Source organism: Myodes glareolus, chromosome 14, assembly GCF_982192425.1.
Source record: "Myodes glareolus chromosome 14, mMyoGla1.1, whole genome shotgun sequence".
Taxonomy (NCBI): Eukaryota; Metazoa; Chordata; class Mammalia; order Rodentia; family Cricetidae; genus Myodes; species Myodes glareolus.
This window is the reverse complement of record NC_142039.1, coordinates 54,184,520-54,472,877: the sequence shown is the minus strand read 5'-3', so window position 1 is coordinate 54,472,877 and position 288,358 is coordinate 54,184,520. Positions and strand designations below refer to the sequence as shown.

At 44.1% G+C, this 288,358-nt stretch overlaps 4 protein-coding genes and 1 long non-coding RNA gene across 18 annotated transcripts in view; 2 read left to right on the top strand and 3 right to left on the bottom strand.

Annotated features, from left to right (window-relative positions):
• Riok1 (RIO kinase 1) overlaps positions 1–12,428 on the bottom strand; it is a 23,153-nt gene extending 10,725 nt beyond the window's left edge. The window contains exons 1-9 of the mRNA XM_048424937.3: positions 12,200–12,428; positions 8,971–9,169; positions 6,966–7,056; positions 5,934–6,003; positions 4,349–4,391; positions 2,547–2,639; positions 1,140–1,252; positions 971–1,051; positions 1–78 (exon numbers count right to left, since the gene is read on the bottom strand). The exon at positions 1–78 is cut by the window's left edge and continues 9 nt beyond it. Coding sequence (XP_048280894.2) covers positions 1–78; positions 971–1,051; positions 1,140–1,252; positions 2,547–2,639; positions 4,349–4,391; positions 5,934–6,003; positions 6,966–7,056; positions 8,971–9,169; positions 12,200–12,270 — 839 coding nt within the window. The 5' untranslated portion in view covers positions 12,271–12,428. The remainder of the gene's footprint in view (positions 79–970; positions 1,052–1,139; positions 1,253–2,546; positions 2,640–4,348; positions 4,392–5,933; positions 6,004–6,965; positions 7,057–8,970; positions 9,170–12,199) is intronic.
• Positions 12,429–12,544: 116 nt separating this feature from the next.
• Cage1 (cancer antigen 1) lies at positions 12,545–50,839 on the top strand. Of its 5 annotated transcripts, XM_048424597.3 has the most exons (13): positions 12,545–12,925; positions 17,373–17,631; positions 21,558–21,645; positions 27,451–27,968; positions 29,907–30,932; positions 34,767–34,913; positions 36,849–36,959; positions 38,268–38,348; positions 38,901–39,008; positions 42,125–42,229; positions 43,422–43,492; positions 47,981–48,049; positions 50,718–50,839. In XM_048424597.3, the coding sequence occupies exons 2-13, from the start codon at positions 17,524–17,526 to the stop codon at positions 50,800–50,802; spliced, it is 2,517 nt and encodes an 838-aa protein (XP_048280554.3). In that variant the 5' UTR covers positions 12,545–12,925; positions 17,373–17,523; the 3' UTR covers positions 50,803–50,839. The 5 variants fall into 5 exon arrangements, with proteins under 5 accessions (XP_048280554.3, XP_048280685.2, XP_085555524.1 ...); XM_048424728.3 differs by lacking the exon at positions 17,373–17,631 and having other exon boundaries at positions 12,545–12,894; XM_085699398.2 differs by lacking the exon at positions 17,373–17,631.
• An 11,861-nt stretch (positions 50,840–62,700) lies between these two features.
• Positions 62,701–65,854, bottom strand: LOC148119879 (uncharacterized). The gene is made up of 3 exons (XR_015734881.1): positions 65,750–65,854; positions 63,690–63,974; positions 62,701–63,224 (listed from the first exon to the last, which is right to left on the bottom strand). It is a non-coding gene; the product is annotated as an uncharacterized LOC148119879 (long non-coding RNA).
• A 103-nt stretch (positions 65,855–65,957) lies between these two features.
• On the top strand, positions 65,958–95,803 carry Ssr1 (signal sequence receptor subunit 1). Of its 2 annotated transcripts, XM_085699399.2 has the most exons (9): positions 65,958–66,116; positions 68,131–68,243; positions 73,654–73,741; positions 75,438–75,700; positions 77,054–77,130; positions 77,850–77,928; positions 79,532–79,625; positions 83,963–84,026; positions 95,037–95,803. In XM_085699399.2, the coding sequence occupies exons 1-9, from the start codon at positions 66,038–66,040 to the stop codon at positions 95,059–95,061; spliced, it is 882 nt and encodes a 293-aa protein (XP_085555525.1). In that variant the 5' UTR covers positions 65,958–66,037; the 3' UTR covers positions 95,062–95,803. The 2 variants fall into 2 exon arrangements, with proteins under 2 accessions (XP_085555525.1, XP_085555526.1); XM_085699400.2 differs by lacking the exon at positions 95,037–95,803 and having other exon boundaries at positions 83,963–90,996.
• Positions 95,804–113,343: 17,540 nt separating this feature from the next.
• Rreb1 (ras responsive element binding protein 1) lies at positions 113,344–244,538 on the bottom strand. 9 transcript variants are annotated; one of them, XM_048425577.3, is made up of 13 exons: positions 244,427–244,538; positions 177,328–177,429; positions 172,892–172,992; positions 171,626–171,838; positions 167,112–167,201; positions 165,696–165,859; positions 147,517–147,661; positions 146,628–146,764; positions 134,761–134,950; positions 130,279–133,195; positions 124,155–124,316; positions 118,144–118,950; positions 113,344–116,682 (listed from the first exon to the last, which is right to left on the bottom strand). In XM_048425577.3, exons 4-13 carry the CDS (start codon positions 171,794–171,796, stop codon positions 116,204–116,206), a joined length of 5,262 nt encoding a protein of 1,753 aa, XP_048281534.3. In that variant the 5' UTR covers positions 171,797–171,838; positions 172,892–172,992; positions 177,328–177,429; positions 244,427–244,538; the 3' UTR covers positions 113,344–116,203. The 9 variants fall into 9 exon arrangements, with proteins under 9 accessions (XP_048281534.3, XP_085555521.2, XP_087752666.1 ...); XM_085699395.2 differs by lacking the exon at positions 244,427–244,538 and adding an exon at positions 239,575–239,595; XM_087896540.1 differs by lacking the exon at positions 244,427–244,538 and adding an exon at positions 238,989–239,148.
• Between the last annotated feature and the right edge of the window lie 43,820 nt (positions 244,539–288,358).

Genomic DNA, 288,358 nt, shown 5'->3' with positions numbered 1-288,358 from the left:
TTGCCAATGAAGCCCATGAGAAGAACATGACTTCTTAGCTTGATTGGTTTAGGACATGGTATGTTTGCTGTTGTTAGCCTGTGACGTAGATAAAAGGAAAACTGGAAAGTCAAAAGACATATAAGCAAATTACAGCAGCTACAGACCATGGCATGAATACTCTGTTAGGAAGCAGTACCCAGTCCTCTCAACTAGATCGCTTTCATAAACCAATGGTTTTCAGTGGCAGTATGGTGTGCTACCAAGAACATCAAAACACTGATAAACAATTAAATCCCATAGCCTGTGACACCCAATCCATTTCTAAAAATGTTAAACTATGAAAAAAAAATGTACATCTTAGAATTGATAAGGCATAGCAACTATGTCAACAATTATCTTTTGAGTTTACTAATCTCAAAAATAAAATCACTGGACAAACGCCTAGTGGCTAACTAGGATGTAGGAAGATTTCAAAGGACTTCCAAAACAAATTGCACCAGCTTAACAGCAGATTATACTTATATATAACAATTAAAAAATGCTAGAAAGGATAAACCTTTCTAGCATTCTCACAACTTTTGAGAAAACTAGGCAAGTGTCCTTTTTTACTGTAGTTATGGCAAAATGACTACATGATTGTGTCCCAAATTGGACTAAGTAAGAAAAGCAAGTGATTAGCCAAAGAGCTTAGGGCCTGATAAAATCTAGTTAAAATTCCTATAATTTTTATATGACGGAATTGTCATCACCGTGTCACTAACTACTGTCTGAATTCCTGTAAACGCCTCATCTTCAGAACAAACTCTACATGCTTTCGCATGGCCTCAGACTCTTCAGAAAGCAGAATTCTTCTGCTTAGTTAAGCATATGGAATAGAGAGCTCCATGGTCTAATGACTCCCCCTCTGCTTGGAAAGGGCAGGACACAGATACACAGACAGACACTGTTAAGCACGTGCACCCCCTCCAAACCATGCACCACCACTCACCTGGATAAATTCCTCATTTCCTTTTCTGCCCATGTCTTCACCATTTTTCTAGGGTTTCCTTTACAATAGCCACGACGAAATCTGGAGCAAGCAAACATGTGTTACTTTAATCACTGCATTATACTATTTTAGCACTTGAGGAAAAAGCAATTCAAGAACCTGGACTCACCTAAATTCTCCGGTTACATACTTATCACGATCTTTGAACACCAAAATAGAAGTTTTGTATATTTTGATTGCTCTGCTCTCTCCACTGTCTGTGGTAGCATAGTATACATTAGCCTATTTTAAGCAAAAACAAAGGAAATTAAGCATGTGTTAAATAACTAATATCAGTTTTCCAGTTGATTTTAACCTCAAAAACAAACTGAAACAACATCTGCATCACTTGCATCTCTGGAAGGTGTGGATTAAAATATAAACACTCTATCATAATAACTATACCTCTGGCATACATTCTTATGCCAACATATTATGTTCTGGTCAATGATGGGCCCCATATACCAGAGGGGTTCCATAAGACTTCATTACCTATAGTGATGTCATAGACACCTTAGGTTTTCTACTACAGGAAACTGCTTAATGACTCATTTCTCTGAATGTAAACTATTGTTACATGAGGCATACTGCAGATAGAAAAGTCCAATTTCAGTGTAATTGGTTTCACACATTTATCTCTAATAAAAATTTTTTAGATCTAATTAATTCCCACAGAATGAACTGCTAATTGTGATGGTTTGAACAAGAAATGACCTCTGTACACTCATGGATTTGAACACTGGTCCCATTGATGGTGCTGTTTGTGGAGCTTCTAGAACTTTTAGGAAGCTGATATAGAATGTTGCTGGAGGCAGGCTTGGAGGATTAGCAGCCTGGGCCCACTTCTAGTTCACTCTCTACTTCCCATTCGCTGCCTGCCATGCCTCCTCCCTGCCATTAAGGACTCTAATCATCTGGAACCCTAAACCAAAATAAACTTTCTTCCTTAAGATATTCTTGGTTATGGATTTTATTATAGCAATAGAAAAGTAACTAATATATTGTTTTTTAAAAGTCACACTTGTCTTCTTCTGAACTTGCAAATAAAGGAACATGAAAGACTGGCTCACAGCAATGAATCAACAACTTTCATTCATTAATAGCAATATTAAAGGGAACTCAGGACCACTGTGATCTTTGAAAATTGAAGCTCACTGCTGAGCACAGTCTCAGCGATACAATATAGTGATCAGGGTAAAGTACACAAACAATTTCATATCAACTAACTATCAAGCAACATAATTTCTAGAAATATTGTTAATAAACTATCTGGTGTGTGTAGCTTTCTTTCTTTTTTGAGACAAGATTTCTCTATGTAGCTCCAACTGGCCTGGAATTTACTATGTATACCATGCTACCCTGGAACTCACAGAGATCTACCTGCCTCTGCCTCTTGAGTAATGGGATCAAAGGTGTGTGTCACATTGCTCAGCTTTCCTTTCTTTTTAAAGGCACAAATTAAAAGTGCCTTAGTTTTCCCTGGTATTTGAAATACAAAAACTAACATGAAAACACTGCCATCCCAACACAAGCTCACTTCTTTTCCGGTGCTAATACAGCCATGTATCTCTGATATGTCTTTTTTATCCAACATCTTGAATAAAATCATTCTTGTCCTAGGATCCAAAACCTAAAAAGAAAAGGTTTTTTTAGTTTGTTTGTTTTTAAGTACAGTCCTGAAAACAAATCAGACAAAATAAATTATAGGACAATAATCACCAGGGTGATCAAGGTGGCTTCAGTGATAATAATAAATTATAATAAACTATAGGACAATTAAAGTACATACCCAGGGTGATCAAGATGGCCCAGTGAAAGGTACCTGCCACCCAGAACCCACCCACATAAAGGTGGAGGGATAGAACCAACCCCAGTTGCCCTATGACCTCCATACAGGCACCATTGCACAGGGACAGCCTCTCCCATCATGCACATACACACATTTCAGTTTGGTTTCTATTGCTGTGATAAACACTATGACCAAAACAACTTGGGGAGAAAAAGGGTTATCTCATCTTACACTTCCAGAAAACAGTTCACCGCTGAGGAAAATCAGGACAGGAACACGATGTAGGAACTAAGGCAGAAACCATGGAGGAAAGCTGCTGACTGGCTTGCTTTCCAAAGATTGCTTAGCTTGCATGGTTTTACAACCCAGGATTACTTATTCAGGGGTGGCACCATACACAGCGGGCTTGCAAACAGACTTGTCTACAAAGCCAACCTGATGGAGGCAATTCCTCACTGAAGGTTCCCTTTTCCCAGGTGACTCTAGTTTGTAGCAAGTGAAGAAAAAAAAACTAACCAGCACAACATACAATTAGCTAACATTATAAATAGCTCTTTCATATCCAATAATTCTTCAGTTCCACGAACTGGTTCTAGACTGCAGATTAGCCTTTACTTCCTTGGGGGTACAGGACAGAGGGGTGCTTAAATCTTAAGTCAAGAAGCAACAGGTCAATAAGCTGCTATGTCAATAAGTTGCTATGTCAGAATGTGGAAAAGTACATAAACATGGGTAAAAGAGAGCCCAAGTAAGGTAGCAATAATAATAATCTCAACTTTTTTAAAAAAAAATCATTTTCTTCACATCAAAAGTCTAAATCAAGAGATATATACTGTTAATCCCAGCACTCAGGAGGCAAGAAGCTGGCATATCTCTGTGAGTTTGAGGGTATCATAGTCTAAATAGCAAGTTTCAGGCCAGCAAGGACTACAGAGAGTATCTGTCTGTGTCTGTCTCTCTGTCTCTGTCTCTGCCTCTGTCTCTCTCTCTCTCTCTCTCTCTCTCACACACACACACACATACACACACATGAAAGTAAGTTTCAATTACATCATCACATCCTGCTGGCCATAAGAAATTCGGGACTAGCACCTCACCCTTTCCAAAGAATAAAGCACATGTAAGAAAGAGGTCTCTAATTAGACATTTGAAGGTACTGCTCTTCCGCCCACCTCCATCTATATATGCCCCAGATGCATGGTAGGTAGGTACTCAACCTATTTCACAGCAGATATCCAACCTATTTAATGGAAAAGAGAATACAATTCCTATAGATGCTGCTTTAAAAGATTCTGGTCTGACAGTCTCTGCTTTCCAAACCTCTGAGAAGGGGGAAGCACTGTAGCTTCAAGGGTTATGGAAGGACCATGGCTCTCTTTATCCACTAGGGGTCCTATTATACAGCAAAATGTCGATCACTAAACTTGAAACTGTTTACTCAGAGGTCATTTTAGGTGAGACTAACACCAAGTAAGGAAGTTAAAAACAAGACACACTTCAGAGAACAAAGAAATGCTAACTTCAAACCATACAGCACATGTCAAGCATACCTGTTCCACGGTTGCTCTATCGGACTTATCTTTAATGCGACACCTAAGCAAAAACAAAGACAGTCAAAACTCAGTGAGAAGTCAGAATCAGACTTCTCAATGGACACGATTCTGTGACAATTCTTAAGGAATTTTTCGTAAGAATTTTTCATCCTAACTTGATATAAACACTTCTACTCAATAAAACTTCAGTTCTGAGCACGTGAGTCAATTCTCCTTAGCAGGCATGCACAATCTTTTGTTATTTCTATTCATTTTAAAGTTTTTATTTTTCCATTTATTATTCTTATATGTGAATAAAGTGTAGATAAGAGATTGCCACCCTGTATATGGTGGTCAGAAGCGAAGTTTGGGAGTTAGATTCCTCCTTCCACCATCAGGGACCAAACTCTGGTTTTAAGTTTGCATGACAAGCACTTTTATGGCCCCCTCTCCCCACCATCTCCCAGGACTTCTGATATTTCCACAGGAAACGTCATCTACAAAGCTCACTCAAGAACCATGCAATCAAGAAATAACAAATCTCATGCTTTAAATCCAATTTATAATTTTCTGTTGGACCATTTTCATTTTTATCCTTAGTCACATACACTCACATATGAGCCCACACGTAAGATATGTGCACGCACACATATGCACACACAAATATATGTGTGCATATATAATGCTATATATGTAATATATAATATATTTCACATATGCTTGCAGAGGAAAGGGAGAGGAGGGGAGGGGAGGGAAAGAGGGGAGAAGAGATAAAGAATGAGGAAGAGGTAAGGGAATAAGAATTTGTGAGTAGCCGGGCGGTGGTAGCACATGCCTTTAATCCCAGCACTCGGGAGGCAGAGGAAGGTGGATCTCTGTGAGTTCGAGGCCAGCCTGGTCTACAGAGAGAGTTCTAGGACAGGCTCCAAAGGGATTAAAGGTGTGCGCCACCACCGCCTGGCCAAAGACGGACTCTTGATTTGATTCAGCTCATATACGAGATAACCCAATCCAACACACTAACCTACACTAACAAGGGTTCAAACACAAGGAGTCAGACAGACAGGCCAATGAAATACCAAGTACAAGTGTCACTCAGAAAGTAACTATCTCCGTGGACACAGAAATAAACCAGAGGGAAGCTGATTTTCATGTTCAGTTTTAACATTGTTACTGGATTAATATTATATTCTATCCTGCAATGGTCACCCCAGTTATTAGCACATGAGAGAATCATCCAGGTCTTACTCTAAACTGGAATCTACAAACACTTATCCTTATGAAAACATATTTACGGACTTCATACGATTGTACTTTTACTACTTAAGATTCATTTAAGTTTACATGCCAGGTGGTGGTGGCACACCAGGAGGCAGAGGCAGGCGGATCTCTGTGAGTTCAAGGCCAACCTGGTATACAAGAGCTAGTTCCGGGACAGGCTCCAAAGCAACAGAGAAGCCCTGTCTTGGAAAAAAAAAAATTAGATTTACAAAAGCATATGCTAATAAATGAGAGCACATAATCATCCTTTACAGAACAACTGTGCTGCTCAGTCAGGAAATCAGGCTTCACCAACCATGCTTCTCATGAAAACATTACTTACGATTCTGCTTCTTTTTGTCTAGATTTTACGGTGACTTTATTTATGACAGAATCAGTAATATTCAGTTTATCTAAAAATACAAAAAAAATCACAATGTAAATAATACAAAAGGCAAAAAGACAATAATAGTCTCTGAGCAGGATACTTCTCCCTCTACCTTCCCCTTTCCATATAGTTTCTTAATAGAATTAAAATAGATTTTACTTATGAGACAAGCAACAAATTAAGATATTGTCTTCACAGTGATTACTTGCGGCACTATAGATGTGATTTTTGAGTCAGAATTCTAAAATTCTAGATACAGACAATACTCAAAAGCACTGGATCTACATATTAAATCTCAGATACTTATATTTTGTACAGTATAAATAACACAAATATCTGAGTTCAAAGTTTAACTATGAAAACTTCAGTTTCTTTTCAAGTTAGAGGCATATCACAATTGTGAAATACTTACATACATTAATCTGATATTTTTGGACCGTGTACATGAGAGACACTGGGTTGGTTTAGAGTCAAGATGGCACAAGGAGAAAATGAAGGCCTTGCATTTTTAAAGCAATATAGTTCAAACTGGGCTGGCTTGTTCATCATAAAGTCTCTAACCAAACAAAACAGCATTTTTAGGCTGTCTTAATAAATGCAGAACAGGTAAGAATTGTAATGAGTATCTGAAATTTCATATTCCTACCACAGCAGATAAAAAAAGAGAAGCAAGAAAATATGAATTAAGACATCTTTAAGTCACTAAAAGTTACTTTTCTTCATTCGGCTCTATCACTAAGTTGATACATCTACTTCTTGAGCCAACAGTATTTGGAAAAATCTTTTCATAGCCCAATTATGTAACGTTTGTTTGTTCACGTTTTTGAGACAAGGTTTCTCTGTATAGTTCTGGTTGTCCTGGAACTCGCTCTGTAGTCCAGGCTGGCCTCAAATTCAGAGATGTGCCTGCCTCTGCCTTCAGAGTGCTGGAATTGAAGACATGCATCACCATTCCCCAGATAGGCAATGTATCTCTTAAGAACTTACTTAGATTGATTTTATTTTCAAATTTTTGCAAGGACTTGTCAATTGGCGTAGACATTTTGGCAGAATTGTAGTTAGAAGTCTGACGATTTGCCTATAAGAAATTAATTTAAAATAGGATTAGTTATAAATTCAAGCCTAAGGATCACAATTACATTGTTTATTCCCTTAGCCATTTTTAAAAATATTTTTGGGGGAGGGGCACCACACATATGGAGGTCAGAGGACAACTTTTAACAGCTGATCTTCTTCCACCCTGATGACCCCAGGAATTGAACTCAAGTTGTCAGGCGTGGCATCAAGTGAATTTACCTGCTGAACCATCATCTCCCCTTCCCCAGTTCAATTAGTTATTAAAGCATCATTACACACAAGAGCACACTAAGAAACATATTCTAAGACTTTTTTTTTAAGGTTTTTATAGCTGGAGAAGATAGCTCAGCAGTTAAGAGCACTGGCTGCTCTTCCAGAATGGATTCAATGCCCAGTACCCATGTGACAGCTTACAACCGTCTATAACTTTAGTCCAGGGGATTCAAAACCCTTTTCTGGATTCCTGGGGCATTTTGTGAACTGCATGCACATGGTGTATCGATATATATGCAGACAAAACACACATACACATAAAAAAGTAAGGCATTTCTAAGAGAAGGCTAAGGTTACTAACTAGAACAGAGGTCACATGTTATTTATTTCCCTTCAATGTATTTTTTGTTATTATGAATAATTAGGTTAGATTTATTTTTTATTCAATTGGTTTATAGATTTGATACTTGAGAATATTCATTTACATTCAAAGTGTTTAATAAAGAGCTAAGGATAACATTAAGTTCATTCTAGTAACTATATAAACCTGACACCTCAAGAAAGGAAAAGGGGAAAGAGCCTCAGCCAGCACTTATATTGGTGTACTGCATGACCTTAAATGATGCCAAAGAGAAGCAGAAACAACACCAAACACTCAGAAAATGCAGCACAGATATAAAGGGCTCTGAATAACTGCTGACTCAGCTTTACTGCATCTAAGCATGAAACTCGAGACTGGGTTGTCTTATTTGTAAAGAGCTTAAAAGATTAAAAGCTTAGGGTAAAAAGCTTAAAAAGACAGGCAGAACTCTATAAATACAATAAATAAATAAATCTTTAAAAATTTTTCTGTGAAATTTAATACAATTTTTTAAGATTTAGTTATCTTATTTTTTATGTATGAACGTTTCACCTACATGCATGTATATGCACTGCATGTGTCTGGTGCCCACAGAGGTCAGAAGAGGGCAGTGGATCCGTCAGAAGTGGAGTTATATAGAGGATTGTGAGCTGCCATGTAGGTTAAAGGAATTGAACCCAGGTCCTCTGCAAAAGTAATGCATGCTCTAAACCACTAAGTCATTTCTTCAGCCCCTTTTACTTTTAAAATAACTTTTGGCCTTGGGATATAGATTAGTAGTATGATACTTGCCCTTGGTTTGATCCCTACAACCACAATAAATAAAATTCAATCCATGTTTCCTATCCTATACATGTCTGACTAACGGATCTATTTTTGTCATGCTGGGATGCGACATGCAAGTGTTCCAACAATGCACTGTTAGTATTCAGGCATCTGTAGCCACTAAGAGCACCGCTACCTCCCGTCTGTCTCTCTTCCGCCACTCTTGTCCCCAGGAACCGGTCTCTGCTCCCCACTCTGCCCCCTTATCTCTCCTCTTCCAATAAACTCCTATGTGAGCTCTGTTGTATGGAGTTTCTCCTTCCCATCATTTTAAAATAAATTATAACATGCACTGCACCCCCAACACAGCAATTTAACTGTTATAATCATCAGCAACCAAAAGTAACAGCTAACATTCAGCATGCATACATATCATAATCGAAGCCGAAAATACCTGAAATTTCACCAAAGATAGAGAACTAAAGAGAAAGCTATCTGTCGCCCCACGCCCCCCAACACACACATGCATGCTAACACACACACAATATAAGCAGATTCACAGAATGACTTCCATACCTGAGGGTTACTGCCTCCATTCCCGGTACAACCCTTGGTGAGTTTTCCAGTTCCATCATCCCAGTACCAATCACTGTCATAATCATAGTTGTCTTCCTCATCGATCTCACCTTCATCCTTCACTTCTGTCACCTCATTCTGAAGGTTCTGAAGTAGCATGTCGTCTTTTGCTTGAATTGACTTCACTTCCATGCTTTCACTAGACATAAAAATGTTCTGGCATATTTATACATTCTCTAAGGAGAAAACCATCCACATACAGTCCTAAAGGTTCCCTTACATGCTGGGCAATGGTGGCACATGGCACATGCCTTTAATCCCAGCACTCAGGAGGCAGAGGCAAGCGATCTAGTGAGTTCAAGGCCAACCTAGTCTATAGAGTGAATTCCAGGACAGGCTTCAAAGCTACACAGAAAAACCCAGTCTCAAAAGATTCCCTTAAATTTCCTAATCTGTTCATCTTCTTCATCTTTTTTTTTTATTCCTTTTCTGAGACAGGGTTTCTCTGTGTAGCCCCAGCTGTGCTGGAACTTTGTAGGCCAGGCTGGCCTCAAACTCACAAAGATCCTCCTGTCTCTGCCTCCTAAATGCTGGAATTAAAGGAGTGCACCACTACACCCAGAGCCAGGCTCAATTTTTATAAAATTTTGTGCATCCCAAACAAAACACATCTACCACCAAATTCAATACAATTGTAACCAGCTTTGACCTTTCATGCAAAGAGCAGGCCAGTAATCACATAAAACAACTGATACTATGTACTAGTTAAAGACATAATGCTCAAGTCAGCATCACACAATACAACAGGAGCAATACCAACATTAGCATGGGTTTCCGGCAAGGATGACATGAAGTAAGTTAGTGAACTGATATCCCCACTCCTTTTCTTAAAAGACATTAAAAGACAAGTGTCTCATCATGTAGCCAGAGCCTGGAACTTGCTATGTAGACCAGGCTGGGCTTGAACTCAAAGATCCACCTGCCACTGCCTTCCTAGTGCTGGGATTAAAGATGTGTATCACGTCATATGACTATAAAAATTGCCATTATCCCCCCCCTAGTTCTGAGGACTGAACCCAGAGCTGTGTCCTTTCTAGGCAAGCACTCTATATCATATTTATTTATTTATTTAGAGACAGAGTTTCATTGTGTGGCTCTGGCTGGCCTGAAACAAACAATGTAGACAGGACTGGCCTTGAATTCAGAGAGCCACTGCCTCTGCTTCCAGGGTACTGGGATTGAAGGCACTGTCATCACACCTGGCCCCTTGTATTTTTTTTAAAGAAATAAATTCAGTTATCAATTCCAATGTATTAACTGGCTACAGCTCACTGGGCCTCAAGTGCCTATGGGCATGAGTAGGAAAAAGCTAGACAATCATTAAATAACTGCAGTTTACTAAGACTTCATTTACGTATAAAACATAAACGACTCCTTCACTTAACTAATCTAATAACCTAGAATGGTAGGTTCAAGTCACTACTGTGCAAACGATCCTGGCGTCCTCAGTCCCGACTAGGCAATCCTCTACTGTGAGAATGTCTTGTACAGATAGCACTGCCAGGCTCTACCTACCTTCAGATGCCACTAGTATAACCACTGGGGCCCAGGTGTGACATACAAAAATGTGTCTGGAGATTGCCATGTCTCTTTGGCGCAGTGGCAGCAGCGTCCTGTGTGTATGCAGGCAGTGGGTAAGCGGTACACCACCGTTACCATTACACACGGGCCAGCAAAGCAGGCTGTTTCTTCTTCCCACTAAAACTCTTCAGCAAGAATTCCTGTGAGAGGATCTGGAACCAGAAGACTGGAGCTCTCTAATTTCTCTAGCTAATCCCCACACATCCTCTACTAACTTACTATATGTTACTGTTTACTCCTTTCTCCTTTGCAATATTCACCATTCAACTTTAACACAAACAATTTGCCTCATTATTAATACCAGCTTCCCCTAACCTTTTTTGTCAATCAAAACGGTAGCTAACACTAGATTTGACACACAGCATGGTCCATATTATATTTATCAATATCACTATCAATTGATGAATAACATCTACATGACATAAAATACACAAAATCCTCTGTTGCTTCAAAATGACTATATTTAATTTTCTTTTCTTTTTAATGGGAAGTTTTCCCTCACTGCTTTCATCAGACCACACGGTCAACTCAACCACAAAACCTCGACACTGCTACTGCAAAATCATCCTATGGCCACAGCTTAGGGGCACCATGTTTGAACCTGGGTTTTTTTGTTTGTTTTAATTGGTTCTCTGTTCCACTCTTTTTGTTTGTTTGTTTGTTTTTCGAGACAGGGTTTTTCTGTAGTTTTAGAGCCTGTTCTGGAACTAGCTCTTGTAGTCCAGGTTGGCCTCAAACTCACAGATCCGCCTGCCGCTGCCTCCCGAGCGCTCGGATTAAAGGTCTGAGCCACCACCGCCCGGCTTTCGGCTCCACTCTTACTCTCTAAGAACATCTTTTACAGAACTGATCAGTCCCTTTAATTCATAAACCAAATGACTCCCTGGATCTGCTAAACGCCTTCCTCTGGGCTTATAAAACCTGAACAGTCAGTATCTCGACTCCTCTCAGGCACCTGTGAGGCTCTACCTGGCTGGTCTCCCTTCCCGCCTCAGTTCTCCCCGCTGTGCTCTAGGCTCTGGCCCCTCGCTTTTGTATTTACAGCCAAGAGAAATCCACCGCAGGGCCTTCACTTGGCCACTTGGCCACAAACGTCGTTTCTCCTCTGCTTCTTCTAGTCAATTAATCTGGACTTTGTGTGTATGTGTGGTTTTAGTATTGGAGATGGAATCCGAGCCCCATCTATTAGGCGAGCGGTCTTCCGAGCTATTAAATGTGGCTCTTTCCTGCCCAAGATATCCGTCTCACTGAAACTATCTGCGTCTGCTCTCCCTTCCAAACACACAGCAGAGACTTGGTTTGTCTTGTCCATCACCTCTCCAGTGAAGACAAATGTCTGCTCAGTCTATGTGGAACCCTGTATGTGGGAGTTGGGAGAGCCCTACGATTCTCAATTATCTCCAACTCTGCTTCTCTGTCAATCATTCTGGAACTCAGACTCCCTTGACAAGAAGTTCTCACGATCCTCCCAGCTGTAAGGACAGACCCTGAGGAAACCACAGTCCAGACCCGTCAGGCGTCAGCTCCCCGAGAGGACTGCGGAGCTGGTGGAGCCTAAGGAGTCCGTGTGTGGTCTCCGGCCGCCTACCTGTCTGATGCATCCGCGTCGTCGAACTGTCCGGGCACTACCGCGACCATCCTATCCCGACGGCAGTCCATGGCGAGAGAGGCGGCCGCGAGCGGAAGAGACGGCTTTTCACCTGGCGAACCCAACGGCGTCTCCGCGAGTCCCGCCTCACACAAAACGCTCGGCAACCTCCAGGTCCAAAGCAGCAACCAGGTGCTGCGGAGTGACAGGAGATACAACTTCTGTAAACACGCCACCGGCGAGCTCAATGCCGGAAGTTCAGCGCCGGAAGTAGTCACACGCAATTCCGCTCCGTGCCGTACCGCCCTCCAGGAGCAAGTGCTTTACGGTGGCCGGGAATGGCCAATCCGCGTTGTGAAGTGGGCGTGTTTCGTTGATCGGAGGAGTGGGTGTGTGGCGGCGGTTTCTTCCCCAACCTCTCCTTATTGCTCCGCCACGACGTGTCCCACCTCAGAGAGTCAGGCCTGATATCTCCTGGCTGCTCCTGAAGACTTGCGTCCTCTGTTCTCTTTCCTCCGGACTGCAGCGAGATCCAGAGGACGTCACACTGGGACGTTCGAGCTCTCGGCGACCCAGCAGCTGGAGGCAGCCCTCGGAGGGGACGGTTGGAAGGAGGTCTCCCTCCCGCGGACCCCGTGTGCGGGGAAAACCCGGAATCCTCAGCCTGGGGCCGAGAAGCTCTATGGATCATGGAAGTGAGCACACTTTTGCGCCCTAGAAACGTTGGTGCGTTGTTTTGAGATGCAAATGGGACAAGTGGTTTTGGCTTTGTTTTTAAGTTGGTGTTACTCCACTGAAATTTCACATTTGGCAGGAACTCTCGTGAGCTTTCTCACTGCTTTTTTTATTATTATTAATTTTTTGTTGTTTAAATGGTATGTAGGACCGCTCGCGAGCACGTGTGTAGGCGAGCGCACCTGTGAATGTCAGAGAATGACTTTTGGGGAGCTTTCGCTCCTTCCACCTTGGGCTCCAGGAACCGAATCCAGGTCGTCAGCGCTATTTTGCATTCAGCCCTCTCACAGGCCCTTACTACAGATTTCAGACCGGCGCGGGGCCGGGCGTTGGGGCGTGAGCGCACGCCTTTAATCCCAGCAGAGGCAGGGGAATCCGAGTTTGAAACCATCCTTGTCTATAGAATGAGTTCCAAGACAACCAGGGCTACACAGAGAAACGCTCTCTCGAAAAATCCAATACCCCCACAAAAAAAAAAACAAAACAAAAAAAACCGACTTTAGATATAACGTCTAACCGAACATTGAATAAGTATTTTTAAAAGTGAAAGATGCAAAGAAAGTCTTTTTTTTTTTTTGAGTAAATTGGCAGATTATACAGTTATAGGAGGCATGGACAAACTTTTAAAAACGTAATGGGAGCAGATGGCCTAGTGGTTGAGAACATGGGAGTTCGGTTCCCAGCACCCAATTGGGTGGGCCACTCACAACTACTGAAACTCCAGTTCCAGGGGAGTTACCTACATTTTTTAAAGTGTAATTGCAAGTCACAGGTCCATGGAAAAGAGAAGCGTTTTACATCTGGAAAATGACTTAATGATTTTTCATATCCCTGTCATCAGTCCCCCAGGTAGAATTTATTTGCAAGACAGGAAAGGTGACAGAAGGTGGAGACTTTCATACTTTACCACGTGATGACCTCGATTTGAAAACATCTTCAGTAAATTAAATAATTTAACAAAGTCATTCAGGCCGGCCGGGTGGTGGCGCACGCCTTTAATCCCAGCATTTGGGAGGCAGAGGCAGGCAGATCTCTGTGAGTTCGAGGTCAGCCTGGTCTACAAGAGCTAGTTCCAGGACAGGCTCCAAAGCTACAGAGAAACCCTGTCTCGAAAAACCAAAAAAAAAAAAAAGTCATTCATGCAAATAGGTACTAACTGTAAGCTGAGACAATCTGATAATAAGTCACTAGAATATAGGATATTTTTCAGTTGTCGTTTAACTGTGTACGCCAGAGTTTCTTAACTGAGGATCATGGCCCCATATGGGAGGGGACATATGGAATCATGACAAATTCTTGACACCCAAAAAATGGATTCATAATAAAATGTATAATGAGCCAGGCAGTGGTGGTGCACGCCTTTAATCCCAGCACTCGAGAGGCAGAGGCAGGTGGATCTCTGAGTTCTAGGCCAGCCTGGTCAACAAGAACTAGTTCCAGGATAGGCACCAAAGCTACAGAGAATCCCTGTCTTGAAAAACCGAATAAATAAGTAAATAAAATGTGTACTGAATCTGCTGATTGTCTGGTAATATTCACCTGTGATAACAATCCCACAGCTTGTGTTATACATGCCATTATACCAAGCCACAGCAGCAAACACTGCCCAAAATACCTCCGTTCAGGTGTGAGACTGACATGTTAGGAACTGCAGTTTTCTTGTCTTACAGAAATAATCGTTTCATTACGGAAAACAGACTTAATATTTTCCTACTGACATTTCTCGGCATACAAATAGCAAAGTAGTAGATCTTTGGATGATATTACGTCAGATAAACATCCAATTAATATGTAAATTTGCTTTCCTATTTAACAAGTTGTAAAATTAATTTGTATACAAAAATTGTTTTAAAATAAATATCTGTATAATTTGTCATGGGTGTTTTATTTACATGTAATTTCACTGGAAAGAAGATTGTGAGTGGAAAAGGTTTGTAAAAAGCCCTGTCTAATCTACCCCACTTGATGTAGAAAGAGGAGACTATCAATACAAAGATTAGGGGCTAGGAAGATGGGCTCAGCCATTATTACATACTGTCATATGTAATATGTAGATAATATTACTGCTCTTACAAAGGACCCGAGTTTGGTTCTTGGCACCCAGCTTCCTGGATCTCTACCTCTAGGGAGTCTGATACCTCTGGCCTCCAAGGACATGTTGAATCCCAGGCACAGACCCACACAGAGATTCAAACACATGCACATTATTAAAAACCTTTAAGAATAAAAGGAAAGTTAGTGGGGGCAGAAAAAGAGGAGGGCAGACATAAGACTAACACTGGCCTGTTTACAGTACAAAGTATGGAAAAGCTGTAAATAGCCGGGCGGTGGTAGCGCACACCTTTAATCCCAACACTCAGGGAGGCAGAGGCAGGTGGATCTCTGAATTCGAGGCCAGCCTGGTCTACAGAGTGAGTTCCAGGACATCAGGAGATACACAGAGAAACCCTGTCTTGAAAAATCAAAAAAGAAAGAAAAGCTGTAAATAAATTCCTTGCCAAACGATTATAAGGTGTAAGTGGAAAATCCCCTTGGAGTAGTAGTGATGCATTATGGGAAGACAATGCAAAGACTAATAAAACAGCACAGGAAATTTAAAACCAGACGGATGGTGTGCTGTCTTTTGTCAGCTTGGTGAAAACTAGAGACATCTGGAAAAAGGAAACCTCAGTTGGGGACTTGCCTCCATCCGGCTGATCTGTGGGCACTTATGTGGGGACATTTTCTTCATTACTAAATGATGGAGAGTCCAGCCCACTGTGGTCTCTGCCATCCCTGAACTGGTGGGCCTGGGCTGTGAAGGAACTAAAATGTAGCTGGCCAAGCCAGTAAGCAGCATCCCTCCCTGTTCCTACCTCTCTTTTGCTGGAGTTCCCATGGTGATGGACTGTGAACAAGAAGTAGTAGCCAAATAAGCCCTTCCAGGTTGTTTTTGACTTGTGTTTAGTCACAGCAACAGAAACTAAGGAAGGTTCTAGGAGAATCCCAGGCTTGGGAAGATGGCTGGGATGGTAGAAAGCATCTCTTTGTAGAGAAAGAAGCCTGGTCTGCCAGAACATGGAATAACATTGGGTAAATTATGTGGGTATGTGGGTTTGAAATGCCCCCAAGGACAAGTAGAAGAATTGGACTCTGCGGTTGGACCTACTTACCATGCCTCCTGGCAGATACATATGCTATAAGAATACAGATCAGTGAAGACAGGATATGGAATGAAGCATGGATTATGGACAAATTCTTATAAAGGAAAAAATGGGCACAATTTGATGACAGTAGCCATGGTGATGACAGGACTACTAAGACGCCTCCAGTGTTCCAGACTCTTGCAAAACATGCAGAAAATAAACCAAAACAAAGGCAGAAACCAAGGCTGAAGGTCATGGTGGCACCACATATCTCAACTGTCAGAGGGCTGAGGCAGGAGGATTGTCACGAATTTAAGGCAGCCCAGGCCACATAATAGCAAGAACCTCTCTGGAAAACAAAATGAGCCTGGCTCACGTCTTTAATCCCAGCACTCGGGAGGCAGAGGCAGACAGATCTCTGTGAGTTTGAGGCCAGCCTGGTCTACAGAGTGAGTTCTAGGACAGGCTCTAAAAGCTACACAGAGAAACCCTGTCTCAACAGAACAAAAACAAACCACAAACAAAAGATAAAATTTCAACGCCAGTTTTTTGAACCAACAGGTGTGGTGTGGAAAAACTACACAGTGTTGGATTTGATTTAGTGTAGTGAAGGTGAAGGCATTGAGCAGAAAGGTGGTATTTTATGAAACCATAAAGGTTTCTGATAGTATTTTTGAAATGATAGACTCCTTCACTTTGTAGAACGTTATTGGATAGACACTATACACATTGGCTTCTTTTAGCCAAATCACTATTTATTGCCATACTAAATCAGAAAATGACATTTTAAGCCAGGCGGTGGTGGCGCACATCTTTAGTCCCAGCACTTGGGAGACAGAGGTAGGAGGATCTCTGTGAGTTCAACGCCAGCCTGGTCTACAAGAGCTAGTTCCAGGACAGGCTCCAAAGCCACAGAGAAACCCTGTCTTAAAAAACAAACAAACAAACAAACAAATTAAAATCTGGAGTAGTTAACTTTTCTGATTTTTTACATTCTTATTTTACGTGTATGGGAGTTTTGCCTGCATGTATGTCTGTGCACCACATGTGTGCAGTGCCCAGGGAAACCAGAAGTGTCAGGGCCCCAGCCTGGAGTTTACAAATAGTTTTAAGGGGCAGTGTGGCTGCTGGGAATCGAATCGAACCCTGCTCTTTTGAAAGAGCAGCCAGTGCTCTAAACCGCTGAGCCATCTCTCCAGCTCTCCCGCCCACACTTTGCTGCTTTCTTATTGTGAAGAGGGGTAAAGAAAGTCTTTGCACATACTGATTGACACTAAAAGTGTGTCTTTCTCTTTCGTTTGCTTGTTTTGAAGAGGCCTTCCATCATTCGGCAGTTAGAAAGAAGGACTCTCAAAAGTTTTGGTCATCATCCCTGGCAGCGTAAAAGCAAGGGGAGAGTTCTTGCTGTCATCCTCAGATCCTGTACATTTTGAAGTGGAGACTTTCCATGAACATTTAGAAAGCATGTCAGAATCGGAAACGATAGACATCAGTGAGCCTCCTCAAGACGTCTCCTACTCAGACTTGCTCTTCCGTTTAGAAGCCAGCTCAATTGCTTCAGACTGGTCTCAGGTGTGCATTCTGCAGTAATAAGTTTGAGGAGGTCACCCAGATTACTCTCATGTGAATATTTTTTCCAAAGGTATGAGGGATGGTAAAAAATCCCCAGTGGACACAGAAGAAAGGGGCATGTGGGACCTGGTTTTCTTATCTTGGGGTGCAGAAGGCGGTACGGTGTTACAGACATAGTGCTAGGACAGAGCCTTCCTGCTCATGAAGTTCCAGGCGTGCAGCTAGGGGACATGATTCCAGCTCAGTCACAAACAGGATGAGAACCCAAACAAGGACCTGCTTTAGTGCATCTTCCACTCCCTGCAAATGCCCAACTGTCAGGCATGTCATTGACAGTATCCGTCCTAGAGCTTTCTGAGAAGTACTAGTGTCCTGTCTCATGAAATAAGAGATCTTCAGTAATGTTGAGTTTTGTAGTTGCTAGCGTGAGACTAGGAAGAGAGTAGAAATGTTTTAATGGACAAATAATGAGAAACTCATGGGGTCCAGAGTATGAACTGGTAAAGGCTTCCTAAAGGGCTTGTTTAATTTTAGGGATCTAAGATAAGCTGCCATTTAAAAGTCCTCCTCTAGGAAATATTCAGAGACGCTGCTCCAGGAATTGTCCGCCATTGGGCTATTGAGAGGGCTCGGCAGGCGAAGGCACTTGCCACCGCGCCAGATGACTGCGTTCTGAGCTGACTTCAGTCTCCAGGCCTAGCCAGTGGAAGAGAACTGACTCCTGCAGGCTGTGCCCGACTGTCACATGCGTGCCGCAGACTCCTGCAGGCTGTGCTCGACTGTCACGTGCGTGCCGCAGCGCACATGTGTCCACACTCATATGCACACAAAAATAACTAAGTGTAACTTTTTAAAAAAGAATGATCCATAATCATGCATTAGAAACAAAGTTTTAAGTGGAGAATAATTAAATTATTTTATGGAATACAGTAGATAAATTATTTTATTGATGTGAGCTTATATACTGAAAATATATACTTGCTGACAGAAAAGTGGTCACATGGGCCAAGAGTGGTGGTACATACCTGTAATCCTAACACTCTGGGTGTGGGCTCAGGAGCATCCTAAATTTGAGGTCCACCTGGGCTACATAACAAAACCCTGTCTCAAAAAGATACTTTTAAAGATTTACTCTATTGTGTGTGTGTGTGTGTGTGTGTGTGTGTGTGTGTGTGTGTGTGTGTGCGCACGCGCAAATATAGGTACCCCTTGGAGGCCAGAGAAGGGCACCAGATCCGCTGGAACTGGAGTTAGACGCAGCTGTGAGCTGCCCAGTGTGGGTAGTAGGAACTGAACTTGGATCCTCTGGAAGAGCAACAAGTGCTCTTAAGCAGTTACTAAACCATCTTCCAGCCCTTCAAAGAAAAAAACTTTTATAAAGGAAAGGAAAAAGAAGAATGGTCACATTAGTTTTTCCTATGTGATGAACTTTTAGTATTCTCTGCCATGCCAAGGTTTTTTTTTTAATTGTTTAGTTTATTGTAGGGTGTCTTGCCTACGTGTATATCTATGCACCATGTGCATACAGTGCCCACAGAGTTATAAAAGAATGGCTGATCCATGGGACTGCAGATAAAGGCAGTTGTGAGGCATTCACTATGTGGGTGCTGGGGATCAAGTCAGGGTCCCCTGGAAGAGCTGAACCATCTCCAGCTCCCAGGATGATTTTATATTTTTTTCTCTTCCTTACTTCCCTCCTTCCCTCCCTTCCTCCCTTTCCTCCTTTCTTTTTTTCCTTTGAGACAAGATCTCACTATGTAACGATGTAGTACTGACCAGACAGAACTTGTTATGTGTACTATGCTGGCTTGGAACTTATAGAAACCCATGTGCCTCTGCCTCCTGAATCTCCGTTCTTGGCTTTTTTAAAATATATATATTTTTTTTTTTCAAAAATAGAGTCACAGTCTAATGTTAACCAGAGTCCAAGATGCTATAGTTCTACATTTTGAAAAATGAATGGTTTAAATTATATAAGGAACTATCCCTATTTATTATAATAAATTATTTATTTATTATAATAAATAAATAAATTTGTGGACCAAAGGAGCAAAATGAATGTTTAGGTAAGAATGGTGAGATCAGAGCTGAAGAGATGGGCTCAGACTTTGAGTCAGGTCCTGCAGAGGACCTGAGTTCTGTTCTCAGCATCCTGATCCAACTGCTCACAACTGCCTAGTGATTCCAAATACACACACACACACACACACACACACACACACACACATCCCATGTCTTTAATCCCAGTACTCTGGAGACAGAGGCAGGTGGATCTCTGTAACTTTAAAGCCAACCAGAGCTACATTGTGAGACCCTGTCTCAAAGAAAGGGAGTAGGGACTGAAGAGATGGCTCTGCTGTTAAGAGAGCTGGATATTCTTTCAGAGGACCCGAGAACAATTCCTAGCATCCATACGGTGGCTCACAAATGTTAACATGGGATCCAACCCCACCTTCTGGCCTTCATGGACTTTGGGACACTCATGTGTTACACAGATATACGTGAAGGTAAAACACCCGTACACATAGAACTTAAGAAGAAAAAAAATTAAAGAATAATACAAGAGAAAACTAGAGCTCAAATTATCCGTGAAATCAGGATCCCCAAAGGACTGTGTGGAACACAGCCTGAAGGCACGCCAGTGGTCCTGTGCGCCCGTAGTAATCTTAAGTCTGATTCGGAGGGACGGTAATAAGCTGCATTTAGCTGTAGCGGTTCCTATTGGACAGGAGCCACTCTATGCTGTTGCATAGAGCTTGGCGACACTAAGAGACAGGCTTTCACCCCATTGCTCAAGCTGGCCTACTTCTGTGTAGTAGGGCATCATTTAGATCCACATATTTGAGATATGTGATACTATTTGTGATAAAACCAAATGTTTTTACCAAAAATTTTAAATATTCCCTATGCTATCTTATTTCTAATACTAATTTAATCTGCCCTTTTGTATAGCATTAAGACTACAGAGAGAACAAGACCTGGGTGTGTTTATAAATTATTTAGTGGAGTCAGGCGTCACCTCATTACTGGAACTTTTATCTTCAATGTCAAACAAAACAAAACAAAAAGCTAGTTAACAAAAAAAAAAAAGCATTCCTACTCTAGTGCTCTTTAAACAAGATTTAATAAAAATTAAAGAATTATCTGAGCTGGAGCTGGCAAGGCAGCTCAGCAGGTAAAGGTGCTGCTACTCAGGCCTGGTCACCCCAGGTCAACCCCCAAAGCCCAGGTAAAAATCTAGGTTTGATGGTACTGTGTACCTATGACCCCAGCACCCCTACTGTGAGATGCGGAGCAGAGACTGGACAGTGCCCCGAAACTCACAGACTGGATAACATGGAGTACTCATCATGGCAGAAATAGCAAGAGAGGCCCTCACTCCAAAACAAAGTGGAAGGAAAGACAATCAACTTCCCAAAGTTGTCCTCTGCCCTCCACACTCCTCATGGTATGTGTATGCTTGCTCAAATGACAGGAATAGATAAGGCATAACTGCCCAAGCTGAGCTTGGTTGTTAACATATATAATTCCAGCACTGGATAGCATGAGGCAGGAGAGTGACCACGGGTTGAAGGCAGTGTCTACACAGTGATTTTCAGGAAAGTCTGAAATTACTATGGCATGAAACCCTGTCTCTTAAAGATCCCAACAATGATCAACAAAAGATAGAAACATTCTCATCTAGCCCAGTGATTAGAGAGAGACAATCTCACTTTTAAAAAGAATACTGAGAAGCAGGCTACTTTTTATGTAAGTCTCCTGAGTGATCAGCAAAGTTCTGAATACAAAGTGGAAAATGTGCTAAAGTTCACATTCTGCCTGTGAAACAGAAAGTTCTCATAAAAAACTATATAGTAAGCTGTGTGCTCCTTTAGGAGCCGATGTTTTCTTGAAGTGTTAATAATGCTTTTTAAATTATTATGCAGGACGAAACAAAGAATGCAAAAAGGGAAAATGAGTCTACACACACGCTCTCTGAAGATATATATAGCACTCAAGACAGTTTGCTAGGGGGTAAGTATCCCTTTGTTTCCATATACACACAGGAAAGTATGTCCTGTGGTAAGGACAATAGTAACCAGATTCTGAGATAAGCACGTGATAAATGCTATTAAAGTAAACCACAGATAATTCTATGAAATGTTGGGGTTTTTTTCTGAAATAAGAGTACTTTTATTTCCATTTTGCATTAAGAATCTGATTTGCCCAGCATCATGTATCCTTAATCAGCAAGCTGTTATTTAAGTTGTCTCAAACACTAGAATACCACACAAGCATTTTAGGAGATATGTATTGATACAACCAAAATTTGTTATTTTTGGCTTAAATTGATATTGGGTTAAATGCTAGTTAAGAGCTAGTCATAAGACGCACTGTCCATATGTATCAGTGCAAGCCCAAATAGCATATAGAAATTTGTTTTAATAACTATAAAGAATAGTAACTTGAAAAGATCTGGCAAACCTTGCTGTAGAATTCAGTATGTACAGGTGTAAGAAATGTAAGTGGTGTCGGGACTAGAAAGGCAGACAAGGGCCCATGAACAAATCAGCAGATAAGGGTGCTTGCTATGCAAGCCTGGCGGCCTGGCTTCAATTCCCAGGACCCACATCAAAAAGAAAGGAGAGAATTCCACAAAGTTGTTCACTGACCTCACACATGTGATGTGGCATGCCTTCCCACACATATATACATATACAATAATAATCATTTTTAAGTTAAAGATAGGAAGTAATCATTCGTAAACAGTTTTTCTACATAAGAAATTCATAAGCGCCTAGAAACTCCTAGACCCAGTATAAAAGTTTAGAAGAATGATCGATCATATTTTAAAAACTAATAGTATTACAATGTGCTAACAGGAATTTCCTTTCGAAAGAAATGTTTAGGTCTGGAGAGATGGCTCAGCAGTTCGGAGCACTTACTGCTCTTGCAGAGGACGGGTTCGAATCACAGCACCCACATGAGGGGTTCACAGCCCTCAGGAACTCCCATCCCAGAAGCCCCCGACACGCTCTTCAGCTCTCCACTGACACCTGCATGCACATAAACTCATGGAGGCACACACATAAGTATGCATAAGAGCATAAACTCTTTCTAAAATTTTAACTATTATCAGAAATAGCACTAATAAAATACCCGAGAACAAATGGCACAGAGGGTGTGCCAGGTTTAATGGGGAAAGTTGGTGGAGAGCGTAAGAACTGGAGAGATGCTGCATACTCAGTTTCTCGCAGCTAAGAATTAACGCAATTACACTTATCATTAGGAGATCCTGGTGTTCCCATTTAGAAATGAAAGAAGTTGAGCCTGGTATGATGGTGGGTGCACAAACCCCAGCCCTTGAGGAGATAAGGCAGGAGGAGCAAGAGTTTAAGCCAGTCTGAGCTATATAATTACCAGGCCACTGAGGGCTTCATAACAAGACCCTGTCTCAAACAGCAACAAGATTTGTTAGAAGTGTGATTATAAATCAGTGGGGTAAGAATAGACTTATCTGGTTATGCTAGAGCAGTTAGTTTTCTAAGATATTAGATATTACATCAGATTCAAAAGTTAATTCCATGGGGTCATGGCCTACAAGTGAGCTACAAGTGAGTTTCTGGAGTTAACTCCAGAAAGAAAATTTATGTGCCAAAGATGCCAAAAGATGTTGTGGGTAAAGGCACTAGTTGATCAAATCAGAGTTCAACCCTCAGAATCATTGTAAAAAGCCAGATGTGGTCAGATGTGGTGGTGCATATCTGTAATCCCAGCACTTATGCAGTAGGAGGGGAGGCACAGGTGGGAGAATCACCCAGTTCATGGATCAAAAGTTCACCTCCGATCTTCATACACATGCCATGCCTCACTTGTGCAGTCTCTCTCTCTTTCTCTCTCTCTCTCTCTCTCTCTCTCTCTCTCTCTCTCTCTCTCTCTCTCTTTCATACATACCTACCCACCACACATTCACACACACACACACACACACACACACACACACACACACACACACAGAGTCAATAAATAAAGCAAAAAATTAAATGTCTTTTACGACAATAGGAAAGAGAAATGTTTCTTGACATTTAAATACAAATCATAAATGATACATTTGATAATATCAAAATCAGAAACTAATATGTGATCAAAGTATAATCAACCAGTTAGAAACCACAGGCTGAAAGTGCAGACTGAGAGACGATATCTACAATATATATAACTGACAGTAAATTGATATCCCAAAATAAAGAATTCCAACACAAAAAACAGCACATAACTGAATAGACAATCCAGACAGTATGCTTCTGTCCTCTAGGGTTGATATGAATAAACACAGGCTGTGTGACTTACACAGGAAGCCCTGAGCCTGGTTCAGTCTCTCTCCTCAGCTTGAAGATGGCCACTCCTCTGTTGTGCCTTCCCATGACCCTTTGTCTGCAGTGCCTTTCTCTTTGTCCAAGGACCCCCACTGGATTAGGAATTATGCTTCTCATAGCATCTGAGCCTGATCACTTCATTAAACACCAAATACAGTCTCCAAATAATTACATTCTGAGATGTTTGGGCTTAGGACTTCAAAATAATAATTTTCACCAAGCACACCCCTTAAATCCCAGCTCTCGAGAAGCAGAGGCAGAGGCAGGCAGATCTCTGTGTGGGAGTTTGAGACCAGCCTGGTTCATGTGGCCAGTTCCAGACAAACCAAGACTACTTCGTAAGACTTTGTCTCAAAAAACAAGACTAAACAAAAACAATACTGACAAAAAGCCACTTAAAGAAGAAAGGGTTTATTTAGCATACAGTTCAAGGTCCAGTTGGAAATCCAAAGCAGCAGGAACTTGAGGCAGACAGCCAAATTTCATCTGAAGTCAGGAGATACCAATAAATTATTTTTAAAATTTGTTCTCTCTCTCTCTCTCTCTCTCTCTCTCTCTTCCTTTTCCTCCTCCTCCTCCCTCTCTCTATTTTTTTCTCTCTCTGTCTCTCTCTGTCTCTGTCTCTCTCTCTCTAATAGGCTTTTTGGAGCCACCAACCAGCTCCCAAATCATGACACAGAGACTTATTATTAGTTATGAATACTCGGTTTTATCTTATGTGTGTCCCACTAGCTCTTATAATTTATATTAACCTGTTCTTGTCTACATTTTGCCTCAGGGCTTTTTACCTTTCTTTCATTCTGTATGTTGTACTCTGTGTCTGACTGATTGCCCTAGGTGCCTCCCTCTCTTTCTCTCTTGTTCTCTCTCCCTTGTTCTCACCTCCTCTCTTCTCGAGCCTAGATTCCTTCTGCTACCTATTCTCTCTGCCCTCCAGCCTCACCTAACCCTCTACTGCCTAGCTATTGGACATTCAGCTTTATTATTAGACCAATCAGGTGCTTTAGGCAGGCAAGGTGAAACATCAACACATTTTTACATAATTAAACAAATATAGCTTAAACAAATGTAACACATATTTACATAGTTAAAGTAATATTCCTCAGTTTCTCTACCTCCCCCCCCCATCTCACTTTGTAGACCAGACTGGCCTTTGTCTGCTGAGTGCTGGGGCTAAAGGTGTGTGCTACTGTCCAGCTTGTTCTTTCCTCCTTAACAGCCCAAGATCCCTGTCCAGGGAAAGGTCCCACTAGAGTTAAGATTTTAACTGTAGTTAACATAAGATGAACATAACCAAGACAGCCCCAGACAGACATGCAGAGAGCCCGTCTCCCAGGTGATCTAAAAGAACTTTTTTTCATTACTGGAAGAAGTATATACATTGGTAGAACTGCTTGGGAGAGTGACCTCACAATATCTAACAAAGTTTAGGATGAGCATTTTCTAGAACCCATCTATCCCATTTCTGTATACCGGGAGATTAAACATGCCAGTGTACAAGGACATTCAGTTCAAAGACATGCGGTTTTGACAGCAACATTAGGAACAAACTAAGTAATAAGTAAAAATTAAAAATGTAATCTGTCAGTATAGTGAATTAGATCTACATGTATTTGTGTGGCTTAATCTCTAAAGGAAAATTTGAAATTAAAGACTGGAGGGTTTTATTTTATAGCACTGGAGGTCAAACCTAGTGACTCCTACATGCTAGGCAAATGTTCTATTACTTTTTCAAAATGCCTTTTAATATATGCATCTTAAGGCGTGCACAGGTATGCGTGTAGGCTAGAGGACGCAGAAAGGCTGCCCATCCTCTTTGAGACGTGGCCTCTCATTGTTCTCAACTCCCCAATTTGACTGGACTGGCTAGCCAGTGAGCCCCAGACACACTCTTGCTGCCGCCTTCCCAGTGCTGGGATTATAAGGGCATGCTGCTGCGTGCACCACCATGCCCAGCATTTTATGTGGGTCCTGGGTGTTGGACTCAGGTTCTTGTGTCTGCAAGGCAAGTGTTTACCAACTGAGCCCTCCCCTCAGTCCTGAAAGACTTCTAAGAACTGATCTAGTCGTGCTATTTCTTTAAAAAATGTTACAGTTTGTAGTTACCATAGTTTACCTAGGATACTGTAAAGCATTTTGAAATTTGAGGCTATCTCAAATGCTGTATGTCTTTCATACCTCATCTGCTAGTTCAAAGTAGTTCACTATTTCAGTGAGCCATACTTCTCCTTTACCGTCCCTGATTAGCAAAGCAAGGTTTTTGGAAGCTGCTGTAATAAAAGTAAGCACTATGTGGTGCAGGAAGCAGGAATGGTATTGCACAATCAGGTTCCAGCGTATCTATGACATCTATGGTATCTATGGCACCCTGCAGCTTCCCTAAGTAGCCAGTATGGCTGTTACAGATAGTACCAAGCCCTGCAGTTTTCTTTTAGCACATGAAGGTTTTCAGAGAGCCGATGAGGTGTTAGTTGTGTAGAACTTCGCTATTTTATACAGCTGAATTTGTCAGTTAATAGGAGAAAGGATAAGAAAATGCATTTACACTGTCTTTTATTCTACAGTTGACTTATTTGACACCTTGTGGACCTGTGTGTGTGTGCGCGCCTGTGTATGCCAAAGGTCAATTTTGGGTGTCTTCCTCTATTGCTGGGCACCTAATTTGTTTAGACAGAATTTCAATCTAACCAGTTAACCAACTAGACCAGCTGGCCAGTGAGCTCTGGGAATCTGCCTGCTTCTGCCTCTGCAGTATTGTAAACTTATAAAAATTAAACATGTTTGTGTGTTTGAAATTATGTTACCCTATCCTTTTTCAAAGTGTGAATATATATACATATATGCATATGCACACATATATTATTTTGTGTGTTTGAATGTTTTGTCTGTATGCATGTGCACACCAGGTGCATGCAGTGCTCTCAGAGGCCAGAAGAGGGCGTCTGATCCCCTGGGACTGGAACTGGACAGTTGTGTGCTGTCTTATGGGTGCTAGGGATGAAACCTAAATCAAGCATTGGTGCACACTCCTGTAATCCTTGCACTTGGAGGTAAAAGCAGGAGGAGGATGAGTCTGAGGCTGTCTTAAACTCAATAGTGAGGTGCTATATAAAAAAAGGAAAAGTAGCCAGGTGGTGGTGGCTCGCACCTTTAATCCCAGCACTTGAGAGGCAGAGGCAGGTGGAGCTCAGTGAGTTTGAGGCCAGTTCTACAAAGCAAGTTCCAGGACAGGCAAGACTGTTACACAGAGAAACCCTGTCTCGAAAAACAAAACAAAACACACACACACACACACACACACACACACACACACACAGAGAGAGAGAGAGAGACAGAGAGACAGAGAGAGAGAGACAGAGAGACAGACAGAGAGAGAGAGAGAAACCTTCAACATTTATTTTAAGTATAACACTTATTCTCTAAGTTTATGGTAACTCATTATCTTCTTTCTTTTTCTAATAAGATATCAACCTTGGGAATTACTCAGAGGGTGTACAGAATCAACCAGCTAACACTGGGGTTTCTTCCTTGAGACAATTTGAACCCATTTGCAAATTTCACTGGATAGAAGCATTTAACGATGAGATGACATTTCAAGACCTGAGCGAGGCCTTTTCTTCCTTGGAGAAGCCGGAGCCACAAAGCCATGAGTATAATGATGCAGCGGACACCGGTGAGAAGCCCTATGCACTTAAGGGAGAGAATCCAATGGAAACTAGGATTTCCGAAAACCAAGACCAACTTGCTCACGAGCACGTCAGGAAATCTAGAAGTCTGTCTCTAAACTACTACAGAGGAGAGATGCAGCCGTTGATGGAAAAGTCGCTGGCTAGAAGCGCTGTCGTGGATGTTGCCTTTAACACCAGTCAGCCTCAACCCTTTCTGTGTAGAGAAAATGTCTGTGCTAGCGGTGAAAGTTTATTTGATACTGAGGATTGCTTAGACCTGCTTGACTTGAGAACTGATCATGAAACAGAGGAGGTAAGATTGATTGGTGGGGTCATTAAAGCCTGTGGCATGTTAACAGATACAGAGGTGTTTTTATTGTTTAAAAACACACAGGCTGAGACTTTCCAAATATCATTAAATTGTCTGATCAGCTCAAGGGATTGTGCTTCTGATGGGTCTTCATGTCAGGCCATAACTAGAGAGTAGGTCTCTGAAGTGTGATCTCCCTAAGGATTATGACTGACTGTCCTGCTCCTTAATATGTACATGGCATGGTATCAACATGGTGCCTTAAGTAGGACCCATTTTTACGTGCACCACAGCAAACTAGCTGAGACTCAAGAGATGGCCTTGTGGGAAAGGTTGAGAAAGGGAGCTTGTACAGGAGTGTTTATTAGTTATATGGCAAAACAAGCCAAAGATTTGTCTGTGTTTTTGGACTTCTTTGGAAGAGCAAATAGTTACTTGTCTTGGGATTCATTGGTTGTGGTCACCGGTGATATCCTAACAGCGCTGAAGACATCAAGTCTGTGTATTCTCTGAACAACCTCAGCAGAAGAGTTTAGTCCAATGGGAGTGTAAATACCACGTTTTCAGCATGAGTTTCATAAGAAAAAGTATGACTCTTCTGTCTGTGATTATGAGCAGGCTGTTCTGTTCATTGATTTGGAAATTAGCAGCATTTGAAAGAAAACTTAGCTAACCATGTTGATTTCTAGAAACCAGCATTTCCAAGATCTGCAAGATCTGTTTAATTAAGGTTTCTTTTATTTATTTATTTATTAAAAATTTCCACCTCCTCCCCACCTCCCTTTCCCCTCCCCCTCCCCACTTCCCCCTTCCTCTCTAGTCCTAATTAAGGTTTCTCAAACCTGTTTATTCCTTTTCCCATTGCAATTAGGTGTTTTTTTTTTCAAGTAGTCAGTAGGTTTTTCCATGAATCTATTGTGTTCTAGGACAGGCTATGTGATAGTTATATAATGTTAAAAACAACCAAACCAAAAAAATAATAATAATAACACATGGCTCTTGTCTTCATGAAAATATCCTAGTAAGGGAGACAGATATTAGTCAAGGAATCACACAAACCACTGTGCACTTGACTCTTAGAACTACACAGAGCGATGCTTGCCTCTGCAGAGGGTACTTCACCAGGCAAGAGAGGCTGGGGAGGCTTCTTTGAAGTAGTCCTTGGACTGGACTCTGATGGGTGAAACAACTGTGAGTTGAGAAGCTTTGCATGAACAAGGAACAATATATCTATGGGCTTCCTGTATCTGTAAGGTCTATGATACCTACTAGGACCTCAAGGGAGCCTAGAGTCCAGGGAACATGGGCTGCAGGAAGCAGGGGTCTGAATGAGGATGAGGACAGGGTGGTAGGGTCTGCTATCTATAGCAATTAGTGGGCTCTTGGGAACCTTGGTTAGATAACTGACTTTATCCCAGAGCAATGAAAAGCCATTCAAAGTATAGGGGCTCAGCATCTCTAGGTTGATATAATACTGCCCCAACAGATGCTTCATAAATGGCTTTTAATTTGATATTCATTTCAGTGTTCTATACCACAATTGTGGAGTCTTTTGTTACAGACACCCCCACCAAACACGCATTGTGGGCATAAAGTCAATCATGAAGTATGTCTGCCATTCTAATGTTCACAGGAGTCAGCATAGAGAAAGTAATGTTCCAAGCAGGATATTATTAAAGCCCTTTACTCAAAAGATCTTATAGTCTATAGGGTAATTGATACAGTTGCTTAATTGATTTTGAAACCAAATAAAATACCTTGTACATGACCAGGGTTTACATCATAGAAGATAATGAGAGTCCAAATAGATTTTTTTCTTTTATTTCAGTAAATGCGATGCACATTTCTTGTGTACGCCTACTGCTTCTCTCTGCCACGCAGCTGGGAGTTACACTCAGCAGTCTACTCTTTCACATTGATTTTATTTACTGTAATTTACAGCCTGAAGTTCCTTCAAAAGACATGCAGCATTCTGGGGAGATTTCCGAGATGTCCATTAGTCACCAGCAGCAAGTCACAGAAGACAGTGTAGACAGCCTAGCCATAACACCTTGGTCTCCAGAGGGCATCTTCAAGAGTAGATCTCAGGACAACTGCACCTTGCCTGATAGGGAGCTAAGCCTTGAATGCTTGGAGCCCCTGGAAGAGGACATGGCTTTAAATGAAGCCTTGCAGAGATTAAAACAGATTAACAAGAGACAGGAAATGCAGATCCAAGAGCTCCATAGTAGGAACTTGTACTTAGAAAACAGGGTTAAAGAACTACAGACGAAGGTCACCAAACAGCAAGTATTGACTGACATCATAAATAAACTAAAGGAGAACATGGAGGAGTTAATTGATGACAAATACAATGTACTCCTGGAGAAGAATGATATCAGCAAGAAATTTCAGGATCTGCAGGAGGTTTTGGCTAACACCAAAAAGCAACTTCAGGAATCCAAGAAAGACAAGGAGACCTTGCAGCTCCAGGTTAAAAAGATCAAGATCCTTTATGTCCATTTACAGGAAAGGTACATTGCCGAGATACAGCAGAAAAACAGATCGGTCAGTCAGTGCCTGGAGATAGAGAAGACCCTAAGCAAGAAAGACGAAGAGCTGCAAAGACTACAGCGATACAAAGAAGAGCTGGAGAAGGCCACCAGTTCCGCTTTGAACTTGTTGAAAAATGAGAAGGAGAACCGCAAACAAGAGATCTTGTCTTTTCAGGAGGAATTCCAGAAACGGGAAAAGGAGTGCCTGAAACAAAGGCGGAAATTGAAATCAAAAGTTGAGAAGCTGACGGCCCAAGTGAAGAGTTTGCTCTTCGCCTGTGAGAAGGAGAGGGCTAAAACTGCAAAGTTCCAGCAGCAGATGGATGAGCTGGGGCAGTCTGCAAAGGGGGAGGCGCAAACTTGCACCCCTAACTTTGAGATAATTCAGTCAAGGGAGCAGCTGGAGGAAGCGATGAAGCCTGATGGCACCCAGGTACTGATGCAGATGCCGAATGTCCGAATGTCTAACACCACCCCAGAGTTTCAAGTAGTCTAGCGATGGATATTTAGTCTTGATACTCAGATATGGCATTTGTTTGTAGGAGGAATTGGGTTTTTTGTTTGTTTGTTTTATTTTGTTTGAGAGAGAGAGAGAGAGAGAGAGAGAGAGAGAGAGAGAGAGAGAGAGAGAGAAGAAGGAGGAGGAGGAGGAGGAGGAGGAGGAGGAGGAGGAAATGTACCACCAATTTAGAGAAGTTTCTACTGGTTTCTAGGCACTCACCTTAAAGAACAATAACTCTTGGCTTTTTGTGTTGGATTTGGTAGAGGTGACAATTAACCTGGGAATTTATGGGTACCTGTGACCAGTTCTAAGGATCATCTCTAGAAGAGTCCTTTGAAAAAGGACTTTTTCCTTTCTTCCTTCTCCATTGTTGTGGGGGGATTGTAGGACATGCCTGATTTATTTTAACTTGCTGAACTACCAGAGAATTCTTGAAGTGTGGTTTCAAACCTAATTTAGCAATAAACTAAATAAAATTGTTCTTTTTCTTACAAAGTAAAACTATAGCACATATTACTTGTAAAATTATAAAGCATTGAAAACACTGCATTGGAACCTTTTATCAACACCTTTAGAGAAACTGAATTTTTAATGTCATTCTAAAGCTTTGTTTTGTTTGTTTTCTTTAGCAAAATACCTAAAAGTACGCCCAGGAAGGGGTAGTTTTCCCAAGTCAGGACACACCTATTATATTTTTTTTCCTTAAAGTATATGAATCTTCTCTCTCTCTTTCTCTCTCTCTCTCTCTCTCTCTCTCTCTCTCTCTCTCTCTCTCTCTCCCTCTCTCTCTTTTCTTTTTCTTTTTTTTTACAATTTTTTTTTCAAGATAGGGTTTCTCTGTGTAGCTTTGGAACCTGTCCTGGAACTTACTTTGTAGACCAGGGTGACCTCGAACTCACAGAAATTCACCTGCCTCTGCTTCCTGGGTGCTGGGATTAAAGGCATGCACCACCACCGCCCGCCAAGTAGAGTAAAATTAAAAATCTGTTTTGATTGGCTTGTGACAGGGTTTTGGTACCCAGCTCAGACTGGCCTGAAACTATGTCATCCTTGAGGCTGGCTTGAGCTCAAACTACTAATGCCTGTGATTCTGAATGTTAGATTTGCAGGTTTGAGTGACTGCACTGCCTAGGTAAAGTAAAATCATGTCATTTGACTGGTTAGGAAGAGAGCAGGTCTGGGAACTCTGGTAGTGTATGCCAAGGTAAAGAAAGCAAGCCAGTTTGAGCCAGAAAATTGGACAAGTCTATTTTACTTTAAAAATTATTATTTAATTGTTGGTTGATTGGTTGGTTTTAGATGGTCTTGTTATGTAGACCAAGCTGGTCTCCTGTTTCCTGTGATTTCCCTGCCTCTGTCTTCCACATAGTTACAGGCATGAGCCACCATGCCCAGCTGTATTTATTTTTCATGTTGTAATAACTTGAATGGAGCTGGTATATAGCTTTGAACATATCATGGAGTCATTCTCAATAATAATTACGTTGTTTGGGAGTAAAATCTATTTTTTTTTATTTTTTGGAAAATACTGCTGTTATCTTAGTTTTAAAAACACACGAACTAAAGAGCTCTCTAGGATTTACCTAGATCAGGGTCTCCCACGTTGGACATGCGCAGCATGGCAAGGAGGGTTTGTTGACTGTGTGCAAGAGTTCTGTCTGCCTCTGCCTCCCAAGTGCTGGGATTAAAGATGTGTGCCACCACACCCAACTACTCTTTTTTTTTTTCTTTTTTCTTTTAAGGATATTTATCCTTTTTCTTTTATCTCCCAAGCCTACATATATTTTTAAACACACTCTAAACCATTTAGAGGTTTTCTTCATCTGAATCTTTCTTTACTGTATATCTCTCTTTTTCTGACCACATGAGTCTTTAATTTGCTAAGCGATATGGCTATGATTAAAGCCGTGGCTTTGGCAGCTGGATCCAGCCTATTCCTTACCTTTCTGAGATTCTAGCCTCATGGTGGAGGTACCGGCCAGAGCCATGTTTATTTCCACAACTCTATGGCATTTCAAGGTCCCTACCACCACCAAAAGCATGCAGTCAGCTTTTCATCAACACCATTTAAGTGTTTTGTGGCAGGACCTCTTAAAAGAGCTGCAAGGTTTTACAGCTAAAGCTGAGTCAGGAAGCCTCTCTTAAATGAGATGTGCTTGCCTCTAGGAAGCAGAACAAACCCGAGAAATTGCTGCTACCAAGAAGCCATGCTTAACTCTGTTCCCAAGCTCTCTCAGGTTTTCTGTGGATACATTTGTACACACGTTGGGCACCATTTGTTACCGAGGTTTCTGTTCTGCCCAGTACCACAGCCATCAGCCATTCAGCCCCAAAGAATTCACACAGAGGTCTACATTAATCATAAGCTGATTGGTCCAGTATCTCAGGCTCTTCTTATTAACTAATTCTGGTAACTTATATTAGCCCATATTTATTGTCTATGTTAGCCATGTGGCTTGGTACCTCTTTGGCAAGGCAGTCACATCTTGTTTCCTCTGCAGTTGGGTCATGACTGGAAACTCAACAAAGAATGTTCTTAAAAGGAAAAAATCAGTTTGAGACGTGGATCAGACTCTGGAACTCATATAGCATACTATATATGTTTGTAACTAAGCTAATAGCATGGGAAAAAAGACACATTGTTGCTGGGTTGGTTGATACACATGCTTATAATCTCAGACATTTGGGGTCTGAAGCAAAAGGATTCCAAGTTCAAAGCCAGCCTCGGCTACACGCTCTTAACATTTTAAAGGATGGGCAGGGGTAGATAAGTGGTGAGGAATCTGGCTCTGCATGTGGGAATACTAACTTTGATGACCGCTCTCAAAGACATCATTGATTTTTCCCATTGTTATTTCTCAGATGGATTTTAGAAGCTGTACGATGTATGATGACATAATTGTCCTCCAGGCTGATGGGATGTGTATTAGTCACTATGACCAGGGCAACTTTTATAAAAATAAATATTTAATTGGGGGCTTGCTTATCGTTTCAGAGATTCAATCCATTTTCCTCATGGCAGGGAGCATAGCGGCATGCAGGCAGGCACTGATGCAGTAGCTGAGAGCTTCGCAAGATCTATAGGCAGAGGGAGAGACTCTGGGCCTGGCATATGCTTTTGAAACCTCAAAGCCCACCCCCAGTGACACACATCCTCCAACAAGGCCACACCTACTCCAGTAAGGCCACACCTCCTAATCCTTCTAATCTTTTCAAAAAGTGCCACTCTCTGGTGATGTTCTGATTCAAACCACCACAGGGTGTGAGTCCAAGATGAGAGTCCTGCCGCCTTTCCAACTATAGAATTAAAATTGGTTGCAAATGAGCCAGGGTTGTAGCAAGGCATAGGAGTATCTGCCTAGCACAAGTGAGACCCTGAGGCTGATCCCCAGTGTCCTCAAAACTGCAAAAGCTAGAAAACTGCTCCTCCACTAACATTTTTATTTTGGGGACCATAATTTTAATAAAAGGCCTATTTATGTTAAGGCATAATGGATTGTTACCCAAATGAATTAGTAAACAAATACTCTAAAATATTCTGTTACAATCTTTAATGTAAAAAACATGGTCCTCAATAATTTTTTTTGTTTTTAAAGTTGTGCTTTGTTTTTCTCAATAAATTTTAAGAGTATCAAGGCATCCCAAGGAAGAATGTTTCAGAACTACTGCTCAGAGCTTTTAAACATAGTGTTTCACCAGCATTTTATTTAAGATAATATGGATCCTCTGACTTTATTGTGACAAATCTGAATTGTGTATGTATAGGGTACAAAGGGGCTACCTTCTAATTTGTTCCTGAATTGCTCACCTTGTAAAGAAACCTCAGAACTCCCACTTATGAAGAGAACTTCTCCAGTGGTCTCTAGAATTCACAGTCTTTTGGCCCTGACAGTAGGACTTCTCACATGTCAGGTAAAAGATAGATAGATAGATAGATAGATAGATAGATAGATAGATAGATAGATAGATGATAGATAGATGATAGATGGATGGATGGATGGATGGATGGATAGGTAGATAGATGATAGATAGATAGATAGATAGATAGATAGATAGATAGATAGATAGATGATAGATAGATAGATGATGATAGATAGATGATAGATAGATAGATGATAGATAGATAGATAGATAGATAGATAGATAGATAGATAGATAGATGGATAGATGAGAGATAGATGATATATATATAGATAGATGATGGATAGATAGATAGATAGATAGGTAGATAGATAGATAGATAGATAGATAGATAGATAGATAGATAGATGGGTAGGTAGATAGATGATAGATAGATGGATGGATAGATACATAGATGATGGATGGATAGGTAGGTAGATAGATGATAGATAGATGATAGATAGATAGATAGATAGATAGATGATAGATAGATAGATAGATAGATAGATAGATAGATAGATGGATAGATGGATAGATGGATGGATGGATAGATAGATAGATAGATAGATAGATAGATAGATAGATAGATAGATAGATAGATAGGTGATAGATGAGAGATAGATGATAAATGGATGGATGGATAGATAGATGGATGGATGGATGGGTAGGTAGATAGATGATAGATAGATTGATAGATAGATAGATAGATAGATAGATGATAGATGGATGGATGGATAGATAGATGATAGATAGACAGATGGATGGGTAGGTAGATAGATGATAGATAGATAGATAGATAGATAGATGATAGATAGATGGATGGATAGATAGATAGATAGACGATGGATGGATAGGTAGGTAGATAGATGATAGATAGATAGATAGATTGATAGATAGATAGATAGATGGATAGATGGATGGATGGATAGATAGATGGATGGATGGATGGATGGGTAGGTAGATAGATGATAGATAGATAGATGATAGATAGATAGATAGATAGATGATAGATAAATAGATAGATGATAGATAGATAGATGATAGATGGATGGATAGATAGATGATAGATAGATAGATAGACAATGGATAGATAGATAGATAGATAGATAGATAGATAGATAGATAGATAGATAGATGATAGATAGATAGATAGATAGATAGATAGATAGATAGATAGATAGATAGATGGATAGGTGGGTGGGTGGATGGATGGATGGATAGATAGGTAGATAGATAGATGATGGATAGATAGATAGATGATAGATGGATGGATGGATGGATAGATAGATAGATAGACAGACAGACAGATAGATAAATTTTTAAATGAATTATCAATGAGTTCAAATCGTGGCCTCGCATGCCTTGGCTATGTGACTTGTCCAAGTAACATGACCTTTCTCAGCCTGTCTCCTTAAATAAGGAACCATATTTGCCCTGTCCTGGGCAGCAACTGCACTTAACAAAAACAATATGAAAAGGTGTGTACTTGCTAGATTTTCAAATTAGCCTTTTCTTCTGTTGTGCATTTCTTCCATTTTAAGTACACTCGTCTGAGCTGAAATATGAATGCATCGCTTGCCATGGTTTTTTTTGGTTTGTTTATTATTATTTATTTGTTTATTGGTTTTTGAGATGGGGTTTCTCTGTGTAGCCTGCACTCCGTAGACCAGGCTGACCTCAAACTCAGAGACCTACCTGTCTCTGCCTCCTGTGCTGGGATTAGAGGTGTGCGCCACCACTTCTGGGCACTATCCACTCTTAACAGCAATGTACATGCATGTGTGAGGCGGTGCAGGCCTCCCTATTAACTCCCAGTAAGATGATGAAGAGCATTTGAAGTGTGGACTCAATGTGATTTCTCTCATTTGACCCCTTATTTCTGAAAGGGGGTTTTCTTTCGCTTCGGAGAAAAGTTTTCAATCTAGTTTCTCCAACCATTATCCTTAGGATATCACCAATCCTGATGCTGAACATTGCCAAGATAGTGAGAAAACCAATGACATAATGCTGCAAAAACTGAAGAGCCTTCAGCTTCAAAAGAGAGACTTAGATAAAGAGGTGCTGTATTCTTCATTCTAAAACCTGATTCGCTGTAGTGGGATGAAATAGTTAAAACATCACAGAATAGTTGCTTCTAAAGTTTGGATTTTTTTAAAGAAGTGCTCGAGGACCAGACTAGCTTATTATGCTTGTTAGAAGTAGATACACTAGCCAAAAGTTGACTTGCTTTCAAATTAAAAAATCTACATTGGAAAATTTTATTCACAGAGACTGATGAGATGGCTCAGTAACTAGGGAAACATGCCACCATGCCCAGTGACCTGAATTCAACCCGTGGGACCCACATGGTAGAAGAAAAGAACAAACTCTCAGAAGTTTCCCTCTGACTGCTATGCATGAACACACACACACACACACACACACACACACACACACACACACACACATGCACGCACACACGCCACATAAGTGTAATAAATTTTTTAAATTTTTTTTTCATTTTCCCATGGCATTACTGATTCCTAAAGAGGAGCTTGTTTTGACTAGTCCTTACAGTGGCTTCAAACTTTGTCACTTGGACACATTTAAAACAAACCCTTTGTTTCTTCACTGGGAAGAAGGGTCAGAGCAGAAGTACCTAGAGTCTCTCCATTGCCTTTTCCAAAAGTTTAAATTTAACTGTACTTATCAATGTGTGTATGTTGGGGCAGTGCATATGGGACACAGCACATGTGTGGCGGTCAGAAGTCAATATTCAGGAGTTAGTTCTCACCTCCACCATGAACTCCAGGCATTGGACATGACTCAGCATCCAGCTATACCCCTAGCTCTGATGTCTTATACCTAAAGGCTACCAAGTAAAAGCAGCCAGGCAAAGAAAGGCACAGTGGGGCCGCATTGGAAGGAATCAGGTCCCCAGGTGTCCTGGAGAAATCACAGAAATCTGCACATCCTTTCCCCAGCACTAACTAGTGATCACAGGGTCAAATAGACCATGGAAATTAAGGAAAACCACTTGCCCATAGAATTTTTATAGGGGAAATCATGTACCAAAGTTCCACCCACCAGAAAGCAAGTGTTCAATCTATATAACATGCTGTGAACAACAGAGTTTGGCCTACTGAGTCATCCGTAGCAAGGGCCATAGAAACCTCATGTAAATTAGGGCTCTGGGTGACTTGCTAGCTGGTCTTGCTAAGCACAGCAGTCTTGGGCTTGCTGTAGAAACTCTTCATCAGGGAAGTGGTGAAATCATTAAATCATTTCAACATTCAAGACTGGACTTTGTGTGGTTGCATGACTTTATGGTAAATGTTCTAGCAGGTAATTTTCTTTTCCTCTAAAATATACAATGCTTTTTTCTAGTTATTGAAACATAAAAACAGAATTGCAACTCTTAAAGAGTTAATTGCTAATGAAAAAGCACTTCAACATCACACTCTTGAGGTGAGTTTAACACGTTATGCTTTGCCCTCAACATACTAATACACTGCAGGTATTGATGTTCTCTTGCCAAATTTCCTGAAGTCTTTCTAACTCTTAAATAGCCTTGTCTGTACTGGAACTCACTCTGTAAACCAGGCTGGCCTTCAACTCACACAGACCCACCTGCCTCTGCCTCCTGAGTGCTGGGATTAAAGGCAAGCACCACCACCACCCAGCAAATTATGTACTTCTAAGAATCCAGTCACATATCGCTCAACCCTCAATCTTTGAGTCTTAAAAAAATTATGTGTGTTTTTTATGCATGTCTATGCACCACATGTATGCTGTGCCTGAGAAGGCCAGAATAGAGCATTAACTCCCATGGAACTGGAATTACAGATGTTTGTGAGGTCACCATGTGGTGCTGGGAAGTGAACCTGGGACCTCCGCAAGATCAGCAAACTCTCTTAACTGCCAATCATTTCTCCAGCCCCCATCTTTAATTCTCAATGACACTGTGAAATGATGGGAGTGTGTAAATGCTATAATGTGTGCAAACATATTTAATCTCAGGTCACAAATTTTGATGTGGACGAAGCCAGGAATGCCAGAGATGCACCTGTGTTATTGGCAGTCAAACTGGATAAATACCACAATCTAAATGAGGAGCTTGATTTCTTGGTAAGAAGAAATGCGTTATGTTATGGTCCCTTTTATACCCAATGCCATCCAACACATTTTAAAAAGTTATCAACCTTCAAAGTATTATTGCTCATTAAAATAGTCATACTGGCATTGTGGCAGTATTACCAGTAAAAGTATAGAAGTATTTTCATGTTTTAAAATTGGAAAAAAGGCTCAGTGGTTAAGCTGTAATTCCAGAGGACCCAGGTTCAATTCCCTCACAAGATAGCTCACAACTGTCTATAAATCCAAGAGGTCCAATGCCGCCTTCTTGCCTCTCTAGGTACCAGGCATGCAAATATCATATAGTTGTTTGCAGACAAAACACCCATACACATAAAATAAAAATAAAAATTAATTTTAAAAATAATTATAAAAATTTAAATATTGTCCAACTTGATTTGTATTTATACTAGTAAAATTTATGCTTTTCAAAATGCAGAAGCCAAAAGATCAACATGCTTTTATTTTCCCTAATTCTAAGCATCAAACCCAAGGCTTACCCACTGCAGACAAGCATGCTACCACTAGCTATATCCCTCTCTTTGTTTTATTTGAAAAAAAAGTTATTTATTTTGTATGTATACACATGTGTGCATGACATCCATACAGGTGCCCTCAGAGGCGAGAAGAGGGTGTCAGATCACCGGGAGCTGAAGTTCTAGTTGGTTACGAGCTCCCTGATGTGGGTGTTGGGAACCAAGCTTGAGTCCTCTGAAAGAGCACCAAATGTGCTCTTAACTGCTGAGCTATCTCTTCGGCCCCTCATTTATTTTTTCAAGATGGGATCTTACTGTGCAGTTCAAGCCAGCCTTCATCGCACGATAGCCCACCTCAGCTTCCGGAGTTCTAGGCTCACAGATACACACCATGCACAGCCCGCCAAAATAGAGCTACTTCTCACTGTGGATAAAGCACACTTACACTTTTGTGTATTCAGCTATAATAGCTGCATTAAATAGCTATGGTTGAAAATAACTTAGTTTGCATCAGGTGGCACAGAAAGAATGCAAAAAAAAAGGAGAAAATGAAAACATGATTTGGGTGTTTAGACAGTTACAGAACAATTAAAAAAAACTAAGTTGGTACAATATAATATTTTTCTTTTTTCTATAATATATTTTAATATACATATAAAATGTGCAATGATCAAAGCTTTCTTCTTACCATAACTTTGTGTTTGGAGTTTTGGCCTCTTCCCTTCTGGTTATTTGTAGAATATGTTGCATGTTGCTGCAGACACCGGAGGTTTTTTGTTTGTTTGCTTGTTTTGTTTTTTGAGACAGGGTTTCTCTGTGTAGCTCTGACTGTCCTGGAACTCTCTCTGTAGATCAGGCTACCCTGGAACTCAGAAATTGTTTGCCTCAGCCTCTGGAGTGCAGGGATTAAAGGCATGCGCCACCACTACCCGATTTAAAAAAAAAAAAAAGTCTATGAAGATGGAAATCTGAACTGTTCTACTTTTATCACTATAGATTATGTATGTTAGATTATTACATTGTGCCACAAATACAATTTGAATAATACTAGAAAACCCCATGGGTCTCACTACAATGACAAAGACTGATAAGGTCTCTGGTATAGCACAGGTATCTATCCTTGTATTCCTAAACCACTTAGAAGCAGAAATATGCACAATATTTGCTTCATAGCCATTAACCTTTGAAAGAGAAAAAAAAGTGAAGATGCATGCCTAAAATCCTTAACCCTGAAGACTGGGGAAAGAGGGTTTCAAGTTTGAGTCTAATTTAGGGTATATATAAATTGAATTTAAAGCCAGCCTGGTCAACTTAGGGAGACCCTGCCTCCAAATTAAAGATATATATATATATATATATATATATATATATATATATATATACATATATATATATATATATATATATATATATATATATATATATATAAAATAGCCTGGAAGCAGAGCTCATGCATCACACATTCTAGGCACTTGGTTCTTCTCATGCCTGGAATGAAGAGGGAAGGAAGAGAGAGAGGGATGGAGTGTTGCAGTTACTCCAACACGGGTCCTCTACAGACACAGAAGTATATTTCAAGTGTGAGAAGGTTGGAAATCATTCTTAGCACTGCTACTTAATGGGACGTTTTCTCCAGTTTTTCCCTCTGTAATTGCTTTGAAAATTTGCCAGGTGGTAGCACATGCCTTTAATCCCGGCACTCAGACAGGTGGATCTCTGTGAGTTCCAGACCAGCCTGGTCTACAAGAGCTAATTTCAGGACAGCTAGGACTGTTACACAGAAAAAGCCTGTCTTGAGGGAAAAAAATAAAAAAGAAAGAAACTTCCAAAGAAAATGTTAATAAGGTTTCCTGATGACCCTTAATGCCCCTTGCAGAAAAAAATTAATTTTTTACTTAAAACGTTTATTACATTTGGTGTGTGTGTGTGTATGTGTGCGCGCGCGCACTCGTGTGTAAAACCATATTGGCATGATTGGCATGCAGAGTGCCGTGGCACACTTGGAGGCAGAGGACAACTTGCAGGAGTTGTTCCCCTCTCCTTATCATCTGAGGGTTAGTACTCAAGTCACCAGCTGTGGCTGCAGGGGTCTTTACCCACTAAGCCATCTTGCCAACCTACATAGTCATTAATTTTCAATAATATTCTTGCAAAAACTGGACAATAGGCTGGACCATGAAGTATGTTAAGCTGGAACTTAGAAATGAGCATCATTTTCAAGGGCGGTTCTGTCTCAGATATCATCACCCACACCACTGCCTCAGACTCAGACATGTCCCTGCATGAGTCATCTATGCAAGGGATGGTGGGAAAGCAGGATGTGGCTAATGTCCGTAGCTACTAGCATATGCTTGGTTATTTACAAAACCATTTCATAGTAGGAAATAACAGAATCAATGAAAGTCCATCATAATTTCTGCCGGTGTGTTTTGTATGCAATCTACCCTCATATTCAGCTCATCTATGTCACTACTCACTTAAGTGGAACTCAGTTTCAGAGAATATTGGACTAAAATACAGCTGACTTCATTTTTCATAAAATGAAATGTTTCGTAATGTTTCATAAAATGTTTCGTAAAAACACCTGTTTTACGATGGTTTCCAGGTTACATTTTCACTGATGTTTCTCCATAGATCACAAAGTTGGGGGGCCTTCTAGAGAGCAAAGAAGACCACTACAGCAGACTCATCGAGGAGAATGACAAGTACCGGAGACATGTAGGCAGCTTAATAAATAAGGTACATGTTTTATGACAGGAAAACAAGCAAGCAAAACCATCAAAAGTGACACCAGGATCAATAAATGATGGGGATGTGGCTCAATTGGCAGAGCGCCTGCCTAGCGTGTGCCCTGGGTTTGATCCTCAGTATGAAAACAAAACCAAACAACAATAAAGTTCAACACAAACATCATGTCAGAGCTAACAGAACTCTTGCTGGGTAGTGGTGGCGCAGGCCTTTAATCCCAGCGCTTGAGAGGCAGAGGCAGGCAGATCTCTGTGAGTTCGAGGCCAACCTGGTCTGAAAGAGCTAGTTCCAGGGTAGGCTCCAAAGCTACAGAGAAACTAAGCCCTGCCTTGAAAAACTAAAAACAAAACCAAACACAGAGCTAATGGAACTCCTGAACTAAAAGGATCTGAGGTTTGGCAAGCCCTTTTACCTCGTAAGCACATTAAATGCCCCTAGTAGCTGGATAGCTGGAAAGTAGCCAAGAACCTTGCTCCAGGCACTTTAAATCTTAATTTCACTACTTTACCCTCAACGTAATTAAGTATCTTTCCAATTTAGTGTTTTAGTTTACTTTTTGTTTTCATTTTGATCTTTTGAGATCATGCCTCCATAAGTAGCCTAGGCTGGCCTTGGAATCTCACATTTTACTGCCTCAGTCCTCCCCCCCCACACAAATAAGGACTGCATTGATTTAGTAGACTAAATCTACTAATAGATTTAATAGACTGTAATCCTTAGTTGGCCTTGTATCATCGGCATCATTGGGTGGAAAACAGGCAGCTCACAGTGCACTCGCTGGAGCTGTCAAGTTTCTGGGACTCACTTTTCCAGACCTAACTCATTGTTGCTCATCTCCTGAGATCAAAATAGGAAAGGATGAGTAGTCCCTTGGATGATTTTCATTTGCTGTAATCAAATAATTAAACTTCAACTTGTAAAAGTTTTTTTTTTAGTTGTTGTTTTGTTTGTTTTGAGACAGGGTTTCTCTGTGTAGACTTGGCTGTTGTAGAACTCACTCTGCAGACCAGGCTGGCCTCCAACTCACAGAGATCCACCTGCCTCTGCCTCCTGAGTGCTGAGATTAAAGACGTCTGCCACCACTGCCCGGCTCAACTTGTAAAGATTTTAAAAAAGGAGAAAGTAATCAAATTAAACACAAATGTTTGTATTTATTTTAAAAATATATACTTATTTTCCCAAGGTAACATCATATGAAGAAATTATCAAGTGTGCTGATCAAAGACTTGAGATATCCCATTCTCAAATTGCACAGTAAGTTAATAAAACTAATCTTTTAAATTTTGTGAATATTAATTGATGTTTTATTTCATCCTCTGGCTTCTAAGATCTTTTACCCTGACTCATAGGAAATAGGAAATAGGAAAACTAGGGTGTATCTTTAGGATGAGCTAAAACCATGTTCAGGACCTGGTTCAGAATAAGCAGCTTTATGACTCATTTCGCATGGGAACTCCACTGGTTTGGGGGCACAGCCTGACCTCCGGCCTTGCTGCTGTTTTCAAGAGTTTACATTTTTGAGAATTTTGGTATATAAGGGAACTTCTTTAAAAGGCACTGCTAGTTTTTATTTAATCCAAAGAAAAAGAATCTTTGGCAACTTGGGACTTCTGGTCTTGGGTTTTGTGTCTTAGTTTTTAAAATCTTCATTGACTTCGGGCTTCGAATAACCTTGCTGTTAGGGCCAAGAGTCAGGCAGTCACCCTGTGTTCTCCTCATACCCCACCCTCACCCCACCCCCACCAGTCACAGGAAGAGTTTTGTCACAAGAAGTGAGTACTGTTCCAACCCTAGAGAGGGAGCTACAGTGCTGACCAGGCTGCCCACCCTGAAGGAGACCCAGGAGTTCAAAGACTTCATTGTCTCCAACTGGCTATCCTTCAAGGGACGGCGGTGCTGTTTCCACACCAACTTCAGCTCAGCTCCGTCTCCTCTTCCAGGTGGAGCTTCATAGCAGGCATACTTCCACAGGGTGCAGAGAAACTGCTGAGCACCAGTGACTGCCACCCGCCCAGCTGCTTACCCCAGGGTGCCATCCCACAACTATGCCTGCCAGGGCATCACCTGCTCTGGAGCTCCACTACCAGGAGCTCATGATACCTAGTTCTGCCTGCTAGAGCACCCCTAACCAGAGTGGGGAAAGAGAAAGAAAAGCTAGCTGGGCATCTTAGGCATGCTTGCAAACCCACACATGTGAGAAACCTTACCACTATGATGGGGGCAGCTGTGGGTAAACATGCTAGCTCCAACGAATTGACCTTGGCACTACTGCAATACACAGAGCAAGGGTCTTCCAGTGGCAGAAGTATGACCCAGCCTTCTCCAGGTGGGGCTGCCTCACCTTGCACTTCAAGAGTCATTTTGCCGCTCAGAGTGATGGGGCATTTTTAGTTCCAGCACTCGAAAGGCAGGTGGATCTTTGAGTTCAAGGCCAACCTGATCTGCAGGTGGAGTTCCAAAGCATCCAGGACAACAGGGAGAAATCTTGTCTCAAAAAAAAAAAACCAAAGACAAGCAAACAGTTATTTTGCAATCCCAAACAGAACTTCCTGGAAACAACACAGAGTGTAACCTGTACTCAGGCCTTTCACACTTTCCCAAGAAGGGAGGGGCCTAGGCCACAAGCTCGGCAATCAAGGCCTAGCATGGTTGATTGTAAATGCCTAAACTGAAGACAAAGACTAACAAATAGGGCCTAGACCTGATCCATCAAGACAAAGACTAACAGATAGGGGCCTAGACCTGATCCATCTCATTCCCATCCCAAATCCAGCTTGAACATCTGTTTGGGGTGTCAGGGTTTATATCAGATCTGAGTTAGGGAGCAGGAATAGAGAAATCTCTTAAATTGTTTCTATGATACAATGTAAGCATTCTCTGTTCTTGTTACGTTCCAAAAAAGAATTATTAGAAGAGAAAGAAATTCAGGTATAGTAAATGTTCTAGGGCCGGAGAGATGATTCAGAGGTTAAGAGCACTGGCTGTTCTTTCAAAGGACCTGGGTTCAATTCCCAGCACCCACATGGCAGCTCACAACTGTCTGTAATTCTAGTTCCAGGGGATTTGACACCCTCACAAGACATACATTCAGGTAGAACAGCAATTTACAATGTATGTAAAATAAAAACAGATCATTAAAAAGAAAATGTTCTAACAACCTAAATGAAGGCACTAAATGGCAGTCATCATTTTAAGGGTACAAAATGAAGATGGTACTAAATGATATACTTGATGACCTAACCCAGGGAAATAAATCTGCTTTATGTCCTTAACATTTTCTTTGAATTTTTGTTTTCTCAAGATCCTTTAGTTTGTATTCATGTATGCGCACTGTGCATGTGTGTATGGAAATCAGAGGACAATTTTGAGAGTCAATTATCTCCTTCCACAGTGGGTTCTGGGATCAAACTGAGGTTGAAGCTTGTGTGGCGAGAACTTTTCTCCCCTGAGCCACCTCACTGACATGCTCACATCCTTCCCACCATCTCTTCCTTGATGTTCCCTGGGCTCTGCTAGCTTAGCTTTGATTTTCGTTCACCCAGCAAATGGACTTCCATCTTTCACTTTCAGTCTGTGCCTGTTCTTGTCATTGAGATACATTTCCTAGAGACAAAAGAAATTTGGTCTTGCTTTTTAGTCCAGTCAGCTAGTCAGTGTCTTTCTGTTGTTGTTGTTATTGTTTTGTTTTTTTCAAGACAAGGTCTCTCTATGCAACCTTGGATGTCCTAGAACTCGCTCTGTAGACCCAGCTGGCCTTGAACTCACAGAGATCCACCTGTCTCTGTCTTCTGAGTGCTGGGATTAAAGGCATACACCACCACTGTCCAGCTTAGTCAGTATTTTTTAATTGGTTAATTGGATAGTTAAAAACACTTATACTTAGGGTTATTATTGGGAGCTCTGTGCTTATTCCTGTAATTTGATTGGTTGTTTTTCTGGTTAATTAGATTATTACTTGTTCTTTTCTCTCTATCTCCTATTCATATTAGGGGTTTGTGGGTTTGTTGTATCATGTACTTTGTATTCTTTCTTAGTTCTTTCTTGTTCATCCTTCCTGCACTCCTTGCTCTTCCTCATCTATACTTAAGGTTCATTTAAGTGTCCTTGGCAATGCTGGCTTGGTAGCCCTGAATTGTGTTAGTTGGTTTGTCTTGAAATATCCATATTTCTCTACCATTATAAAAGATAATTTTGTGTAATACAGCAATCTTATTTGGAAGTTATTTGCTTTTAGGACTTGAAATATACCATTCCATTCTTTACTGGAGTTTAGGGTTTCCTTTGAGAGGGCAGATGTGCTGTCTTTGCCTTTGTAGATGAGCTGACTTTTTCTTTGTAGCTTTTTGTACTGTTTTGAACTTTTTAAGTGTCTTGACTATGTGTCCTAAAGAATTTATATTATATTTGAGATTCTAAATGTCTCTTTTGCTTAGGTATCTCTCTCCCTCCCTCTCTCCCTCTCTCCCTCTCTCTCTCCCTCTCTCTCTCTCTCTCTCTCTCTCTCTCTCAATGCATAAGAACAGGAAAATCTCTAACAGGCCAACAGAATGCTGTGGCCATGCAATGACACTAGCAAACATTTTCCTGTGGCAAAGCAGCCCCAGATAAGGAACTGTGTTAATATACATAACCAGAGCTATAGTACACTGACCTTATTGCAAACAAACAATACCTAAATGACATGCTATGGATTTGCCATTATCTAGTCTTATCTTTAGCACATAACCTAAAAAGGAAAAAACTGACCACATATTCTAAATTGCCAGGAAAAGACCCAGATTCCTGTCTTGTGAGATGGACAGATTATGTATGATTAGCTTTGGATTTAATGTTAGTTATGAGAAAATCTGATCATAAAATATTTAATAGGGTAATTGTATTATAGGTAACAATCTTAGCTCATAATCCTGACAGTATTGGCTCACAGTCTCTGTGGTGGTTTAAATGAGAATGGCCCATAGCCTCATAGCTTTGAATGCTTAGTCCTCAGTTAGTGGAACTGTTTAGGAAGGATTAGGAGGTATGGCCTTGTTGAAGAAAGTGTGTCACTGGGAATGGGCTTCGAGGTTTCAAAAGCCCATGCCAGGCCCAGTGTCTGTCTCCCTCTGCCTGCTGCTGGTGGATCAGGACTAAAGCTCTCAGCTGCTCCTCCAGTGCCATGCCTGCCTGCTTCCTGCCATAATGATGAGGCACCAACCCTCTAAAACTGTAAGCAAGCCCCCAAGTAAATGCTTACCTTTATAAGAGTTACCGTGGTCATGGCGTGTTTTCACAAAAACACAGCAGTAGAACAGTAACTAAGACAGCCTTCAGAGAATCTACAAAATATTCATCTTGAGATGCAGGAGAGATGGCTCAGCAGTAAGAGCACTGCCTGTTCTTCCAAAGGTCCTGAGTTCAATTCCCAGCAACCATGGTGGCTCACAGCCATTTGCAATGAGATCTGGTGCCCTCTTCTGGCCAGTAAGAATATATGCAGGCAGAGTGCTGTATATTAATAAATAAATCTTTAAAAAATATCTATCCTGGAGGGAGGGGGCGGAGCTTGAACTTCCCACAGGGCAGGGAACCCTGTCTGCCCTTAGGGATGAAGAGGGAGGAGGAGAGGGAGTGGGGAGAGTGGGAGGGTGTTGGGAAGTGGGGTGGAAATGGAAACTTTTATAATTTAATAAAATTACTTTAAAAAAATATTTATCTTGAAAAGTCCATTTTTGTGTAAAATGCAATTGTTTCTCTCTTCAGTTTGGAAGAGAGAAATAGACACTTGGAAGATTTAATTAGAATGCCTAAAGAGAAAGTCAGAAGGCCAAGGTAAGTTTTCATTCCTTTTCTAAAAATACATCTTTAAAATACATATAGTAAATTATACATTTTAAAAATTTCCCCTTATATTTTATTTAAGATAAAAATGAAGTATTTCATATTTTTTAGTGTAAAATATTGTTCGATTCAAGTTTTCTTGTAGGTCTTACATAGTGGCACATATCTAAAACCCCAAGCTATTCTGGAGGCTTGCCTGCAAACTTTAGCAAGATACTGTGTCAAAACAGGTTTTTTTTAATATATATATTATTTTGAGATGGTCTTGTGTCTGGATTGATTGTTTTTTGAACTATTTTTTGCTATGCAGCACAGATGACAATACAAAATCCTTCACTAAGTGTTCCCATGTTTTGAGATTACACGAACTTTCCACCCACCAAGTTACAGTGGAGCTTCTGTAGAGCCTGAGCTAGAAGGCTGCAGCCGGCCCTCATAGCAGCTATGAGCAAGACACTGCAAGGGCCACAAGGGGTGCTTATCCCCGTTTCCATGTCTGTAAACTGACTCCCTTCAGTAACATGACATCTTAAAGTCTGTAATTTTAGCAAAAGTCTTAGTCATATAGCCCACTAGTCAGTCATGTAACCAGGACACGGACACAATCTTTTAGGTTGACTGTCAGTACAGAGTTGGGTCCTAGTTTCAGCAGTATATATACTAAAACTGGAAATTTAGGGAAAAAAATCAGTTATTTTATATGGTCACTTTGCAAACACTAGTTTAATTCTGTTTTGATTTCCAAAACAGCCTGGATTTTCTCTGAGTTGTAGAAATATACTAGGGAAGTTTTTTTCTAGAAGCATTTAAGAGTATTTTTATACCATTTTACACATTTACCAGGTTATTTTTACACTGAATTTGGAGCTTATGTATATGGATTGATTGACTATGAAATAAGGGAAAGAGGTGACAAGGCACTCCCCGGCTGCTATGTCCATCTGTGTGAAAAACTCCAGAGCCCTGCAGGCTTCAGCCATGACAAACTCTGAAGTCTTGAGTGACCGCTAACCTCAGTGCACTCTTCAATGCAGTGAGACTTCCTCTGCATCCTCTCAAAATTCCAGTGCTGATTTGTCCAGTTGTTGCTGGCAGTGGAAACAGTGAAACTTTGGGATTAAAAAACAGTCCCCGATGTCTAGCTTTTTAAAATATGTTTTTATTTCATGTATGTATAACCCACATGTGGGTGTGCACATGTGGTTGCAGGTGACCACAGAGGCAGAGACTTTGCACCCCCTGGATCTGGAGTTACAGGATGTTGAGAGCCACCTGACGTGAGTGCTGGGAACCAAATTCTGTCCTCTGCAAGAGCAGCGAGTGCTCTCAGTCACTGAACCATCTTCATTCCTCCCCCTCCACACCCCGTGTCTGATTTTTGCTCCTAGTTCTTCACTTTCCAGGAGGTTTTGTAGGTTTTCATTTTAAAACTGAATCTTGACCTAAGTAAATTTTAAGGACTCTCTTAAATATAATGAGACTGTGGCCCAGTATTTTATTCACATGCATCAAAGATGGTCCTCACTGAGGATGGTCCTCACTGAGGATGGTCCTCACTGAGGATGGTCCTCACTGAGGATGGTCCACACTGAGTTTTGTTCTTTAAAAAATAATGCTGGCATGCCCCGGCAGGCTCGCAGAGCAGCCGCTAGTCCGACAAGGACAGCTGTGGGTCTCTGCAAGATCTCCAGGGTGGCAGGCTGGTCCTGCCATGTGGCCCGGAGAGCAGGCGGGCAGGCGGGTGACCAGGTGGCAGATAAAAGGCTTACAGGACATAGTAAATAGACGTAAGGCTAAACATAAAGATGAACATTTATTACTTAAAGAAGAGGGAGAGAAAGAAAGGCAGAAATAGAAAGAGAGAGAGAGAGGGGAAAACACAAGTGCACACGCCAAGAGAGTGAACAGAAGGAAGGTTAAGATGGCGACCAGAGGTCAGAAGTGGGAGTAGGCGTGGCTTGCCCCTTAAAGGGACCAGACCAAAAGAATAACACTGAGGATGGCCCATACTGAGGATGGCCCATACTGAGGATGGTCCTCACTGAGAATGGTCCACACTGAGGATGGTCCACACTGAGGATGGTCCGCACTGAGGATGGTCCTCACTGAGGATGGTCCGCACTGAGGATGGTCCACACTGAGGATGGTCCACACTGAGGATGGTCCTCACTGAGGATGGTCCTCACTGAGGATGGTCCTCACTGAGGATGGTCCACACTGAGGATGGTCCTCACTGAGGATGGTCCACACTGAGGATGGTCCTCACTGAGGATGGTCCTCACTGAGGATGGTCCACACTGAGGATGGTCCACACTGAGGATGGTCCTCACTGAGGATGGTCCACACTGAGGATGGTCCACACTGAGGATGGTCCTCACTGAGGATGGTCCACACTGAGGATGGTCCACACTGAGGATGATCCTCACTGAGGATGGTCCACACTGAGGATGGTCCTCACTGAGGATGGTCCTCACTGAGGATGGTCTGCACACTTTGTGTTGAAAAGTTTCATCATTTTAGTGTCTCATATTTTGATCCTAAAGGACAACTTCTTGAAAATGAGAGGAAAATATACCAAAATAATGGTGTTTTTTTTTACTATATTCACTATTTTAATTCTCTCTCCCCATTTTTACATTATTTTCTTTCTTTCTTACAGACCAAGATTAGAAAATCACCCAAAGTCCATGACCTTGGTACGTCATCTTGATGGACAATGTAAAGAATGTCCTATTTCCACTTGAACTGACAGTAACCCATGATTAAATATTCATTCCTGAAGTCATGTTCATTTATTTGGGGGGAGGGGGTGTATGTGTTTGAGTATCTAAGGTAAAGGACATATTTGGGTGTCCCTCTGCAGGAGTCATTCATGTTGTTTCAGGACATACAGTTTCTTGTTGGTATAGAACTTGCCAAATAGGACAGGCTCGGTGGCCAGCTGGCCCCAGGAATCCATTAGTTTCCATCTCCACAGTGGTGAGACTACATGCAGCACCGTAACTGGCTTTTTAAAAATGTGGGTTCTGGGAATATGAATCATGTCCCTGTGATTGCGCACCAAACATGTGACCTACTGGCATTATATCCTGTTTGGTTTCCTGACTCCATGTTTGTCTTCATCCCATTCCATCCCTTTGTCAAGTCCTCAAACAAGGCTGAAAGTGTAGCTGTTGATCAACACACTATGTTGGTGGACATTCCATCTCACAGAGTCAGTGTTACACTTCTGTCAGTCGTTAGGTGCAAGAGTGAGTAGTGTGGAGTGTACAAAGGGTTCCGAAGGACATGCTCATAAGTCAAACCCTCACCACCTCTGTCTCTGTTGGAGGACTCTTTAAGGAAGCTCCTTTATGAACTTGGAAACAGAAAATGTGGTGTTTTTTCGAGCCGTGGAACACTTGGACAAGGTCGTCCACCAGAAGGGGTTCAGATAGCCACTATCTTTGGGGAAGGGGGCTGGGTGGATGACAGGCTTAAAACCTTGGTGGGCTCTGAACAGGTAAGGTGCAAGGGGAAGGAGAGGCCCAGACAGCACTGGGTCAGTTGGAATTGACATGCTCAGCGATTCAACTAATTCATTTTAAAGAAGAAAAAAGCAGGTCTGGAGAGATGGCTCAGAGGTTAAGAGCACTGCCTGTTCTTCAAAAGGTCCTGAGTCCAATTCCCAGCAACCACATGGTGACTCACAACCATCTGTAATGGGGTCTGGTGCCCTCTTCTGGCCTGCAGGCATACACAATGACAGAATATTGTATACATAATAAATAGATAAATATTAAAAGAAGAAGAAGAAAGCAAAAATGTAAATATCAGAATATTTTTAAAATCATATAAAAACATTGAACGTGACTATGTATGAGAGCTGCAGCCATAGCGGTGTCTCCTTTCAGCAAGGTGAACATGAAAGCTGTGAAGCCACCCAAGCGTAAGAAGTAACCTTCCTTATAACTCACATCCAAAGAATCCTCTAGAAAAACCTAGCATGCTGGGGGAAGGTGGTTACTACAAAGACAGATAAGTCTGGAATCTTCACACTGATGGGATGAACCAAGTGAAAGAAGGGCAGCCCAGGCTGTCCAAAAGCAGGGCTTTGTGCAGAAATACTGACTTATGGTATGTACTAATTTTCATGCCTCTTGTTACCTTCAGAGCATCTCAGAATAAACATACCTCCCTTGGCACGTAGCTTCAGGAAACATTAAATGGGCATTTCTCCCTTGGAGACTATACCACTCTCAGGAGTTCTTTCTCACTTCTCAAATCCGTTTTGCTCTGCTTTAAAAAGGGGGGGGGGGGATGGGGAGCTAAGCATGACGGTGCACACCTTTAATCCCAGAACAGAAGCAGAGGCAGAGTTGGAGGGCAGCCTGGTTCACATAGCAAGTTGTAGAGATGCTGAGGGTGCAAAGAGAAACAGGTAAAGATCACAAGGGTGCTTGTGTATGGGAAGTTAGATGAGGAACTATTCGAGATCCCTGTCCAGAGTGACAGTCCTGGTCCGATGCTGGGGGAGCTGGTGGGAGGAGCTTCTGGGAAGTAGCCCTCTCATGGAGAAGACTCTGGGGAGACTTTACAGAAATCCTGGCACCTGATGGGATCATCAGCCCTGACTTGGTAGTCCCAGGTTGGAAGAAGAAAATCATACATGTCCAACACATGCAGGTCTGAGATAGCTGACCATCCTGGACCCACAAGTCAGGTTTGAAACCCAAGCTCTTCCAGTGGTAAGAAAAAAGAATGATCGTGAAGAAAAATAAATGCCAATCTAAAAGCTTAAACTTGATCACAAAAGTCCTTGGAGGGACTTGGAGTGGGGAAGTGATGTGGACCATGCTCTTTTGAAAGACCCCCCATAGCACTTAGTAATGATACATAGGGAGGCTGGTGGAGGTGACGTTAGGGTCTGGGAGATGGCAAAGCTACTTTTTCAGGCAAGAGAAACTGTGCCAGAGAACTAAACAGTGACTGTGGACATAAAGGATGTGGTGGTTTGAATGTAATTGACCCCCATAATCTCCTAGGAAGTGACACTATTAGAAGATGTGGCTTTGCTGGACTGAGCACGGCCTTGTTAGAGGACTTGTACCACCGTGTGGGTGGACTTTGATGTTTCCTCTGCTCAGGATACCGCCCAGTGTCTCAGTAAACTTCTGTTGCCGGCGAGATGTAGGACTCTGGGCTACTCCTCCAGCACCACATCTACCTGCATGCCACCATGCTCCTTGTCACGATGATAACAGACCGAACCTCTGAAACTGTAAGCTATCAACTTAATTAAGAGTTGCCGTGGTCACAGTGTCCCTTGGCAACAATAGAAACCCTAAGTAAGACAAAGGAGGATAAGAAACTGCCAGTGATCCCGTGATAAAGTGAAAGGATGTGGTAACTAGTTAGCGGCAGACATGGAGAGAAGGGTTACAGGTGCTGAGAGCTCTGTGTGGATGGTGGTCACCGTAAGGAGTTATCAGGAGAGGGTTAAGGGCAGGTGTGGTGGCGCATGCCTGTAAGTCCCATACTCTGATGGCTGAGACAGGAGGACTGTGGGAGTAGTACTGTCTTCTCAGAACCTCCAACCCACAAAGAACGGCATGGGACTTCTTATTAATTATAAAAAGCTTGGCCTTAATTTAGCCTTGCTCCTAACATGTTTTTATAACTTACATTAAACCGGCAATTTTTAATCCACATTCTCCCACAAGGCTCATCACCTCATTTCTTCACTGTCTGTCCTACTTCCTCCATATCTGGCTGGTGATTCTACCTTTCTTCCTCCCTGAGCTCTCTCTCTGCCCAGAAGTCCCTACTCTACCTCCTGCCTAGCTATTGGCCATGCAGCTTCTTATTCCACCAGTCACAGCAACACATCTTCACACAGTGTTCAAATAGTCCAAAACAGACTGCCATGAGTTTGAGGCTAGCCTGGGCTACATAGTGAGTCTGAAGCTAGTCTGGCATGCACAGTGAAATCCTGCCTCAAAACAAGACAGGTAAGAGGGACAGCAGGTTTTCAGAGGCATGCAGAACTGGAGGGGAAGTTTGAAGAACGGCACAGCGTGTTCTGAGAAGGCATGTGCTGGGACCGGAGCTGAAGGAAAGAGCAAGGGATGCCTGATGGACAAGGCCTTAGAGAAGAGTGACCAGCTTCCACAGCATAGCCTAGGGACAGGCTAGAAGACAGGAAATCCAGGCAGTGAACTAAACAAGAGTCAGACACTGAAGGTTTACCTCTCACATTAGGTCTAAGAGGCTCAGGGGCAAGGCAAAGGTTGGCTGTGGTCCCTGCTCCTACCTTCAAGGCACCAAGCTTGGCTGCACCTCAGGAGTCCCTCCCAAACCCATTCCTGTGCAGTTACTAAGCGCTCCCTTGGCCTAGTCTCTTGTGCCCTGATTCGGACCCCTTATGTCTCCTCGATGCCTTATTCCACCACTTTCACCGTCTCACACTTGGAAATTAGAGGTATTGAATTCTTACCCTACCTTAAAAACTTCTTCCTGCACGCTTCCCCTCCTGACTCCCCACTGACCTGCTGAGAGGCTGTTCCAGCCACAAAGCACTTTGTTGTAGCCTTAAGTGGGCGATCTAAACTCAGCGGGTTTCTAGTAAATATCTTCCCATATTGTCTACCAGTCTTCACAACTCATCCTAAAGACTAGATAATATGCCATACAAGGCACATATGTTTGTCTAGTTACTGAATTCTGTGTTGTGGAAGATTTTCAGGCCCTTACTCCAGAAGTCAATATCCACCACCTTCAATAATGCTCTGACTCCAAGGGATGGGTATACTTTTGTCCACACAATCTTCTTTCCCTAAAATGCCATTTCTTTCAAGCAAACATTCTTCCTTCACCCAGTTAGTTCCTCGTACTCAAAACAGACATCTTTCAAGGTTTAGTTTAAATATCTGAAAGTTTTTTTTTTCAAGTTTTTGTTTTTCAAGTCTCACTAAGTAGTTCAAGTGGTCCTTAAATTCCTAACCTTCCTGCCTCAGACTCATGTGCTAGGATTATAGGCATGCACCACACACAGTTTCTCGAACTTTAATGGCATTTAGTATAGTCTTTGTTAAACTGCAGAACAAGAGCCAATAGAAATGGCAAGAAAGAGCATGAACCCTAAGACTTGGGTTCAAGTCTTGAGATCACTTGGAGGTACCAAGGCTGCTACTTGATGTTTTAGCATTAGATCACATGACATGATTGCCTGGCGTTTAATGAGGGCTTCTGACTGGCAAATTAAATTTGAATTTAGATCCCATAAGGAACAGCAAACAGAATGATGGAGAGACTTGGAAGGAGTAAGGAAAGAAAAACACTCAGATTCAATGGTGACCACTACCCCTTTGCTAAGCTAAGCTGCGTGCTGTCACTGAGCTACACACACTGCCCTCAGATATGATTTTACTTATTTACTTGCTTGGTGACTGGGATTGAACCTGGGGTCTCATGTGTGCCATGTGAGAGCTCTAACACTGAGTAACTGTCTGAGACAAGATCTCTCTATAGCAGTCCTTGAACTTGTGATCCTCCTGCCTCAGTCTTCTGAGTACCTGCATTTACAAGGCTGTGCCTCCCGGCCCTGCCAGATGTGTTTTTAGTTTATTATCCTGGCTGGCTCGGCATAGTGACAGTAGCCTCGAAAAGCATACTCATTTTCATTTACCCTGCCTGCTGGGAACTGGTATGACGGCTCTTTCAATAAGCAAGTAAGCATGTCTGTTCATGCTGTGTGCGCTTTCAGAGGCCAGGTGTACATCATCTGGTCACATTTACCTTCTCATTCTAAAAGGACTATGCTGGGCACTCTGCATATAACTGGATATGTCAGTTCAGGCCTGCAGTCATCAATTCTCAGAAAGTTTGGGGGTTCCTTCCTCCAAAGCATGATTGCTATATGGTTTGAAAATGGTCCCCAAAGGCTCATCTATTTGAATACTTAGTCACCAGGGAGTGGAACTCTTTGATAGAATTAGGATTATGACAGATTCAATGCAATGCCCATCAAAATCCGAGAAAAATTCTTCAAATACCTCGAAAGAACGGTACTCAACTTCATATGGAAAAGCAAAAACCCAGAATAGCCAAAACAATCCTGTACAATAAAAGAACTTCTGGAGGCATCACAATCCCTGATTTCAAACTCTACTACAGAGCTACAGTATTGAAAACAGCCTGGTATTGGCATAAGAACAGACAGGAGGACCAATGGAACCAAACAGAAGACCCAGATATCAATCCACACATCTTCGAACACCTGATTTTTTACAAGGAAGAAAAAAATAACAAATGGAAAAAAGAAGGCATATTTAACAAGTGGTGCTGGCATAACTGGATATCAACATGTAGAAGAATGAAAATAGACCCATATCTATCACCGTGCACAAAACTCAAGTCGAAATGGATCAAAGGCCTCAACATAAAATCAGCCACACTGAACCTTATAGAAGAGAAAGTGGAAAGTACACTTGAACACATTGGCACAGGGAATCACTTCCTAAAAATAACCCCGGCAGCACAGACACTGAGATAAACAATTAATAAGTGGGACCTCCTGAAACTGAAGAGCTTCTGTAAAGCAAAGGACACAGCCAACAAGACAAAACAATAGCCTACAGAATGGGAAAAGATCTCACCAACCCCACACCAGAGGTCTAATCTCCAAAATACACAAAAAACTCAAGAAATTGGACACCAAAAGATCGCATAGTCCAATAAAAAAAAATGGAGTACAGACCTAAACAGAGAACTCTCAACAGAGGAATCTAAAATGGCTGAAGACACTTAAGGAAATGTTCAACATCCTTAGTCATCAGAGAAATGCAAATCAAAACAACTCTGAGATTCTATCTTACACCTATAAGAATGGCCAAGACCAAAAACCCTGATGACAACTTATGCTGGAGAGGTTGTAGGGAAAAGGGAACACTCCAATGCAAGCTGGTACAACCCCTTTGGATGTCAGTGTGGCGATTTCTTAGAAAATTAGGAAACAACCTACCTCAAGACCCAGTAATACCACTTTTGGGTATGTATCCAAAGGATGCTCAATCGTGCCACAAGGACTTGTGCTCAACTATGTTCATAGCAGCTTTGTTTGTCATAACCAGAACCTGGAAACAACCTATATGCCCCTCAATCGAAGAATGGATAAGGAAAATGTGGTACATTTACACAATGGAGTACTACACAGAAGAAAAAAATGACAGCTTGAATTTTGCCGGAAAATGGATGGAGCTAGAAAGCATTATTTTGAGTGAGGTAACCCAGACACAGAAAGACAATTATCACATGTACTCACTCATAGGTGGTTTTTAAACATAAAGCAAAGAAAGCCAGCCTACAAACCACAATCCCAGAGAACTTAAGAGAACAACGCAGACACTAAGAGAGACTTACATAGATCTAATCTACATGGGAAGTAGAAAGTAGAAAAAGGCAAGATCTCCTGAGTAAATTGGGAGCATGGGGACCTTGGGGGAGGGTTGAAGGGGGAGGGGAGCAGAGAAAAATGTAGAGCTCAATAAATATCAGTAAAAAAGGAATTAGGATTATGAGGTGTGGCCTTGCTAGAGTAGGTGTGACCTTGTGAGAGGAAGTGTGAAACTGGTGGTGAGCTTTGAAGTTTCAAAAACCCAAGCAAGGCCCTGCCCTGCCTCACCCTGCAGCTTGCAGATCAGAATGTAGCTATTGGCTACTTCTCCACCCTCTGCTTACTTCTGCGCTCCCTGTCATGATCGTAATAGACCAAGCCCCTGAAACAAGCCCTAAATTAAAAGCAAGCCCCCAATTAAGTGCTTTAGAGTCGACTTGGTCTCTTCCCTGGTGTGTGTAGCAATAGAACAATGACTAAGACACTATGTATAAATGGCCATGAGCTACTTTGAGGGAAATGGGTGTGAGGTGGTTATACTGAACAGTGGTTGTTATGGTGTCTCAGGCCTGTCACATGAGCCTGGCTTCTGCTTTATGAGGTTCTGGTATTGGGAGTTCGCTCAGGCCAGCACTGGGCTGGGGTGTCTGTTTTAGCTTGGCTCAGCTGCTACAACAGAATGCCTGAGGCTGTGTGATTTGTGAAGAACATACACTTACTCCTCATAGTTCTGGAGTTTCAAGATGCAGCCACTGATGAATCTGGTGGCTGGTGAGTGCCCAGGCATTGCTTACAGGGTGGCACTTGGTCACTGTGCCCTCTAGAGAGGTCGATTGCTGTGTTCTTGCCTGACACAAGAGACAGAAGGGGAAAAGAGCCTAGCTAGCTTCCCTGCCCTCCTGTAATGTCACTACCCACATATGTGACTGTTGTGCCCATATGACTTAATCGCCCCTAAAGGCCCCAGTGTTGCAGAAACAGTGCACCAACCTGTAATCCCAGAATTCAGGAGGAAGATGTTGTGGGAGCTTGATCCTTTTAGCCAATGACATTTGGGGGTGTCTTGCCATGGGCATGATTTTCTCTGATATGTGACCAGATAAGAACTGAGGTGTGTGCGTGGTGGGGTCTCTCTCTCTCTCTTTCTCTCTCACTTGGACATGGAAGTCTTCCTGACATACTGTTGGGTAACCTGGTCTGGAGCTTTCCCCATCCTTCTCTGGTGGATGAAGAGGTCAATGGCATTGCTTCCCACTGTATTTGTGAGCGTGTATTCCCTATTTCATTCCTTAATAAATAAGTCTTCTCAAGCATCCGTAAATTTCTCACAATAGGTAGTGGCAAGGAGACCGAAATTGAAGGTGATCTTCAGCTCCAAGGTAAGTTCGAGGACAGTGTGAGCTATAGGAGACCATGTATGAAAACAAAACTAATCAGCCCTGAAAAGAAGGGGGGGGCATTGGAAAGATAGCTCAGCATTTAAGAGCACACACTGCTTCCAGTGGGCATGAGTCTAGTTCCCAGAATTATAACCACATTTAATTATAGCTACAGGGAACCCAACACTCCCTTCTGGACATGCACACACATGAATAAATAAAAATTTAAAAAAATTCATGGCATGTTAGGATACAAAGAGGGTTATAATATACTATTTTTTTTTAAGCCAGGTGGAGTGGTGCACGCCTTTACTCCCAGCACTCAGGAGGCAGAGGCAGGTGGATCTCTGAGTTTGAGGCCAGTCTACAGAGATAAGGGGAGTCAGAGCTACATAGGAGACCATGTCCTCTGCCATGTCACAGGAGCAGCAGGTGACAACTAAATTGAGGGGATCAGCCCACCAGGAAACAAAACCCTGATGGATGAATCTCGGATAAGCAGGGCCATGGGAGCCTTAGCCCTAGAATGTTTCTTGCTACTGCCATTTTTCTCTGGTACCTGGCATGGTGTGGATGGGCATGGGGAGATCCCCACTACCCTGGATGAAGTATGTTCATCTCTTAAACATCCTGTTCTACTGGACATTTTTACCTGTGGGTTATTACGAAGATGATTTTCTCCTAAGCTGTACTGTTTAACTGAATGATTTTATATAATAATAGTGTTAGTTTAAATAGGATTTTGGGCCTGGAGGGATGGCTCAGTTGTTAAAGGCTAGGCTCACAACCAAAAATATGAGTTCAGTTCCCAGCACCCACGACTGTCTCTCCAGGTACCATAAAATTAAAAAAAAATAGGATTTTGATGATTATATTTAATAAAGATAGTAAGGGATTATGATAGAAGTTATTTAATGGAAAAAGTAAGGATAGGATAAATGTTGCCCCTGCCTCTGATAAAGCAGAAGATAAAACACAAAACAAGGAAGTGTCACACAGCTAGAACACATGAGTTTGTATTCAGGAGCCGCATAGACTGTGGTTTAGATCAGTGAGTAGGAAAAACAATTGAGTCCCAGTAGCCCAGCTAGCTTAAATTCTTTTAACCTTAATGTTGGGAGATGTGTTCAGAGTTTCAGAGTGCATCGTAGCTGAAACAAAGCTTTAAAAATAACTTACGGTTAGATTAAGATTTTTTTGTCAAATAGTTTTGAGGTGAAAAAACCAAGACAACCTAAAGTTTTAGGAAGGCACATAGCTGAGTGAGGGACTCATTAAGATCAGGGACAAAAACAAAGCAGGAACAAAAACAAACCCTGACATACCTGCCTTGCTAGGATTGGTTGGCGATCAAAGATGATGATTAATTCTTTGTACCCATTTCCTGATATAAAAACTGTTGAGTGGGTATGTACTCTAAAGATTTAAAGTAGAGCTGATTGATTGGTTTTCATATGTAGAAGTTTAGGTTTGAGATTCCTCTAAGACTCCTTGTAAGATTACTTTTCAAGATAACTAATAGAGCGGTTGATTCTTGAGCCAGGTAGCGGTGGCGCATGCCTTTAATCCCAGTACCTCGGAGGCAGAGGCAGGCGATCTCCAGGACTGTTACAGAGAAACCCTGTCTCGAAAAACCGAAAAGAAAGTTTATTGCTCCTTTCCTGGTATGTAGCAATGGAGCTGCGGGCAGGCCTGCTTTTCGCCTCACCCGGCTCCCGCATGGCTAGCTTGGCCCTGGAAATAATAACACACAAATTGTATTCATTTAAATACTGCCTGGCCCATTATCTCTAGAGAGTTAGTTACTGGCTAACTCTCACATCTTGATTAACCCATTTCTAATAATCTGTGTAGCACCATGAGGTGGTGGCTTACCGGAAAAGATTCAGCATGTCTGACCTGGTGGCTGGCTCCATGGCTTCTGCCTCATAGCCCTCTTCCCAGCATTCTGTTCTGTTTACTCCGCCTACCTAATTTTCTGTTCTATCAAGGGGCCAAGGCAGTCTCTTTATTGACCAATGAAAATAACACAATAGACAGATAACCCTGCTCCAGATACATACATATCCTCTATTTTTTAAAAGTGGACAGCCCTCAGTCTCCTCAATTGTATGTAGATGGAGACACATCAGTTGTATAAATTAGGAGTCCCTGATGTCAACTAGGCAGGATCTGGGATAACTTGGAAGGCTCAATGACAGACTGTCTAGATTAGTTAGCCTGTGAGCTTGCTTGTGAAATAGTTTGCTAATTAAATCAGTTAAGTAAGAGGGGAGGGCCTACCCTGAACTGGATGGAACCATTTTGTGGACTAGGTCCCAGGCTGAATGAAAACGAGGGAGCATGCTTGCTGTTTTTTGCCTGGGGTGCAATATGAACAGCTGTCTCTGCATTCCCCCAAATGATGGACTGGAACCTAGAATTTTCTCTCCTAGGAGCTTTTGTCAGGGTATTCTATCATGGCTGAAGTATCATGGACATAACATGTCCTTCTGCCCTTTCCCTAGGTTGGGTTTCATTACAATAGCATGGTGTGGGAGAATTGTCTGTATTCTGTCAATCATATTTTAATAAAACGCTGATTGGCCAGGCAGGCAGTATAGGCGGGAAAGCCAGACAGGAAGTAGAGGTGGAGCAAAGAGACTGGGAGTATTCTGGGAAGCAGGAAGCTTCCAGTTCTGCCCAGACCACTGGAGAGGAAAGATGTAAGCTTGCCCAGCTGGAAAAGGTACTGAGCCATGTGCTAATGTAGATAAGGATAATGGGGTAACATAAGTTATAAGAACTAATGAGTAGCCTGACCTAATGGGCCAATCAGCTTTATAACTTATAGAGATCTCTGTGTGATTGATTTTTCCTTGGGGTATGCCGGTTGTGGGGTACTGGGTGGGACAGAAACCCCAACAAGCGGGCCCTCATGCTACAATAGCACAGCTCTCTACAGGTTATACCCTCTGCCCACTTCCCCTCACTTCTCCTAGTCTTACCTGCAGCTCACCGTAGTGTGCCCAAGCTATGTCTGCCTGTTTCCATTTCCATTCTCTTACCTCTATTGCCATTGGCCCAGTTCTCTCCAGCATTTCTTGCGCTTAGCCCTTGCCTCCCAAACAGCACCTGAGCACTCTTCCCACAGCCTCTCACCAGGACCTTCCTTCCCATCCGCTGAAGGGAGTGTCCTGCCAGCTTTCAAATAGAGCCAAAGCAGGTAGGAAGCCATTCTCAGAGGCTCAGTATTGCTATGTGGTTGTCCTGTAGGGGAGGAGCCACAGATGTGAAATGGGAGTCAGAGGGTGGGGTGCAGGGCTTTACATGAATGTCATGGAATTTATCAAGTTTTAGTGGAGAATTTAAAATCCACGCAAGTCGAACTATACTGAGAACAAAACTGTAAAATGAGAGTGAAGTTTCCCTGTTACGGACACAAGACTGAAAGAAGCGGCCTCTGAGCCTTTAGTTTTGAGAGGGGGCATTAGTGGCGGTGTGGGCTGATGGGAGTGACACACTGAGAAGCAGACGCTGTGGTGTAGAAAGGGAGACTCTAGAGTCACATCTTTACACAGGTGACAGGATCCAAACCACAAATGGCTTCTGATTGGCCTATAAACATTTTACTGTAAGAGAAAGGAGGGCAAAGCCTGAGGGGACAGAGGCAGATTAAATGATGGGGTTTGTGGTCAATCCGGTGGCTGGATTGCTCATATTCTTTTTGAAGTGTGGGCTGTAGAAGGAATGGAGGCTCTCCTGTTAATTGAGACACTGGCCAGGACACCCTTGTTTCCTGTTCCCTTTTCCCATGGATTTTTATTCCCTCTGAGAAATACAATAGAATATTTAATTCTTTTTTGTTCCTTGATACATCAAAGAACACTTAAGTATATGGTCACAAACAATTAAAAACAACTGTTTTAATTGACATTTTATAAGACCTCCAAGTATATTACAAATTTAAGGAGGAAAGATGTAACTATCATAAAACCATATATCATTGGTTCAACAAGTATTTACGAGCTGGGCATGACAGTACACACCTGTAGTACTAGCACCTGGGAAGATGAGGCAGGAGGGTTCAAAGCTTAAGACCAACCTGGCCTACACAAGAAGGTTCTGTCTCAAAACAAAGTTCCCTGGTGTCAGACTGTTTTCTAACACTGTGGTAGAGTGTATTAACAAATAGGAGAGAGCTATGGACTGTATAAAAAGGTTACAGATGCTATGAAGTGAACAGGGGAGATTTGAGAGTGAGAAGCAGGAAGGTTCTAATCATGGCTGCTAGGAATCAAACTTGGGTCATCTGGAAGAACAGTGCTCTTAACCACTGAGATATCTCTCCAGTCCAAGGGCTGTAATTTTAAGGCAGGTCAGGGTACGTGGAAGAGGTAACCGATGAGTGACATTCTGAGGGCCATGCAGTCACCTAGAGAATGCAGAGAACAAACCCAGGGCTCATGCAATTTGAACAGTGCTGAGACAAACTCAAGTATCAAGGGAAATGCTTTTCTGTTCCCACATATTATAAAGGAATCAAATGACCAAGGCAGAGAATCGCCTGTCTGAACTGTCCCAATGTGATTATCCTGGATGTCCCATCTCCCCTGAAAACAAAACCTTCCAAAAAGTAGGCCAGAGGTTAAGAGAGGATTGGGCGGGGGGGAGGCATGAGAGGGGGATATTATGGAAAGCTTAAATTAATAGATGGGGCTTTAATAAATACCATGGCCAATTTAGGGGAACTTTCCTGGTGGGCACTGAGGGAAAGCTGACTTGGCTCAAGGTTCCCTCAAACACTGGCTTCTGCTTCTTATATAACTAAATGGCTGAATGTGCTGGTCTCTTCCCCCTCCCATCTTCATGTTTTTATATTCCCTAGTTCTTTACATACCAGTCACCTCTGAGCACACACATCACTGGTTTCTGCCGCACCTTTCACAGCTAATTACCCAAAGTGCTCCATGAAGTCACCAGTGCTGCCACTGCTGCAACGGCAACTGCGGAGTACCATGCAACAGCGACCATGGATGCGCCCCAGGAGCTCTCTCCCACTTTGCTGACACTTCTGTGGAGAGCCACAGGGTGGCTGGCACTGCCTTGATGTGGCAGAGACTACACTGAGTTCTCCACTGGATGGAATAATCCTGCACCTCCTCTTCAAGACCTGTTTTGAAAACTGCAGAAAGAGACACTGTCTCAAAAACCAACAACAAAAACAAATTTAAAGGAACCCTTTTGTGTCCTGAGTTAACTGTTCAGACCTGCCCTGATTTGCTGATGTTGAGAAGGTTGTCTCAGTAATGTTCTATTGCTGTATATCCCATGACTAAGGCAACTCATAAAAGAAAACATTTAAATAGGGGCTGGCATACAGTTTCAGAGGCTCAGTCTGTTATCATGGCAGGGACCATGGCTATACACAGGCAGAATGGTGCTGGGGAAGTAGCTGAGAGTTCTACATCCTGATCCCTAGACAGCAGGGAGAGAGACTGGGCCTGCCATGCAAGGCCACACCCCCTATTCCTCCTCCAATAAGGCCATTCTTAGATGACTAAGTATTTAAATATATGAGCCTGTGGAGGCCATTCTTATTCAGACCACCAGTTTTTGTTTTTCCATTATTGTGGTGGTTTGGACAAACATGTCCTTCTATTTAACTTTCTCTTTCAGGGGCTGTAACTGAGGTAAAGTTAGGCATGGAGGATCTCTCTGACTCTCCCCTTCTCAGGTCTGACTCCAGGTGGTGAGCACTTCTGGTCCTTTAAAGTTCCCAGAGTTTGCAGGCAGTCTCTCTCACCTCTTCTCGGCACACATTTCAGCTGACCTGAACTCACTGGGGTTAAATTAAGCTGTGACTTCCACTCTATTCACCAATTCCTAGGGGCCTTTATTCCCTATGTGGCTCAGAGGCTCCAAACATCCTGGTGGCCTCTTAGCCCCTGTGGTGATATGAATGAGAATAGCCCCCATAGGCTCACGGGTTTGAATGTGTTGTCCCAGTTGGTGGAACTGTTTGCTAAGGAACAGGTGTGGCCTTGTTGGAGGAGATATGTCATTTGGGGTGGGCTTTGCACTTTCAAAAGCCTACGCCAGCCATGCCATTAGCTAACTCTCTACCTGGTCTTTTTGGCACAGCACTGTAAGCTCTCAGGTACTGCACTAGCAACATGCCTGCCTCATTCTCCCTGACGTGATGGTCATGAACACACGCTCTGAAATTGTAAACAAGCCTACAAACTAAATGCTTTGACAGCCACTGAAAAATAACTAAGGCCCTGATAAAGGATTGTGTCTGGAGTGTCTCCTGAGTTTGTTTCACACTTGCCAGCTGAAGTTGCCAGAAATATACCATGCGAGATTTTGTGGAGTGGAAACAGCAGAAATGCTAGGTGATTTCTAAGTCTGGATCCATTACATTACGAGAAAAAAAAAAAAATCCCAGAACTGAGCCTGGGAGATGGTTGTGATGCAAGCCAGAGTTCAAGTCCAAAACCCACATAAGGGTAGGAGAGAAATAATTCCCAGTTGTCCTCCGACTGGCCTCCACAACTGTGCACCGGCAATTATATACACACACACAGACACACACACACACCACGTGCGCGCGCTCACCCTGAGTAAAGTGTAAAAGAATACAACTCCAGAACTTTCATTGTTTATTGCAGACGATGGGGTAGATGTTCCAGTCTGTGTTCCTCTTTCTATCTGCTTTGTTTTGTGACAAGGTGTTTACTTTGCAGCCCGCCCAGACTTGCCTAGAATTCACAACATAGCCCAGGCTGCTTTCTAACTCCCCACAATTCTCCCACATGCTGGGATTACAGCGTGAGGTGTCACTCCTCGGTTTTCATTTTATTTATTTATTTTTTTTGGTCGCTATCCACAGCCCTTTCTTTCTGTCAAAAGCCACACATGCAGGAAGTTTACGTCCCTCACGTCACCGCTACTTACCGAGGATCCCTCAAAGCAACCACTGCAGGGTAAACGTATCTGGAAGGGGTAGGTCCGCAAGGCTCTCGCGGGAGCCCCGAGGCCCCACCGCCGGCCACGTGATCCCGCCGACCGCAGGCCCCGCCCCTGGCCGCTTAGAGGCCACGTCGATGGTGGCGGGGCGGGACCACGGCTGGCGCGCGTGCGTGCCCCGCCCCTCCGGCGGAGCCCGGATGAAGTGTAACGCCATTACCGCCAGAGTCGCCGAGAGCTCTAGCGGACGCGCAGTGGACGCTGACCGGCCACACCATGAGACTCCTCCCCCGCCTGCTGCTGCTGTTCCTGCTGGCCTTCCCCGCCGCCGTGCTGCTCCGCGGAGGCCCCGGAGGTGAGGGACGTGGGGTGAGGGGGCCTGGCACCGCGGCCGCCCGGGACCGCTTCCCCGGCCGGACTCCCGGGGAGGGGGACCGTGCTGCCCCCCAGGACCCGCCTCGGCTGGGCGCCCTCTGCGAGCGCGGGCCCGAGACCTTGGTCCGCGGGATCCACGTCGGGGCCGATCTGGTCTCTGCCCGCGCGGACCCTCGACCCCCCAGCCCCCGGCCTCTGCGCTGACGTGTCGCTAGCCCCACGCGGGCGCGCCTCCATTCATTCGCCCAGAGCGGATTCGCTACCTCGACGCGGTGGATCACCGTCTTTCGGTCTCCTCGATCGCCCATCGCGGTCGGTGTGGACCTCGAGACTTAGTGTCCAAAAACGCCCCCTCCTCCTGCTGCTAGTCAGCCGCTACCGAAGAGTCCCCGCGGGATGGCTTTCTTCTGCTTTTCTAATTTCTCCCCGCTCCCCTCTCTCTTTCCTAGCCAGTTTCTGCTAGATGGAAATGTGCTGGGAAGAAGTTACTTCGAGCTTTATAAGTTTATTCATTCCAGTTTTTAACCTGGGGTGAAGACTTGGCAGAATGTAAAAACGTAGAAACTTTTTCCTCTTGCCCTTCTTGAGCTTTGATTTTTCTAAGTTATAAAATGAGTTAGCTTGAGTGATCGCCAGAATTCCTTTTCTTTTTCTAAGTTTCAGCGGCTCAGGGCATAAAAAGTAATGATCCGCGTTCAGGAGCTGTTTAGCCAAGCAATCAGGGAAGTGATTGGCTTCTACTTAGAGTTACCGTTAGAGATTTTGGTTAGGGGCGCGATGGGGACACGGGACAGATGTTGAGACAGTCTCACGGAGGTAGCCCTGGTTGGCTTCAAAGTCTCTGTAGCCTAACACAACCTTGAACTTCTGATCCTTGTGCCTGTACCTCTGGAGTGCTGGGTTTCAGGTGTCTGTCACCACACCCCATGAATGAGGTGGTGGAGATGAACCCAGGGCTTCCAGCATGCCAGGCATGCAAGACATGCAAGCTAACACTGAGCTACAACCGTTAGCCCCTTGGATTTTCTTTCTTTTTTGAAACTGGCTTTGGAGAATGAAGTATAAACTATGAATGAATCGTTTTAACCCAGGAAAGTGAAAAGACTTAAAAATACATGGTCCTGAGAACGGGTTGTTTCTCTTGGAAACTGCACGTGTGGCTCTTCCCACTGAATTGCCACATCATCAGTTTCTGAGAAGTAGTGGAAAGAACTGCTAGCTAGAATTTTGAAGGGCTTTTGAGGATTTTGCCTGAAATTGATGTAGTGTGACTTGTTGAGAAAGTTTTGTCTATAAAACTATGATTTGTAATTTAGCGTTATGGTTATAATTTATTTTTTGGTATTTTAAATCTATCTGAAAATATGCTTAAAGCCATGTGCAAAATAACTGGATTTTTTTCTTTGCTACTAGCCACGAAGATATCACTATTATTTTAAATTTTTATTACATTTAGTATGTGTGTGTGTGTGTGTGTCTGTCTGTCTGTCTCTGTCTGTACTTGTGTCTTGTAGTATATATGCAGAGACTAGGGGACACTTTTCAGGGTGAATCCTAAAGATCAAATTCACATGGTTAGGTTTGGCAGCAAGTGCCGTTAACCTACTGAGTTTGTGCTTTTTGATATTAGAAACATTCCCATTAAAATTAACATACAGAAGTTAAGACTACTATTAAAATATTATAAATATTTTTGTGCAGAGGCATTGTTTAGCTGACCAGGAAGACTGAGTGATTGCAGGCAGAACTTCTTTTTATTTTTCTTTATTATTTATTTGAGACAGGGTTTCTCTGTGTAGCTTTTGGCTATCATGGAATTCACTCTGTAAAACAGGCTGACCTCAGACTTATAGAGATCTGCCTGCCTCTGCTTCCTAAGTGCTGGGATTAAAGTCATATGCCACCACCGTCTGGCTAGAACATTTTCTTGTTTAGACTTGATGTTTAAAAATAACTGATAAAAGTTATGTGCTCATTTTTTATTTTATTTTCAGGGTCATTAGCAGTGGCTCAAGATCTTACAGAAGATGAAGAAACAGTGGAAGATTCGATAATTGAAGATGAAGACGATGAAGCTGAAGTAGAAGAAGACGAACCCACAGATTTGGTTGGTGCTACATATTATATCTAGAATGTATATGACACATGAAGATGCCCCCCACCCCTACTAAATTTGAAGTAGTCTCAATGTAATGCAGACTGGTCCTGAGCTCAAGATAGTGAGGGATAGCCTTGAACTTCTGATCCTTCTGCCTCTTCTTCCCAAGTACAGGACATGGTGAGTTATAGACATGTACTACAATACCATGTTTTATGTGGTATCAGGGATTGAACCCAGGACTTCAGACATAGGGAACAAGTATACTATCAACTGAGCTAGATACTCAGCCCAAGAATATATTCTATTTATAGGCAAATTTGATGATTATTTTTTAAGTAATGTATGAATGTGTGGATACTTGCATGTGAGTGCAAATGCCTGAGGAAGCCAGGGGCTTTGGATCTGGAACTGGACAGTACGTGAAGGCTGAAGGAGAACAGCATAATTGAGCCAGCAGCAAACCCTGACTGTTAAATTTGGAGTCTAGGTCTGTCTTTTGTGTGTGTGTGCTTGCTTCTTTTCATTCAGTAACCTGCCATGACTCCTGTAGGGGCATCTCTACTATGTAACAAGGCTCTGTTCTGGGTACTAGATTAAACAAGTGAGGTATTTCCTCTCCTTTCTTAAATTCATGTTTTTGTGGGTAATGTGAGTGTGTTTTGGGAGCAGGAGATGAAGTGCGGGTGATAAAATGCGCCTTATGATAGTAACAGTTAGAGATGATCTCTTCGAAGTTTGCTCTGAAATTTATACTCTGTAATAATGACAATAAGAATATCTGGCTCAGAGCTGAAGAGATGGCTCTGCAGTTACGAACACTCTTCCAGAGGACCTGAGTTCTTTTGCCTGCACCAACATAACTCACAAATATCTGCAATCAGTTCCAAGGGATCTAGTGCCCACTTCTGACCTCCATAGGTACTGTGTACACATGGTCTATAGATGATATACATATATCCAGGCAAACCATCCATACACATGAAATTAAAAAAAAAAAAAACGAACTAAAAACCCAGCTCAGATTAGGGTCATTGCTACAGCATTCTTCCTCCTAATTTTATTCCTGCCCAGGAATACTGTAATCCCTCCTTCATGAAGTTTGTTTTCATTTTTATGGATATACCTGACTTTTTTTTTAAGTTAACATTTTGATACATAGGCACATGGTATTTTACCTGAATAGAATACCCTTAACGTTTATGCTTTGCTGGCTCCCCCTCCTTTGAGAGACCTTTACTGATGAACCTGTGCCAAGCCTTACACATGGATGCTCTGCCTCTTCAACTCATTTCAATAGAGGAGCAACTTTGAATAGCTCACCCATGCTACCTGCTCTCTCTTCTGCTTATGGAGGTGGTCTGGATACATGGTCTAGTCTGCTGTTGCACCAGGTAGTAGACAGTGGACTTATATTCCTTTGTAACGTGAGATAAATTGTAAGGTTATCCATCTTACTTTCATATGCTTTCTATGTTGTCAGCTGCTCTCGCAAACATTGCTTGCTTTAACTCCCCTCTGGAAGGAATGTTGGCTTTGGTGTCAGAAAATGAGGACCTTCAACAGTGAACTATCCAAGTTCAACTTCTGTGCATTTCCCTAACAATGAGGTGTGTTCACTCTAAGGATCTCCATCTCAGCCTGTGGGTTGTACAGGATTCTTTGGTTTTGTAGCCTCGGCACGGGTCCTTCTTGTTGGCGCTGCTTACGAGCAGATGTGCTTACTGTCTTCCCTCCTTCAGTTGCTACTCCCTTTTTTTATCTTTGCTGGTACTTTTTCCTCTTTAGCTTCATATTCATTACCCATCAGGAGCCATCCTATATGTATAGTGAAAGTTGCTATAGTCACCAGCAACCTAATTGCCAAATTCCTGGCCCATTTTCCTGGTTGCGTATTTCAGGCTCTTTTTAATATTTGCTATTTGCACTTTGAATCCCACTGTGTTGATACCTCTTTCTCTTTTACCAACTTGCTGTTTTTTCTGCTACCTTCTTCTGCTTACTCCCTGATGTTGGTAAAACCTGATTCTAACCACAACAGCCTTCCATTGATGGCTTTCAGGTCTCCTAGCCCCTTGCCTTGAGCTCCGCAAATATCTCCACCACTTTGCAGGATAGTACCATTTTCATATGCCCGCGATGGAGTCTGGCACTTAACCAGTTTGTCCTCCCATAAGTGACTCTCTGCTTTTATGTAGCTCCAGGGAATTGAACTAGTGTCTTTTTGTTGTTGTTGTTGTTGTTCTATTTTTGTAGGAGGCCACTTGTTTGTTCCCAGCTGTTCAGACCCAAAATAACCACACAGAAACTATATTATTTCAATACTATTTGGCTAATAGCTTAAGCATGTTTCTGGCTAACTCGTATCTTAAATTAACCCATTTCTATTAGTCTGTGTATAGCCACATGGCTGTGGCTTTGCCTGGTAAAGTTCCGGCATCTGCTGGCATGGCGTCTCCTGGCTCTGCCTTCTTTCTCCCAGCATTCAGTATAGTTTTTCCTACCTTGTTCTACTCTGCCCTACTACAGGCCAAGGCAGTTTCTTTATTCATTAACCAATAAAAGCAACACATATACAAAATGGCATCCCACACTATTTCCCCTTTTCTGTTTAAATAAAAAGGAAGGTTAAACTTTAACATAGTAAAATTACATATAGCAAAACAGGTATCAAACAAGAATTACATTTATAATATTTATATTTACTTTATCTTTTATCATAACTATCTATTCTTCAACTTCATCAAAGACTTCAAAAGGATATAATATTACCTAAGTGAACAGGAAGTGCATTGTAAGCAACTTCTAAAACTCTAGAGTTGACAGAGACATCCTGCTACCTGCACAGTCACCCAAAATTCTTCTGTAATATTGGAGCATTCACCTTCAGCCTACGGGCCCATAGTATCTGGCAGACTTTTTCATGAAGTAGGAAATTTCAAAGATAGTTCTACCTATATTGACAGTTTGTCAGTCACTTTGTTCTGTGTCCTGCAGAATGTCTGTCAGTCTCTTTTCATGAAGCAGGAACCCCAAAGGACCATCTCATCTTTAGGCAAGTTCAGCAGTCATTTCTCTGTGGGTCCTGCATGCCAGTTTATGTAGCATGACTTCAGTCCAGGCAAGAGCAGTTTCTTGCCCAAATGGCTAGCAAACTCCATGAGAAGCCCTGAAGTAGATTGGTGCTGCCAGGAGCAGATGTGTCTTATTGTCATGAAAAGTCTAGTCTAAGTTCTTAAAACATTTTAAATGTCATATTCTGAAGGTCTCTGGAAGATTTGAAGAATACCTAACTAACTGAAATATATCTCTATATATCTAGAAAACCTAACTAACATTACTACAGGCTTGACTATTATAGATGATTATCTGTTAACCTATATTTCTTAATTATTCATTGCATTTTTAAATGAGCTGCACAAACACAATACCTTAATCAAGAACAGAAATATACATTCAACAAAATTGACCTTAAATTTGTATTGATAAAGCCGGGCGGTGGTGGCGCACGCCTTTAATCCCAGCACTCGGGAGGCAGAGGCAGGTGGATCTCTTTGAGTTCGAGACCAGCCTGGTCTACAAGAGCTAGTTCCAGGACAGGCTCCAAAGCCACAGAGAAACCCTGTCTCGGAAAAAAAAAAAATTTGTATTGATAAACCAAGATTGATACCAGTGCAAATCTCTGTAACATATCCCCCTTTAAATCTAAACAAACATTTATAAACAATATTTGGGAATATGGGCATAGTTCTCTCCAAACTACTTCCTGCTTTTTGTTGGGCAAAGTATCTTTGGGGCTGTTCATGGCGGCCTTTCAGGGGCTCTTTGTCCATCAAACCATTACTCTAGTCTGGAAGCAATCCACAGGTTCTCATCCTCTGTGGAAACTAAAGAACCTCTTTTCCAAAGCAACAAATTCTTAGACCCAGATTTTAAAGTCCAGATGCCTTTACGTTGGTTCATCTTAGTAGCCCCCAGAATCAAATATATCTTTGCAGTCAAAAAATTCAAAGAAAACACAGTAACTTTCTATACTCATTTTTTTTTTCTCTCCCAAGCCTTCATACATTTATTCCTCACTGACCGTTTAGAGGTCTTTTCCATCTAGATTGTCTTTCATATCTGTAATCTTTTTCTGACCAGAACCACTTTTTTTCCCTCAACATATTCTGATGTTCATTAATTGAATCTTAGTTGTAATTTCTCTCTTTCTCCTTTTTCTCAAGTATACTTTGCTACTTTATTCTTACAGAATTTGTTAGCCTTTCTGTCTCAAGTATATCCACCTACTTGCATATTGTATTTTGGAGAAACTGTATTGCTCAAGCTGGCTTCAAACTCCTATGCTCAATCAAGCAGTCCTGCCTCAGCCTTCAAAAGTCATATCCTGCCTAATTGTATTCTTTGGATCTGGGGATCTCTCTCTCTCTCTCTCTCTCTCTCTCTGTGTGTGTGTGTGTGTGTGTGTGTGTGTGTGTGTGTATCCATCATTACCACCATTTCAGTGATATTTGACAGATAGATCATTTCAGTAGTATTTGACTGATTGTAATGAGGAAATTTTATTTTATTTTTATTTTTTTCCGAGACACGGTTTCTCTGTAGCTTTGGTGCTTGTCCTGGTACTAGCTCTTGTAGACCAGGCTGGCCTTGAACTCACAGAGATTCAGAGGCCTGCCTCTGCCTCCCAAGTGCTGGGATTAAAACCATGCACCATCACCACCTGGCTATGAGAAAATTGTAATTGGTATGGAAATCTTTCTGGGCTGCTAATAATAAGGTACTTGAGAACGGGGCTGGGCAAAATGTGATTACTAGCCAAATCCAGCTCTGCTCATCTATTTATTGTCCGGCTGCTTTTACACAGCAGCATAAGTAAGTAGTAAAAGGAGAGGGACCTTATTATGGTCCTTCTTTGGAAGGAAGCTAGCTTGCCAGTCTCTGTTTAGGGACCTTGCAGTTCAAGTGTGGTTGAACTCCTATCCATGATGGCATTTCCTGAATGTGTGGAAAAATTGGAACAGAATTTCAGTCTTTACTTGAGGTAGAGTTATCAGATTCCCAGTGACTTAGAGTGCACATTTCCATGAGCAGTTCTAGGAGTTCTGTTTAATTGATGAGGTAGAGCAGAGTTACACCACTGTACTTACCTGTGGGAGAGATGCTGTGACCCAGGAGGTGGCTTTCCAGAGAGAGGCTCTTCCTTTGCACTGGGCTGTGCTGACTAGTGATCTCCCAGTGCAGGAACCTCCCCTGTATAAACTGTGATAGTGGGGAACTGTGTTTCTTTCCTCCTAAGAAGTGAGAAATGCACACCACCAGTACCATGCTGAGTGCTTTACCCGGTCTAGAGAAATGTGCGCTGCAGTGAGTGTTTTCACCCCTCACAGCAGTCTGTTGTTGATGTCGTTGCCTTTAGGCAGAAGAGAAAGAAGAAGAAGATGTGTCTGGTGAACCAGAAGCTTCACCGAGTGCAGACACAACTATCTTATTTGTAAAAGGAGAAGGTAATGCAGAATCGTCTGTTTAATTCCAATCTTTTGTGTGGTAATGCTGGTATTTAAAGGGAAAAATAAATGTTATTTGGTTTGCTAGAAATTAAACATTCTTCTCAAAAAAAAATTTTAAAAGAATGTGTGTATGTGGGTGCACATGCGCCATGGGAGCATGCGGAGGCCCCAGGATAACTTGCAGGAGGACTGTCCTGTCGGGTTCCGAGAATTGAGTCCTGCTTATCAGGCAGCCGTCTTGCCAGCCCCAAAGGCCCCATTCTTGAAACTTTCCAAGCTGTGTCGGGAATACCATTTTGTTTTGATGACTTGAATTTAATCCCTGAAACTCATGTTAAAGATTAGCCAGCAATCACACGAAAATACCAGTTAGGGGGCTTCATTGAAGATGTGAGGCAGCTTGGAGTAAGCAGCACTGCAGAGACACGAGGGCCCTTTCCTGAGCGCGTGAAGGGGAGAACTGACTCCCCAGAAGTAATTCTCTGCTGTTTGCATCCACACTCACTTTTAAAAGGAGTTTATTTTGTTGGTATTGAACTCAAGGTCCTCCTGCCTCAGCCTCCCAGGTGTTGGGATTACAGGCACATGTTATCAGACCTGTCTGGAATTTGATGGTAGTTTCGAATGTTTAAATATCAATGAAATACTAAATGTCTACAGTTAGGCCTTGGTTACAGAATAGCATTAACTTAAAAAAGAAAATTAATGTTACATATTTCTTACTCCAAATGTATGGGACCAGAAGTGGTTTTGAATATTTTATTTTTTTGAGTTTTAGAATATTTTTATGTGCATAATGAGCTGTCTGTAGGGCGGAGTTTGTTTCATGTACACCTCACCACTTGAGACTTGGATTCTCCACTTGTAGCATCTTGTTGGCAGCTCACAAAGGTTTAGATTTTGGAGCATTTCCAGTCTTCCTGTTAGGGCTACTGAAATTCCTGAGTACATTTATTTATTGAGGACTCTGTGAGGAGCATTGGTCTTTATACTTTGCAGTGCTCTTTTAACCCAGCAAACCCTGAGGATATAGTTATTGTTGGTCTTGGGCTTACAGGGGTTAAGAAACTTGTTCTACAGTTACTCAGAGACAAGATTCAAACCCAGGTCTGTCTGTTCTATAACCTGTTATACTGGGTGGAATTCAACCCATTAGCCTGTTGTACAGTGTTATGGAAGACTTAACAACAAAAACCACTAATTTTCTTGGACTTAAGTGTTCTGTTTTCTATGTATTCCAAGTTTATACCTACAAAAAGTGATTTGCTTGCTGGGGATGGACTCAGTAGTTCTTTACATACCTAGAATGTACAAAGCTGCTGTTCTATCTCCCCACTAAAGAGAGGGAATTTGTGTGTGTGACGATACCTTCCCCCATTGATTTTTGTAGTAGCATACTGAGTTATATAAACCTCTTGCAAGATAATCTTGCTGCCACGATTTTCTTAGCCTCTTAATCTGAATGTGATTTGGCTGGAATTGCAATGCCCAGTTTATCTCCTAAATTGGAACCCAGAGAGCAGCCAGAAGATTTTCAGTTTGTACTACAGCTCTAATTATTCAGAGGTAGTGTGCAGTCACGCTAAAATGCTCTGGTGGAGAGAATTCTGAAACCAAGTCCATGTCTGTGTTTCATTTTGAACTCTGAATGTTTTCTGATCCCACCTCCGACCTCTCCTATTTTGTGTCTTAGATTTTCCAGCAAACAACATCGTCAAGTTCCTGGTAGGCTTTACAAACAAGGGGACAGAAGATTTTATTGTTGAATCGCTAGATGCCTCATTTCGTTATCCTCAGGACTACCAGTTTTACATCCAGAACTTCACAGCTCTTCCTCTGAACACTATAGTGCCACCCCAGAGACAGGCGACTTTTGAGTATTCCTTCATTCCTGCAGAACCCATGGGGGGACGGCCTTTTGGTCTGGTCATCAATCTGAACTACAAAGATTTGAATGTAAGAACTTACGAGTTGTGTTTTGTCTTTGTTAGGAACCACGTGGGAGAGTGGCCATTGTTGAATAGTTTTCTGTCTGTACAAGAGCTTGTATTGTAGTTCAAACTATAATAGCACCAGGAACACAAACGTCTCTAACTTCACTTAGAAGGTGTTGAGGGAGATGGCCAAAAAGAAGCAGTAGCATAGTGGTGCGTGCACATTCCTGGGCTGTGTCCCTAGGCACTACTGTGTGTGTGAGAAAGTGACTTGAGCTGGATCTTGACAAGGGAGGATGTGTACAGTGGAGTTTGCCTCTGCTTAGACGCTGTTGAATAGTAAGACATTTGTTCTGTCTCATTTTGTTGTAGACCTTTTGCCCTTTTAAATGCTTCTAAAGACTTTTACTGTTTTATTCTTTTGTATGCTCATAGGTAAAATACAACCCACTTTTAAATACAATTTTTGCAGTAAGGTTTATGTGTTAATTTCACTTATGCCTGAAAGGAATCCACTACCGCAGGGAGTAGACCCCAAGTGACAACTTTTATATTCTCTATTGCATGAGGCTGAGTTTATTCCACTCCCTTTCCCAAGAGCATCCTTCGAGGAGTGGGTTCCACCTTCCCTCAACCTATTAATGACTTCACCTTGTGTCTTCAGCCAGGCCCTCCCTTGTGATTAGCACAGAGGAAAAGCTTCTCATTCTGTCTTCAGAGTGACATTTAAATAGCTAAAGAGTTACTTCATTTTGTGTCTAATATTTCATCTTGTTTTCAAGTATGATTGAACTGAGTTCAGGTTCAGTTTCAAAGTACTACTTTTGTAGAACAGCTATATGTATATGTCCGGTGGTTTTCTGTATTGGAAAACTAAAGTTTTGTTAAATTATCAAAGTAGTTTTAAGATAATAATGAAAAAAATACTTTGAAATTGGAAATAAATCACTGGTCCGTTCCTTAGAGTGGAATTGGTTTTCATCCAGTTTCCATTTAGAGCATGGGCCCGACTCTGTCTGGTTTGCTTCCTAAGTGGTCTGCTCCTGCAGCTGCTGAGGAGCTCTGTGGGCTGTGCTTCTTCCTACCAGGGCTCTGTGACCTTCACAACTGCCCTGCCTCCTAAAGACACCACCTCCCTGCTGCCTGCAGAAAGTAGAGGGTGGTCTTGGCAAGTTCCTAGGCATTTTTATTTTAAAGGTGAAATAACATAAGTTTTGTACCTGGCACTGAATCATACAATTACATATGGCTTTATTGTCCTGTATGACAAAGTGATAGAAAGTTAAGTCTGGTAGGATAGCAGTTTTAGGAACACTTGTAATTTTTATTCTTTCAACACATCTCGTGATTTTTTTAAAACATCTTTCTTAAACAGGGCAATGTATTCCAAGACGCTGTCTTCAATCAGACAGTTACAGTTATTGAAAGAGAGGACGGGCTAGATGGAGAAACGTAAGTAAAGCTGTGCCTGTAGACCTGGAGCTCCCAGATTGAGCTGGAAGGCAGTGTGCTCAGATCACAGAATGTCTAGAAATGGTCAGAATCTGAAATCCATACATTTTGTGCTTCTTGTGCCTATTGTACAAGTCAAGGAAGATGGTAGAACCTAAAAAACTCTTTTTACAGCAGGAGTAGTTGACTTTTTCCTTTCCCAAATTCTTTTCTGCTTTAACTGAGCCTTAGCCTATCTAACATGCCTCTTAGATCATTGCACAGATTAGCCTATCTAACATCTAATTGCACAGATTAGCCTCTCTAACAGGCCTCTAAGATGATTGCATAGATTAGGGTGTTTTCTTGAAAAATGTTTTTTCTTAGTGAAGAATCAGTGAACGTAGATGTGGCTCACTTGATGGGATTTATAAGGCCAGTTATGAAATAAGGATGTAAATGTGAGGTGAACAAAACTACTGAAATTGTCGTAAGCCATGAGTTTGAAATAAAACATATTTTAGAGGTAGAGTTTTTGACAAAGTGTTCTTAACTATAAATAAAAGGAAGTTTGTAAAGCTTGTTGCCTGAAATTAATTAAAATGCTGTATTTTTCCTACAAGTTATTTGGAAAGCTGTTATAGCATATGTTAGGATTTTGTTTTTAATTAGATACAGTAGTATGAATTAACACCAGCTCTATTTTCTTTTCTTTCTTTCTTTTTTTTTTTTTGTGCCAGAATTTTTATGTATATGTTCCTTGCTGGTCTTGGGCTTCTAGTTGTTGTTGGCCTTCATCAACTCCTGGAATCTAGAAAGGTAATTATGAATGAGCAGCTGGCAAACCACACTTAGTTGTTACGGTACTAACTACACTCTAGTTCTTATTGTAGTTTTGTAGGCTTGGAACTTTGTGGTGCCTTTTTTAATACTACCCAGAGATGAGACTTTGAATATGTGACTTGAATTTGTTGAGATGTGTGCACAAATCCAGTTAGTGTGCTAGTTACCTCTCTAAAGTGATCTTTGCTGTCTTACGGTAATGTTCCTTGAGTTCAGAAAGATTTTTCTTCCACTTAATACATTTTCCTCATGGATGTGTTGAATTATCTGTAATCAAACAATTTATTTGGGTTAGAATTCTTAGTGAGAGGGGATACTTTTTTGTGTATTCAGAATTTATAGATGGTGTAAAACTGTTTAAATAGATTACCAGAGTTTCTACCTCCTTAGCAAGCATTTTACACTGAGCTATAGCTATAGCCCTTGGGTTTTGAGACGGTTTTTCTTGTAGTTCTGGCTGGCCTTAAAGTCCAGTGTGGCTCAGTCTGACTTGGCATGGTTCTTCGGTGTCCTCCCAGGTGCTGGGATTACGTACTTTCTCCACAGAATTTTGAGATAGTCTTTTACTATGTAGATCTGGCTTGGAACTTACTATGTAGACCAGGTTGGACTCAAACTCATAAAGATTCACCTGCCTCAGCCTTCTGAGTGCTGTGCTTAAAAGTGTGTACACCATGCCCAGCTTCCTGCACAGATTTTTGATTTTTAAACTTCAGAGCAAGACTAAAGAAAATGGAGTTAAGTGGGCTTCATAGTCCAGTATTGCAACAGATAGACTATAAAAAGTCTCACCCTGTCTTTGTTTGTTTTGTTTTGTTTTTGAAACAGGGTCGGGTCAGCCTACACTGACCTTAAACTTACTATGCTGCTAAGGCAGGTCTTGAATTCCTGATCCTTCTGCCTCTCTCTGCAGTGTCCTGGAATTATATATACCACTATGCCTTGAAACCTTCATGATCTTAATGAATTCATTATTGTCAACCTATTTGAGATTTTGTGGGGTTTTTTTTGTGTCTGTACCTGCTTTATTTGATTATATTTAGCTACCAATGAAAGAGTCCTGCTTGCAACATTTCAATAATTATCTTGAATTTCACTGACTGGAACTTTATTTTCTATGATTTGATTCCCAAATGGAAAGAAAATTATTGGGTAAATAGTGTTTTTTTATTTGATCTATCAGTGGTATAACAACAACTTAGACTCTCAAGATTTATTTTTTAATTAAACATTTTTCTATTACATATATTTGGTTTTGAGTGGGCATGTGTACATGTACATTCGCATGTGTGTGCTTTGGCACATGTGATGAGGTCAGAGGTCAACTTAGAGAAGTTGATTCTTTTATCGTTTGGGACTCTGGGATCAAATACAGGTCATCAGCCGTGGCGACAAGCATTTTACTAAGAAGACATGTTTTCAACCTTCTAGCAGATAAAGTGTGTGTTGGGGTGTTTTAAAACAAGAAAATGTAATTTGTCTACTAAGATACTCAAATTATACATATTGATCAAGGTTTTTAAAATTAGAATAAACAATGCTGTGACATGTATTTAAATAGTCTTTTATGTTCTTGTAGCGCAAGAGACCCATACAGAAAGTAGAAATGGGTACATCGAGTCAAAATGACGTTGACATGAGTTGGATTCCTCAGGAAACTTTGAATCAGATCAGTAAGTATTCTTACAAACTTGGTGAGAATTTTTCTCTAAATGAAAATTAAATAGTTTCTAATCATCAAAAAAAAAAATCCTTGGTCAGTACTATTTCACATTGATCTTTTCCATTACTTGTGTAGACTCTAGTGTAATGATTAACAAAGCACTTAAAGACTTGTTCTGTTTGTAGTGTTTTGCGATTTAATTTAGAAGTGCTTTCAAACACGCAGCTTGTTTGTAAATGTCTGAGTTCTCTTCCTAATCTGTTTCCTGTCTTTTTTCCTTCCTCTTGCTTCAGTGCAGAGTAGAAGAGGTGAGGTAACTTCATTTCTTCTGTGGTCTCTGCTGCAGTTTTGGGGGCTCTTGCATAGTGCATGACTACAGCAAGTTTAACGATGTTGTTTAGGGGAAAACTACTGCAAACTACTTTTTGTTCATTGGGGGTTTTTTTTGTTTTATTTTGTTTTGTTTTTCAAGACAGGGTTTCTGGGGATCAGGCTAACCTTGAGCTCACAGAGATCCGCCTGCCTCTGCCTTCTGCCTTCCAAGTGCTGGGATTAAAGGCATGCGCCACCAACAACTGGCTACATGCTAATTTTTAAAGAATGGATCTAAAATATTACTTAATGTATTCTGGTGTTTTTGTAATAGGAAGTTTGTTAAAAGTACTAATTTTTATGAAGGAATACAGAACAGTTTTTCCCATTTGGGGAGTGGCTCTTTTAAAAAGCACTGTGGGTCTGGGAAAGTGGCCTCAAGGTTCAGAGCACTCATGCTCTTCCAGAGGTCCAGGGTCAGTTCCCGCAGCTGACTCCACAGGCACTATACACTTGTGGTGCACAGACATCCATGAAGGCAACACATGCATACACATTTTTAAAAAGAAGAAAAAAGAAAATTGAAAAAAAGGGGGAAAGCATTCAAGTTATCCTCATTGTAAAAAAAAAATTTAATCTGTACAAAAATATAAAATTCTGTCCTTGACTTCACTAATCCCAGTTTCAGTAAATAATTTATACTTAGATATTAAAATGGTTTTCTGTACATATTTATTTCTCTATGAGTGTTCTGTCTGCATGGTGATGACAATGCCCATGGTCTCACTTTTCTTGCCTTTTGAGGATGTTTTTCCTTAACCAGTATAGGACACTTGGAGGCATTTTGAGCTTCCACTCATTTGATTTCTTGATAAGTATTTTACATTTTAAGGTAGAGTAGGTCTACTTCCCCTGAGTATTTTTTTAACCTATAAACTCACAGGTTAACTGAATTTTTTTTTTAATAGAAAAGAATTGGGGTCTTTGCTAATTTTTTTTTTTTTTTGGTATTTCTTTCTTTCTTTATTATTTATTATTATACAGTGTTCTGCCTATACATGCCTGCAGGTCAGAAGAGGGGACCAGACCTCATTACAGATGGTTGTGAGCCACCATGTGGGTGCTGGGAATTGAACTCAGGCCCTCAGAAGAGCAGCCAGTGCTCTTAGCCTCTGAGCCATCTCTCCAGCCCTGCTAAATAATGTTTTAAATGCATACAAAATCACAAAATCTTTTTCAATCATAAAGAAAATTTGTTATGTAAATACAATGTAAATACAATTTAAAGCGTTGACAGGATAGTTCACTTGGTGAAGTGTGTTTTGAATTAGCATGAAGACCATTACTATGGCCCCAGAACCTGTGAAAAAGCAGAGGGTGGTAGGATGCCTTTGGGAGGCTGAAACACAGAAACAGGCAGCCTCCTGGGGTTTGCTGACCTACCCAGTTACTGATGAGCTCCAAGACCAGGGAGTCTCTGAAAACAAGGTGGAAGCTCCTGCAGAACAACACCCAAAGTTGGTTTCTGGTGTGTGTGTGCACGCGCGCACACACACACACACACACACAAAATCTTCATAAGCGCACACTTGTTAATTTTAGAAAGAAATAGGCTAGATATGGGGGTAAATACCTTTAATTTCAGTACAAAAGAGGCTAATGCAGGAGGATCACATTTTGGGACCTTCGTGGGCTCTATAATGATATTCTCTCTTCAAAGCCAAAAAAAAAAAAAAAAATGAGCTGCAGTTGACCTGCATGGGCTCCTAGGTGAGGGGAGACTGAGCTGAGTTTCTACTAACATGATGCCATTGACCTTAGTAAAAATGAAGAATTAAACTGTTAAAGTTTTGTGAAATGGTTTTGCTTTGGTCAGCCTGTTTTAAAGGGATGGTGCATGCACTTGCAAATCTCTCTTGTGGAGTCTGGTGTGAGGGTTTTTTCCACTGACATGATTCTTTCCCCCCACATATAGTTTAAAGTTTACTCTGGAAAGATAAACTATATTGACTTTAAGTAATTTAGAGTTAAGTTCTTTCCATAGGCTTTGCTTGTTTCGTTTTGCTCCTCCCCGCCCCCCAAAACCTTTATGGGAAGTAATGGTAATTTTTTTTCTTTTGGTAGCTGAAAAAAAAATCATGATATACATTTGTGTTTGCTTTTTATTTAAACAGAATGCTTTTTTCTGCTGTTGAGGTATTTGAAGCGACTTTTTTCTAAACCCAAATGACCTCAAAGTATTATCTTCCAGACTTCTTTTTCTGTCTGCTGCCTAGTCTGAGCAGGTCATCACGGTGAAGGCTAGCTGAGTTGACTCTTTTTAATGGAATTTTATTCGGAAACTGAAACAGGCATCAAAAGTCCTGGACTACTCTTTCTTCTCCTTCTCCTCCTCTTCCTTCTCCTCCTCACCCTCCCCCCTCTCTCATTACCATGCTCCAGCTGACTGGGATTTAATGGTCACATGTCATTGCTAACTGCTCACAATGATGGCTGTTAGATTGTGGGTGCTTTTTGAATCTTCAGAGATGAAATATTCAGCTTTTTACTTATTTTTCACAATAATCTGAAAATTGGTCACCTGGGAAAGAAAGTAGTTCTTTCTTCACTAGGAAAACGTGTCCTTGCTTAGAAGTGAGTTTTTAGGCAAGAAAAACAACCCCTCTTGGAGGCCTTGTTTATGTGACTTGTAGGTTCAGTCTTACTAGATCTTTTGGGGGGTGTTTGTTTGGGTTTGGGTTTTTCAAGACAGGGTTTCTCTGTATGACAGTCCTGGCTCTCCTGAAACTTGCTTTGTAGACCAGGCTGGCCTGAAACTCACAGAGATCTGCCTGCCTCTGCCTCCCAAGTGCTAGGATTAAAGGCGTACATCACCACCACCCAGCTGCCTTTAGATATTTTCAGTAAACATTTATTATAAAACGTATTCTATCCTAGTAACTTTTTTAAGAAAAAGACTGTTAGGTATTCTGTTTCATAAATAAACCACACACCTTGGTGAAAGTATCTTTGTCCAGTTTTTTACTTTTTTTAATCTGCAGAAATCATTTGGTGGTGATGAGGATGTGACAGGTCTTGTATATTGCCCAACCCAGCCTTGTACCTTGTTTCATATGATCATCCTGCCTCAGTAGTTAGCACATGTCACCAGGCCGTATACATTTTCATTATTCTTTTTGAAAAAAATAATAACTTATTTCACAGTGAACTATTCTTCCTGGTGCAGAGTATTCCTAGAAAATAAGGAAACGGTATGTCAAACCTGTTTTTGAAAAAGCCTTGTTAGATATAGCCTAGAGTTGCCTCAAACTCAGCTTCCCAGGTACTGAGATTACAGGAATATACCACCATACCCATCTTGGCCCTGTTTTTAAAAGAAACATATAGATTATTTCTTTTATAGAATAGAAGAAACTCAATACCCCATGTATTTCTGTTAAATTCTAAAGAGAGGCTGTATCCCAGAGTGGTTTTAGCATTAGGTCCTAATGCCCTTTGCTTGCTTCTTCCAGTTAAATTTATATATTTGCCAATACTTATGTACCCACAAATACTAAATAAATCTGGTATTAGTGCCCAACATAAATATGTTCCAAGTGTGTCATACCTTTTAAACTTTTGTATTTGTTTTTGAAACAGAATCTCATAGTAACCCTTGCTAGCTTGAACTGCTAATCCTCCTGCCTCTCCCTCCTGAGTGCTGGAGTGTGGACCACCATGCCTGGGTTTGTACAGTATTTTCAAATTCTTCCTTTTGCATGTATAAGCATGTAATAGGATGTGCATAGTGTTCGCAGTAGCACAACATCCATTGTCAGATCATTCCCTGCACAAGTGTGAAAATTTTATTTTAATTGGTATTACCCTTGAAAGATATTTTTAACTTATTTTAAAAACCTAGAGCTAGGTGTAAGAGGCATTTGTTAACCACATGGTGTGTGTGTGTGTGTGTGTGCATGCGCGTGTGTGTGTAAAGTTTACTGCTGAAAAGGCAAAATGTTCTTGAGTTAGCTTCTTTCTTGCTTTTTCTTTCAGATAAAGCTTCTCCAAGAAGGCTGCCCAGGAAGCGGGCACAGAAGAGATCAGTGGGATCTGATGAGTAAATGTTCTTTGTGCAACAATTCAGTCTGTGCTTCCCCTGCCCTAATGTTTTTCGGCCATGGGAATTAGTGCAGAGAAGCCATATCACCATAGAAGGCAACTCCTGCTTATGTGTGGACTGAGCAATCAGAGTCTGTGGCGATAATCTTGCTGAAAATGCACTGCATTCGTTTTTCTAAAGTAACAAATTTGGGTTTTCTTTTTTTAAAAAAAAACAAAACATTAAACTGTGTGGGTGTGAGTGTCTGAGCAGTTGTCTTACCAGAATCATTGTCAGACTACCTGAAACATGCCTTTAGAATACTCAGCAAAACGCTGTTGCCACCTCCCTTGTGATATTTTATGATTTTTACCCCAGCTCAATTGATACTTTTCCCCAGTGTAGTTTAGATGTTCTGCCTTTTAATGAAATAATTTGTTCATTTCTTGGAATCAAATCTGAATTCATGGCACAAACTGGCCTTTTGCTTGCTGTCTGCTACAGTTTATATTCTAAAGGCACAGGCAGGTGTGGCTGCTGGCTGAACAACAGAGGCATGTTGTTGAGTGTTTGCTGCTGTTTACTGTGTGCACACCTTCAGGAACTTACCGATAGAGTCAAAGAATTTTGGAATCTCTAAGCAACAAAATTGTGAAACCTGACACTTCTATTGATATTGGTATATAAATCCTAATTCCACACCTGTTTTTTTGTTTGTTTGTTTGTTTGTTTTGTTTTGTTTTGTTTTGTTTTTAAACAAAAAATTGTCGATGCAAACTGGGATGTTGTGTTGTTTCTTGTTCTATGTGACTTGTGAGAGCTTTGGAGTGACCTCCTTCCCTTGCTTCTTTGCTTGTTGTTGGGTTTAAGCAGAGCTTTTTGTTCTTAGAAATACTCCTAAGAAAAATGGTCATGGTCTATAGACCAAGGGGATCAAATTGTCAGGGCAGGGTACATTTTAGTTAATCCTAATCTACAAAAACATTAATTGGATAGATTTAAAATAGTTACAAGGTTTATCTTTTAACTTGCTCTTTTGAGGTTTTGATTGTTGACCTACATGCTATCATTGTTAATTTGAAAAATTCCCAGAATTTAAGCACTTAAGATTTCGGGACCAAAATTAAGTTGGTTTTGATAACAATACCTTAACTTACTCTTGCCTAAACTAGTGAATTAAGTTTGACATTATTGTCAGACTTAATAGAAATTAACATTGAGTGTGAATGAGTAAGAGACTTGGCTCTGTGTTTAAGCCATATTCTCCCTGGTGTATTACAAGGAAGTAGTAATTTCAGTAGGTTCTTCTATTCCTGACTTCTTCTCATTTTTATTGGAAGGTCCAATCCCTTCCCCACACACCTACAGGAAAACAACAAAACAAAACATAGACAGAAACAGAACTTCCAAGCTGTGTAAGATGTTAACCAAAGCCAATAATGATAGAAGGTCTTCTGTAATTGTTAATCACGTTGCAAAAGGGACTGAAATGTCAAATTGCCTGTGTTTGCATTGTTGAACTGTAAACTTTCTATGCCTGTAATATAATGTGTGCGGGTTTTTAAATTGAGCTGTATAATCAGTTTATTTTGAAAAGGTGCTTTGAGGCCTGAGGAACTGTATGGTTTTTAACTTGATGTAATATAGGAGACGCTTCTCATTCTCAAGCATTTTCCAGAATCTTCTGTGAATATCTGCGTTTGTTAAGCTACTGTAACATACTACAGTAAGGTATACATAATTAAAACCTTTAAATGGCCCGTAGAGTTTGACTAAACACCTGGGTAAAAACATGGGTAGTTGCAGAAACCACACTTATAGCCGCCACGTTCTCATCCCTGAGTAATTGCCTTATACACCAGCTCTTTGTTTCTGAGGCCCAGATTAGAGCCTCGGGCGTGTAGAATGTATTACTTTTTAGTGGAGACTGGGGACAGCTGAAACTCAAGTCTTCAAATGCCAGGCGCCTACTATAGCATCAGTAAGTATTTAGCAGAAACTAACTCCATAATGAATGGAATTCAATTCCACACATGGTTTGTTCAAGCACACTTAATAAGTAGTCTACTTTTAAATGTCTTTTTAAAATGTAAATACTTGGATGAAACGCTTTTTCTTTTTTGTTTCAATATAGTCATTTGCATTGCATCAACCTTAGTTCCAGAATTTATCTTGTTTGAACAAGTGGGTTTCAGAATCTGTTAAATGACTTTAAGGATCATGTGTATCAAACCTATGACCCAGACCTTTGAGAATAATGTGTCATAAAGCATGGATTCCACTCTGGTTGTATAGCTTCATCATTTGAATCATGTTTTGTAGTAGGGACTTGGGACTGATAAACTGTCCCCTGCAATATTGCCTGAGGAGTTTTAGGAGCGGTGAGACTTTGTAAAAGCCTAGGGGGAAAGGACCAGGTAGAAACGAGAGTAGCGATGACAACAGAAAAGCAAACTTTGGTAGGTGGAATAACAGCAGCCTAGGGTTGTTAGGGAGAGAGGCCAGTGGTACAGTGTTGGAACAGTAGCGCTAAGATTAGGGAGGTACAGTAGATGACATTTCATGCAAGGACATCCAGCATTCATCTCTTTTAGGGCAAAGGTGTTCATACTCTTGGGATAAAAGGAAATGTGCTTGGTAGTGCATTTGAGTTATGAATTTTCTTTGTTTTTAGATGGGATCTTACGGCTTGCTCAGGATGGTCTTGAATTCCTACAGTATGGCGTGAAATATTCTAATTTAGCTCAGAACAATATATATACTCTCATCAAGAGGTTGATAGGTTAGACCCTTGGTTTTTCTTTGAGTTCCAGAATTGTATGTTAGCTTAAATTAAGACTATTTCTAGATGCAGTTGAAGCACTTAACAGTGTGGGCAGCATTTATGCCATAGAGCTAGTTCATATACGTGATCTATATTTCTTAGTCCTCCCTTACTCATCTAGTGAAGAGTACCTGATGTCATGTTTCCTGGTAGCAGTGTATATGTGATGTTGGGTTTCATGGTTATTCTCATATGTGTTTCAGAAAAAAACCACCTGTGCAGAGCACTTCCGAAGAGGAGAGAATAGGGCTTAGCAATTATTGCAGATAGCTAAGCAAATTGTTGATTCCAAGTATTAATTTTGTTGATATTTACATGGTTTTATTACTTTTTCATTTACATAAAACCGAGACTTGTGATTCTCTCTGAAGTTCTGGGGGTCTTTTCTAGATGGTGGAATTCTGTAGGGACTACACACTAAAGCTGGTCCCCTGTGGTTGCCTTTGTAAGGGAATGGGAAGGGAAGGAAGCTTGTCTGGTGAACGTTGTTCTCACGTAGTGTGTGGTGGAAAGTCACTGAATTTAAGTGAGTTGGAGGCTTCAGAGATAGCTGTTTTCAAAACCTCTGTGTTCTTTCTCTGTACTCCAGGCAGCATGGAAATTTTATAAAATCAAGCATCTGGGCAGCTTGCAAATACTCATTTTCCAGAATCCAGCAGCTGGAAAGTGGAGATAGCTTTTGGTATTGGATGTCCAGTATATGCTTGTACCATGTACACATTGAACACACTTGCCACTTAGCTCATAGGCACTGCAGAAATGCATCTTTACACTTTGCTTGTGGTGTGTGTGTGTGTGTGTGTGTGTGTGTGTGTGTGTGTGTTTACTTGAACTGGTTACATACATAATTTTTATAATTTAGTTAACCACAATACCCTAACATTTAGTCTTCATTAAATAGTATAGTTTATATGTCTCCCCAATAAAGAGTTTATATTCTTTAAAAAAAAATGTCTTCTGACAGTGTGTGGTGGTGCACATTTGTAATCCCAGCACTGGGGAGGCAGAAGGAGAAAGATCATGAGAAAGTCCAGCTTGGCCACATAGCAAGTCCCTGTTTCAAAAAAATGAAAGCAGTTTGTTTGAATTTTTTTAGCTGAACTATCCATATTCATGTTAGAGATGTAATAGTTGTTTGTAGTACACAGGCAGGTAGGGACAGGTCTAGAGTTACAAGACCTCTCACCTAGTTTCTGTTCAGTTTGGATTTTCTTTAGGCACAGTAAGACATTGTAAAGAAAATCCAGTGTATCCGTGTACCTGGAAAGCCCAAAGGTTAGGTCTTTAGTCTTCAAGGCACAGAGATGTAATTTGTGCCTGTGGTGTTCTTTGCTTTTCTTTATACAGACTACTACTGTGTGTGCCTGTGACAGTTGTCCTGTTGTCACATCTCCCTCTGCTAGACTGTGAGCCCAGTACTTGTGTACTGACAGTCTCTAGCTCAGTTAGGTGGAGACCTGTTACTGCCTAAAGAAGCATCAAGGCCAGTGGAGCTCTGAGTTTGAGGTTAGCCTAATCTATTTAGTGAGTTCTAGGCCGATCAGAACTACATAGTGAGACAATGTCTCCAAAAAAAAGGCAACACGGACTGGGAACATAGCTAAGTTGACAATGGCGTGGCAAGCATGAAGACTTGGGTTTGAGCTCCTGAATCCATATGAAAATGCCAGGTACGGTGGCATGTGCCAGCCAGCTCTGTCTCAAGGGTAGAGGACAGCATTCCTAAGGATGATACCCAAGGTTGTCCTGTGCAGTTTGAAGGCAGTTTAGACAAGAGGATGGGAAATACTGAAGAATGGTGTTCATAGAGTTTAGTGCTTGGCTCATGTGCACAAGACCTGAGTTCAGTTCCTTGTGCCAATAAATAAAGGTGCTCAAGTCAGATTTATCGAGTCCTTGCTTCATGTTCATTCAGTCATCAGACATGCGACATAGCCTCTGGGAGTCTGGGACACCTACTTCTGTAATTGCTGCCTAACACTCAACTGGAGGTGTAAGGAATCCCTTGATGAGTGTGTTCATTGTGCACACAGTAGGCTCCCCTGTGTCTTAGTGACAACCCTCGGGACTGTATGAGCCCTAACAGTTCTGGCGGACTTTCTGTAGTAGACTGTTCTCAATCCCCAGATGGACTCTTCCTTTCACACCATCCTCTCCATCTCCGACTTTGCCTGCTTCTTGAAAGCTTCATCGTAAGTTCTGCAACTCCTCCTGCTTCCACTGTGTCTACTTTTTCTCCTTTGTCAGAATGTCCCCTGTGCTGTTTCCTTGCTTTCCCTTCACTAGGTTTGCAGCATTTCAATTTTCTTCTGACTTATCTCTGCCCTGGCAAAGCCTGCTCTTCTAGGGTCTCGTGGCACTCACATGGCCAGAGCCGTCTACAGTTACCTGGTCTTCATCAGCCTTAAGTCCACTTTCCCGTCCAGGCTGTGCTTCAGCGCGCGATCATTTCTCACCACCACCGTTTCATGTTGGTGGGTTTTCTGTCCTGGGTTCTTTGCTCTAAATTGTTTACTTTAGGGGCATTCTAACTGCCTGTGACCTGTTAGTCTCCTTTCCTAGGCCAATAGCATGTTTTGTGTCCCTCTGCAGCTCTTGGGTCACTTTTGAGCAACACAGCTCCCCGTTTGTCTAGCCTTAATTAACGAATGACAGCAACTTCAGTTCTGCTGCTAATGATTATTAGATTTCTGTTCTCTCTGCTTCTGCAATACCTCTGATTCAGAAACATCACTTTTCTGTTCGTGATTCCCTTCAGGAGACTTGGAGCTGCTATTTTAACTTAACGCGTCCCCGCTTGTGGTTTCCTACAGTGTGCTTCAAGCAGGTTCATTTATTAGGAAGCATTCTAGTGTGCTCTCCATGGTGATGTGTCTGAAGGTGTTCTTTGGGTGTCTTTTGTGTCTGTTCAGTGAAAATGGGAGTAATGAACCAGTAATTCTCATGCAACTTCGATATGCATTCCACATGAGTATCAAGATTACTGTGCTAAGTCTGGACATAAAGGTGCCTACCACTTGGAACTGCTTTGCTTCTGTTTCCAAGGCTTGCCCATTATCACGGCTGACCGGGAGAGCCTCACTGCAATATCTTGAGAGATGAGAGGCACAAAGATACCTAAAGTACTAAGCAGTAGACTAGGCATGGTGGCACATGCCTTTAACCCCAGCACTTAGGAGGTAGCAGTAGGTGGATCTCTCATGAGTTCTGGACCAGCCTGGTCTATGTAGTGAGATCCTGTCTAAAAATAAATTACAAACTTGATCATTATTTTGCTCAGAATTATGTTTTTAAAAGTTAGCGCATTCTCTACATACAAAAATGTTGCCATTCCAAACAACAAAGTAGTGTTGTCAAGTGGACTAACAATTTTATACCTAGCTTGATGATGTAGACTTTTAATCCCAGCTGTTCGGGTGGTTGAGGCCGGAGGATTTGTGACTTCTAGGCCTGCTTGGGCTGTAAGGTGAATTTCAAGACCAGCCAGCACAACTTAATGAGATCCTATCTGGAAAGAGCTGGGGATGGAGCTCAGTGGTAGAGAGCTTGTTTAGGGTGTGTGAGGCCCTGGGTCCATCCCCAGCACGCACATGCTCACGTGTACACGTGTGCATACACATTTCACGTGTGCTGCTGGGCTGTTGACTTTGCAGATCATGGCCATAAAAGATACATGAGGGTTCTGAGACCTACCCTCCTCCCGTTCTCACTGATACTAAGAGTGGGCTTCCAGTAATCACACACCACAAAGCAGCCAGTTAAACCTGCTGTCACCTGGACACCCAGTGAGACAGGAACACCAGGTGTCCCTCCCAGCTCTTCTCCACACAGTCACGCTATGTTCCTCACAGAAAGGTCATTTGGCAGCGGCTGGAAACCTGGAGATGTGGCTTTATAACTGATGTTTCCATCCTTTTCTGTGAAAGAAGAGCATGCTCTGAAGAATTAGGAAAAACAAGGACTATAAGAGCCAATATTTTGTTTTCTTCTAAATGCTTGGAACAGTATTAAATTTCAGATTAACTTTAAATGCTAAGTCTAGGAAGAACCTAGAATGCTGATGCTGTCTGTGCTAGGGCGGTGGAATTTTTTTTTTCTTTTTCAAAATGTTTGTAAAGTGCTTATATTTTATAATGAAAGCAATAAATATGAATGTTGAATTTATCTGGGCCTCCAGAGATGAGTGTGATCCTCAAAGCAGTTACAGATAGCTTTCTTGTAACAAAAAGGAAAAGAAAAGTGAGCCAATGCCTGAAATGTGTTATCACACTTCCTGTTTGAAGGTTGGGATAACTGCTCACAGACAGCCCCTGCAGGTATTTTATGTCATCCTTGCTGTGAACTGCCAATGTCCCATTCTCCCCTCTGCTCTGCACTAGCCCAGCCCCCATGTTCAGTTCAGTGCGACCTCCCTGCCCTGGCCATGTCAGGACCTTGACTTTTCCTGTGGGCACTCCTCTGGCTGTGGTGCTCCCCTGTGGCCTACAGGGTGCGCCAGGGTCTTCGTTAGAGCATCCTCCCTGCCTTGTCCTCACCTGCACACCCTCTCCAGCCTCACTCCAGCTTACCTCGGGACGCTTCCCCTGACTGTGAGCATCACACACCTTCCTTTGTTGTCCTTGTCCTCCTCCTCCTGACACTTAACATTGTTTCACCCTTGTGAGATGTGAGCTTTAGGACCAGAACTGTTGAAGGCCTAGGGATGTTGCTCAGTGGTAGATCCAGTGCCTCAGATGCACACGGCCCTACACTGCACACAGCTCAACCAAAACAAAGTCACTAGATGGAGTCTTCAAATAGTATCTGATGCTAGGAATTCTTTACACAGCTGCACTATGATACATTTGCAAATAAGAAAATTAAAAGTTCCAGTTAATTTGATTTTTAAAAAATTCCACTATTAAGCTGCAAAACTGAGATTCAAACAGGTTCGTGTGTGTATCCTGAGCTATGATTGTGCTGCCTTCCATATAAAACTCCCTCCAAACCAAAACTCCCTCCTGGTCACCATCCACTGAAAACCCAGGGGAGAGGAGACGTTTGCATGCTGGGCTTGGGTTTTCAGGAAGGACCTTGAGTCTCTGCAGAGAGCTGATGGGATCTGGAGTGGAGACTGCTGCTCATTTCAAGAAATGGCAGCCAGGGCCTCCCAATCGCTGCGCAATGGTTTCTGTGAAATTCCATCTGGTGGCTCTAGAAAGGGCACGGAAGCATGGCAGGTGTAGCTTCAGTACGAAAAACTTGTTCCTAAACTAAGTTGTAACCACAGACACCTTCTTATGTGCTTAATGACCAGGCATTACCAAATGATGCCAAGCAAAAATCACTAACCCCTCACAGACAGCACAAACTGGCCACTAACCTTGACAGTAGCGGGAGGAGAGGGACAAGAAAGCAGTCAACGTTTAGTCCCTCCATTGTTCTGCTTCCAAAGACTAGTGTGGGGTCACAAATATTTAAAACTAAGTACCAGCTGGTCACAGATACAGTAAAGATCCTAGTAATCCTGCTGAGGCAGGAGGCTTGCTGGGTGTTTAAAGGATAGCCTGGGCTAAAAAGTGAGCCCTTGTCTCAGACAGCCTAGTTAGAGCCAATGAGATGGCTCGGAGGATTAAAAAAGACGTGCTGTACAAGCCAGAATCGAGAAGCAGAGCGCCAACTTCGCAGTTTGACCTCTGACCTCTACATAGGTGTCTGCATACACACACACACACCATAAATTTTAAATTTCAATTAAAAAAAAAAACAAAACAGGGTAGTGGTGGCTTACACCTTTAATCCCAGCACTCAGGAGGCAGAGGTAGGTGAATCTCTGAATTCGAGGCTAGCCTGGTTTATACACTGAGTCCTAGGACAGCCAGATGTACACAGAGAGACCTTGTTTTGAGAAAAACTAAACAAGCAAACAAAAATACAAAGAAAATGCACACATTTCTAAATGTGTATAAAAGTCCATTTCTGTATTCTGCCCTTCAGGGAGCTTCCAAATGATAAAGTATTGCTAGGCAGGCAAGATGGCTCAGCAAGTAAAGGCATTTGCCACCAAGTCAGAGTTGGATCCCATATGGTGGGAGGAAAGAACTGACCCCACAAAGTTGTCCTCTGATCATATACACACGCATGCGCACACACAATAATAACAAACATAAAAAAAATAAAAAGAAAACATTTTAATGTGGGAGGTATTCCCTTGAAGCCAGTTTGCACAGATGTCTTTTTGCTGCCCTCTGCTGCCCATTGAGGGTATGGCAGTGACTGAACCTCCCAGTCCCAGGGCCTCCTAGCTGGTTCATACTGCCTGAAAGCTGGAGAAACTTGGGAAGACTTCTCTCCTAAACACACTACTTATGCCAGTTGACCCTTCGCACAGCATGCCTGTGATGTGCCCCACTCTAAATTACACATTACTGCAGAATGGAAAATACTGCTTTATCAATAAAGCCATCTGTGAAATGTCCTTGGTTACCAGAACAATTTGTCAGTAGGAAGATGGTTGCTGTAATACACATCCTTCCCCCACAGGCCATCCATAGCACGGCCAGCCACAGGCAGTATGTGCCCGCTAGACTCATTTTCTCTCCCCAACTTATGGGTCGCGACCCCTTTGGATCACATACAGACCTCCTGCATATCAGCTATTTACATTACAATTCATAACAGTAGCAAAATCACAGTGATGAAGTAGTAACGGAAATCATTTTATGGTTGGGGTAGCCAGATCATGAGAAACTACATTAAAGGGTCTCATCTTTAGGAAGGAGGAGAACCACTGCCCCAAGAGAAGCAAGCTGAGCAAAGCAAGCTTGCCTGCCACGAACGGGCTCTTATTTATGTGTGTGACGTCATGAGAACAGAGCAGTTGGTTTCCAATCATTGGCTGATGGTGGTGCACTAACTGGTTCAGCTGCTGCGATGAACCCTTACCTGAATCCGCCTGCCCATTTACTGCATGGCTAACCTTCCTCTAGTTCCCTGACTTACCTCCGCCTGCTTCGTCGCCTGTCAAGGAGGGCCAGTAGAGTTACTAGTTAATCCAATGAAGGTTCTAAGTCTTTGAGTTTACCTTCACTTTTTTAAAAACAAGCAGCATGACAGAAAGCTGATCTGAATGCCCACCATGGCTTTCCCGGGGCTCCCCCGTGTGAGCAGTGATCGTGTGTCCGCCGCTAACGGAAGTGCTTGAATTTTGTTCTCCCAACCGTGACCTGTTTAAAAGGCTTAGATCTCTCATCCTCCCTCACTTCATCTGTCTCCGAGCAATCTCAGGTTGCTCCTGTGTGTGTAGCCAGCCACGCTGCCAGTGCCCAGCCCACACAAGTGTGCACGGATACACCTGGGACCTGCCTACTTAGAAAGTACATGCCAGATACCAATGTCCCCAAGTGGTGGACGTGGCCCCTGGCCACTGTGCTGCCAGGGCCTTGATCCACTGTGACTGCCATTCTTGTCCCTTCTGAGTCCACCCAGCATTACAGGGAGTCTGGGGATCCAAATTCTGGTCCACAGTTGCCTGGCAGGCCTTTTATGAACTGAGCCGTCTCGGTAGTTTCTCTCATTACCTTGGAACAGAGCTTTCTTGAACTCTGCCACGTCTCGGAGGATGGCTGTCTGTCCCATTAGCGCAGGCAGAGGGTTTCTTTCAGTCACACTGAGTTCTCAGGGTGTGTACACTGCCATTGGCTGAGAGGGTCATATCTTGCTCCCTGGGTCAGCAACAACGACAGCTTCTAGTCTAGAGCCCGGGACTCAAAGTTTGTTGGGTGGGTGAAGGGATAAGAATGGTCAGGCACTGATTTGCTTTCTAGAGCAAAGATCCTTACTGCTCTAGAGTCCTCTGTGGCCTCTACTCTAGGCTGCAGTGTGGTGAAGCTTCTTTTCACACCAGGTCCCTCCTGAAGCATGAAAGTGACCAAATCTCAGGGAAGAAGCACGCTGATTGGACCTTCTTTCTGGGAGGGGCTCATGCTCTGGGCCAATTTTAATAACTTTGACCTCCCGGCTTAGACTTTTCTCTTTGAGTCTTCATAGGGGAGAGTCCCTGACTCTTTGACAGGTGAAATGTTCAGATTCACACAGCAGCAGAAAGATGCCTTTGAGATGGTCGTAGGCCCCATTGCCCCATCCCACAAGCTCCGGACACCGGAGCAGTGACCGAGAGCACACCAAGCAGCCTCTGAGGTCACCCTGTCCCTTTGTTCTTTCAGGCGCAGAAAGAAGGACGCACACTGAGGGAACCCTGCAGCTCGGCCATCCTACTGTCTCAGGTGCATGATGTGCCTGCCTCCACTGCTTCCGGAAGTTTGCCTAGACCGGTGGTCCCTGGATGTCTTCTCTGCACCGGCTTGCTGTTTGTGAGATTTAGGACAGCACCAGCTGCTCAGCTGAACCCTCTGTGGAAATGGCTGTCACCAGGGCTTTGTGGCTGATGAACAACCGCTGCTGGGTGTTGTCTCAGGGTGGGGTGTTCCCAGGAAGTCCAGTGACTCTGACAGCTAGTGTGGAGGAAGGGAGGAGCCCAACCAGCCAGGAATGGAGGAACCTCAGACCAAGCTCTAGGTCACTTGGGTCAGTGGCCTTTCGTGTCCTCACACCATCTATGGCCTCATGACAAAGATGGCGGGAGACAGAGGAGTCTGTGTGAAGTGAGCTAGCATGCCTCCTTCATTGGACACAACTCAGCAACTTCCATGATTGTTTGAGGAAATGGTCAACGATGAGCATCCTCAGCTGGGCTTACAGGAGGCCTTATAAAGGGCTGAGTGGCCCCGCCCCCACTCCACAGGCCCACTGGTGGGGTTGAGCCAGACACCGGAGTCAGTACCACTTCCTACAAATGTAGATTCCCCTAGCAGGCTCTCCGGCTGTTTTCTGTGTGTTGACGCTTGCCGTGAGCTTGAGCCACGCTATTGGGACCGAGTTGAATTGCTTTGGATCAAATTGGATGGAAATAAATTGATATGAAAGGCTTACAGACATGTGTGGATCTTGCTGGGTGCCAGGCCTTGGGAGGTCAAAGGTGAAGGCAATCCCCCTTCCCAGGTGTATCCAATGATATCGCTGAGGGACTCACGGAAAGAGCACATTTGGGGTGGTGGGTGGTGAGCGTGGGAGGAGGTGAGAGCAACACACTGGCTGAAGGAAGCAGCCTTGCGTCTGGTCCAGGACACAGGCACACAGAGACAGGCTGGGTCACCAACCCTGCCACTGAACCACGTGCATCCCCTGGAAACAACCCCTCTGCCTACGCTACCAGCCTAAGTCAAACTCTGGGGTTTCAGAGAGCTGGCTCAAGAGCCTGCATTCAAAAAGAAAAAGGAAAAGAAAAGTCAGGTGTTGATGGCACAGGCCTTTGACCCCAGCAGAGATAGGCAGATCTCTGTGAGTTCCTGGACCACCAGAGCTGTTACACAGAGAAATACTGTCTCAAAAGAACAAAACAAATACACAAAGAAAAAGAAAAAACTCCCGCTGGGGAGGCAGGGTGCTGCTGCTGCATCGCAGCAGGGCGGCCAGCACCCCGCTTGTCTTTCCTAACTTCACGGTCACTTTATCTAAGATTCAAATGAACATGCTTGCACCTTCCAAGCTCTTGAGTACACAGGTCATGCTTGATTTAAGGAGTTAGAGGCCAAAGAAGGCAACATAGTAAGACTGATCTCAATTAAACACCAAAATTTGAACTCGGGACCCAACAGATGGCATGATTATGAGACACAAAACAGACACCCATTGGTTAGTGATCCCTGACCGCCTGCTGGTGTTCACTCTACTCTGAGTCTGACTTGTGATGAAGGGCTCACACGGGAGATGGGAGAACTGCGCCTGAGTCTATTGGATGAGGAGCAATTCCAAAATAGGCCCACAGAGGACGCCAGCACCCAGCATCACCACAGCAGGCCGCAGCCCAAATCGCTATGGGGGTTTTCCACTGCCCACTTCCCTTTTAGAAAAAGAAAGATTCACACCACAAGAGTGACACATCACAAGAATGACACATCACAAGGATGATGTGTCCAAACTTCCATGACCGTTTGAGGAAATGTTCAACGATGAGCGTCCTCAGGCTGGGCTTACAGGAGACCTCACAAAGGGTTGAGTGGTCCGGCCCCCCACTCCACAGGCCCTCCAGTGGGGGTGAGCCCCCACGTCACCCTTGCAGGTGTTTAACCTTTTTTGTTTTGTCTTGAGACAGGGTCTCACTGTTGTGGTCCGGGATGACCTAAAATTCGCTACCCTGCTTCACGCTCCTGAGTGCTTAGATTACAGACCTGTGCAAGCACCTAAATTATAAGTGATTAGCTTTCTTTTGTCTACATTTACTGTGTGCATGCATGCACCACTTCAAGCAAGTGGAGGGGAGGTCAGAAGACAGCCTGTGGGAGCCATTCTCTCCACCATGTGGATGCAAGAGATAGGCTTGTTGGCCTTGGTCGTAAGTCCCTTTATCGGCTGAACCATCTCTCCAGCCCAGAAGTGATAATTTTGCAAAATGGACAGAAGTATTTAGATAGGTTATATTAGGGAGACTACATCCCCTCCCCATAATCAGAGATAAAAGGAGAGCCTTACCTTCCCCATCTGGAAGATGATAATGGACATTGTTGGAATCACCTCTTGATTTAAAAAAAATATTACATTTAAAAATATTTTGTGTTTGGGTAATTTGTATACCAGAGCTGGTGTATGGAGTTCAAAGGACAGTTTGGTGGGAATCTGTTGTTTCCTTCTACTATGTGGGTTCCTGGAATCTATCTCTTCACTCTTGATGGCAGGTGACCACACCCACCGAGCCATCGTGGATGGCAGGTACCCACACCCACTGAGTCGTCAGGGTGGCCCCAAGCCACCTCCTTTGGAAGGACCTCTTTTCCAGGACTTTCCACTGACTTTTAACTACTCCACCTCCCTCAGGACTCACTCCTGGCTGTGGCTCTCAAGGAGCTCAGTAGGTTTCGGTTGCGCCACCTAGAGGACTCGCAGGGAACAGTCATCCCCTTCCTGGCTACACTGCCACCTTTTTTTGGTGACCACCCTCCTAATGACCACTGGGTGGTCACTTCCTCTCGAGGACTGCTTCCTGGAGATAGCCTTCCTGGGGCCCAATTCCCAACCTCCTGGCTTCCATCCTCTTGGGGTCTACCACCTTTGGATCACTTCTTAGGAACACATCCTGGGGTCTAGTCTTCTGAAGACTGAGGCCTGGGAACCATCTCTTGGGGAAAGAAAACTAAGTCTAAGGCTCAGTCAACATACCAGTGTTCTAACTAGGGGACTGGAAGGGTTGATTAGTCTGTCTCCCTCTTCTGATCTTTCCAGGTAGGGAGGCATGTCTGGCTCATCTACTACGTGAATGGATTGTGGTCTGACATGGGGCCCTGGTTCAGACTGGGCAGGAAGAAGAGCCCCTGGTCTCTCACGAGAACAAGTTTCTCAGTTTGCACAGCTAATTCAGTATCAAAGTGACCTGGCGTGGTCACCATCAGTGCTGTACTGTGGACCTGCTGGACAATGAAAGAACAGGGAGGGAGGAAACCGAGTGTGGCAGCTAGGCTCTGGAGCCGGCTCCAGAGTACCTGGATCTGTCGCACATAAGGCCACTGTCTGAACTCCCATGACGTAGGCTGACACTTGGACTCCTACATAGGCTGACACTTGGACTCCTATGATGTAGGCTGACACTTGGACTCCTACATAGGCTGGCATGTGGACTCCCATGACGTAGGCTGACACGTGGACTCCCATGACGTAGGCTGACATGTGGATTCCCATGACGTAGGCTGACACGTGGACTCCCATGACGTAGGCTGACACGTGGACTCCCATGACGTAGGCTGACACGTGGATTCCCATGACGAAGGCTGACACGTGGACTCCCATGACGTAGGCTGACACGTGGACTCCCATGATGTAAGCTGACACGTGAACTCCTACATAGGCTGACACTTTCATCTGTATCAGAGCTGGCCTGATTCAGATTTTCCTTACTTTCCAGCCAAGGCTCACTTGGGTGTCTCAAACAAGCCAGAACCTGCAATCTCATGATCCATCAGCACAGGTTGATCCATCAGCACAGGTCCTTTGTAGGCTTCCTCCGCTTATCATGACCTCATCTCTCCCAGGCCCCAAATTACGACACTGATGTGTTGCCTTAGCCCTCGTCTTTATTTTTTCCAGCCAAGCAGCTCGCCCTCGCTCCTCTTAGCACTGTTCCATTCCAGCCCGACTCCCTCTTGCCTAAGCCAACGTGATGGTTAATCTTGGTTGTCATTTTGCCTAGACCTAAGATCAACAAGAAGGCAAGCAAGCTGCTGGGGCTCCGCTGAGGATTTGCTCCATCCGATTGTTTGAAGTGGGAAGACTGGCCCGAGCTGTGGGCAGCACCTTCTGATGGCAGTGCACAGATGAGGCAAAGCTTTGCGTTTGTGCCAAGTTCATCTCCCTATTGCTGCTACTGTTGATGCCTCTGCTGACGGAAGAACCAGGTTTTTGCAGACTTCCGATGTGGACTGAAGACCAGCGGCTCCCTAGAAATCCCCTCGGCCTTCCTTCAGAGGCATGGAGGGACCGTAGAGGGAGGCATCCAGCCTCACTGTGAGCACTACTCCTGGCTTCTCCGCCTTTCTCGTGTAAGATAGCCATGGTTAGATAACAACCATGTCGTCTAAGTTGTCTAGAGAACCCTGAGCGATACAGCTGGGTGGCATAGAACTCAGTCAGCCCCTGCCCTTACTGCTGTGCTTGAGAACCTCCCAGGGCTGTCTCCTGAAGTCCTCCCAGCTGGCTTTAAAAGTCCTCCCAGCTGGCTTTAAAAGTCCTCCCAGCTGGCTTTAAAAGTCCTCCCAGCTGGCTTTCTCCATGAGCTTGGTCTGCGTGCCCCTCCTGTGACCTCTGACTATCCTTGGTGCCCTGTGCCCTGTGCTTGCAACCTCATTGAGCATCATCTCTGTCCCTCTCACCTCAGCATCCCTGGCCTCTTCTTGTCCCTCCTGACTCGCTGGAGGTTGGTCTGCTTATTCCCTTGACTCAGCATCTGCATGTATTGGTGCTCTGCAAATGTGTGCCAGGAAAGGAAGGGTGGGCAGGCTTAACCACCCAGGCCCCCATCCCAAGCTCAGCTCTCGGGTCTCCTGCTGGCCTCATCCCTGGTGGTCCCAGCATCCCACAGGGGGGCCCGGAGCCTTTTGCTTCTTGTTACCTGGCAGACTCCTGCTTTTCTCTGAAGGCCATTTTAAAGCTCTTCTACAAGAAGCCAGTCTGCAAACACACACATCCTTACCCTCAATAAAATATTTAAAAAAATTATTTTTACTATACTCATTTAGTCAGTGTGCGCGTGCGCGTTCACCTGCAAGTGTGCATGGGGTTGCAAGAACACAACTTTCAACAGATGTTTCTTTTACCATGTGGGTTTTGGAGATCAAACCCAGCTTATCAGGCTTGGCAAAAAAACAAAACAAAACAAAAAACAAAACAAAACAAAAAAAACTTAACTCACTGAGCCATCTTGTCAGCCAGTTTTTAAAAAGATTGTACACACATAACAGGAAAAATTTGGCAAGACATACTATCAACTAAAAGTGCCTACGTTGGGGTCTGGGGAGATGGCTCAGTGATGAGATTTTGTCATGCAAGTCCTCGGACCTGAGTTCAGATCCCCGGAACCCACAAGCAAAACTGGGTGTGACGTTCTGGTCCTGCGATCCCAGGGCACGGGCTCACTGGCCAGACAGCCTAGCCAATCTGAGCTTTCCAGTGAGAGAGCCTGTCTCAAAGAAAGTAAGTTGGAGTCAATAGATGGAGACATGTCCGTCTCTGACCGCCACACTTGAGCATACAGGCACACATACCCACATGCTCAAGCGTGCACACACATGTCTAGCACACACACTAATAGGCGTTTTCATCTTCTGATGTCACTTCCCACAGCTCCCCTTTTTATAATTTTCTTTTCTTCCTGTGGAGTCACAGAGATCCTCTGATGGCTTCCACGCCTCTTCTCATGATTTCACTCCAACTTTTCTCCAGCAGAACGCAAACCCCTGAGAGTCAAGACTTTGTAAACACAAAAATAATGAATTAATTAATTTCAGTTTCACGGGGTCTCACCAAACTCACCACTGTGCAAACCAGGCTGGCCTTGAACTCACGGAGACCCACTTACCTCTGGGAAGAACCAGGACATGGATGAAATGGGTAAGGCGTGGAGCTGGGAGATCAAGGGAAACAGAAAAGATCTGGAAGATTCCATGGAGCAAAGGTGAGGCAGGGGTGGGAAAGTTGTTTGTTGGCCTGGTTCCTTGAGCGCTGAGAGCTTAGGGACAGGGCGTGGCACAGGCTGTGTGTGGTAAAGTTCAAAGAGGTCTGACCCAGCTCTGAACGCCAGCCCGACAGAGCCTCACCATTCTGTTTATGACACCAGGTAACCCTTTCACTAGGGCCGCACACGCAGCCTTATTCAGGTCCAGGGACAGCAAAGGAGCAGTGGGTCGGAGGACAAGTGTCCCCAAGGACATGGATGCTCAGGCACAGGACACAGGCAGGGCCACAGTCGTCAGCATGGAATGGAAGAGAACGCTTTCTGGGTGTGGGCGGGTGGGGACCTCCGAGACAGATGCAGCAGGGAGACCAGACAATGCTAAAGGTTCTTGGAAGGAGTGCTCTGGGCCGATGACAGAGCCAGCTTCATGCAGTGTGACCCTCACAGCTGCCCCAAGAGCCCTGGGCTGGGCAGTAGCCTGTGCTTGGAGGCACCATCTTGAAATTCTCACTGGGTTCTCTCTGAAGATAGCGGATTCTGCACAATGGGGTGTACTCAGAGGGCTTGCGACTCCAGCACGATGTGGTCCCAGCTTTCTGAGCAGATTCCGGACGGACCCCAGCCTTGCATCCCAACAACCTCCTACCCCACCTTCAGGAGGTGGCCTGTGTGTGGATGGAGCTATGGAGGCTTGGGATCAGGTTCCATATTGATTCCAGAAGCTTCCAGAAGTGAGCCACCCAGTCCTGTGTGGGTGCTTGCCCGCAGCATCACCATGGCAACGTGATTTTAGCAAATTAAGAAAATCGGGACTATGGTTTCTGCTTTGTATTTAGATGGAAGGATCGCTGGGTTGCACAGGAGGTCTGAAACTTGTGGACTGAAGCCATCCTCCTGCCTCAGCTGAGACTGTGTCTGACTGAAAACTAGGACTTCAGAGAACACACACCTAGGGGAAAACCCTTTCGACTTTCGACAAAGTCTCACACATTACATCTCCAGCTCTGACTGAAAAGCAGGTGGGTGTCAGGAGCAGGATAGCCCAAAGTTCCAGGCAGGTGGGAAAACCATGAGAGTATTTTGGAGGCTTCTGCTCTCAGACTGAGCGGTCGAGCCCAGTCACAACTGCTTGGGAGTTCTCCCCAGAAGGACTGGAAGCTGATCCTGAGGAGGGGTGAGCCCACTGTGCTGACACACAGAATACCTTGACAGGCTGGGGAAGAGGCATTGTGGAAGAGTTGGCATTGTCCCCAGATCTCGGAGAGCCATTCCAGCCAAAGTGATGCCCCAAAGTCAAGGTCTTCATTGAATCTCCTTTACCATGTGTCTGAGAGGCGACTGTAGGTACCCATCCCGAATCGCCCAGATGTAACCAGAGGCAGATAGGAAAGCAAATGTTTGAAACTCTTGTCTGTGTTAAAGATACGGCAGAATTGTTTTCTTTCTTGTGATTAGTCATTAAACAATGTACTAAAGCGGCGCCCACAGCAATTACTTTGTATTCTCAGCAGGTAATAGGACCTGCTGCCCACCAGATTTCTATGCCTAGCCTAGTGGAAAAAAAAAAAGCCTACTCCTGCAAATTGACCTCTCCACATGTATACCATGTCATGTTCACATATGTGTGCATACACATTAGACACATAAACGTGTAGAAAAGAAATTATGGGAAGATTGGCGCAAGTTCTATGCGCACATGATGCCATTTAAATAATAATAATTCGTGGCGCTAATAGGTAGAAGGGTGTTTTGCCTGTGTGTATGTCTGTGTATCCCATGAATGCCTGGTGCCTTTGGAGACCAGACGAGGATTTGAGATGAGGATATCTCACCCTCTGGAGCTAGAGTTACAGATGGTTGTGCGCCACCATGTGGATGCTGCGAATTGGCCCCTGCGTCTGTCAGAGTGCTTTTAACTACTGAGCATCTTTCTAACCCCTGTGATGCCATTTTATGAAGAAGCCTTGATCATCTTCCAATGTTGGAATCCTGGAGAGAATCCCTATGGATACAGAGAGTTATCTTGGGAGCAGAGTCCTGGACTGTTTCAGCATCCAGAGCTGTGGCTTGCAGACTTTCCCAAGCTCCAGAACCATGATAATTTCATGGCTAGGCTCCCGTTCCTGAAACCCTGGATCAGCAGGTCTGAAATGGGTTTTCCAACAAGCAACCTAAGGAATTGTCTTAGAGTGTCTGTGTGTATGCTGTCCCCTGAGTCTCCTGCCCGGAGGGAAAAGACACATTTGTGGATATTTCATCCCAACATAGCAGGCATGAACCGTCACTACTGAGCCCTACCCATCACGATTCCTACGGGAGGCAGGCAGGACTCAGGACAGCCCACAGCCAGAGGCTGGCAGGCCACTTCCCCACTTGGCTTCAGCTTTCTTCCTCTGAGAGCAAAACGGGAAAGGAGTTCCTTATTTAGGACAATGGCTTTGGCACCCCAGGCTTAGAGGACACTGTTTGTTGTTAACACGCAGCCTTCAATTATAGGTTTAAAATAAACCCAGTCGTTCTCCCTGCTTTCCGGCCTCCTCGGGAGTTGGTCACGGCAAGGGAGAGGCCCCAGTCGCTTTGAGGCCTGTGTATTGGTACCAAGTGAGGCTGGCAGGCATCTGCTGGTCATGGTTAATGTCAGGAATCCTATAGCGGCTGGAATGAGAATGGTCCCCATAGGCTCTGGTAGTGTGGGGAGGTTTAGGAGGCGTGGCCTTGCTGGAGGAAGTTGGTCACTCGGAGCAGCTTTGCGATCTTAAGACCCCTCCTTTCTTGCTGTTTCCCTTCTCGGCTTCAAGCCTGTGGTCCAGGATGTGAGTTCTCAGCTGCCTGTCGCGGGCGGCAATACTCCTCCATCACGAGGGACTCTTTCCCCTCTGAAACCATAAACCCAAATCAAATTTTCCCCATAGAAGTTGCGGTCACGGTGTTTTACCGCAGCGACAGAAAAGCAACTAATACAAAGCCCGGATGATACTCCAGGGAGGCTTGTGTGATGACGCTAAGGCTAGGTCTACCAGCAACTGAGGCAGGGGTGTGGCTCAGAGTCTCACTCTAAATTCTAAATCTACATCCTGATTTTATACTCTTCCAACTCTTTTTTTCTTTTCTTTTCCTTTTTCTTTTTCTTTCTTTCTTTTTTGTTTTGTTTTGTTTTGTTTTTGTTTTTGTTTTTCAAGACAGGGTCTCTCTGTAGCTTTTGGAGCCTGTCCTGGAACTAGCTCTTGTAGACCAGGCTGGCCTCGAACTCACAGAGATCCTCCTGCCTCTGCCTTCCAAGTTCTGGGATTAAAGGCGTGCGCCACCACCACCCGGCTACTCTTCCACCTCAAATGCTGCCATCATCTGGATCTGGAGTTTCTCCCCAATCTTGGAGCTTCTGAGTTCAAGACTTGGTCCCTAGTATGGGATGCTCCTAGAAGGCAGAGGGATGTTTAAGGAGCTGGGCCAGTAGGAGGATGTGAGCTGGGGATATACACACCTCAAAGAGGCTATGGGGAACTGGCCGTCCTTTTCTCTCTTTTTTTCCTGATCCTTGTGAGGTAAGGGGCTTCCTCAGCCACTGTGGACAGAAATCTCTGAAACTATAAACTCAGATTCCACTTCTTGTTTTTGTTAGACTGCTTGCTACGCAATAAACCCAGGCTGACCTTGAATTTGAGACCCTTCTACTTCAGCCTCCCAGGTAGTGGGATTCTAGGCCTGCACTATCATACCTAGCTAATATTTTCCTCTTTTTTTTTTAAGGTTTTGACTTGCTTTAGATTTATTTTGTTTTATGTGTATGAGCATTTTGCCTGCATGTATGTCTGTGCACCATGTGCTTGTCTGGTACCCATGGAGTTCAGAAGAGAGAGGGAGAGCATCAGATCCCCCTGAACAGGAGCTAAAGACAGTTGGAAGCCAGCAGGGGGGGTTCTGCGAATTGAACCCAGATAATCTGGAAGAGCCATGAGTGCTCCCAACTGCTGAGCTATCCCTTCAGTCCTTTCTTCTTTCTAAGTTGATTGTCAAGTTTTATAATTTAGGAATTTATAATTCATAGAGTTGGGTATCTTGTAATAGTAATGGAAAAACTGGCTAACAAGATGGGGTCTATCAAGAGCTCTGTACAACTGGCTACTGATTTTTCTTCTGAACCAAGCTTTCCGCTCTAAACCCGAGCCTCACTGACTTTAATATGCTTATGAATTCCCTGGGGTTTTGTTAAAACAGGGCTATTGGTCCAACTGGTCTAGATAGCCTGAAGTCCCCAGTCTAACTAGCTCACACGGAACACGGGTGCTACCAGTCCTCAGCCACACCCTGGGTAACCCGACAGCTGGCCCTGTCCTGGGTGATCTACAGGGACCAGCTCTCCTGTAGGTAAGACTCGGATGCAGAATCGGTGGTGTGGAAGAGGCTAGAAAGCATTTCCCTTTGAACTCCCAGAGTGAGGACGTGTGACAAGCATCAAGGCCACAGAAGAGTTCTGGGTACTTTGAACTGGAAGGTACCTGAATCATGAGCAAGGAGACACCAAGGAGAAGGGTAGAGGACCCCTTGAGTTGCAGGGCAGGGCCCGAGTCTCCCATGAGCCCCCATCCTGGCCTCCGCCAGTACCTGTGGAAGGAAGGTACGGTTTGCAAGTCCTGTCTGCTTCCTTCCTGATTACTACAGTGACGCCAACGAGAGCTGTGAATACGCTCCTGGTAGGTAGTAACTAATCTAGCCCAGACAGTACTCCCAGGAGGCAGACATTACTGCTACATTTTCAGAAAGGAGAGACCAAGGCACAAAGCCACTCACCAGTGGCAGAGCTGGGGCCTGCATGCATCCAGCTTGACTTTGTAGACCCAGCTCTCGGCCATTTCTTCATGCATCTGCATTAGTTACTGTGGCTGGCTTTTGTTTGCTTGTTTACTCTTTTGGGGGCATGCCATCCAGCTCCCAAATAAATACATAGAGACTTGCTCTTACTTATGAATGCCTAGCCTTAGCTTGGCTTGTTTCTAGTCAGCTTCTCTAAACTAAATCATCCCATTTCTCTTTAACTATGTTTTGCCCCTGGGCTTTTTACCTTTCTTTATTTTATATATCTTTCTTTACTTCTTACTCCATGGAGGGCTGTGTAGCTGAGTAGCTGGCCCCTGGTGTCCTCCTCTCCTCCTATTCTAGCTCCTCCTTCCTTTTTCTAGATTTCTCCTCCTGTTTATTCTCTCTGCCTGCCAGCTCTGCCTATCCTTTCTACTGCCTAGCTATTGGCCCTCCAACTCTTGAGTAGACCAATCAGGTGTTTTAGGCAGGCAAAGTAACACAGCTTCACAGAGTTAAACAGATGCAACATAAAAGAATGCAACACATCTTTGCATCATGAAACAAATGTTCCACAGCGTAAATGAATGTAGCACAGTCTAAACTAATATTCCACAACAAGTTATATCTCTCTCTGTTCTGACAAGAGCAAGTTAAAGATGGGTTTATTTGGTCCACGTTTTAAAGGGATAGTCCATCGTGGTGGAGAAACCATGGTGGAAGAATGAAGCAGTGAGCAAATTACATTATAGCCATGGTCGGGAAGCAGAGAGAGGTGAAGGGTGGTGCCTATCTTTTCTCTAGACAGGGCCCACCACCCCACCCACGGAATGATGCTTCCCACAGTTAGGGTGGTTCTTCTCGCTCACTTAATGCAATCTAGAACCTCTCTCACAGACATCCAGAGGTGGTTCTACACCCTGTCAAGCTGGCCCTCAATATCAACCCCCACACTACCTAAGCCAACAGAGGCAGACAACTGGCTGTGTCTTCACCAGGAAGAATTGAGACTCGGCGTCCCTGTACCAAGTGCTGTTTAATATGCACCTGCTTCCTGGACACAAATTTCAACAGGCACATCCCTCCTCTGACCTCCCACAAATCAAGCCCTCAGTAAAGGTGCTAAAGATGCTGTTTTCATTGGAGTGAATTACCTAAGGAGCCATATTCATAGAGAGGAAGCAGAACGGAGGTGGTTATGAGGGTGGGGCAGGGGGAGGGAGGGTTAATGGGTGCAGAGCTTTGCTCTAGGAGGATGATGGTGGTGACCGGAGCACAGCAATGTGGTGGACTTCATGCCACTGAGTTGTAAACTTAAAAATAGCAAGGTTTCAGCTGGGTGGTGGTGGCAGCGGTGCACGCCTTTAATCCCAGCACTCGGGAGGCAGAGGCAGGAAGATCTCTGTGAGTTCAAGGCCAGCTTGGTCTACAGCACCTAGTTCCAGGACAGGCTCCAAAGCTACAGAGAAACCCTGTCTCGAAAACAAAACAAAACAACAAAAACAACAATAATGAGGTTTGGCTGGGCGCTGGTGGCACACGCCTTTAATCCCAGTGCTCGGGAGGCAGAGGCAGGCAATCTCTGAGTTTGAGGCCAGCCTGGTCTACAGAGAGTTCCAAGACAGCCAGAACTACACAGAGAAACCCTGTTTTGAAAAACCAAACAAAAATTTTTAACAAAGTTGAAAGAGTTTGTTTGACATATTTTCCCCCCACACAAAACGTCTTACTTTACACATACTTTGGGGATCCTGGGTAAGTGCTCCATCATTGAACAATGCCTCTAGCCTCTCACTTGATTAGCGGTAGGAGATGATTGCCCTTTAAAGCAAATCCCAGAAAGAATGGAGGCTGTGACAAATGGGTGCATCAGGACAGCCCAGACTGGAATTCTCCGTACATAGAGGGGCTGATGGTCACCTCACTGCGACTTGGGTAAATGTCCCTCATAGGTCCATGCCTGGAAAGCTTGGTTTCCTACACGGAGGTGGTGGACACAGGGCTGGGACCTGGTGGGAGGCAGTTAGTCTTTGGAGGTGGGCCCTACAGGGGAGGTGTGGAATCCAAGCCTCTTTCTGGATCCTCTTTTGCTTCCTAGATGCTAGCACCGAGCAGGAGCGTTAGCAAGCTTCAGCTCTGATGCTGCTCACCACAGGCCCATACGCACCAGATGGCTGAGCTTAGTTACCGACTTAACACTTCTAGGAGGAGGGACCCTCAGTTGAGGAATTGCTTCCATCAGATCGGCCTGGGAGCATGTGTGTGGACGTGGTTTCTTGATTGTTGGTTGACTTAGGAGGGCTCATTCCACTGTGGGTAGGGCTATCCCAAGCCAGGTAGTCCTGAGCTGTATAAGAAGGGTAGGCAAACAGGAGCCTGGAAGAAAGCGTATAGCTTATAGCAATAGCTGTCTTAGTTAGGGTTTCTATTGCTGCGAAGAGACACCATGACCATGGCAGCTCTTCTAAGGGAAAGCGTTTAACTGAGGTGGCAGCTTACAGTTCAGAGGTTCAGTCTATTATCGCCCTGGTGGGACATGGTATGCGGAGGCAGACATGCAAAAGATCATGTAGGATGAGAGTCCTACATCTTACAGGCAACAGGAAGATCATTTCTGTGTCACACTAAGCAAAGCCTGAGCAAAGGAGACCTCAAAGCGTTCACCCCCCCCCCCACCCCAGTGACATACTTCCTCCAACAAGAACACACCCACTCCAACAAAGCCACTCCCTTTGGGGGCCATTTCCTTTCAAACCTCCACAGTAGCATCCTTCCATGGTTTCTGCTCAGTTCCTCAGGACCCTGCTCTGGCATCTCTGAGGACGGACTGTGGGTGACTGTGACGCGAAATTAACCCTTTCTTCTCCCACACTGTTTTTGGTCATGGTGTTTATCATAACAACAGAAAGCAAACTAAGACAAGGGCTATGCAACTATGGACCAATACCTCTGGAACCATAGGCCCAAATAAACCTTTTCTTATAAGCTGCTAACCTCAGAAAGTTAGCTAACACAAGCACCGACCTTGAAACCCAGCGAGTCAAGGTTGGACACTGGCCTACCGACTAGACACAGTTCTTGCAACTCAGTTTCTTATCATTAAGTCTGGGATTAACAACTTCCTTTTTTATTTATTTAGAGTCAGGGTCCACCCCCTCACCGCATATCCCTGGCTGTCTGGGGACTCAGACTGTGCTGAGATTAGAGGCAGTGCGACACCACTCTTATTTCAAGATTACTGAGGATCAAGTGTGGGTGATGAACACAGATGGCTACTATGGTGGACTTGGTGCTCATGGCTGGCTCCTTTTGTGCGTCCATCCACATCCTGGGCAATGCCCATAAAAGTGAAGGTAGTGTCTTTGGGTGGTTGTACATGTCTAGCTGACCATCATGGCTACTGTACTAACTATCTTAACTATCAACTTTACACAGTCTAAGTCCCTTGAGAAGGGAGCAGGGTTTCATGTGAGGGATTGATTGCCCAGATCAGACTGACCTGTGGACATGTCTGTGGGGAATTTTCTTGATTGACAATTGATATAGGAGGACCCAGGCCACTGTGGGTGGTACCATTCGTTTGGCAGGTGGGCCTGGATTGAACAAGAAAGCTACCTAATGTAGAGGCATTTCACTTGTATTTTATAAATAAAGCTTGCCTGGGGATCGGGAAAGTAAAACAGCCACACTGACCGGCCTTATAGACCAGCCAGCAATGACACACACCTTTAATCCCAGCAGCCACACTGACTGCCATAGAAACCGGGTGGTGCATGCCTTTTATCCCAGCAGTGCACACCTTTAATCTTAGCCCTAGAGGATCATAAAACAGCAGGAAACAGCTCTCACACACAGTCTCATTCTGAGATTTCTGGAGGCAGGATTGCCATTTCGGGCTGAGGTCAAAGTAAAAGACAGTTGCTTCTTGGATCTTCAGGTTGAACCCCAATTTCTTTCTCTGAGTTGTACTAATCATGCTTTAACCTAAACCTGACCTTTAGAGCAAGTCAGAAAGCAGCCTACTTCCTTGTTTTCTTCTTAAAGTTCCTGTCTGGGTTCCTGTTCTGAGGTCCCTCTAGGGATGGACTGTTTGTTATTTGGAAGTCTAAGTCAAATAAGACCCTACCTTTCCTCCTTGTGCTTTTGATCACCGTTATGGTACAGCAACAGAGACGAAAGAAATCTTCCTCAGGCTGAATCACCCAGAGTTGATGTCTGGATCTCAGATCTAAGGCATTCTCTTCTGCTCAGGACGGTCCCACAGGCCTTACTGTGCTGCCTGGCTCACTATGTCCTCAGGGAACAGTTTCTGAAATCTCTGTGGGTTTGTGGTCTTCAGCACAGGTGGCCGGCTGACTTGCAGTAGTCTGGATATAGGGAAAGGGTGGGCATGAGGGTGGTGGGCCAGACCCAAGGGTCCCTGTAGGGCAGGAAGCTGGGGTTCTTTGGGACTTAGCTCAGAAGAGCAGCAAGTCTTCCCCATCCCTCAGCCACTTCCTGGAAATGGGCTCTTAGGTGCAACACATTTCCTGCCAAGATAATTTGTCAGGGGGGAACCTCTCTGCAAAGCTAACTCCTGGCCCCTACAGCAAGTCATAGCTAAGCGTGCCTTCCCTTGACTGCCTTGTAGTGCTCACACTGGATCTGGTTTAGCATCTAGCAACCTCCTGGGGATGCTCCTGAAATTCTCAGCCCCGTCTCTTCGCCAGGTGTGCCTACACACGGCTTTAGTCCTAGCACGCAAGAGGCAGAGACAGGCAGATCTCTGAGTTTGAGGCCAGCCTGGTCTACACAGTGAGTTTCAGGTTAGACAGGGATACATAGTGAGGAACTGTCTTTTTTTTAAAAAATTTTATTTTCGAGACAGGGTTTCTCTGTATTTTTGGAGCCTGTCCTGGAACTAGCACTTGTAGACCAGGCTGGCCTCAAACTCATGGAGATCCGCCTGCCTCTGCCTCCTGAGTGCTGGGATTAAAGGCGTGTGCCACCAACACCCGGCTAAGAATATTTTTTCTTTTTTTTTTTTCTTTTTGAGACAGGGTTTCTCTGTAGTTTTGGTGCCTGTCCTGGTGAGGAACTGTCTTAAAGACAAACAAGCCCCCTCTTCTCATAGTCCTATGAGAAGGCATGACTGCCACCTCATTTTGGTGGTTTTCCTGTGGCCATCTTTGTCACTCCAGCGTCAACATGAAACCAGAATCCCGCCCACCTACTCCAGTCTACCGTAAGCTCCACACCTGGTTCATTCTTGTCTCGCCGCTTCCTGCAGGGCTCGTGGCCCACAGGTCTCCCTTTGTGCCCTCTGCAGACAACTGCACGGGTGACTTCCTCAGGGTTGGTCATCCCTGTCTCTTCCTGGTTCCTTCTTCCCCCTAAATGCACATCTTCTTTATCTCCCTCATCTACTTTCTTTACTGTCAGTTTCCCTGTTAGAACTTAAGTTGCAAAGGAATCATTTTTTTTTCTATGTGGTTTTTTTAGTGTCTCAACCAGGGACTGCCGGGCAGTGACTGCCGGGGAACAGGAGTAAGCGCACAGGCAAGGTTGACTGGATCCTGGGGGAGGAGCGAAGAACTCAGAGACCCCTAGTACTCAGTGTAGGTCGCTTCTTTTCTTGTTAGTGTGGAGACAGGATCTTTATGTAGGCTAGGCCTGCCTCTGCCTGAGTACTGTGCTTAAAAGGTATGTTAGGGCATGTTCTTGATGTATGTGACTGATGTGATAGTCCAGCCCATTGTGGGCGGTACCATCCCTAGGCAGGTGGTCCTGGGTGTGTAAAAATATCAGACTGAGCAAATCAGGGGGAGCACGGCAGCAAGGAACATCCTTCCACGGTCTCTCTCTCCACTTCCTGCCCTGACTTCCCTTCACAGTGGACTGTGACCTCAGAGTTCTGAGAAGAAATAGACCCTCTACCCTCCCCCAAGTTGCTTTTGGTGTCTGTCACAGCAATAGAAAGCAAACAGAATACCAGCTGCCGTCCAATGCACCTGGCCCTCGAGCCCACGCTCACAGGTGCCTTAGACATCACTTGGTGGTTGGCAGCACCCTTCCACCCAGCTGGAGAGGCTGGAGGCTGTGTGGGTAAGCTGCTTGTGTGTGACCATCACCAGAATCTTCCGCTGAGCCATCTAGTTAGCACTGCGGACATGTTAGGGTCCTTGGTATCTTATCAAAGCCGGCTGCTGAGAACAGAGGAGCCTGAGGTTTAGGAATCCCATTCCTCCTGCCATGCTGTGATCCGGTCAATGACTTTATAGCACACCCCAAAATTAGTTTCCCACAAATGAGTTTCTTCTGGGGTTGCTTTTTTTCTCCTTTCAAGCTAGGGTTTCTCTGTTTAATAGCCCTGACTGTCTTAGAACTCATTCTGTAGACCAGGCTCCTGAGTGCTGGGATTAAAGGCATGTATCATCACGGCCCGGCAGGGGTTGCCTTTTGAAGGTTACTCCCCAGGGAGAGGGTACAGGGCTCTTCACAAACACATGGGTTTGACCAGCTGTCTCCAAGCCCTGGGACTGCTCTTCTATTGCTAGGCTCACTAAAATCTGCAGCACTAAGATTTTAGCTTACCAGAACTCCTAATGCCGCCACCCTTTAAAATAGCTCATGTCGTGGTGACACCCCCAACCACAAAACTTCGTTGCTACTTCATAACTGTAATTTTGCCACTGTTATAAATCGTAAGTGGGTATGGGTTTACTAATGGTCTTAGGTGACCCTTGTGAAAGGGTCATTTGATCCCCCAAAAGGGCCGAGACCGACAGGTTGAGAAACACTGCTCTATGTCATGCCCACTCAGTCCCTTAAAGAAAGGCCTCCATTCTCCTTAGGAGTTACTGGAACATAGGAAACAGCTTGGCTGTGTGGGCCACCCCAGATCCAGCTGTCTCGGCTGCCTTTCAGGTGTCCCCATCTGGCCTCGTCACAAAATTTCACTGTAGCTGCTGACGTCCCCATCCACATTTGTGTTTCACTCCAGTCTGTGATTTTGTCTGAGAGTCCTTTGTCTTTCTACCAGGTGGGTCCTAAGGAGCCTCAGGTTGTCAGCCCTGTGGACGCTTTACCCATTGAGCCACTGTGCCAGCCTGCCACCTTTATTTAAAGCAACACCTCTCAGTGAGCCCGAGATCACCAATCTCGCAGGATTGGCTGCCCAGGGAGTTCCAGGGATCTGTCTGTCTTTGCATGCACCCCCCTGCCACTCTGTGTTGGCAGAGGGACCCGTGGATCTGAACCCAGGTCCTCAACTCTTCTGTGTCTGGCACTTTACTGACTGGGTCATCTCCAGCCCCAACTGTCTTTTAAAGATGTTGTCTGGGTACCCAGGCTTCTTAGGGCATCATCACTGGTGGGCATCAACCCTTGACAGCTCCATGGGGGCTGGCTACTTAGACTGGTCCTGAGTGGGCTGCAGGTTTAGAGACAGGATTGGAGGAACTCACAGGTTGGTCATGTGCCACTTTTTAAATATAACATTTATTGCTTAGATGGTTTGATACAGAACAGCTTTCTTTTCATTCTGAATCTGGAAGTTCTATACAACTGAGTACAAAGAGAAACAAAAAGTACCAAAACCAAACTTGTGATTCTGTTCATGTGGCATAAACCAGTTTTGTACATAACATGTAGCAGCAGTTTTTAAGTTCCCTTTAGAAAAATATGAATTCTACAGTTATTATTGTTTCCTGTTTAATGCATGGGCTGAAATCATCAGGATCAACTTCTCGAGGGAAGAGAGGAGAAGAAAGAGACGCACGGAGGATGATCTGTCTGAAATCGGCATCCGACTCAAGGAGGCATCCGAGGGGCTGCTTGGGAAACAGCCCCATGGGGTCCTTTTGTTTTGTTTTCACAGCCAGGTATTTTATGTAGTGATTGAATCTCAGCGTTGTGTCCATTAAAGAGAAAAACAAAAACAAAAACAAAACAATAACAACAAAACCAAGAAAAAATTTGCACCTCAAATTTTTTTCAGACGATCCATATATATATATACATATATAATATATATATATTTGTAAAAGCCCTGAGGAGAAAGAGAATCAAACAAAATGTATAGAAACAAATTAGCTGGACATGCAAACTAAACTATGATTCACCCAGCGTTTAAACAAATCACAAATTTCACAGTTTAATATGGGGGGAGGAAGGCGGGCAGGACAACAAACAAATAATACATCTCTCAATCTCACTAATAAAATGTGGCAAGACCTTATTGACTATGAAGGAATAGATCAGACTAAATAAAGCTTTAAATCAATAGTGATTATTGCGAGCTGCAGCCCCGGCTATGGCTGCTGCTGGGAGCCAATCCCTGCTACATCTTACCGCAGCCTAGAGTTCAGTCACGGCTTCTCCCCACAATATGATGAGTTTAGTGTGGAGAGTTGCAAAGAGAAACAAAACACAAGAAACCCCAAATACTAACAATGAAGCTAACAATAGTAATTATAATAAAAAACAACTAAGGGATGCAGGAGCTGGCTTTAACTTAAAAGACCATGGGGTCATTGGTTCTGATTTCTCTCTCTACAGTAAATAAAAATCTCAATTTTAAACTGGTTCATACATCCCTAATACAGTTAAAAATCATATATACCTCAACATTTTTCTTTCATATGCAAATATATCACTTTTCATTATCTCTAGAATATCTATCTTCCATTGAAGTCAGGGTGGTTGGATTTTAGCCACTAGAGACTGGTGGACAGGAGGGTACGCATGTCTCAGGGACAGAGGAACACAGGGAGCCACAGGGCGAGGGGAAGAAGAGGAGCAGAGGCAGACCTCCCGAAGAGAAGTCTTGAGGCTCTGCAGGCAAGGGACAAGGCCAGGGGCTCTAGTAGCAATGTGGCTCAGGCACCCTCGGGTCTCAGCTACAGGACAGGGTGCTGAACAGAGGTCAGCTACAGTAGGAGCGGTTTCTTTTTGCTGATGAGGGAAGGAAGTCTACTGCCTACGGAGAACACTCAGGAACAATGGTAACCCTGCCTTTGTGCACGGGGGGGGGGGGGGGGGGGGGGGGAATTGGCCAATCAGGAAGCGCTGCTCTCTCCCAGCAGCAGCCCCACACTGCAGGAAGGTGCAGGAAGACAGCCCTCTAGTCTAAACCTTGCACGCGCAGTTCAGATCATCACCAGCAGTAGTATCTCATTGCTTTTCAAACGACAGTAGCACAGCAGGGGGAAGGCTTGGACAGCGGCTCAGCAGGAAGACTGGGAGGCCTTGCCAGCTGTCTCTGAGGGGCCCCAGGCATGGCCTGGTGTCTTGGATGCCTGCTTCCCACCACACGCGCATCCTTGTCCCCTCTGAGCCACTCCTTAGCCATACTTGGAAGCCCACTCCCGGCCCCTGCTGGCTTCTACAGCCACTGAAGTAAGGCTTGTCTGCGTACAGTAGAAGAGCCATCACTGGTGTGCCAAGAAAGCTTCGGGCACACGCTATGCGGGGACCAGGCGGTAGTGCGGGTCTCCCAGGACAAATATTGCCCATTTGTTTCTGCTGAATGCAGAGCCCAGCAAACTGATGAACTAATAATAATAATATAATAATATTAATAACATATACCAAATGGGGAGAAGGGAAAAATCAATGACATCCAGGTAGGTCCTCCATAGGTTGCTGAGGAGGTCATTCTTCTCTGTAAATTAAGAATTTGAACAGAAACCATTTCTAACATGGAGAGAGTGGAGACACGTGAGGTTGAAGCTAGACTCTTTCCTGGCTTTGGCTCACGCCACACTGGAACTCTGCATCAAGCGCATCCACTAAAGACCAGCTCATGGCTCCTCCACCAGGTGACCCAGAGACAAAAAGTCTAGCTTAGAAATCAGCCTCGCACCCTCTTCCCTCTGATCATGTATACATGAAATTCACATCATTTTCTTCCAGTTATTGGCTACGGGGATCCGAGGGTTAGGCTTTCTTCTTCTGTTTCCAGCTCACAGAACAAACAGTACTATCACAGGTTCACAGAAACAAGCTCAAACACACCGACACAAAAGGTAATGTTAATGCTTAAATGAAGAGATACTCCCAACAATTCATTAAAATACGTTTTGTTAAAACGCCTTGGGGGGGGTGTCACACCCACAGTGACATGGGAGAACCCATAAGTAGTTAAGGCACTGGAGCCGGCCATACTGGGGCCGGGAGCATGCGCACTGGATAAGGCTATGGCACGAGCTGGTTGACCGCACTGCCTGTCTCTTTCCTCTCTCTCCAGACAGCTGAAGGACACCAAGAAAACCTTGTGAAATCTATATTCGGGAGGCTCTGCTAGCTTTATCTGTGTGCCGATGGGGACAGGGCAAGCTGTCATTCCATCCCCACGAGCTGTGAGGCACTGTCGGAGGCCGCCAGGATTGGGGCAGGCCTCTTGGCACACAGCTCCAATAAGTCTTGCACAAGGGCTGCTGGGCTCTCGGAGTCTGCTTCACCTGGAGACACCTGCTCCTTGGGTGTGCTGTGGCTGGACTCAGCTGCCTGTTCTACTGAAGTCTTCTCCTCCTGGCTACAATCCTTCCCCGAATTGGCCAGGCTCTCTTTCCGGCTCCTGGTGATGGCCACATGGTTGCTGGTACTAGGAGCTGAGTCGGCCTCATTCTCGGAGACAGGGTTGTTAGCACTGTGGGTCGACTCATCCTCACTGTCCTCCTCAGCCCGCTCATCCTTGTCGCTGTCCTTCCCATGGTGCTTGCTGTGCCTAGCTTTCTGGTGGATCCGCTGGTGTCGAACTAGGCTGTGCTTTAAGGTGAAGGTTCGTTCACAGGTCTGACACTTGTACGGCCTTTCTCCTGAGCAGCGAGAGAAGGAAAACGAGATGTCCGTTAACACAAAGGTCACTGGTTCCCAGCTCCATGCTCTACACGAATGCACCGGCATCCAGAACTAAATAAATAAACCTTGCTGATCAGGAAGAGCCATCTTTTTTTTTTTAAGACACGGTTTCTCTATATCTCTGGAGCCTGTCCTGGATCTTGCTCTGTAGACAAGGCTGGCCTTGAACTCAGAGATTTGCCTCTGCTTCCTGAGAGCTGGGATTAAAGGCATGTGCCACCACTACCCAGCCTAACTTTATTTTATGTGCATAAAGGTATCACATCCCGGGCTGGAGAGATGGCTCAGAGGTTAAGAGCATTGCCTGCTCTTCCAAAGGTCCTGAGTTCAATTCCCAGCAACCACATGGTGGCTCACAACCATCTGTAATGGGGTCTGGTGCCCTCTTCTGGCATGCAGGCATACACATAGACAGAATATTGTATACATAATAAATAAATATTAAAAAAAAAAGGTATCACATCCCCTGTAACTGGAGTTACAGATAGCTGTGAGCGGCCATGTGGGTGCTGGGAACTGAACCCAGGTCGTCTAGAAGAATAGCCAGTGATCTTAACCACTAAACCATCTCACCAGCCCTAGGAAGAGCCCTCTTATTTGCCACAACTGGCAAGACTAGGAGTCACATTTTTTCTCCTGTTCCTCTCAACTAAATCTTCTACATACTGATCTTAAAAGAATCCCAGAAGCAAGGACTCCTGTAGGAGGACTGAATGGTTCTTGTCCAGACACTGCGTGGCCAACAACAATCCCCTCAATCACGGCACAAGGGAGGCATAGCTGGGCTTTTCCCAATAGTTTACACACCAAGTTGCCACAGCTGAGAACATCTCTGGCCAGAACAAGGTCCCATGTAGGGCCCAGCTGACTGGGCCAAGGCTGCTTGTGTGTGTGGTGGTGGGGGGCACGGAATGAGATATGGACAATGAGTTGGGGTGCTCTCTTTGGAGGGATGACAGCTGAGGGAGGATGCTTCTATCTTTCAGCTTCATGGTTCTATCCAGGTCTCTCCTCCCTCCCTCTCTCTCTGCCAAAGTAACATTCTGTGGACATTGCAGATCCAGCCCCCAGGTGGCAGGCTGAGCTCCACAAGAGACAAGGCCCCACCTACCTATTAATAGATGACACATGGGTCTTCACAACATAGGCCAGGCCAGCACCTGACTTCCCTGGCATACACACCCCTGTGTCCTCCTTAGCATCTGGCTGACATATGCCCACTGTTCTTGTTCTAGAAGTCTGTGGAGGCCAAGACTGGAACTGAGTGGCCGAGGAAAACAGGGCTTTCCAATGTATTGCAGCAGAAGGCCTATGCCACTCTCCTTAAGAGTCCTGGTTTCCCCAGCTCAAAGGACAACCAAACCTAGCCAGTTTTCTCAAAGGAGCCCCGGAACTGACCTGGGTTTGGTCTCTCATACCTGTGTGTGACCTCATGTGGCGGGTGAGGTCCTGCAGGGACCAGAAGCGCTTGTTGCACACACTGCAAACTTTCTTCCTCTTGTCCGCCTTACTGGGTACGCTTCTGGGGGAGTCTGTCTTTGGTCTCTTGTCACCGCCACTCCTCTTCTCGGCTGTGCCTTCTCCGTCAGAGGGGCCCTCTGTTTCCTCATTCTGTTTCTCCACTGAGGCCTCCCTGGTTCCTGGACTTGGATCTACTGCTGGGGATTCGGCAGGCTTCTCCTCAGGCTCAGGGGACGACGAGGACCCCTCGGCTGCTCTGCCAGCATTCTCATTCTCCAGCACAGGTGCCTCCTTCTCCTCCTTGGGCTCCTGGCAGCTGTGTGCCCTCCTGTGGCGGCTCAGGGTGCCCAGGAACTTGAAGTTCTTTCCGCAGGTATCGCAGGTATGCTTCTGGTCCTGCTGGGCTGTGCCTTGGCTGTCCACAGTGCCTGCCTCGCTCTCTGCCAGCTTAAAGTCCATCAGCTTGCTGGCAAAGTCAAGATCCAGGCTCTGGTTGCTGGCTGTGTCTTCCTCCGGGGCATCTGCATCCCTGCTGCTTTCTTCAACACTGCCACATTCTTCCTCTGGCTCTGGGTTCTCCTCTATCCCCTTTCCTTCCTGGTTCTCAAGAGGGGCTGCCTCTGCTTTGGCCTCTTTCACAGGGAGGTCCTGTGTAGCTGGGCTGAGCTCCATGGCTCCCTCTGATGGTGGCAGCTCTTTATCCCGGGCTGTGAGGTCCAGCACCTCACCTGGGGTAGTCAATGTGTCTGTGTCTGACTGGCTGTCTGTGTAAGCAAGCAAAAGAGGGAAGGGGTTCAGAGGAGGTGACATTGAGTATGCCCTTTTCAAAGGCTTTACTGGGACTTGGCTGGACCCACCCTGGCAGCCTGGACACTAAACATAGTGAGGACTTTTTGAACCTGGAGCTGTAAAGGACCAAACTAGCCTTCACATTCCCAGTGAAACAGATAGGTTCTTGTGCCTCAGAACTCCTGACCTCCACTGTCACACCCAAGATCATTCAGCTGTCCCCACCCCAAGGAAGGTGTAGTGACTCAGGCAGTGCAGACAGGAGAGGGCGTGCATTCCAGAAACTCTAGGCAGCACTAGGGAGGTTGAGGAAGCCAAGTTGTAAAGGTTATCTTTCCAGTGCGAAGAGCTTTTACAAACATGCAACATACACAGGAACGACCCCCCATCTTCCAAACGTGGTCCTCAAGGAGTTTCACAGAAAACGACCTGTAAACAATGCATGCGGAGGACGTCAACACAAACCTGGGCACAGGCATTCGGGAGGGATGGCAGGTGGCTGAGGGGCTGTGAGAGTGTGGGTGAGCATGCTGACAGGGACCTAGAGGGGGAATCTCTGTACACAGTGATTTCTACCGCCCACAGCAGTCCACGGCCAACATTAATGACACCAAAGCCAGGCATACTGGTGCACACCTGCACTCTTCAGAGACTAAAGCGGCAGAAAAAAGCTTGAGGCCAGGTTGGGCTTCTCACAGTGAGTTCAAGGCCATCCTGGACTGTGAGATGGTCTCAAAACAAACAAACAAAAAACAAAACAAAAAAAAGAAAGAAAAATAAAGAAATAGAAAGATATGAAAAAAAAATAACCACACTGAACAGTATCAGAAACATAACCTTTTCTCTACTAGGGTTGAATAAGAACTTAATGGTTCTAATATCAAAGTGGAACCTGGCTGGAAACGACAGTTTAGCCACGGACTTAAAGTCCAATTGACTACTGTAGATTTTCAGTGCTTCCTCTGAGCCCCGAGTGGAAACCTGGGGTTTGACAGCACACAGAGAAGGTGCACCCCTGATAGACACATCTTTGGTCAGTGCTTGAGGCAGTCAAGACTCTTGCTGTGGTAGAAGACCACCATATGCCCACCATTCCTTCCCAGGGCCACCAGCTCGATCACGTGCCATCAAGGCGGGCCTGGGGGCTTGCGTCCTACGTGGTATGTATACTTCACACCTGCGACCAAGTGAGGACACCTCCGTCTATGTCAGTTCGTTGGTTTCATTCTTACTGTGCTTGGTAGAGGTTACTGTTTGGGTGTCTCAAGAGACTTCAGAACTAAACCAGTAATCATGGCATGAAGATAACTTCTGACAAGAAACAGCAATCCTGAGCGATGTACACTTAAGTCTAGGCTAGACTTCAAGAAAACATCTATGCTCATTTTCTGGAGTTACAGAGAGCATCTATGGGATGGACTTGGTTTAAACTCTACAACCATAGATTGCTTGCTTTGTGAATAATTGTGTGTGTGCGTGCATGTGTTTTCATGCACACGTGTTTGGAAACCAGGTCAGTGTCTGCTGTCTTCCTCCATCACTCACTATTTTATTTTTTTTGAGACTAACCTGAAGCTTGCTGATTGGCCAGCAAGTTCCAAGGGTCCTCTTTCATCTTGCCTCTTGCTACCATAGTTCAGGGATTTTAGGCACAAGCCAACACTACCGGTTTGTTTTTTAATGGATTCTGGGGACTGAACTCAGGTCCTCATGCTGTGTGTCAAGCACTTTTCAGAATGAGTCATTCTACTTTTTTCTAGTATACCCTAGGCTGTTCCTATTATTTTTATTTTTTCAGCAAACCATGGTTTCTTACTTTTTTGAAACAGGAGGTTGCTATGTATCCTAGGCTGGTCTCGAACTTGTGTTTCTCCCACCTTAGGCCCAGAGTAGCATGCACTCACTACACAGGCTGTCTGAATGCATTTAAAATGATAAACTTTAAAAAATACGCTGGGTGGTGGCGGCGCACGCCTTTAGTTCCAGCACTCAGGAGGCGGAGGCAGAGGCAGGCCGATCTCTGAGTTTGAGGTCAGCCTGGTCTACAGAGCGAGTTCCAGGACGGCCAGGAATTCACAGAGAAACTGTGTCTCAAATATAAATAAAAAACAAAAACACACCAAATACCGAAAACCCACTTATAAAAGTAAAAATGAATTTGGAAACCGAATCCGAGTACTAGCACTAAGACAAAATTATGCCCCATGATCCAGTTCTGAGGGCAATTCTATGTACAGTTCGATGTACAATTGAGCAAAAGTGGCTTGGTTGCACTCCAAACTTCCACTAGGGGGAGTGGTTTAGCAGGGTAGCCTGTGACCTGATTGGGAACAATAGACTCACATATGGTGAGTGAGGAGATGACTGGAAAGGACGTCCTACTATGGCTTCTTCTCAAATGGAGGCGGCTGAGTTCACCACTTCTTATGGGCAAGGCAACCTTAAAAGAACGCAATGTTTCTGTCCCCATCAGTCTCCCTTAGTGTCCATGACACTTAAAGAAAATTGCTGGAGGAAGCAGAAGGAACCCCAGTAGACTACGAGTGCCCAGTTCTTCCTACAGGGCAGCAGATCCCGCTGGTCATCTCCACAGTTAGGGATCTCTTGCTTCCTAGAAAGGCAATGTCACTCAGCTAATGTGACAGATGCAGCTGACTCACGGGACCTGATGGACAGTTTTGCCTATACTTTGCCTGATGTGTTCAAGCATGGGGAGCACTTTTGGGTACCAGTGCATGTGGACAACAGGACTTCGGGGTTGGTAAAAGTGCCTTCCATTAAGGAATAGTTAAAAAGGTCCTGTCCAGGTACTACCAATGTGATGCCTTACTTCATGCATCACTAAGAACCAAGAAGATTCCTCAAGGGAGGCCACATCTGCCCAGCAGAGGGAAGAGTTTCAGTTTAAAACTGAGTATTTAATACAGCCCTTTAAGGGGAAACTGTCCCCCATCACATTATTTTTAGTCCTGGGTGTGGGAGAAATCTGGGGTGCATTTTCATGGAAGATTTCATGTGGTTGGAAAAGTCACACTGACATCATAAAACATACTTAGCGATTTAAAAGAATTCAATCTACACACATATAAACCAAACCTCAAAAACTTCAGGAACTTCCTTGTCACTTCCTGTCTCTTTAAAACAGTCTGTTCTGGGATTGAGGATGTGGTTCAGGTGTTAGAGCACCTGCCGACCAAGCTGATGGACTTGGGAAGCACTCCAGAGTAGGAGGAGCAAAAATTCAAGGTCATCCTTGAGTTTGAGGATAACCTGAGCTATCCTGTCTCAGAAAAGAATCTTTAAAGGAAGCCTGTTCCTCCACAGTGAGCTCCTGTCACAGCTGCTCAGTTTATAAACTTCTTATGTCCTTCAACACCTGTCTCTCCCTCCTAAATTTGCTCTCTCTGATCATGAGCTGTATCCAGAGCTTAAACAGACACTTATCCCTTGGATAGTTTCACAACTTTCAGTGACTTCCTTCCTCAGAGGCTTTGCCCCTTTAAGAAAATCCATATAACTTCTGGGGCAGAGCTTGGAAAAAGAAAACCTGCAACTGTAAACTTAAAAAGTAAATACACCACCGGCTAACACTTGGTGCCAAAGCTAAGTAAGCTCTGACCATAAATTCTGACTGAGCTCTGCTGTCAGCAGAGGAGTTCCCGTGAACATCCTCCAGTATGAGCTGGATGCAGAAGAGACTTCCCTCCCTGTGTCAGCTGCTTCCCCCCTCATGAACTGGTTAGGGAAGAATCACAGGACAGTTCGGTAAAACAGACTGTAAGAAAACGTTCCAGTCTAATAGGTACTGTGGCAATGACGGTTAAACATTAACTGGACAGTCTGCGGCAAAGACAGCTGCCGCAGTGCCTTGGGCTTCCTGGAGCCTGAGATTGGGCTTGGCCCACAGGGAGTCAGCCATGGCAGGATACCTTTCTTTACTCAAAGAAGAATTACGTGGAAATGAAGTCAGCGGTGGGGGAGAGGAGCCAGTGAACCAGCTGGACCCTTCTTGCCCTTAGAGGGTCTACCCGGGCAGAAGGACCCAGCAAGCCAAAGGCATTCCATTGCTTTTACAGCCTGAGTGAAGGTGTGGGAAGGGGAGATAGAGCCGACTTCCCCACTGGGATCAGCTCTCTTTGAAATCCAGTCCACCATGACATGTCATCACTGAGGGAAGGACAAGGGACTCAGGGGTTGGGATGAATGACTGTCACTCTGTCCACACGGACTCCCAGGGCTGGGGTGCCACCCAAACTACACAGTACTCCATCCCATCCAAATCTGAAGAAGAAACAAGACACACTGTAACCCTAGATAAACACATCCGTGGCTTAGATTCAAGCAATGACCAAATGCCAGCTTTCAACACCCACAGAGCTGAGCCCGCATCTGCAATGCCCTCACCCCTACCTGGGTGAACTAGGTGGCCTGCAGCAGCTTGGTTTTATATGGCGTGTTTTGGGGGGTAGGAGGTAGCACACTTGAGTAGTCGGATTATGGAATGTACTGAAGAGAGGACATGAGTAAATACAGAAGCCGAGGGGTGAGGGTGGCATAACAGGAATGGGGCAGTGTTAATGACTCTTGTAGGGGTTGGAAGGAGGAAGCACAAATCAGCACAGGAGAATACCCGGATCCAGGTCAAGCAAAGTTATGATTAAAGAAAGGACATGCAGAGTGCTCTTTCAAACAAGGACAGGTTTATACTGGGAAAGAATTATTGAAAAGAAACACCTTGCCTTGCCCCACCAAGACCCCCTCCCCATCTAAGAGCTCGGGGGTCACAGTTCCTGCAGTACTGAGCCTACTGGACAAGAGCTGCTCAAGAAGGCTGCAGAAGCTGGGTCCCCCAAACTTCAGAGCTTCACATTTCCTTCAGGGATGGACATCAGGAGCCGAAAGTATACAACATGCGGATATCCCGCCTTCCAGGAGCAGAACAATGGCAATTTCTGGAAGGAAGGTGCTGGTTCTCCCCCTTAGCATCTCCAATGTGCCCTAGGCACTGACACTATTCCCCCAGCTCCACAGGCCTGGGTGTCAGTCAGCTTAGGCAGGAGTCGGGCACAAGGCCCCCTAAGCTGAGGCTGCACAGTGCACGTCTCCAGCTCACACAGCTTTAGCCGAGCTCTGGGGAGCGCCCTCCTCTCTCTGGTTCTCCATCACCTGGAGGCTCTACCTGTGCTATCATGGGATCCAACATCACCCTCTTTTGGGGGAATAAGCCCGTTTCTTCTCAGGGAGCAGGTGGTAACTCCGTGTTTGCGCAACTGGTGGCGTTCACAGTTAGATTTGGTAGAAAAGAAGGCATCGCATTTTTGACAAGGGAAGGGTTTCTGACCTGAAGCAGGAAAAAAAAATATGCATTTATCTGACTTTCTACTGCAATGATAAAGCAAAGTTGCTTTTGATCTACTCTCCGTGGACTGCTGGCATTTGTTCACCCCTCCACCCCTTCATTTTAAGAAAATGAGAGAAACACACTTAAAACAAAATCAAAAGCAGACGACAACTAAAATAATCGTTTTCCCTTAGCATTCATGTAACGGAAGCTGTCTTCAAGTGGCTAGAAGAAAGTTAACCATGAAACCAAGATACACGTGTTTCAATAAGACAGTAAAAAGTGTCAACACCGCCACAAGGACCTTAAGGCATGGCAAGGAATACCTACAACCCAGAGAAAAACCCATCCCCTTCCAGCCTGGCAGGCAACACTGAAGGTGAAGAGTGAGCTGGGACAGGGAAGCAGGTTCGAGCCTCCCCAAGGGAGATCATGAACTCCTGGCAACCTGCAGGGCCCATTCTGAGAAGTCAGAGTGAGTCCTCCATCCAATGTGGCAAGTCTACCCCTTCTTATTGTGGCTCCCACAGAGGGAACTCTGCAGTGACCTCTACCTAGGCGATATTGGCAAATGACAGGAGGACTCATCCCACGGTTTCCAGGTTTTCTTACTTTTTCTTACCAGCACATGGCTACGTCTATATTGGGTTACATGTTCTGCTCTATACAGAAGCACCAGGAACGCTAGGCCAGCGCCAGGCCCAGATCCCACACCAACGCCATGAACGAACAGGGTGACATGTTGGGAGGAGAAGACCTTGTTCCCTCTTAGAGGAGGTTTCTGCTTTGGCCTGCATTTATTTGATCCCGCCTGCATTGTAAACATTGTGTTTCAAAATGCACTGGAAGCTCCCCTGTGGTTTGTCCTGAGTTTGTGTGGACTGACGTGGAGGGGAAAGGGCAAGGGCTGAGTATGTATGCACGAGAAAGTAGGACAGGGGAATGGGAAAAGCTGAGGAGGTAAAGAAGGAAGAGGTGGAAGGAATAGAGAGGGGAAGAAAGGGGGGAAAGAAGAGAGAAGAGAAGAAAGAGGGAGAGAAGAAGGCAGCACCCTGAGCTTTAGGAGAGAGGAGGGAATGATGGACTGCTCGGTGTCACGTTTGCATCCACCCCTAACCCCTGCTCTAGCCGCAGATTCCAGGCCCCAGTTTCTGGACTCCACTGGGACATGGTGTCACGTACTAAAACTGTGGAGCTGCTGCCTGGTGCTGCTATCTTAGAACCTTGAACCTGGAGGCAACCTTCAATAACTGACAGGAAGAGTCACTTGGCACAGCTCCCTGGAAACACAAACCAGGGACCTTCCCTTTAGACTAATATTTTAATACTGGCAAAGCTTGGACTAGTGCAGTGTGCAAGGCGGGCACGGCAGAGGCCACCGGGGCTTGCTGCTGGGAAGAGCTAGAAGAGCTGCTTGTTTTCCAAGGGCAAGAAGGCCCAGAATGCCTGTGTCAATGCACCCAGGATTGCTATCAGGAATAACTGAAAACAAGGGGCATTTATTCCCTTCTGAGAGCACAGGGCTCAGACGGGCCAGGGATGGAGCTCAAGGGCACAGCTCTTGTCTGGCACTTGTGAGACTCTGGGTTTGAACTTCAGCATTGAAGAGCAGCAGCAGCAACATCCACCCCACGAAACCAGCCAAGCAAACAGAAAAAGACCCTGGCAATGTCTAGTCCATGGAGTAGACAAAGGAGTATGGGGTTGGGGGTAACGAGACAGTCATAAATGTTTGCATCAATCCAAGCATACTTAGAGACCTTGGAAAGACCACATTAAAATCTTGTCAAGTGCACATTAGAATGTACGAACAAGGGACCCTTGAACAATAGCTAAGAACCCACCAATTGTTTGGTGAGTTCCATGACAGGGGTCTACAGGAGCTTTCTGCTAAAAGTATAGACAACACCTTCATCTAAAAAGAAAAAAAAGGCATAAGGTAACTAGCCGTAGAAACATCACTGCTGTGCATTTTTCAGGTGACTGTTTTGCTTTTCTTTAATAATTGAACACAATATTTTAAAATTTCCTTTACTATTTCTTTGTCAAAAAAGCAAGATGGCAGCTTTTTCAGGTTTGGCCAGATGGGGAAGAAGAGAACCAAGACAAAGGAGAAATGAAGGGGAAGGTCTAGTGGTGGAGCCTGAGCTATGCAGCACAATGAAGTACTGGTTCAAGAACCAGCACAAAAAAGGAGACAGGGGAGTTTAAAAAAAGATGAAAAGGTCAGACACTACTATACTGATTTTTTTTATTTGTGTCTGTGTGTGTCTGAGTACATGTGCATGTGTGGGAGGCCAAAGGAGGCATGGCATATCCTGGATATGGGGTTACAAACACTTGTAAGAGGCCCGATATATTACATGGCTGCTGGATCTAAATTCTGGTCTTAACTACTCAGCCATCTCTCCGGGTTCCACTATGCTGGAATTCTTGACTTCAAAGAAAACAGTAGGTTCCAATCTCTTACATGATTTACTTTTTAGTTTTTACATGCTTTATCTTTATAGGTGGTTTGGACAGTCGGGCTATATTCCATGATGAAGACAGTTTGATAGTACTAAGCTTTAGATCATAGGAAGGGCCTCGAACTAACAAGTAACGCAATTATTTAAAGCTCACATGTTTACTGCAAAAAAACCCTCATTTTTAAAATAGCAGTATGCCGTGCAGAAATGCAAAAATGGTGAGCCCTTTTAGCATATTATAGTAGATCTGAAAGACATCAGAGGACTTCAGCCACATCACATGATTTAAATGACCATTGGTAACTGTCCTATATTATTATGATTACTATTATTGGTGTTGGTGTGTGTGTATGTGAGAACAGCTCTAACCATAAGGAATTACTTTTGTACCCAGGGCCTGTATGTCCTCCAGCCCAATGTGAACACTGAAGCCAGTCAGCCAATGTTCATCCATGCAGAGCAGTCAGAGAAGGAAGAGAGAGGCATTATCTGAAGGGCACTGGGAACAAAGCCAGGCAGAAGGAACAAGAGTTTGCTGAGGACAACGGGACCTTGTTTGTCAAGACCTAAAGGACAGAAGAGATGAGCTGCAAATGTTCTCTGAAGAGAATCAAGGTTAGCTCTAGCCTGTGACTCAGACGGAGTGTTTGTGGTGACAGGCTGCAGAAGCGTAAGCCTCCCCGAACCCTCTGACAGCTCTACTCTCAGGGCCAAGATGTCTTTCTTCTTTTGTAGCCAAAGCTACCACTTAAGCAAAGTGGTAAAGTAAGAACTTGGGCTGGAGAGATGGTTTAGTGGTCCTGAAGAAGACCTGAGTCGGTTCTGCGCACCTACATCTGTTGGTGCACAAGCACCTGTAATTTTGGCTTCAGGGGGTCCAACACCCTCTTCTAGGCTCTGCAGGTACGTGCAAAGTACGTGCACTTATACATACAAATACATACATCAACAGAAATTAAAATAAACCTTAGTAAAAGGCATCCCAGTACAACAGGTTCCAGTTGCTTTCTACACTGTGAGGCCATCTCCTTACTCAAACTTCGGTGCTTATGACCCAATAGCAAAGGGTAGGAGGTGAGGGGGAAGAGCCCAGAGCTGGCAAAGGAGCTCAAAGCACCCATGAGAAAGTGAGTGAGCTAGGGAATCCCAGATGTTACAGCTGGAGGGGATTCTCAGATATTGCACCATCCTGACCTGTCACTGTGGAACAAGGAACCAGAGCAAAGGGAAGGAGGAAGAGATGAGAACAGAAGCTGAAAGGGACTGGTTGTTTGCTGGCACTCCGTCTTCCTGTGGCCTAAAGACACAGGACGAGATGCTCAAGAGGGAAACTGGCAGGAACAGGGCATCGTTGTCTCATGAGGTAGAACATATTCAGAGAAAGAACAGTGAACCACACGCCTGTAGAGAGTTGGAGGAGGGAGGAAACTGAGTGTGTAGTAACCACACAAGAGGACATGAAAGATGACAGCTTCTCCTCAGATACAGTTCCTGGAACCTAAGCAGGGTAAAGAGCTAATGCCATGTTTGTGCTGGCTGGCCCCTGCTTGGACATTTAGCATTTGGACTCCTTGCTCCGTTGTAGGGAACGGGTAAACTGGAGAAATGTGTCAAGACAAAGTATAGATGCTAGGATAATCCCATAGATCAGATGACAGGATGGAAGGAAGTATCTCTCATGATTATTAACTATAGCTGAAACTGGGTTTTGCTCAATGCTGTTGGCTGGAATTTATTCAAAAAGTAGTTTTATTCTCTCTCTCTCTCTCTCTCTCCTCTCTCTCTCTCCTCTCTCTCTCTCTCTCTCTGTATATGAATATGAGTACGCACATGCCATGGCATGCATGTAGATGCCAGAGAACAACTTGTGGAGTTGGTTCTTAACATCTACCACGTGGGTCCTAGAAACTGAACAGGTCCAGAAGTTCCTAACTAGCAGGGATGGATCCTGGCAACCAAAACCCAGGCAACCATAAGCGCTGGACTCTCAAGTGCGGATGTGTTTCTGGTATGTACAGGCACCCAGCACAAATCGAAAAATTTATGGATGCTCTAGTTTCTAGGAAGGCTGTCAGTTTGCTGGGAGAGCTCTCATTCATCTGAGAAGGGCTGGGGGAAACCACAAGGTCCAGACCATCTCAAAAGACACAGAATGCAGCTCACACCCACTTTTCAACCATCTGCCCTTCACAATACTGTTGGGAACTTCCTAAGTACCTTGATTGCCTAGAGTTTGTAAGGACAATGACAGGCTGTCCAGTTAAATTTGAACTTCATTCAAATCAACAAGTAATGCTTTTGTCTGCCCCTAACACTACAAAAATTACTTGTTGGCCTAAAATTCAAATTTTGTTGGTGATCTCTAGTTTGTCTAGCAATCCTGTACTACACATAAAGTAAGAATAATTTGATTTTTCAGTCTTATCTATTAATATTTGAATTGTATACTCCAAAAGGGTAAGGACCCTAACTCAATGTACAAAGCCCAAATGATCAAAGATACAAGTCCTGTGATAGTACCCAGAAAATTATAATTACAATGAATGGTATATGGTTACTAAAATACTAAATACAGGCATAAAATATCCTGTATTTAAGACTTCTAAAATTCAACTTCTAAAAACTGACATCTGAAAAATATTTCTGGGATATCATTTTGGAAATTTAGCTCTGTTATTTAGAGCATTAGAATTTTAATGAGAGTATTTCTACCAAGAGTTGACATTTTACAATAAATAGAACTTAAAATTATTACCATATCAATCATTTATGATAAATATTCAAAAAAGGAGAAAAAAATAAAATGAGGGGCTGGAGAGATGGCTCAGTGGTTAAGAGCACTGACTGCTCTTCCAGAGGACCCGGGTTCAATTCCCAGTACCCACATGGCAGCACACAACTGCCTGAAGATCCAGTTGCAGGGGATCTGACACCTTCACACCAATGCACATAAAATAAAGTTAAATAAACAATAAAAATATTTTAAAAAAATAAAATGAAAAAGTGGGGAAGGTGCAGCAACTTCAGAGAAGGAGAAAAAAATGGCCAAGTCACAGTTGGCAGTATTACCTTTTATGTGTATGGTAGGCAAAGAACCCGACAGAATATTCAAACTGAAAAAGACACCAGGATGAGAGTTCTCATGTCAAAGCACCAAGCTAATTACATCTCCAGAACCATTATTAATGCAAAGTCCCACTTCTCTGGATTGCCTCCATACTTAACTTAGTAGAAAATCTTGACACTTGTCAGGCAAGGGATGTAGGGAAGGAAGTGAGAGAGCCTATGACCACTGTCACCTCTATCTGATCCACTTGTTTACCCTAACCTTGCTGGCTCAGACCATGGGCACAGATCAAATGCAAACCAACAGCCTGTGGCTTCTGAGACACAGAAGAATGGAGCATGAGAAAAGGGCCCTAGACTTTAGGCCTCCCCCTCCCCCCAGTCTCTTCTTTCAAGACTCACCATCGGGTGAGCCCTGGGGGCCTTACCAGTGTGTGTAAGCATGTGCCTCTGGAGGGAGCTGGCCCAAGGGAAGACCCGGGGACAGTGGGGACAGTTGATCTTCTGCATGCAGTTGGCATAAGAGTTCCGCTTTGCTCTCAGCAGCCTGTCTTCGGCAGGGCTACCCTGCTCCTCATCACTGGGCCCGTGGTGGTCTGCAGGGGCTCCAGACACCTCATCCTGAGTGTCATCCTCTGCTGTCTGCAGAAATGGACTGAACTTGTTGGTATCTGTGGTGGCTAGCATCTTCTCGATGCTAGCAAACTCCCCACTGGAGTCCAGGTCCACACCGCTGCTAGTGGTGAGGGGCCGGTTTCTCATTCCCCTTTTCCTTCCCCTCTTCCTGGATAAGCCAGACGGCCCTTGCTCAGTAGGCAAGGCTTCCTCTGGGCTGCTGGCTGTAGCAGGTGGGTCAGTGGATTCTTGAGGGCTTGTGATGTCAGTGGGGGTGGTGACGGCTTTTGAGACGGAGCTTCCTAAGCTGTCTGTGGCCACAGTGCTACTGCTGTGGATGGACGGCCCAGGGTCAGCTACCTTTGTTTTCAGCAGAGTAGGGGCCGAGGACACAGATGAGATGATCTGGGCGATGGAGGCCAGTGGAGGCAGCTCCTCTGTCACGGGGGGCTTTGGCAAGAGCAGGGGAGGCTTTGGCCGGAGGGGCCGAAGCAAGGCTGTGTTGTTCAAAAGCGCAGAGTTGCCCAGGAGGGTAGGATTGCTTACGAGAGCTGAGGAATAGATGGGGACGGCCAGCTGCACGGAGCCCTGGAGGGGCTGCGTGTGGCCTTCCAGGTTGGCAGCCGTGGTAACGGCCACCACGGTGCCTGTGGGGTTTTCCAAGCTCCCTCTGGGTTCTGCAGTCACTGACAGGGTAGGGCAGGGTGGTGGGCAGGGAGAGAGCTGCTCAGCTTTCCCAGATTCTGGTTCTGGTTTCTTGGCGTCACTGGGAACAACTGTGTCCTTGTCTCCTTTCTTTATGCTCTTGGGGATGGATAGATCAATGGGCTCCATGGAGCAGTCATAGAGGGCAGAGGAGGAAGAGTTCAGCAAGGAGGACACATTTTCCTGCTTCACTTGGACCAGTGCCAGGCCCTTCTGTGAAAAGTCAAGGGGCTCGTTGAAATCCATTGCAAAGCTGCTGGCTGGCTCCAACTTGACAGAGATGTGGGAAGGCAGGGGTTGGGAAGGGCTCGTGTGAAGAAAGCCATTTTGGGGCTCCAGGAAAGTGGCGAGGGGCTTGCACTCACCAAAAGCAATGCAGTTGCCCTCTTCCCCTCGGGCAGAAGCCTCTGCAGCCGTGTCTGTGGGGCCAAGGCCACCATCTGTGGCAAGCACATAGCTCTCGATGTCACGTTCGGGCACGTGCAGGTGCTGCTTGAGGATGTGATGGACGCAGTTGCGCTTGGCTGCAAAGGTGGCATTGCATTCCTTGCACTCGAAGGGCTTGCGGCCTTTGTGGCACGCACCCAGGCCTCGGCTGCAGTGTGTACGCATGTGGATCCGTAGTGCGCGGTAATGTTTTAGATCCTCACCGCACAGCCGGCACACCGTCTCTGGGGAGCAGAAGGCGTCCACCAACTCCGCTGCACTGCTGCTCACGTACTCTATGTTCTTTTCGATGTCCTTCCGGGTGGCCTTGAGGTGCTTCTTGCGCAGGTGGCGCTCACAGTTGGCTTTGACTGTGAAGGGGTAGTGGCAGATCTTGCAGATATAAGGCCGTTCCCCACTGTGTGTGCGAAGGTGGCGGATAAGAGCGGCTTTGTCTGCAGCAATATAGTCGCAGATGTTGCACTGGTAGGGTGAGATGCCCAGGTGGGAGCGAACGTGGGCACGCAGAACTCCAGAGAAAGCAAACACCTGGTTACAGAAGCGGCAGGGGTACAGCACCTTGCGCATGGCGGGGGTCTTCTTGCCACTGGGGCCAGTCATGATGGCCTTGAGGTCACCCTCCGTTATCTCCTGCTTGATCTTCGCCTCCATGTTTAGGGGCAGCAGGGCCTCGATGATGCTGTCCTGTTCCAGCTGTGTCTTCATCTCAGGCTGGCCTGGCAACTCCACTCCAGGCTGCTGCAGGAAGAGCTGTGTGGTGGTGTTTGGCTGGACCCCAGACTTGGACTGGAGCAGATGAGCATTGGAGGCTGCCTCAACTGTCCCCTTGAGGAACTTCAGGGACTGTGCAGGAAGGCTAGGGCTGATACAGCCTGGGGACGCCTGCTGTGCATTGATGAGAGGTGGGGGTGTTGAGGTGGCTACCACTGTCCGGGGTGTGACCAATGGCTTTGGCTTCAAAGGAGGCATGTGCTTGAAAATTGCCTGAAAGGGGGTGGCAGGAGCCTTGGAAAGTGGCGGAAGACTGATTTGTGGAGGAGCGGAAGCTGCCATCTTTAGAATCTGTTGGATATCTGCTAGCTCAATGGCCGACTCTCCTGAAATAGGTTTAACCACGATACTACTGTCCGGCTGGATGATGAAGCCCTTTTGGAAGGGCTGCAGGGATAGATGTTTCATGCCCTCCTTCGTAGCTGGGAGGACTGTCAGAGAGCCACCTAAAGAAGCAGCTTCAAAAGGGGACAGATTCAGCACATTGGTGCAGCCAGGGTCCTGAGGTAGCTGACACTTGAGTGTCTGGAGCTGTATTGCTTGGTTGTCGTCCGGCAGGGGCTCCTCAGGTGCAGGCCTGATGTCTTTGGTGTGCTGCAGGCCCAGCAAGGCCAGGAAGACCTTCTGGTCCACGGTATCATCAGCCAGGGTCTTGGTCTGGAGCTTCTCCTGGCCCTGATCAACAGGGATGTGGGTCTGCCTGTGCAGGATGAGCGCGGACAGCATAGGGAACGCCTTGTCGCAAGTGTCGCAGACGAACCGGTGCTGCTCGCTGATGCACCTCCGGAGGTTTGTTTCACACCAGGCCTAAGTGAGACCCACCAGCAAAAGCAAGGGAGAAAAGGTGAGGCTTTAAAGCGATCCTGAAGGAGATGTGAGAAGTGTCTGTTGTGTAACAGCAGTCCACTTCATCAACACAGAGCCGACCTTTCTCAGTGTGAGCCTGAGACTGAATTAGGAAACCGACAACCTACGAGCGGGAGTCTGGCCATGGACACCTACAGATGCAGTCAAACACAGAGTGGCGAACCTAACGGGATACGGTAAAGGGTAGTTTTCTTTGTCACCCCACTGCACAGTTCACAAGTGTCAGCACTCTAAATAGCATTGTCTTGTTGCAATGTTGTGTGTGTGTGTGTTTTGTCATTTTCCCAAATGTCGTTTCTCTCACTAAAATCCGGTCAGACCCAGTCTCTCCTCCTTGGGTTTCTTGGGCTGAGAAGGATGCGTGATCTTAGGTTGAGTTTTCTGTGGATCTAGCTCACTGGTGCCTTTGTCCTCTCTGCAGGCTCTGGGACGTAAAGCTGTGGGTCACGACCCCCATCAAAGCCCTGTTTTAAGGGTTGGTGTCTGCCTCAAAGCAAGGCAGGTTCCGAAAGGATGGACAAGCCCCAAAGAATCACGCTTGTTTGATTAAGGACACCGCCACAAGGGATATACTAAAAGTACAGTGAAATAACATGCGAGGGAGCTTGAATTAAGCCTTTAAAAAAGGGAGAGTGCTTACACTGGAAAGCAGAAAGCCAGAACCTGGCAGACTGCGGCAGGAGAATGGCCAGCTTGTGCAGTGCCAGACTAGCTGGGAGGACAAGCCAGGGTGATTCTTCACAAAATGATGAGAATTGGCTGTTTGTGTGACCATAGGAGAGGGGACAAAAATCACCAGGGAAAGTCATGCATGTACATATGTGTTACTTCTATGTGGATGCTTCCTGTCTCAATTTCATGCATGACAAAAATTACAAAGTGATTTTGGTAGTTTACATATAGGAAAGGAACAAACTGGCTCATGGGTTTATTCAAATCTGTAATGATCCAAGGAGCTGGGAAAAACAGCTCAGTAGTTAAGAATGCTTACTGCTTTTCCACAGGACCTGAGTTTGCTGCCCAGCACCCACATCAGATGGCTCACGCCCACTCACGATCAGCTTCAGGGGACCCAGTACTCTCTTTTGGCTTCCAGGAGTATCCACATACACATGACAGATATTAACACATACATGCATTGCGCACACACCCCCCCAAAAAAAAACCTCAATGTATTTTAATAGAATCTGCTAAAATCTACCTAGCTGTAGAGCAGACACTAACAATTGCAATGGGGGTGGTAAACAATTGATAGGGTGGTGAGTATACAACTTTAAATCTCAAAGCCTGAAGAGTGGGCAAAAGGCACTGCATCCTCACAAAAACTCCTGGAAAACACAACCTAAAAAAAAAAAAAAAACCATTGATCCCTCTCAGTCCAAGAAACCCAAGGGGGCCAGACTGGATTTTAGCAAAACGACATTACAGAAAATACCACCACTCCACCCAACACAGCTGCACAGAATGTAGAGGGAGCGGTAGGTTGCATGGGTCCATCAGCATACCTGAGAAATTCGAGGAAACTTCCTACAGGAGAAGTCAGTAAATCCTAAATCATGGAAGCCAGCAGGAATCGAAGGGTTGTTCTGGATAAAAGGTCTTCCCATGGCATCTCGGGGAAGTTGCTTGTGGACAAGTGCATTGTGACGCAGCAGTCCTCGATGTGTGCGGAAGGTTACACAGCAAATGTCACATCTAGGAGAAGAGATGACAACCATGAGGAGGCAGCTCGGAGTCTCTGCTGGTCTAGAAGCTTTATTGTAATGCTTTGCTGTTTCATTTTAGTTTAATAAAATAACGCCTAATTGCTAGTGGTTAGCACGCACATGTATGTGTACACACACACACACAATCTCTCTCTCTTTCTCCCTCTCCTTTTGTTTTGTAAAGATATATTTTAATAACCCTGGATATCAAACTTTTGCAGGTTGTACAAGATGTATGTATGACACCATCATCCAATGTCTGTGCACAAAGAGAAGACAGTTGGGAGTTCCTGAAGTCAAAGTGAGGACTTTGTTTCAAAATTAAAAGCCTAAGCTGCTGGGCATGGTGGTACATGGCACTGAAGAGACACAAAGGCAAAACCCCTTTTCAAAAGCAATGCTACATGTCTACACGGCTCTAACGAAATCACACAGCACTCCTGGTTTTATCAGAGATAAACTAATTATATCGGTAGCACTAGTACTATTATGCTGAGTTCACAACAAGCGCAAAAGCCTTACCTGGGAAGCGGACAGGAGGCCAACAGGATAGTGGGTACCATGATCTCTAGAGCTTCACTGAGTGAAATTTCAGATGCTGTAACATAGTATTATAAGCAACTCCCAGTCTGTACTCACTATAATCATGGGAGTCCATGTGGCTAGTTAAATGGAAATTGAAAATCCCTAATCACATAGAGCTCATTGGTGTGAGGCTGGGCAGATGTGCACATCTGCATGATGGTAGAACGTTCCATTTATTTGTATAATCACATCTCTCTCATAAACCCTCTAAGGGGGTGGGTCTTGTTACCATGTGTTCACAGGGGCAAAACAACTTGCTCCCATTTACAGTACATACTTGTTAGTGGAAGCTTTCTTTGTTGCTCATTCTTTTCTGCAAAGAAAGACAATGAAATCACCCACATTCCCACTGAGCTCATGGTGCTGAAATGCTGGAAGAGTCTGTGCAGCCCTGTTCATCACTCCCTAGCAGCTGCACCTCTTGCCGCTCCCCTGGTAATCTGGGAACATCCCCTAAGCAAGATTTAGAATAACACGTTCCCATCAGCTACTGGAAACACAATGCTCCCTTTGAGGGGAGTCTACTGAGCTTCCGACAGTTGTGGTGGTGAAGTGCTGGATGTAGACAATGCAGAGCAAAGTGAGGATTGGAAATGTTTCAGCCATGGGTTCCCCTGGTGTGGATCGTCTGGGGGAGACTTTATACTTCAGGATCCACCCCGTGGCACAACACAAAGAGGGCTAAGTCACAGGTTAGGGGACACAAAAGTAGGACAGCAGCACTGACATTGCACCTTAGGCCAGGGTCTATTTTCAGAGAGCAGACACGTGATCCTGAACTCAGAGGTTGGGAAAAACCTCTGGATATGGGATTCTAGCTGTTAGACCTTCTAGGTTCAAGTCAACTGAACAAGGTTACCAGCTCACCTGCTCACCTTCTCACACTGTTCTGGTTAAAAAGATGAGAGGAATATCAGAATTAGACAAACCGACCTCTAACCACATGTCCGTTATTACGAAATTGCTGCTAAGTTTTTGTATATGCTTTAAATGCTCCTTAACATGTGTATAAGAAGGAGAACTACCTTACCTCAAATAACAAGTAAGAGTGAGGTGAGGTTTTAACACTTCGAGTCTCAAAAAAGACCTCCAGCAGCTGCTGAGTATGGGGCAGGGACTCAATCGGCAGAAACTAACCCTGATTCCCCTTGGCACAAGTAATGTAAAAGGGCTCCTTTTAATGTTTTTCTGCTTGCACACTTAAGAGACTACGAGAGCTTCTAGAAGAGGTCGGGAGGGCACAGGGAATAGAGAGTAGTGCTTTGTCCATTGCTCAGACTGCCCTACAGCACCAAGGCGCTGGCTCAAGCCTATGACACTGTGTTGGTTTCTATGAACCAGAGATAATTCAGGACATGATCAAGACAGAAGCTACACTGTGCCTTCCCTGGAAGGCGAAAAACAAGGAGGGCAGCATAGTAGGAGACTTGTCATCCTTAAGAACTCATTATCTCATTCTTTTTATGGTAATTTACTACTTTTAAACAGCCCTGGTAGAATTTTAAATTAATATTTACTAGTGCAAGGCACTATCCCAGATACCGAGGATCTACCCATTTATCTAGGCTCATTTTATCCTAATTAAAGATAAAGTCAGTCAACTGCTGGGAGTAGGAGACTTGGTTCAGCACATGTCTAGTGTGAAGTCAGCAGGCTTATACTTAGCAGAAGGGCTTGTTTATTAGGCTAAAAAGAGGTCTCACAAAATAACTTATATACACCTCAAATATTATATTTGAGATGTAATATATGCATATAAATAAGATAATAGCGATGATCCTTGCTATTTAGGGTTTCTGCACTTGTATCTAATATTCCCTGCTGAGACAGGAGGAAATCACATGTTGCCTGCCTGTTCAGCTCTTAGAAAGAATATTCATGGTATTTCATGCCATGGTTCTTCTGTTCTGATGCTTTTTGTTGGGGATATGGTAAAGAATGGTTCCTAGATGTGGTTCTGAAGGATCGTCTCGTGTCTTAAGCATAGGAAGTTACGCTGTGCCTTACAGAAGAGCACATGCATTTGTGGGAGGGGTTCCATTCAGGCATGGATTACAGTGGTATTGGTTATTGAAGTCAATGTTAATGAAACAATAATACATATACAACACACAGGCTTTCAACAGAAACACTTGGTTGATGGAAAGGGGATCAAGAGGTAGCAAGGAACTTTGCTCCCCTGGAAGCAAAGCTTCAGTGTACACACACATGATGTGTGCACACACCACTCCTCCTCAGCAAGCAGGTTTAATTTGGAGAAAGATTCCCGTGAAAACAAGCGCTCTCTGTGGTCCACCCTCTGCTCTTAACCATCTGCTTTCTCAGGCCCTCCTAGTCTGCCTGCCCTGGGGCCACAGCTGAGACTGGCCCCTTGGGACCTTCAATCAGTCTAAGATCTACTTTTCACACTTGCACTTTCACAGGAATTCAGCCTAAACACCCCTATTTCACATTTTGAAATTCTTCCTTCTTTTTCTTAAGTGTCTCATGTATGTAGTCCTGTGGCCTAGAGGTCTCTATGTAGGCGAGGCATGTCTCAAACTCACGGGATCTGCCTCCTTTGTCTCCCAAGTATGGAATCCCCCTCCTCCCAAGACAGGATTTTTCTGTGTAGAACCAGCTGTCCTGGAACTCACTCAGTAGACCAGGATGGCCTGGAACCCACAAAGATCCGCCTACCTCTGCCTCCCAAATGCTGGGATTAAAGGCCAGCACCAGTACCTGGCCAGGCTGAATTTTGTTTTTTAAAGGATCCCTGCAATACCAAGTAGCTGAGACCTTGGCTTTCCTTCTGAAAAGGTTAAGAGTGGTGGTTCTCAACCCCTTTGGGGTTGTATATCAGATATTTAATTATGATTTATAACAGTCACAAAATTACAGTTATAAATAAATGGGACATTCAGAAAATTTTTGCCTCACACTCTGCACCTGTTGATATACTTTAAATAAAGCCAGGGAGGAAACCTTCACCTAGAAAAGTAAGGCCTTTATCAGAGGGTTTAACAGCCCTCCCCAGACCGGGAAGCAAGGCTTTGCAACATTGTTTCTAAATGCCTGAAGGACAAGGGAGGTCACTGTAAACCTATGGAGCCTGCAGCTGGTGTTACTCTCAGGGTATTGACAAACCTGCCTTGTATTTATCACCCTTCATTAAGGCTACAGCCATGGGCTGGGTGGTCCCCAGGACTCTTGTCATCCTCAACCTGGGTTTGTGGAATATCTTAGTCAGGCCAGGAACCCATAAAGACAATGATTGCGAAAGATTTAGATGAAGCAGAAACACACTCAAGAGTCACCGTGAGGGGAGGGCTGTAGGAGAAATTTCATTTTGCAACAGATCCTGACGACGTGCCAGAGAGAACTTTTATACACCAGACTGGCTGTCTTCTGATTTTCTGGCAATGGAAAAGGCCCTCTGTGGGAAACAGAGGGCAGCTTTTCCAAATGGAAGCCAACTTTGCTCGCAGTAAAATAAATATATTCAGGGGAAAGTGAATCTTCTTCTTCTTCTTTCTTTGAATCTATAAGAACTCGATAAAAAAAAAACAACACCCTGTTGTTTCAAAATCCTATTAAAATAGGTTACTCTGGAGGGTTGGGGGAAGTGGTGGTAGATAAATTACCATGGGACAGTTTAAGGAGAGATACACACGGGTGATACAAAAGCAGATATTTGCTTGACTTTTCTATAGGCGTGCTCAATATACTGACTGTCAAAGCACGGTGCTCACAGAAAGCATACTTAGAAAGCACCCAAATTAGCACCACATTAGCCACTATAGCTAAGATGACGAGAATTTGAATTTGGCATGTTAGTACAGAGTCCAACTTTTTTCCCAGTCACTGAATCTGGGGTCCTACCTCCATGGGGAGGAGGGGGTGGGAGGAGAAAGGAGCTGAGGCGTTGGAACAGAGGAGAGAGCTGCCTGCAGATTATCTTTCCTCTCCCAGCTTCCCTTAGTACCACTTGTCCTATCACTGCTGGACTTGGGGTAGGTGTGAAGTACAGATATGGGGGTCTGTAGGTGGAGGTCCCAAGGACCGGAAACTCCTCCCAGCAGCAGGCCAGGATAATCGAGCAAAGTTTTGATTGTACCTGCTAGTATGTGAAGTTGGAGAGGTAAAAAGGGGGTGCTGGAAAATTAGGATCACAGAGAACCCACAGTATATGCTTAGAGAAGTGGTTTTCAGCTGTCAAGGAGGCACTGTCACAGAACTGGCTCAATTCCCAGTCACAGGGAAGCAAAGTTCCGAGCCCCTATATCCACAGTCCCCCCACCCTTTCTCCTTTAAGTATCAACAAGCAAAAGCCATCACATTCTAGCTGTGACTTTTGCCAGGTTGGAAAGATTTTATTGCCAATACACCTGGCTCCACAGGAACTTTCTGTACTGCAACCTCAAGCCATCAAGCTACAGAAGAGCCAATCCTGACAGCCAGAACTCAACCAGCTCAAGTTAACACAGCAAGGAGTAGCCAGCCCAATCATCCAGGTCAAGGAAACACTCAAGAGCTGAGGCTTTTGTCCCTTCAGTTCTCAAAAGACCCCGTAATCAAACAAGCAAAGCTGTCTTAAAGGAAAAGTTCAATTAAAGATTTAAAAAGCACTGAAGCTGAGTTTGGTGATGCACACTTATAATCCCGAGCACTTGGGATGTGGAGGAAGGAGAATCAGGAGTTCAAGGCCAGCTTTGAGAAGCCATCTCCAGTGAAGTTGCTAACTGCTGTATGCCACAGGCCTAATTAGGAAGGGAACTGAGCTATCTATTCCTTTGATGACAAGCATTCCCGTAAAAAGGAGAAGGATGCAATGAAAGAAGGCATTCTTTCATTTATTTCTTCTTAAATGAACAGTGAAGCTAAGGCAGAAATGCAGTGGAATATTATTATGGTGTGTATATCCACTGCAGGGACTCAATGATATAGCTCAAAATAGTTAAAAAAAAAAAAACCAGATTTTTTTTTGTTAACTTTGTAACTAAGCAATATTGGGGTGTGCTTCCTCCAGTATCTGCTACAGTAATATTTTATTCATCTGGTGACCTTAATGTTCTAGAGCAAGATGGAAACCCGGAAGTCAGCAGAAATGTTTCAAAAAGTAACCTAAAGAGGTAAGCCGGTCTTGGTCCCCTATAGCCTCTCCACTCTTGCCCAGTCCCAACAAGTACAATTCTGGGCAGTGGGGTCTGGTGTTAGTTTGCCTGCCTGTTCACAGTAGCACTCAGTCTGGGCTATACAGCAAGATTATGTCTCAAAACAAAACAGTAAGACCCAAAGCAAACAACAAAAAACAATGCCTCCCTCTAAATACAAGGAGGGCTGCAGAATGTCTCAGTGGTTAAGAGATGGTACTGATTTTAAGAAGAATCAAGTTTGGTTCCTAGCACCCATGCTAGGCAGCCCACAGCCACCTTTAAGTTCAGTTGCAGGGGAGTCAACACCCTCTACTTCTGTAGGCACTCACACTCATGTAAACACATGTAATTGAAAAGAAAATAAATCCTGAAAAGAAAATAAGTTGGGCAGAGCAGCCCACACCTTTAATCCCAGCATTCCTGAGGCAGAGTCAAGTGGATCTCTGCATGTCCAAGGCCAGTTTGGTCTACACAGCCAGCCCCAGCACAATCAGGGTTACAGAGAGAGAGAGAGCCTGTCTCAAAAAAAAAAAAAGAAAATTAGGGTAGCAGAAGAATAAATAGACACCCCCCCTTAAGCTAAAGAAAGGGCTAACTTAAAAAAAAACTACCCAAAAGATATTTTTAAAAGAATATAGTGGCAAATTTCAAAATAAGGAACTTAAAAAACAAAACAAAACCATGGTACAAAAAAATGATGTATGGCTCTCTTACTTGTAGACATCAAGGTCCTTCAAGCTTCTAAATCTGCCTATTTGACAGTCTATAAGGGTTACAATACTCCCAGGAGGCAGGACTCAAACCCCACTTAAATAGCTGCTCCGCGTTACAAAAGCAAAGCTAGATAAAAACGGTTCTTTATGGCAGTAAGGAGCAAAGGACGCACGCTTTTATGCTGTCAAGTCCACAGTGCTTGGGAGAAGTCCTAGAATCTGACTCCTCTGTGTCACTGGGGCAGGGATCGTCAAGAAAGACCACATCAAATCATTAACTATTATGCTGGAGGGCTTGAAATACTGAAAAGGACACACGTGGGCTGGGGAGACAGCTCAGAGAAGCGCTGGCTGCTCAAACATGAGGACCCCACCCCACCAAGCATCTACGTTAAAACTGGGTGTGACGTCGGTTATCCCACATATGAAAGCACATTGCCACACAAACACGTACGCACACAAAATAAATAAAAACCCTTCAAGAAACAACACATTCTAAGACAGCAAAAACAAAACAAAACAACAACAACAAAAAAAACTCTTTAGTATATGTTGCAGTTCCAGGCCCAGATCATTCTCCTCCATCTTCACAAATCATCAAATCTATTTTCCAGATGGGGAAACTGAGCCTCTACTTGCCTGAGGTCAGAGGTACCAGGCAGCAGGCTGGGACCACGTTGTCTGTAACCCTGCTTGCTCAGAGGACAGTCATTTGCAGACGTCCCAGCTCCTCCTTGAATCATGTCACATCCTCAGTGCCCGGGGCACTTTTCCTGACACTGAGAGCTCCCCACTCCCTGCAGTAAACAGAACCTATGAAATACCTGCCGGGGTGACTCTCGGCCAGCCAGATTCCCTGTGATCCAACTCCTTGCTCATTACAGGATTTGAAGGAGACTGGCATTCCTTTTAAAAAAGGATTTCATGCTTCATTTTTTCTGCTCTGTCTCCAGAAGCCAAAAGGAATAAGTGCAAGCAATCCCTTGTCTAGAGCCCCACCCCACCCAGACATTCCTCTTCCCTCAGCCCACCCTTCCTGGCCCATCGTGGGGCAGAGAACTGACATCCACAGCTGCAGTAATCTCTCCCAGTTGTGAGCAGCAGTGACGGCCTGTGACGGACCCCTGGCTGGGTTGCCTTCCCTTGCCACATCCTAGGGTCATGTGCAGGCTGGCTACCACAGAAGAGCACCCAGCTAGGCCTCTTCAACGAATCCAGCATGACATGAAGCAGGGAGTAGTCTAAAGACTCAGAGAAGACTGAGGGTTCTGAAGCCAGGTGAACCTGGGCTTTGCTCTATTCTTGGGTGGTGAAGAGGCTGTAACTACGACACCTCTAACTGCCAGGCCCTTACAGGCCTCTATCTTCACTTCGCTGATCCTTGGACCCCTGGAGTCTTAATAGAAGACTCTAATACTCTATTCACCTTTGCCCTGTGCTAACCATGTTGAGAACATGGGGTCAATGACACACCAAGAGTCTCAGGGTTTCTCTGCGGGTAGTAGGTGTACAGTGTAGGGAGCTGAATATTCCTTAAAACAATCATGAAACATAGACAAGAACATCCTGGTATGTCTCAGTAAGTGGCCCCATAGCCAGGATCCCCAGCAAGGTCATGGCTGGCCTGCAGCTTACTCTGGTGAGGGTAGTGCTGAGCTTCCCTTCAGAACCCTGGGTGTCTGCCAAAGACCCCTCTTTGCTTCCCATATCCTGATTGATCTGAGGACACTGCCATAAACCATAATTTACCCCAAGATCAATAATGTGACCATAATGATGGCCATAACCTGGAAGGAATTAAGAATGCCACAACATCCAATGTCACATCCAAAGCTCTTCGCCACAGTGTCTTGGTTGGCACCCCTTCCTTTTTTTCTAATCAGTCTCCAGGCCCCACCCCAAACATCCCCGTTTTTCTCAAGACCGGTCAAATGCCTTGCACTGTCACAATGAGGACTCAGTCATTTGTTGGATATATTTTAACTAAAATAATGTTAAAATTACTTATTACCCAATCCCCTTTAATCAAGAAGTCACCTAAGATTATACAATAACTTGGGCCAAGTTTGCTTTTGGCAGCTCCTTCATCAACATGGTGACTACCCAGCTGCACAGCCCACCCTTGGGGAAGGCTTCACTGCATCCTGGCTTGTCTTTAACCTGCTCTGTGGGCTGACTGGCCCCTGGCAAGGGACTGCTTTCCATTAAGAGGGGCTACGACTGCACAGACACACAGATTTCAATTACTAAGCATAAAACAGTGAAAAGTAAGACTGTATCACTAACACCGCTTTTCACAGCTAGAAAATTTCACATGACACATGGGTCCCGTCGTTCTGCTGAGCTGCACGAGTCTGCACACTGCTCCAGCTCACTACGTTCCCAGCAGTGCAGTCTGTTACTCTGCAGCTCCTCTAACAACAAAGCATGACATTCAGCACCATTCTCCCCTCGGGACCCACCTGCAGGCTGCACTGCCCCTCACCATAGTTCTGATCTGAACGCCACTGCACAGCATGCTCTATTCAGCATTCTTCCCTGCCCTATTACCCTTGCCCAGGAGCTAGAAGACAGAAGTAATACACGATCTTAAGAACGAGACTCTTTACCAGGGACTTTGTATCTTCCTTTTGTTTGATGCCAGAACTTCATTATTTTGAAACACAGCAGAGTGGAGGAGAAAAGATTCAGCATATATACAAGCCTGGATTGCCAACACTTTATTAAGGAACATGGGCACCTTGCCAACTCTGGTAGCAGGGGAGGGAGTGGGGCAAGGGCAGGAGAAAGAAACCAACAGCTGTGTTAAGTTACAGACTCTGGTTCTAAACTGGTAGCGCTGTGGCGGTAGCCTTTGGGATTTGAAAATGGAGTTGGTGTCTATTTTAGTTCTGGGTTAACATGCAGTCTCTCCCATCAGCTACTGTCATAATGCACCACCCCAGCTAGGCCCCCACTGGCCCAGGCCTGGCCCCAAGGCTTCTTCTGATAGTAGGCTATTATGTGGAAGCTGAGTAGAGAGACGAGAAAAGAGGAATTAACTATGTTCTATAATCAACTCTTTTTGGTTTTAAAAAGTCAGTCCTACCCGGCTTCACAGTAGTTACTAGATAGAGCCATGAAGCTGGAGCTAGTCTGCTCACCAGACATACAAGCCACTAAGCCACCCTTCTTAGAAGCCATCAATGGCTAGCTGCTGGGGGTTAGTGGAATGAAAAGCAGCCTGAAGGAGCTAAGTCCATCCAATGCTAAGAAACTTCCTCCGAACCCTCACCACATGATGTCACCATTAAGTATATGAGGAAACCTGCTTTGGCAACAAAAGGGACTACAGAGCTTTGACTTCACAGTCCATCTGTGCACCATGACCAAGATGATTCTGCTCACGGATTGATTCACGTCTAACGTGGCTCCCACCTCCATTTGCTTGGAGGAAAAGGCTTTCCAGACCAGCGTTTCACAAAGGGACACTTGGTCTCGCCTCGTCACAGCTACACCATGCTGTGCAGATTCACGTTGCCTAGAAATCACTCATGAGAGCCAGGCTACTTCCCTGTACGATGGAATTTTCAAGGAAAGTAAAAGTAGTTTGTCCCCCAAACAGTACCTGATCGCAAAATAAAATATGAACTGAAATAAAAAATATACAAGAGCACTGAATGTGTGACTGGAGGAACTAGGGTCTGTGCTCTATCCTATCTCCTCTCACGGTGAGGCTTGTGTGATGGCAGTGCTCACTCTTCACACCACAGCTCCACATCCAGGAGATGCTGTGGAAATTAAGTACCTTGCCAGGCGTGGTAGTGCACACCTTTAATCCTAGCACTCTTGGGGCAAAAGATAGGCAGATTTCAGTGTTCAGGACAGTCTAGTCCTGGAACAGGTGAGTTCCAGGACAGTTGAAGTTATGTAGACAGATCTTGCCTCAAAAAAATAAAATAAATTCTAGGTTCTTAGAATCAGTACTCATTGACAGCTATTTCTTCGTAGATCAGAGTCTAGATCAGAGTCCGGAGACATATTTAGAGAGGATAGGAAGAAAACACTGGAAGAGGCATTACTGATCTAGCCCTACTTCAATGTGAATGGGGAAACAGATACAGATGCAGCTGATGGGAGCCACAAGACAGGCCTTTCTAGAGAGGGACCTATTCTCACAGAGAATGGGGAGAGAACCCCACTAGACACTGGCCAGTCCATTAGTTGCTGTCTTAGATTGGCAAGTTCCATCCAGGCACTTGACAGCATGTAATTGCTTCATACCTTAACCGCTCCAAAAGCTCCCCCCCCCCCATGAAAACTGCCATAAAACTGAGAATTTCGGCAGATACCCAAATCCTGTACTCCCAAGATGTCTTCCAAAACTGTGACAACATGGGGGCCTGCTCTTAGAGGAACCTTCAGCTATATGCTTGAGCAGAAGCTCCCATGTAGCTCTTTGTCCTTCTACAGCTTAATTTAAAATAGATGGAACATATACATAGAACATACAAATGTCAGCAATGCTGTGGGAAAAATTTCTAAACCATTTGTTCACCTAGAAGAAGGACTGCAGGGGCAGGGCGCTGATAAAAGTTACCAGAGAAGTTAGACAAAGACAGAGCAGTGTTCCCCTCTCCAACACTGCTGAAAATACCCATACTTTCAGCCCCTGAAGTTGAGGATCAGAAACATAGTTGCTGAGACGTAACATAGATGTAGTGCTTGTAACATAGACGTAACAAGCACTACATAGCGGCTTTCCCCCTTGCACGTTGAGAACTCTTTCTTACCCACAATGCTTCAGGTTTCTGCACTATGGGTCCAGCTCATTAGAGCACTTCTGAGCACCTGGTACATGTCAACACTGTGCTGGAAACATGAAATCCATGGGCTGTCCCTGACCACTTATCCATGAACAGCAAGCAATCAATTTGGTTGCAACACATTTTGCAAAGAAAGTCTGTTACACAGAAGTATCTCGTGACAGGAGATTCTCCAATGCTCAAGGGATCCCAGTAAGAACAAAGGAGCAAAGTGAACAGAGCCCATGGCTACAGCCATGCTTGCTCACAATCTTCAACCCAACCTTTTCTACACACCATGTGTTTCTCAAGCGTCTCCCCAAAATCCCCATAAATAAGCTCAGTTGCTGGAGCCCAGTTTGAAGTGACAAGAAATAAGAATGTCATATGCCAGAAGAAACAGTAACATGTAATTTCCCAAAGCACCAACTACTTCACGTTTTCCCTACCTTAATGGGTTATCTGAATGGGTCTCCATGTGGGTCTCTAGTCCATACTTGCAAACAAACTCCTTGAAGCACACTGGACAGTGAAAGACTTCATCAGTAATCTTCTCCAAATCACCCGACTGCCCGTCTTCTACCATCTTAGGAAAAAGCAGAGTGGTATCACCAAGGTGGTCTCTCACAAAGATTTGCTTTCAAAGAGTCTAACATTAGTCTAGTAAGTGCTAATAAAAAGTATGTTCTTTACCCACTAACAAGGTCTGACTGACTACCCATCCACCCATCCACTCTACTCAGTGAACACTACCACTGTACATTTACCCAGTTCACCCACCCATTCCTCAGTTCCCCCATCTAATCAACAGGTACTTATGGACCATGTACTATCCATAAGGGATTAGGAATAAATGTGAAGGCAGCAACATACGTAATGCAAAAAGCATGGGAACAACTTTGGAAACTCATTTTATTCATGTACTACCTGAGGCTTCTAAAGAGAAAGCACATATAGGTGCCTTTTCCCAGATACTTATGAAAACAGAGTGGGGAACAGAGTTCAAAGCCCAGAGAAAATGAGACAGAGAGAGAGGGAGGGAGGGAGGGAGGGAGGGAGGGAGGGAGGGAGGGAGAGGGAGAGAGAGAGAGCACACAAGCTGGGATATGGTGGAGCATGACTTTAATCCCAGTAGAGGCAAGCAGATCTCTGAGTTCAAGCCCAACCTTGAGTAAGTTCCAAGATAGTCAAGGCTGCTACACAGAGAAATCCTGACAAACAGAGCAAAATAAGCCCAGAATTGATGTCGACCATGCCTCTACACTGTGATAATGAAGATTAGATAGTTCTGACAAAAGTCACATGATGGGGCACATTTGTGTTATTAACTCAAAGGACCTTTTTAGCTGGTGCCTGGTCTTCTCTCTCTGACTCAGCATCGTGACTCAGTTTCCTTTTGGAGGACAACCGCCTGCGCTTCAGAGGGGACGGAGGGGTGGCAGTTGTAGTACTGCTGGTGTCCTTCTCGTGAATCTTCATATGTCTAGAAAGAAGACACAGAAAACGTGATTTGACCACCACCACCACCAGACCCACAGTATTTCTTTTCTCTTTTTAAATAGTGTATATAAAAAGCAGGGTACTTGAAATTTCTCGTCAGTTATCACTATTATTTATAAGAGCTGGGGATTGAACCAGTTGTACACACTAGACAAGTGTTCTCTCACTGAACAATATCACGCTCCTACACTTTATCGGTCAAGGGCATCATTTCTACCCAGATGACAAGCATTTGTCTTCATAGTTCATTTTCACAGTGCTGGGTTGGATCTAGGGCCTCATGCATGCTAGGCAAGTGCTCTATCTATAGGGGAACTCTATCCACGTCTGCTTTATTTTTATTTATTTATTTATTTATTTGAGTCAGGACTCACTGTCTCTGGCTTTTCTTTCACTCTGCAGTCCACAGCCCTTAAATTTGTGACCCTTCTGCTTCAGTCTCTAAAGTAGCTGGGATTATACGCCAGCACCATCAGGCCCAGTTCCAAAAAGTTTTTAAGAATGGGAAAAAGCATTTCTCATATGCTGTCCTCTATGCTGAAAAGCAGCCTAGCTTATGTTCCTAGGATGACTTCTTGAAAGAAGACAGGCTGAGTATGAAAAGGCTAGGCAGTTTGTACATCAGTGGCAGACCACATGTGGAGGCTGACCAAACCAAAGATTTGAGATGGTTGGGATGCTGTTTCTTAAAATCAGCCCCTGCCCCACAGCAACGGAGTCCTCTTTCCGACACGGGTGTGGCAGAATGATGTTACATAGTACCATGGGATCGTTCTTTCTGCCTCATAGTTCTTCTCTAGAATCAGAACCTCCTGTCTAGACTACAGACACCACAGTCATCAGCCAAGCCGAATCTACTGAAGAGGCGGCCTGGCTTTTGAGGACAGAGAACACAGGCCTTGGGAAAAGGGGGCCCAAGTCAAACCTCCGCTCTTTTGTGGAAATCAGTGTTGGCAGAGCAGAAGGAGCTACGCATCTAATAGGAGAAAATAGGCAAGAATCACAGACGATCAAGCTATGGCCACATAATCCTTTGCTTAGACTCTGAGGGAGGGGTGCTTTATTATTTAGTCCTAAGAAATTATTATTTAGCTAATAGACATAAATACCTCTGCTCTAAGTAACAAAGTGATGGTGATTCAAGGAGACCATCTCTTTGTTTTTGTTTGTTGTTTCTGAGACAGGGTCCGACTATGTAGCTACAGCTGGCCTGGACTTCACTGTGTACATAGAATAGGCTAGTCTTAAAATCATAAACATGCACACTATGCTGGGCTTTTGCACCATTAGGCCTGGCTAACCCATCTCTTTTCAAGTTGACATTTATAGGTGGAAACGGCAAGTTGGTAAGTTTCTTTGTGATATTTGTTCCATGATTCACCACAACTGTTTTGAGAAAAAAAAAAAAAAACCAAAACCCTAAGATTTGGAAAAAATTAAATTGCAAGGGATATCAATTAGTATCAATCTAGTGTTTTTGATAAATTTTAATTAAATTAGCTAAATGAATATTCCTTCCTATCCCTAAAATGGTAAAAATACTAGAAACTAGAGAATGACAGCTGTTAACACGGGCCATTTCAGGCTGCATAGTCTCTCAATCATGGTACAAACACACAGGGATATATAAGGCAACACTGTATTATTTCACCCTGGGGATTTATGAGAGAAATTGTTTTCATAGCAGACAGAAAGGAGGGTCTGGAATCAGCGATTAGTGAGGGTCCCGTGAGAACATTATCTAGATGACTATCCTTTACACATGGAACAGTTCAGATGCACAGAGGCCACAGCCCTCCAGCCAGAATGAGCTACAGTATCACCAGCCTGACATCACGCTCTACCTATAAACAAGACAGCCTCCAAAGGCCACTTCAGCAAGTCGCTTCTGTTATGGATCACCTGCTGCACACTCAGGACCATAACCCGAACCTGGCCACTTCCTTATTGGTTTCTTGCGGCACAAGGCAGAACAGCAGATATCAAACTCTTGGCAAATTACACCAGGAGACAGAGGAGGGTGAGGGTCCCAGAGGTCAGGCACAGAATACACCCCAACTCCAGTCTCGGTCACTGCGGAACCCTCAGCCCAGACCCACACCCTTCACTCCAGGAGTGTTAAGGACACAGAGTGAAGGCGGCAGGCCAGAGCAGGCGTTCTGCGGCACACAAAGGCTGGACAAAGCAATCCATTCTACTTCTTTCACATTCCTGCTGGGACATCAGATTCAAAACCTCAAGTGTAGCTTCCTGCGACACTGAAACCTCTGGTTGCTGGCCACAGCATGGGGAGTTCCCAATATTTCCTTCAAGCCCCATGATGGCAATAGTGGCAGGGTGACTCATGGTCTCAAGTCAGTCAACAGTCAGAGAGTTCTAGCCAAGAACTCTCCACTGGGTTCTGCTTTCCTGGCCTCCAGAGGCAGGGATGACAACCCCAGCTGAACGCGTCCTTCCAAAGGCTTGGAGGACACTGGCGAGCCATCTCCATGAGCCAGTAATCCTTTCTTCCTCTCAGGGTAGGGCCACAGTCACAAGGACTGGTGGGCAAGATACAACTCTTAATTCCTACGCATAAAATGCCAGAGTCCGTTTTCTCCCTAGTCTTTATCTAATTTCCATGTACCCCAAATCAGTGAAGGCCAATGAGCACCAAGCTCACTGAGATGGTATCCAGCTGCCCCCTCTGCACATGAAGTCTCTCTCCATCCAAGCAGAGCAGAGTGTATACATCCTCCAGTTTCCCTTGCATGCTACCAGACACAGGGATTTCTCTACATTCACCAACCGTTCTCACTGTAAAACTCTGCCTTCCCCATCCCAAGATGAAATTCCTCTCTTGATTTAAGTGTCTGTTTGTCCTCAGAGGTGACAAAGTGATAGTTTACACTATTTCCCACAGTAGAGCTTTTCAGGGGGATTATAGCATTTCATTTTTCTGAGTTCTCTCTTCATAATTAAAACATCGCAGCCCCCCCCCCCCCCCAACACACTGTGCAAGCGGCTGAGAAAGAATACAGGTCACTAACTGATCTCAGAGTGTGTGCTAAACAACATCAGCAGCACACTGGATCCGGCAAGTGTAAATCTAAATGAGCGTGTACAGAGCACACGACTCTGACACACGCTGACCACTGAAGACAACAGAAAAACAACCTGATTTGCTTCTGCTGAGCAAGTGAGTTTACCTGACACATTCCAATTCCCACTAAGCTTGCTGTGAACTAAGATGATTAGGATTCCTTCAGCCAAGACCATAATAAAGCATTCCCCTTTCTTCCCCCGAGCAATTTAAAGGACAGCCTTTCATTTCCAGAGTGACAAAGACGGCTTATGATGCCATGTTAGCAGAAGTGAAAACTGGCAATCATCTTCCTGACAAGTAGCCGAGTATCACAGATTTTAAATAAGCAGTATCCATGACCCTAACCGCACTTAACAGTTTTTGTATGTAGTTGCAAGTGTGTGTATATGTGAGTGTGCATGTGCAGGTGCGACAGCACACATGCTGAAGTCAGAAGACAACCTTGAGTATTGGTTCTCACCTTCCACCTTGTTCAAGACAAGGCCTCTTGTTCACTGCTGCACCTGCCAGGCTAGCAGCTGGCCATCAAGTTTCTAGAGGTTCTTCTGTCTCAACCTGTCTTCTGCTAGTGGCATGCTGGGAAGACATATGTCTTAAAAGGCAATAATGTGGCCACCAAGTCTACCAACCTGAGTTTGATCCTGGGAACACACGAGGTAGACGGAAAGAACCCATTCTCAGTTGTTCTTTAACCTCCACATCTGAGAGCTTACGTTTACACACACACACACACACACACACACACACACACACACACACACACACACAGAGCAATTGTGGGGGTAGAGGAATGCACTGTTCCTGGACAAGCTGTATTATAATTGAGATGGCTGCAGCAGAGACTACAAAGTCTCAGTATTACCATGCGTCAGCCACGCCATCTTTCCACTTGTTCTTCCTTCCTGCTATTCATTCTCTACACAGCACCAGGGCAGCTTCTAAGACAGATAGTATCATACACCCTCTGCTTAAAGTTTCCAGAATTCCTAATGGTTCTTAGTAAGCTCCTGTCTTGGTACTTAGGTATTTCCTACACCTTCTGCCTAGAAAGTGGTACTCTAGGGCTTCCTAGGTCTGGCTGCAGCTATCTAGGTTTTGTATCATGCAATTCCTCCTATGAGACCTTAAGATTCCACATGCTACCTCTGGAGATGTTCAAGCCAACTACCCGGTTTTGATTCTTTCATAACCCACAGCAGAAAACAATAATATCATGTACTCAATGTGATCCTCAGTTTTCAACCAAAAGTGAGTTCTACTACTCTAAGAGCCTGTTCTGTCTTGGTCTCCGCACCAGCTTCCAAGGCACACAGCAAACTGACAAGAAATACGTACAATATGGCTAGATTGATGAAGAAACAAATGAGTGTCTGTCAAAGCAAGGAATGGACAAATGAAGAACAAAGCATATGTAGAAACCATTTTAGTCAGAGCATCACTGGAACATCCACCTTCAAGTTTCACAGTACGATAAAGTAGCACACTTGACATCCAATGGTTGACTATTGTGCTGTCAATTTTAATGGCAACTGTGTCAAAAACGAATGCTGAAGACATAGGTTAATTTTCCCCCTGTTATTAGAACTAATTAACTACCTCAAAATGGTGCCTCTCCTCCAGAAAGGTTAATGTATAGCCAAAGTATACTTCTGCTGTTGCATACAATTCTACACTTTTCCATTGGCCATGTGATATATTAACAGTAGTAAGCCTGCCACACTGCCAAAAAAAAAAACAACAAACAAACAAACAAAAAAACCAACTAGCAATTTTGTTAACTGAATCAGAAATCTTCTCCACCCAAACCTAGTAAAAGTCTTTTTACTGCACTGTCTACAGGTTTGGTTAAATGCCTTGGGTGTCAACAGGTTTTGAATATGGCATCAATTCTCTCGTATTCACCTGTCATTTCCAGCACCTGGAGGGCTTTTACAGTGATGCACAAGGACAATGCAGGCATTTTAGAAACTCAGTTTTAGACGTTCTGTTCTGTGTGGCCATGTGTGTGGCACTGGAGCAGAGGGCAGAGGACAACTTTCAGAGTCAGCTCTCTCTACCACGTGGGTCCTGGCAATGGACCTCAGGTCATCAGATACAGTGACAAGAACCTTTAGCCTCTGAACCATCTTATGGACTCTGAGTATTATTTTTAACAGCTACTTTGAATTTGAGGGTGATCACTAATTTTTCAACTTAAACCTTCCTCCTTTATTGGAGGCTGGAGAAAGGGCTCAATGGTTAAAACCACTTATTGCTCTTGTAGGACCCAGGTTCAGTTCCCAACACCTATATGGTTACTCACGACTATTAGTACCTTCTGGTTTCCAAGGGCACCCAGCACATACATGGTACAAATAAAAAACATGTAGGTAGAACATTAATACATAAAAAGTAAAAGATTTCTTCCTATAAATGTAATTGTTTTCTAAAATTTGAGGTTCATTTTATTGATTGACTACAATGCAGGAAAATAAAACCCAGAGTATGCTAGGCAAGCACTCTGTCAGTGAGCTAAACCTTCTGGTCATAAGCAGATCCATTTAGCAAGGTGAACTATCCATAAGAATACTGATGATATCATTGTTAACTGTACTTCCTACAGTTTGTACAAGAATTAATTCAAGGAAGATGGATCACAGTTCAGTCCCTAAAATGCATCCTTCTCTAACTCTTAACATTCTCTCTATTTTCAAATACAGGAATTTTCTGCTGAAATTTCAGATTTTGGCATGTGATCAACTGTTGGTTCTTTCAGTCTGCGCAGCACGCAGGAGTTTAGAGAAAAGGAGAATCTGTTGACTGCAGTGGCCTTGGAGTAGTGATGCAATCTGGGCATTAGATACTGATTTCTAATGCATGGACCTTAGATCAACATCACCTGGATGCTTCTTACAACTATAAAGTCTTGCCTCCTACAGACTCGTGGCTGAGGCACGGCCCACCCACCTGGGTTTGCACAGGACTTGAGGGTGACAATGAAGGATCCAAGTGTGAATGGTACGGGAGCCTCCTCAAATTCTTTAGCTCTTTACACTGCCTTCAGATTTCATTACAATAGACCAGGAAGGATGTAGACCCTCTCACACACCCATCTTCCAATACACCAGGTATAAATTCTTAAAAGAAATTGGGCATGTAACATTCTTAAAATTCTTTTGAATACTTTTAAATGGGACCCAAACTAAGGATTGACCCAGGTCAAGGCATTCATTAAATCTCCCATATCTACTTTACATTGCAAGGGTAGTGCTCAGGAGAGATCTAGATATTTCCAGTGTGTGTTAGAGTTCCAGTTGCAATTTCCTCATAAATGTATTAGTGGAGGGGTTGAAGTGTTTGATACGCTGAGCAAATGACATTACAAGAAAGGTCACCCCCTCACTACACTCTGCATTACTGAAGGAGACTGGTTCAAACAGGTTTCTGGAAACCTGGGTATAGATACATCCCCATCTACCTGGTGCTTGCCTTTCACACAGTACCTTGTGATAAGCCAAGGGGGGGGGTGAAGAAATCTGAGAAGCATCACAGCTCTACAACCTACATTTCTGGCGGGAGGAAAGCATGTCTCTGCAAAGATCTGGGTTTGTTTTTGTAACAAATACCTCGCAAAGGAGTTTAGGGTAGAATGCTGTGACGGATGCTCACACTGTCAGTCAAGTTCTGAAAAGGGGGGGTGGAGCATGAAGACAGTATAAGACAGCTGATGAAGAGGACTGGCAAGACCTCAGTGTGCCCACCTATTAGGGCAATGGCACCTCCTTACTAGAAAGGGTTGTTCATATTCAATAGTGCTTGTCAAGAAGGTAGGTCACACCAGCTATGCAAAGGTGTGGAGGAAGATTTGATGGTGTGTAAGCAGCTATGCATTCTCAGATAAGTCTAGAAGACAGCAGGGTATGAGGCAAAAACCTTCTGCCTGCAGGCTCTCCGTGGGAATGTCTTAGCTATGTTCCCAATCTCTGTGATGCATGGGTATATCTACTGCACCACTGTCCAGTTAGATTCCATGTCCTCTCATAGGACAATAGGGCCCCATGGAGACCATAGCAAAGTGCAACTCCAGCCCTAGGTCCTAATATTGAAGTTTATTCCTACTTCCCCTGCATGTGTAGAGGAGGCACATGTTGAGACAACATTCTCCACAATCACAGACTGTTTACTTTCTCCACAATACTCAGATAACGTATCAGCAAGGTTGAGCACACTCTGAGGGTACCAGATTAAGGGAAAGGTTAATTTTACTTAGGTTAGTGAGGGAAGCTTATTTCACACTCCTCATTAACAAATGCTCTGGGCACTATTTTTGCCAGCCCAGGTCCTCTCTCTAATCCTAAACCGAGAATCCCAGGCCTGATGGTTGGACCACTATTTCTGGTCTCCTGTATCAAGTGCCTTCCAGAGTTGGGAAAAGTCAATTCCCATCTGTTCTGTCTTGGTCCTGCCTAAGATACATCCTGGTAAAAACACTTCTCACTGATAAAAGGAGCAAGAGGTAGTATCCTCTGGGGATACAAAGAGGACCTTACATTCTTCTCTTTTTCCTTCTTCTTTAAAAGAGAAGTGGATGACATCCTCTGGCCATCATCTGTCTCTTTAGAAACAGGGTTCTGTTAGTGGCTGCTATAGCTAGCTCCCTCTTGCTTTCTTTGACTCACACCCAGTAGGAGGGGGTAGGCAGGCAGCCCAGGCCCATCGCTCCAATCTTTAGACACCAGGCCTTAAACTCCATGTAGCCCTTTTCTCCCTTGCCTGCACTTTTTTCGTAAAGTAATTTCTCAGTTACTACATTTTGTGTACATTATCTGTACATACATTTGTCTATAAAATATACGTTCAGTTGGGATCAATGCTTATTCATCTAGCTATCAGGGAGGCCAGCCTAGGTGATAAGCTGTTGTGGGATATTTGTTTACACTGCATAAAGAAATGCCTCTGTTAGCTGGCTGGTAGTAACAATCACCTTTAATCACAGCACTCAGTAGGCAGGTGGATCTCTGTGCCTTCAAGGCCAGTCTGGTGTACAAAGTCAGGAGAAATAAACCCTGTTTTGAAAAACAAACAAACAAACAAGCATCTGTTTTGCCTCACCTGCCTAAGGAAACTGACTGGTTTAATAAAGAGCTGACTGGCCAATAGCTAGGCAGGAGAGACTAGGTGAGATTTCTGGGGAGAGTGAGGAACTCAGGGTTAGAATATTACATGAAAGGACACAGAGGGAGCCAGACATATACAGAACAGAGGATAGGTAAAAAGCCATGTGACAGAATGTAGATTAATAGAAACAGGTTAATTTAAGTTATAAGAGCTAGTTGAGAACAAGCCTAAGCTAAAGGCCAAGCTTTCATAATTAATAAGAAGTCTCTGTGTCATTATTTGGGGGCTGGCAGTATAACGAAAAGTGACAATAAACCTTCACTCAAAAACCAAACAAAACAAAAAACCAAACAAAACCCAACAAACATTACTCATTCTTGAAAAACAAAGGCCATCAGAGGTCACATGAGCTGATCTGTTTCTGACAGTCAAACAGAACTTTTGTGCACACAGGACTGAAATCACTCGCTGGGATCTTCGCTGTGTGAGAGCAGACAGACTGGAAGGAAGCATTTCCAGCTAACAGTCCCTAATTATTTCATGGCAGTTTCTTCCCCAGGAGAAACTGCCTCATTTTCCTTAACTTTACCATTATAACCCAAAGTCACACCCACAGGCAGCCTTGTCCTGAAAATAACAGTCTTGGGTGATGGGGCCCCAAATGAAGCCACCACTCTCAAAGCGGCCTCACTGGCGTAGAGCCATTGCCTCTGTGGGAAGTCACTGCCAGCTTCACCACAGAGAATGCCTGTCTGCGGCATGGGCTAAAATAACAGTGTCAAACCAAGCCCAAACCTATGCTTCACGGTAGAATGGAAGGCTCAAGTCAGTGTCACCTTAGCCTGGCAGGGGGTTCTTCTTAGGTCTCTGAAAGGCGGCAGAAGCTTCCTTTTGTGGAGGAGGAAAAGACAGCCACTTTCATATAGTAAGCTAACAGTGAATCAATTTTGCACTCCCCAATTCTTCCACCCTTCCAGACGGGGAACAAGAAACATTTAAGTTGGGGCCCTTCAAGATGGTCACCTCATGCCCAATGGAGGGCAGTATTGCGGGTGGAGAGAAAAGAGCATGGTGATGAAGGGAAGTCTCCACCGCCAGGGACATCTTGTATCATTTAGGAGCCAGTGAGAAGCAAATGGGAAAGGAGGAGGAATCTGGATCAGGGAAGATGGCAAATGAGCATCATCACCTGCCCAGACCACTGGGCTCATTCTGCAGGACGGCAGCACTCACAGCTGCCTTATATCTTAAATGGGACGGATGAAGGCCACAGATGGCCTCTGCTTTCCATCAAATGCCGTGCTTTGAGGGAAGAATCACATACGGCTGTAATTAAGCAAGCTGAGGAGGGAGAGGGCCTCAGAAGAGTAGCTTATAATCTTGGCCCACAGTTTTCTCACCTGTAGAGCTGGTGCAGCCCTGAGTGAGCTGGGTTACATAAGCACGGAACATAAGAATGACCTGCTGACACTCTCTGAGCCCATTATGAAACAGTCTGATCTGAGAAAACAAAATCTCCACTGAAGGCCAATGAGCTCCCCATGGAGGATGCTAGAACCCCAAAAGGAGTAAAGAGCAGTTCACTGGTACACACAGGCTCCAGGAGAGATGCTGATTCTGTGTCAGACACACGGCACAGGGTTCTGTGCTTCTTGTTCATTTCCTCATCTAAGGGGGTAAAGGGTGTAGATGTTGCCTTTCTTAACAAATCAGAGAAACGCTGATGAGTGGGCACGTTTCAATGTTTGCTAGCACCAGCTTGCACAGCCCAAACAGGTTGGACAGGTTGGATATTTAAACAAAGGTGGAAAAATGCGAGGTCTAAAGCCCAGGGAAGTGCTGCCCTAGAAATGCAGCCAGCACCCTTGCAGGCCTCCATCTGTGAGCGAGTGGTGGAGACCAGAACCTCCTCCATGTTGCTAATTTCTTATTATACACACCCACGGTTTGTGCCAAATCCTTGGAGCATCAGGCCAATGCACAGCAGAAGAAACTACAATAAACTTCTCATCCTACTCCCAGCACACTTAACCCTTGTCTGCTGTGACCTAGTTCTCAGCTCTCCTAACTACTGGCTGTTCAAGTATGGGCAAGCGGGATGCTCTGGGTTTTGATGCCATCCACTAGTTTCACCTAGTATGACTAAGCTTTTGAAATATTTCAACAAAATAGGTCAAAAACATCAGAGAAAACTTTGGTACTTACTTCAGCTCCAAAAGAAGAATAGATAAAATTCCTACTGCTACAAACATAAGAAAGGTTGTTAAAAAATATTAGCATCCAGCCAGTCAAATGATAAAGGATCATGAACCAGATCATGAATTTGAGAAGTGGCTCTGAGACGAAGGCCTGACTGTTCTGCTGTTTAACACACCCTGCTGTGAGCAGACAGTTTTATGAGCTCTTTTCCTCCCTTCAACCTAAGTGAACTCCAACTGGTCATTCAGAGAGAGAGAGAGAGAGAGAGAGAGAGAGAGAGAGAGAGAGAGAGAGAAAGGAAGGAAGAAAGAGAGAGAGAGAGAGAGAGAGAGAGAGAAGTACCAGTCACAAGTACACTTTTAAATTATTCACTCAAAAATAAAGGTGTAGTGACACTTTTAAAAGTATATTAGAGAAGGAAAATCCAAAGTGAAAGAAAAAAACACAATTTCCAAACAGCTACTCAAGAGATTCAATCAACATCAGCTAACTCTGTATTGATGTCTTCAAGCATTTTATCTTATTTGAATAATAAAATTAAGCGAGGTCACTTTCGCCTACTCTTTCTCAGAGAATAATAGTAGTGTTCTACTACTTGCAGATTTCTAAAATGCAAAGTAAAAGCACTGAAAAGAGGCACAGAATATCGTTTAGTTTAATAGCTCAGTGAAAGTCCACACCCCACTCTAAATATGAAAATATCACAGAACAAGCAGAAAAGGTAACAATGAGGATTTGCACAATTTAAAAATGGAGACAGGCATCTGGCCCACAGCTTCTCTGCAAAGCACTGTCACCAGACTTGGGTTCTTAGAATGATTCGTGTTGCTCTGTTTTTAAAGGGCACAGAGTCTATTTCATTCTTTTGTAAATCTGTGTGCAGATCTGGCCTGCAACAGAATGCTGGGCTAAATACCTTAAGGAGAAGGGCATTGGGACAAGTTGTCAAGCACTTAACACAAACTGTAAGCCTAGCTCTGAATCCTAGGACAGAACCCGGGAGCCTCCTCTGGCCATTCCATGGAGACCCCTTTCCTAGAAGTCAGAACGGGAAGATTGATGATTATCAAAGGCTGCCAAAGCAGTCCGGGAAATGTCACCTATATGAAAGCACCCGAGTCCCAAACCTGGCTACTGAGATGTCAGCAAAGTTAAAAATGTTTAAAGATGATCAAACAAGAAAGCTACAAAAATAATCAAGTAAGAAAGCTATTTATTGAAAAGTTTAATAATGTAATTAGGGAAAAATTGGTAAGTTAAGAATTCTCCTGTGATGAACAGATTTACAATGTTCATGCTCATTGTCCGGGAGAAACATCAGGACACTGAATCACTTGCATACTCAAGAGGATGCAAAGGGTATTAAGGAGTGTGAACAGGGGCTAATACATATAAAGGTTTTTGTTCTGCCCCCACCCCCATTAAAAGTTTCAGCCCTTAAAGAATGTTCTCTAAATTGTTATCAGAGTTGCATTTATTTTAAAATATTAGATCTGCTGATAATACTTAATACTATCACCATAAAACTACCACTCATTAAATACTCAACATGTGTGTGTATAATGTATGTGCATTTACATATATTCAGTGCTGTTAATCTTCTGTTGTGTATATACAATTAAAACCCCACATACGTGATGTTTTGGTAATCTGTTATAGTGTTGCATGCAAGATAACAGGACATTTATGTATGATCTTTCATCTGGTGTTTTGTTTTGTTTTTAAGACAACAGTCTCACTCTGTATCCGCTGTGCACCTCTCATTCCAACCTAGCCTCCGGTGCTGGGATTAGATATGCCATGTCCCTGTGCCCACCTATGACGTATAGTCTCCTAAATCGAATTAGAATTAAGATTTCCAGTTGTTTCTGAAGCAATTTTCCTTTAGCTTGTCTAGTTTCCTCCAAAAAGAAAGAAAGAAAGAAAAAAAGGTTTTCTTTTCTTTAGAACTATCTGAAGCTCAGATGCCTATGGTTCCAGCTACTTGGGGGGATGAGGCAGGAGGAAAACTATAGCAGAGATGTTTGGGGGCAGGTCTGGGTGGCATAGCAAGACCCTAGATCAAATAAACAAGAACAGGCAGAGAATAAGATTGCCCCACAGGTTTTTATCCTGGAACTAATTTCTCATTGATGCCTTCTTCCTACAGAGGAACAGAGTGGCAGAGTGCACAGGTAAATAAGAGACAATTTTTGAGGGGACTGGTTGAACCTTTGCATCGTCACCTCCTCATGTGAGAAGCAGCAAGTATTAGGATTCATTGCTCAGAATCCTCGGAAACTCAATACGACTATATGAGATTTTCACAGAACTCTTCCTCTTGGTGGGGACAGAGGGCAAAGAAATGACGAGTCCCTTGGAGACACTGTCGCACCTCTGCTGCTTGTCATGTTTTGTGCTGACCACCTGTTCCAAACTGCCGAGTTTAGCTGTGCATGCCAACAGCAGGCTTAGCTCAAGCGTTGCAGAATAGCATGCTAACTCCAGAGTCTCTGTGGTCTCATTTATCATGGAGTAGGTCACATTTCTGTGCAGCTAAAACTTTCTTCAAGTATAACAGGAACACATAAGCCTCTATTCCTGAAGACGACATGTTATCCAGTAGCATCCTCAGGGTCAGGCAATAAAGTCCACAGGAAAACACTTAGTCATGTTGCCTTTCTTTCTGATTCTCTCTCTCTCTCTCTCTCTCTCTCTCTCTCTCTCTCTCTCTCCCTCCCTCCCTCCCTCCCTCCCTCCCTCCCTCTCTCTCTCGCTTTTCAAGACAGGGGTTCTTTGTGCAGCTATGAAGCCTGTCTTGGAACTTGCTTTGTTGACCAGGCTAGCCTCAAACTCACAGAGATCCGCCTGCCTCTGCCTCCAGAGTACGGGGATTAAAGGCGTGCGCAACCATTGCCCAGCTCTTTTATACCTTTCTGTGACAGTCAAAATGAGAACACATGACTGCTCTTCACATAGTGAAGGAAAAAGGCTGTCATGAGAATACCTGCCAAGGTCTTCAGCATGTTTTTAAGCCTAATAAACATCTACAACTCTACTGTTAAAGGTCTGGGAAATGAGCAAAGTGGAATTGCGTTTCCTAATTTGCAAAAACAATTATGGTCTGCAGGGATTTGTTTTAATTTTTTTTAACTCATTTCAAACAAGGTCTGTTCCGTTTTCTCTTTCGTCATGGCTCCACAACTTAAGGCTTTCCGGAACAACTTTTGCAAACTGGAGAGCCTGACGCTCTTTTTCCTCTATTAACCTCACCTGGAGGATGTGTTCTGGCTTAGTTTCTTAAATTTGCTTTGGAAGGCACACACTGTTTAATTCAAATTTTCAACATGAGAACAACTGATAAAAGAGTTTGGGAAAGTTAGTGGTTGGACCACAGTGATGCTTCTGTGAATTGTTTTCTGTGCTGACAGAACTCTACTACTCTGCTCACAAACGAAGCTATGGTTTTTAGATAAGGAGTTTTTAGGGGGCTGGGGAAGAAGGTTCAATTGATAATGTGTTGGCTAGACAAGCCTCAGGACCTGAGTTTGGATCCCCAACATCCTCAGAAAAAGCAAAGCACTGCAGCACACACCTGTAGTACCAGTGCTGAGGAGGCAGACGCAGGCAGATCTCTGAAGCTCACTGGCTGGCCAAATGGCCAGCTGAATTGGTGAACTCCGGGTTCAATGAGATGAAGATACCTGGCAATCTCTGGCCTCCATTTGCTCATGTAAAAACACATAAGAATGTATATAAGCACCGTGCCCCTGCACCCCACATATACATTTTCAAACCTCAAAAACACGAGAACTACAGGACAGGAGCCACATATGATAAATCATTCTTTAAAAAAAAAATTCTCTTAACTAAACTTTCTTAAAATTTCTCGGCGCTATCTGTCTTTAGTTTTAAGATAGCACATTATGTTGGGTGTCCCAGTATGCACATGTAGTATTAGAACTGGGAGGCTGAGCCGGATGGTTGTATAGAGCCCTGGGAAACATACTTCAGTGAATGAGTGAGTGAGTGAATGTACACACACATTCATACACAGAACAAAATATCATGTAAATGTACTTAGTGGAATTAAGGTATAAGAAGTATAAGCTTTCTGGGTGCTGTAAAGCAACTGTCAATGTGACTGCCCATAACAGATTGTGTGCTGTCTCTGGAATGGAGACTAGACCTATCTCACAGGGCGACCAGGGGAAGATCAGAGCTCATCTGCAAGAATGGTATACACATGGAGGCACATCACACAGACAGTCTGCAGAGCAGAAAGTGAAGCAGGGGCCCTCAATGATGACATTGTATCCTGCCTTCTCATGGAATTAAATCCTCAAAGAAATGGAAATCTACATTTAAAAAGTTTGCTAAGTATATGAAATGAGTTATATTTGAGATTAAAAGAAACAGAAATATAGAAAACCATCCCAAGGGAAATCAGGCCCTATCAGAGATTATAAGCAATTTGTGCCCATCAAGGGAGAGACAGATCATATGGCCACTAGGTCAAAAAAGACTGCTTATGGCCAGTCAGAAATATAGGTGTCAGTATGGTGGCACATACTGATAGAATATAACTTGGGAGACTGAATCAGGTGAAATGAATGAGGCAAGCTTTGACGATATAGCCCCAGATCAGATCCTGTCTTAAAGAAAAAAAAAAAAAAGCAGCAACAACAAAAAACTAAACATCCCCCCAAAAACCCACAAAACAAAACAAACAAACCAAAAAACCCCCAAAACAAAACAAAAAGAAAAAATAAACCCAAGATGGAACTGGGATACTCAGAGGGGACTCACAGGTGCCAGGGAAGTCGCTGTGTAGGTCCTCTGGCTATCTGGCTCAGTGCTAAAATCTGGAAACCCCACAGAAGAGCTCCTGGATGCTACTCAACCCTGACGGGTACCAAAAGACCCCGGGAAGCAACAGCAGGGAAATGGGGGAAAAGGACCAAATTCTCAGGTTTCACTACTGTTTAAATTCCTACATACACCCCAGGGAAGTTTTGGTTCCTAATTAATGCAGCACAGGTATGTGGTTAGCAGAGATCATAGAAGTCTCAGATTCTGGAACGGATCCATCAAGGCAAATAAATCTAACGCACTCTGACACATTTTTGCAAATGTATTCACATTTTTATAATGTTTTTCGAAAGTCCAACTTTGCCAACAAATGAAGGTGATAATGACTTTCTGATTGATTAGCAAGATATCACATGTTCTATTAAATAACCCCTTATAAGCTTTGACAGAAAAGACAAAATAAACATAGTATGATGAACTCAAAATGGAGAGAAATCTGGGAGACACATCTGTAGTCCATAGGACAGGACAAGATAGACAAAAACAAGAACAAAGAAAACAAACACAGATGCAGGCAAAATTTATTAACAAAATCTAACATTCTTTCACTATGGGAAAAAATTCAAACTTGGACTAGAGATGAACTTCCTTCAGATGTTAAATTTCACTAAGATAATCCACAAGACGAATCATAGTCAATAGGGAGGGGCTGAGTGCTTTCTTCCTAAAATGAATAAAAAGACAAAAATGTCTACATGCTTTACTTCCATTTAGCGCTATACTAAAAGTCTGGTGCACTCCAAGAGATAAGACAGGAAATCAATGACATCCAGAAAGGAAAAAAGCACAAAGTCATTTCTATTGCAAATGCCATAATCTTGGGAGTATAAAATCATAAGGAATCTACTAAATAATTCTCAGGAACAAAGAAAGAAACCTAGAGGGATCACAGGAAAGAAGATCAATGCATAAACTTCTGTTATTTATATATCAGCATTGAAGGAAAAACCATCCTACTCAATACCACCATAAGGAATAAAAGAGGGATACATCTAACACAGCATAAAATCAATAATCTGAGAATCCTGAGACATTGCTGAAAAAAAATCAGGATAGACCAAATGAATGGGAGAGCAGCCTATGTCACTGAATGGAAAGGTACAAGATTATTAAGAGTACAACAATGAAGCCGGGATGTAGTTCAGTGGTGGACTGCTTCCCTAGGCCCAGGGTTCGATCCCTGGTTCTGAAGAAAACAAAATAAACAAACAAAAAACCAAAACATGACAATACACCAAAATAGATGAAGAGACTGACTGTATTCCCACAATGACTGTAGCTACCCTTTCTGAAGAACTGACCTCAGTTCCTAAATTCCATATAGGGATGAGGTATAGCTCAGCAACAAACTACTTGACAAGCATATCAGGGACCCTTGTACTCCTTAAAACAAGAAAACAAGCAAAACTGAATTATCCAGATAGAAATGCAAACGAGTCAGATTAATCAGAACAAGTGTGAACCCGGCATGACTTTAACAGTAGGCTCAGAAGGCAACTTAAAAATTTTGATTTTGGGAAAGGAGTTTGACTGAAGACTCGAACTCCCTTATTGTACACTCATCTAAAAGTCAGAGAAAACAACATACTATGATAATGGCCTTAGGCTAGGTACATAGACCAATGGAGCAGACAGAGGAGCAGATCCTTACATTTATGAATTTTTGACAAGAGTGGCTATAAATTATTGAAGAATTATGTAGATACCACATAATAACAGATAATATGTATTTAGTGCTTACCATGTGCCTGAAACTATTTGCTAAACTGATACCTTCTAATCCTCATCCTAATTCAATTAAGTAGACTGGATTCAATGCCCACCATTGAACAACAACAATTTAAAATTGATGTCCAAAGAGATAAAAAAACAGCAAATTACAAACACCAAAAGAGATTGGATTCTGGTGTGTCACTGACTCCGTGAGAACGTGATGTATTTTGAGTCCCTTCTCATAATGCCATTCCAATAATGTTAGTATTTTAAAGAGCCAGGCAGTGGTGGCACATGCCTTTAATCCCAGCACTCAGGAGCAGCCCTCGGAAGACAGAGGCAGGTGGATCTCTGAGTTTGAGGTCAGCCTGGTCTACAGAATGATTTCCAGGACAGCCAAGGCTACAATGAAAGACCCTGTCTCAAAAAACCAAAAGAGGGAGCATTTAGAAGCTGTTTCTGCTCTAACTAACTGAAACATATGATACCACTTTATAAATATATTTCCAGTGCCTCACCTCTCAGCATTTTAATATATCCACCTCTATTCTCTCTCATCCCTGAATGAGTATCATTCCAGGAAGTCATTTCCTGGTATTTATCGGATAGTGCCCCGCTTCCCCCTACATCCCCATTTTACCATCTTTCTGAAGCCTCAGAACAAGGCCAATTAACTATTCAAAGACTCCATAGTATTTTTTCTCATAAAGGAAAGCCTTTATGAGATCTGGTAGGCACATGAAGATACTGATAATAATAAAAGGCTGCATACATGATGTTTAAAAGGGTACTTTGTATACAATAAGCTACCCACCTCTGGTTCTCTTAAAAGAAAAACTCCAAGTGGCAAGGGGAAATGACACCGTTCCACGCCAAAGAACCCAAGGGCCAAAGGTCTAGCCTAGCCGATACCTCTGATACCGTGAGAAACTTTGAACAGGCAATTAAAATGATCTCAGATTTTTCTCTATGGGGAACAGGGAATCCAAAACAAAACTCTGACGTTTTTAGGAAAGTCTACTAATGGCTCACTAGTACAGCTAGCCACCCAAGCAAGGGGCACCTCACCTACCTGTGCATGTTCCCATTGGTGGTGAAAGACTGGCCACACACAGTACACTTGTAAGGCCTCTCGCCTGAGTGCACCAGCATGTGACGATCCAGGGAGCTGGCAGAGCTCAGCGACTTCCCACAGATGCTGCATGAGTGGTCAGCTCCTCCAGTGTCTGTATTGTGCTGCAGAGAGTAATCAGTGCGATGGTCACCTGAGAAGACGGCACTAGAAACACAGATCTGGGCTCTATAAAAACCAGTCAAGTCTCTCAACTCTCTCCCCGTGTCTTTTGAAGTGTTGTTGAAGGAGCCCAAGGCCTTAGGGACAAGGGCATATAATTATTTTGTTAGATTATCTTCCACTCCCAATTCTAGTTTTGGAAATTAGTTCTAGTGCAAAACTGAGACAGTTAATCTTTGCAAGTCTATGGGTTAAATAAACACATATATTAATTCCTCTGGGTGGAAGGAATCTTAACTATACAGCCAATATGCGAAATAAACAGGATTTTCACACTGGGAGACCACAAACCTTGTTCCAGCCTGACGATTTAGGTTGTTTAGAGAATAGAAACCTTTATGAGGTCGTTTGGGGTTCTGAAATATGGTAAAAAACATTTCTATCCAAATCTATGTTTCTTTAATCACTCGGTGCCATTACTACTTAGCAGCCTTTTATGATTTTCCACCATCATTTCCCACTGTTCTCTCTTCACCAGCAGTCTGTCATGAGCCAGCAATGGCATGAGTGGGATAAGGATACATCCCATTGTAAAGGGAAAAAGATCCCACGTCTAGGAAATCCTCGGCTGCATGAAGCACGCTTATATCAAATAAGGAGCAGCAACGGGGACAATGATACACATTTGTATTCCAGCACTCAGCATGAAGGAGGACTAGGGGCTTCAGTCAGCTTCATTACATAGCATGATCCTGTAATGAAAAACTAAGGGAAGAAAAAGGCAGGTGTGGTGATACATGCCTATAATCCCAGCACTAAGGCTGAAGTGGAAGGCTGCTAATAGTCCTAGGATAACCAAGGCTACAGTCTGAGTTCAAAGCAGCCTGGACTAGGAATACACGTAAAGGTCCCCATGTCAGTTCCCCTTCCTCTGCACACACATACACAACCAGAAAAAGTGTGAGGGTTGCGGGGGAGGGAAGAGACTTAACTATAATATTTTATCATAAGAGATTTAGTTCACACCATTACAAACAATAAGAAACATGGTTTCGATATATGTGATCAGTTAATTGTATGTTCTTTGAAAAACATTCTTAGTCTTTGTCATATAGAAACATGACTAGGCAAAAAATTATTTCATAATGACCCCAAGATTGCTAAAACACTAAACTTTAAACATAGCTTTACAATTTACTAGACAATTTAATTAGTGAGAACAATTTAAAACAAAAATACAAAGCAGTGGCGAACCTGACGGATGTGCATGGTCAGCTGGTGCTGGGTAGAGCAAACCTTTTCACACAGGGGACAGCTGTAGGAAGATTTCTCCTCTTTCGTCTCCTAAAGAGATTAAAACAGAGCATGGATTTCCAACCACAGTAAACTGGCACCTTCTGTTTTGTAATAAGCCCACGTCTAAGCAGCTGCAATCATTAGATTGGAGCCTGTCCAGGTATTTGTGCAGGTCACTTGCCCATCTGTCCTCAGTTTCCTTGCTTAAAAATGAGAAAACTAACATTGGCTTCCCTGTGCTAAGATTAAATTAGTGGACAAAGAGCAGGCAGTGCCACAATGCTCAGCACAGGGGCTCTCAGTGTTTATTAGTGGTCTACCACACATCACTTCACTGACCCCAGTGACTGAAAACCACCATGTCACCTACAGCTGAGTTAGGACAGGGTGTATTTCTCCCAACTCACACCCAAGCTCCAGGTACTATGTTCTTCCATTATTTGTTTGTTTGCTACTGTCTCATGTAGCCCAAGTTGGTCTCTAAGTCCTTAAATAGCCTAGACTTCCTTTAACTCTTGCTTCTCTTGCCTCCACCTTGCGTGTGCTGAGAGGACCAGGTCTCAAGGCCCCTCTGGAACTTAAGAGCGTTTATGATGTCCTTATCAGAAAACTCCATCTTATGCAAGGGAGGATTTCTCAGTGCCCTACCAATAATGGGAATTACATTCAATGTTCAATGGGAATAACAAGGCTCTGCCCAGAAAGCTCGCATCTTCTCGACACTAGTCAGCATGATAACCCAACCCGAAGACTTCCACAAGAAGTGACGAAAACTCAGCTTACTGTTTGGTTGGATGGCTCGTTTTATTTTCCCTCAAACATATAGGACAAGCTTCCTTCAAGCAATAGTCTTATCTTTCTAAGGAAAAGGCTAGCTTCTTTTGCTGACCCTTTGTTATAAGCTCTTCCTTCTAAATCATTCGTGGGAAATCACAGGGAAGGCCCAGTATGACCTTCTTACCCGCACAGAGCTCAGGCATCATGGCTCCCTATCTATGCTCCGAAAACTAACTCTACTCACGTCTGGGCAGCTCTCGGGAATTAGAATGTACAAATATTGCCATCACTGGGCTTCCATAAACAGCAGGATCATCTGGAAGCTCTGGGTAATATAAACTTTAAGACTCTCAACACACTGGCCCAGGGCTGGGGGGAATACCGGAGATCTGTTTGTCTCACAATCTCCCCAGAAGACACTGATGCACTTGCTCAATCAGGAGATCATGAGCACGTCCATGGAGAAATCACAGATTCTGAGCTCACACTATGGCAAGTCCAGCCACAAGAACTCATTTGGGGGGGAAGATACTAGTGCTACGTGAGGTGAGAGGCAAGAGGAGAAGAGTGGGGGGACGCCCTGGTAAACCTCCACATCCTATTCTGGTCTTGGATAGCTCTGAGTAGATTTTTTTTTCATTTGCACTCATTTGAATGAGTTTCTGCTTTCTTACTGTTAACATCAATTATTGAGCACATACTGATTAGTGAATTTATAGCAACTTCGGGTTTGGAGATTTTCTTTCCACAATCACTAAGAGATAGCCACTTATTTTCTGGAAAAGGAAACTTTAGAGTACAGAAGGACAAGAAACTTGCTCCAAACGGAGAACAATTAGAAATCGACACTAGTTTAACATTCAGACACTCGATGTCCCATTACCTTAAGTAACGATACTATAGAAAATCTGAACTCACCGCACAGAAAAGCAAGATCTTTCTGGTTGTGGATGAGAGGTGATGGAAATAAAAGTATCCTAAAGACTGTAAAAACAAACAGCACCACAAACCAGATGGGTGAAATGAACGTGTGATGATGTCTTGCTTGTGGCTACCTTCTCTCTTATTCTAAACTTTTTTCTAATCGGTGGAAGCAGGTTGGAGAACTAGGCCAGCCAAGTCTAGTTCACCTTCAAATCCTAAGTTGAGGATCCCAGAGACAAATAGACAAATAAGTAAAAAAAAATATATAAATAAATTTTTAAAAATCTGGTTTTGCCCAGTTATTCATACACTTCTTGTTCTCTCAGAGGAATAAGAAGAAGATGCCTTACAGCCAGGTCAAAATTTTAGGAAAAAGTCAAGTTCTGAGGTATTTATGTCAAGCCATCAGTCTGAAAAAACTATGTAGACTTTTTATACTGTAAAGTGTAAACTTGTGTATTATGTACTAAATGCACATTTAAAAAAGCCTAAACCCAGGCAGACACAGTGGGCTCATCCCTTTACTTTAGTCCCGCAGACGGCTTAGGCGGGGGAACTATTCAAGTCCACAAGCTCATGTCAGTCTGCACAACACAGTGGGACCTTGTCCCAAAAAAAAAAAAAAAAAAAAAAAACCTGGGCCTCCGAGTGGCCAATCACTTGAGGAGACATATTTTAATAAAACCATCTGTGGTCACCTTGAAGTAGACACCAGGCACATTGTGTGGAGGCACACAGAGCTGACTGATATTGACTCTAGGGTTGATCATTAACCTCTGCCAAGCCTAAAGCTGGTAACGCTGCTGTGCAGGCCATAGTATACGTTCACAAAACCTGAGGTGTCTGTGGAATCAGATGTACTGACTTTAAAAGTTGAGCAGATTAATGAAGGAGCACTGTGATGGTGGAAAAGGCCCACTATAAACGTCTGAGCCCAGTTATACTCACGCTGGTGAAAGAAACACACTTCCTGAGCTGGGAGATAAAATTAGCAGCTAATGTGATAACTAACCAGCCCATAATGAAACAATCTGGCACCCTTGTCAGCATCCGGCTCGGGCTAATCTCTCCTGGAATGCTACGGTCACATGGATGCAACTTTTCCCAAGGCACCCTCCTTCCTCTCTCCCTGTGAAGCTGTCAGGTAAAGACACTTCCTCACTCCCTGAGCTGTCTACAATTATGTTTTGTTTTCTGATATCGGGTGCTGTATTTAGCAGGTAACCTCTGGTCTGAGCCTCCCTCCCAAAAATAAAGCCAGGGCATCATCGCATCCCTGAAGGAGAAAGGAAGCAGATGACAAGGGCCCAGCTACCCAGCACATTTGACTTCCTCACTCCCAGGAAACAGCCTCAGTATCCAGAGATGGAAGGAATGGTGGGTGTCTTCAGAGACCCTAACTGTCTCTGAGCGACTGGACTTGGGCCAGCTACGCTGTGCTATTTAAGGAAAAGCTCTTCCCGGTCTCCCATTCCCTTTTGGTAGAGTAGAGAAGAATGAGTAAGACAATGACCTCTCATTGCTTAGCCATCTTTGAAGGTTTGACACCTGGCACAGTAGCTAGGCAGAAATAGAAGCTGGATCTATTGTTACATGAGTTGATAGACAGAAAGACTGATGGAGAGATGGACAGACAGCCATATGTGAGTGGAAATAAACCTTTTCTTCCCAGGACTAGTGCTCCATCTGTACTCGGGCTGAGCAATTTTCTCAGGCACCCACGGGAAAAGAGGCACACGAAGGCAAGGGAAAAGAGAGAAAGAGAGAGTGTTATCAGTGCTCCAAACCTAAAACATCCCCGAGCGTTGCTGAGTCCTCTGGCTGTAGGTGAGGAATGGAGGCATGCACACTTACACATTTCAGGGAACCTGGGGCTGCTATCGCTTCCTAGAGGGCACATTGTACTAAAAACATGAGACTCTGTCAAAAATCCATCATGGGTGTGCTTGGAGAGAAGTCTGCATAAGAAGCCATTAGCTCACAAAAGTGCCAATGAGTTCTCTTGTCCATCCTTGCTCCCAGAGAAGAATGCCATGTCCCCATCAATCTTTGAGCGTGACTACATTATACCACAAGAAACACTACATGGTTTCAGAGACAGACTGAGAATTATCTGCCCTCTGCCTCCTTATTTACCTTGTGGTAAATGTTGCTATCAGGACAGCAACAACTCTTTGTTTATTAACTGAAAAGACTTTGATGCTCATAGAGGAGACAGGCTTTTCTAACAGCATTCCTCCCGATTTCTGTTCCTGTAGTTACTCTTTCCAACCGCTCCCGACCCCGTGACCACTAAAATTCAAGAGGATTAAAAGGATTGAACTTGGGGACCTTGCACAGCTCTGAATGGAGCACAACCCTTTTCCACCCAATGGATCTTAAACAGGATTCTCTGAAGCCATAATTGTATGTCTCTAAGACTAGAGAGCTGAACCCTGAGCAAACAGGAATGTATTTGCCACCTAGTCTGAAGATATTTGGGAAAAAGAAGAAAAAAAAAATCAAGGCACTACTAATTAGTAATTAGTGTGAGAAAAAGAAAAGCAACAGCACCATGCAGGGGCAGTCGAGTTCATGCCATGACAGAAATTTCCTCCATGCAAGGACATAAATCACGAAACATCTATTCCTGAAAAATGATGGAGGCCTTTGGCTATATCTTCAATGAAGAATCTGTCCAGGGTTTCCACTTAGGCAGCCTAGGAATTCTCCCCTACATTCTCATAAGATAAAAGCCACAGGCTGCTACCACCCAACCCACAGATCCTTACCTGGTTCCTTCTGCCGATCCGATTTGGTCCTGGAGGCTTCATGGGGGACTTGATGCCCTGGGGGCTCCCACCATTCTCAGTGACATTTGCTACGCTCATTACTGCTGACATCATGGTGTTGATGGAAGACAGGTCTGAGCCTTCTAAACCAATGGGTGAATTTGACGTCATCGGGATGGGGTTTTATACCACTAAGAAGTCTCTGCTACAGAACTGAAAAACAGATACGACTGATGTTCTCATGTGAGCTTAGGCTTGTCACAGTCATGTGGCGCTAATCATAGCAAGGGCAATAGACATAGATCCCCAATACCCTTTTCCTAGTTCAACCCCTACCCAGAATATAGCTCAAAAGGATTTTTGTTTGTTTGTTGAGACAAGAGCTTGCTACGTAGCCTGGGCGGTCCAAACTCACTCTGTAGCCAAGATGACTCAGAACTCCCTGATCCTCCTGCTTCAGGCTCTCAAGTACTGAGATTACAGGTATGAGATACCACACCCAGTTCCAAAATAGTTAGAGCTTTCTTCTACAGATGCAACCCGTTTCCTTTCTAAGTGAAGGCCACCAATAGAACTCAAGCTATCTGAAGCAGCTTTATCTTTTCTTTCTTCTTCTTCTTCTTTTTAAATCTCATGTGTTCTGTGTGGTGTGTTTCGTGTTTGCATTAAAGTGACTGCATGTGTGCAAATGCATGGTTTCCCAGATAGCTGTCTGCTTTATGTACTGAGGAAGTATCTCCTGCAGAACCCAGAACTTGTGATTTAGCCGGTCTATTCCACCTGTCCAAGAATCCTGTCTCTGCCTCCTAAGTACTGGGATTATGGGGCTAGGGGTGGTTGGGTGGGTGAGCACCACACATACCTGGCTTTTTAATGTGGGCATTGGGGATTCAGACTTTAATTCTCAGGGCAAGCAGTTCATCCAGTGAGCCATATTCCTAGCCCATGATTTTCCTAATCTTTGTGAGCAGAGTTTGACAAGAGGAAACAGAGCTGTGTTTGGCTAACACATTCCACCCTGTACTCGCTTGCTTCTTCTGAAATGTTCTAAACTTAAGAACTAGTTTATAGGACACTTCAGGTTTCCTGTAACTTCATGGCTATATGGCATCATGGATTTAAAGGTGTGTGTATGTATGAATTCTAGAAGCCAACCCTGCAAGAATTTTAACCAAATTTAAAACTATGATTAACAATCCTGTTTCTTAAAAAATGTAAGTAACATACAATTCCTAAGATGGAGAGAAATGCTGCCACTCTAATTACCTCCATTTTCTGTCACAAGGGACACTTCCTGGTTACAGTTGCCATCCACACAAGTCGGAAATGATTCTGTTCTTTTCTTCTCTTGGTGTCACCCCTTTACACTGGAAGAGAAATGGGACACTGAGTTAGTTAATTCACCAAGGAAAATGACTCAGTACTGGCTGGGAGTAAATGGTACATGCTTATGACCCCAGATACTGAAAGCAGAGATATGAGAATCTGAACTTGGTGCTAGCCTGGGCTACATAAGAGACTCCATCTCAAAAAAGAAAAAGAAATAGATTCAGTGTTCTTTCTTAGTGAGAAAAATGTGGAAGCACTGATTAGCTGTGACCTCACATCACTATTCTCACAAAGGAGAAACAAATCTGTGTCAGTCTTTTCTATCTTTCCTCCCCCACCCTCCAAGACAAGGTTTCTCAGTATAGCCCTGGCTGTCCTAGAACTCGATCTGTAGACCAGGCTGGCCTCAAACTCAGCCTCAAACTTGTCTGCCTCTGCCTCCTGAGCGCTGAGATTAAACTTGAGACACCACATCTAGTTTTTTTTCTTATAAAACTGTATGAAGTGGATTTTCAACCTAATGTCCCTACTGAGCTGCCTCCTATACTCTCAAAGGCAAGGAATTTTTCCAGTATTTTACTTTCTCACCTATTTCACGCCTAATTTTCTGTTATACTGAACCCCATTTCTTCCCAGATCTCCACTTTATCCACATCATTTCTCATTTCCTAAGAGCTCAGGGTGTAGACAATATTAGTTCACAGCTAGAAGACACGTGGGTAATAGGAAATGAATGACCAAAAGGAAATTCATGGTCCACACCACATCAAAACCGACTTCATTCCTGAACTATAAGAACATAGGTGATATGTTCTTCTCATTTTTTATCTGGCAAAATATTCTAGATCTAGTGGTTCTCAACTCTCTTCATGCTTCTTTAACTTTTTAACACAGTTCCTCACATTGCAGTGACTCATAAGCATAAAATTACTTTGTTGCTACTCATAACTATAATTTTGCTACTGTTATGAATCATAATGTAAATATCTGATGTGACCCTGGTGAATGGGTCATTTGGCCTCAGAAAGGGGTTGTGACCCATAGGTTGAGAATCACTATTCCCTGTTAGTAATAACTGTTGGTATCCCAATGAAGCAGGAACCTAAGATCAAGTCTGACATCTCAGTTTCCAAGCAGATGCTTGGGAAAAAAACTGTAAGTTTGTGATTCCCTCCTTCAACTTTAAGGGGATGTAGCAATGGGTCCCAACCACAACGGCACTTACAGCCGCAGAGCAAGAGAGGCCTGGGGATGGAATTCTGTAAAGTCTCTACCAGTTAAGTAGCATCAAGTTAAAACTTATACCCCAATTTTGAATGTCGAAAGATAAAATATGGGAAACACTCAGTAGTAGGGAACATCTTAGGCCTATATGGGACTTTGGATTCAATCACCAGAACCACCCCTCAAAAGACAAATGTGTTTCACACTTTGTGAGGAACACGTGTTCCCTCAAACATTTGCATTAGAAACTTAATTCTCAAATTCAAAAGCTAATGAACGGTCTTTGGAGGTGGGGCCTTTTAGAAGGTTACTGAGATCTACTGAGGAGGAGGAGGAGGAGAAGCAGGAGAGACCTACTCTGCCTCACCAAGGAAAGAAAACAAACCTCAAACCTGAACTACTGCCTTTTCATGAAGTTTCCCTCACACTAACAGACCACTTAAAGTTACTAAAAATTCATAGTGCTTGGGTGGTTTTTTTCTTTCTTTAGGGAACATAAAGACAAGAGTGCATATATAGAAGAGTGAAGGAACATACATACTTCTTTTTAAAGAGATTGCTAACAAATATGTCACCAGTTCCTGCTGTAACTCATCAGCGAGTATGAATGTGCATTTGGTTCACCTCTGTATTTTTGTTTGTTTGTTTTTGCTTTTTGAAGCTTTTTGGAGCCTGTCCCAGAACTAGCTCTTGTACACTAGGTTGGCCTTGAACGCACAAAGATCCACTGACTCTGTATTTTCAATGTACAGAAAGTTTAAGACCATTGACTAGAAATCGTCGATACATTTCTCTTATTTCAGTAAAGAGAAATTGAATCTATCTACCAATTATTACCAAGATTAGATGATGATTTTTGCTTGTTCCCACTGCTCGCTCGTTCTCTCTCTCTCTCTTTCTCCCCCCCCCCCCCACCGTCTGAGACAGGGTCCATCTATACAGCCCATCCTTTTGTTTATATTTAGACAAGGTCTCTCCATCTAGTCCTGGTTGTCCTGAAACTCTTTATGTAGACCACATATGTAGCCTCTAACTCACAAAGATTCACAATGACTTGAACTTAAGAGTGCTAGGATTGATTTATCTGTCTGTCAACGAAGTTATGCAAACCCTGGATGACATTTGTATCTGTTTAAAACTATGACATACAGTAGTAGAGCCTGGTGTGAGGTCTTCCTCACCTCACTGTTCTTATGTGGCGGTTTCCTACTGCCACCTGAGAAATCCTTAGGGTCGATAAGAACAGTAAGCAGCAGAACTATAGGCAGAAGGTAAGATAAGGGAAGCAAGCTTATGTTTCAGTGCTAGGATTGAAGGTGTGCACCACCATGCCCAGGCCTGCATTAGGGTCATGATCTATGTACCATTCCCAGCCCCATATTAAGATTGTGTTCCATCATGCCCAGCTCAGTAGGAACTGACAAAACATATTCGCTGGACAGAGGCAAACTACCAACAATCCCTGTCCCACAGGCATGAGAATCAAAGACGGATTCTTTCAAACTATCTAAGGATTTGAATACAGGCTGTCCATCCAGTAAGAATGACTATAGCTAGCTACCTAGCACATTTTCCTAGCTGGAAAGAAGAAAAGCCTTGCAAACATATTTCCCAGGTCTTGGCAGGAAGACATAGGCTACAGTTATTTCCTCCTTGGGGATAAAGTGTAACGTGCGGCACTAAGAACCCCTTTGTTTACTTCCTTTACGTGTATTTGAAATGCTAAGTAAACAGCAGTATGTTTTTAAAAGGAACCTCTCATTTCTGGTGAGAACTGCAGTTAGCAAAAGGGAAGGAGTCTGAATTCACCCTGAGAGGGTATTTCAGAAGCACCAACACGCTTCCCTCGGAGCTAGGGTATGACTTCACGCCAGTTTATTCTTGATTAAGTCTGGCATGGCATTTTCCTTTGGGATCATGAAGCGGTGCATGAAGGAAAAGACTGGTATAAAACACGGCACTAATTGCTCTGCCTTAGGGGTAAAGAAACAACATCCATCTTTACATTGCGGAACAGGTACAGGATAATTCAATCAGAAAAGTTGTCTAATTCTAGTTGATCCTATGTAACCAACCAGCAATACTGAACAATAATAACCATCCAAATGGAAACATTTAAACCTGCTGATACTTATGTCTGGAAAGACAAGTTTTCTCTTTGATTCCCTCACCCAGCCTAGTTCCCCCAGGGGTAGTGACCCCCCCTCCCCCGCCGATACCCCATGCCTTGCAGAGGATGCTAATGCCCAAGTCTTAACACAGGCTCCAGGTCACAGAGAGAAGCCTGTGCTTAAGTCTGAGAGGCTGAAATCCCCACCATGTGGGGCTGAGCTGTCAGAGAGGATCCTCCTATCTACTGGCCTAAAAGACAGTTTTAAGATCCATTTACAGTGTCTTTGTTGCTTGGTTTTTTTTTCTTTTTTTTAAACAGAATAGTTACAGGCCTAGAGAATTTTCATTCTCTTTCCCGCACAATTTCTTCTCCCATGTGCTACATCTGAGATCATTTAAGACTTAGACAAAAATAAAAATGATAAATCTGCCAAGATGACTCTATGCTTGCTGCAAACCTTGAAGACCTGAGTTCAATCCCCAAAACCAACACTGCAAAAGGAGTGAACTGATATGTATGTAGGTAGTCCTCTGACCCCACCCTCCAACACATACACTTTAAATCTTTAAAGTAAAAAAGCATTGGCCCATTCTAATACAAAAACCTCCAACTGAAATCAGAGAAGATAGGACCCCAGATGACGTTCCCAAACCATAGAAGTGACTGACCAACAGGTATCATCATAGATCTGGGAATGGGAGGAAAGGAAGAAAGAGGAGGAAGGAGAAGGAGTGTCTGAAGTTTTGCTTTCTGTGATGCAAACCCCAGGCATCTTGAGATTTCTCATCCCACACCAGAGATTCAACTGGTCAAGAAGAAGAGAAGAAGCAAGTTGCAGTTACAATTTTAATCTTATTTTACCCTACATTTTGGGAAGGAGAGCATGGATGGGGTGTGGGAGTGTGGGAAGCTATGATAAGACAGGACAGATGGATTTGGGAAAGAAACAGGATCATTCAAGGCGAGGCTAGGGGAGAGAAAGCACAGAGAATCGGTCTTTATTGTGACTCAAGGAGGCCTACAAACAGTAACTGACCTGTTTTCTTCTTTCTGCTGAGGAGCTGACACGAACTGGGCCCAAATGTGGGCAGGGTCACACCTCAAAGCCACCCCTTCTACAGCACAGAGTTGGAACAACCTGAAAAAAATACAAGAGGGTAACATTAGAAGGCTTTAAAAAAGGAAAAATTCTGCCCCTGTATCATTTCCTCTACTCACTGTCACAATGATGGGGACAATTAAAATCCCCTATCAGCAACTGCAAGCAAAGTGCTAGCTGATTCCATTAGAATCCACTCAAGTGCTGCTGAAAATGAGTGCACCTTCAACAGCCAGGACCCCCATTACCTCTACCAAAGTACAACCTACATTTCAGCAATTCTGAGGACAATGACACAGGAGAATGCTCGGACTGCTGGCTCTAGGTGGAGCTTTGAGCATCCTAGTGGCATGGTAATAGTCTTGGATAGAAGTACAACTCAATGACAGAGTACCTGCTTAGCATGCGTGAGATCCTGGGTTTCATCCCAGCACCACAAAGAAAGACAAAAATGGCTGAATAGATATAGATGATCCTCCAACAAGGATGGAGAGAGAGAGAGAGAGAGAGAAACAGCCCTTGGTGCTAATGTAAACAGGAGAGGAAAGAGAGCTGAAGAAAACAAAAAATACGAAACTTACAGCACCTTAAAGTAGTGATGACTGCAAGTATGCAAATGTGGGGGCGTTGTTTAACATATTTCAAACAGGGCCAAATGCACGGCCTTCTCTTTCTACAGAAAGACAGAACACACCTCTATTCATTGCCTTTAGGAATAGGAGAAAGTCTGTTCTGGGGTTCCACGGGCCCTGAAAGCACTAATCTGACAGTTGTGCCTGCTCAACGGTGGGACACACATCCTTTGCCTCTTAGCACAGCATCACTCTGCTGAAGCAGAGTGCAAACTTAAGCAGAATAAAAACTAGGGTGCAACTCAGTGGGCCAGCACCTGCTTAGCATGCACAGGCTCTCTAGGTTCCATGTCCCGCCCCACAGAGTGGGGAAAAAAGTCCCATAATTATCAAGAATGCCAAGATGCCAAGATGCAGTTGTCTGGTACATTTTCTCACTTTATCCTCTTCTGGGGCATCTGGAAACAAGCTGCACAAGTGTGTCATACAGCTATTATCTCTATATAGCTGTCACCTCCCATCTTACTTGGAGCCATCCACAAACCGCTCCCAAGCACCCTGGGCAGGACTGGTCTGTGTGGATGAGAACACTCCATCACCCTTGGCTGTCACAAGCAGTTCCTGGAGTTTTTGACACCATGATTCCCCCAGCAGATTTTCTGTTTACATTTCAGTGGCTCCCTTAGCCATCTCTTATGCTATTCTCTTTCAAATGTTCTCTGGATTTTTAGAGTATCGGAAAACAAAGACAACTCAGGGACAGCTCTGAATGAGCCATGGAGAAGCTCGAGCCTGGAAGTACTGGATTCAACCCTAGTACTTCCCTAGGTAAAGAAAATTACAAATTCTTCCACAGAAATACTCATACACTTGACATTATGTTCTAGTATTATGATAATGAAGATTCCTATCCAGGGATAGAAGGGAAAGGATCTTTGTTTATTGTTTCATGACTCGTCTTAAAGAAAAGAAATTGGAAAACATAACTTAGTGGTAAAGCATTGGCCTAGCATTCTTGAGGCCTCAGATTTATCTCTTCCTTCTGTGCCACTGTGTGTGTGTGTGTGTGTGTCTGTGTGTGTGTGTGTGTGTGTGTGTGTGTGTGTGAGAGAGAGAGAGAGAGAGAGAGAGAGAGAGAGAGAGAGAGAGAAGCAATTTTTCCCTGATTGTATTTATTTTTAAAGTGATAGGAGGTTGTGGATGTAACTCCCGTGTAGAGTATTTGTCTAACATGGCCACGATGAGGCTGGAGGTTCAATTCCTACCACTGAAAAGGTTAAGAGGGCACCCACACATTTTTTTAAATGTAATGACAGATATAGTTTAATAGCCAAGAGTCTAGAAAAGAGCAGCATCTCCCTCTGATAAACTGTCAAGGTCTTCCAACAAGTGAACTAAAGGCAAGCATACTCCCAAGTCAGAGAGTCTGGAATTACACATTTACAGAACTGAAAAATAGTATTAAAATGTAGATCCACTTCCGTTTCTCCATTAGATAAAAAAGCAAGCCAGCCCAAGTGGCTTCCCCACAAACACAAAGAACCAAGGGATGAATCCACTCAAATCAAGGGTAAAGCTGAGACTAGGTTCTCAAAACTGCATCCTCTGACCTTGGATGTAAATGTTTTAGATGCTGAGAATGCCGAACAATTCAGCTGAATAACAAGAGCCACCTCCCTGTTTGTTTTGAGTTCCACTAGGTCTAAGGGAGTCATAAAGCTTGAGGATGGAAAAATACAAGGCAGTTTTTAAAAGGAACTTCTAGATACCCCTTACCCCCATCACTACCCCTTCAGGAAAAAAATGGGGGGCGGTTCTGGCTAGTTATGTCTAAGAAGAAAAAAGGTGAAAAGAACTGACTGGCTACATGCAGCATTTGAGGGCGGGACTGGGATGCTTCCCAGAAGGTTTGTACAATTCAAAGAGGCAGGATATCTTAGAGAAGGCAGAAGCCTCTGGGAGGAGGTGTGGTGGGGAAAGCCAGCCCTACCTCCCACCGCCTAGATAAGGGACAATGCTAAGCAAAGCCAGAAAGAGAAGATTAAGGAACCTGTCTCCAGGTCCAGGGAGATAGCAACAGAGAGATCAAAGATAAGAAGCAAGGATGGTTTAGAAGTAAAGGGTGGCATCCCTTCTTCTGAAGATGGAATCTGAAGTCTGTCCTCAGGCTCTCTGTCAGGAATATGGAGTGAGTTGAGATGCCTAGGATGACGGCGAGGGGCCTTGGCCTCTGTAATACTTGACTGAAAAGGCTACAGCCCTCTATGATGTGAGTCCCTATAATGACCATAAATCCATGTGGGATAGTTTGGGAGGGATGTATGATGAGAGAGCTGACCTGATCAGTTCGGGCCAATCCAGAACAAGATACAACGTACAAGATACAAGAGTAGAAATTCAGATATGAAAATGACTGAAGCACTTGACAAACTACAAAAAAAAAAAAAAATCTAAAGGGTGGGCTGAGCTGGGGACAGAATCTAACCTGACTAGCTATACCACCAAGTCTAAGCCTGCCCAACCCCAATGCAAACCTATACACATACTCTAACCAGGATGGCCCTGAAGGTTGAGAGAGTTGGGGCGGTGGCTCTCTGAATTCCAGGAAGTTGATGTGTTTCTAGGCTTCGGGCTAGGCTATGCCTTGGATAGGGTGTCTTGAGTAAAATGAAGGCTAAGGCATCATGTAACAGCACCCAAGGGCAGCTCAACTGAGCACAGCGAGGTGCTGCAGCCAACTCTGCAGTGTCTCCTCCTGAGTAAAGATGGGTTGCTAAGAGATGGAGACTGTACCAAGTTTAAGAGACAAGCGTGAAGTACCGGTTGAGATGGCCATCCAGGGATGAAAGAAAGATGCAGGATCTTCTCTCTATTTCCTTCCTGAAGCCTACAGGAAGTGCTCACTCTTTAACCAGTCACTCAGAAGCTGTCCGTGCTTTAGCCCAAGTTTTCTTTCTGCCCTTGTCACCCACCAGTACCATGGCTACCACTCTTAAATGTGCATGATACCTCCTTGATTCTTGGGCTCTACCTCAAACTCACACCTCTGGGGAAGGCCCAGCATCCTGTCCTCACATTTCTCCAGAGGACTCTATTTAACCCTGGAACTAGCTCGTGAAGGTCAACAACAAGGTCAAAACCCCCAGGAATTTAAATCAACAACCTTTCTGAGAGCCACTGGCCTATCAAAGTCCTGAACAAACACCAAAGCACTGAAGCAGAAACTAAGAATCCACTTCCAACGTTGAGTTTATTTTCCTATAGCACAACTAAATAAGAAAGAAAAGAGAAAGAAAATCATCTACACGGGGCCTTGTTTCTAGGTTCCTCTGGAGAAGGAAAAAGCATATTGGATACAAGCTTCAGACAGAATAGGACAGAACTGCAATGCATGCATGGGTAGTCAGTGTTTTTCAAGTCTATGCTACTCCTTGGAAATTCAGTTTATTGGATACTCGAGCACTTTGTCCAGAATTTCTGTGGACCTGGACAACTTCCCTTTGCCTTTTTCTCTGCCCCTCCTAGACAAGAAGGAATGTGCAGCAAAGGGTGGAGCGGAAGAGAGAAGAAGCATTAGAGAGCATGACCATTGCCTCCTACAGCCTTAGCGTTAGCTCAGGACCTCCTGAGGTGTGCCTGTTCGTCAGGCTCCGGGAGGAGTTAGGAAGGAGGAAACGTGAATGGAGAACACTCCTCGGCTAGCTCAGTGCATGTTTAGCATCCATGAGGCCCTGGGTTCTATCCCTAGCACCATAAGGATGAAACCAAAACCAAACAACAACAAGATGTGAATGGCTGGAAGGATACAGAGTCCGGTAGATGCTGTCCTGAACCGTCACCATGGTGGCCAGTCTTCCCCCAGCATCTCTTTGTTTCTTCAGAGGAAGGAGAAAGGCAGCACCTTCCCTGATCACACCCTTTCCTGTAAGCACTGTGAAGAAGCGGCCTCCTAGCAACTCCTCTCTCTACGGAACACATCTTACAGGCAGGATCTAACAACTGCCAAATTCACAAGGCCAAGATGCAGCTGCCACCTGGTAGCCATTTGTCACCCAGCATCCTCCTCCTCTGGGAGGGGAACACGGGTGGCCCTTGGCACCAGGCTGTGAGAAGAACAAGTCCTTGGCCTTCTCCCCAGACAGGCCAGACTCTTCCTAAACATTAGGTTTTCTGCTGGCATCTAGGCCCTGGTATTTCATCACTTTCTTGTCCAGCTTAGCAGAAACCTGTACCATTCTCTACTTTACAACAGACGAGGAAAAGGGGGTAAGAAGTCAAAGTGGTCTGCACCAGTACAAGGAACGCACAGGCGGAGGAGAAAGGGAGAAAAATGTCCTTACCTACCTGCTGTGCATAGTCACCTGGTTTAGAGTGGGGACTAAGCTTGACTCCTCCCCTACCCCACCTCCAGAGGAATTCTGGTTTATCAGGTAAAAACAGGTACAGGAAAGGCTGGGGTAGGGCTTCTATAATATGCCGAGATTGTAGAACTTAAAAATGGAAAAGAAAAGGCTAAGTCACAGAAAACAGGATTCAATTTAAGAGTATAGCAGAAGTCTGCTTGTATTCAAGTATGCTACTTCCAGAGAACTGGGGGTGTTTCATGAGACATAAGCTCTATGCCAGAAATGCAGTAAGCAGTCTTTTATGTATTTAATCCTCCAAATCCTGTACAGCAACAACTAGTTTTCTGATGGATGCTACACTACTCTTAAGGGATGGGGACAGAACTCCAGCCTGGGATTCTGTGACTCCAAGATTCCTGTACTTATCAAGACACCACAAAAGATCACAGTAAAACTCTTCAGTAGAAGGAAACAAGCAATTTAAAATACTGGGAAACCAAGGCAGCACAAAAACAAGACATAATGGAGCTGGAGAGGCTGAGAATTTGCAGAGCTGGCTGCAAATGCTGCTGGACTAGAAAGGAAGGATATATGCATCCCATAGGTCCACCAAGACAAGAATAAGGAATGGCAGCAGACAGTGCTGGGACCCAGACTGTTTGTTTGTTTGTTGGTGGTAGTGTTTATTTCATCTTATGATTCATCTTATCATCTTATGATTTCATTACTGAAAGAAATCAGGGCAGGAGACTAAAAGCAAGAACTGAGGCAGACAGATGGAGGAATGCTGCTTACTGGTTTGTTCTGGTTTGTGCTTAAAAACAAAACAAACAAAACCATGCTATTAGTGGTGTGTAGAGGTCAGAGGTCAACATGTATGAGTTGGCTCTCCTTCCATCATGAGTTCCTGGAACTGAACTCAGGTTTCCATGCTTGGTGGCAGGCCCTTTTACTTGCTGGGCCATTTTGCCAGCCTTTGAAAGCCAGGTCTTTGAAAGAGAATAGCTGTTGGATAGAGTCCAGTAAGGTCAGCCATGAACTTGCTTCTTCTGGGTATATCCAAATAGAATGGGTGAACAACTAGACATACAAATATTAATAAAAATTTAATAATAATAATTTTAAAAAGTTATCAGTCTGACTAGCCTATATGATTCTTCCTGCTGACAGGTTATATATTTCTGAGGCCTCAGTTCTCCTGTCTGAGAGTGAAGTAAACTTATTAAAATACATGGGAAACAATATAGCACCCCCACAGTCTGAGCTACTGATATTACTGCTTCTTCACTCAGCATTCCCAGTCTCCCCTGGCCCCAGTGTTAAATCTACTTCAAGTTGCCGTAAGCTTCCCTTATTAGATTGGCAAAGATCTGAGAACAGCTCAATTTGATAATCTTTGTTCAAACAAACAAACAAACAAACAAATTCCATCTCAGCCCACAAGTGAGACAATTAAAAATGAGTAAGTTGGCTTATCACAGATACAATCCCACTGACAGCAAAGGGCAGAACAGCTGTCGACTCTCGCCATGCTACATGACAAGCAGGAAATAAAGACCATCCGGCTATGTGCACTGCCGAAACAAATCCTGCTCGGCTCCACATTTGCTAAACGTACTCCTGGCACCCAAGAGGACAGGGCCACGGACAGCTTCCTCCTTGTATTCCCTAACACAGCCCTTCTCTTCCAACCAGCAACTTGCCCGGCCCACTCAGGCTACTGGACTGCAGTGATCTGACTGTTCTGGGCACGTCTCTGAGATACAACGACGTATCCTGTTACACTTACAGCTTGCGGGAAAGCTGGGGTAAAGTTCAGTAGCAGTTTGCAGAGTTTTGGGCAATAACCTGCAACTCTTTCACGAGTGCCGAGGTCTCAGGCTGGCCTCTCTGAGTGCTAGGGAAAGGGCACAGCAGGATCAAAAGCCTCAGCTCTTCCCTGAGGAGGATTCCCAGTGCCGGCTAAGAACCCCAGGGCAGATACCTAACATCAGATCAGAAGGGGCTACACATTCCAGTTGCAGGATGACTCTCCTAGGAAAATCAAACTGATTTTGTGGAAGATAAAACTGTGTGAGTTGCTCCTCCCCTGGCTGCTTCTAGAAGGCCCTGGAAGGTAGATTCACATCTTTCATTTGACCACTGGAAAAGTGGTCAGCTGTGGTCAAAATTTCACAGTGGGTAATCAGACATTACCAACTGTCAGCTGAGAATGACTGTCCTGGGGAAGTGATGTGCCCTAGCTCCCAGAGACCGGATAGGCTGCCCTCTGTGAATAAACAGATGGTCTTTCGTCCCCCATCTCCCCAGTTTTGCCTCTAAGAAAAGAATTCAATACTGCATGTGTGAAAGCAAACATACTCTAAAATGTAAGTGGTTGATAAGTGTTTATACACAGTACAAACCAACCCCCCCCCACACACACACACAAAACAAAACCATTGGCAAACGATTTGACTGAGTTACGGTGCCAGATATGGTCCTAAGAGACTCTGTGTCTGAAAATCGTGGCATAATCTGAGTACCAGCAGGCTAGTCCAGTCCAGCATATGTCCAGGCTTGGGAAGATTAATGCAGTATTGATGGAAGTCTGAGGCTCTGGTCCTCACTGCCCTGGCCTTGACCACTGGGCGTGTGATTAGGTCATGACAACTGTACTGCCAGGGGTGGGGCATGCAGGATTAGGTTTTGTTCTTGCTGCTGTGAAAGGCTGCTCTCCACTCCTGACCGGCTCTGAAAGAAGCCTGTATCACAAAAGCACGTAGGTTCATTTGCTTTAGGTTGATCTCCTACCAGGTGCTGAATGCACAGGCTTCCTGAACATGCACAAAATGTCGGTTCACATCTTCCAAGCCCCACCCTAAACAGACAGCTCCTTTACAAAGAAATGAATTCTCACCAAGTGTTACAAACTACACAAAGAAAACAAAAGGGGAAGATAATCCCAGAGAGACAGGTCCCTTTCTTAAACTGCCTCTTATATCTAAGTAACCACAAGGCCAACACTGAACCCACAGCTAAAGGAAAGGGATGCCCTGCCCCCAGACTTAGCAGGGTCCCAGACATCTGGGACATGGCTGGATGGCTGGACAATTCCAAGAGACAGATACCCAAGCATAAGGAATCTTCGTAGTATGCAGATTTGGATTACCAAATTAATGTCCATTTACAAAGTATGAGGAGATTTACACATTCTCAATCAAAACACAAGGCAATTGCTTTCATGTCTATGGAACAGAGTACTGCATCTCAAGCAGAATCCTTCGAAGTATCACCATAAAGCAAGCATGTGATAAAAGCACTCTCTGAATGTTCAAAAAGAACATCCCTACTCTTTATCTTCCTTTCACAGTTTGCCTCTCAGTGATAGGAGGGGCCAAACCTCTAACAGTCCATACTTTATCTCCTACTGACCACTCAAAGCCAAAGGCTGGACTTCCTGTAGCCAGCCTGTTTGACTTGTTCCAAACGCTTGCCTCTCCTGCCTGTTGCAATGCCTAAGCAACACCTGCCTACCATCCACTTCAGCAAGAACTTGCAGTGCAATGGAGGAGCACACTTAAGATTGTTTTCACATTTTTGACTTATTTTGTGTGCGCATGTGCTGCACATATACCCATGGCACATGTGTGGAGGTCAGAGGACATCTTGCATTTTTCTCCTTCCACTATATGAGTTCTAGGGAAAAAACACAGGCCATTAGGCTTGGTGGCAGATGTCCTTACCTGCTAAGCGGTCTCCTACCAGGTGCTGAATGCACAGGCTTCCTGAACATGCCTTGATGTGGGAGAGGCCTGACATGGCCAAGAAAAGAACATGCTTTCTGTGGTCACTTACACATTTGCTGTGTCTACAAACACAATAGTCATCTTCATCAAGATGTACAAACTGTAACAATGGCTAGAATAAAGTACAGATTACTTTTTTTTTAAATAAAAGATCTTGTGAAAACCCAGTTGTCCCTGAATTCATGAGCCTCGAGAGATTACAGGTGTGTAAGTAACTATTTCCATCCACAACCACTACTATTCTTACAGTAAGTCGTATGTGCTACTTTACTATTCTTTAACCACAGGAACAAAGAGCTCATGCTTGTGTGCACCCTCCATGATGCACTGGATCCCTTGTCAATCAGCCCACCCAGCCCTACCCACTCAACCCTCTGGGTGCCTGGGTGTTCTATGGTTCAGTCCCCAAAGCACTCAGATAACAGCAGCAAAAATCGCTTCTCTGTGCATCAGTCAAGGAGGCTGTTAAAGCTGTGTTTTGTACGTGTGTCTGCACCGATTCCCCAGAGCACATTGGCTACTGCCCACCATGAGGGAGGTGTTCCATTTTTCTTATCATTTAGTCAGTGAACATGAAGATAACTGGCTTAGAAAATGATAAAAGTCAAGATGCTAACCATCACCTTTCTGGGGGTATGAAGAGTCTCTCTATAATTACAGGATAAGGGCCATTTTCTTGTCTAAACACCTTTAGTTTCTCACAGTTTCACAGACAAGAGAGCTCACTGGAAGAGGAGACAGGCAGTAAGGATGGTAAGTCAGGCCAGGGACAAGAGAACGGGAGGGGGAACAAGTGACAAACTAGACTATACAAGTTGAGTCCCCAGCACCACTTTCTATGCCAACACTCCAGAACACACACAGCATTTCTTTAAAGGGGACTGAACAGAGGAGCTATGCCATTTCACTCACAGCCTAGAACTGTCGTCCATGTGGCCTCCATCCCAGACAGAGGACCTAGCCAGTCAGAGGCCATGAAAGAACAGGAGTCAGCTAACTGGTTCACCCCATCAGCAAACAGCTTCAACACCCTTAACTACCCACAGCTGTGAAGTCAGGAACACCCTGAAAACTTGCAAACAATGGTGTCTACAGTACTCATTGAATACACCAGCGATAAACTTCAAAGCTCCTAAAGATGCTCCATTATAATTCTGGAGAGAAAAACAAACACAAACAGAGCTGTAAGCACACTTCCACGGGGAAGTCAGAAGCTGGCCATATCTTGGCAGCATCCCAGTGAGAAGTACAGTGTTTTTTAAAGAAAACAAAAACTGTCGTTGATATAGTGGTACATGTCTATTAATCCTAGCACTCTCAGAAAGCCAAATCAAGGGCAGGCAAGATGGCTCAGCCTTCAAGGCCACCAAACCTGCCGACCTGAGTTGCATCCCTGGCACCTAAATCATAGAGGAAGAAAATGGATTCCCTTAAGGTGATCTCTGATCTCCATACACCACTATGATACATGTGTGCATCATACACACTATACACACACACACACACACATCATTTTCTCTCTCTTTAAATAAAAAAAGTAAATGAAAACCAAACCAAATCAAAGGTTTGACAGGCTATACAACTGGCTGCCTTTTCACAGAAAAGTATTTCAATAAACACAGAAATGTAAAAAATAAAAACTAAAATAATCCTAAATGTGCCACCTCTTTATTTCCTACAGTTCCCTAATTCTCTGACCTGGTTGAGACAAGAAAAATCCTTTTACAATTCTTCTACAGGTGACTACTAATTGTGGTAATGACATTTTTAGAGCCTCTAGCCAAGGCTTATTTTGAATGAAATGAGAGTTTGGGACATAGATATGCTAGCAATTCTAGTTCTATCTTATGTCGAAATAATGTGTCACTAGTTCTAACCCAAATTTATAGCAAATTAGAGTGGCAATCCCATGAGGCAGTGAAAGTTACTGAAGATGCACTGCACTGTTCTACGCTCTGGGCGGGAAGAGAACCTGAGCCCGCCATGTGCAGGCAGTAGGGTCCACTGAGACTCTGGGTATCAGAAGCTCAAGGAAGTGAACAAGTGCCTGGCTAACAGGCTGGGAAGACAGAGCAGACAGAGTGAAATTACAACCCAAGGGAAAGCGGACCGTGAGCCAACTGCTTTAAAGCTGTGGGGCTCACCAGAGGCAGGAGGTGCGGAACATGAGGGCAGTAGGGCAAAGGCAAACCACGACTTGAAGAAAGGACAAATGCTAGCAACGAGAACACAGTGTGGAGAAAGCATGGGTTCTAAGTACGACCATTTTCACCCTTCTCTAGTGAGATGCTGAAGCCCATGGTTAGTTTGTATTTTATTTATTTAATCACCTTTGCTTTTAAGGTAAGGACATCAAGTGACTGAGATTGTTTTCTCAGGCCCTTACTTGGGAAAAGAAATTAACCACCACTATGCCGCCACCACCATCCCCCATCTAACTACAAACCTTTTGCTTTGTTTCTGACCCATGAAAATAAACTCCTCTGGGAGTCCTCAGCGCATAAGGCACATTGTGAGAAAGGAGGGAGAGTGGAGTAGGGGAAATGGCAAAGATGAGGCTGGCAGAAAGACTCTAAGGTCAAGGTTCCATCTGGGAAGGGATGAACTTTAGCCTGCCACTGTGGAAACCCACTGATTTTTTTTTCCCCTAACCATATCCATACTTTAAAAAGCTTTCACTGGAGGCACATAACCCTGGTTAGGAGGCAACTAGGACAGTTTAAAAGATGACAGGAAGAGGTTCTGGTGGGGAGGGGGCCTGGAGCATCACAAAGGGAGACCTGAGAAGAGGCCCTGTGGCAATGTTCAGAATGCCCCTGGGCTGCCTGCCTTAGGTAACACTGTGGATGACAAAGCAGTCAGCAGACAGGGGAAATTCCTCCTGCAGGAGGGAGTGAGAGCCACACAGTGGAATGTGACTATGGGACTGCAGAATTAAGAAAGTCCCATGTCCTCAGGCTTGGCAAGAGGCTCCTTTGTCTGCTAAGCTGGCTGTCTAACTTTTAAAAGTTTTATGTGAGTCTGCTTTAAATGGCTAGTCATGACCAGAGGCTACAGCACTGGATAGGGCAGGTCAGTGGTGCTTTTCTCTAGTATTCTTGGGTTACTACATTGTAGTCCTTTGTTTTTAAGCCTCAAGGCAGGAATAAAAATAGTCTAGTATGTATGGCCTTCCCTGTAGGCATGGGAGGGGGAGGTACTTCACAGACTTAACTTCGCTTACTATTTATGAGCCTCAGTATACAGAGGGAAACAGCCTAGGAAACCATCAAGACAGGGGCATCTCCTAAGCAGGCAAATAAGTCATTCCCACCTTCCTCATCTACACAGATCCTGATCAAACTGGATCCTGCATCAAACAAAGAAAAGTGGCCAAAAAACTGAAAAAAATGTTTATAAATCTGGGTCGGTTTTAAATGCAGTTTGGGAATAGAGAGAGGAGAGCTAAGTGTGCTAAGAGTGCTGGCCAAGCATGCCTGAGGCCCTGGGCTTAAGCTTCAGGTGTGCAAAACCAAAAATCAACCATAAAAATCAAGTTGGTACATTTAAGCATTTATGAAGCTAGTCTAAAATGAACATAAAATGAACATACCTTGCTAACTAACTGTGGAGGCTAGTGAGCAGGGCTCAGTGGGTAAAGGGACTTGCCACCAAGCCTGAAGACCTGAGTTGGATTCCCAGGACCCACATGGCAGAGAGAAGCAGTCCTAAAGGTAGTCCTATCTAGGAGCTAAAGAGATGGTTCAGCTGTCAGAAGCACTTGCTGCTCTGGCAGAGGAATTCAGGTTCGGTTCCTAGAACCCACTTGGTGCCTCACAATCATTGATAACTGAATTCTAGGGGATCCAACATCCTCCTCTGGCCTCTGAGGACAACAGCACATATGAGGAGCACATACAGGCAAAGCACTCAGGCACAGAAAACTAAAATTTCTTAGACAAACAAAAACAACAGGCATGGTGATGCTCATCTTGAATCCCAGCACTCAAGGGAGACAGAGGCAGGTGGATCTCTGAGTTCAAGGCAAGCTTGGTATACAAAGCAAGATCAAGGCAAGTAGGGATACACCAAGAGACTCTGTCTCAAAACAACATACATATACAAATACAGAAGTTAAAAAGATATATAAAAAAAAGTTAAAAGTTAAATAAATAGAATGAGAATTTGAAAGATACATTGAGACACAGGGGCCTGTGCTGAGACAGCAGGAACCCAAGTTCAAGGCCAGCCTAGGACAGATACATAGTAAGTTCCATGTCAGCCAGGGCTATGATACATAGCAATACTGTTTTGCTTTGCTGTGTGTGTGTGTCCCCTCTCCTACATTCTATACAGGTGCAAATAAATCAGGAAGGGCAGGTTACAATCAGAAGATCTAAGTAAAGTGGAACAAAGCCCTTATGATTCTGTTCAAAAGTCAAAACTATGTTAGTATCATGGTACTAAGAGATTTTAAAAAACCTCTCAACATAGTTACCGATTTATAATATGCAGAAAGAGTTGTTTTGCATATTGAAACTGCTGAACTTATACCAGATGATATAGAACTGACTTTATTCATTCAGGTTCAAGACATAATAAGGAATAGACTGTATCCCATATACATAACACACATCTGATCCCATATGGGTCTGCCAGGTCATCTAGAACAAAGTAATGCAGAATTTGATCAGAAATGTGCTGAAGGCCTCAGAATTTCACACTCTCACACACACAAATCATGTCAATAGCAAAGGCTTAAAAATGACTTTTCTATTGCATGGCAAGAAGTCAAGGAAATTATAAGGAGATATCCTCCTTGTTCTTTATACAACCAAATACTACTACCTGCAGGAAGTAACCCCAAGAGTACTCAAAGGAATTAAATCTGGCAAATGGATGTGCTCCATTTTGTAGAATTTAGAAAACTAAAATATGTATACCACATCATTGATACCTATTCAGGTTTTCAATTGTCAACTGCCTTGAGTCTAGAAAAGGCTGATTTGGTAATCACACATTTACTAGAAGTTATGGCCATCATGGGTATACACGCACAAATAAAGACAATGATCCAGCATATGTCCCTAAGAAAATGAAAACTTTTTTATCCATTACAATATAAAGCATATATATTCAAGTATACCACGCAATCTTGGAGGCAGAGGCAGGCAGATCTCTGTGAGATTAAGGCCAACCCGCCAGACTGGGCAAGTTCCAGGCACAAGTTCCAGGCAGGGCTAGACATTGAGGTAAAGTACCTTAAGAACAACAAACAGGACCTGCGTGCTCGCTTCCAAAGATGGGGAAATAAAATACTCCTAAGGCCTCAAATATAATTTATAATTTGTATATATGTATTTTGAGATATGGTCCCAGTGCGGAGTCCTACCTTGGAACTCACTATGTAGGTCAGGTTAGCCTTGAACTCATAGTGATCCACTTGCCTCTGCCCCTCTAGTACTGGAATTAAAGGAATGTACCAATATAGCTGATAAAAATTTATGATAAAAACACCACCCGTACCCACCCACAACTACACAGACAAAATTCACTACTAGGTCAAGAGAGGGGGACTACTCACAAACTTACCACCCAGAGGAGAGAAAGAGACAGAAGGTGACAGAGCATTAGGTCTATCAGAAGCAGACAGGTGTGTATGCAAGAAGGGTATGGGAGTGGAAGCCTGACTGGGAAGCTGATACTCAAGCACCAGGTGCTGCTGAAGGGCAAGAGATGATTACGGGGGGGGGGGGGGGCAAATTATGGGGAGCTGGGAAATGTGGATTTGGAGTAGTGAGGGGTATAGGCTCAGAGTAGTCTGAGAAGATGATGTAAGAGTTCAGAAAACTTGTTTGAACATGGAGACTGGGGGAGGGGTGACAGACTAGCAAGGGGAACAAAGGGAATGGAGAAGGTAAACCAGAACAACAGTTCAAAGAAAGGCAGGCAGGCAAGAGAAGCGAGAACAGCCACAGGCAACAGGCCTGAGGCACTAGACTGGTGACCAAGAAAATTTTCAGATGGTTGACAAGAGTTAGGCTAAATTCTGTTAGATTCTGGCTGTGTTGCAATACATAGAGGCCTGCCCAGAAGGAGGTGGCAATGTAAAATAGTAGGGGGAGGGAGCTTGAAATTGGAAACTGAAGAGACGCCAGCACCCTCCCCTCAAAGTATAAAGACCAATGGACAGAATCCTTTTATCCGCATATGGCAGAGAGAAATCTTTGCTGGGGGGTCTTAATCTTGAGCACACAGTAGGAATTCAAAGATTTGGTTGGATTGGTAATCTCCAGAAAACAGGTAGTTGGTCCTAGCTGTGGGTCAGAAGAAGAAAATGGGGGAAAGCCATAGTTTAATGAACAAAGAAACCCAGAGATCAGGCAGGAGACAGGCCAGAGGCTGTCAGAGATAAAAAGACTCTCCACCCCCACCCTCTACCACCAGCCCAACAGCCAAGGAGGATGAAGCTCAACAGAGGGGAGCCCTTAGCATAAGTCTTTACAGGCACATGACCTCAAGGTGTTCTCCACCAGTCCTGAACTGATGCATTGCTCCTGTTTTATACTTCCAAGGTGGAAGCAAGATAGAGAAGGTTCAAGGCCATCCTCTGTCATACAGGGAACACAAGTCCAGCCTAGGTACATAAATCTACTTATACACATACCCTCACACATGCGCATCTCAGACACGGCTATAATCTATAATCGCAGCAGCACTCAGGCTACTTTGTGAGTTACAGCTCAGAAAGAGCTACAAAGTAAAACCCTGTCTCAAAAAACACCGCGCACCCCTACCCCCTCATCCCCGGCCCCCACATCAAATGGCCCAAGGACAGTGAAATGGCACTTCAGGGAAGCCCTTCCCCTACTCAGGGAGTCTATGGCATCCTGCTTCCCACTCCTGAAGGGTGGCAGAGGAAAAAGAATTGTGTTATTTTAAACACTGCACCTTATATTCCAGTAGAAAGGTAAGCCTGTTACTTTTCTTCCAGCTGACCCCCAATCCAGTCATGAACCTGTTCTCCTAAATATAAACTTGTAGATTCCACATACAAATACCATGGGCACCAGGTCTTCCAGAGAAAACACCTTCCAAATTTTCAACCCAAATACTTTTCACATTTTCTTTCTGGGCTGAACTTTGCCGCTCTAACAGAGATACCGGTCAGTGTAAATGCAGGCTGACGGCTCACAAAAGACAGGGTCCCACTATGTAGTCCTGGCTGGCCTGAAACTCAGAGATCCGCCTGCCTAGGCCTCATCAAGTGCTAGAATTGAATACATGGGCCACCAAGGGCATTGTGATCTGGCAGTTCTCACAGGTTCAGTTACGTCTGGACCAATCTGTGAGTCAATCAAATCAGTGTACATTGAGTTTTAGATTAATTTAGATTTGACTTAAGATTTCTGTCAACTATAAACACCATCATTGGAGTACTTAACTAAACCAAACCATTTAAACTAGTGAAGGGGAAGGAAGTAGATGGAAGGTGTTCTTCCCCGTATCTCTGCTATTCCCATCTCTATTCAATTACTAGACGACCAACTGTTTCTCAAAGGAAAATCCGAGACTTCAGTCTGAATATTAAAACCTTGACTGAGCAGTAGTTTGAAGAAAACTAAAAGTTTCAGCAATCTGAGAATGAAATATTATGTTCAGACCATACAGAGCATAGCAGTTGTTCCCAAACAACATGAAACCAGAAAGACGCAACACTATCTTTACCCTCCACCTAGAGAGTCAAAGCCAGTACACTGTCCCCTGTAGTGCTGCCAAGGAACCAACTCAACTGCAGCCTGAGGAGAACAGAGACAAAGCAAGTGAGAACGCATGGGCCAGCAAAGGACACCTGACAGTAAGATATCAAACCTGCCTGGAAGAAAATGGACATCATCACATTTTATTTATTATTTAAAGATGTATTTAGTTCTATAATATATGGTATACACATTATAATGTATATATAACATATACCATATTGTGCATCATATATATTATAATATAAAGTATATCCACATATACTATGGGTCTGCATGTCTACCTATGATGTACACGTCTGAGGAGCCAGAAGAGGCATTGGATCTAGGAAATTCCTATGATTGGAGTTTCAGAAGGTCAAGAGCTACCATGTGGGTTCTGGGAATTCGACCTAGGTACTCTGGAAGAGCAGTCAGTGCTCTTAAACGCTCAACAATCTCTCCAGCCCCTGTCACAAAATTTAAAGGATGGAAGGAAATAAGCAGTTCTTAATGTCATTTGGAAACATTGGCTAAAATGCTAATAATTAGATCCCCCTCCATGTAATCCCTTCCACAAGCCTTCAAGAGGAAGGCTGAGAATCATTTTACCCCATCTCTTGGAAGGAAAACCACATTTTCTCTATTAGCACAGCAGACACAAGAGAAACCTTTAAACTGCTTGATGGAATCCAGCTTTGCACAGGCATCTCAGAGAGGACAGAGAGATGAAAGGCCACAGAAGACTCAAAAGGGAAGGCGATGAGAATGGGGCCTCCCACCTCCTAAGCCAGAAGATTGCACATAAGTTAACTGAAGAAAATGTTCTTGTAATGTGACTGAACTACCTCACTCTGAGAAACCACTTCCCACTAATGCTTTGGCTCTACCCTAACAACCTTATTCTGTTTATTGTTCAGTTTTAAATGACTGAGCAACTGTAGCTTAGCTATGCATCTCCACGATTGGCCAACACTGTCAGTAGCCCACCACACACGTAAACCACCAACGAATGAAGCTCGTGGTACGGGGGCTTAACTTAAAATGTGAACGGTCACTGTCACATCACACTTCCTGTCTCCATTCAAGAAAAAGTAAAAGATTACGATGGGGCCTGGCAAACTGTCATCCTAAAGATCAGCAAGTGCACACAGTGTGGTTATGGCGCAGATTCGAGAGCCATTCTCTGAGCCTGGGTTCAATTCCTGTATCTACCATTTGCATTCTGACCTTGTGACTCCGCCCTCAGTTTCCTTAGCTAAAAGACAAGACAGTAACAATAGCTACATGATATGGTTGCTGAGGGCAAGAGGAGTGAATACATTTGTTAAGGGCTTAGGGACAGGGACACACAGTACAACCCCCCACACTTGCTATTAGCATACTTGTGATTCATATGTTTCTTGGACATTCACACTAATAAGCACTTATCAGTACATTAGGCTTAACTCCTCAATCAAAAATCCAACTGGTGCTAAAACTTAAAGTAAGTCATTCTTAATCTTTACCAAGAACTCAGTAAAATGCTTTTGCAGGGCCCCACTGCAGTTTCTTCTTTTGCTTATGGTGTGAATTATCAAAGAACCTAGGGCCTGGCACATAAAAGCAAACACTCTACAATGGAATACGCCAGCTCTCTAGCTTCTGATGAAACCTAAGAGAAGCTTAATCTTTGGTACCAACAGGTTCCCAGATGACACTTTTTATGCTGCTTATTTGGGGAACCACACTTCAAGAATCACTGTGAAGTGAACAGTTAGTTTGTGTTTAGGCTTTAGGCCCTGTCTTCATTTAGTTATGTTCAGAGTGAGGAGACGAAAGGATAAAGACACAAAGCAGGTGACTCACCTTTGTGTTCAGGTGAGTCACATTGCTACTTAGGGCCAAGGGGCTGTGAACACAAGTGATGCAGACAGATCACTACAGGCTGGAGCTTTTTAAAGCTGCCCATAAGACCTGCTGGCTTGTCTTGCTGCCACCTGTAAGCATGTATAATGTCAACATGGCCATATTGCCACTGCAGCCTGAATCCTCGAATCACCAACATGGGATGGAGCTAGACTAAGGTTGTAACTCTTCAACAAGTAAAGACATGAGTTAAATGTTTTAGACCTCAAGGCTTATTTGATACCTCATTCAAAATAGCTTAAATGAACCAATGTCTATCAGTGACATGGTCGCACACATCTTTAATCCCAGCACTCAGAATGCAGAGACAAGAGAATCTCAGTGAGTTCCATGCCAGCTTGGCTTACATAGTGAGTTCCAGGCTAGTCAGGGCTACAATCTGAAATTCTGCCTGTCTTAATTAACCAACCGTTAGACAAACAAACAATGCCTATCATCTCTATGACACAAATACCCACATCACATCCAATCTATTAAACGCTCATGTACATGAGGATAAGTGGACTAGTCTTAAAAATCAGCCAGGATGTCTACCTCATCCTCATTCACTTTTATCTGCAATAATGTTTTTATGTCTTCCCTTTTGAGGTCTTTTTCTAGTCAATTATAAAAATTTCTCACTGCAGTATGGTCACGAAACAATTGTCAGAGAGAAAGCTAAATATGCCAACATATATTTCTAAGGTGAAAAGTAAACACTGGAGGAACTGGAACAAGAGTTCGGTTAGATGAAGCGTTACAGAAGGCCTTCTCTACCTATGGCTCCTATAATGCTATCTTCCCACATCCCCAAATTCAGAAGTTTCTAAAGCAAAACAGGGATCTGCTATGTGCTGACTGCTATACTATACCAAATCATGAATGAAGTCACGTAAGAACTGTATTAGACATAAATAATCTAGAGATTACTAAATCTTAGTATCCTTGGTAAGGGATCTTGAAAGTTACTGCCTGTAGGCGGAGAAGGGTGACCGTTTACTTCCTCTCCTTACTGGAACCCTTTGACTCTCTCTCTGCTTCTCTGACACAGACTAAGAGCACAAACTTCTGTTTTATTTGTGTGTGGACCGATAAACTTATTTTGCCCAAAAAGAAAGGGAAAAATCCCTTCTTTCTAAGGGATAGGGCAGAATATCAATGAGTTGCCCAGGATGATCTCAAAAATCTCAGTTTCCCAAAGTGCCATGGTTAGAGGCATGCACGTGCAATGCCAGGTTTAAACTAGACAATGAAATACACACAATTGAAATAACAAGAACAGAATCACGCATGGCCTTCTAGTGTGCTGAGCTGGAACAGCAATTCCTTGGAGGGCTATCCATGGGGACCCTAGTCTACAACTCATTTCAAAGAAGGTAGAAATCCTCCTAGAATATATACCATCATCCTACACAGAACAAAAGGACAGACAGACAGACAGACAGACAGACACACACACACACACACACTTTCAAAACTTTTTTCTTAAGGAGGGCTTCCTGTTCCCCTCTTAGCACTGTTGAAATTCAGCATCTGAGATGAAGGATGTTTTGTCAAGCTCCCTTGAACACATTCTCTGGGTGTCACATTCCATCTTCTTAGGTACTCTTCTGTAGCTCCTCCTAAAAAAAGCCAACACTCATGTAATACATTTAGTCCTACATTAAACTCAGCTGAAAAATCAGAATTAAAAATAAAGGGGGTTGGAGAGACGGCTCAGCCGTTAAGAGCACTGGCTGCTCTTTCAGAGGCTCTGAATTCAATTTCCATCAACCACATAGTGGCTCACAACCATCTATAATGGGATCTGATGCCCTCTTCTGGCATGCATGCATACAGACAGAGTACTCATACATTAAAAAGAAGATGAAAAAGAAGAAAATCTAGGTAGGGTGCAGTGGTGCATGCCTGCAGTCTTAGCTACCGAGAAGACTGAAGCAGGAAGACTGTTTGAGCCACTGAGTTTGGAACTAGCCTGGGTGACACAGCAAAATGCCCTCTCCAAACGCCCATCCCCATGTACCCAATCCATGCTGGATCACTTGTTAGGCAAGCTCTCTACCACTACACTGCATTACCAGCCCTGAAAACCTAGCTTAACCTACAACTCCCCGCAAAGTGTCATTCTACTTGTATTAAGAAGATCAAAAATCTTCAACCGAGTCGAGCACTGGTGGCGCACACCTTTAATCCCAGCACTTGGGAGGCAGAGGCAGGTGGATCTCTGAGTTTGAGGCTAGCCTGGTCTACAAAGTTAGTTCCAGAACAGGCTCCATAGCCTACTGAGAAACCCTGTCTCGAAAAAGAAAACAACAACAAAATTTTCATCTGAGTCCTAAAGCAGGATCACTTCTTCACTTTTCATAAGGAAATAACATGGCACATTCTCCTAGACCTTTTTAAGAAAAAAAGCAGGAATTGTATGCCATTAGAACAAAATCTTACTATATTAACTAAAGGAAACAGCATCACATCTTACAAGTGACTTTCCCACAAAATTCCTAAATGTTTCATTATTCAGCCAAGTGACTTTATAATATTCATACTGCTTCTTCCAACCAGAGTCCTTGAATGTTCATCTGTGAAAGAGATATGGGGTTCCAATGTTGAGAAAACAAAACCATATAAAGCAATACTACATGGCTCTTGTGGTCTAACTTGATCACTTTATTTCTCCTACATACACGTCCACCACAGGAGAATCTAGCTGTAAGTAGATTCCTGGGATTTTATAAACCCAAACCCCCATTTACTTATGCTCAGAGGTTTGCAGTGTCATATCTATATCTATAAATTATGAGATAGTTTATCAAGATGACCCCTCTGCCCTGGCCCAACCTGGTTGAGCCAGCTTCTAGGTGCTGCCACAGGGGACTGGAAGTGACTGTCTCCCTGTTGTTGCCTCTCCTTAAACTCCAACTTACACCCAAATATTGTAGCCCATTCATGCCATGGCCTTGGGATGTGTCAATATTCGTATAAAATTAAGGCCAGGAACCAAACTCAGCTCTCAGCTCAGTGATTCCCAAGGCGGAACACCCTTTCCATTTTGCAGTTCCTCCTCTAAGTGTACCGAAGCACAAAGAGTGCCAGCATTTTCTACTCCTGGAACTGGCTATACAGATCATGTGACTGGTGAAATCCCTGGACAAAGGCTGGCATTGTCCACTTTTCCTTGAAATCTCCAAATCCAGCATAAGACCAGCAGTCAAGTCACATTTTAATCTTCCAGCATCCTTAAATCAATTGATCAAATTTTTCTCCTTGGGTTTCCTCACCCTCTTGATAACTAACTTGGTATCTATAAGAGCAATTTTAACCAACTTTATAGCTGATTGGTAGTATATCTATTTAAACTTATAGTATTTATAAGGAAGAAAGAACTTTTAAATAGTGGAGGTGACAGGCTGAAGGGCAACTAACAGCCCAGCAACAGCTGTGATGTCTTCAGAATTCTGCAGGGACATCAGAGGATGAACTGGGAGCATGCATGCACTTTCCTGCTCTCTACCCATCAGTTCCAACGGAACAAAGCTCTCTATGCCTATGATTCACAGGGCTGCTCTCCAGGCAGCCAGAGGCTATTCCATTCCATGCCTGGACACTTCCCTACCCGCACCTCCAGTTCTACCACTCTGCTAACAGTGTCCCTGAGGCTCCACCTACCAGCGGAGATGACAAGAAGTCCTTGCAAATGGAGTCACCTTCACAACCTGCTACAGGGCACTTCTTCCAGTTGCCACAAATTTCAGAGACAAACTACTCCAACCTCTTAGCAACACTCCTTCTGTACATATCATCTGTGCTATCCACACTTCAAAGTGACAGCTCCCAAACTTAGCACTTGTTTCTTAGGAAGTTCTGGCTTTTAATTACTTTTCTAGCTACTCTGGGCAGCTAACATATCGATAACTGATTCCTATTTCTTATATGTAATTCAAATGTGTTTTTCAGGCTGCCTGACACTCTGAGAAAACGACTACAATGTAAGAGAATCCTTTCCACCTTTAGTGTGGCAATCTGGAGTCAAAGTTTCCCCTAGATACTGGCTAGACTCAATTTTAACTCTAAAATTTCAAACAAACAATTTTGCATAGGAAAAACATCAAGGGCTTATCTGAAAAAGAAGTTCACACTATCCTTACATCAGTGTAAGTAATGAACTACAGCAAATTTAAATGTACAGAAAGAGTCTTAAAGAAAGTTAACATACTGAAAGCTAATGTATCCACAAGTGACTATTAGATGCGGTCCTTCTGGGCATGATGAGAAGTCTACAAAACTATCCCGGCACACAGAAGGCTGAAGCAAAAGATCAGTAGTTAGTTTAAAGCCAGCCTGGGCTACAACGAAGGGCCCCGACTCTTAAAAAACAAGCAAACAACAACAAAACTGCATCATACACACACAATCAGACTAGAGATGACTCATTTAAGACGGTTTGCTGTTCTTGCAAAGGACTTGGGTTTGGTTCCCAGCATCCACATTGGGTATCTGATGCCCTCTTCAGGCACCTGCACTTACATGCAAATAGCCACATATATCTATATAATAATAAAATAAATCTTATAGCACAGGCCAAGTCCAAGATTCCTTTTCTAGTGTCTTTCAGGGTACCTAGGACTTTTCTGGTGTGGAGGCATCTACTTTCTTGAAAATAGAAAAGTTTTAAAAACAAAAACAATGGCATCTTAGGACTGGACAGATGTCTCAACAGTTAAGAGCACTTGTTCTCACAGAGGAGCCAGGTTCTATTCCCATCACCTATACAGTGTCTAACAGCTGTCTGTAACTCAGTTACATAAGATCTGATGCCCTTTTCTGACCTCCATGGGCACCAGACAGGCATATGGTACACAGACATATTTTCAAGCACAACAATCAGACATGTAAAATAAAATTCCAATTTTTTTGTTTAAAAAAAACAGTGGCATATTACCTTAGTTATAAACACAAAAGACAATCATATTCAGAATATAAACAAAGCTGGGCGGTGATGGTGCACACCTATAATCCTAGCACTTGGGATGCAGAGACAGGCGGGTCTAGACAGGCGGGTCTGTAGAGAGGCCAGCCTGCTCTACAGAGTGAGTTCCAGAATAGCCAGGGTTATATACAGAGAAATCCTGTCTCAAAAAAAAAAAAACAAAAAAACCAGCAAATAATGCTAGCACACCACACAAATCAAGGTTAAATGTGTTATTGCCAGGATTTAACTTGTGTGGCTTTTAAAACTTTATTTCATATAGATTGCCCCCATATGCTATTCACCTCACTAGCTCTCACTCATTCTGGACCCGAGAGTGCCAAATAAGTGACCTCCACAGAAGTGATGCTGCACACAGGAGACAACTACATACTAACCGATTGACTACTGTCTCCATGGTGACAGCAGGCCATCTGGAAGTACTCAAGTGTCATTTTTCTAAACATTATGCAATATTTAGAAACTACTAGTAATCATTAGCAATTATGCTCATAATAATCTAGAAACAAATGTAGATCACTTGAAAGTGCTTTGGGTTTTTTTGTCTGCTTTGTTTTCTTTTGGTGTATCTCTGTGTACCACATACATGCAGAATACAAGAAGACAGAAGAGGGGGCCAGATCTCCTGGAGCTGGTGGTACAGACCGTTCTGAGCTGCCACACTGGTGCCGTGAATCAAATCTGAGTCCTTTGCAGAGTGGCCAGTGCTCCTGACTACTGAGCCACCTCTTTAGACATTTGTTTGGTTTTTGTTTATTTTTGAGATAAGGTCTCTCTATGTACATCATTCTGGCTTTAAACTCACAGAGCTCTATCTGCCTCTGGAGTGCCCAGCGTTTTTGTTTTTCAATTTGAACTTATTGATGCTTTTGAAGAAACTTAAACTTATTAGCCAATCTGCACTACTTGGAAAAAACACAATTATGTAAATTAAGGAAATGAAGTCATAAAAATGGTAACTTTGTTCTACTGCATTTAGAACTTCTCAGTGAGGCTTGATAGACACAAAAGAATGGAACAATTAACTTGCCACACAGTCAGATATAAATTCACTCTGATGAGGCTAACTAATGAAAGAAAACAAAACAGAAAGTGCCCATCTTGTCACTTTAATAGTATTCAAAGTCCCAGCTTGGCAAACTATCTTTTCCCTCAAGTTCACATATCCTGAAAAGAACACACTTCAAGGCACGGAGGAATAAGGTGTGCGGGGGCTGGGGGATGGATGGTGTGCACACAGACCTCTTATCTAAACCAGAAATGCCCTGATGCTCACTCCAAGCTAAAATACAGTATTTAAGGTATGGGGCAACATGACTGCTCTTTTCTTTTGTCATTGCCACCTCCTCAACACAGCTGACCCAGTTTGAATGCTGCCACCAGTGCCACAGAAGCGACATGACCTGACCTGAACATCTTAAGGTGACACGTGGTAAATAATCTGGTCAGTTCCGGGAAGGCTGAAAAAGAAACAGCAGGAAAACTTCTCCATGGCCACCAATAAATACAAGGTACAGGGTATGGCTCACCCTAACGCCATCAAAAGATGCTCTCAGAACAGTGGGAGACCAGGGACCATACAACAAAACGTATGTGACGCTAAAGACACGAAGAAAAACAGATTTTGATTCTAAAACAGATGCACTCAGGGGATTCCGCCTTTCCTCCCATAGCAGTAAGACTCGTTTAACTTTCAGAGTGCCAGGCAAACAAGAATCAGAAACATTAGAAACCGTGTAAATATGGAAAGCAAGAGCCTCTTCTCCCCATCCCTAAAGACAGGAGGCCACAACAGACCAGAAATAGCCTCTGTGAGCCTGCTTCTGAGCAAGAAAGGAACTGTGCATCAGGAGTGCTTCCCCTGTGATGTTATAGTGAGCTCAAACATGACTATATATGGTATGTTGATGGGATGAATGGATGCAAACACCACGTAGAACTTATATCAGACACGGACCGGCCTGCAACAAACCCAGTTCTCCTGCAACCTAGGCCCCCAGGCACCCCAGAACTCAGAGTGAAAGGCACATGTTTCAAACAGCAGTGTCTCCTGACTTAGTGGCATTTGAGTGGCTCACTGCTCCAAGTCTGTGCGAATGCACACACTTCCTTCTTCATCCTGCCTCCACATTCCCCCTCCCTCCCAAGCTGTGCACTCCACAGTCCCACAGAGGCATAAATGCATACTCAAGAATGCTGCTGCTGAATAGGGCCTATGTTACATGACAGAGGGCACCATCGGCTGCTCGAGAAACAGCTGGCCACGCAGCCTGCCTGTCGCAGACAAGCTCCTCATCTGCACAAAGTATTTTATTCACATCATGTGTTCTGATTAGGAGAGGGGAAGCCAGACTGTGAATTGGGGGTGGAAGTGGGGGTGTAGGCCAGAACCCAAAGATGTTTGAAAGTCCTGAATGTGGTAAAGCAAGGAGAAGGCAGAAGAGGAGAGAGGAAGAGGAGAAGAGGGGGAGGCAGGCTTCATCACTGACTTTAACAGTCTTGCCCAACCTGTTCTGTGGTATGTTCTGTTAACTAACTCCTTTCTGGCAAAGGGATGCAAACAGCCACCCCTTTCTTCCTCCTTCCTCTCCTCACAGCCCTGTGGGCAATTAAAGGCAGTCTAACTGAGAAAAATACCGAAGAGAAGAGCTAAGCTCATTCCTCAATGCAATCCAACCCATAATTTTGATCATATTGCTGAGACCCTCCCTATCAGCTACTAGATGGAGCCTTCATCCCAGTGAAAACTGCTAAGCCAGAGTCCTCACCATCTTCTCAGCTCCCCTCCTTCTCCTCCGAATGTGACAATCATGTTTAAGCTTCTCTATGTCCACTTTCCAAGCTCTCAGACAAAGCACGATGCTGGAGAAAACAGGCTAATTTTCTTTATCTTTTCGGCTTGCCGTTAGGCACTTACAGGGTTAATGGGTAGCCTCCAGACCAGAAACCTACCTGCTTAGCAACAGAAGCATCCACTAAGCCACTAGGGCTGTTCTGACATAGGAAAAGCAGTTTCTACCTGCTGGTAATTCCTGGTGATGTTTTCGTTGCCATTTCAAACGACACACATAATTAAACACACCCAAACTACTGTAAAGGGAGGACTATCTGCAACTTCATGCATTTTAAACGCACAGATCAAAACCAAGCACGGAAACATGGGACGCTGCGAATGTAAAACACGCTTTAAAAGTTAAGGACAGGGCTGAGAAGGCGGCAGTTGAGAACCCTTAACCATGAGTTTGCCTCCCCACCTAATCTGCTTCTTAGAAGACATCTTCACAAAAGAACAGTGGTGTGAGAAAGAGCTCACACCAGACTCTACTTTCTTCCTCTATGTGTTTGTTTACGCCAATTTTCAACAAAAACAAAAATATAATCCAGTGTCTTCGTAACGTCTCTGAAAAACAGATGGAGGTCAGCTCGGGCTGCATAGTAAGACTGTCTCAAAAAAAGAAAAAAAAAATAAGAATTTACTTTTAAGATTTAACTACACAGCAGAGTGTGGTGGGTGGCACATACCTTTAGTCCTAGAACTTGAGCAGAGGCAAGTAGATCTGAGTTCAAGGTTAACCTAGTCCACAAAGTAAGCCCAGGCCAGCCAAGGCCTGGTAAGACCCTGGCTTCAAAACCAAACCAAACCAAACCAATCAAAGATTCAACTACACAAAGCTTCTTCACTTGCAGCAACCTGACAGTATCATTTTAGAGGCCCTAGGTTATCGATGCACCTGGAATCAGTTGTTATAAGGTCCTTCCGACAGAAATTCATCTCAGCCCACCCAAGATCCAACAGCGGTTGGAACAATCAATGGGGACAGTTAAAGCACAGCGGAAAGGGATGCTAATGCTCTCCAGCGAAAATACATTAAACTATAAAGGAGGAATAATTTCAATGTAAACAGCTGCTGCAACCAATCAGGGCCAAAACCGTGTGTGAGAGCGGGAAAAAAAACAAGTGGAAACCCTAACATGAGCATTAGTGTACTGCTTTAAGAATGACCAAGTTATCCAGAAATAGTCCAAAAACACCTGAGAATGCCCTATTACGGTTTAACTGACAGGTTCTCTTAAATTATTTTTTAATTAATAAGTTTTATTATGGTGTGATTGACAAAACTTGCCAAGCTGGGCATACACCTCAGTGGTAGTCACTGCCTAGCACAACAAAGACTCCGTCTGGGTTGAGTCTTAGCCCTGGGGGTGTTGAGGGGGGAGGGTTGTACTTATTTATAATATATATATATATATAATGTTATGATATATGTATATACATTGTAAAGTGGTTCAATCAAACCCATCACTTCATACTTATATTTTCTATGAAAGCATTTATAAATTTATCTTAAATTCTGAATTGAAGGCCATATTTGATGAAGAGATAATGTACAAAGAACTTTCTAACTTCAATTGAAAATTCAGCTTCAAAGTCACAATGAAGTTTTTGACTTACAAAAAGCATGTGTGCAAAAGTCCCCGAATAAATCTTTCTTTAACCAACTAAAATACCTATTCAGAAATCTCAGACCACTTTTAGCAAACTAAAACCTTATTTCTGAAAATTACACACTTGAAAAATGCAAATTCTAATGTGGAAAAAATAAGATTTACAGTAAAAACTTGGCCCCTCTTTAAAAAAAAAAAAAAAAAAAGCAAGGGTTGGGGGAGGAATCCATCTCCGCTGATGCTCACTGGTCACAAGCAGAGTGGGCTGCAAGACCAGTTGTATCTAACAGTTGTGCTCCAAACAACAAATGGTGCATTCATGAACTGCAAAAAGCAAAGCTGTTCAGAGGCTTGTGAAGCCTGTTTGACATGATGAGCTGCTGACTGTACTGTTGTCCCCAGTGAAAAAGGACTGAATTCAGTTAGAGACACAGGCGGACAACTTCAGCTGTGGCAAAAAAACGGTTCAGATAAAGAGGCCCCCAAGTACTATTTAACCCTCTTCTACCAGGACCTGGGCCTAATGATAATTGAGTCAACATCTCCACCTAAGATAACCCTGGGAGGGGGAAAGGCACATTAGGAACCAGAATCCACACCCTCTTCTCCCCTCAAAGAAAATAGTCAATACTCCAAGCCCCATAACATCAGACTAGGCGATTAAACGTCCATAGCCTGATTGCCTGAGACACTACATCTCCATGGCTTTAACAAAAGAAACATCTGGTACCTGCTATTCAGCATCCCTGATAATTCTGTCAGAGCTCCAAGTTCTTAAAAAATTAATTAGTGGCATTTACACCTGCCAGTGCTGAGGGCCATGGTGGTTCTAGCACAGGTGCCACACCACCCTGTTTAATAACCAACTCAGCTTTGCAGCAAGCGAACAGCTAGGATAATTTGGGGCTTACCAATTCTCCTTTTGTTGGTCTTTAAAAAACCTAGTTGCTGGATTTGTGAGATTGACCCTGAGGGTAAAGGTGTCTGTTACAAACTCAATCCCAGGAACCACAGAGAATGGACTCTTGGAAACTTTCTCATGACCCACACGAGCGTCAACGCACATTTAAAAACAAAACAAAACAAAAAAACCCCACACACACACAAACAAAAAAACCCATCTATTTGCCTCATCAGATTGGGAGTGTGTGGGTATGTAGCTCTGGCTACCTTAAACTCACAGAGATGCTTGGAATAAAGGCGTAATATCACCATGTCCACCTAATTAGAAGCATTTGGGTTTTTCGAGACAGGGTTTCTCACATCAGAAGTTTTTGACACAAATGCTCCAAATTACCTGGTTCTAGCCTTGGCCTAAGCTAGTAAAGGAGGCAAATCTTTAGGCTCCTACAGTGTGCTATATGGGAGGACCACTTATCCGAGGCTACATCCCTGCTGGCTCAGCTCTTTTCAGAGTTGCCTGATGGTAAGGCTACTAGAGCACCCGTCAGGAAGCTTCGAGACTGACCCTGTGAACTAGAGTAAAGGCAGGGCACACTCAAAAAGCAGGCTCCATGGCAAGCAACCTTTGCCCAACAGGAGCAGTGGCAACGGTATCCCCTTCAGTGATGCCCAAGTTCAGAACATCAAGAAACCTCACCGCAGCTTAGCAGGCTCATTTTTTCCTAACTAACTGGTCCCGAGAAGAGAAACTTGAAACAGCGCTCAGATGAGACAAGGGTGCCCCACTTTCAGCAGAAGGACTGTAGCATGGAGGCTCCCCACGAAGAATGCAAAGTCCTAGGCCTGGCTTGGCACTCAGAACTCTTCTGGGCCTCTTCCTCTGTTCTCCGAATGAGCGTCATTTTAGAAATGCTTCCCTCCCCGCCCCCCACCCAGGAATTCAGAAAGGCTCCACTGGCACACTCAGCCACCTGGCTGCTGCCACTCTGCTGCTGTCCCCACGTGGAAGTTCCTGACTTCCTGCTCCACGGGGGCCTCCTGCGGGTCCAGCTCTGCAGCGGCTGACAGGCCCAGAGCCACCCTCCAGAAAGCCGCAGCCATCGTGGGGGAAACCCCAGAGCCTTACGGGGGGGGGGGGGGGGGGAGGGGACCACACTTGTTCCGAGGAAACCCCAGAGCCTTACGGGGACTTGTTCTGGGGGCGTCGGGAGGGGGGGTGGGGATACATTCTGCGAGCAGACCAGCGCAGGCCTCGGAAAACTTCCGAAACTGTAAACGTGGCCACGAGCTAGAAGCCCTCGAACTACAGGAGGAGGAAGGAGGAAGGAAGAAGGAAGGAAGAAGAGGGTCTTGCTCAGAGCACCCACATTTTCTAAGCTCTCCCTGAGAGAATTCTTTGGAAGGCGTCGTGGCGCAACAGGCTCTGAGGACCTCTGGATGCCACTCGGCTGCTGCACCCCATTAGAGGCTGCGGTGAGATGAGAGCCTGAGGAGAGAGATCCTGAGAGGCTTCAAGGTCCCATCAGAGATGCCAGCGCCTGGCTCTGCCCCCAACCGGCGCGTCAGCCAATCGGCGACGCCGCTGGCCTGACTGACAGCTCCGTGGCCCGCTCGCAGAGTGCCCAGCACTCGAGATGAGGTGAGGCGGGCGGGCATCGTGCTGGTCCCGAGGAGCCTGGACAAGCACGGCCAGTTCCTCGGCTGAGGAGGTCACCATAGGCCCTAGAGGGCCGGGCTTGGCGGCTCGGGCTCCTCATCCCCCACACCGTGCCACCCGTCCGTGCCGAGCACGCCTTCGTAATGGCTGCCCACCTCATGCCCTTCCCCAGTGCGAGCCGATGCCCCGCCGGTCACCCGGCGTGCTGACCAGGTCCTGAGGAGGTCAGACCTGGGCCTGAGGGCGCCCAAGCACTTCTAAGATTTACACCGAGGGCTTTAAGTTCCTTCAACATTCACCTCGAGGTCGCCGCCACAGTCGTCGGAGCATTCCCAGACCCGACAGGCAGCCGGGCAAACGGCAATACGAATGGGCGATGGCTGTGAGCGCCTTACAACCCCTAGGTCGAAGGGGTAGGAAGACGACGGCTTAGTTATCCGTGTTCTAATTTTCCCATTTTCGCCAGAAAAAAAAAGAACCCAAATGACAGCCAAAGTTCTGGAATATTACATATGTGAAACTTGCCTGTTTATTCTATATTTGGCAATATGAATTCTAGCACTTTGGTTTTCGAGTTACTGGGCTAACTCTAGAAACACAAATGGAGATCAGACAGCCAACACGAAACATCTTTTAGAAAAGAATAAGGGAAATCCCTGTGACATAAGTGTTACCTCATGTCTTCGCTGAGGCCTCAAGAACCTTTTATCCTTGAAGGATGCCTTTTCATGAGTCTCTAAAAGTCCTAAAGTCAGCTGGCCTTGCCACTCACACGGCATCTGGACAAATCTGTGTTAGCCTCCACACATAAAATGGTAGGCCTCATAAAGACTTGCTTTTCCCCTCAATTCTCAATAATTAAAAAAAATTCAACAGCCACCTGACCTTGGACTCTCATTTTCGTCTGTCTCTTGCAGTCCACTCTCTTTACTAACCATTCAGAACACTGCAAGCCCTGATAAAAGTAGTTAATGTTTACTGAAACCTGCGCATGAACTGTACTGGGCCAGATAGGAGTGAAAAGGCAAAGTTCTGTTAACCGCATCCATGTACCGCAGGGGGGTGGGGTGGGGTGGGGTGAGGATATTCTTCTCTAGTTGGAACCTAAAAATTCTCAATGATAAAATACAAATGTCCCAAGTTTAACGAGTTATGTCGATACATATCATCCATGAAGAGATGCTTCTTGATCTATTTCGTCGCCTGCAGAAGTCTCCTGGTAGAAATACACATCAATGACCTTTCTAGCTGTCAGAGAAACAATTTTATAAAACTCAAAACTGAAACAAATTTACATTTCATGTTGTCATTTTTTGAAGGCCCATATACTTTATCAATAACCATTTTTAATTATACTGCCAAATATTTATCTGAATAGTCTTTGTAAATAAATTACAACTCAAAGAAAAAAGGTTAATATTTTTCACAACTATCATCTAAAATCTTTCCCTTGGCGCTTTAATTTTCCAATGTAAACAGTTTACTTCAGCCCAAGTAGATTTGATTCTTAACATCTCTTTATACATTTACTATATCGTGAATTACATAGCAGAACTTGCTAGTAACTCACACTGTATTTCTCATTCCTACTTTATCTTTTTTTTTTCCAAATAACCTCAGTTAACATAAAATTTCAGCCTCTACACAGCAACATACATAGACTGTGTCACAATTAGGATGCTCTCAGGTGTTTAAAGCTAACTTTCTCTCTTTCCCATCCCCCTTGCATAAAGAGCACTAATAGAATCAGTCACCTTGGAAACAAACATCACCCAGTGTTTGCAGAACAAACAATGGTACCTTTTCAGCCAGTACCAGGCAGGCAGGGCAAGGGGCAGCCAAGCAATTCTGGGCCTTACAGGAGTATTAACATATTAAATTCATTCAGGGCACCAGAGAGTAGTTCATTACTAACGCTGAGGTGTGTTCTAACGTGAGAGCCTTTGGCGAGACATCACACACAAAGCCAGTGAAATTTAAAGTTTAAAAAAAAAAAACCCAACAACTTACATTCGGAACTGTTTAGATTCATATTTAAAAAAAAAAAACATAGAGCTCATTCTTGTTACTGATGACCACTCTCCAGAAAGCAAGGATGTTGCAGAAAAAAAGCAAAAGCATGTTTCATCTAATTATTCCTACCGAGGCATCACATTATTCTTCTAATACACCACCATATTCATTTGTATATTGCATGGTGCCTTAACTAGCTTATGAATTTCTGGTACTGATAAATCTTACTATAAAAACCTTAAAAAAAAAAGAAGAAAGAAAAACTAAACAAAGAAACAAACAAAAAACCAAACCCTCAATTTTCAGAAAAAAATTTTAAAAATAGAAGCATAAGAAATACATGTATCTATATGGATTTCAGACAGCAAAAGCTACCTTTTTGACCTTGGGTGACAAGTACCAAACTTTCATTTGCTGAAGCTTTACATCAATGCATCATTTTGAGCAGCTCAAATCTTCAGGGACTCTGACAGCTACTGTTTTGAAAAAGCACAAATGGGCACTTAATTAAAAAGAAACACACGTGTGTTCTTTAGATCCTTCAGCATGAAGAACTTAAATGTCCAATGAAAGTCACAGTTTCCTCCTTTTTCTGGGTGGGTTTTCCTTCCCACCAATTAGGAAAGAAGGCTAAGTCTAACTGAAGTATTTGGACAACAGTTTGGTGTCAGTTGAATACCACAGTTACTGGCATTTTCTACACCTCTAGACTAAGGCACAAATGCCTAATTAACCAACACGCAGCTTAAACTGGATAAAGGGCCAGTCTTTCTTGGCTCCATTTTTTTCCCCTCTCAAAGATCTGAGTCTTTAACATCCTTGAGTAAAACTGCACATCAGATGGGTGTGTGTGTGCGTGCATGTGCGTGCAAAAGTCTAATTAACAAATGCTTTTTCACAGTGACAGTACATCAGTTAACATTATCAACCTCTCCGGCTGGCACAGTGAGGAGACACACTGAAAGGGGGGCTTAACCGTTAGACCGGGTGCCCTTGAAAACGAAAAGGAACCCTGGATGTGATGACTGATGATACTGAAAACTGAAAACTACTTGAAAATCCGGCCACAGCACTGAGCACCAGGCAGCCTCTCTGAACACTGTGGCTGCAGCTCCCGGGCAGGGAGAGGAAGAGGAGGAGTCAGGCCAGGGCCAAACGACTTCCCCCATCCTCTCCTTCCAGCAAAGCACCAGGGGAACCTTCCAAGCCTCACTTCAACACTGCACCTTTCCGAGTCATTTTTAGTGACCTCAACAACAGCGACCACCTGGAGTAATTTGAGCAAGCCACTCTACTCCACCATTGGACCAGAAAAGCCAGTTTCAATTCTTTCAAAAAACAACAAAACCCTCAACATTTGGCTTCTTAGTTTTATTTGCCTCTGTATCCGACATATCTAAACATGTATGTGTGTGCCTATTCGTGTGAGTCTACTGTAAACTCATCAGATGCATTTCCAGAACACCCAAATATGAAGAGGACAAGACCAACGGCGAAGCAACCTCTGGACCGCAACAGCCAGGCCAGCGCAGGCGATGGCAGTGACAGCCTTCAGCCCTGCTCCCTGGATTCCACCTCCCCACTACCTCCTCCCTGCACCTCAGGGGTGGGAAGGAAGCGTCCAGGGGAGCAGAACATTCTCCCTGCTCCTCCCTGCTCCTCCCAGACCTTTCTGGGAAGCCTGAGGACAGGACTGCCCACCTCCTGACAGCCTAGAAAGAGTCAGCTTTGGGCTCTTGAGGAAGGACTCAGTGCCCAGCCATTCCCAGGCCCGATCCAGGATGATGACCCGAAGAGCAGAGCTTCCTCCATCTTCTGCAAGAGCCTCGCAATGGGGCAGAGTTGGGAAAGGAAGGGTAGGGAGGCAGCCAGGTGTGTGGCGACCTCATCTTTTTACCCTCCTCCGTATTTGTATCCAGTTTCTGTGTCACCGCCGCCCGCCGCATGGAAGAATCTATGAGCCAGTGCATGCCTTCTTAATGAAATTCTGAGGGCAGCACATATGATTAGTGACACACTTTTGTAGGTCACCTGATAAGACAACACTCTAAAAAGCATTAGGCTTCAGAACTTAATCCATTTTAAATAAAGATATTTAAGCTTTGTTTATAGACTTATGTCTTTGGAGAATGTTATTTACTTTATGGTCTGTTACACCTAAAAAAAAAAAATCACCTTTTCAAAAAGGTAGGTCTACTCAGAAAAAAAATATATATATGTACTCCTACGCTGCTTCTTCACATACATACATATTTTTATTAACCCCTTTCTCAAATAGCTTCTTTCACACAGAGAAGTGTTTATTTCTAATTAACTCCATACCACTTAATACCCAAAGTAAGCTATTAAAGGTGAAATATTCTGAGGCAATTGTTTAAAACTTCAAAACAAAGTAAAACCCTAAGATTTCCATTACAAGTCATTTCTATCTTTTTTTTTTTTTTAAAAAAATCTAATCTACAAAGGCACCCTCCACCTCAAACCTCTGCCAGAATCAAGCTGGTAAAATGGCTTTGGAATTCTTTTTCGAGAGTTTCCCCCTGAGACCTTCATGAGGTCACTGTGTACCAAAAGTAACCACGGCCTCTGGTCACGGCAAAGCAGCCTGCCTCGCAGCAGCTGAGTTTACCAAGCAAAGGTACACAGGACGGATGACCACAACTTCTTCAACTGAGGCCTGGCAGACTGTCTGGTCACCTGCCATCTCCCTCACAAGACCTACTGCCTCAAATTATCCCTGCCTGCATTGCATTTACACACCGATTAGGGAGACTGCCTTTGCGACCCCTGTGCTTTCTCAGGCTCAGTTGATAAACACCGTTGTCTGCTCCTCTTTGCTAAGTAGCCGCCTAAGGTTCCGTGAGCAACTTGGAAAGGCTTGAAATAGAGACACGTTAAATGTTTTTGGAGCACACACAGGCCCGCCTAAAATGTAAACAGAATACCTGCTTCTAGTCCAGGCTCTAAGGAAAACGGGGAATGGTGGAATGCTCTTCCTACAGATAACAAGGCCCATTTCAATGAGATGCTTGCCACCTCTGCCTGCACCGCGGTGGGCGGCGAGTTCACCGGTGCAGTAACTTTGTTGTCCCTGGTGATGACAGGAGGCATCCCGTTTTAAAATGAAAAAAACACAAGCAGAGGAAATGGAGATAAGGTTTCTGAGGAAGTTCTTCCACAGGATGGTCTCTTTGCTATTGCTCCACCTTAAAGCCACTTTAGAGATGTTTAGAGTTTCCCTAGATTTATGGCCCTTTTCCTTTATGTGAGAAGACAATACCTTCTCCTCCCAAAGTTTCTCAGTAGGCTCTGCTAAGAAAAACAACAACAACCAACTGCCTAGGGGCATCATTTTGTCACCTAGGAATACAGTACAAGAAATATCGTCTGCCCATTTCAGAGATTTAAAAACAACAACAAACTAACTAAGACTAACTGTAATTAAAACTGGATGCTCATGCTAACAGATCATAGTGGACAATTAAAAGGGTCTTTTAAGGGAATCATAGCAAGAGGTAGGCAGGAATGCTCAGACAATCTGGCAGATTGAATTCCCTCCCCTAACTCAATTTTTTGATCTGAAATGAATGTCGGTCAAAGGGGACTGCCCTAGAAACTGCTGGGGGAAAGGCTTCCTACGGATGGACCGGTGGGAACAAAACACATCTTCCTAAGGTGCCGAAGAACAGCCCTAACTCCATCATGACTCTGCAGTCATTCCTGGACTAAGGCAAGGGATTCCATTTACAGTTCAGAACTGACCTAAGAGTTATTTTCCTGACAGCAGACCTTAGAGTGATTCACACACAGGAACTGTCTGAGGCAGGAGCCTCTGGGGAGCTGTTTCAAGGAACCCATTCAATTATCTCTTCAGCAAGTTATCTACCAGCCAAGTACACTTACATGTAAGTACTGTTCCTTTCTGGGTATATGAAGACTCTGCTATAATTAATGATAATAAATGCCACTAAAATGCTATTATGGCCCTTCTGACATTACAATTCCCAACATATTCTAAAAATATAAAGTCATACTTGGTCTTGAAGATTTAAGATGGATTCTCACTATATAACCCTCTAGCCTGGAACTCTCTATGTAGACCAGGCTGGCCTTACAGCCTGCCACTGCCCCCTGAGTGCTAGGATTAAAGGCATAAGCCACCATTCCTAATCAATTTTGCTTTTTTGAGCTAACTATCCATTTATAGGTCAGGCTGCCCCTAAGGCTCAGTCAGGTCCTTCTTCCTGCCTCTCGACTGGGATCACAAGTGTGTGTTACCATAGCCACCTAGAATTTTAGTTTATCTTTTTACATTAAAAGATTCAGAGACAGCGAGGCCAGCCTGGTCTACAAGAGCTAGTTCCAGGACAGCTAGGACTGTTACACAGGGAAACCCTGTCTCGAAAAACCAAAAAGCAAAACGAAACAAAAGATTCAGAGAGAGAGAGAAATCAACACAAAGCATGTATGAAAATGTCATAAAGAATCCCATTATTTTATGTTAATTTAAAGAGGAAGAGAGCAATCCATAAGGCCAAGGGGGAGTGTGGCTTAGTGACAGCCTATGTTTAACAAGTATTAAGACCCTAGGTTTAAGGCCTAGCCTTGCAAATACATGTGTGTGTATATATGTACATACATGTTAGTAATAGCAATAACAGTCCTTATATTTGAACAGATTATGAAAAACTGCCCAAATATCATGACTGATTAAAACAAAATATGTCAACAAACACACAACCACTGGTAAATGATATGTCATATCCATAGTACTATGTACTTAAGCAAAAAAGAACTTTGCTCCTAGATGTGAGACCCCCATTTCAAAGACCCCAAACAAGGAGCCTGGCCCTCTTTCTCACTCCCCTAACAATTCTTTATTCCAAAGTTTAAAAAGATTTTTGTTTTGTTTTGTTTTCAGTTGGAAAGCAAGTGCGGGGCCTTGCTACAGCTCCAGCTTGGAGCCCGGCCCTACAGAGGGACTTCTTGAACTACTCAATTTGTCTGTCACTGTTGACTTCAGCTTGTTCTGGATACTACGATGAAAGATCACACGCTCCACCAAAACAAACACTTTTATCAGTTAGTGTTTTCTTACATAAAGTTAAACCAATTTCTGAGGGTGTTCAAAAAAACCTGAATCCTAGACTGACTTCATTTAAAAGAGAAAACATGGGGGCTGGAGGGACAGCTCAGGGGTTAAGAGTACTGACTGGTCTTCCAGAGGATGTAGGTTCAATTCCCAGCAGCCACCTGGCAGCTAACAGCTGTCTGTAACCCCAGTCCAACACCCTCACACAGACATGCAGCCAAAACATCAATGCACATAAAATAAATAAATAAATAAATAAACGAGAAAACCTCTTTCCTCCCCTTAATGAGAACCTAGGGAGTGGGAACTAATTTAAATATTTGCCTATGACCTGGCTCTCCAGATGATGTCACGTCAAAACAATGTGGCTGTTATGCCACGTTGACTATGTCAGGAAAGACTTGTCAAATATCTTTAATTTTGAAAAGATATAGTACAACTTAAGGAGATGTGTAAAGATGAAGTTTCTCGTCCACAAATGAAATCATACCTCTGTACTGTGTTCGTCCTGCACAGCTGGAGATGGGCTCACCTAGCATACATGAAACCCTGGATTCTATCCTTGGCACAGCGTACACCCACCTGCATGGTGGTGCGTGCCTGCAATTCTGGGAGTCTAAGACCAGCCTGGCCTGCATGAGAACCCCCCATAAGGCATCTAAAGAGACATATACTATCGGCAATGCTGTTTTCAGATTTGTAGGCATACTCCTACTTTCTTTTCCACTCATATTAATCTTTTAATTCATTTTCCCCAGGGTCTGTGTAGCTTATGTGGTAAAATAATTTTCAAATCCAACGAAGGTTAGAGAGGTGGTTCAGCAGTTAAGAGCGCTTGCTCTTACAGAGGACACAGGTTCAGTTCCCAGTACCCACATGGGTAGCTTACAACAACCCATGACTCCAGTTCCATGGAACCCAGTTCCCTCTTCTGACCTCCTTTCGCGCTAAGCATGCATGTGAAGCAAACATACTTAAGCACAACACTCATATGCATAAAATAAAAATAAATCTTTTTAAATGTTTTAAAATATTATAGGAAAAAATGGATTTTTTTAAGTCCTTAGGGCTATTTTTTTGTAATTCTATCTTAAAACATGTGCTAAATCACTTTTTCTTCGAATGCCTCATTATCTACCATGAATACAAACATTTTTACAATCATAGTGTGATTCTGACTTATCAGCTGCTGGCAGATTTATTGATAAACTACTTGCTAACATCATAACCCGAGCGACTGTAGCTCCACCATGAAGTGTTCAGGAAAACCAACAAAGACAAACACTGGGCCTCCTGGCTAGACAGGGCATGCTGATGCCTAAGGAAATCTGACCCACGATCCATACCTGGACGACACAGCGGGCCTCATTTTCCTCACCTGCTAGTTAAGGGGTACGGAGAGCAAGCGAACCACGGTATGTTTTTAAGCGCAATGGTTGTTGTAAACAAGGATTAGAGAAGAGACTAACCAAATCCTCACCTTCCTAACTACTCGCCCAAGTACAGTTGAACTGACTTCGCCAATTTTACTATCTACTTGACTTGAAAAGAAAGAAAGCAAAGGCAGGGATGTTTGATTTAAAAAACGCTCCCGGGCGTTCCACCGACTCGCGCATTTCCAGCTGTGCTAATGTGTGCGGTAATCCTGCCCAAAACGAAGACACATGCCAAACGATAAATAAAGCTCAGTTTCTCCACTGTTTATATGGTGCTGGAATTGGGTATTTATAGGGTTTTATATCACGCTCTGTAATCCCACGGCATAGATCTGATTACTCTCCCTTAACATGTGTAAATAGGATCTGCTTTTTATAAACAAAAACAAAAAATCTGCAGTGTGAAACGCAAAGGCCGCACACCCAAATCCCGCCTCGTGTCTACACCTGTCAAACAGGTAAAGTAACCCTGCCTTAGCCATCCTGTCTTCAGTGACCACTGACTGAGCACCCAGTGATGCACCAGGCACTTGGTATGCAACAAGAACAACAAAGTTTTAAAAGGACCAAAAGGCCTCATGGAGCAAAACACTCCCGGATAAAGAAACCTGGTTTCACTCCCGTTTAGGAAGAAAGAAAGAAAGGAAGAAAGGAAGAAAGAAAGGAAGAAAGGAAGAAAGGAAGAAAGGAAGAAAGGAAGAAAGGAAGAAAGGAAGAAAGAAAGAAAGAAAGAAAGAAAGAAAGAAAGAAAGAAAGAAAGAATGAATAAATGACTGATACTTACTGGACACTTGATATACATTTCTTCGGGTTTTTTTTCTGCCATTTACAATGGGGGAGCGAGATCCAAACAAATAAAAAATGAACCCAATGGAAGTAATAGGCTATAGTCAGTCACAAGGGAGAAAACTATTTTACTTAATAAAATTGCAAAGGAGCAGCCAGGTGTTGTTGGTGCATGCCTTTAATCCCAGTGCAATCCTTCTGTGAGTTTGAGGCCAGCCTGGTCTACACAGTGAGTTCCAGGACAGGCTTCAAAGAGAAACCCTGTCTGGGGGGAGGGAGGAACTGAGATGGAGCAAGAATTAAGGGTACTGTGGGACCCTGGCCTGGATTTGAATTTTGTCATTTTGACTTACTAGCTGGAGTGACCCTAGACAAAGTAGCCACATCGCTCTAAGCACCCCCACACTTATTTATGGATAAGATGGAAGCAACAATGACCTCATCAGGTGAATGCAAAGATGTGTTCCAAAGATGATGACTAGGGCAGCCACCTTAGCTCCTATCTTCCCCATCTCTGAAACAGTAAGTATACACACTCGCCAGCGCTGTTACGGCGGTTAGGAGGGCAGCAGAGAAAAGGTACAGGGCCGGTTCAACACTCACGGCACCTGCTTCTTTAAAAAAAAAAAAAAAAAAAAAAGCGGGGAAAAGCCACCCCTGGAAGAGCACCATGCTCCTAGTACCAGGCGCCAGGCAGAGAGTTTGCCCGGAGGGAGATCAGATGGAGGTGGTTGTGAAATGGCAAACGCAACTGAATCTGAGTCACCCGGGGTGACGTCCAGAGCGTGTGGATTATGTGGGCCCCTGGCTCTGGCTGCCTCTCTGCCAGGCACTTCCAGCTTTACCAGAGGCCGAGGGGCGCAAAGCAATGCAGTGCAAAGGGATTTACCACTGCTTTGCAGGTTTCTAGAGGAAGGCCAGTTAGCTGTAGAGGATCAAAATGATCTGGGGCTTATTATCAGTAAAAAGCCATAAATCCAGACTTGCCTTGCCCTGCCCTGCCCTGAGGAAGGGCAGGTTAGGAAGCCATGGGTCCCTTTTCTCCTTGTGGACCGAGACAGAAGCCAGCAGCCCCAAAGCCAGGATGAAGAAAGAAAGGAGATGGGCTCAGGTACCGTGAGCAGCACACTGAGCCCCTGGGCAGGTCCACAGTAAGATCTGCTGTCCTGACCGAAGGGCAGCTCTCTCCACCTAGGTGTGTACAAGTTCTCCTACTGATACCCGAGGCTCAAGTGCCAACATTATAAACACAACACACCCTAAAAGAGCTTCCCAGACCAAAGAGAAAAAAGCCCAAGATTCCAGGTAGAGGCCTAACTAGAACCCGGCTGCCTGCTACCGAGCCACCTTCCTCCCACCTAGCAAAGGTGTGGCTCACCCGAATCGGGAGCTATGAAGTCCAGCAGGGAGCCAGAGAATGTGATTCAGCTTTTCGGCAAGTCCGCGCTGAAAGAAAAGATTTCCTTGTGTGTGTGCACATCAGTGCAGTGGCTCAGAGCAATTAACAAATCTTAAGCACTCAGCTTACTGCATCCCGTACCAGATGCCCTGGGATGTATTCTCTGCTATGGGTCATGGTGGCCACACCAAAGCACCAATGTTCAAAGCATTCTCCCTCTTGAAGACATCACCAAGGCACCAGCAGGGCAAACTGTCCCTACTCCGCTCAGATTCTAGTAGTCCTGTAACCAGGAGCTGGAAAGATCAACTTCTGCCTTACCTGTCCTGGGCTCTAAGTAACCCATAAACCCTGTTATCTTCCAGTACATCATCTTCAACAGCAAATTATACCCTGGACTTCCGAACCAGCCTGCCCTCTCTTGCTGGGACCTCAGGCCCTGCTTGTGTGTTTCCTGGAAGTGCAGACCCAGTCCAGAGAGCCCTCCCCGAACTCTGGCCTTCCCATGGGAACTTGGCTCGGGGTCCATAGCATTGTGGACTCCTTTCACAACATAAACTCCCCGAAGGCAAAAACCACCATGTTCCACCTGCCAAAACCAAACCAAACCAAATACTCTAAATACTACAGCTGCTCAATTAAGGCTATTTTAACTGGAGGTGAAGGCAATCAAGCTGTAAGCAATGCTCCAATCATCAAGACACATGAACGGGGTTAAGTAGTAGGATACTCCAGGGACCAAGGTGGAGAGAAAGCATCCACGGGAAAAAGGACAAAATGGCTGGGGGGGTGTAACTCATCAGAAGAGGGCACACCTAGTATATGTGAGACTGAGTTCAGACCCAGGACCAAAACGACCAAAAAAAAAAAAACATCAGAAAAGAGGTGAAAAAAATTATTCCTAAGCTGTGTGATGTTAGAAACACAAATGTCTCCAATCCCCAGTTTTCCTCCCTTAGAAGGAAGACAATGGGACTGGAGAGTTGGCTCAGTGGTTGAGAGCTGAGTGCACGCATGTGGCAGCTCACAGCGGTCTCTCTAACTCCGGTTCCAGGATATGTAGTAACTTCTTCTGACCTTCATTTGCACCAGGCATGCACATACTATACACACACACACACACACATAAGTATGTAGGCAAACCAGTCATACACATAAAAAGCTAAAAGCATTATTTTTGTTAAATGAAAGGGAGAGAAAAGCAGCTACATCCTTCCAGACAGTGATGAACATCGCACATGGGTCACAAATGGTACCTCCCCCAGGCACCTCATCTCACTGGTCACATACACAAAAGGAACGTTGAGCCGATGGCACTTTCAGATGCCTCCCCCTATCCTGGTTCCCCAAAACCCCTGCTTCAGAGCTTCGGAGGACCGCACTTCCTCCTACACACTTGTAGCTCCACTGTTAAAAAAACGACGCTTCAACGTGAAAAATCATCAAGTATATTCACCAGTTTTCAGAGTCCTCAGGAACACTGTGTCTACAGTAATTATTAAGCCACTAAATGTCTGAGGAACCTGTTATCTGACATCTTTCACACCCACCAGGACACTTGAAAGTCCTGGGCAGTGCCCCCTTCCCTGGCTGCCTCATTTGCATACAGTGAAGGAGGTGGAACGGGGCCTGAAGTACCTGAGGGGCTTCTGTTTCAGAAACAGACTGTCTCCACCAGGGGCTTTTTTAGCCCCTAAAAGTTTTCTACTCCTGTATCAAGGCTGTGAATTATCCAGCCCCCTGCTCACTTATTCCTAGCCTGCATCCACTCCATCCATGGGGACTGTGATACATGTGACCAGGCATCACAATAACTAAAAGCTCAATACAGGACTCCTTATATTCACCTCCTCTGTTTCTCTTTGGCGAGGGGAGGGGGAGAGTGGGGGGGGTGCGTAACAGGCTAATGCTCGAATACTGGGTGACAACCTCAGCCCAACTCTTGTAACATTTTTTCAGTGGGAGCGGGTGTGAGTCTCTGTCCTTTTAAAGACTTCTGCCCTCTAATGAACATAATAAGTGCCAATTAGCAAAATACAATAAAGATTAAACAGTGATTCAATTCTATCTGCTGCAAATAGATTTTCCCACCTTTCAATGATCTTTTCAAAAAACCTGTGCAGGGCTAGGGGTCAAACCCAGGGCAAACACCCCATACCCTCAGTTATCGCTTAACAGTAGTTGGCAAGACACTCCCCAGTCTGGAAATGGAAATCTATGACAGAGGACACCAAGCTGGGCATAATGGTGTATATACCCCTGCAATTCCAGGACCCAAGAGGCAGCGGCAGGAGGCTCATTGCAAGGTCCATGCTAGTCTAGAACACAGTGAGCTGCAGGCCAGCCCAGTCACATAAAAGGAGATACCAAATTTCCACTTCATACTGCACTTAGCTGAACATGGTGCCACCTCTCTTGGGCAATTTTCCTGTACGACAGTGGTTCTCAACCTTCCTCGTATTTAATTAATATAGTTCCTCGGGTTGTGGTGACCCCAAACCAGAAAATTATTTGGCTGAAATTCCGCTCCTGTGGTGAATCAAAATGTAACACCTGATACACAGGTATCTGATGTGATCCCCAAGGGAGGGTCTTTCAGCCCCTTCTCCCCAGAGTCACACGACCTACAGGTTGAGATTATCTGCACTAACGGCATTTTCCCAAGGCAGGCTGCTCCCAGCACGACTTACTGGAAAGCAACTGAAGTCTAAGGCAGCCTGCAAAACCAAGTACCAATCAGTATCTCTCACCTCTCCATCTACACAACAGCGCCCCAAACGCCACCCTCCAGTCCTCTCCCAACTGTCTCGTTCTGTCCCCACCGCAGCGTCACATTTTCCTGCTTCGGTGTGTGCAAGGCTCTGTACATCTTGTTTTTCCTTCCCCACCTCCTTCTCCACATGGCAAACCCTTCACGGCCGAGGCCTCACTTCCTCTTTCCCCAGCCACTTCCCGCTTGCATCTCTGCCACATGGTCTTGCCAGTTGCCAAGTGTTATGGAAGCTTAAGCCAGGAACCATACCATATGGGTAGCCGTGCCTTCCCAGAGCCTGGTCTAGGTGTCAAGGCAGGGTAACCAACATAGGCACACTGACGGGACGGCCCATGGTTGAGAAATAAAGAGCACAAATTTCTCCCAATTTGCTTCTCACTGGACTTCCGCCGAAATTGTCAAACTGCCATGAGCAAAACAATTATAATATCCGAGCACACAGGCAGGCCAGCGATAATTGAGCTGGTGACACCTAAAACTAAAATTCTGTTGTTTCAAACCAGTCCTCCTTTACAGACCCGCCAGACGCAGAAAGCAAAGCTCGGCAGAGGGCCTACACCAATTCAGACCCAGTTAGTTCAACAATTCGCCCAGGACCCCTGTAGAGAACAAAGCACCTGCAGTAGTGAGGCCCACCCCTCAACACTGAGGAAGATGGGATGCTTGTTCTCTATCCTCCAATCCATGTCTCCTGTTTACGAAGCAAAACAGCTCAACAAGGTGGTCCATGCCCCTGATTCCAGCACTTAGGGGCTGAGGCTGGAGGATCAAGAATTACAGGTCAGCCTGGACTACTTCAAAACCAAAGAAGAAGAAAGATCAAAGAAACTGAAGCTATATCATCTGATCTAGGCAAACCTGAAGATACTGTTAAATCAACTCAGTTGTCACTACTCACACCACAGATGGATCACTGAACTCTAAGGATCACCACAATACCAGCCCAGACCAAATTCTCTTAATCCCAGCACTCGGGAGGCAGAGTCAGGCAATTTTAAGTTTGAAGCCAGCCTGGTCTACAGAATTCCAGGACAGTCAGGGCTACACAGAGAAACCCTGTCTCGAAAAACCAGAGAGAAAGAAAGAAGGAAGGGAGGGAGGGAGGGAGGGAGGGAGGGAGGAAGGAAGGAAGGAAGGAAGGAAGGAAGGAAGGAAGGAAGGGAAAAATAACAAGTGATTGTGGAACCTGGCTCTGTGGTTCATGCTTTTAGCCCCAATTCCAGCACTTGGGAGGAAGAAGCAGGCAAATCTCTGAATTCAAGGCCAGTCTAGTCTAATAGGCATTGGTTTCAGGAAAGCCAGGACTTTACCTGGGAACTCCGCCTCAATCAAAACAAAAACAAACAAACAAAAAAACAAGTGATTACAAAAAAGCAGTAGACTGGTTTTTCCTGCAGAAATCCAAAGCGAGCATTCAGGTGGTCACCTCATTAAAAGCGGGCGCCATATACATCTTACTTTGAAACAGAACTCCGAGTTGTCCATAACATCAACATGGGTGTCCATGGAAAAGGTTCAGGATAGCCTCTTCCTCCTACTATATATGAAATACCACCTATTCTTCTTCTCTGAGGTCACCTTTCCCAGAGGGCCTTGATGAGCATTCCCTCGTCCACAGGGTTTGTTCCACTCCAGCTATGCCCCCTGAGGGTTTGTCTCACAGTTGTGGGTCCCGGGGTTTGTTTCAGTGTCTCCCTACACTTCCTTTTCTGACTGTCTGTAGAAGCTGGGAACTCTAGGACTCTCCAATGTCCCCTTCTGACCACTGCAGAGACGGGTGGTCTAGTTCACCCCATCTAGCTGGTCTAGTAGGTCTAACTCACTAGTCAGGCAGAATGCGCCATTTCACGGGTGAGATGTTTCTAGAAATCAGAAACCCTGTCACAACACGCTTGTTCATCAGTTCCTTTGACATACATCATAGGAAGGGGTTCTATATGAAGAAAATTTTCCAGGAATACTTATCTGGCTAGTTCATGATACTTTTTATGAGAAGCACTTTTTGCAGAGCAGTGGCCAAGTTCCTTTTGTCCACTTCACTGTCTGAATCTACTACACACTGCCTCTCCAGGTCTCAAATTCCTTACCTGAATCATGGGAATAATAACTGCACCTCCATCACTGGGTCCAAGTATTGTGAAGTATGAAGGAAATGACGCATGTGGAGAATGTGGGACAATGGTAACTAGTATGTTCTCAACACGTATGAGCAATGACTACTGCTCCTACTCGTGCCTAGAGTTATCTATGCACAACAGACTAACACCATCAAAAAGGTGAAATTGCAGTGTAATCACTTTTTCACTTATGCTATACCTGGCTCAGAGCACACGCAGGTGAGCCTCAACAACGTTGTTTTTACTAATAGTGGTCTGGAACTCAAATGCTGCCTGTGGAACTTCTCCAAGTAACTCTAGACCGATTCATTTGCGGTATGAATACCGTGTGCTAGTTTCTCCCGTTTAAGACTAGATTTCTAGTTGGGTGTGGTGGTGTACCCTAGAACTCTGAGGCAGAGGCAGAAGGATCGGGAGGAGCAGAGCACTCTGAGCCCCCAAAAGACTGCTTTCCTATATTCAATCTTCTGCAGCAAAACGAGACACACTGTACTATAGCAGCTATCAGACTTCCCGAGACAAGCCAGCACAAACAGAGCTTCCAGAACAACAATCAGGTGAACCTTAGCTTTTTAAAATTACATCTTATTGATTTATTGGGTGCGTGAGTATGTGTATATGTCTGGGTGCGCACAGGCCACAGTTTATATGTGAAGGCCAAGACAACTTGCAGGAGTTCAATTCTCTCCTGCCACCATGTTCTCCCAGGAATCAAACTCAGGTCATCAGGCTCCTTAGAGAGCATCTTACACTGAGCCCCCTCATCATCCTGCCGCAGCTTCACTACCCATTATCCTTGAAGCTGCTTTTGATTATCAGAACCTGAGCAGCGCTAACCACTGCCCAACCTCCGACATACATACACCATTCCCTTGGAAACAAAAGGGTACGGTCACGTGCTTACGAACCATCGACTCTTCCAGTGACAGTCACAATGCACAGAACACTATTATTCACCCACAGCGGCACCACGAGTCACTTCAAAAAACAAAACGTGTGTCCTGGTTGTCTGTTTTTTATTAATTATTTATTAATGCTTTTCATCATTCTAATTTACTGCTGCGAAGAAAATGACTTAGCATCTCAAAACTCCGTTTTGATGAACTTACTATGACTTACTTTGAAACTAAAAATACTTTCTTGCCAATTTTCATTGAAAAAGTAATGAAATGATATGACTCAGGAAATAAAATAAGAACTCAAATTTCTGCTAGGCGTGACTACAACACCTTCAATCTTAGCACTCTAGAAGCAGAGGCAGAAAAGCCTGAATTCAAGGACATGAGATCCTGTCTCAAAAAAAAAAGTTGTTTTAAAAAAGAATTTGCCAAAATTATACAAAGCCATCAAAAACACTGCTTGTAATCCCCAATGTTTGAAACAAACTATTACACATATGCTAAGGTGTGTTATGTTAAAATTAAGACTGAATTAAAACAGCTCTCCTGCCTTTCAGAACCATGGTAACACACAATTTCAAATGAGGTTTTTTTGTTGTTGTATAAATTCTAAAATAAGTCTCCTTTTGACTCACTTAAAATAGAAGAAACAAAGCCAGGCAGTGGTGGAGCACACCTTTAATCCCAGCATTGGGGGCAGAGGCAGGCAGATCTCTGCGAGCTCAAGGTCAGCCTGGTCTATAAAGCGAGTTCCAGGACAGTCCAGGACTGTTTGAAAAGAAACCCTGACTTAAAAAACAGATAGACAGACAAACACCCCCACGGGCACACGCGCGACAAACAAGGGCTAGAGATGTGGCTCAGTGGCAGTGGGCGGGCTTACCTGGTAGGAACAGAACAGCGTTCCATTCCCCAGCACTACAAATTCAAACAAGAGGGGTACCCATCCCCACTCATGATTCCACACAGTACCAAACATATGCTGTATTTCAACATCACTTTTCTGAGGAAATAGTAGGAGTCGCCTGGCGGTGGTGGCACACGCCTTTAATCCCAGCACTTGGGAGGCAGAGGCAGGCAGACCTGTGAGTTCGAGGCCAGTCTGTTCTACAGGACAGGCTCCAAAGCTACAAAGAAACCCTGACTCAAAAAAAAAAAAAAAAAGAAAAAGGAAAGAAAGAAAGAAAGAAAGAAAGAAAGAAAGAAAGAAAGAAAGAAAAGAAAAAAAAAGTAGAAGTCTTCACTATGAAATCCTAGCTGGCTAGGAATTCCTACTGTAGACCTTGAACTTAGAGATCTGCCTGCCTCTGAATTCTGGGTATTCACGTAACCACACCTGCCAGGCTTGCAGATGTTCAGGTACCACATTCAGGTAAGATAACAGTGGCTTTGGGTTCAAGAGACACCCTCAGGTCACATCACAAGGAACTTCTGGATAAAGCTTGCTGGAATTTTAAAGCGTTCACCTCATTATTCCAGTCTCAATATTCACCTGACTTCATAATCTTTATGTCTCTTATCAAGCTTTCTCCTAGCACTCCTGCTTTAGATTTCCTGCATGGCATTGTAAGAAATCCCGAAAGTGCTGTCTCTACCCTCACAGGCCTAGCTCACTTCATCCTTAGGCAACAGGCGGCCTACGGGGTATCTGGACAGAAGACATGACATACCTAAGACATGGTAGTGTCTCAAAATAAGTGGGTATATGGGTGGACTGTCCAAGAGTGGGTTCACATGTTTGTCACCAAAACTTGGTGCAATTGTAGATAATCATTACAATCTAGTGCGCAGTGTCTACAGTCAACTTGGACAACAAACCCACACACATGTTAAGGTCAAAGTGAGATGAAGTTCCCTCAACTGTTTACATAGTACCTTAAGAACCTAAACTTTCAAATTTTATGATTTTAAACTAATTTTTTCCCCTGCCAGGCATCTCCTAAGCTATTGTTTGTTTGGAAACAAGGTAGTGTGCAGCCCTGACTGGCCTTGAAGCAGGGGAGGTGGCCTTGAACTCTTGACCCTCCCTGTTTCCACCTGGTTAGGTTACAGGCTTGGCCCTGAGCCTCAGTCTGCATAGGGGGCTATTTCAATTTTTAAAACTGCATAATTTGTGGTAGTGGGAGACCAAACTCATGCCTTTATTTAAAAAAAAAAATAGCAAGGCAGGGGAAGGGCCTTTGGCCTCCCCCACAACGTCCGGTTCTTTAACAAATACAGACCCGAAGAAAAGTGTGGTTTCAGTTGTACCATGATTTATTATGGACCAGTGATGTAAAATCATGCAGGATCCCAAGCAAGAGACATAAAACCACGTACTCCCTAGTGTGGGACCAGAGCTGCCTGGGGGTTCTATGGGATGTTCATGTTCATCAATCAAGACTAAAAATGGAGTTTAGTGGGACTTGAGGTTTTAATGAACATTTGAATGGCCTCAGAAAAGCACTACCCAAATCTGGAACATGGATGAGCCTTCCCTGTGAGGCCATCTAACAGGGGGGGGCCCAACTCCGGCACAAGGGGGAGCTGTGCAGACGAGTACACCCCCACCCCCAGGAAGCAAGAGTCCTCACTAGGACATGGTTGGCTACTTGTTGCCCCAGAATCCCATGGAACCTTCTGAGAGTCAGATTGCCATGCTTCTCTTTGTGGCAAGAGCACAGGGAACATGCCTGCATGCCAGCCTCTAGTGTGTACCAACTCAGCGGAAAACACTCTGCCTGGTTCCAAAAAGATTTCTGTCAGTTAGGGAGAAAAGCCAGCACAGTAGCAACCCGAAGGATGCCTGGGTGGTGGGTGGTAAGCCTGCTGATACCAGACAGACAACCGCTCTCCAGCGACAAGATCCTCCTCCCTCATGGCATTCTGAGGCTCAATCTTTGTCTTTGGCACCCACAGATCTGAGGGAGAGCTGAGTATACACACAGTAGATACACAAGTTTACTGTCAAATAAAATATTGACGCAACTATCAAAGACAGTGAGGGCATGAAGCGACCACTGGGCCTTCACGTGCCTCTAGTGAAGAACTAAGTTGGAAAACCAGGTCATGAAAAGACTCCTAGCTTGGAGTCTTACCTTAAACCTTCCTGTGAGTCCTTCCTTTGCTCATAATCCAAATGTAGTAAAACTAGAATGGATGAAAACTCAGCAGTCTTAAGACTTCAGTGTGCAGGGCAGGGGAGACGGCTCAGTGGGGAAAGGCACTTGCCACCAGTCTGACAACCTGTGCTCAATCCTGATCCACACTATTTCCAGAGAGAACTGATTCCCAAAATTGACCTCTGACCTTCACACAGGCACTGGAGCCAGAAGGCTCGTGTTTCACAAATAAATAAATGCAATTTAAAACAACAATAATACATCTCACCTGAATACAATTCAAAAGCTCTGACCCCGGACAACAATTTTCCTGTTCCCTTTAAAAATCAGGGAACTAAAAAGAGGAGGCAGAAGAAAGAAGAAAGCCACTCAATTGCTCCTATTAAGAACCTACCTAACATAGTTGGGCTGTGGCAGCGCACGCCTTTAATCCCAGCAGGCGGAGTTCGAGGCCAGCCTAGTCTACAAGAGCTAGTTCCAGAATGGCTAGGACTGTTACACAGAGAAACCCCATCTCAAAAAACTAGCAAAAAATAACCTACCTCACATCCCAACTCTCATTACTATGTCTTTTCATACTTCATCTATGCTGGGTACATATTTTTACCAAATAAACAGTACAAGTAGAGAAAAATGCATTAAAAGAGTAAATTGGTTTTAAAAGATAAATAAAACATAAAACTTCATTCGTCAATTTTACTTAGGCCCACCTTCCACTCTCAGAAAATTAGAGATGCCAGGGACAGAAGCCACCCAGCTGTGTAGGCTTCCCAGTGACCGTCCTACCTTTACGTTGCGTCAAATCCACATAAGCTCCCCACTTCTACACCCACAGGAACTCCAGGCCAGCTTTCTAACTGATCTTGCAGACCCAAGGAGAAACCAGAAGCTTCCTCCTGTCTGTTCTCTACTGTGGGTAGGCGTGGCCCTCAAAGGCTAATTTCAAAATGCCACTCCTGGGCGTAAAAGGTTTTACAACTTTCCTGGCTCTTAAGCACCTCAGGCATGATGCTCTCACCTTTCCCAACTGGCTACTCTTCTCACCCAGACCTCACGCTCTGGCCTTTTCCTCCTTCCTCAGGGACATCATCCCCTCTTCCAACCCCAGGGCCTTTGAGCAAGTTGTTCTCAGAAGTACCCGCATTCCTTTGTCTTTCAAGTTCATGTACAAAGGTCTCTTCCATAGGATGCTTTTCCTGACCTGTCTCCCAGAATCCTCCACTGACCTACCTCCCTGTCAGGGTAACTCATGGCAGACATCAATGACACGCTGCTGACCCTGCCTCTCTGTATATAATGTGTTCTCTGAGAGGCGAACAGCTGTCTTTCTCTCCCTAACTAAAGCCTGGTGATAATTAATATCTTCAAAGTAAATAAAACTTATGCATATTATGGAAAGATAAAAAAATAGCAAGGGTTTCATAAAAGTGATGGAAAACTACCTGTTTTCCAAAGAGACTGAATTAACTGCCTGATACAAAATTCAATTGGGCTTTTTGTTGTTGCTTTTGAGATAGGACCTCTCTATATACACCAGCCTAGCCTCACACTCATGGAGATCCTACTGCTTCTACCTCCCAAGCAATGGGATTAAAGGTGTGTGCTACCACGCCCAGCCTGATATGTAGTCTTTAAAGAGGGACGTGAAGTTTAAAGCTCTTGAACACCGCTCAGTGAAACTTAATTTTTACAATCTAGATACAAACCAAGGTGCCAATGGTACACCTTAGCATCAGAACATTTGTCAAGCATCTTCAAGGCTCTGTGCTCATCACCAACAATGCAGTCAACCCATAAAGATCCAATTCAGAAGTGAAAATTGCGCATCCTTTAAATTATACTTGGTATTTAGGTGTGGTGTCCCTGTATTCAAATTTAAGTTAACTCGGGACCAGACTGTATTACACAGTGAAATCCTGCCTCATGTCTCAAAAAAAGTTATGTTAATATTATATGTGTATATGTATGTATATGTAGTATTTTGTAAATAAATAAATAAAATTTCAGGGTACGGCTATAACCCAGAAACAGAGGTACTTGCCTAGCATGTGCAGTGTCCTAAATTCAATATCCAGCACAAACACAAATTATACTTGATTTAAAACTTCAAGTGTTTAGCCAGATATACAGATTTAATCAACCATTCTACGGGAACTTCTCTGAGATGTTCACTACAGGTAAAAAGAAAACGGCTTTTCAATATTTTTATTTTCTATGTTGGGTAGTGGTGACGCATGCAGTGGATATCTGAGTTGAGACCAGTCTGGCCTACAGAATGAGTTCTAGAATAGTCAGGGATACACAGAGAGAAGCCCTCTCTTAAAAATAAACCAATTTTATTTTCTAATCCCAGGACTCCTAGGCAGAAGCAGGTAGATCTCTGTGAATTTGAGACCAGCCTGGTCTACACAGAAAGTTTCAAGGCTACATGGAGACCCTTTTCTCAAATATCAAAATTTTTACTTTCTCCACCAGAAAGGAACTCAGTTAAAAGTTAGCACAGCTTATTGCATCTGCCAACTCTCAGTTTGACCTAACAGGTGTGTATTACTGAGGGACAACCATGTCGTCCTTGTACATTCAACATTCAACAGTATTAATAACTTCATCCTTAGAAAGGATTCTATAATCTCTCTCTCTCTCTCTCTCTCTCTCTCTCTCTCTCTCTCTCTCTCTCGTGTGTGATTATTTAGCAAGGAAACACACTTGCATGGTTTTATATCACAATGTCTTTTCTTGAACGAGGCAAGGTATCATGCACTCCAGGCTTGCCACAAACTAACTATATAGCTGAGGATGACCTTGAATGTCTAATCCTTCCTGCCTCCATTTTCTGAGTTCTGGGTTTTGAATCCAGGGCTCCCTGGATGCAAGCAAGTGCTCTACAAACTGAGCCATCCGGCTATGTTCTGAAACCCCCACTCCAGTTCCCTAGCACCATCATTTCTATACAAAGTGTGTATCTTCTTAAAGACTGAGATGATTCTGTGCCTTCAGAAGCATTTTATGCCATAGTCGTTTCAGTCAGCATAAAGGAGAGCCCCTAAAACAAGGGCAAGCCTTCATTCCCCTGACTAAGGGCATGGATGCAGACACACACAAATGAAGGAGGAATGAAGGAAGATCCATATCCTGTATATTTCTGGTTTGGTATTTTGTTTTAAGTCCAAGGAGTAATGGGAGGCAAAGAAGTTGAATTATACACAGACCAACACTCCTATTAACTCATACCACTAATGAAGCAGAACTCTAACTAAGCAGAGAAAATGGGCCCACTTGTTGGAGCTCTGAAATGATCTCGTCTTTGATCTGGGTGCCCATCTCTCCTATTTAATGTAAACTTCAAACCAAGAGCCATGAAAAGTGGTTATAATTAGTAAAGGCCCCAGTGTGACAGCTTTTAGAGCAACTAAGCGTTCAAAAAAAATTTTTTTTTCTTTTAATGAAACTGAGCCAACTTTTATTTTGGATTTTAGAAACTCAAGACTTTCCCACCAATGTGCACCTAGAACCAAACCTTGGCATGATGGGAGTGCAAAAAAAAAAAAATGTGTACTGTTTCCTTCGCTGCGTCTGTAGCACTATTCAGGCCTGGCCTCCAGATTACATGTGGCTCTTCTCCAAAACCTATTGGTTTTTGTATCAGAACTCAGCACACACTAACGCGTGAGCACCAACTAAGCAATGGCCAGGCTATAGATACTAGGGATGGCAAAAAAATGTTTCTCACATGGGAAAACGTTGGGGTGGGGCTATTCTGTATGAAGGACGTAACAGTCCCCAGAAGACAAGTTTTATTTTTTTGCGGGGCGGGGGGAGAAAAAAAGGAAGAATGGATTCTAGATGGAGAAGAGCTGGAAACACAGCAGGAAGAACCACAGCCTATTTGAAAGCATAGAGAAGTTTCTCAGAATGGCAGTGGTGAAGCAGGGCTGGCAAGAGCTGACTGAGTCTAGAGACTGCATGTGGAAGCAGTTGCTGGAGGTCCTGTGGGCCATGTGAAGAAGGCCCTTGGATTTCTTCCTGGAGACACAAGCAGCCAAGGGCTAGCCGCTTTCAAGCGGACAGTACACACCACTCTGTGGACAATGCACGGTAAACTGCAGAGGGGAGGAACTGGCGACAGGAAATTAACTTAAGAGACATTTGCGACACCGCGAGAGGTTCTGCCCAATGTGGGGACAGTCGCCGAAGACAGTGAGGCAGATGGCCTGGCCTGGCCGCCTGAAAACACGGGACACTTCAGATCCCTGAAGGGAGGGAGACGACTTTCATTTTTACAAGGACCTGCAGGGCGAGGTGTCTGAAGGTTCCAGCTTGGGCAAAGTTGTAAAAAGAAAGAGCTGGGAGTTGCCCATTCAGAGGTGAGAGAAGAGGGCAGGAACACACCCAAACACTGCAGCGACAGTCCCTTACCTAAAAGAGGTAAGGGACTGAAAGGTGGCTGCTACTTGGCACAGCTGGTCCACTGGTGTGAGAATAAAAGCTATGGTCCAGAGTCACACAACATGACTGGGAGGCCAGAGCATCACAGCCCTTCCTATTCAAAACACTGCCTCCTTTACTCTGGCCGCAGCTCCAGGCCTTGCCTGGTGTCAGTGTGAGAAGCTTAAGGGGGTAGCTGTGGAGGGCAAGGGTAAGGGTTAAAGCAAGCGGCATGTGTAACTCTCTCCTGACGTTGCTAGGCATTTCCCTGTGGAGTCCCAAGTACCTACAGTAGCTGTGCCTCTGCCCCCATCTCTGTACCCTTTCCTTCTTTCCTCCCTAGCCTATCTTGCCAAGAGATGTCTGGATCAAAGACTGGGCTCAGATAGATAGATAATTATGAAAGAATTTTACAAAAATTTGAGAAACAAAATGAAGAGAAACTGTGAGTGCCCAAAAGCATCGAGCAAGTAAGGGCTAGTTCAGACACTTAAAAAAAAAAAAAGAAAAAAAGGTATATTCCTCGCAACTTACAAAATGAGGGAACCCAACAGAAGAGCAGCCGAAGAGTGATGGGAACGCTGAGCTATGGACAAGAGCAGCCTCCAGTCAGTGAATCGAGGCTGTTTTAGAACCTGTTAGTAAATAAGTTCTAACAGGGTTTTTTCAAATATATTTATCGCCACTCAACATTTTCCCCACCCTCAAACCGTCTATGAAACTTTGAACCTGCCAACCGAGCTCCCTTCCAGGCATGCAATAAAGAGCTTACCGAGTCCATCGAATTGTGCATCTCCCTACAAGATGCATGCAAGACTGGGAGTGCACAGTCAGTCTGTTTGGGACACGACTACTATATATCATCCCCTTTTCCTTGGTAGTGTACTAGGGATCGAACCCAGGGCTCAGCAGCGTGGAGGTGTACCATGAGCCCAACTGCTGGGAAGTAGACTTTTTTCTAGACATCTAGGGCTGAATATTCAAGTCTCCACTGTGTGAGAGTGGAGAGAGGCTGCCCTGCATTGCTGCATTGCAGGAGGTGTATTAGCGTCTGGTCTCTGTTCCTTACAGGCTAAGGGAACCCCCTCCTCAATGGGGTTGGAGAGTAGTCACAGTAAAATATGCCCAGACACAGCTACAACCAACAGGCTGACAGCCATTCCTTCGATGAGTAAGTCCTAAGGTTGGTGTCACCTGACTTTCTGAAAGCTCGTAAGTGAACCCCCTTAACAAGAACCTGCCAGTTGTGTCTGCTCCTTACCCTAAAAGCAAAAACTGCATTATGTTGGTTGCTGCGCCCCCCCCCCCAAGAGAAACTACTAGGTAAATTCAGTCAACGGTAAAGGGATTGTAAAAAAAAAAACTGGAAAGGAAGTCTGGAGTGGATACCCACAAAGCGTCTTGAGCTCAAAAATACACCACTTTCTTCCATATATAGATTTTGACTTTCTGGAACATTAATTTCACCCTTCCAGCAATGCCCCGGGGTAGAAAAGCTAATGAAAAGATGTGTATAATCCCATTCAGCAGCTGCCATGCTGCCAACGGGAGTTTTGTGTTTATTTGTTTGTTTGGATTTCCTTACACCTTCAAATTCAAGCAGAGAATTGCTTCCAAAAGGGTCTGCCCTTATTTTATAACACCACCACAGAGAGAAATCCACAGTATCTGTGAAGTGCTAAGTCCTCTGAGGCCAGGCTGCTTCCAGCCAGCAGTCAGGAGTCAGAGGTCAGGATGAACCTAGCTGTAAATCTGTGCTGTTCTGAGTTCAAACTTAGGATTGTTGCTAAATGTCCTCTCAAAAGGAGGCTGAAACTTAGTCTCAGAAACTACACTGCCCCCCCCCAAAAAAAAGGAAATGCAAAAGTAATTCAATGACCAGTCTATCAAACACTTTAGAAACAATCCTTCCCCAGTCTTGGAAAAGGGGGTGAAGGGATGAAATACCGAGCAAGCTCAGGGGAAAAACAAATAGAGCATTTAAAAGCTTTATCTAATTACCCCCACTGAGACTTTTTCTCTTCAGTCTGGCTGTCTGACAAAACCAGTGGGGGTTTTCATTCTCTCTCTCTCCACCCGGTGAGTTCCACCGCCCTCAAGAGCCCTCAGGTGAATCGTTGCAGCAGCAGCCAGTCAGTCCCCAGGCCCCGGCCTTTACGGAGGTTTTCAAATTCTCTCAGCATTAGCTGCCTGAATCACACAGAACAAACAGTCTCCACCCTCTCCCACTGCTTTGTCTGAAGCACCTATTCACCAGGAGTCACTGCTCCCGATGGGGCAGACGGCTAACCTGCAGCCTGCAGGCCCATCAAAGCAGGATGCAGGATCGGAGCTCCCTGTCCCCGCCTCCCCACCCGCCCGCCCCCAATTCAGCTGCCAACAAGCAGGGTGAACTCTCCAGGCATGCTCGGCTGCCCTTCAGCCCATGTTGGGCACCCGAGGAACGTGACAAGAGAGACCTTGAGAAGAGCTGGCTGATGACACAGCTCGAGAAGACTAACTGCTAACTAGGAAAGGCTCCTCCCCACCTTCCTCATTCTTCGGCCTCTGCAGTAAAGAAAACACCAGCAGACAGGTTTCTTTTCCTTGGTCGGCTTGCCATGTGGGAGTGGGGGAAATTAAAAGTAAGCGATGCATTTCAGAAAGCACATCGCATGCCTCCCTCTGGGTTCAGATGGTACACCTCTTACCCCTGACTTAGCCTCTACCCCTGGGCATGGCAAGCTTTCTTTGACCCGTGCACTTGAGAGACACGATTGTTTCTGCTCAAGAACTTGCCGTCTAAACCTAAAAACTGAGAGAAAAGAAACGGGAAAACCCATCAACACGGCCTGTTTGATAGGTCAAAAAGACACGCATAACCTTGAGGCAGGAAAGCTTCTGGCTTTGCAGCAGGCCTGCCTCTCAACAAAAGTGATAGCTTCCAGCCACTAGTTCAAGCCTACCTGCATCACTCATCCCTGTGAAAACTTCAAGAACCCTGAAACACACTTAAGACAAAATGCAAACCACAATACTTTTTGCCTTCTAACATCTGCTCAGTCCCTCCAAATACATTCGAAACCTAGAATAATTGTTTTTAAAAGGGTTATCTATGTGCTGGATTGAATAAACAGAGCCAGAGAAGTAGGGTGACATGGGCCAGAAACAGCCACATCCACAACTAATCTGGGAGGAAAGCAAACTATTGTCTCATCAGGAGGGACCACACTGTAGTTACTTACTATTGATACTATATTGCACCTCTATCTTTTGAACGCAAATACGTTTAATAAAATACAAAGGTAAAACATCACCTTTGTGGACTATGTAGAATTTCCAAAACAAACATAAAAATCTGCTATTAATGTGAAAGCAGGTAAAGTTACACACACATAACAACGAGGAAGTTCAACCTCTTAAAAGACAAGAAAGTCATCCCAGACAAGCTGCCATTTGATAGCACAGCACCGGGTCAGAGAGTACTAAACTTCAATTAAAGACACAAACGTTATTTAAATAACAAAAACAAAAACCAACTTTAACATCCTACCTTCCTAGGTCAAAAAAACACGTAGGATTCAGAAATTAATTAAACCTAGTAAATAATGTAAAACAGGGAAGGACTCCTTTTCAAAAAAGCTTTGGTTAATTTTAGCATCCTTCTGTTTAGCTGCTTAGCAACCCTTATCCTATGACCTTCTAAGCACCACCTACTTTTCAGAAGGATAATGAATAGAAACATCAAAAGGACCCACTTCTCACTACTTCTAGAGGGGCCTGTTTAGCCAATTTTTGTAAGTTTATATTAACTATGCCATGCAAAACCCTAAGAGGATAGAATTTTTCAACTTCATTAACCAGGAAATGTACTTAGCTGAAGCTGCTAAGTGATGTTAGCAAGTGAGCACACAATAGCGAGAAAGACTTCCCAACTGACCTAGGAAGTGAACCAACACAGCAGTTCAAAACAGCCAAGTAAAAAACAGAAGTCTCCTAACAGCTGTCAGTGCCTGACTGAGGGCGGATAACCAATAAACAGCTGTTGATCGGATGAGGACGAAGGCACTCAGGTTTTATTTTCCTCCTTCCACAGGCAAGTACCCCTACTGGATGCAAATGAGCTCTCTTCAGGTTGATAGTTCTGCCTGAAGAAATCTAAGAAGCACCTTCCATCAAAAGGTCACTTGTCCAATGATGTAAATGGTTAGGAATGGATGAACCACCCGTACCAGTTGAGTCAGACAAATGCTCCCCATCCCGTCCATGGTAAAAGTTTCAGATGAGAAATAAAGTGGTATCCAGGGAAATGGGGAGAATCGTATCCCATGTACCACCGAGCATCAGCAGCCTTTCTTAGGAGTTGAGCCTTTCTTAAAAACCAAGCACCCTGAAAAGACAACTATCCTACTTTAAAAAAAAAAAAAAAAACTTTAAGATTGGGACAGTGTAAGTTAACTAATCCGAAATGGAGAAGGGGACACAATTAAATCAAAGTACTCCTCTCTCTTTCTTCTGTAAAAATTGGGTAAGGAATTTTTTTTCACACATTTAAAACTTGATTAGAGCCATTCAAATGTTTAATTCATCAGTGTAACCAAATACGTCAAAGCAAGACCCATCAGTAGATACCCCAATGGATAGAGGTAAAAACAAAACAAAAACCCAACTCCAAAGCTCTAAAACGAGTCCATCCTTGCACATAAAGTCTGAAGAGTACACTGAACTCTTTTCATAAAAACCAAGGCTTCTTTAAGATCGCACAGAATTTTCTTGCGAATTTAAACCAAGACTTTAGCTTCCAACTCAGACTTCCGGGTTAAATTCTCTTGGAAACTATACCTGCCTACTCAAGAAAGCATCAAACTCAGAGGATGTGAAAAAACAGCAACACATTCTTTTCTTGGCTGTGCTCATCTCTCCACCTTCCACTCCAATTAACTATTGCACAATACACTCGCACTCAGACACAGACCACCATATTATCTGAAAAAGGAATCTCACAACCAGGGGATGCACAAGCAGCAGGTCAGCCTTTGCAGAAATCATTTGCAGAAATACTTCGCCAACTTCCAGCATCCAACAGAAAAACTTTCTTTCCCTAAGCTTTAACAGGGATATGCTTAGCTCTAAACTCTAAAACAAGACCGAGGGCTGAAAACCTGAAGGCAAGGTTTTCAACATCCCCAAAAGGCTATTTTTTATTCACCCCTGTATCGATCTCCACCACCACCTCTACCAGCATCCCCAAAGAAAATCCCCTCCGAAGTGCCCCTAATGTGTGCTGCTGCTGGCTCTGAAGCCGTGTAGAATTTCGTAATGGAATGTGAACTGCTCGTCCGGATCTGGGCTCACGTTCTATCTCTTAACCAGTAAGGAGCGAGGGAGGGCAAATCTGCTGAGCAAGGAGAAATAACTTTCCTCCTCTTTTATAACCCATCACGGATGCACCGAGGACGAGGGACGCAAGCTGCACGCGGCGCCTGTCAAGTGGCCGAGCCCGAGCCCAGTGGGGTCCCCAAGCCCCGAGACCTCGCCCGGCTGCCCGCAGGCACCGTCGCCGCGCCCCGCACTCACCCGGGGCCGGAGAGCGGGTCACATCCTCGACGCGACCCTGGCCCTGTACAGAAAACACACCGCCTCCCAGGGAGGGGGCCGGCGACGGGAAGGACCTCCCCTGCTCCTTAGCAACCATTAAGGTCGCAGTTTCCTAAGAGACCGCGAACGGGGTGGGGGAGCGGGGAGCTGGGCCTGATGGGGGGGGGCTGCCTCTCGTCGTCGTCGGTTTCCCCCCCACCCACCCCACCACAGTCACCGGCTTCCCCCACTCTCCTCGCTCGGCGGTGCGGGCCGGGGTGTGAGGAGAAAGTGAAGCCCCAGAACTCCAGAAAAAATTGGTCCAGCGGGTGGCGGACAAAAGTTTCCTAGCGCGCTCCACAGCTGGGCGGTGGGGCGGGCGCCGGCCCCGCCTCGGATGCTCCCGGCCTCCTTCCTGTGCTCGTGACGGCGCCGGGCGCGAGCCCCCCCTCCGCGATGCAAGCTCGCCCCACGCTGGGGGCTCCCCCAAAGCTCGTACTCAGTCAGCCTCAAAGTCACCAACAATACGTGTCGGCCCGGCCCGGGTCGCCGCCTCCCCTCCTCCCCAGCGACGGTGGTCGCCCGCAGCCCCGCCGCCAGCCGGGAGCCCGCAGAGGGCGCGGGGCTGCCTGCCGCCCCTCCCGGTCGGCGCCGTCCGCCCGGGAGGATCAAAGTCCGCAGAGCAGGGCGCGGCGGATGCTCCCACTGAGCAGCCCCGAACGCGCAGCCCCCGCGCCTGCACCCCGGGTGGGCACCCCCGGATACCTTGCGGCGGCTGGTAGGCTCCGTCATCTCCGTGCTTCCCGACCCGAGAGAGACTAGAAAGTATGTAGGAGAAAAGTTTCCCCTCCCACATGGGGGGGGGGAGGATGTCGGGGGAGAGAGGGCGGAAGATGGAGAGCAGCGCTGGGAAGATGTTTCTGGCCCGTGGTGCGCGCACCATCCGAGTCCCGGCGGTACTGGTTAAAAATAAACTCGGCGACGCGGGTCGGGCCGGATTCCTGCGCTCGGACGGCTAATATGGATGCGCATCAGGTCCTGCTGGCGGGGCGCTGCGGCGGCTCGCGCAGGGAGCTGGTTGGCAGAGCCGGCAGCTCGGGAAGGGGAAAGAAGCGGAGGAAGGGGAGGAGGAGGAGGAGGAGCGGCCGGGCGCGCAGCCCGAGGGGAGAGGGCTGCCCAGCTCATCCCAGCCGCCCTTACCCCGCACCCCCAACCGAGCGCATGCTGCGCGGCGTGGGGCGCACGGGTCCTTTCTGCCAAACGCTGAGTTTCAGAAGTACACCGCGCTCTGCACACTTCGCCCTCCCCATCCCCAAAAAGTTCTTTAAAAGGTCGCTCCGGCAGTGCCCCGGACATCTCGCAGCCACCCGAGTGCCGCAAGCGGGGACTCGGGATGTGTACTTACGGCCCGGCAGGGTGCTGGGCTCCCAGGCATGATGCGGTAGGGACCGGTGGGCTTCAGGGAGAGAACGAGGAGAGATGCAAACTTGTTCCGGAAAAGGAATCAAAATGGCGTTTCTGGATGTGCAAAGTTCATCAACTCCGCAGTCACTTCCCCTCCTCCTCTTCTCCCATAGGGAGGGAGGTGGGCGAGGAGCTGGCGACCCCGTTGCCCCAGCCGTCTTCTCGGCCCCCGCCTCGGCCCCCCGCCCTGCTTCCTCGCCCGCACGCACGGAGACTCGCTCTCCCCCTCTCACCCTGATAAGTAGACACATCACGTGTTGCTCCTGCGAGTCTCCTGGGGACGTGTTACAGAGCTGCCGCAGCGGCCGCGGTGGCTTGAGCTGGGGGAGTCGGTAGGACCGCGGTACCCGGCTGTCCCAGTCGTCACCCCCGCCCCAATTTAAGGTAGGCAACCGCAGTTGCCACTATCTCAGGATGGATGGAGGTGGAGTCCCCACCAGACCCCACCAGCAGATCCAAATTTGCCCCCACGCCCTCCTAGGCGCCCGGGGCCAGGGGCGGGCCCGGCCGCCCGAGGGGAAGGGTCTCAGCGGCTGCAGCTGAGCGCAATTCCGATCCACCCAGCCCTCACTGGTGGACACTATCTCCGGCCACCGCGCCCCCTCCTCTCCAACCCCTCACAGCCAGTGGCTCTCAGCCCGCGGCTTTCCATCACTCTACAACACGGTTTGTTTCACTATTTTAACAGAGTCAGGGGAGAGGCAGAGATACGGAGAGAAGCTTGGGGGGACGCCCGGGAGGCCCGAGAGAGGGTACTGTGATGACGGTGGGCCCCCAGATCCGTCTCCGCTCCCCTGAATCTGAAAGCGGGGCCCCAACCTGCACAGTTCCTTCTGAAGTACGCGGTCCTCGCCCTGCATCCAGGTGGGGCGAGTAGAGGATGGGGCCGGAGATTAAAGAGCAGGCGCTTCACCCCGCCCCCAACCTCTTACAGTTTCTCTTCCAAGTTGGTCCTTCCCACCAGCGGAGCGACTGGAACTTGCTTCTCTTCTAACAAACGCAGGGTCCTAAACTTTTGTCACTTTGCCTTCTCACTTCCTACAAAAGATGCTTCGGCGGAGGCTGACAGCCCGAGAGGGGCCTAAGGATGGCGTCTACCTCCACCTTGTCCCCACCCCGAGAGGAATGGCTGTTGCTGTGTCATCCACGGCTCCCTTCAAGGCGTCAGGGAAGCCACATAAACTATCTCTTTCTCTCAGAGGGCTCCTGTTTCAACTCTGAAAAGCACAGGTCCTCCTGCGAGCCTCTCTCCATCCCTGGGGCTCCTGAAGCCACCACACTGCCTTGGCCCGAGTTATCACAGAACCCAGAGAAGCCAGGCCTCAGCTGTGCTTCCTCCATAAAGCAGCTGACATGTTTCCAACTAGTAAGCCAGTTTCTACTTAGGTTCCAAAGGGGGCTTGATCTCGGCCTTTGGATACATCTTCAGAAAGATAAGAATGATAGTTACCTTTCCACACACACACCCCAAAATTCTGAAGACAAAAAGCACAGAAAACAGGACTATAGAGTTATGCATTTGGGACCATTTAGTTGATGTTATACATGCAGAAAGCTGGCTACATGCTATTTAGTATGACCTTTGCCCTGACTCCACCCCATGGGCTCCTCTTGGATTGCTCGAGCACCCAAAAGTTGTAAAGCCCATTATAGACTTTAATTTGAAGTCTTCCTTCCAACGTTCTCTAGTTTGGAGGACTACAGACAGAAGTGTCCGTCTGGGGATAGAATGAACAAAATCAAGCCTGGCCAAGATAGAATTCTCTAGAACCGAAGAAAAACAGTTGGACCATTACCCCTAACTTGAGATAAGTAGGCTAAAGAACAGACAGGGAGGGAACTGATTCAGCTGGCTGTTTCTTTGACTTCCAGTCATTAAAAGTAAGTTTTCAGAACCTGTTGTATTTCCCAGAGTCTACTGTTTACTGAGCAAAACTCTATCTGGTGAAATTGTAGCAGTAGCATATTTTTCCTTTTTTTTTTTTCCTGACAAGGTCTTCAGGCCAGCATTGAACTTGCTACCTGAGGATAATCTTGAACTTGTGATTCCTGGTGCCACCATACCCTATTTATGAAGTGCTAGCATGGTCTCATGCCAGGCAAGTGCTCTGCCAGCCTTAGCAATTCCAATTTTGTTTTGTTTTGTTTTTGGAGACAGTCTCATTATATAGCTCTGGCTGTTCTGGAATTCACTTTGTAGACCAGGTTGGCCTCAAACTCACAGATACACTTACCTCTGCCTTCCAAGTGCTGGGATTAAAAGCATGCGCCATTACACCCACCTGGTTCCACTCTCCTAAGCCTCTCGAGACAGGGTTTCTCTGTGTTGCTTTGGAGCCAGTCCTGGAACTAGCTCTCATAGATCAGGCTGGCCTTGAACTCACAGAGATCTACCTGCCTCTGCCTCCTGAGTGCTGGGATTAAAGGCAGGCGTGTGCCACCACCGCCCGGCAGGAGTGTTATTTTCAAAAGTTGTTTTGGGGACTGGTCTGCAGAGGAGGCTGGCTTTTAAATAAACAGAATAGTTCATATGGTCACCATAGAAATTAGTGTTGTGGTTCCAATTTACAACCTGTTCAAACAAAGGAGATCAAGGATGGGCACTCTGATAATGTTACCTTACTTCTTGTCTCTTGGGCGACACAGGGGCTTTGTCGTTTGTCTTGATGTATTTTGTTTGACCCTGGCTCTTTCCTTGTAGACCAGCCTCAAACTCACCCTCCTTCTGCCTTCACTTCCCACTTGCTGTTGTGCTAGGTCACAAACAGAAGCGATATCAGAGTTGGAGTTTTACTTGCAGTTAGTTTATTCTATAAAATACTTTCAAATGTCCAAAGTTCTATGGATTCTCATGACAAATCACCATTTTTATACCACATGGATAATTCTTGTAACAAAAAAGTCACTTTGAATTTTTTTTTATTCTAATGAGGCATGGTGGCTCAATCCCAACACTGCAGAGGATTGCCATGAGTTCCAGGTCAGCCTTGACTATAATTATAGCATAAAACCCTATCTCTGGGCCCAGCAGTGGTGGTGCACGCCTTTAATCCCAGCATTTGGGAGGCAGAGGAAGGTGGATCTCTGTGAGTTTAAGGCCAGCCTGGTCTACAAGAGCTAATTCCAGGACAAGCACAAAGCTACACAGAGAAACCCTGTCTCGAAAAACCAAAAATAAATAAATAAATAAATAAATAAATAATAAACAAACAAAAAACCCATCTCACGCCAAAATAAAACACAATAGAGTACTAAAAAGAATTGAATTCTAGCCAGGCATGGGGGCACACATCTTTAATCCCAACACTCAGAAGGCAGAGGCAGGCAGATATCTTTGAGTTCAATCAAGGCCAGCCTGGTCTATAGGGAGAGTTCCAGGATTGCCAGGGCTGTTACACAGAAAAACAAAACAAAAAGAATTAGACTCTAATAGCCCTATACCACCCTCATTAATAAACTTGAAAGTCAACGTCCCTGTTTAAAGATTTGTTCAAATGTTGATATCGTTTCTACAATAAATATTTACCAAACACCCAATAAGTAAAGAAGAATCATGTTATCAAACCACGATGAGATGCTGCTTTACAGCCACTAAAATGGCACTCACCGAAAGGCCATAAGTAAATGCTGGCAAGGATGTTGGAGGGATGGGAAATGGTGCAGCCATTTTGAAATATAACTTGGCAGTCCTTTAAAACACACATAGTGGCCGGGTGGTGGTGGTGCACGCCTTTAATCCCAGCACTCGAGAGGCAGAGGCAGGCAGATCTCTGTGAGTTCAAGACCTACCTGGTCCACAAGAGCTAGTTTCAGGACAGATTCCAAAGCTACAGAGAGAAACCCTGTCTTGAGAAACATAAAAAAAAAAAAACCTAGTGACCATGTGAGCCAGTAATTCTACTCCTAAGTGTTAGACTAGAAATGACATATGCATTCAATCACAGATGTTCACTGCATCATCAGTCATAAGAGCTTAAAAAATATATAGAGGGGGCTGGTGAGATGACTCGGTGGTTCAATTCCCAGCATCCACATGGAAGCTCACAACTGTCTGTAACTCCAGTTTCAGGGGATCCGACACCTTCACACCAATGCACATAAAATAAAGTTAATTTTTTAAAAAAAAAAAAAAAAGTAAATAGAATTTGAAGGTTGTTGAGATGGATCAGCAGGTAAAGTCATTTGCTGGCCAGCCTGGTGACCTAAATTCAATCTGTCAAATTCCCACAGTGGAAGGAGAGAACCCACACCAAAATATTATCCTCTGGCTTCCACTTGTGTACCCAAGTACATGCACCCATGCCTGCACATATGTAAACACACACACACACACACACAAAATGGAAGTTAGCTACAGAGAATCACCAGCCAGTTAAGAGATAAAAATTGGGAATAAAACTGATAAATTAGGCCAATCATGGTGGTGTACATTGTTAATCCCATTACTGGAAAGACAGAGTGAGGAGTATTACTACAATTTCCAAGCTAGCCAGGGCTATCTATATAGACCCTATCTTAGAACAACAAAAATGTGAGGATTGAGACATGGCCTAGGGTTTAAGAGCACTTGCTGCTCTTCCAGAGGACCAGATTTCAGTTCCCAATGCCTACATCAGGTAGCTCATAACTGTTGATAAATCTAGCTCCAGAGATCTGATACCCTCTTCTGGTTTCTGAGGGTACCAGCCATGCCCAGAACACACACACACAAACACAAAGCCAAAATTAGCACCAAAAGGGCAATCAATTGAAGCCATATAGAGAGAGTATGAAGCATATATATTATATAGCAAAACCAGTACACATAAAAACAGTATTGTAAGCTGGGCAGTAGTGGCACACACCGTTAATCCCAGTACTTGGGAGGCAGAGGCAGGTGAATCTCTGTGAGTTCAAGGCCAGTCTGGTCTATAAGAGCTAGTTCCAGGACTGGCTCCAAAGCAACAGAGAGGAAAAAATAATAATAAAAAAAATCAATCAAACAAACAAAAAAGCAGTATTGTAGCAAATTATAGGCCTTTTCCTAAAATTGGTAAAGGTTTTAGGATGGATGTATTAAAAGATGAGCAGGAATTGACAGGTGCTGGGACATAGTTAAATATGTGAGATTACACAGAATTTTTCTGTATCACCCACGAAACATCTTGAGTACCCAAGACAAAGAGCAGAGAGACTCTCTTAGAGAAAAAGCTGTCAGAAAACATCCTGTAGCCGTGGGGAGGTTGGGAAGTAGAAGTAAAGAAATCAGGACCAAGCTAACACCTGAGGTAAAATAAGAGAATAATAAAAGTAAGAAAGTCTGGAGCTGGGAGTCTATTTGAGGTAGAAGGTAGCAGAGTACCTGACACTAAGACTTGAGGTGGAAATAAAGGGGAAAGGGGGCTGTGCCTCTGAAGAAAGGATGTGGACACTGGAGAAGGCTCCCTGGGTGAGGTGACACAGTCTGCTGCGTCTCATGAGCCGTGTAGGTGTCTCCCAGGCAGAGAGGAGGAGGTAGTGCACACCAGACAGAGAAGTCTGGGAGCAGCCAGCACAAGGGCACAGAGGCACACCACAAGGTCAGTCTCCTGAACTGCAAACACCTCCCTCAGTGACAGCAGCTGGGGAGGGAAGAGGGGGAGGCAGCGAGAGATGGGGCTGGAGCAGCGGCCAGGGGGGGGCTTCTGCAAACCTCTAAGCAAACTTGGACTTCATCCAGGATAGAGCTCGCAGAAGAGGGCGGCCAGCTTCCTTCATGGTGCTGTGGAGAACGGTCTGGAAGATGACAAAAAGAGACAGGAATACTCATTAGGAGTTAGTCGAAGAGTTCACTTCAGAAAGAGTAAAAATCCGGGTGCTGCTGCTGAGGTAGAGGGGAGAAAACTGATTTAAGATATGAGGTCACAAGCTGGGCATGGTGGCACATGCCTGGAATCCTAGACCTCAGCAACAGGTCTTGTGAATTCAAGGGAGGGATCTATAGTGAAACCCTGTCTCAAGAAAGAGGGGAAAAAAATGGGCCATGAAATGAAGAGAAACTTATCAATTGACCATGGGAGAAAGAAAGTGAAAGAGGCTATAAAGCATTAATCAAAAAGTATGGTATAAAACAAGAAAGGTCACTAAGCGGTGTTAGCCTGGCCGATGTCCGTGTAGGACGTCTGTGCAGGAATGAAAAGGACTGGAGGAAAGGGGGAGGAGATAAAATCTGTTAGTTTTGGGCCCTTGCTTGTGACTTACAGAGATGGGGAGCCAGCTCACTAGTGCCATGAATTGTGGGGAGAAGATGCAAGATAGATCAGGGGGAGCTGGGTCCAGCTTAAAGGTCTGAAGAGACAATGGACAATAAGAGGCCAACAGGCTAAACCCAGGGAAATGCTTGCAATTAGGAGGAGAAGGAAGTGGGAGTGATGGGGGGGGCCTCTCGTTTTCCTCTGAAGCAGATCAGCCGAGGAAGTGGCCGCTTCTAAGGGAAGAGGCGGCCAACCCTAAAACAGAGCCATCTAGGCTAGTGACCGGGAAAAGGCAAGCTCTGTGAAACCAGGCCGATGAGAGCGTGGAAGGCAAGAAGGCCTAGGAAGTAAGGGGTTAAAGAAGAAGAGGAAGTGAAGGCTGTGAGCTCGGCTGAGAAGGAAGAGAAAGGAAAAGGGCACAGTGAAGATAGCAGCTACCGCTTACTGGACACTGGCTGTGCCGGGTGGGCGCTGGTCCAAGGGTGAGCTTCTAGCTAAGATCTTGCTTCAGCCCCTCCACATGCTGGTCAGGTAGGTGCCATGACTGTGCCCTTCTACAGCTGAGACTGGGACATTACTTGAGTGCTCAATATCAAAGAACTGGTAATAGACCTGCGATGCAGATCACACATCTGACCCCAGGGGCCCTACCTTCCTCACTACCGCCATTGTCAGCCAACTCTGAATGAAATCCATTACTGATTCTCTTAAAAGTCTTTTTGTTGTTTTGAATAACCTCAATAAAATACAGTTGACTGGAGTTGTGCAGAAGAGTTGTTACTGTGTGTGCAGTTAAGAATTTTACTGGGGTTGGGGAGGAGGCAGGGTCTACATAGTAAGTTCCAGGCCAGTCAGAGCTACACAGTGAGACCCTGTCTTTTAAAAAGAATTTAATCAGAAAGATAAGATGGTACACATTTTTAATTTGAGTAGTTTTGTTTATAATTGTTATTCCCTCACATAGCATGAGGTACAAACCTCTTTCTGTCCTGCAAGTATTGTATACTGTATGTGCAGAATAATGCTGAAGCCTTAGCTGGACTTATTATGGATTTCAATACACCTGCAGAGAGACTAGAGATAACACCTGGGGAGAACCAACATTCTTTTATTGTTGTTTTGTTTTGTTTTTTGAGACAGGGTTTCTCTATGTAGCCCTAGCTGCCATGGAACTCACTCTGTAGACCATGCTGGCCTCGAACTCAGAGACCTTTCTGCCTCTGCTTCCATTTCCCAAGCGTTGGGATTAAAGGCTTGTACCACCACCATCACCAGCAGCAGCCTAGAATCCACATTCCTAAACATTCACACCAATGCTTTTAAACAGGCAGTTCTGCTCTACAAGAGGTGTTCAGCAACATCTCCACATTCTGGCCTATCACAAATGGAAAGAAAGGTACTTTAGGCCCCTAATCAACAGAGGCCAGGCATGCTGCTTAGTCTATTGCCGTGCACAGAACAAGCCCCACGGGAGAGAATTCTCTGGCCTCGAGTGTTGATAGTGCCATGGTGGAAGAGCTCTCCAGGAGGATCAGTGTGAAAGGGGTATGGCGTGGATAAGCCTCTCAGATGCCTGATGTCCAAAGAAAAGGAATTTACACCAGAAAGGGAGGGAACACAGCTATCGGGAGCAGAAAGCAACTGCTTTGGAAGGAAGGAGCACACACCTGCATCTGTGACAGAGAAGAAAATGTCCCGAGTTCAGCCTTGGGATGATTTAGCCCTGAGGCTAAAAAGCAATGACAGGACATTGTGCCTGGTGCCTACGGAAGTCAGAGAGGGCATCCGACCTGATGGAGCCGCAGTTACAGATGGCTGGGCGCTACCACTTGGGTTCTGGGGTTTGAATGTGGGTCCTCTGCAAAAACAAGGGCTCTTAACCACCCAAGTCATCTCTCTAGCCCCACAATGATAAATCATCTCCTAACAAAGGAGAGGGAGGATGAATTGTAGGGACACAGAAGACATATTGGTGGGGGAAAGGGAGCATGCTGGGAGAGCTAGTAACTGATGGCCTTGAATGCGTAAAACACCAGTACAGAAGGCCAAGAAAGAGGCAACAGGCTGAGGCTAACACAACCCATCGTCATAACTCTTGAGTTTCCCTCCAAGGCCTTCATGCCAGAAGGAAGCAGGGTGACAAGAGGACCCTCTTGGGGGCTGGAGATCTGGCTCAGAGGTTAAGAGCACTGGCTGCTCTTCCATAGGGAGTGAAGACAAAGAGAGTAAGCCTGGCTAGCTCAGAGAGCTAGGAGAGCAAGCAAGATGAGGTCAAGCAGGAACCAGGCAGGGGGTTCTCTGGGAAGGAGAACCCAAGGATGGATGCTGGTGAGATGGAGACGTCTGAGTTGAGGAACTGGAGCAGATATGAAGTAAATCCAGAGCGGCAGGGACCAGAGAGAGAGCTCAACAGCAAGAGCACTGTGTTAATGATGCTCTTCCAGAGGACCTGGGTTTGATTCCTAGTACAACCCCATGACGGCTCACATCCATCTGTAACCAGTTCCAGGGGATCTGACACCCTGTTCTGACCTCTGCTAGTACCAGGCATAACTGTGGTGCACATCCATGCATGTTGGGAAAACAGTCCTACACATAAAGTGACGTAAGGCTAGGCAGTGGTGGTGCACGCCTTCAATCCCAGCACTTGGGAGGCAAAGACAGGTGGATCTGTGAGTCTGAGGCCAGCCTGGTCTACAGAGCGAGTTCCAGGACAGGCGCCAAAGCTACAGAGAAACCCTGTCTCAAAAAATGAATGAGTGAATGAATGGATGAATGGATGGATGGATGAATAAAGTACGTAAGTAAGATTTAGAAAAAGAGAAACGAATCAGACACAGATCAATCATTGGGGATGGACAGACAATGATGGAGGGGTTGGGGTTGAGATGAAAAATATAAAATAGCTGCTTAGGCTTTTGTGGGGGCAATGGACAGTAGCACTCAGAAGATTAGAAGGGGAATATATAAATATCAGAGGAAGAGTTGGCGGGGATGGGGTGGTGCATGCCTTTAATCCCAGCACTCGGGAGGCAGAGGCAGGCAGATCTCTGTGAGTTCGAGGCAAGTCTGGTCTACAAGAGCTAGTTCCAGGACAGACACCAAAGCTACAGAGAAACCCTGTTTCGAAAAAAACATAAATAAATAAATAAATAAATAAATAAATAAATAAATAAATATCAGAGGAAGTACAGTGGGCTCAGCTGTGCCCCCCCCCCGCCACATTCACTTCTAAGTCTTAACTTGAAATGCCTCAGAAAGAAACTGTATTTGATCTTTCAAGTGATTACTGATGTAAGATGGAAACATTATGGTGGATCCTGATCCAATCTGACTGGTGACATTATAATGAAAGAGAGAGAGAGAGAGAGAGAGAGAGAGAGAGAGAGAGAGAGAGATTATTGACACAGGAAGGAGACAAGAAGGCGGACTTCTTCAAGTCACAGAGGATACTGTGATCTAGCTATTTCTCCCCTCCCAAATGTATGCTAAAACTTAATCTCCAAAGTGCAATGTTGATAGGTTTATAGATCTTGGAGATGGAGCCTTTGGAAGCAAATAGGATTAAAGGAGGTCATGGAGGTAAGGATGGAGGTCATGGATATTTGCTTTGTTTTCCTGAGATAGAAACTGTGCAGCTCAGGCTGGCCTCTGGCCTGCAGTGCTTCCTCTGCCTCTTTCGTGCTAGAATAATAGAGGAACACTACCTTGTCTTGCTGGATTATAGCTTTGTAAAAAAAAAAAATGGAGGGGGGAGATAAAAGGGATAAGGGATATAGCTCAGTTGGTAGAATTCTTTTTTGTTGTTGTTGTTTTGTTTTTCTTTTCTTTTTAAAAAATATTTATTTATTATGTATACAGTATCTGTCTGCGTGTATGCCTGCAGGCCTGAAGAGGGCACCAGGCCTCACTACAGATGGTTGTGAGCCACCATGTGGTTGCTGGGAATTGAACTCAGGACCTTTGGAAGAGCAGGCAAAATGCTCTTAACCACTGAGCCATCTCTCCAGCCCCATGTTGGTAGAATTTTTGCTTAGGATTCATGAAGCTCTGTGTCGACACAATCTGTAATCCCAGCACTCGGGAGGCAGAGGCAGGAGAGTACAAAACCTGAGGGCCTCCTGTATGACAGTGGGTTTAAGGGAGCCACGTCAGCCAGCTTGTTTACTGTGTCCTATGGGATGCCGCCACCCCACCCCCTCAATGTGTTATGATGCAGCACGTGGGGCCTCACCAAATGCTGAGCAGATGCCTGGGCCATGTGCTTGGACCTCTAGTGCCAGAAGCTAGATAAACCTCTCTTTACGTTCGTTTGAGCTGGGTGGTGGTGGCACACACCTCTGATCCCAGCAGACGGCCCTCGCCGTCCTGGGACTTACTCTGTAGAGCAGCTTGGCCTGGAACTCAAAGAGAGCCACCAGCCTCTGCTTCCTGAGTGCTGGGATTCAATGAGTGTGCCACTACCACCCGGTTAGGAACTGATTTCTGAGTGAGAGGTTCCATGGATGAAGCCTCTCTTGAAAGAAGGGATTTGCATACTCTTTTATTCCCCCTGGAACTCACTCTGTAGACTAGGCTGGCCTCGAACTCACAGAGATCCATCTGCCTCCCGAGTAAAGGTATGTGCCACTACTGCCCCGCAGGATTTGCATACTTTTGACATGCTATACGTGGTAAAGTGTACAGAGCTGGGACCAACCTGGAGGAGGAGGGTAAGGGGAGCTGGAAAGAGGTAAGTGATTGGAGAAAGGGTTTGCCTAGGAGTAGAAAATGGAGCAGAAGGTTGGACAGGTCTAAGATGTCATTTGCAGTTTCAAAATTTCCTTAACAACACTCCCTTAAAGAGTCTCAGACAAGAAGTAGAAAGTAGCTGGCAGAAGGGGCACTAAAGAGGTGGATCTTTGGGAGTCTCAGATCAGCCTGGTCTACATATGAATTCCAGGCCAGCCTGAGCTACATAATGACGATAGAAAGAGAGAGAGAGAGAGAGAGAGAGAGAGAGAGAGAGAGAGAGAGAGAGAGAGAAAGGGAGGAGGAAAGAAGGCAGGAGTGGGCTACTGAGAACACTTTAATACCCCTTGCTTATTACTCTAAGCAAAGACTGTTCCTCAACTAGTCCATCATCCCTCTAGCTACACAGATGACTTGAGGAATGCATTGTTTCTGGTAGCTGAAGATTTATCATTTTAAGTAGAAGTCACTTTTTGCCCCCTCCCAGCCCCGAAATGCACTGTGTATGGCTTTGGCTTTGCTTTGTTTTCTAAAACACCAGAAAACTAATATATGACCACAATGATACGATCATAAATGTCTATGCTGATAACTCTCATTCAATAGCCTTTGCTGCCTTTGTTGCTTGGTGTCAAGGGTTCAACCCAACCCTCGTGCACACCAGGCACATGTGTGTCTCCCAGGCCCCGTGCCAGTGTTTTGTAAACAACATTTTAGCACAGGCTGCAGGTGGCCCCATCCTGAAGACACTGTTCGTCTTTAGGTGTCCCATAGCTACTGGCCAGCACTCCCCAGGCTGCCACAGTCCCTTCCAACTGAAGCGCTTGTCTGCTTTTTGTTGCTTCTCCTCCTCACTATCTGGCTGACCCTTGTCACTTCTTTCTGAACTCTGTGTGCCTGCCAATAGCAACCTGCTCTTCCCCTTTGAATTGATCTGCTCTAATCTGCAGCGGTTAGGAAACTGGATAACCAAGGTTGTTAGAAATGTGTCAAAAGTAAGCCGGAGAACCAACTCCTTTTGCTGTCTGCAGCCAAGTTGACTTCCCCGTTCTCAGCTGCCATCGTCTTACTTTTGGCAGCGCTGGAGATGGAACCCGGCGCCTCACCCATGCCAGGCAAGGGCTCTACCACCGAGTTACACGTCCCACCAACCTGGTGGGCTTTAGACTGATGTGTTGTTAGCACGCGTCTACATGACAAATGTTTCAGATGTATAAATATACAAGATTTCATGAGATGTTACACAACTCTTCTGAGCCCATCCTCCCTCCGTAATGCAAGTTCACCGCTTCCCACAAGTTTTCAGTCCTTCCTTTTCAGGACTCTGAAAGGGTCAGCCATTCCGACAAGATGAACAACAAACAAACAAACAAAGGCCTTGCCCTCCTTATCAAATGAAAATCTTTCTTAGTCCAGAAGACTTGCACTTAAAAGTTCACGTTTCTTTCTAGGGTGGAGCTCTTCATTTACAAGGCAAGGTACAGGTAAACAAAGCACAGACTTCCTCAAGTGAGCAGTGTGCACATCTATCCTTTTTGGTCTTCCCAATGCTAAGGTTTGACCCCCTGACCTTACATTCCCCAGGCCAGTGCCTTACCACAGAGCTACATTCCCAGTCCTGAGTGTGTGTCTTTACAACTTCAACCGAACGGTGGTCAGAACCAGAACAAGAAGCTTTAGCCTCAGCTTCAAAGGATGCTGGGTAAAGGATTTACTACTACAGACTGATAGCCCTTGACTATTGTCATGGCTCTGCCCAGACTGCCTGGTCATCCTACTCACAGAATGGATTCTCGTGTTCCTCAGTCAAAAGGTCAGACTAAGAGTTTTCAGTTGTGAGAGGTGCTGGAGATGTCACAGGAAAGTCACAATACCAAGTGGCTATGAAAAACCCTGTCCAGTTATCAGCATTGACAGTAGCCATATATGAATCCCCTCGGGGTAAAGACTTCCCTCTCATAGGAAACAGAAACACGTTCTGGAGCTTGGGTGTCGCTGCACAGTGAAACCCGTGGTATCAGAATGAGTCTGACTTCTAGAAGGATGTGGTGGCCTGAGCCATGTCACCACTTCGTCATGTGCCCGCCTCCGAACACAGCGGCGTCTTTCTGTTTATGAGGGGAAAGCCCGCTCTGTAGCCCAGGCTGGCCTGGAATGTGCCTCAGCTTCCCCAGGACGGAGATTACAAGTCACGTGCCACCGTGCCTGCTTTCAGTGGAGGGGATTGAGTCGTGGACTCTGTGTACGTTAGGCAGCAAGCACTCTGTCGACTAACCTAAATGTGTCAGCCCAGCGAGAGCCTTTAACGGATGGAGAATGGCATGAAGCAAAACTAAAGTCTTTGCACGGCTGAAGATACTTGGCATCCGTTTGCTGCTTCACTGAAGAAGCTACCGATGGATGTGCTGCAGGTCTACGCTCTACATGCAGCAGGAAACTGGGACCCATTCAGTGGCTCTTATGGCCTGAAGGCTTGTTATGTATAAAACAACAAATGCCATTTAAAAAGACAAAAAAAAATTAAACAAACCTAAACAAAACTTTTAAAATCATATCACCACTGGGGGATAGTGGCGCACGCCTTTAATGCCAGCACTCAGGAGACAGAGTTCAAGCTCTTGGCCATCCTGGTCCACACAGCAAGTTCCAGGGAACTACACAGAGAAACCCTGTCTCGAAAGAAAAAAAAAAAACCAAGCAAACAAACAAATCCAAACCTATATTTCCTCAGAGAGCTCTCTTAAAATAAAGCCAGCAGACTGGCGGCAGAGTTCACCAGCAAAGCACCAGCCAGCCTGTGAGGCCGTGATTTCCATCTTCAGCACCAAAACAAAAAAGCTAAAACAAAGCTAGAAAACCACGGAGGTACAGCTCCGCGGTGGCGAGGACTTGCCTAAAATGCAAGAAGTCCTCTATTGTAAAACCCTAGTGTAACAAAGAAATAAAAAAGAACAGCTAAAAGTTTTCCCTCTCCCCAGAACTGGAGACCGAACCAGAGCCTCGAGCATAATGGAATAATGTTCTATCGCTGACCTCTCACACCAGCTTTTTTTTTTCTACTTTTTATTTATTTAACTTTTTTTTTTTAAAAAAAAAAAACTTTTTTATTTTCAGATGGGATCTCACTACATTACCTAAACTGGCCTTGAACTCATTTTGTAGTCTAAGCAGACCCTGAATTTGTAATCTCCCTGCCTCAGTCTCTAAAACATCTGGATTACAAAACCCCTGTCACCAAATCCAGAAAAAGAAAACCATTTTGAATCTTAAGAGAAGGCCAGTGTATGATGGTTAAGGGTGAACTCCTGCTCAAATTCACACATCAAAGCACCCACCCCCAGTCTCTAAATGTGATAAATTTGGAGACACACCCTTTAAAGAGGTTATTAAAGAAAAAAATGAGGACACCTTAGTGGGCCCTAATTTGATTAGGGCTGCGGATAAAGACCAGTAGTAGAGTCCTTGCTTGCACGTGCAAAGCCCTGGATGCCATCCCTGCTTCTGTAAAAAGTTCAAGAGATTCAGATAGGGGAGAGTACAGAAGAAAACGTAAAGACATGGGGAGAAGCCCATCTAGAGACCAAGCAGAGACCTCAAGAAATGACTTAACTGTCTTAAGCTATGCATCTATGTGTGTGTATTTATATATGCATGCATGCATTTTAGCTCCTCTACGTGTGTATGTTTTAGATTTATTTTTATGATTAATTTTATTTATTTACTTTATCTGGGTATTTGGTCTGCATGTATGTCTGTGTATCTTGTGTGTGTTTGGTGTCTGAGAAGGTCAGAAGAGTTCATCCTGGAATTGGAATTACAGACAATGATGAACCACCATATGGATTCTAGGACTTGAATCGGGGTCTTCTATAAGAGTAACAAGTGCTCCAAGCTGGTGAGCCATTTCTTTTTATTTATTTATTTATTTACTTATTGTCTTTTCAAGACAGGGTTTCTCTGTGTAGCTTGTCCTGGAACTAGCTCTTGTAGACCAGGCTGGCCTCAAACTCACAGAGTTCCATCTGCCTCTACCTCTCAAGTGTTAGGATTAAAGGTGTGCACCACCACTGCCTGGCATTGTCCCCTTAATCTTTTAGCACCTAGGTTATCATGCAAAGATTAAGTTTTTGTTATTTAAACAAAGCAGGCCACGGTATTTGGACATTTCATCCCTAGTCAACTAGTATAGTCAACAAAGCCTCATGGTATGGGGGATATTCTGTAGTCTGGAACCATTTTATCAGAATTCTAAGGAAGATTCTAAGATCTGATTTAGATCTCTGAACAAAGCACTCTGCTCTCACTAAAATAATCTTGGAGAAGATACTCTGTTACACTTCAAAATGTCATGATGTGGACTGAAGAGAAGGCTCAGTGGGTAAAGACACTCGCTACAGGCTAGGTGGTGGGTGGTGCACGCCTTTAATCCCAACACTCGGGAGGCAGAGGCAGGTGGATCTCTGTGAGTTCGAGGCCAGCCTGGTCTACAAGAGCTAGTTCCAGGACAGGCTCCAAAGTTACAGGGAAATCCTGTCTCAAAAATTAAAAAAAAAAAAAAAAGACACCTGCTACAAAGCTTGGTGACCTGAGTTTGATTCCTAGGACCAACATATCACCCCAAACACACCTAATCTCATCAGATTCCTAGGACCCAACCCATGCATGCATACACGTTCTCCTTTGACCTCCATATGCATGCTATGGCAAACACACACATACATGAAACAAAAATAAACGTTTTGTATATATTATATACTATGTCATATGATCTATATGTGTGTGAATATATTATAGGGTCTCATGTATCCCAGGTTCTCACTATGTAGCTCAAGGATGACCCTGATCTTAAACTTCTGACCCTGCTGTCTCCAACTCTGGAATAGTGGACATACAGGTACACATGTGCCACCACACCTGGTTTAAGTTGATGTTCTATTTTTAAAGATTTTTTTATTTTATGGATATGTGTGAGTGCCTGAATATTGCACGTATTGCAGTGTCCACAGACATCTGAAAAGGGTGTCAGGTGACCTAAAATTGCTGTTAGAGGGAGGTGTAAGCTACCTAATGTGGGTGCTGGGATCTGAATTCTGGTCCTCTGGGAGAGCAGCGGAGTTCGGAGCCATCTGAGTCCCTTCACGATACGTTGTTTGTTTGTTTGTTTGTGTTTTTTTGAGACAGGGTTTCTCTAGCTGTTGGAGCCTGTCCTGCCACTCACTCTGTCGACCAGGCTGGCTTCAAACTCACAGAGATCTGCCTGCCTCTGCCTCCTGAATGCATGTATTATTAAGTGGGGGAAAAAACTGACTATAAATATATCATCAATTCTGTGTAAGTAACAGCAAAAAAGTATACTCATATAGAAATGTGGAAGTCAGATGTGGTGGCACGCGCCTTTGATGGTAGCACTCAGAGGCAGGCAGATCTCTGTGAGTTCAGGACCAGGCTGGTCTACATACTGAGTTCTGGAACAGCCAGAGTTATAGAGTGAGATCCAGTCTCAACCCTCCCGAGGAAAAGACAAAGGCCATGGACACTGGCAATTTTAGCAGTTCTTATTTCTGAGTAATGGTTACTTTTTGTTCATTCTGGTTGTCTCTATTTTATATCTAATTTTTTTACAATTGACATGTAATGATTTTTGTTATAAAAAGAAAATGCATTAAACCCATTCCATGAAGTAATTACCTGTTATCTTCCCATTTTCTGTGCTAAGGACAGAACCCAGGGCTCCATGCATGCTAGGCACAAAAGAACTCTGCCAACTAAGCTACAGTTCTGGCTCTGGAAGTAACTATCTTAATTTTAATTTTTAATTGTGTTTTGTTTACTCTTTGCCTCTATGTGTGAGGTCAGAGGACAACTGTAATCACTGTGTTTCAAGTTTAAATTACTGTGCTTAAGAGATCTATAAAACAAAACACCTCTAACCTGAAGGCCCCACTCGCCCCAGGACAGATGACCTCCTGGAAAGCCGGGGGCTGTTGTTCACGTAAGATAAATTGTTTTCACTTCTGCAAGCAAGCTTGATTGCCCCAACTGCACAGGTCATGCTTGATTACGTGTATGTAGGCAGGAGGTATGGAGGCAGGAAGTAGTCAGGATGTATGCTGGCCCCTGATTGAACGAAGGTGGGAAGCACATAGCCTTGGACGTTTTGCCGTTAAATGTAATTCACCACCATACTGTAAGAATCCTGGATATGGACCTGGCAAGTGTCTATCATTCTAACCAATATTTAATAAAGCGCTCTCCAAACTTAGCTCAGAAACGTAATGGTGGTTTTTTCTCGCCTGGTGGGATTAACACAGTTCAGGAGTTGGTTCTCTCCTTCCACGCTGTGGGTCCCAAGTATGAAACTCAGGCTTCTGGGCTTGGTTACAAGTGCCTTTACCCACTGAGCCAATTCACAAGCCCAAGTGTCTTCATTTTAATTAATTAACTGATTGAGACAAGGTCTCTTTAAATAGCCCTGGCTGTCCTGGAATTCAGTATGGAGACCAGGTTCCCCTCTATATCACAAGAGATCTGGCTATACCTCTGCCTCCCTAGTGCTGGAATTAAAGGTGTGTGTCACCACACCCTGCACTAGTAAGAATCTTTAAAGTCAAGGATCTGATGCAATTATTTAGAAAATGTGACAGATAAGACCGGTAGCCGACTGTAAAGCACGTGATCCTCTTCACTTCGAATCCCTTCCATAACTTACCTTTATAATACACTTCTAAGCTGTACAGTAGTGGTTCTCACCTTTAATGCTAGCACTCAGGAGGCAGGGGCAGGCTGATATCTGTGAGCTGGAGGCCAGCCTGGTCTACAGAGCGAGTTCCAGGACAGCCAGAGCTACACAGAGAGACCCCATCTCGAGAAACAACAACAAATAAGATAACTTCACACATTAGATATTTTCTGCCTATACTGAAATTCAAAATTCAGATTTAGGGTACGGGTCTTCCCTTCCTCTGCAATTTCTTAGAAATTGTATTTTATTGGACAAAATGAAAACCACACGGGTAGGCTGCAGAGGGGAGAACATGAACGGGGCTGCCCTGGTTCTGATACTGGTTGCCTATGGCGCTAGGACAGGTGTCCACCTGGAGTGAAGCTGGTTCCTGTGCTTAGAAGAGCTGTGGCCGCTCACAGCTCAGAGGATTAAAGGAGAGGATGTGCAGAAAGCATTCAAGTAAAGTACCTGGCCTATGGCATGTTCTCAGTGAACTGCAGCTCTTGTATATGTTTAAATTAGATTCTTCTTTTGCTTCCTTTTCTGAGCAGTCTCCAGCAGCCAGGACCGGGCTCAAAGTCACTATGTATCCAAAGACAACTTTAAACTTCTGACCCTCCTTTCTACCTCCCCAGGGCTAGGATTTACAAGTGTGTCCCACATGTTTTATGTGGTGCTGGGATTAAACTCAGGGCTCTAGGCATACTAGGCACTTATTCTATCAAGGAAGTTACATTTCTAGCACTTAAAATTAGACACTTAATAACTACATTCCACAGCCAAACATACACACCTTAATTCACTCAAATTCCCTATGTAATCTCTTCTTTAAAACAGAATAGCGCTACCGGGAGACCACTGCTCCTAAACTGTCACATATTAAAGATCCCGTACAAGTACAAGCAGATAACTGCATATGTGGGTGTATGTGGTTAAGGTACTTACAAAACAAAATTCTTGGTCAGGTCAGGCATGCCCTTAGTCCTGGAGCTACAGAAGCAGAAGCAGGTGGATGTCTTGAGTGTGAGGCTAGCCTGCTCTACAGAAGAAGACCCTGTCTTAAAATAAACAAACAAAAATAAATAAATTTCTCATAATTTATAATCTCATAATCTCTGATAATATTATTGAAGTTATATTATACCACTATATGTAAGATAATAAAACCGTTATAATGAAAATGAGTTATACATATTTGTAAATGTAATTTTAAAATTTTATTATTTTTTAAAAATTATTTGTATCGTGTATATGTGTACGTGTGTATGTGTGTATGTGAGAGAGAGAGACACACAGAGAGAGAGAGAGAGAGAGAGAGAGAGAGAGAGAGAGACGGGTGAGTGTCAGAATGTCAGAAGGTGGGTATCTTTGAGCCACTGATGTGGGAACTGTAACTCAAGCTGGATCCTCTGGAAGAGCAGCATTTGCTCTTAACCACTGAGCCATCTCTCCAGCTCCTTGTCATAAAAGTTTTGGAGTCATTGAAACATTGCTTATTTTATAGAAGCATACAAATTTGAAGACTACGATTGGTCAATTTGGTCTCATTTCAGGTGATTTTGATTTTACATTTTTTCCCCCCCAAGATAAGGTTTCTCTGTAGCTTTGGAGTTTGTTCTGGAATTAGCTCTTGTAGACCAGGCTGGCCTTGAACTCTTGAGTTCTGGGATTAAAGACCTGTGCTACCACCACCGGGCGATTTTACAATTTTTTAAAGTTTGTGTTTTATTCATTTATTTTTTAAAATATCTATGTAACTTTATCTTACGTGCATTTGGTATGAAAGTGTCAGATTCCCTGGGAATGGAGTGACAGACAGTTGTGAGCTGCCATGTGTGTGCTGGGAATTGAACCCAGGTCCTCTGGGAGAGCAGCCAGTGCGCTTAACTGTTGAGTCATCTCTCCAGCACCCCCCCCCCCGCCCCAGCTTTATTTATTATTATTAGTGTGTGTTTGTGTGTGTATGTGCGCGTGCGTGCATGTGAATGCTTGCACATGTGTGCCACAGCATTCGTGTAGACATTAGAGGACAATTTTCAGGAGTTGTTCCTCTCCCTGCACTATGCATTCTGGGAATTGACCTCAGGTTGTCAAGCCTGTGTACAGGCAAGTGTCGTTACCCACTGACCCATCTTGCTGGTCCAAATGTGGATTTTTTTTTTCCGCAATCATTTTAAAAGAGAGCTTTAAGTTAACAGTGAATAATATATCCAACTTAAAAGCTGCCAAATGGTGAAGGCTGAATTGGAATCCAAGTCCTCTGACCTGCTGCCTAAACCCTTCTTCCTTCTGTACCATAGATGACAGAACATTTTAAATTGTCAGAATGAAATTACTTTAGTGGTTTGATGATTGGCTTTATTTTTATTGTTGTGCTTGGTATTTTGTGGGACAAAGCTCTGTCCTCTGTGAGAGCAGTGCCCACTCATAACCACTAAGATGTCTTCAGCCCCCTAATTAGCTCCACTTTTAAATGTACATACTAAGTAGTTAAGAAGTGACATACTCCGGGCATAGCTAGTAAATAAATAGCAAAACAGAGATTAGAAGGGGATCAATCTAAATTCCACTCTTTGCTTTGTTTTTGTTTTTTATTTTTTAAGATTTATTTATTAAGCATACAATGTACTGCTGGCAAGGAGGTTGTAAGCCACCATGTGGTTGCTGGGAATTGAACTCAGGACCTCTGGAAGAGCAGTCAGTGCTCTTACCCTCTGAGCTATCTCTCCAGCCCTCACTCTTTGTTTTGAGTCAGGGTCACACTGTAGCTCTGGATGAGCTGGGACTCACAGAGATCCTTCTGCCTCGGCCTCTGCTGGGATTAGAGGTAGAGAACACAACACCCAGCCATCAGTTCCAAGGTCTAACTTCAGAGTTGTGGTTGTCCTGGCATTCCCTATGTGGACCAGGATGACCTAGAACTCAGAGAGATCCATCTGCCTCTGTCTCCAAGCTTTTTCTCTTAATTATGATGTTCTAAATCAATGAAATGGGCACTTCAAGACTTCAAAGTACACCAAGGACAGAAAGAGAGAATTAACAGGAGAAGACATATGAATATTTAGTAAACAGTTTGCGATAATTCGGTATCAAGAATAATAAAGCACAGTAAGATTCTTCCCCCATCAAGCGAGTAAAACTTATTTGAAAAGTTTAACCACTAGCTTTAGCAAAGCTCAGAAAACAGGATATATGTACACATTATTGTGGAAATTATATTTTCGATTACTGTGAATAGAAGCTTGGAAGTTTAAAGATTATATCCCTTAAAATTTTTTAAAATTACATTTACATATTTATGTATTGTGTGTATATGTGTGTGTGAGCATGTATATTTGCCATGGTGTGTATATGTTGAGGTGGGAGGGTAACCTGTGGGAGTTGGTTCATTTTCTCTATTATGAGAACCAGGATTGCCACAAGCTAAAGACCAGTCTAAGCAACAAAATGAGTTCCAGCATAGCCTAGACTACCAAGTACGACCTTGTCTCAAGGAAAAACAACAGAAATAAGCAACAACAAATCGAAATTAAGAAAATTTCTTTCATATCATGAAAAAAATTGTTATGAAAATGTCAGGGATCCTAAATCAGAAGAACACAATCTAGTTTAAGAATATAGAATTATGACCAATGAGGTAGCTCTGTGAATGAGAGTGCTCGCTCCCAAACCTGACAACCCAAGGTTGATGCCGAGAAGTCACATGATAGGAAAGAATTGACTCTTGCAACGTTGTCCTCCAATCACCACACAGATGCTATGGCATGTATGTATGCGTACACACAGAAAGAAAATAAATAAGTATTTAAAAAGAAGACTGAATTTAACCTCCATGATTTGTGATTAAATGTTCTAAGTTTCATTATATACTTGGAATCGATAAAAATGTTTTGTGAACTCAAATTAGATATGAACTCAGATACAAATTTCTACCATATAAAAAAAACTGGTCACAGAACCAAAGGAAGGCAAACGCCTCCTGTAAGTGAACTGACTGCATTCCTCTACTCGGGTCTACTGAAAGGTTCACAAAGACTCCATACCAAGAGTATTTTTGGGGGAAAAATTAATCTGTTTCAAGGTAGGATGGGCTCTGGGCAGGGTGTGGTATGCCGTTTATTCTAGCATTTGGGAGGCAGAGGAAGGCAGATCTCTGTGAAGTCAAAGCTGGTCAGGACCACAGAGAGACCCTAGCTATAAAAAAAAAAAAAGAAAGGAAGGAAGGAAGGAAGGAAGGGAGGGAGGGAGGGAGGGAAGAAAAGACAGAGAAAGGAAAGAAAGAGGGAAGGAGAGAGGGAGAGAGGGAGGAAGGGAGAGAATGAAAAAAGACAAGATAAATTTTTCATTTTTATTCTTTCTTTTGGATACATTAACATTGTAACTTGGATAAATATAATATCTAGCTTGAATAAATCTCCCCAAATAACTAGTACAACCAGTGGTATTTGACGTAAAGAACAGTTACAGCACCCCTCTCCCAAGCAGAACACCCTACAAGACTGAATCAACATAATCACATAGCACCGCACTGCTGTCTTTCCCTGTTAATTCAATAAAACACGAATCAGATTTAAGAGATATATACATTGGGAAGAAAAAGCTAGCATTATCATTAATTGTCAGTCATATCATTGTGTGACTAGAAAACACACTGAAGTTAATGAAAATGTATTAAAGAGAACTCTAATAGTATTAGCCACAATTTATTGGAGTAATAGCCACAAACAGTGCACTCACATTTCCTTAGGGTCATGCATCTGGTCAGTAGCAGGCATGAGATTTAAACCCAGCTCTCACGGGACCTGGGAGTGCATACTTGTGATGTAAGTACTTGGAGGACTGGGGTAGAGGGTTGTTAAGTTCTAGACTACTCCGGCACAGAGCAAGATCCTATCATCATCATCATCATCATCAATAAATATATGTGTGTATGTGTGTGTGTATGTGCATATATGTCCACACACACATACACACACACACACACACACACATATATATATATATATATATGTGTGTGTGCACACACATACCCCAAGTCTTCTTGTTTGCAAAGACTATGTTCTTCCTAATATAGTATTGCTTTGTTTTAGGAAGTGGACAACTAGTCAGGTGTGGTGGCACACACTTTTAATCCCAGCACTTGGGAGGTAGAGGCAGGCATATCTCTATGAGTTTGAGGCCAATCTGGTCTAAACAGTGAGTTGCAGGACAGTCAGGCCTATATAGAGAGACTATCTCAAAACACCACAAAAAAAAGAAAGAAAGAAAGAAAGAAAGAAAGAAAGAAAGAAAGAAAGAAAGAAAGAAAGAAAGTGAAGGAAGGAAGGAAGAAAGGAAGGAAGGAAGGAAGGAAGGAAGGAAGGAAGAAAGAAAGAGTGTGGACAATTATAACATTCTCTGGTATACACATCTACATAATATATTTTCATTATGAAACCAATGACTACCAAAAATATACAATTTGTTTTGTTTTTTTGTTTTTTCAAGAAAAGGTGTCTCTGCGTAGCCTTGGCTGTCTTGGGACTCATTCTGTAGAACAGGCTGGCCTTGAACTCAGGACATCCATATGCCTCCGCCTTCAAAATGCTGGGATTAGAGGTGTGTACTTTCATGCCTTTAACATGCATCCTAAATTTATATGACGAATGCAACTCCAATCAAAACTTCAAATGTATAAAACAAAATTCTTTAAAATATAAGAATGTAAAAAATAATTCTTGGGTGCATCTGAAGGAAACAAATGAGAATAGCAAATGCAGTTTTGGTAAGGCGCTCAGCACGGCAGTCCATACCTGTAGTCCTTACCTGTAGTCCCACTCTTGGAAGACTGAGGCAAGAGAACCTCAGTTCAAGACCAGTTTGATGGAACCACCGAGACAGCTCAATGGGTAAGGTGCTCACTATCAAATCTAATGACCTGAGTTTGTTTCCCAGAATCCATGTAAGAAAGACCCAACTTCTGCAAGTTGTCCTCTGACCTACACACACACACACACACACACACACACACACACATAGAACTAAGTAAATTACTTGACAAAAAGGCCAGCCTGAGAGATATTGTTAAAAACAACAACAACAACAACAAAACAGAACAACTACAAAAGTCAACAAAAACCACTTTACTTAAGAACTACAGAAAGAAGAGCTACTACACATTAAACTACAATACAGCATGCTGGCAACACGGCTCGCCGGGTAAAGGAGTTTGCTTGCCAAAACTGACAACTTGAGTTCAATCCCAGGAACGTGAGCTATGTGATTCATGCTAGGATGAGAAAGCCAACTCTTGAAGCTGTCCTTTGACCTACACACACACACACACACACACACACACACACACACACACACTCACACACACATGCATACTCACACATGCGCGCGCACACACACTCACACGCATGCACACATACACACACACCCCACACATACATGCACACCCACACACTCACATGCACACACATGCACATTCACACACACCACAATAAACAAATGCACCAGAAATTTAGAAAAACTTCGATAAATCTATAATTGAGAATAAAAACTAGGCAAGAAAAACCACACGACACTGAGGTTGACACCTTTCGGATGCCTACTGTCCAAACAATCAGGAAATCGTGTGTTGAGGGTGCAGAAAAACTGCTGCCCGTCTGCACTGGTCAGAATGGAAAAAGTTGGGCAGTTCCTTGAAAAGCTAAAAATAGATCTGGCATATGATTTAGTAATGACATTTCTGGGTATATACCCTGAAGAACTGAAAACAGGGTGTTGAAGGGTATTGGTATGTTTGTGCTGACAGCCGCACTACGCATAGTAGCCAAGAGGTGGAAACGAGGGTTGGAAGGGCTGGAAAACGCATGCGCTAGGACACTTTTGTTTGTTTGGTTTCTCAAGGCAGAGCTTCTCTTTGTATCTGTATAGCCCTGGCTGTCCTGGAGCTCACTTTGAAGACCTCTAACTTAGAGATCTGCCTACCCCTGCCTCCAAAGTGCTGGGATTAAAGGTATGTGCCAACACTGCCAAGGTAATAGAATACCTACTTTTTTTTTAAAGACAGGGTTTCTCTGTGTAACAGTCTTAGCTTTCCTGGAACTAGCTCTTGTAGACCAGGCTGGCCTCAAACACTCAAAGAGATCTGCCTGCCTCTGCTTCACAAGTGCTGGGATTAAACACGTATGCCACCACTGCCCAGCTAGAATACCTTTTTGCTTGTCTTTTTGGGTTTTCTGGTTGTTTTGTTTTTGAGAAGGGATCTCGCCGTGTAGTCCTTGTAGATCAAGTCTGCCTCTCCCTTCTGAGTTTCAGGATTAAAACATGCACCACTAAAATTTATTAAATTCTACCTTATGTGTGCAGGTATTTTGCCTTGCCTGTATGTTTGTACACCACTTGCATGCCTGGTGCCAGTGGAAACCAGAATAGAATGTCAGCTCTGCTGGAGCTGGAGTTACAGGTGGTTGTGAGCTGCCATGTGGGCACTCAGAATTGAACCTGGGTCCACAGGAAGAGCAGCCAGTGTTCTTAACTGCTGAGCCATCTCTCCATCCCTGGGATACTGCTTAGATTTAAATAGTAAGGAGATTGCTGGGGATGTAGCTCAGGGGAGGAGCACTTGCTTAGCAAGCACAAGGTTCTGCATTTGTTACTAGCACTATGCGTGTGTGTGTGTGTGTGTGTGTGTGTGTGTGTGTGTGTATACAAAGGACAGGCAGGGACCGAGGCACACAAGTCCATAAGCCTTGAGGACATTCTGCTAGGAGAAATAACCAGCAATGAAGACTCCTAGAAAGGGGAAGTAGAATGGAGGTTGCCAGGGGCTAGGAGAGGAGAAATTGGAAGTTGATATTGATTCGGGACAGTTTCAGTTTGGGAAGCTGAGCAGGACTGTGGAGCCAGACAGTGGTGACGGTTACACAATGGTGTGAATGTACTTCATGCCACGGCCTCCACACTTAAAAATAGTTAGGCTGGTAAAAGTTACAGTAATTCATACCTCACCCCAATAAAAAAAAAAATCAAACAAAACCACTTCCATGTGAACGCTGGCGCCATGCCAGATCCGGTAGATATTTCACTCAGATATGCAGACTGTCCCTCGGAATACCCCAGTGACATAACATATCCCGGAGACGGGGTGAATGGGATGTTCCAGCTGGTGGGAGCAGGGTTCTGCTGGCTTCTTAGGTTTCTACGATTCAAATAGGAGAACATGGGACACTACAGGAAACTGAGTGAATTCTGGAACCATAAAACAATGCGGAGCAATTTCCTTATCGCAGGCTCCTGCCTCAGAGTCCTTTACCAGAGCGGTTTACAAGGGCAAAGTTCTCAGCCGGCCGAGCTCCTGGGGTTTGGCTCCGGTGATGTGGACAGCCTTCTTCCATGTGCCAGGGAACACACTCTGGGGACTTTGCTGTGAGGTGTGCAGGATGACACCAAGTCACAGCTAAAGGGTAACGGGTAGGCTGGAGAGTTCTGATCTGAACCCTTGCTCCAGCAGCAGGGGCTCCCGTTGCAGGGGTTATTTTGAGAACGTCGTTTAGCTACGGTGGAACATTTCCACTGGTGACACACCTAAAGAAGTCACCTGTCCTTAAGCTGGTGTAAGAAAGCACCATTCAACTCTTGAAGTATGCTCTGCTTCACAAACGCGCGAGTGAGCTTTCTTTTTAAAACCAGATTCCCTGGCTCTCTGAAGCTCCCTTTAGTCTCTGGCCACCTACTGGATTATTTTTCAGTGCCAGAGCTGGGCTGAAAAAGAGCAATGGGTTGGCCTTGTTCAAAGGAAAGCGAGAAGAGTCGCAGACTGGAAGCTAGACAGACTTTCTTATTCAGTACCCAGGGGATTTGCGGGAGACTGGCTCAGGCACACTCTGTGACTATCCTTCCCTCAAGGAAAAGCCAATTATTTCCCGTACCTAAGGAGTGTAGCAGGAGTGTGCATTGTAAGGGCAGCTATAACATCTTTATCCTGGGCAAAAGGAGGGCGATGAAGAGATGACAAGATTCAAGTCTTTGTTCATTTCTACTTAGTTTCCAGTGTGCGTGTGCATGTGCGCGTGCATGTGTGCGTGTGTGAAATGACTTGCTAGCTCACATTTAAAAAGGATTAGCAGCTACTTTCACTTTCTAATGAACCGCTCCAGTCTTCTTAAAAAACTATTTCTGTGGAAGGCATTTAATTTAAACCAAAATGGTTTTGATGCCTAGAGAAGCACACAGAGGTCACCTCCCCACCTCACCCCAAGCATTCTGTTAGATGTGGCCCTTGAGAGGACAGAGAGAAGCTAGGAAGGAAAAAAAAAGGGCGTCCCGACTCATTCAGGAAGAGGCACACCGAAAGCGAAAGGTGGTTGATAATTCGGTTCTCAGTCTCAGACCCCCACGGGGAAGCCAAGCAGGTGTGGCCGTGGGAGCTGAGGGGCAGCCTTGGTACAGCCTGGCTGTAAAAGATACTGGAAAGTAAGCTGAAAATTTGGAGCAGCCATGGGTGTGGCTGTGTGCAGCAAGGTCTAAAAGCTACAATTTAAAACAAAACAAAACAAAACAAAACAAAACAAAAAAACAGGCCAGAGTCTGAGAAATGCTAGCAAATTTTAGGGACCGTGTCCTAGGCGTTGAACCTGACAAAGGTGCTGTTGCCTGGATGGAGGAGGACCAAGGACTGGGCATATCACTCAGTGACAGAGGGATGGTCTCAAATGTAGAGAGAGTTTCCAGGGTGAGATGAGCCTGACTCGTTTAAGGGGAACTCAGTATGGTGAGAACTGATGTCACTTGTTGAAGCTCCTTCAAATGGCAAGGCGGAGACTTAGACTAAACTCCTGACCACAGAGTTCAGAGCTGAGTAGTCTTCTCACTGTGTTGAATCCGAAAGCGTTCACGGACACCCGCCTGGGTCAGAAAGTGACTTGACAAGGCCATGTGGCTCTGGGCTGGCAATGACTCGCCTTCTTGGTCATAGGAGGTGCAGCATTGGGACAGAGTCCCTGAACTCTGCCAAGTACTTTAGGTTTTGGTTGCATCCTGTGCAAGTGTTTCAAAGGTCAGGGAGAGAAGCTGAAGCCCCCTCAGGGCCAACAGAGGAGTGTAAACCACCCACCAAGCCTCCTGTGCTTGCATCTCTTTGGGGGCCTTGGTCTGTCTTGGGCCTCCTGGGTATTCGCCAGGAGTACCACATGGCTTGAGGCCTAGCTTCTGTTTCCCTTGCTATTTCCCATCCATCTCAAGCAGTACTGCTGGTGTTGGACATTGAAACTGGAGCCTTCTGCAAGCTAGGCAAGTACATCACCATTGAGTTGCGGCCCCCAGCCCTCCTTCAAGGATCTCCTTCCCTGCAAATCTGGCTGTGTAACCTAGGATGGCCTGGAACCTATGATCGTCTTGCTTTGGGCTTCCACATGCTGGGATTACAGGCATGTGAACCACCACATGCAAAACAATGAGGTCCTCCTGCCCCCTCACCACACACACACACACACACACACACACACACACACAGAGGCACCACCATCCACAGATTTGGATCAGGAAGATGATTAGGAATAAATGTGCATGTGTACTAAAAGCCTTGGCTTAAATTTGAGCCAAGTGATTAGCCTACATGATCTCATTTAACCATTGCAATCACCCTTTGAGGAAGGCAGGATGCCCCACTTATGGAAAGGAGGTTTAGAGAGATTAAGTCACCAAGGTCACAGAGTTAGCCTGTGTCACTAAAGTCCCTGCTCTTATCACCTTGTATAAACTGTGAACACAGTGCCAACGTCCAGAAACCACACCAGCAAAAAGGTCCTCCTCTCTACACGGTCCCTATTTGAAACAGTAATTATGAAAACAATCCACCAAGTTTAACCGTTTTGTTCAGATGACCTTGGACTACACCAGGCAGCCAAATATCACTCTTTCTGTGTGAGCCTGGTCTTGAAGACGTCAAGAAAGCAGGCTGCCAGCATTCGAAATATAACATCAATTTGCCGAGATGGTCAAAAGGGGCCAATTCGCCATGTCCTCTTGCCGGTTACAAACATACTTGCCTGCCAGCACCTGGCCTTTTACAAGTATTCTCCAAGACATCAGATTTGGGAATAGTGGGGAAAGAGTCTTATTTAATAACCGCGGTGGAGAGAAGGGGAAAGGGACCACGGGAGCAAAGGGAGGATGGCTTGAACAGGGATGTATTGTTTTTCTGCCAGCTCCTTCAGTGCACCCAAACTTTACCAAGTCAACAGGGCAAAGGTCGGTGGGAAGTTGATAAGCTGAGCAACAGATCTGCCGCGGAGACTGCCAGAGCCACTTAACTCTCGGAAGAGAAGCCACGGGAAAGAAGATGCACTGAGCATCATGTGTTCCTAGTGAGGGCTTGGTTGGTGAACCACGTAGGGTGGGAAGAGTGTCTTTGTCTCTTTCAATATGGTCCTGGGCCTTGAACTGAGGGCCTCAAGTGTGGAAGGCAAGTGTGCTACCACTGAACCACATCCCTAGCCCTGTTAATTATTATATATAATTTTTGAAACACAGTCTTAACTAAATTGCCAAGTTGGCCTTGAACTCACATTGAGTAACTCAGGATGGTTTTCAACCTGTAATTCCTGGCTTTGGCCTTCTGGGTAGCTTCCACCACCAAGACTGATTCAGGAACTTGTCTTTTTGGGGGAGGTGGAGGGGGTTCAGAAATGAATTCTAGGGATTAAACCCACAGTCTCACACATGCTAAGTGCACGTTCTACCAGGGAGCTAACTGCTCAGATGACCATCCAGAGGAAACAGGGAAGACTGAACACGTGGAACTCTGAAGTCTGAGGAATGGCCCTTTTCTGATTATTTCTACTGTCACCATCTCAGGCTGTCTCCACTGTACCTGTGGTCAGCGTGCCAAATGACAGAATGATACCAGCTGGAGAGGGCGCTTCCCAAAACCTGATCAGGCAAGAGGAGGCCTTGATTCCCCACCCAGTGACTCTCATGTGCACGTATAAGCCCTCCGTTCAGGACTTACCCTGAGTTCCTTAGACTGCTGGAAGACACGGAAAGAGTCCAGACCACATAGGTTTTGGTTGCAAATATCACCTGTATTTGGGGTTAATACACAAAGCGGTCACCACACCGGGACCTGAGTATAAGTCACTGCATCTTTTGGTCACGGATGGAGAAAGTTCTCTGCGAGGGTGGTAGAGGGAAGGGAGACGGTAAAAAGACAAATCAGAGGCTCCTGGGGGACGAGGAAAAATAAAAACTGCTGTGGCAGTGCTCGGAATCCCCGAGTGAACAAACTTAGTGGTTTTTAACCCAAATGAAGTTACAAACTGAGCTGGGCGATGGTGGCGCATGCCTTTAATCCCAGCACTTGGGAGGCAGAGGCAGGCGGATCTCTGCGAGTTCGAGGCCAGCCTGGTCTACAAGAGCTAATTCCAGGACAGGCTCCAAAGCCACAGAGAAACCCTGTCTCGAAAAACCAAAAAAGCCTGGCTTGGTGGATCCCTATTGTGATCTTTGTCCTTGGGAGGCTAAGGCAGGCCAGCCTGTGCTACACAATGACTTCCAGGCCAATTTGAGACTCGAGTGCGACCCTGTTTCAAGAAAATAAATAAACCAGGTGTGGTGTCGCAGGCCTTTAATCCCAGCACTCAGAAGGCAGAGACAGGCTGATCTCTGTGAGTTGGAGGCCAGCTTGGTCTACAGAGCAAGTTCCAGGACAGCCAGGGCTACCTAGAAAAATCCTATCTCAAAAAAAAAGTACTGAAAATCAATTTATAAAAAAGGGAAGAAAGAAGATCAGTTACAGACCCAGGGAGGTCACCTTTAGCAGACACTTTATACAATCGCTCTGGCGAAGAAAGCAGCGATTTGGCATGTGAGCTAGCTCTGGCCATAAGGATGATGCAAAAGGCAGGCCTTCCTGTGAGGGTTTCCTGGAGCCTAGCATCACATGTGCCCGTGGCCCTCTGGGTGCTTCTCTTGGTTGGCTGGCTACACCTTTTCCTGCCTCCAGCTTAGACAACTCCTGTTTGATAATGCCACTCGGAGTCACCTGCAGTGCCAGCTTCCCAACCTGGAAGGGGCCGAAGTTTCTCCATCATTGGTCTCTGATCTACATGAGAACACAGTTGAAGACATGTGCTGTGATGCATGTGCACCACCTGGGCAATGCTGTCCCTAACAAGGATGTGGGAACCAGTAAATGGGAAGTGCAACAGACTGCCTGAAATAAATATGCTATAAGAATGCACCAACTCTGGCGCCCACTGTGTTGCGGGTAGAAAGATGGGGCCTCACACATTCTAGGCAAGTACTCCACCATTGTTGCACAACTAGCCCTTGGCTCTATTCCCTATTAGCTGACAACTCAACGTCTCTATCTCTATCTGTTTCCAAGCCTTTACCTGTGAAGACAAATGACCACTTCTATTATGGGGTTGTGATGCTGAATAAATAATGCACACAGGGCTGATGTGGGATTCTCCTCTATAAGCTTTGAAGATGTTTTATTGCCATTGACTATTAAAGAAACTATTTCGACCAGTGACTTAGTAGAGGAAAGCCAGGCGGGAAATCCGAACAGAGATATAGAGAAAGTAGGCGGAGCCAGGTAGCTGCGGGAGAAAGACACTAGCTGTCAGTCAGAATCTTGCTGGTAGGCCAAAGCCTTATGGTGATGTGCAGATTAATAGAAATGGGTTAATTTAAGATGTAAGAGTTAGCTAGAAATATGCCTAAGCTATTGGTCGAACAGAGTTGTAATTAATATAGTTTCTGTGTTATTATTCGGGTCTGGGTGGCCGGGAAATGAACAGTCTCAGTCTATACAGGACAGTCTTCCCAGGGCCTGGCCCCCAGTGAGGAATGGGGCTCATTCTTTCAGAGAGTCTCATCCTACCAATTCCACAGACTCAGATACCAGCTATATGTGTTGATCCAAATAAAACAGCCAGGCTGAGCCAGCTGGTGGTGGTGCACACCTGTGATCCTAGCATTTGGGAGGCAGAGGCAGGAGAATCTCTGTAAGTTCAAGGCCAGCCTGGTCTACAAAGCAGGTTCCAGGACAGCCAGAGCTGTTACATAGAGAAACCTTGTCCTGAAAAAAACAAAACAAACAAACAAAAGAAGAAGGGCTGAATGGTCCTGACTTCTTGGTGCAATTTTGTTAGAAGTCTCACAAGGGCAGGAGACTTCTCTCTTTGAGTAAATGATGCAATTAATCCTAGTGCTAGATGAATGTCCATCAGACGACTATATCGGCAGGGAAAGCAGAGGTGTTTAGCTGTTGGGAACACGCCTGCCGGTCTGGGCTGGGCTAGCGAGGGCAGCACTTTTCCAGAATCACAGTCATTCTGTGTGCTGTGGACTATTTCGTTGTGAGTTTTGCTCTTTTGCAGTGATAAGTGAGGATTAAACCCAGCACCTTGGGAGTGTTGGTAAGTACTCTACCACCAGGTTATATACCTAGCTCTTGTTTTGTATAGTATCATTAGTGTACCAGACCAACAAAGTCTATGGTAAGCACATACCTGACAGAGGGGTTCTCAGATATTTTAGCTCAAGACTCTTTTGAACATTTACAATTATCAAGGGCCCCAAAGAGGTCCTGTATGTTATCCCAATAGGTACTTTATGTATTGAAATGCAAAGCTTAGAAATATAAAAATTTGCCAGGCGGTGGTAGCACACGCACACCTTTAATCCCATCACTAGGGAGGCAGATCATCACATCAGAGGCAGGCAGATCTCTGTGAGTTTGAGGCCAGCCTGTTCTACAGAGCAAGTTCCAGGACAGGCTCCAGAGAAACCCTGTTTCTGAGACAGAGAAACCCTGTCTCAATAAAACAAAAAAAACAAAAGGAAATATAAAAAATTTAATTCAGATAAAATAATAAAAAATTAGCCATGTGTTAATATAAATATCATATTTTACAAAAATAACTTTTCTCACCAAAAAAAGTTAATGAGAAGTTAATGTCACTGCTTTATTTAATTTTTTTTTTGCAAATCTCTGAGTAGCTGGCTTCACGGAAGGTCACTGGGTTCTCTGCTCAGTCTGTTGCAATCCCACACATCATGCATCCTCTGGGGAAGCCAGAGGGAACAAACGGGAATAAAACAAGATCATATTTTAATGTTGTTATGAAAATAGTGTTGACTCCATGCACCCCTGAAAAGATATCAGAGACTCCCAAGGAATCCCCAAGCCTGTCTTCCAGAACAGCTCTGTCATCATGAACGATAGTGAGAAGCCACCATTAGTCAGGCACGGTGGCAAACACATTTAGTCCCAGCACTCTGGAGGTAGAGATCGGTAGATCTCTGCGAGTTCAAGGCCTGCCTGGTCTGCATAGTGAATTCAAGGCTAGCCAGGGCTACAGAGGGAGACCCTGTCTCAAACAAAACAAAACAAAACAAAGCAAAAAAAAACCCTGAGTTCCATTTTTCTTTTCTTCTTTCTTTTTTTTTCTTTTCTTTTTTTTTTTTTTTTGTTTGTTTGTTTTTCGAGACAGGGTTTCTCTGTAGCTTTTGGAGCCTGTCCTGGAACTAGCTCTTGTAGACCAGGCTGGCCTCAAACTCACTGAGATCCCCCTGTCTCTGCCTCCCAAGTGCTGGGATTAAAGGCATGCACCACCACTGCCCGGCTGACTTCTATTTTTCTAATTTGCCTCTAGAATCATCTAGCTATTCTGGCTAAGCCAGCACCGAGGGTATGTAGTGCGCATGTTCAGCTGTGTGCACAGTCTCCCATACAGGAAAACTGACCTCCTTACTCTACCATCAACCTTGCTCCTCACTGGTGGGAGTATGGTGAGTTTTAAGTGTAATGTTCAGACCCTCCGAGTCAAGCTCAGTGGTCTTTTATGGCACATCCTGCATCGTCTTTCAAACTGGTTGACACCTCATGAGCTGTCTCTTGTCAAAGCACTTGCTGAAAACCATTCCTCCTCCTCCTCAAGGCCTGCAAAACCAGGGCTAATCTGTTCTTTCCCCACGAGGCCTAAACCCAGAAGCCCCGTTTCCCAGGCCGTGGCTTGGCAGGAGTTCACAGATGACGTTCGTTATTCCAGGTTGGTATAAGCAGTCCACACTCATTTCCCTTGGATTAAAACAATATTGGAGAAGAAAATATAAGAGATGTTATGGCTATTTTTCAAACTATTTTTTTTTTATATAAAGTGAGGCATTAGTGTTGTGTTATTTGTTGGTACCACAAGGTCCATCGCGACAAATCAGGTTTTCTCTATCACGGGGTCCCTTACTGCTTCCTATCAAGTTGTCCTTATGAAAACCCACAGCAGGAAGGTGTGGGACCAAGCCAAAAAGCTGGGTTTGTTCTGCACAACTGGTTTCTTTTCAGTTTCCTTGGGTCCTCTGAACTGGATAACAAATGGCTTCGGCTAGTTGCTTTGAGTGCTAGCAAGACATTCAAAAGCGATTCCACAGACCACATCTAGCAAATAAGATAAAGAGATTTTTGTTTTGTTTTTAGAGTGAAGTTTATTATAGATTCATAGGTGGGAGATTAAGGGAGGTAGATTTAGTAAGAGCAAAGTAGAGAAAGGGTCTTAGGAACTAGGACACCACCAAGCTTCTAGAACAAGTTAGATTTTAGAATGTTTTGTTTCAATTTACCTTATGCCATCTGCCCACTTACAGATTGATTTAACTAATTAAGTTTTTGGTTCCAGAGTTGAAATACAGAGCCCCAAACATGCTAAGTATGTATACTCTACCATTGACCTACACTCCAACCCCAAACATATTCATATATTTGTTCTTTCTATTTCATTATGTATTTATATATTTTAAATACTGTTGTACTGCATATTTTTCTGTTATTCCTTTTAAGGATGAAGGGAAGTATATATGATTAAGTAGATTTCACCTTTAATCTACAACTTTGTTTATTGTTTTAATTTTTCTAGATTTAATTTTATTTTATATATATGAGTGTTTGGTCTGTATGTATATCTGTGTACCACATGCTTGGTGTGAGAAGGGACTGGAAGAGGGCACCAGGTCCTCTGGAACTGGAGTTACAGATCATTGTGAGCCACTGAGTGGGTGCTCGGAATTGAACCTAGGTCCTCTGCAAGAGCAACAAGTGCTCTAAACCACTGAACTATCTCTTCAGCCCATTTTTTACCTCATATGTGTGTGTGTGTGTGTGTGTGTGTGTGTATCATACATATATATGATAAAGCCTCACTAAAGTCCAGGATGGCCTGGAACTCATGATCCTCTTGCCTCAGACTCCCAGTGGTAATCACAGCCAGCTAATCTATTTTAACCAAACCACCTTTCAAAGGAATTTCTTAAGTAAAATGATTCAAACATGAAAGTAGGGAGCAGGTACTGCTCTGTTCTCCTCTAATCCCAAGATCTCACTGTACAGTCCAGGCTAGCTTCGAACTCACGGCAATTCTCCTGCCTCGGCTTCTAGAGGGTTGAGATTACACAGCCAGCTTGTTTGTTTTCTCAAGTTCATGTTATTAACCATTTCTCCAGATGGTTCCTAATCAATACAAACATTCAGCTGCACATCTAATGCACTGTCAGGGTGTCTGTGCGAAGAAGGACCCCTGAGATTAGAGAAAAGAATGTCTGGGAAATGGAGATATCACTTCTCATTACAAATACCTGTGAAAGACAATTATTTCTTCCCTGTAGGGCAGGGGAGAAAACCGAGGCCCTCAAAGGTTTTTAACAGATGGGAAGAGCTAGGGCCAGAACTTGAAATCAGGCCTATGTTAGTTAAAAACTCAAAGAGGTATGTTCATTTTGTGAGAATTTGGGGAACTCTACAAATTATGACATATACATACATATATGTGATTAATTTTTATGAATTAGTACATTTAATTAGTGGATTCTTTTTTATATCTCTTCCATTTAAACATCCATTTTCTAAACACTGAGTCAGAGAGTGGGGCAGCATGGGTTAGAACCTTTGCTTCTGTATCCAAGGCCTTGGAAAGACTAGGTCTAAAAATAATAATCATACCTGACGGACCAGGCCTGTACTCCCTGTACTTGGGAGGCTGAGGCAACAGGATTGTAATGTCCGAGTGGCACGGTGAGTGACAGGAAGTAGGCTATGTAGCAAGATTCTGTGGCAAACTCGCTACCACTATTCTCACTACCACCACCATCACCACCATGGCAGTATACACCTGCTTTTCTAAGTCCTGGCTGTCCTGAAACTCGCTTTGTAGACCAGGCTGGTCGCAAACTCACCTAGATCTGCCTGCCTCTGCCTCCCTGAGTGCTGGAACTAAAAGTGTATGCCACCAGCACCCAGCTCCTTTTTTAACTTTTGGCTACATCCTCTCTCTCTCTCTCTTTAAAAATCATCTTTTTAAAAGAGATTTATTTTATTTTATGTATATCGGTCTTTTGCCTGTGCACCACATGCCTTCCTGGTGCCTACAGAAGTCAGAAGTCAGGTCCCCTGGAATTGGGGTTATGGATGATTGTCAACTACTATACGGATTCTGTGAACTGAAACCAGGTCTTCTGCAAGAGCAACAGGTTCTCTTAACTGCTGAACCATCTCTCCACAGCTCCCATATTTTCTCTTTTAGATTTTTTCCACGTGTGCGTGTGTGTGCACGTGCAAGCGTGTGTTGGGAGATGGGGGTGGGCACGTGCATACCACAGCACCCATATTTCATTCAGAGGACAACTTAGAATAGTCAGTTCTCTCTCTCCACCTTGTGGGTTCCAAAAATCTAACTCACATTAGCAGGCCTATGCAAAAAGCTCCTTTACCTGCTGAGCCAAGAGCCAGGCTGCATTTTCTCTTTGTCCATTATTTTACACGGGTAAGCAAATGGCACACCCATAAATGAGGGTCATCTTTGCCAGGTAGCAGTGGTACACGCCTTTAATCCCAGCACTCAGGGAGGCAGAGGCAAGCGGATCTCTGAGTTTGAGGCCAGCTTGGTCTACAAAGCGAGTTCTAGGAGAGCCAGAGATACACAGAGAAACCCTGACTCGAAAAAACAAAAGCAAACAAAAAAAGGAGGGTCAGCTTCCTGTTACAGCTATGACATAGGAGTTGCGTAGCCTTTATGTCTCTAGGCTTAGTTTCTCATGAAATGCGTTATTGATAGAATTTGACAAAAAACAAGTTTGTGAAAAAACTACTTAAAATGCTTAGCACACAGCCCAGTATAAGGCAATACCTCATAACAATAAAGCCTAGGAGTGTTCCAAGCCTCTGAAGTCCTCTAATCTATGTCCAGACACGGGTAGAGAAGTTTCTGGTTTGTATGCTACGCCGACATCTTTTGTGCACCCCTCACTTTGGTGATGTACCTATTCCAAGCCCTAGAAACACTAAACACTTGGTAAGGATTTTCTAAAGCAATGCATAATTTATAAAGCATCTAGCAGAACTCTTAAGCTACTGCAATGATCCAAGCAGACCCTTTAGGGATGCAGCTGAGAGGCAGAACTCTTGTCTAGCATGCAGGAGGGGCTGGGTTCAATCCCCAGCAACACAAACAAATCAAACAGAAAGAATTAGACTCTACTGTCCATTTTTGCTGAAAACCAGCTTATGTTATAATTGACAAAGAGAGGTTCACAAAGACCATGACAAATCCTGCATCAAAGGTTAGATGTTGGGTGTGCTACCAAACATCTCTGTGCTGCAGCCTGCCCTTTCGGACAACAGTTCTCTAATAGTAGATGACATTCTATTCAAACATGAGGTGCTCACCTACACATCACTAAATGAGCGTCAGCTCCTTAATTCCCCATCTGATGATATTTCCCATTAAGTGGTAAGTAATGATCCATGGAACCCCAAGCCAGACCACCTTCATCATTTGTAGCAAGCTCTGCCTGATGGACGGTATCCCCAGGAACATTTCCAGAGGCTGGAATTTCTCTACCTTTCACACTGTTGCCCTCCCTTGGTTGAGAATAGGCTCGGGAAATAGTGTTTTAGGTGAATTCCTGGAGTGAGGTAGCCACATTTGGTCAGTGTGAGCAAGTGATCAGTGAACTGACAAATATTGAGAGAGAAAAGAGTTTGAGAGATACCGTTCTATAGCAAATTGAAGGACCTGGGCCAACTCTTGGGTGATTCCCCTTCTCTCCAAGGGCGGGATTTATGGTTTGGGTAAAAACCATTAAGAACACATTGGTTTTTTCACTGGTTTCAGTTTGAGTCTCTTTGTCATCCAACAAAGTGAAATCACACGCAGCCTGGCAGCTTTCGTCTGAGCCTCCCACGTGAGTCAGAGCCACGTGACAGAGCCCATGCCGAAGAACTGAAACCAGAGGGAGGCATGAGGCAAGGCGGACGGATGTATGCTTTCCTTCCCTTTCTGCTTTTCTATGAATTCTTCCATCTAATTTTGATGTTCTAAATTTACCATCCCAGAGTTATAATATGCAGTCTTCTGTCTGGCTTAGTATGATGCTCTGAAAGGCCCATCTATGTTGTAGCATGTATCAGGATTTCACCCCATTTTATTGTCAAGTAATATTCCATTGTAGAGGCGTACAATATTTTATTTATCTTTCCACCAATTAACGGTTATTTGGACTTCTTTGTGGATAATACTGCTAAGAACTTTTGTATATAAGGTTTTTTTTTTTTTGTATGAGCATACATTAAAAAAAATAGCTCCACAGAGACCTCTGTGAAAGGGATAGGAAGGGACAAAGAATGACATTTGTTCTTAACTAAGGGGTCTGGACGTATGCTGGATGCTAGTCAGCATATAAAGTGACTATGATCTCCAATGGGATGGCATCTCTGATACCAAACTCAGGAAAACACGGAGGACTTTAAGAAGATCCCAGGCACTCTGTGGGTGGTCTAGCAGTAAATTCTGTGACATTTTAATGCTACCAGTGAGAAAGAAGTTAGAGATTGAAAACAGTCTGAGGTAGCAGGAAAAAGAAAATGAAGCAGACTGCCAATTTTTTGGATAAACTTCAACAACAAAAATCAATCGCCTACAAAGATTTGAATTGGGTTAAACGTCAAATGGGTGAAACAGAAACAGTGTTCAGCCCGATCAGAACAGAGCGGTGGCAACTGAGTTGTCACACGGTCCATGCCTCTTGTCCGTTCTAAGCAGTGACTCACGGGACGCGACATTTGACTAGCGTCAACCAAATATAATCACACTCAACTCATAAAATAGACTAAGTAGCTTCAAGAACATCATACACACAGAGATGCTTGATATACCATTTGATGCAGCAAAAGTATGTATATGTATATATGTATATTATAAAATGTGATATATATATATGTTATATACTAATACCAAGTAATATATTCCATATACATGGGCTAATGTGCCCTATTCATGTTGGGATAGATAGGAATATAAAATATGTATTATAGAGAGTTTTATTTTATAAAAATGTTTTTATATATTTATATGTCCCTCTGTGTGCATGTGCCTTGTGTATGAAGGTACCCTTAAAGTCCAGAGAGAGGAGATGGATCCCCAGAAGCTGGAGTTACAGGTAGTTGTGAGTTGCCCAACATGGGTGGGTGGAATCTGAACTCAGTTTCTATGGAACAATGGTTCTCAGCCTGTGGGTCGCGACCTCTTTAGAGTTTGAATGACCCTTTCACAGGGCTTGCCTAAGGCGATTTAATTTTATGCGGGAGGGGTCCACCGCAACACAAACTGTGTTAAAGGGTCACAGCATTAGGAAGGTTGAGACCACTGCTATAGAAGGACAGTAATTGCCCAGTCATTCTTTCAGACCCTAGATACAGATTGACAAGAAAAATGATAAAATTTTTGTAGACGTTAAGGGAGTTAGTTACCTGTGAACAGACAGAATCAGTGTTAAACATCTAAGACTCTGTGTTCCACATTCTTTGGATATAGCATATTCTACACATTTACTCACTTAGTCTCCCCCCCCCCGCCCCCCAGACAAGGTTTTCTGTGTAGCTTTGGTGCCTCTTCTGGAACTCACTCTGTAGACCAGGCTGGCCTTGAACTCAGAGATCCACCTGCATCTGCCTCTGGAGTGCTGGGTTTAAAGGTGGCGCCACCACTGCCTGGTGACTCACTGAAGTCTTTCAGTTACTCTCAGAAAGGTAGCTGTGTTTGCTTCTAATCAGCTGATATAAGACAGTTTCTGCTTTGCTATGATTCATATTTTACTTTTTCTTTTTGTTGCTGGGTACCAAACCCAGGGCCTTGTGCATGGGAAATATATATTCTATCCCCACCCAGGACCCCCATTTTACAAGTGGGAGAACAGAGGCACACCAAGATGAAGTAAATTCTTTAGAATTACACGGCCAATGAGACTTGGTATAGGGTCAGTACCCAGGAGTGGACACCGATGTCTCTGCATGGTCCTTTTGATGTGCCTGACTATAATAAACACGTTTTTTTTTTCTACTTGGTTGCTCTACGGATTCATATAGTCCCAATAAAGATTCTTAAAACTTTTGCTAGAAAATTAAAGCTATTTCTACAATTGATAGAGAAAGGCAGCAAGCCAAGAACACCAAGACATCCTTGGAAAATAACTAGTTGTAGGAATCTACCCTCTTGAGTGGCAGGAGTCACCAGAAAACTGTGACAGTTCATTGCAGCACTGAGAGCTGACATGGCCATCATTGAATAGACTAGAGAGCACATAGTGGGGCAGGGCCGACGTGTGGCAGCTACAATTCCAGACCGTGTGAAAGGGATGACACCTCACAGCATTCCCAACATCCACCAGGGCAAACACTGAAGATGGAGCCCATTCACAAAAATCAACACTCCTAAAGTCGGATTCACATGAATGAAATATGGTAACAAAATATGAATGAGGGGAACTAATAAAGAATACAGGAGAGTAACATCATGTTTAGCTTCAGGGATAGGGAATAATTTCTGTTAGTTTGTTTAAGACAGGATCTCTTCGGGTGGTGGCGGCGCACGCCTTTAATCCCAGCACTCAGGAGGCAGAGGCAGGCGGAGCTCTGTGAGTTCGAGACCAGCCTGGTCTACAAGAGCTAGTTCCAGGACAGGCACCAAAGCTACAGAGAAACCTTGTCTCAAAAAAAAAAAAAAAAAAAGAAGAAGAAGAAGAAAAAAGAGAATAGACAACCAGTTTGAATAAATACTTAGGAAAAAAAGAAGTCAAAATGGCCATAACTACTATTTAGTATTTAGGGAGATAATTAAAACAATAGGAGTGTCATTTAGTTTTCGCTATGTGTGCAAAGAGTAAAAATCTGCCAATATTAAATTTTGATGAAGATGCAGAGTAATAAATTCCCATTCAGCAAAGCTTTAATTAACTAATTAATCAATTAATTATATTTTAACCTTTATGGATGTTTTCCTACACCTATGTTTGTGTACCACGTATATGTTTGGGTCCCACAGAGCCAGGAGAAGGAACCAGACCCCCTGGAACTAGAGCCACAGAGGGTTATATGGGTGCTAGGAACTGAACCTGGGTCCTCTGGAAAAGCAGCCAGTGCTCTTTACCACTGAACCATCCCTCCAGCCCTCAGGAAAGTTTTAAAAAGATAACCATGGGGCAAGCAAATGGTTCACTGCATAAAAGGCTTGCCATGCAAGTGTGGCAACTTGAGTTCTTGCCCTGGAAGAGTGGCAAGAACTCGTGACACGAAAGCAGACTTCTGACCTACAAACTGCTGTGGCACGCGCACGCTCACATAATACTACTAATAAATAAAATTAAATTAAAAATGCCTCTGTCGGGCATTTGTACTATTGTGCACATACCCACAAACTTATAAACATAATTTAAAAAAATAAGTGAATACACACACACACACACACACACACACATACACACATATAATTGCATGTCAATTATAACTCAGTAAACTCAGACAAATAGTCCACATTCACTGCTAGTGACAGAAACTGAAATATTTACTTTGGAAAACTTTGTAATTAATAGCGCAAAGTTAAAACTACAAGTCTCCCTGCTAGGCGGTGGTGGTACAGGCCTTTAGTCCCAACACTTGGGAGGTAGAGACGACAGAGGAATCTCTGAGTTCAAGGCCAGCCTGGTCTACAGAGCGAGGTCCAGGATGGCCAGGGCTACATAGAGAAACCCTTTCTTGAAAAACCAAACCAACCAACCAAACAACAAACAAGTATCCCCTGACACAAGAATCCACCTTCTGTATACATCCTAGAGAAACATTTACACACAATAAGGAGAGATAGTTAGTAGAAGGGCTTTGTGCTGGACAGTCTTATGTCAACTTGACACAAGCTAGGGTCATCTGAAAGGAGGGGACCCCAATTAAGAAATGCTCCAGCTAGGTAGTGGTGGCACCTAGCATGCCTTTAATCCCAGCACTCAGCAGGTAGAGGCAGGTGGATCTCTGTGAGTTTGAGGTCAGCCTGGTCTACAGAGCAAGTGCCAGGACAGGCTCCAAAGTTACACAGAAAAGCCCTGTCTCAAAAACCAAAACAAACAGACAAACAAAAACGCTCCATAAAATCTGGCTGTAGGACATTTTATTAATTAGTGACTTACAGGAGAGGGCACAGACCATTGTGGGTGGCGCCATCTCTGGGTTTGTGGTCCTGGGTTCTATAAAAAGCAAGCTGAGCAGGACATGGGGAGCAAGCCAGTAAGCAGCACCCCACCATGGCCTCTGCCTCAGCTCCTGCCTCCAGATTCCAGCCCTGTCCTGTCCTGACTTCCTTCAATGATCGACTGTGATCTGGAAGTGTAAGCAAAAGAAACCATTTCCTCCCTGAGTTGCTTTGGGTTATGACAGTGCTTCATCACAGCAATAGCAACCCTAACTAAAACAGGAATTGATAGCCTTTTGCATAAGAGTCAAAATATAGAACAGTTCATATGTCTGTCGACAGTGAAGTTGGAAAGGACATTGAGGGACTCTGAGGGCTACAGGCAATGAGTGGTAAAATCAAAGTTACAGGTATCAGCATGGCTGAGTTTCACCACATCCCTGACTAAGACAAACAAGTAGCAGAAGTAGTTTGGCCAGACATGGTTTCCAGTCCCTGTAATCCTAGCACTCAGGAAGTAGAAGCAGGAGGGTCTTAAGTTTGAGGACAGCCTGGGCTACATAGTGAAATCTCCCATCTCATTTAAAAATAATAATAATAATAATAGTAATAAAAAGAATGAAATCGGGTAGTGGTGGCGCATGCCTTTAATCCCAGCATTCGGGAGACAGAGGCTTGTGGATCTCTGTAATTAGAGGCTAGCCTGGTCTACAGAGTGAGCTCCAGGACAGGCTCCAAAGCTACAGAGAAACCCTGTTAGAAAGAAAGAAAGAAAGAAAGAAAGAAAGAAAGAAAGGAAGGAAGGAAGGAAGGAAGGAAGGAAGGAAGGAAGGAAGGAAGGAAGGAACCAATAGCAATCAGATCAACCACAGTGTTTGAGGTTTATAATCCCAGCCCCTGGAAGGTAGACAGAGGCTAGAAGATTGGAGGTTCAAACTTAGCTTATGTGACATAGAGAGCTGGAAGCCAATCCAGATTCCAGGATTCATGAGAACGCTGCACAATTTGCAAACTTAATTTTAAAAAGAGGGCTGACAAGATGGCTCAGTGACTTAAAGCGTTTGCCAAACCAGATGACAGGAGTCTAATCCTATGTGGTAGGAGAACAGATTCTCAGAAGCTGTTCTCTTACCTGCACACTCAGTCACCCACATTCATATGCACACAATTAATAGAAAATAAATAAATGATTGTAATAAAAATTTTAAGTAAAAAGCTAAAAGCCAAAATCTTCATTTGTTTAGAGTTAAGGTTAGGGTTCTCTGCACAGAATCTAGGCATGTGTTTCCAAATACTTGTAGTCAACGCTCTAGACGGCTCATATATAATACCAACTATAATATACATGTCATGTAAGTAGATGAGATATTTTTATGCAATTATTAGGCAATGATGACAAATGAAAAATAGGTTTATATATGTTTAGTAAACAAGCAACTGGCTCGTTTTTGCCTCTGTTTTTCCAGAGTATATTGAGTCCTGGATGCAGAACTCATAGCTGTGTAGAGTTCTGATTTATATTAAGTTAAATGGTCACAAAGTCACTTAAGGGGACATACATTTAAATCATAGATTATCAAACTTAAATATAGAAGTATTTTTATTTTTCAGTGCTAGGGATGGGACCTCGGGCCTCATACATGCCAGGCAAGCTACTTTACCACTGAGCCCAAAGCCCCAGCCCCAAATCAACTTCCAACTTAATAATTCCTTTCTACTCATCTTTTAACAAAAGAAACTAATCAACTTCCAACTTAATAATTCCTTTCTACTCATCTTTTAACAAAAGAAACTAATTAGAAGCCCTTCCCAAACCTAAAAACCTAAAGCCTAACTTTTTGTGTGTGTTGGGGAGGTGTGGGAGGAAAGAGAGGAGGGCGTCAGGGTCCCATTATGTAGCCTTGCCTGGCCTGGAATTGGCTCTGTAGACCATGCTGGCTGGCCCTCCTCTTGCTTCTGCTTCCTGAGTGCTGGAGTAAGGGTGTGCACACACCTGAGACTTTCTATCTTGATTGCAACCAAGTACAGAACTCTCCAGAAAGCACTAGTTGTTTCTCCAGATGTGCGGTGAAAGTGACTCTCTGCCAGCAAATGGGTAGCTGCTGACAGCCCGGCATTGGTTTTCCTAGGAGCCACTTAAGTCTCCCCCACTTGTTAAACTGCAAAGATTGAAACAAAATGTTTGCTGGCAAAACAAACACTGGTTTTAAAATTCTCCACTTGAGTGACTAGGTAAAATACCTGTTTACTGAAACAAATGTTTTATTTGGAAAACGTCTGTTTGTGTGGTCACTTTCCAAGAAACACATCAGGATTACCAGGAGGGTGATGTCACACCTTGATAGAAGCTGGTGTTTTAGGCAACTTCACAAAGTTTACTCTCAGAGGATAAAACAACAATAGGAAGGTCAAGTGGTTAACAGCTCAAACCCACGCCTGATGTGTTCTGACTGTGTCCTTGACTAGATCAGCTCCATCTTTCTCGGAGACTGAGGAGTTTTACAGATGACATCGTTGTACTAACTGGGAATGGCAGTTTTAGAGCCAGGTCTGTGTCTCGAGAGTTGTGAGTTCTGGCCCTCATATATGACGAGCCATGTGTTGTATAGTGTGTGTTTGCATGTGTGAGGAGGCCATGGGTCAACATCAGCTGTATTTCCTCTATCATGCTCCACCTTATATTCAAGACAAGTTCTCTTACTGAACCCGGGGCTCCCTGTTTCTGGTCTTCCTGGCCAGCAAGCCCTCAGCACTGGCATGTCTGTACTTCCTAGTACAGGGGTTACCGGCTGCCATGTTCAGATTTTTTTAAAAAAATGTAGGTGCTAGAGATCCAAACTTGAGTTCCCCTGCACGGGCAGCAAGTATTCTGTCCACTGAGCCATCTCCCCAGTCCCAAACAGCATTTTCTTAATAAGATTCATATGTGCCGGAATGGTGACCTTTAACCCCAGGATTTGAGAGGCAGAGACAAGTGGATCACTGTGAGTTCGAGGCCAGCCTGGTTTACAGAGCTAGTTCCAGGATAGCCAGAGCTACATAGTGAAACCCTCTCTCAAACAAACAAACAAACAAACAAATAACTCATAAACACCCTGAAATGCACTGATTCACCATACAGTTGCACCAAGCACAAGGTAAGTCTCTAACTTGAAACCTATTTAAGTGGATTTCCCTTTCTCCCATTCTCTTTCTCTAAGACAGAATCTTGCTATGTGGCCCTATATGCTCAGGTACTCGATATATAGCCTAGGTCAACCTCTTATGGCAATCCTCCTGTCTCAGGCTTCCGAGGGCTGGGATTATTCCCCACTAGGACTTAATTGAAAAGGAACCATCATAAAAGACAGCTGTGGGACCCAGTGATTAATTTCATATGGGAGGCTCCAGCACACACATAATAGTTGACCAAGAATTTTCATCAATGTTTCCTTTTTTCAGGTGTGGCGGTAATTCCAGCACTCTGATGGTGGAGGCAGGAGGGTCAGGGGTTCAGCCTTTGCTGCAGAATGGATTTGAGGTCAGCCTGGGCCATTTGAGACCCAAGCAAATGAGATTTCAGACAAACAAATAAACAGTCTTTTGTTAATGTCAGGCTTTAAGGAATAAAACGGATCATTATTGACCATAGTCAGGGTTTCCTAATAAACTGGATCCTTCTCTCTTTAAAAGACATTTGCATATAGCCAAGTATCCCCATATCTTTATCTGTAGGCTACTAGATATGTTATAAAGTATGCAAAATTAGGCAACACAGGAAATTTAATAGACATTATTTGAAGGAACTTACACCAATGACTATTAAGAAGTAAGGTTGGTGAGGTGGCTCAGCAGGTAAAATTGTCTTCTGTTTTGCACATTCACACCTGCATGTCTGCCTGCACATACATGCACACACACCACACACAGACATCATCATTATCATCATCATCATAATCATCAAAGGAAATAAGAGCATGAAAAGAAGAGATGGGCACGTAGCTCAGATGGTAGAGCATTTGATTAGCATGCACAAGGCCCTGGGCTCAAGCCCTAGTATTGGGAGAAAACAAATCAAAAAAAAAACCAGAAACATGGTCGATATCACCAGAGAAACCAAAATCTCCATGAGATATCACTTTAATTTCAATTGGGTGGTGAGAATTTGTTTGAGGCAGGGTCTTATCATAGAGCCCAGGCTGACCTGGTTTGAACTCATAGAGATCTATCTGTCTGCTTCTGTCTTTTGAGTCCTGGTATTAAAGGTGTGGACCACCATGTAGCCTGGTTGTCTAGATTTTGAAAAATGGAAAAAAAAACAAATACTAGCAAAGATATAAAGAAACCTGTGCAAAAAAAAAAAAAGAAACCTGTGCATTGCTAGAAAGAATGTAAAATGCAACCACAGTGAACAACAGCTTGGTAGCTCCCGCAAAAGTTAAAGAAATTTACTATATGACTCAACAATCTCACGGCTGCCTGCAAGCCAGTATTTCTAGCAGCGTCGTTCAAATCAGCCAAGGGCCACATACAACACATAAAGCCTGTTTTCACTGTGAAACTGAGTGATCACAAGAGACCATAGGAAAGGCGGAGATTGAACGAAGTGTGCTATGCATGGACGGTAGGATACCATTCAGTCATTAGAAAAAAAAGGGAGTACTGATCCAGGCTACAGCAGAGAGGAATCTCGAAAAAAAGTATGCTGGATGGAAAAGCAATACTCAAAAGGAAAAGTACAGCTATGGTCCACTGCTGAGAAATATCCAGAAGGTGCTCAGGGAAGAGCAAGTAAACTAGAAGTTATGAGGGTCTTGAGCAAGATATGATAGAGAGTTAATACTTAACAAACACAAGAGTTCTGTTTGTGTGTGGGGGAGACTAGAAAATGTTCATAGTAGACAGGATTGCTACTTACAAACACATGGATGCAGCACGTGTCGTTGGCTTCTGTGCTTTCACTGGTTACAACAGACTCAATGCTCCAAAGAGTTGTAATTTATGCTACAAGATCACAGTAGAATAGTTTATCTCGAAAAACCCAACTCTACAAAGGGAAAGGCAAAATCCACAAGTTGATGGTCTGTTTTCTTCTCATATCCCAGAGGGTCTCTCTTGCATGTTACAAGTCAGAGCCGGCCCTCATGAGTGAACTACGCGGTAGGGGGCATATTGGGATGATTTTTAAGGCTACGATTAAAAACTCATTTTATTTTTAACTTGAAGAGAAAAGGACCCTTTTCAGTAACCTTCCCATAGAACTGGACAGAGACCCTAGGAGGTCTTATTGTCCATCCCACCACAGAACTGGAGGTCTGAATTATGCACCCATGATAAAACACCAGAAAAGCTCCCTTTCACTTCTGCAAGGCACTCAGGAGCATGTCCGCTCTCTCCATGCCAGGGCCCATGTAGCCTTCTAAAACATACTGTGTGCTCCTCTCAATCTTTCTCTGTTCTCAAGTAAGACCCAAGACCCAATTTAACTTATTCCTTTCCAAAACTATTTTTCAAAGTCATTTTCATCACTCCCCTGCCCCAGGCTCAAGAGCATCAATCACGGGGCAAAATGACAGGAAACAATAAAAAGATTAACAGCTCAAGACCAAGTGGCACCAACACTGCCCATGCCCAGAGTGTCAAATATGAGGCTGGCTGAGGACCAAAGTAATCAAAAGTGAGACACACGGAGTCTGAGGGCTAAGCTGACATTTCAGGAGTCCATAGCAGTTCTGTTGAGCACAGGACTGGCAAAGCAAAGGGGGGCCGTGCTGAGACCATGTACTTTTGTAGCACAAGGCTTCCACCTTTCCTAAGGTTTCCCTTCAATCACACAATTTCACTGTGACAAACAGCCTTGTGTGAAATGTTACAGTTTTTTTGTTTGTTTGTTTGTTTTTTGTTTTTCCTAGGCAGGGTTTCTTTGTATAACTGCCCTGGCTGTCCTGGAACTTGCTTTGTAGACCAGTGTGGCCTGCACCTGCCTCCGGAGTGCTGGGATTAAAGGCACGTGCCACCACGGCCTGGCTGCACTTAGGTGTTTAAAAGTTGGAGTACTTCTCTAGTTCAACGAGAAACCAGCCAACCGCTTTGGATTTAAAACAAAAGCTAACCTTAAGATAATGTTCCACTCCCAAGACAGTCTCAACTCAGCATTTTTAGGGATCTGCAGTTTGACAATATGAATTGATTGCCCCTTTCCTCCAGCAGTCTTATTGAAATCCACAACTATCGTGCACTGAGAAAGACAAACATTCTAGAAATGCACATGTGAAACGGTCAACGCATACCACCAGGTACATAGATAGTGTGACCACCTAGCATCTCTGAGGTCCAGGGTTTTAGACCTAGCCCCACAAAAAATAAAATAACTAACAGAGAGTCTGAAATTAGTCCTTTAAGGAGAAGTCTTTGCCTGCTTCTGCCTAGGTCCTTACATAGTTCAGCTGGTAGAGTGTTTGTCTATCATGCAGGAAGCCCTGGGTTCAATCCCCAGTGTGGTGGTTCACGTCTGTGATCCCAGCACTTAGGAGCTAGAGGCAGGAGGATCAGAAATTCAAGAGAATGGTATCCACTGAGACCATTTCAGGTGGAGATGGCAAAGGAATGAATATCATCTGAAGTCCTGTATTTCTACACTATCATAGTAGAAGGGTTTAGAAATAGATGCTACTACATCTGTGCTATACCTGGAAGCAGAGGGGACTAGGTGGATAAGGGTTTGAATACGCAGGTATTCCTCCCCGATCAGCCATCTCCCAAGTCCTTGATGAAACTCAACATTACTTAAGCATGATTTGGATGCTATCAATTTTTTAAAAAATAGATTGATAATCCAGTCTTATCAAGAAACCTTGACTTTCCTGCAAAGAGAGTTCTCCCAATTCAGAGGCTTAAACATCAGAAATATTGTTTAAAATTGTTCTGCTTTAGTTCCAACATTGATACTGCTTCAAAGTTCTCTTCTCTAGGACTTCTAACACGTCATATTAAAAAAGCTGCCAAACTGGTTTTAACACATCCTTTTAAGGCTGATAAGCAAAAAGCAGTTTTGAGTAAAATCAACCTATTCCACAAGTTTCATAAATCCAGCAGTACTTTCAAATGGACGGCCATGAAATAAACTATACACGTCCCGTACACCACAGCTGGCGGGGGGGGGGGGGCGCATTTCTCCTTTGGAAAAACACAAACCCAAAACTTTGGAACTGAAGCTGACCCGCCAGAGTGACGGCCTTCAAATCTGCTTTGTGGGCATTACGAATGGCTACAGGGAAACAGTAAGTAATTGTGAAAAGAACATTCTAACGTGGACTCTCGGGCTGCAGGGATGGATTCGTGGTTAGGAGTGTGGACTGCTTTCCCAGAGGACCAGAGTTCGATTTGATTCATAACCATCTGTAACTCTAGCTCCAGGGGATGGGATACCTCTAGCCTCCACACGTTCCAGCCCTCCTGTG

Bases quoted from the DNA above. Each gene is read 5' to 3' on its own strand.
- Cage1 (XM_048424597.3), top strand. From the start codon at position 17,524: ATGTCAGAATCGGAAACGATAGACATCAGTGAGCCTCCTCAAGACGTC. The intron at 34,914-36,848 runs GTAAAAGATAGA...CATTATCCTTAG, and splicing joins TAGGACTTCTCACATGTCAG to GATATCACCAATCCTGATGC. The intron at 39,009-42,124 runs GTAAGAAGAAAT...GTTTCTCCATAG, and splicing joins ATGAGGAGCTTGATTTCTTG to ATCACAAAGTTGGGGGGCCT.
- Ssr1 (XM_085699399.2), top strand. From the start codon at position 66,038: ATGAGACTCCTCCCCCGCCTGCTGCTGCTGTTCCTGCTGGCCTTCCCC. The intron at 73,742-75,437 runs GTAATGCAGAAT...TTTGTGTCTTAG, and splicing joins CTTATTTGTAAAAGGAGAAG to ATTTTCCAGCAAACAACATC. The intron at 77,929-79,531 runs GTAATTATGAAT...ATGTTCTTGTAG, and splicing joins AACTCCTGGAATCTAGAAAG to CGCAAGAGACCCATACAGAA.
- Rreb1 (XM_048425577.3), bottom strand. From the start codon at position 171,796: ATGACGTCAAATTCACCCATTGGTTTAGAAGGCTCAGACCTGTCTTCC. The intron at 167,202-171,625 runs GTAAGGATCTGT...TAATCTCTTTAG, and splicing joins GGATCGGCAGAAGGAACCAG to GAGACGAAAGAGGAGAAATC. The intron at 118,951-124,154 runs GTAGAGCCTCCA...TTGCTTACACAG, and splicing joins TGGATCCCATGATAGCACAG to ACAGCCAGTCAGACACAGAC.